Source organism: Jaculus jaculus, chromosome 2 (assembly GCF_020740685.1).
Source record: "Jaculus jaculus isolate mJacJac1 chromosome 2, mJacJac1.mat.Y.cur, whole genome shotgun sequence".
NCBI classification, from domain to species: domain Eukaryota; kingdom Metazoa; phylum Chordata; class Mammalia; order Rodentia; family Dipodidae; genus Jaculus; species Jaculus jaculus.
Window position 1 is genome coordinate 59,118,739 of NC_059103.1, and position 288,358 is coordinate 59,407,096.

General features: G+C 41.4%; 3 protein-coding genes and 2 pseudogenes across 3 annotated transcripts; 4 read left to right on the top strand and 1 right to left on the bottom strand.

Moving 5' to 3' along the window:
• Positions 1-27,620: 27,620 nt before the first annotated feature.
• On the top strand, positions 27,621-63,174 carry Allc (allantoicase). The gene is made up of 11 exons (XM_045144522.1): positions 27,621-27,710; positions 29,673-29,723; positions 34,810-34,897; positions 36,183-36,308; positions 38,232-38,311; positions 42,422-42,554; positions 51,104-51,259; positions 51,653-51,726; positions 53,911-54,019; positions 61,957-62,081; positions 62,968-63,174. Exons 1-11 carry the CDS (start codon positions 27,621-27,623, stop codon positions 63,172-63,174), a joined length of 1,239 nt encoding a protein of 412 aa, XP_045000457.1.
• A 1,200-nt stretch (positions 63,175-64,374) lies between these two features.
• Positions 64,375-187,237, top strand: Dcdc2c (doublecortin domain containing 2C). Its single transcript, XM_045143510.1, has 10 exons — positions 64,375-64,661; positions 69,519-69,570; positions 94,190-94,266; positions 126,964-127,092; positions 162,589-162,726; positions 167,127-167,169; positions 174,774-174,900; positions 176,136-176,236; positions 179,241-179,309; positions 187,157-187,237. Exons 1-10 carry the CDS (start codon positions 64,375-64,377, stop codon positions 187,235-187,237), a joined length of 1,104 nt encoding a protein of 367 aa, XP_044999445.1.
• A 77-nt stretch (positions 187,238-187,314) lies between these two features.
• LOC101605026 lies at positions 187,315-188,377 on the bottom strand (annotated as a pseudogene).
• Positions 188,121-233,710, top strand: LOC123458745 (protein TsetseEP-like). The gene is made up of 4 exons (XM_045143882.1): positions 188,121-188,285; positions 226,762-226,827; positions 229,172-229,219; positions 232,942-233,710. The coding sequence occupies exons 2-4, from the start codon at positions 226,770-226,772 to the stop codon at positions 233,517-233,519; spliced, it is 684 nt and encodes a 227-aa protein (XP_044999817.1). The 5' UTR covers positions 188,121-188,285; positions 226,762-226,769; the 3' UTR covers positions 233,520-233,710.
• On the top strand, positions 233,654-240,189 carry LOC123458661 (annotated as a pseudogene).
• Positions 240,190-288,358: the final 48,169 nt, after the last annotated feature.

The window sequence follows — 288,358 nt, forward strand, 5'->3', positions numbered from 1 at the left end:
AGTCAAATACTGGGTTCAACATTTTTTTTTTTTTTTTGAGGTAGGGTCTCACTCTAGTCCAGGCTGACCTGGAATTCATTATGTATTCTCAAGGTGGCCTCGAACTCATTGTGATCCTCCTACATCTGCTGGGATTAAAGGCATGCACCACCACACCCAACTGGATTCAGCATTCTTGAGTCAAGCCTTGGAGACCAAAAAAAGAGAAACCCAAAGGAGAGCTCAATAAATCAGATACAGACAGATAAAAATAAGTCTGCTTTCTCTACCATCATAAAATATCAAAACAACTGCTGGGCCCCTACTTACATCCAGTACCTCTGGACTCCCATGGTGGGTATTTCCTTTTCAAGGAAATGACTGGAATCAATTAAGGATTTTTCTAGACAAAAAGATAAAATGGGTAAACTGAGTCTTAAAGTACTTAATCAAATTAAAAACACCTTAAAGTACAAAAGACAGACTGGAGAGATGTCTTAGCTACTAAGGAGCTTGCCAGCAAAGTCAAAGGATCCAGGTTCAACTTTCCAGACCCATGTAAATCCAGATGCAATAAGTGGCTCATGCATCTGGAGTCCATTTGCAGCAGGGTTGGAGGCCCTGGTATGTTTTCTCTCTCTCTGCTTGAAAATAAATAAATAAAATAAAAACCTTCAAAAGACAATTACTAGATTTGCTTAGGACTTATATAAAGCTGTCTGGTTGTCATTTTCTTAGGTTGCACTTATTTTAAATAGCTTCTTGGTGATATAAGTAATGAATAATAAAAGAGAGAACTTTAAGTACTTATGCTAAGAAAGTTTGGGTAATAAATACTAATAGTCTCTCAAATGGTTCTATTAAAAGAAAGTTTTTTTAAAGAAAGCTTTTGCTGCTGGGTCTGTAAATTTATATTGAGATAGAATGGTTAAGTCTTAAATGCTTGATTAAATCAAAGAGAAGATTTTTTTCCTTATTTATTTATTTATTTATTTTTTTTTTTGAGGTAAGGTCTCACTGTAGCCAGGCTGACCTGGAATTTACTATGTAGTCTCAGACTGGCCTCAAGCTCATGGCAATCCTCCTTCCTCTGCCTGTGAGTTCGAGGCCAGTCTGAAACTACATAGTGAATTCCAGGTCAGCCTGGCTACAGTGAGACCCTACCTTGAAAAAAATCACACACAAAAAGGGCTGAAGAGATGGCGTAGTGGTTAAGGCACTTGCCTGCAAAGACAAAGGACCCAGGTTAAATTTCCTACTTTGTAACATGACTGCACACTTCTGTCTCAGCTCAGCTAATTATGATGGAGGTGATCTTGGATGAGGCTCCTGTCTTTATAGGCTTGGGTTCTGCAGAGGTGATAAACCTCTTCCCAGGGAAGCAATCAGGACACAGGGCCACATGCTAATGGCATCTCTGAGTAGCTGTCCAGGGCCTTCTGTCTCTGCTGACAGCTCCTCTCTGGACAGCAGGCTCTGACAGGGCATGGGCACTTTGAGATGGGCTGTAGAAGGCAAGATAGAACATCCACATGGATGGATGCTGTCCTCAAAGGTTCATGGGTGTCTTCACACTATGTTAACATTTTGTGTACATATATGTATATCTTTGTTTTGGGGCTGGGGATCTTTGGTCTCTATCCAATTCCTCTAAAGGCTCTGTTTTTGCTGAAAGACCAGGGGTATTGCTGACTGTGCTCATGTTTGCTGCAAAAGGCATACAAGTTAAAGGGAGGGTATAGGTTGGATGGGCCCAGGTCAGGATGGGAAGGGGATTAATTAAAGTTGGTGCAGGGCCTGAGACTGGCAGGGTTACACTTGCAGGAGGGAGCAGGCCTCTAATAGCTACCACAAGAAATATGCTTGGCATGTCCAGGTAGAAACTGCAACCCTAGCTCCATTTTCCATACCTCTTGTGACATCATACAGGCATACCATCCAGAAGATTCTCTCTCTACCTCTGGCTTCTGTAAATGCTTTCATTGCTGTTGCTGAGCACCAAGGGAACTGGCTTGTGGGGTTCCAGAAATCCAATCCTGGACACTTGGCTCTGGACTTCTGGGTGAGGTTGGACTCTGCTTATTCTGTTAAAGAAGTTGCTGTTTTTAACACTGGCATTGTCAAGGCCACAGGGTGGGAGTAGAGGTGAAGGTAAACCTCGCCAGCAGCACTGCACATGGGGTGGGGCAGACTGGGCAGGCTTCCCTGGGACCGCTCAAGGTCCAAACTGAGAAGGCCTGAGGGAGGCTTCCTGCTCTGGCTCTGGCCTGTGCTCTACTGGGGTTTTAATTCATGTAACTTTGGTCTTTAAAAAAGGAAAACCTTGATAATCTAGAGAAGTAAACCTTAATGTTGTGGCTTGAATGTAAAATCTGTCCTTACCCCCTACAGGCTTATCTAGCTAGTAGTGTGTCCTGAGAGGTGGTGGAACCTTATTGACATGAGACCTGGCTGGTGGATACAGGGTTGTAAGGTAAGGTTTGAGGGTTATATCTTGGTCCTGCTTTGGGTCTAATCTCTGCTTCCTGTCTGCTGCCAAGATGTGACTAGTTGCCACAGACTTCTGCTAACATGGACTGAGCCACTCCTGCCACCATACCTTCTCCACTACCATGGATTAAATCCCCCCAAACCGAGCCAAAAATAAGCCTTGCCTCCCTAAGTCACTTCTGTCAGGTGGAGACAATTAATGCACACTTATATTCAAAGAAGAGCCACAAATAAGTGCAGAGTTTCCCACCTTTCTGTTTCGAAACAGAGGCTATCTTTGTGGCCAGGCTGGCCTTGAACTCATGATCCTTTTGCCTCAGCTTCTTGGGTGATGGGGTTACAGGTGTGTGCTGCCATACCTGGCTAGAGAAGAAATGAAAGATGGTCCTGTGTTGTTTGTAGCCAGACACTTCACTCCTTCATTGTGGGTGCCTCTAGATTTCTGCCTTAGGTTATTTTAGTAGCTTGTACTACATTGAACAAAGTGATCTTCATTTTACATCAAAGCTCATGCTTCTGGCCAAAAGCTTTTTAGAATTTAGTCAGTGGACAAAGGCCCCCAAATTTCCTCTTTAACAGAGAAAGATTCCTGGGCTGGAACCTCATCCCTTAATCATGGGGGGAAAGTCCATTCTTCCCAGATCCTCCTGGGCATCCCTTTCCTTATTTTAAGGCAAGTCACAAAGGGCTGATACTTCACCAGAGAGGCTGCCTGATCCTCTCACTGGGCAGCTGGAGGATTCACAACACTAGATTTAGGATGGTCACTGGGCATGGGGACAGAGGCTGCCTTGTCTTTCTGGTAGCATGACACTTTTTAAATTTTATTTTAAAATTATTATGAGGGGGGGGGGAGAATTGGCACACCAGGGCCTCAGCCACTGTAATAAAACTCCAGACACTTTTGCTACCTACTGGGCATGTGTGACTTTGTGCTTGCCTCACCTTTTGTGCATCTGGCTTACATGGGATCTGGAGAGTTGAACATGGGGCCTTAGGCTTTCAGGCAAGTGTCTCAACTGCTAAGCCATCTCTCCATCCCTAGCATGGCATTTTAATAGGTGTCAGGAAGAGTCCAAGTGGGAAGAAGACTGTGGCAGTTTGAATGTAAAATGCTCTCCATAGCTTCATGTGTTTGTGATTAAGCCCCACACTCACTCTCCAGCTGGTAGAGCCTTTGGGAGGTTGATGCTTATTAGAGACAGCGTGTCACTGAGGATGCACTTTGGGGAAATATAGTCCATTTCTAAGCCCAGAACTTCTTAGAACTCCTTGCATCCAGATGATATGATAAAATGTGATGCCCTGCTATCTTACTCATGCTATTCTTTCCCTGCCATGATAAAGCTTCCCCTTAGGTTGTAGGCTGAAACAAACCCTTCCCTTTCATAAGCTGCTTCTGTCTGGGTGCTTTTGTCCCAGTAATGAGAAGGTAACAGCTATAGAAAACTGGTACCAGAAGTGGAATAATTGCTATGATAAACTCAGCTCTGTGTTTTTTGATCATTTGGAACTGATTTGTGAGATAAACATGGAAGGATTTGGGACCTTGGACTAGAGAATCCTTACAATGCTGAAAGTAGAGTTTGATGGACCCATGTGGTGAGAGTTTGAAAGTCCTAAATGCGGTGATAACTGTGGGCTTCAAAGAGCTAGTTTTGAGATTTCAGAGGGGAAAAGGACTATCAGGACTATGACAGAAGCAGTTTGTTTGTTACTCTGCCTATATTTTGTCTGTGTTTTTAGAACTTGAGCAAAGTTGAAATTAAAAGTAATGGATTGGTGTGTTTGGCAGAGGAAACATACAGAGGAAAGATACAGGTGCAGAGTGAATTGAGGATGAATTGAAAATCCCAAGTCTTGGTTAAGACTAGCTGCTTCAGCTGCAATTGTCTGAGAGTTTACCATCACTGAGGATGGGCCAGCTGTTCTGCACTGGGACAACAGAAAGAGTGCTAATGTTTTTAAAAAATATATTTAATTTATTTATGATAGGGAGAAGGGGGGCATACCAGGGTGTCTAGCCCTGCAAATGAACTCAAGATATATGCATCACCTTGTATATCTGGCTTATGTAGGTCCTGGGGAATTGAACCTGGGTCCTTTGATTTTGCAAGCAAGTGCCTTAACTGCTAAGTCATCTCTCCAGCCCAGGAGTGCTAATTCTTTTGAAAGGAGAGAACCTGAATGAAGTATGCTAAAGGAATTTTATCTTCAGAAGTTAGCTTTATCCTACCTAGATTTACAAATTTGTAGTTCCACTCGGTACTGGCTTTGGGAGTATGACAAATGTAGGCAACGGGATCATGAAACACAGGTGCAGACAGTGGGAAAGAAGGGCTGTTGTCCCTACATGGAGGCCCTGTGAGGCCATGGCATGGGGCTGTGAAGATGAATCATAGGTTGCAGCAGAAATACCAGGTCTTTGGAGATGATAGCATGGCTACCAAGGAAAGCTGCTCACTCTGGCCTGGTTGGATCTACCTGGAAAGAAAGCAGCTAAGGCTGGAAGGGTGGAGTTTGCAGCCTAAATATTGGTCATGGGTCCCAGATGCCAGACATGGGGCTGCAGGATTTGATGTTTGTCCTGCTTCTTTCCTATTTCACATTGCTCCAATCTTTTCTCATTATACCCAATTTCTCCTTTTTGAAATGAGAATGTTTACTTTGTGCTGTGTTGGAAGTATGTAATTTGTGTATTGATTTTATATTACACAATGAAGAGAATGTCTCAAATGAGACTTTGGATTTTGGACATTTTAAACAGTGTTGGGATTAATAAAGATTATGAAGACATTTAAAGTTGGACTGATTGTATTCTGCATCCTGAAATTGTTAAGAGTCTATGGAGCCCAGGGGCAGAATGTGGTAGTTAGAATGTAGTGTCCTTTATTGTTTCATGTGTTTGCAATTAAGCCTCATACTCAATACCCAGCTAGAGAGCTTTGTGAGGTGGAGCCTTGCTGGAGGAGGTATGTTTCTGGGGGTGGGCTTTGGGGTCACTCAGATGTGACAAGTTGTGATGATCTGCTCTCTTGCTCATGCCATGCTTTCCCTGCCATTATGAAGCATTCCGTTGGAATTGTAGGCTGAAATAAACCCTTTTCAGCTTAGGCTGCTTCTGGTCAGGTGTTTTGTCCCAGCAAATAAAAAGTAATTGCTCATTAGGTGTGGTGGTACATGCCTTTAGTACCAGCACTCAGGAGGCAGAGATAGGATTGCTGTGAGTTGAGAGGCCACCCTAAGACTACATAATGAATTCCAGATCAGCCTATGGTATACCAATACCCTACCTCAAAAAACTACACACACACACACACACACACACACACACACACACACATATACTGCTACACACACCCACAGCCATTTGGTTTAAAGAGGTATAGGGGAGAAAGGTGAGTATGTTTTATTTATTTATTTTTGAGGTAGAATTTCACTCTAGCTCAGGCTGACCTGGAATTCACTATGTAGTCTCAGGGTGGCCTCAAACTCATGGTGATCCTCCTACCTCTGCCTCCTGAGTGCTGGGGTTAAAGGCGTGCACCACCATGCCCAGCTAATTTTTTTTATTATTGACAATTTCCATAATTATAGGCAATAAACCATGATAATTATTCCCCCCTTACACTTTCCCTTCACAACTCCTCTCTCCATCATATCCCCTCCCCCTTCATCAGTCTTTCTTTTATTTTGATGTCAGTGTCATTTCCTCCTATTATATGGGTCTTGTGTAGGCAGTGCCAGGCACTGCAAGGTCATGGACATGCAGACCATTTTGTGTCTGGAAGAGTGCATTGTAAGGAGTCCTATACTTCCTTTGGCTGTTACATTCTTTCCACCACCTCTTCTGAAAGGTCCCTGAGCCTTAGAAGGTGTGATAGAGATGTTTCAGTGCTGAGCACTCCTCTATCACTTCTCAGCACTACAGTGCCTTTTGAGTAATCCAAGAGGTTACCACCATCTGAAAAGAGAAGCTCTGCTAACAAAAAAATGAAAGTATCATTAATATATGGATATGAACATTAAGAAAAGTGCTTATATGGCAGTTTGGTGAATGTAATATATGCATTTAGCTAGACACCAGCAGGGGTTACACCCCTAGGGTTTATGACCTCCCCTATCACGGGTTTTTCAGTATCAGGCATGTATTCCCTCCAGTGGAGTGGGTCTCCAGTCCTATTAGAGAGCAGTTGCTTTCCCCCATAACAGACATGCCACTATTGCCCCATTGGCTCATTTGTCCTGGTTGGTGAAACTTAAGGTTTACAGTATACACTGTTGTTCATCCCCACTGATGACTTCTCTCTCTTCCATGGAGCTGCCTGCAGTGTAACTTTTTCCAAGTTTTAATTTTTTTTATTATTGACAACTTCTATAATTATAGACAATAAACCATAATAATTCCCTTCCCTCCACTTTCCCCTTCACAAGTTCACTCTCCACATCATACCCCCCCCCCCCCCGATCAGTCTCTCTTTTATTTTGGTGTCATAATCTTTTCTTCCTATTATATTGGTCTTGTGTAGGCAGTGCCAGGCACTGTGAGGTCATGGATATTGAGGCCATTTATGTCTGGAAGAGTGCATTGTAAGGAGACCTATCCTTCCTTTGGCTCTTACATTCTTCCCACCACCTCTTTTGCAATGGACCCTGAGCCTTAGAAGGTATGATAGAGATGTTTCAGTGTTGATCATTCCTCTGTCACTTCTTTTCAACAATATGGTGACTTTTGAGCCAACCCAGAGGTCACCACCATCTGAAAAGAGAAGCTTCTCTAGCCAAAAGTGAGAGTAGCATTAATATATGGATATGAACATTAAGAAAAGTACTTATAGGACAGTTTGGTGAGCATAGTATACACATTTAACCAGATATCAGAAGGGGTTACACCTCTAGGGCTCATGACTTCGCCCATCATAGGTTTTCAGTATCAGGCATGTATCTCCTCTCATGGAGTGGGCCTCCAGTCCAATTAGAGAGAAGTTGGTTTCTCCCATGTCACTATTCTACCCATTGGCTCATTTAGCCTGGCTGGCCAAATTTAAGGCTTTCAGTGTCCACTGTTGAGTATCTTAACTGGTGATTTATCTCTCTCCCTTTGACCTGCATATAGTATAGCTTTTTCCAGTTTTCTGTCATCTGGTATAAATGGAGGGAGTCTTTAGCTCAGCTCCAGAAGGATTTCTCAGTGACCTTGTAGCCCCAAGTATGTGGAGTTTACAGCAATAGGGTCTTACCATCGATTCTGTCAGATGCACAGCTGGAAAAGATTTTCTCCAATTCTGTAGGTTGTCTCTTTGCTCTATTCACAGTGGCTTTGCTGTACAAAAGCTTTGTAATTTCACGAGGTCCCAGCAGTTGATTAGTGATTTTGTTTCCTAAGCAACTGGAGTTAAATTCAGAATGTCCTTGCCAATACCAATATATTGAGGCTTTCCCCTATGTTTTCCTCTAGCAGTTTCAGAGTTTTGGGCCTGATATTAAGGTTATTGATCCCTTTGGGTCTAATTCTTGTGCATGGAGAGAGATAAGGATCTATTTTCATCCTTTTATATATAGATATCCAGTTTCCCCAGCACCATTTGTTGAAGAGGCTATCTTTTCTCCAGTATTTTTGGCATTTTGGTCAAAGATCTACATGTCTGTTTTTGTGCCAGTACCATGCTGTTTTTGTTACTATGGCTCTGTAATATAGCTTAAAATTAGGTATGGTGCTACCACCAGCCTTATTTTTGTTGCTCAGTATTGTTTTAGATAATTGAGATTTTTTGTGATGCCAAATGAATTTTTGGATTGTTTTTTTCTATTTCTGTGAAGAATGCCATTGGAATTTTGATGGAGATTGTATTAAATGTATAGATTACTTTTGGTAAGATTGCCATTTTCACAATATTAATTCTTCTAATCCAAGAACAAGGGATGCATTTCCATTTCTTAGTGTCTTCTGTAATTTCTTAATCAAGGAAGTGAAAGATCTATGCAACGAAAACATAAAAACACTCAAAAAGAAATTGAGGAGGACCTTAGAAAATGGAAAGACCTCCCATGCTCCTGGATAGGCAGAATTAACATTGTGAAGATGACAATCCTACCAAAGGCAATATACAGATTTAATGAAATTCCAGTTGAAATCCCTACAGTGTTCTTCACAGAGATAGAAAAACTGATCTCCAACTTCATATGGAAAGGCAGAAGGCCTCGCACATCCAAACATATCCTCAGCAAAAGGAATACCTCTGGTGGCATCACCATACCTGATCTAAAGCTATATTACAAAGCCATAATAATAGAAACAGCATGGTACTGGCATAAAAACAGGAGTATAGACCAATGGAATAGACTTGAGGACATGGACTTTGGGTCAAGCAACTATAGCTACTTGATATTCAACAATGGCCCGAACAATATAGGCTGGAAAAAAGACAGCATCTTCAACAAATGGTGCTGGACAAACTGGATAATCATATGCAGGAAACAGAAACTTGATGCACACATTTCACCATGCACCACACTCAAATCCAAATGGACCAAAGACCTCAATATAAGACCAGAAACTCGAATACTACTGGAAGAAAATTTAGGAAGTACTTTCCATGATATAGGAATGGAAAAAGACTTCCTGAACAAAACCCCAGTAGCTCACGATCTTAAACAGTCACTCAACCAATGGGATCAGAAGAAGCTGAAGAGTTTCTTTACAGACAAGCATACAATAAGCAAAGCCAATAGATTACCCACAGAATGGGAGAAAATATTTGTGGGTTATTCAATTGATATAGGCCTAATCTCTAGAATCTACAAAGAACTCCAAAATCTAAACAGTAAGAAGTCAAACACCCCACTCACAAAATGGGGCAAAGAGCTGAACAGGCAGTTCACAGAGGAAGAAACACAAATGGCAAACACACACTTAAGAAAATGTTCATCATCCCTAATCATCAGAGAAATGCAAATTTAAACCACTATGAGATTCCACCTTACCCCAATAAGGATAGCAAACATCAAAAAATCAAATGAAAATAAATGCTGGTGAGGATGTGGAGGAGTAGGAACACTCATCCACTGTTGGTGGGAATATAGGATGTAATTTCAGCCTTGAGTGTTTTAAAGTTTTCATTGTAGAGATCCTTCACTTTCTTGGTTAGGTTTATTCCAAGGCACTTTATTTAGTTATTTATTTGATGCAATTGTGAATGGGAGTGATTCTCTGATTTCATCCTCAGCAAGTTTGTTGTTTGTACATAAGAAGGCTACTGATTTCTGTGTTTATTTTGTACCTGCTACATTGCTAAAGTGTTATCAGCTCTAACAGTTTTCTGGTAGTCTTTAGTATCCTTTATGCATTGAATCATATCACCTGAAAATAATTTGATCTCTTCCTTTCCCATTTGTATCCCTCTTAAGTGTGTCTCTTGCCTTATTGCTATAGCTAAGACTTCCAGTGCTATACTAAACTGGGGACAATGGACACCCTTGTCTTGTTCTGATTTTAGTGGAGAAGTTTCAAGTTTTTACTCATTTAGTATATGTTGGCTGTAGGTTTGTCATAAATAGCCTCTATTATGTTGAGATATGTTCCTTTTATTTCCAGTTTCTGTAGAATTTTTACTATGAAGGGATGTTGGATTTTTTCTGCATCTATTGAGATAATCATGCGATTTTTTTTCCTTCAGTCCATATATTTATGAATTCGCATATGTTGTACCAGCCCTGCATCTCTGGAATAAAGCCTACTTGCTTGGAATGACTGTCCTTTTTTTCAAAAATATTTTATTTTAATTAATTAATTAATTTGACCATATATATATATATATATATATATGGAGAGAGAGAGAGAGAGAGAGAGAGAGAGAGAGAGAGAGAGAGAGAGAGAGGATGGGGATGGGTGGGTCAGGGCCTCCAGCCAGTGCAAACAAACTCCAGACACATGCACCCCCTTGTGTACCTGGCTAACGTGGGTCCTGGGGAATTGAACCTGGGTCCTTTAGCTTAGCAGGTGAATGCTTTAACTGCTCAGCCAGCCCTCCAGCCCATGACTGTCCTTTTTGATATATTCTTGTATTCTGTTTGCCATTATTTTGTTGAGAATTTTTGCATCTATGTTCATGAGGGAGTTTGGTCTGTAATTTTCTTTTTTAAAAATATTTAATTAAATTTTTGAGAGAGAGAGAGAGAGAGAGAGAGAGAGAGAGAGAGAGCATGCCAGGGCCTCCAACCACTGCAAACAAACTCCAGATGCATGTGCCCACCTTGTGCATCTGGCTTAAGTGGGTCCTGGAGAAATTGAACTGGGATCCTTTGACTTTTCAGGGAAATGCCTTAACCACTAAGCCATTACTCCAGCCCCTTATTTTCATTTTTTTTTTCCTGTCTTTGTCTAGTTTTGGTATCAGGGTGATGGTGGCTTTGTAGAAGCAGTTTGGTAGAATTCCTTCCTTTTCTATTTTATGGAAAAGTGTGAGAAGCATTTGTGTTATTTCTTCTATGGAGGTCTGATAAAATTCACTGGTGAATCCATCTGAGTCTGGACTCTTTAGTTGGGAGATTTTTTTTTTTTATAACTACTTGGATCTCTGTGCTTGTTATTAGTTGATTTAGGCAGTAAATCTCATCTTGATTTAATTTTGTTAGGTCATATAAATCAAGGAAAACATCCATTTCTTTCAGATTTTCAAATGTATTGGAGTATATGTTCTTAAAGCATGTCCTTAGGATTTCTGAATTTCTTTGGTATCTGTTGAAATGGTACCTTATCATCCCTAATTTTATTGATTTGTGTCTCTTTTCTCTTTCATTTGGTCAGATTTGTGAAGGATTTATCAATCTTGTTTATCCTTTCAAAGAACCAACTCTTCATTTCATTGATTCTTTGCATTTTTTTTTATTTCATTAATTTCTGCCCTAATCTTTTTGTTTTTGTTTTTTCGAGTTAGGGTCTCACTTTAGCTCAGGCTGACCTGGAATTCACTATGTAGTCTCAGGGTTGGCCTCAAACTCATGGTAATCCTCCTACCTCTGCCTCCTGAGTGGTGGGATTAAAGGTGTGCACCACCACGCCTGGCTTCCTAATCTTTATTATTTCTTCTCATCTACTGATTTTTGTTTTTTAGAGGTAGGGTCTTGCTCTAGCCAAGGCTGTTCTGGATTCTGGTCTCAGGGTAGCCTTGAACTCACTGTGATCCTCCTACTTCTGCCTCCCGAGTGCTGGGATTAAAGGTGTGTGCCACCATGCTTTGTCTCATCTACTGATTTTCTGTGTTTGCCTTGTTATTTTTCAAGGCCTTAAGGTAAAGTATTAAGTTGTTTACTTGTGACCTTTCTAATTTTTTTTTATTATTTTTTTAATTTTTAAATTTTTGCTAACATTTTCCATGATTATAAAAAAAAAAATATCCCATGGTAATTCCCTCTCTCCCCCTGACACTTTCCCCTTTGAAATTCCATTCTCCATCATATTACCTACCCATCTCAATCATTGTACTTACATATATACAATATCAACCTATTAAGTACCCTCCTCCCTTCCTTTCTCTTCCCTTTATGTCTCCTTTTTAACTTACTGGCCTCTGCTACTAAGTATTTTCCTTCTCACGCAGAAGCCCAATCATCTGTAGCTAGGACTAATTTCTTAATATAGTCACTTAAACTATAAATTTCCATCTTAGGACTGCCTTCATTGTGTCCCACAGGTTTTGGTATTTTGTATTCTCATTTGATCCTATGAATATTTTGATTTCCTTCTTGATTTCTTCATTGACCCATTCATCATTTAGTAGTGTATTGTTTAGTTTCCATGATTTTGTGTAAGTGCTATAGCTTTTCTTGCTGTTGACTTGTTGTTTAATCACATTGTGATCATAGAGCATGCAAGGGATTATTTCAATTTTTCCTTCATTTGTTAAGATTTGCTCTGTGTCCTAATATATAATCTGTTTTAGAGAATGTTCCATTTGCTGCTGAAAAGAATGTACTCTGCAGCATTTGTGTGAACTATTCTGTAGATATCTGTCAGACCCATTTGTTCTACAGGCTCATTTAATCCAGATGCTTCTCTGTTTATTCGTCATAGAAAGGTGAATTTCTTAGAGGCAACAAATAGAAGGATCCTACTTTGTAACCCAATCTGCAAACCTGTGTCTTTTGGTTGAGGCATTGAGGCCATTGATATTGAGAGTTATTACTGAAAGGTGAGTATTCATTCTTGTCATTTTTCTTGTTTTGTAGTTCTTCCAGTTTTTCCTTTACTCTTTGTCAGGCATTTCATTTAAGACAGTCTCACTGGCAGTCATTGCTGGTGGATATATAATTTTTGGTGGGATTGTATTGTCTTGATTTTTTTGTGTTTCTTATCTTGTAGAGATTTTTGCATCTTGCGTTAATTTGATGTGTGGGTTTTCTAATTATCTGCAGTATTTTTAGCTGTGTAATTCTGACTTTTTATATCTTCAGGTTAGGAGTTTAAGAGGCCAGGTATAGCTGTTATGCTCCAAGAGAAACAGCAGAAGTGACCCTAGGTATTGAGTTTGCCTGGTATTCTAGTAGTCTGGGTGGATCAATTTACTGGTAAATTCTAAAGTTCAATTGAGCAATATACATATTCAATCCAAACAAGCACAGAGTATTTATGCAAGAGTGGGGCCTAAAACAAATAGATAATCTAATAAAGCCAGCGTTCCTAAGAGTGTGTGTGGACCCATACTCTTAGTACTTTCAACTTGGAGATTGAGATTTCTGGTCTGAAATGGGTTCCAGGTCAGCCTGGGACTGAGTCAGGCCCTGCCCCCAATAATGACAGAAGACAAGACAAAAGTCCTATAAATCAGGAAGCATCTATGGCAACAGTAGTCAACACCAAATTTCAGCTTATTTGAGAATGGTAAAGCCAACCAAGAATATGTAACACATAACTCACCCTGACAGGAAAGAGAGATTAGCACTTCCAGTGTAGGCCTTTGTACCTGTCTTTGTAAAAGTAAGCCTTGTTACCTTTGGGATTGCTTCTACTCTCACCAATGCTGAGTGCCCACCTGGATCCCTCTCTGTTGCACTATAGATTTGGTTTTCTGATTGGCTGTGCAGGTTTCCTGGAGTTGTACCAGAGCTTCTCAGCTCATCCTGTTTGTGTTTTCCTTCAGCAGTTCTCAGTTGGTCCCTGCTGTCTTCCCCTTCAGGTTTCTTGACTTTTCAAGGAGGCTCATGTAAGTGAAAAATCCCTCCACCTGGTTTCTGCTCTGCAGCTCTGTGCCTGCCGGCCGGCTGGGCAAGTACCTGGACTGGAACCACTGCTGCTTTGGCAGGATTCTGGCCATTTTCCTCCTTCCTAGAAGATCTGAGACCCTCCTGCTTCTATGCTGTGGTTGATAATAACTTATACACATTCACTTTTGGGTAGAAGAGTATATTTTGCTGTTTTTTTTTTTTTTTCTTTTTATTCCTCCCTAGACTGCCTTGGCATGGCTACTATGCTGCCATCTTACCTGTAAGTCAAGATTTTTTTTAGGCTTATTTATTAGTTATGTACACAGTGTGTAAACAACCATGTTGGAACCATCGCTACCCTCCTCCCTATCCTCCCCCCTTCACAGGGACTCTCCTTGTTGGGGAATGAGGGTTGTGCATTGTGGGGTTAGCCATCCGTTATGGGGAAGAGGCAATGTCTCTGTGCATAATGATCCAACGTGTGGCTCTAATGATCTTTCTATACCCTCTTCCACAAATTTCCCTGAGCCATGTGGTATATCTATACGATGGAATTCAAGGCTTCATTTTTTTTGTGGGTGTACATGTGGTGGAGGACAGAGGTCAAAGTTCGTTATCTTCCCCACTTGCTCTCTATCTTATTCTTTGAGACAGGGTCTTTCACTGATTCCAGAACTCACCAATTCTGCTAGACCAACTAGCCATTGAGTCCCAGGGACTTCCTGACATTGTCTCCCTGTGGTGAGGTCACAGTGTGCACCACCACACCTAACATTTTACATGGTGTGGTGGATTGAATTAGGTGTCCCCCATAAACTGATGTGTTCTGAATGCTAGGGTCCCAAGCTGGTGGCAGTTTGGGAATTGGAGCCTCCTGGAGGAAGTGTGTTGTTGGGGGTGGGCTTATGCATGTTATAGCCAGTTATTTTTCCCTTTGCCACTGTTTGTCTCATCCTCCTGAGGCTGTTTGCCACCTGCTGTGGTAGAGGTGATGTCCAGCCTCTGCTCATGCCATCATTTTCCCTTGCCATCATTGAGACCTTGAGTCTGTAAGCCAAAATAAACCCTTTCTTCCCACAAGCTGCTTTTGGTTGGGTGCTTTGCACCAGCAAAGAGAAGCTTACTGCAACATATGGGTACTGGCGACCCCTACTCAGGTACTCATAGCTGCATGGTAAATACTTTACTCATTGAGCCATCTCGCCAGCCCCAGTTTTGGGAGAGCTGGAGCCCTTGCCAATGCATGTCTTTCTCTCTTCTTTTTCTTTCTCTCCAGTACTTTGGCTGTCATATGAAGCGAAGTGACAGGAACACTGAGCACAGAAGTTGGGGACCCTAAAGTCATGGAGGCATTACCACTGTCCACCAGGATGCACTGGCTTCCTTAGTTAAAAGCCATTGGTTGCTCTCTGACAGTCCCTGGGGGCCTCTAGACTCCCTGTACAGTACGGATGCCCAGTGAATACTTTTAGTGTTTGTGGTTGAGGAGGAAGACCACTGGAAAGTCCCTATCCACAGCAGGTTCTGGCAGCACCGGCTCCAGAGACAGGATGCCCAGGCTGGAGTCTGTGGTAGGAGTGAGGTGACTGCCTCAGATAATAAACTGTGCCATTCCGGGAAAGTCAGAATTATTTGAATTCTTGTATGGGGAGATAGCACAGTGGATAAAGTGCTTGCTGTGCAAGTGTGAAGACCTGAGATGCGATCTCCAGTACGGATCCAAGTGGGTGTGGTGGCTGCCTGTCATCCTGGAGCTCGGGAGGTAGAAACAGAATCTCAGGGCAGGCTGGCTGGCAAGACCAGCTGAGCCAGTGAGCTTTTGGCTCAAGTGAAGAGACCCTGTCTCAGCAAATAAAGTGGAGAGTTATTGAGGATACCAATCTCTGACCTCCACTTGCATGCATGTGCACCCCCCCCCACATGTACCCACATGCATAACACACATACACACACAAAGTTATTTGCATTCCAAACTTGTCTCCTTTCCTTTTCACTAGTTTGTGCCCTTGGGTTGGTGACTCCTCTTTCTGAGCTTTTCTGTCTTGGGTGTTAAGGGCCTGCTCTCAGGCTTGCAATGAGGCAGGCATGAGAGCAGATGTGGAAATATGAAATTGGTGGTTAAAGGTGCCAACCCCCTTCCTTGTACTTCACTGTGTTTATGAAAACTGTCACAAACACCTGATGTTTAAAAGACCCAAGCCTATAGGTATAGCTCAGGGTCAGTTTGGCAGAGAAACTTTCCCCTAGGGGGTGGTTAATTTGACCTGAGCAGTAGGGGTTGCTGTGTGGGCTCCATCAGTGGTCAGCCTGGTACCATTATTAGAGAGCTTAGCACCTCAGGGTGTGCGCAGGGAATGGTGACCCCAATAAACAGAGCAGCTGTGGTTCTTTCCTTGGAGTTCAGGCACAGAAGGATTCTAGCATTCCTCAGACAGTCATAAAGAAATTGCTGGTCTTTGGGGAGGCAACAAGTTTTAGTCTCTCCCAGGGGCCTGAATTCTGCATGTCTGGAGGCCCTTTACTTAGGCAACACAACTCCTCTGGGATGAGAAATTTGGGTATGTGTCAGGTTTTTTTTTTTTTTTTTTTTTTTTTTTTTTGGTGTGGCTCTCACAAGTCCACAGTGTCATGAACAATATACATCTACAACCTCACTGCATGCTGGAAAGCTAGGCCAGTCATTTCTTTGCCCTGCATTTCATAAGGCTGAGATTAGGTACAGGCTGGCTGTATTCTTACCAGCAGTCTATGGGTGCAGGGACAGAGATCCAAGTTAAGGAGGGCCAGTCACACTGGCAGGGGCTACCCTGGTCTCCCCAGGCTCTCTCAGGCCCCTGCATGTGTGTCCAATACCATGGGCAGCTCATTCTCTCTTCTGAAGTGCGAATCAAAGAGCTTTGCTTTTCTTGGATGTCCTTTCTGATGCCTGGCGCAGCAGCTTACAAGCTGAAAATGTGATTAGATGCTGTTCCCCACCCTAATTCAGAATGACCTGCCTACCATAGGGCCTGAGTTCTTTTTTTAAAAAAATATTTTATTATTTTTATTTTTTAAGATATATATTAAACTTTATTTAATTTTTTATTAGTTATGTACTCAGTGTATACAGCAAGTTGGTACCATCATTAGCCTCCCCCTTGTCCTCCCCCCTCCCCAGAGACCCTCCTCATTGGGGAATATGGGTCGTGCATTGTGGGGTTAGTCATCACTTATGGGTACGAGGCAACGTCTCTGTGTATCATGACCCAATGTGTGGCTCTGACATCTTTTCTGCCCCCACTTCTACAAATTTCCCTGATCCATGTTGGGTTCGTTTTAAGTCTGCTTCAGTGATGAGGTATTGGGAGCTTCTGCGTCTCTGGATATCTGATTTGGTAGGAGTTGATTGTTCTCTGTGTCTATCTCCTTCATCCTTGTGCTGACACCAGGTTCACCAAGAAAGCAGCACTTTTGCTCATTTCCCCAGTTACTCTTAGTTTCAGCTGGGGCCCTTTTGAGGCATGATAGAGTGGTTCTCTTGTTAGAAACTGCATCCACCTGAAAAAGAGAAGCAACTTCTTCAATGGAGAGTGAAGTGAGTTCCAGATAAATGGGATAACTTTTCTTTTTTAGAGATAATTTAATAGATGTAGGCCCTCTTGTAGCCTGCGATTGGTGGGAGCTTGGTAATGGAGAGCAGGCTCATTTTGGATATGGTTCTGACTTGATTCCCAGCTCCAGCTTTGGGATCTGTTCCACTAAGCAGATCAGTTAGCCAAATCAAGAGCAGCTGGTTTCCCACCATGGCTTGTGCTACTATTGCACTTGTGTGAGCGTCGCATCAGGTTATTTGCTGCTGAGTAGTTTAGACCATGAGTTGCTTGGACAGATATTTGTCATTTCCCCACAGTCACTCATGTAATATCTTCTGGCACTAGATAAGCTAATTGTCTGGGGACTGACTCTCTTCCAGCTTCCAATGTCACCCCATGTTCCGTATCAATAGCATATGGTGTCTTCAGCAGTAGGGTCTTACCACTAACCTTTGGTGGGTCATCATGTAATCTGACAGAAATCTGTCTTCTTTTGGGAAACCTTGTAGGTTTCTCTGATCAACAGCTCATTGTGGATGATAGCCACTTGCTGGTACTGGGAATGACAGGTCAGCATCCAAGAAGCGAAGGAAGAAAAAGATAAGTAATATAAAAGAGATAGAGAGAAGAAAGAGAAGAGGGAGGGAGGGAAAGAGAGAGAGAGAAAGAGAGAAACAGAAACAGGAGTTTAAGGTTAGTCTTCATCATACCCTCTCCAGGGCGTTGTGATTCAGGTGTTCCCTCTAAGGGCCTGGTGAAGGTTCAACCATTTAGTCTGTCTTTTAGGAAGTAGAATTTTATGGTTCCATTGCCATTTGGGTCCAGTTTTGTGTCCCCCCACCCTCACCATTACCCTCCCCTCCCTCCCCACCCTCCGTATTGTCTGGTCCTCGAGATGCTTGTTAGGTGTGTCGGCATCTCAGGTAGATTCAGGTTAGGATCTGAAGATGAGTGAAACTATGCAGTGATTGTCTTTCTGTGACTGGGTGAGTTTACTGAGAGTGATCTGTTCCAGTTTTGACCATTTTTCTTCAAATTTCATTGTGTCATTTTTTTGCCTGCTTTGGAGAATTCTATCATGTAGATATTCCACATCTTAGTTATCCATTCATCTAATGATGGATATCTGGGTTGATTCCAGCTCTTAGCTATTATGAATTGAGCAGCTATAAACATGTAAACTTTATTTTTATTCGTGTGTGTGTGTGTGTGTGTGTGTGTGTGAGAGAGAGAGAGAGAGAGAGAGAGAGAGAGAGAGAGAGAGAGAGAGAGGGAGAATGGGTGTGCCAGGGCCTCCAGTTGCTGCAAACAAACTCCAGACCCCCTTGTTCATCTGGCTTATGTGGGTCCTGGGGGATCGAACAGAGGTCCTTTGGCTTTCAGGCAAATGCCTGAACTGCTAAGCCATCTCTCCAGCTCCTGAGTTCTTAATCACAATGCAAATTCCCTCTGCCCTGAGAGGAAGCACAGTGCAGGCAGCAGATACTGGGGAGTGGATTCCCCAGGTAGCCTCCTCTGCTCACCATGGTGTAAATGCACCATGACACCCCACTTATCAGGATGTGCCTGGATCATCTCTCCTCTAGATTAACATTCCATGAAGCTGGAAAATGTGAGTGTGGGTATAATTGGGCACAGTCCATTTGACTAGGGGAAATAAACATGAGAACAGTCAATGGACACAGGGGTGAAAAATGAAGCATCCTTCTCCTTTTTTTCCACCCTAAGAATGGGCATGCCAGGGCCTTCAGTCACTGCAACTGAACTCCAGATGTATGTGCCACCTTGTGCATTTGACTTACATGGGTACTGGGGTATCAAACCGGGGTACTTTGGCTTTGCAGGCAAGCACCTTAACCACAAAGTTATCTCTCCAGCCCTGAAGTGTCCTTCTCCTAATGTGTATCGCTGGCTCCATGTGTCTTCTCAGAAGCAATGTGTCACACTGCCTTTGTGGTTTGTTTCTGTTCCCTCTTCATTGTCCACACAGAGCCCTGAACTTTGAAGGCAAAGCACACTGGGGACTCTGGTGTGGACAGTGAGAAGGGTGTAGAAATTTATTTTTATATCTGCCTCATTGTTCAGCATGGGTTCGTGCCCACAGATGGCTGTCAGTGGACACTCCAGGTGTCAGTGACGATAAGGTTAGAGACTGGGAATGAGGCACATGAGAGGACAGCAGAGAGGGACATTTTCTGGTGGCAGAAGTATGCTGTCTGTAGTAGGAGATGGATATGACTAGGTGATATATTTTCTTTGCATTAATACATTACCTGTTATTTTATAAAAAATATTTATTTATTTATTTATTTGAGAGAGGGGGGAAGAGCATGGGTGTGTCAAGGTCTCCTGCCACTGCAAATGAACTCCAGATACATGTGCCACTTTGTGCATCTGGCTTTCCATGAGTGCTGGAGAATTGAACCTAGGCCATCAGGCTTTACAAGCAAGTTCCTTTATCAGCTGAACCATCTCTCCAGCCCCTATATTACCCTCTAAAAGGAAAGAAATGAATACATGGCCAAAATGAGGCAGCATTTTTTGGGTTCATATTTCTCAAGTTCAGGTGTTTTTGGACTTAGGCTGAACACAGTCCAAGAGGGATCAGGAACACTGTGGTGGACATCACCACCTAGTGGCCTGGCAATGAGAACAACTCCTTGGAAATACTTTTCAGGTCCCTGTCCCTCCTCAGGCCAGGGGTGTTTTGCAGTTCTTATTCTCTGGTGGGATGGAGAACATGCAATAGGCACTTCTGTAGAATGCAGAGCCAAGAAGTTACAGACTCTCAGTCACTGTCTCTGCTGACCCCCCAGTCAGCCTTTGTTGTAGATTCTGAGCATGTGCTGGGGTTCAGTACCAGAGGCTTTAAAAGCTGGAGGTGATTTAGAATGACACAAGTGGGGATCCCTGTGGCATCAACTGACATGAAGTTCACTTTATCCTGATTGCTAGTGTGGGGTGCTGAGGACAGGCAGGGTCTCCTCCAGGTTCCTCTGTGTTGTGTAAATATCAGGGTTTAGGCTATTAGTAACCTTGAATTACTATCTTAATTATTTATTAATTTAGGTGTGTGTGTGTGTGTGTGTGTGTGTGTGTGTGTGTGTGTGTGTGTACATGTGAGCCATTGCAAATAACAACTGGTTTTGCATGGTGACTGGGGAATTGCTGGGTTTGCAGCCTTTGCAAATAGGTACCTTTAATGGCAGAGCCATCTCCCCAGCCTCTAATGATTTTATTTTATAAGTAACAATCTCACCAGAGTTACTCTGTTCTGAACACAAGTGCCAAGAAAGAATGAGTCTCTCCTTTTTACACAAGGTAAACATCACCACCTTCCAGCACACCAGAGGCACAAGATGATAATCTATTTGTGCTAATAAATAATGACACCTGAAATATGTCAAATCGTATAAAAATACCAGACACATGAGCTTATCAATCAGACCAGATGCCACCTAGATGTCAATCACCTAGGACTATAAAAGGAGGGGGCAGTCACCTGGTCTCATGCAGGAAAATTGCTACAGTGAATAATTCCTTCCTCTGTCCCCTGCTCCAGCTCCAGCTTGAGCACAGTTTTTAGCCCACATCCAACTGCCACCTTACCCCAGAAGGCCTAGAAGTGCCTTTCACTGGGTAGAGTGAAGAGCTCCTTGTTTCCTCATCTGTGGAAATGATTCCTGTGGCCATGCCAGCAACTCTCTCTAGACAGGGCTTGCAGAGCCCATGAGTCAGACCATGTCTCTCTGAAACTAGGTTTCCCTTCCTCAAAGCAGGAGAGATGGCTCCTTTCCTGCTTTGAGCATCCTCAGGTGTGGCCTTATTCATCTGCCCTTCCCTCTGGAAGCACTCAGCTACCCCATGGCTTCAGCTTGCCCTCAGGGTAAGATGCCTGACTCCCAGCTCCATCCCTCGGGTCCTGCTGCTAGCCAGGCACCTCCTGTTGGACAAGTTCATCCATCTCAGCTCCCAGAGTGCCTTTCCTCCTCCCTACTGGTCCCTTACCCCAAGTCACCACCTGGAGCACAGGGCCTCCAGTGCCTGCTCTTTGCCCAGCTCCCAAGTCCCAGGACCAAGCTGCTTCTTGCCAGACTTTGCGTTTCTTGCCTGGATTCTTCCAGCAACCCCAGAATGTTCTCTTGCCTCTGACTGTTCCTAGTCCACCCTCCCCTTGGTGGCTCTGTGGACAGTAAACATCTGACAATTCTTCTGCTGCTGAAATGCATACTATGAAACATTCCTGGCTAGAAAGATGGGCAAGGCCTGATCTTCCCAGACACCATTTGTCTTCAGGGCTGTCTGTCCCACTCTGGACTGATACAGATCCCTTCCCCAGGATGGCTGACACCTCTTCAGCATTTAGAGCTCAGCCTTCTCCCATGACATTCCAGCTCTCCTGGCTGGCTCAGCGCATCTTTCCCGTGTTGGGAACAGTCTGAATCTCAGCCCTTTGCTCCTGGCACCAGATGCAGTTCTCAAGAGCAGGAAGTGGACCAGCCTTCCTTCTGTGGGAGAGGGCTCTCACATCTGGCTTTCTAAGGATGCTACAGGTGCTGGGTTGAGGTTAGACTGCAGAGGCCAGGGGTGGTGGAGGACATCAGGGATCTCAACCCACTAGGGGACGACTCTGGCTTCTCTCACCTCTCTCACCTCTCCATGTATATGTGGTATGAATTATCTGTATGACTTTTGTCCTGAAAGATTTCAAACATATATAAAAGTGTGTAAGGTTGGGTGTGTTGTATATTCCAGGCCAGCCTGGGAGAGAGTGGACCTTTTCTTGGAGAAAAATGTTAATTTAGGGCTGGAGGGATGGGTCAGTGGTTAAGGTGTTTGCTTACAAAGCCTTTTAGCCTGGGTTTGATTCCCTAGTGCCCACATACAGCCACACAAAAAGTACAAAGTAGCACATGTGTCTGGAGTTTGTTTGCAGCAGCCCTAGAGTGCCCTAGAGTGCTCATTCCTGCTCTCTTTCTCTCTCTTTCATAAATAAATAAATAAATCGGTAAACATAGAATGTAGACCTTGCACATACTCTCCACACAGCTATGATAAGGGCATCAACAATCGCCCATCAGTGACTCACCTGTGCCTTTGCCCACGTCCTTCCTTCTCAGATAGAAGACAATTCCAGATTGTCTTTAGTGGGGATTCTCTTTAAAAGCAGGCTTCACTTCTCACAGGCTGGATGTAGCATAAAGAAAGAGGAGGAGGAAGGGCTGGAGAGATGGCTTAGTGTTTAAGGTGCTTGCCTGCAAAGCCTAACAACTTGGGTTTGATTCCCTAGTACCCATGTAAAGCCAGACACACAAAGTGGTGCATGCATCTGGAGTTTGTTTGCAGTGGCTAGAGACCCTGGTACATTCATTCTCTCTGTTTCTCTCCATCTTTACCCCTCTCTCTCTGTCTCTGCTTACAAATATATAAAATATTTAGGAAAAGAAAGAGGAGGTGAATGAAGAAGTTGGAGGGTGCACATGAGCTACTGGGAGGGTGGAGTGCCACTGACCTGGGATGGGAGGTGGGAGTGGCAGCTTAGGAGGAACAGGAGCTGGAGTTCAGCTGTTTGGAATGGGCAGCCTGCTTCTTAGGGCAAATTGACATGTGTGGAGATGGCGGAGCCTGGGTGATGATAATCCATGAGCCGGGGAGGAGTCACTGGGGAGGGAGGAGGTGGTCGAGCACAGGGACACTCCTAGGTATGCGCCACTTCATACAAAGAGTGAGACAAGAGCCAGCCATGGAGGATGGTGGGAGTGGCCATCTCAGGTGGGGTGTCACCTAGCATTGTCTGGATTGGTTGTTCATGTTCCCCTCTGTTTGCAGATTCTGGGGATGCCTGCTTGTTAAGCAGTTTCTGCTTTATACTGGTCATATTTATGTATTTAAGGAGAGTTGTTTTATCCACTGTCTGCATTTCTTCATTCCTTCTTTTGTGAATAAGAATAATGTTTTTGGTATGTGTATATGTGGTGTGGGTGGTACATTCACATGCAGATGCGTCCTGTGTGACACATGTAGAGGTCAGAGGATGGCAGGTGTCCTCCTCTATCACTTTTCTACCTTATTTCATTTTTCTCCTTTTTTTTTTTTTTGTTTTTGAGGTAAGGTCTCGTTCTAGCCCAGGATGACCTGGAATTCACTCTGTAGTCTCAGGCTGGCCTTGAACTCACAGCAATCCTCTTGCCTTTGCCTCCTGATTCTGCCTTATTTCTTTGAGACAAAACCTCACTTGAAACTGGAGCTCACTATTTATGCTGGCTGACCAGTGAGCCCCAATGATCCTCCTCACCTCAGCACTGGGGTGCCCAGCTTTTTGGTATGTGTCTGTGAGAGTAGAGAGTATGCGAGGTGTGGTGTGTGATGTATTTGGTATATGTACGTGTGCATGCCTGTGTGCATGTGGAGATCAGAGAATGCTGGGTGCCCACTTCTATCACTCATCCATATATTTCCTTGAGATGAAGTCTCTCACTCAGCTTGATATACTGTTTTCAGCCAGGAATCCTGAGCAATACAATGCTCCGGCCTCTGCCTCCCATGGGACTGTGATTCATGGCAGTGTATAATTTTTATGATGTGTATAACTTATGTGTATTTTATACTTGTATAAAAAGTTATAGCTTGTATAACTTTTTACATGGGTGCTGGGGAAGTGAACTTGAGTGGTCTTGGAATCTCTTGGGTTATCATGCTTAAGAGGCAAGCACACTTACCCACTTAGCCATCTCCCCAACCCCAAGAATAATTCTTTTTTTTTAAAAATTTTTAAAATTTTTATTAGCATTTTCCATGATTATAAAAAAAATCCCATGGTAATTCCCTCCCTCCCCACCCCCCCACTTTCCCCTTTGAAATTCCATTCTCCATCATATTAAGAATAATTCTTGACAAGATTTATTTATTTATTATTTGCAAGAGGAAAGAGAGTGGGGGAAGGGAGAGCGAGAAAGATTGATATATAGATAGATAAGGTATTGGCACTCCAGGGCCTCCTGCCACTACAAATGAACTCTAGACGAATACACTGCCTTGTACATCTGGTTTTACATGGGGAACCCAGGCTGTCAGGCTTTGCACACAAGTACTTTAACAGCTGAGTCGTATCGCCAGCCCCTATGACAAGATTTTAATTGCTTTGGTTTAAATCTGCAATGCTCCCTACAAGTCCATGTTTCGAACCACTTGGGTTGAGCTGGTGGTACTCCTTTGGGGGGTTCTGGAAACTTGGGAGGTAGGACTAGCTAGAAGTGGTCATTGGGGGTGGGTCCTTGGGAGGAAGGTTACCCTCTATTTACTGTCCTAGCTCTCTGCTTCATGATCCATAATGTATAAACAGCCTGTTTCATGGCCCTGATGCCTTGTCCCGAGCTGCTCCGCCATGCCTTTCCTGCTGTGCTTTTCCCACCATGATAGATGGAAACTCTGAAACCATGAGCCAAATTCAATCCCAAACTGCTCTTGTTAGATTTTGTGTTCACAATAATTAATGCAAGAGTAACTAATGCATGAGTTTTTTTTTTTGGTTTTTCGGGGTAGGGTCTCACTCTAGCCCAGGCTGACCTGGAATTCACTATGTAGTCTCAGGGTGTCCTCAAACTCACATCAATCCTTCTACCTCTGCTTCTTGAGTGCTGGGATTAAAGGCGTGGGCCACCATGCCTGGCTGTATTAGTTTTTTCTGTGGTTTTCTCTTTTCTCCATGTAGGACAGAAAAATGAGAGGAGCAAAAAGTTGCTCATTGGCTTAGTGCCAGGGAAGTACTGGGCTACTCTGGGACCTCCTTACATTTCTATAGATATTTTCTTTCCAGGTTTTGTCTGCTGGGGTTCTAAAGGCTTCCTGTATCTACATTGGCACCTCTTTCCCAATTTGGGGGAAATTTTTTTCTATGATTTTGTTGAAGACACCTATTATGCCTTTTGAGTGAAATTCTTCTCCTACTATGCCCTGAATTCTTATATTTGATCTTTTCATAGTGTCCCGAATATCTTGAAATTCCCACTCATACTTTTCTATAAGTTTGTCTTTCTCTTTGTTGGCCTGTATTAGATCTGCCACCTGGTCTTCTAGTTTAGATATTCTGTCCTCTCCTTCATCCATTATACTGGTGAGATTTTCTACAGAGTATTTTATTTCATTAACTGTGTTCTTCATTGCTAGTAATTCTGACTGGTTTTTCTTTATTATTTCTATTTCCTTATTTATGACTTGTATTGCCTTCTTTATTTCATGAAATTGGTGTTCTGCATCTTCTTTGATTCCTTTGATTTCCTCTTTAAGTTCCTCTTTGACTCCTTTGATTTGTTCTCTGACTTCTTTGAACATATTTACAATCATTCTTTTGAAATCTTTTTCAGGCATTTCCTCTAACTCATTCTCACTGGAGGTCATTTCTGATGCACTAATATTTTTAGGTGGATTTACATCGTCTTGCTTTTTAGTGTTTCTTATGTTATAATGTATATATTTTTGCATCTTGGATTAAGTTAATGCTTGGATTTTCTAGCTATCTGGGTATTCTTAGCTGTATCAATTGATTTGATGTTATATATTTTCAGGGTAGGAGCTTAAGGTGTTAGGTGTGGCTCTTAAGACTCTGAGAGTATCTACAAAGGTGCTCCTAGGGGTTGAGTTTCCCTGCTATGGGAGTATTCAAGTAGGCTGAGTGGAATAAAACACCGGTAGATTCTAAAAGTTAACTAAATACTGTACCCATTCAGTCAAAAACAGCCCCAAGTATGTATGCCAGAGTAGTTATTATAACAACCAGATCCTCTATCAACACAGAGGTTAAGATTTCTGGTCTGTTGAGGGATCCCAGTCAGCTTGTGACCAAGTGAGACCCTTCCCTGGTGCAAACCCAGTTACCTTGGATGAGTTTGGTCTCAGTCAAGTTGCTGCCTGGGTCGTCGGGCTGCTGTTCTGATTTCTGGAGCTGGGCACTTGCTTTTCCTGCGGGGCAAACCAAGCCTGGCAACTGTGGCTCTGCAGATCAGCACCCCCACTGCTGGAACTGCTGCTGCTTCTGGGTCTGCTGTTGTTGCCGCTCCTGGGTCTGCTGCTGCTGGGGCCGCTGGTACCGGTTCCGGAGCTGCTGATGTTGCTGCCGAACTCTGCTCCTGCTTGGGTCCCGCTGTCGGCTCAAGTTGGCGTGGCTGGTCCCGGGCCGCTGCTCTGTTTGCTGGAGCTGGGCTCAGGTGGTGGGGGAGGGGAGGGAGCCGCAGCTGCTCCGGTTCTCTCGCTGCTCCACGTGTTCTTCTACCTCGCATTCTGCTCCTCCACTGCTCACTGCCGCCCTCCCTTCATGTTTCCCGAGTTGCGGAGAGCGCGGTGTGAGGGGAAGCTCCCGCACCTGGCTTTCCCTGCGGCTCGAGCCGAGTCTGGCGGCTTTCTGGTGTGCCGCCGCTGCCGCAGTTGGCGGAGCTGCCGGGGCTGCTTTTGCCGGCCTGTGCGGGCTCTGGATGCTCTGGATCTCTCCTACTTCTCTGCTGACACTTTAGTTTCCTATACACCTCACTTTTTAGTAAAAGTGTGTATTTTGCTGAGGTTTTTTGGTCTTTTTTCCCCCCAGGCTGCTTTGGCATGGTACCTATGCTGCCATCTTAACCGGAAGTCTCTATAGATATTTTCTTTTTCAACCCATTTCTATAGGTATTTTCTTTCTCCACCCAAATAAGGGGAGGCCTGTTATTTGCCCCAGTGACACCAGTGCAGGGTCCTGAGTTCGGCATGGAGACTGCATCTGCCTCCCTGTGGAGGATTCCTGCAGGAGGCCTGCCTCTCTCTCTGCCCCATGTCTAGCCAGAGCCTGCTACTTGACTGCTTCCAGGGGTGTTCGCTGAGGGTACCCAGACTATTAAAAGCAGTCACTTTACTAACTTAACCTCTCCCTTTGGGTAACTAAAATAAACCCTGGACTTTGGTGGTTTAAGATTTATATATTGAGGGGCTGGAGAGATGGCTTAGCAGTTAAGGTGCTTGCTTGCCTGCAACGTCAAAGGACCTAGGTTTGATTCTCCAGGACACATGTAAGCCAGATACACAAAGGGACACACACATCTGGAGTTCATGTGCAGTGGCTAGAGACCCTGGCATGCCCATTTTCTCTCTCTCCCTCTCCCTGCCTATTTCTCTATCTCTCTCAAATAAATAAAAAATAAAAATTAAAAAAATTGTGTATTGAGTGATGCTTTATTTTTACATACCTCAAAAGAAAGCTCTTCTGTCATTCGTTGCCTGTATGGGCTTTTGCTTCGCTGTGGCGATATATATGCAGTCCTGTCATTGGCTCTCCTTTGATGGCCTGAATGGGGCCTCAGCACTCATAGCCATCTTGCTTACTGGAGCCTGTCTTTCTTATTTCTAGGAAGCATGGCCGACATTCCAGCGGAAGGGAAACTGACTAGGTTTCTGGACTTCACCCAGCTGATCGACCTGGCCTCTGAGAATGTGGGAGGAAAGGTAAGTGCTACTGTTGGGGGAGAAGCTCATCTTTAGGAGTGCTGGTTCTGAGTAGCCAACTCATACCAAAGCAATGCACTTCCAAGGAGGTCCAGCAGTGTTTTGGTGCCTAAGAGTTGACATGAAATCCTGGCAATTCTGAGAAAGGGCAGCAGCACCTTAATTCACCTTCTTTTCTGGGGTTTCCAAGGTAGGGTCTCACTCTCGTCCAGGCTGACCTGGAATTCACTATGTCATCTCAGGGTGGCCTTGAACTCATGGTGATCCTCCTACCTCTGCCTCACTAATGCTGGGATTAAAAGCATGTGCCACCACACTTAGCTAATTTTGCTTTTGTTTTTTTTTTTTTTCTAGGTAGGGTCTCACTCTAGCTCAGGTTGACCTGGATCCACTAAGTAGTCTCAGGGTGGCTTCAAACTCATGGTGATCCTCCTACCTCTGCCTCCTGAATGCTGGGATTAAAGGCGTGCACCACCATGCCCAGGTATTTTTGCTTTTTAAAGGCATTTGTACTTGTGGAAAGTTCACTAGGCCTCTGTGTGCATTTTTACTGAATAGGCCAGTTGTCCTTGTCCTTGTGTGGTGGTGAACTCCAGGAGCAGGCCATGGCAGAGGCACTTGGAGCACAGGGAAGGGAAGCCCCAAGGCTTTCCAGCTTGCTCAGTCTCCATGGAGATGGATGTGAAGTTTAAATCAGCACCATGACCACAGCATGGACAAGGTGCTGGGTGTGCACCAGTGTGAGCTCCATCAGCCTCCGTGAACCTTCCTGAAAGACAGAAAGGCTATGAGGTGGCATAGTGGGGCTCCCCTTTGTCCCTTGGGTTCCTGTGCTAGAGCCAGAGTCTGAGGCTTTGTCCCCCAGGCTGCAGCAGCTACTTGGCTGGGGTTTGCTTGGGTAGCCCGAGAGCACGCTTTTCTCTGAAAATGTGGCCTCACTCAGAAATAGGCTGCTTTACTGGTACATTACCACAGCAGCTTTCCTGCAGCGCCACTGTGCTGGAGCTATTTGGAGTGGTGAGTGACTCAACCACAGGTATGAACAAGTGGGCTTTTTAAATGTGTGTATACATACATGTGTGTTTGTGCTCAGGTTCACATGTATGTATGTAAGTACATATGGAGGTCAGAGGACATTCTCAGCTTTTGTTCCTCAGGTCCAGTCCATTATTTATTTATTTATGAAAGAGAGAACAGGCACAGCAGGACCTCTTACACATGTATATGCCACTTTGTGCATCTGGCTTTACATGGTAATAGGAATCAAACCTTGGCTGTCAGGCTTTGCAAGCAAGTGCCTTTAACAGTTGAGCCATCTCTCCAGTCCCACCCATCTTTTTAAAATAATTAATTTTCATTAGATATGGACATACTTAGTATGTAAACAACACATGTTGGTACCATCCTTTCTGTCCTCCCTGTCTTTTTTCTGAAGAGGCCTTCGTCGTTGGAGATGTAGGTCAACCTCATGGGATTGTGGGTCATGTTATCCACCCACCTCTCTTGAGAAAGGGTCTCTCATTGACCTGGAGCTTGACAGGTAGGCTAGACTGGCCAGCGAGCTTTAGAGATCCTCCTATCTCTGCTTCCCCAACACTAGGATTACAATTGTGCACCATCACTTCTTGTTTTAACTTTTTTAAAACATCTGTGAATCAAATTCAGATCCTCATGCTTTCAAGGAAGGCACTTTACCAACTAAGCTATCTCCCAATGCTCTCTCACTTTTATTCTCTCATTGCTTTGCTTATGAAAGAACCAGGCTAAGCAAAATTTTGCTTTCCAAGTATGAGAAGTTAGTATTTTTTCACTAAGATAGTAAAAGGGATTAAAAGTAAAAGGAAGAAACATTTAAAATATATCATGGCTTAACTGCTTTTAGATGTCTCACCAGGGAATGAAATAAAATGGTTTTTAATTTATGGTAATTTCCTTTTGACTTCTTTTTTTCTCTTTGTCTAGGTTATATTTTCAACAGACGACTTTTTTGCGCCTGCAGAAAATCTCATAAAGGTATTGTAAACTAGCGTTCTGTAGCGTAAAAGGTCAGCATGGCATGTGCTCTGCAGCTACGGGAATTGAAACCTGCCATGAATCTGGGCACAAGCTTGTGCGGTGTCCCAGGAATCAGCTGTGGGAACACACGTCAGTGCCAGCTCATGTGGGAGCACATGGAGACAGACCTAGCTTGTGGAGGAAGCGGGGGGTACTGAGGTTCACAAGTATTGCCCTCATGATTAATGTGAACTCTCTATGCTGGGTTGGGAAGAAAACTTATGCATCTTAAATTTCTTTGGGAAATGTAATTACAAAAGTGTAGGTCGTCCTTAGTTAAAGGTAGATAAACAAGGGGAAGAAATAGAGCTGCATTGGAATCCTGCTTTCTTGTCACCCCCACAGGGGCATGAAGGCTCATGGGAGTGGAGAAGAAAACTTGGGTGCAGGTGTGCAATGTGTGTGATTGCAGCAGCAACCCCTCCCCCCTCCACAGAGGCAGTGACCCTCTGGCTACCTGGAGAAATTACTTGCTGTCAGAGCAGGCCTGGCTGGCCCCAGAGCACACTGATGCGTGACATATACTGTCTGTATATTAACTTACTTGTTTCTCAGGAGAAAATGAAAAGAAAATGAGGGCCAGGTATGTGAGGTTACAAGCGAGTGAATGTCAAAGTTCTTACCACTTTATTCCATGTCATCCCCCATAAATTTAAATGCATGCACCTTGACCTAGCTAGTCCACAGGTTTATGCTATTTGCACAAGCAGGCAAGCACATAGAAAAAAAAATTTATCCTGGTGTTGTCTGGAGAAAATGGACCTTAATAGAAAGCAATAGGGAACTAGATGAAGACAGCGTGGCTTTTCCATGGCTCTTCAGGCACAGAGAGGCTCCTGGAACATGAGGACCGGCACGGGGCCCACTTATGCTGTTGGAGCTTGAACGGGGTCTGGAGGGCCACATGCTACCCTGTGGAGCCCAAGAGGCAGGCTTGGTTAGGACAGCGAGAGATCCAGGCCTTGGTTCTTGTATTTTACACTTGGATGTATACATGCAGACACAAAACACACACTGACACAATCACATATATGTGTGTCTATAGTCACACTTAAAAACATAAGATGTATATTTTATATTTTTATCCTATTTTTAAGTTTAAGAGATAGTTTTGCCCAATAGCCTAGGTTGGTTTAGAACTTACTGTGTAGTTTGGGTTGGCCTCAAACTTGCACTAATCTTCCTGCCTCAACTTCCTGAGTGCTGGAATTGCAAGTGTGCACTAATGTGCTTAGCTCCTTTCCCCCCTCTTCATTGTAAAAAACAAACAAGACAATGTGACAGATTGAAAACCACTCTCTTTATACCATGGTGTACAAGCCCAGTGGCCTACACCTGTCCTTTGCATAGTGGATACGGATCTATGGAGTGGTTTTGCTCCATGTTCTGTTACAGACTACCATTGTGGAGGCTTAAACAGCAAACATGCATTTCCACAGCTTGCATGCCAGATGTCTGAGTTCATGGTGCCAGGAGAGATGTTGCCTGGTGATGGGCACATCAGACGGCTGCCTCTTACTGTATCCACACAGTGCAAAGTGGAGAGGAAGCCGGTCTTCTATAATATGCTGGCCCCATCCTATGGGTTCTGCCAGTCTGCTTACAGAGACAAATGAGCTTATAAAGAGGAAAGGATAGCTGGGTGTGGGGCTCATGCCCATGATCCCATCATAGGCCGAGGTAGGAGGGTTATGGGAGTTTGAGTTTACTGTGGGCTACATAGTGAGTTACAGTCAGCATGGGCTAGGAGTAAGTCCCTACCTCAAAAACATTAAAGAAACACACACACACACACACACACACACACACGGGGGAGGGGGATATGAAATAAATAAGTAAATAAAGAATGAGAAAGACTCATGGTTCTAGAGGTCTATAGCCATGGCTGGTTCAGCCTTTTGCAGTGGGCCTGTGTTGGCACAGCATACCATGGTGGGAGTATGTGGAGGGCAACCAAGAGACACAAGAGGAAGGGCCAGAACATCAGTATCTCCTTTACTAGCATGCCTCAGTCACCAGCAGACCTTCCCTCAGGCACCACCTCTCACAGTTTTTGCCTCTTTGGAGTGGTATGAAGCTGGGGACAAATCCATTTTTCCCAGGATGGTCTTCAGAGTCATTTAACAGCTGTCACAGGGTCCACCCTCATGACCTAGTCTCTCTCAAATCCCCACATTCTAAAACCACTACACTTGGGGGCAGGCTTCAGCATAAGAATCTGAGGGGAGCACAAATATTCAGTCTAAGGTAGAAAATTCTTCCATGCAGCTTGTACTTTAAAATAAGTATTTTCATATCTATAAGTATATGAAATATATGTGTGTACACATATATATTTTATTTGAGGAAGTTCTCACTCTAACCTAGGCTGATCTGGAATTCATTCTGTAGCTCCAGGTTGGCCCTGAACTCACAGTGACCCTCCTACCTCAGCCTCCTGAGTGTTGGGATTTAAAGGTGTTTGCTAGCATGCCTGATGTATGTATGTATGTATGTATGTATGTATGTATTTAATTTTAATTTATTTGCAATCAGAGAGAGACAGAAGAGAGACAGATAGAATGGGTGTGCTAGGGCCTCCAGCTACTGTAAATAGACCCCAGATGTATGAGCCACTTTGTGTACTTGGCCTTTATGTGGGTACTGGGGAATAGACTCTTGTCATTAGCATTTGCAGGTAAGCACCTTAACTGCATAGCCATTTCTCCAGCCTCTGGTGTGTATAGTTTTTATTAATTTATGAGAGAGAGAGAGAGAGAGAGAGAGAGAGAGGGAGAGAATGGGTGCACCAGAGCAGCTAGCCACTGCACACAAACTCCAGATGCTTGCACCACCTTGTGCATCTCGCCTCTGTGGGTACTGGGGAATCAAACCTCTGTCCTAAGGCTTTGCAAGCAAGTGCCTTAACCACTAAGCCAGTTCTCCAGCCCTACATTTTTAAGTCTCTCTCTCTCTCTCTCTCTCTCTCTCTCTCTCTCTCTCTATATATATATATATATATATATATATATATATATATATATATATATATATTCCTGACACTCTGCTACCATGTTCTTTTCACTGCTGCAAGCTCTGTCTGTGGTCCATGCATGTCATCTTACCTGCTGAGGTACACGTATGTGCATATTTAGGTGGATTATATTAAACTATGTTCCCACCCAGTAGGGCAGGTATCTGGCTGTGAGATTGCCATGGACAGCCTGGGGTTTTCTCGTTTTTTGAAGGCCCCATTTGTCATTGTTGGGAGCACACTGTTTCTCTGCAGTACTTTCTTTATCTGTCACCTGTTCAGTGACACGTTTCTTTAACTTCCTATGTACCTTCAATCTGTCTTGTCACATGACAGGAGCCAGAACACACTACTAGACACGTCCAACCTGATGTCTGAGGCTACATGTATCCTAGGATAGCCATGAATGTAGCCAACACATTTGTAGATGACAACATGATATTGTCATGTGAAAATGGCAGATACCGCTGTGCTAAGCCAACTCATTTGCCAACAAAGCTAAACTACATGCCAAAAGTTAGGGGGCCTGTGATACATGAGGGCTAAGTGGGTGATATACCCCCTTTCTTTTACCACTGGTTCAGTGCAGAACACCTCGGCACCTGATGCACTTGCAAGAGCTGAGTATGCTTTTTTGGATGTGACTTGTGAGAATTCAGTGCTGTTTGCCTGAGATGCTCGGAACCAGTGTTTCCTTTTAGATTTCTTCAAAATTTATAATCTTTACTGATCAAGCACCTCAGGACTCCAAGTTTGGCTTGGGTTTGGTGATGCACTCAACACTAAGGGATCAGGAGTTCAAGGACAGCTTCCACTACATAGTTCCAGTCCAGTCTGGGTTACATAAGACCTTTAAAATAACAAATAATAAACAAACAAAACATCTAAGAGTGTAATGAGAGTGTTCGGAGCATTTTGTATTTTTAGGTTAGGGGCGCTTAGTCTGTAATGAGAGTCAGGATGCTGCCAATTGTCATACAATGCTAGACAAGTGCTGCTTACTTGGCTTGCTTACTGGCTCAAATTCCATGCCTGCCCTTTCCTGTAACTGTCCTAGAGAAAGCAAGCCAAGTAAGCAGCACATTTCTGTGCCCATGATGGCTTTGGTTGGGGACAGAACTGTCTGACAGATGAAGCAAACAGGTATAGATGGCATGCCTTCTCCCTGAGCCCAGCCTAGGGGCTTGGGGGTCTCCACTTGCCCTTAGTTGGTAAGTGTCACAGACATAAGCTCACCTTAGGGCCTGTACAACCCTACTACTGTGTGTCCAAGGACTCTGCCCTGTTCTGTGAAGCTTTTCCTAAGCAGTTAAATAATATCTCTGCATTCACATTTGATCTAACAAGTGAAAACATTTCCATGTGGGGCCACTCATTAAATACCACACTTGTCTATCTTGACCATCCCAGGGTCATACCTATCCATGTCATTTCAATGTCACTATACTCCCCCAAGGCTGTACCTGTCATCCTTGACTTCCTTAAAGGTGAAAGAGCTTGCTCAGTAGCTCATGTGAGGAGACTATACTGGCCTGCTGTCCTGAGGAGCAGTTGCTTTTCCTTGAGTAGGTGTCAAGTACCAGCGATGTCAGGCACAAGGGTACATCGACACCCCAAGCTTCCCACCTGCTTTCCTAGTACTTGGCTGGGGAACTTGTTATGTTTCTTACATTGCTTTGTAAATCTGATTAGTCTATTTCACCTTGCTCACTGTCCCCCCAAACACAGCTGGGAGTGGTAGCATTTGTAGGGTCCATGGAATCCACATGATGTGGTCTTCCCTGTTGCCTGCTGCTGACAGTTCATTCTGTGTACTGAGGGTCACAGGCAAGGAGAGTTTCTTTCTCAGATGATACAATAATAAGGAGGCATTCCCTTGGCTGGGTGGAAGAGTAGGGTGTGAAGGTGGAGCAGATGTGCCATGAGAATCCTTTGTTTGCTTTGCTCAACCCTCTCGCGGGGATAAAACTTGATATACTGGCAGCCCAGGCTATGTGTCAGTGTAAACCATCACCATGCATATTTTCCTAGAGTGACAGCCCAAGCTTTAAGGAACATGAATACACTGAATTTGGTAAATGGATGGATGGATGGGAGACCAGAAGGAAGCGGATTCCAGGTAAGGAGATGATGATTGTTCATTCCACACTTAGGGGTCAATTTTATCATGGAGCCCTTGGAATGCTCTATAATCTCAAGGTCCACATCTGAGAAGTGGGCTCTGAGGAGTTGGCAGTGGTGGTGGCATGATTTTGCTCACTAATAAGTACCATGCACAAAAGAAGGTGGGAGAAAAATGAGGATCTCAGTGAGGGTGTGGATGAGAAAGATGTGACATGGTTTGGTAAGTGTGTTCAGTGTTGACCTTCAGCAGCTCTCCAAAGTGAGTGTTGTAGCTCTATTCAGTTGTCAGGGAAGCAGTCTCGTTAATCCAGCTCAGGCCACACAGCAAGCAAGATAATCCTGGACCTGAACCAAGATACATCCTACACCCCCTTTGATGCCACTTTAAGATGCTATTTTTATTTATTAATATTAGCCAGTTTCAAAGAAAATATGCCTTTTGAAGTTGGACAGATGTCTATAAAGGGGAGCTATTGTTTTTTTTTTTTGAGGTAGGGTCTTGCTCTAGCTCAGGCTGACCTGGAATTCACTATGTAGTCTCAGGGTGGCCTCGAACTCATGGCGATCATCCTACCTCTGCCTCCCAGATGCTGGGATTAAAGACGTGTGCCACCACATCCTGCAACATTTGAGATTTTTATGTTTCTACATCACTCATGGTGCATTGGTTTCTAATAAATAGGGACATTTTAAGGAGGGGTTATAACTGTTGGCAATAATTTTAACTTGCACAGTTACATGCTGACTTCCAGACTTTGGAGGCCTAGCAGGCATGGGCAAACACTCTGGGGGGGGGGATAGGCTGGGAGCTGCAGGGAAGTCTGAGAAATAGCGACCAGGCTTGAAGGAGAGCCAGGGAAGAAAGGCTTCATGATGATCACATGGAAGCTTTCAGAAGTGAACGTCATCCCTGGCCAAGAGCTGAAGAATTGATCCTTAGAGAGGTCCTGAAGTTTTCTATGACAGTTACAGGAAAGGGCAGGCATGGAATTTGAGCCAGACCTCTCTGAATCCAAGGCCCATGCAGTTATTGGTCTGATAAGAATTAGGTCATGATGCTGGTCTTGCGTAGCCATATTGTAAGAGATCTTATTCATGTTAGCTAGAATCTGCTTATGTGTTTCTGTGGAAGGAGATGGGACTTTAAGGGGTGTTCTTATGGTCCCCCTCATGGATCCTTATGGAGTACTCTTGTGGTTCCCCACATGAATCCTCCCAGCTCACTCTCATGGTCTCCCACACAGATCCTTATGGTGTGTTTTTGTGGTCCCGTTGCACAGGTCACGACTGGTGCATCATCCAGCTGGGGATAGAGGGCATTATCCGTGGCATCGATGTGGACATCTCTTTCTTCTCAGGAAACTATGCTCCTCGCATGTCAATTCAAGCAACAAACTTGGAGGAAAGTATGTTAGGCGCTGAGGTCCTAGGAGTGAGAATTATTGGGTAGGGGCTCCTCTGGTCCACACTGACTGTGAACTTTCTATAAGACCTGGACAGATCAGCACTGTCTGAGGCTATGATAAAGTCTTAGAACTAGAAATCCCAGGAGAGTGCCCTGAGAGTTAACTATTATTTTCATTATTTTTGGTTTTCTCAAGGTGAAGTCTCACTCTTGCTGAGGCTAACCTGGAACTCTGTATTCCCTAGCTGGCTTTGAACTCATGGAGATCTTTCTACCTTAGTGCTAGGATTAAAGGCATGTGTTACCATGCCAAGCTTATTTAAAAAAATTTTTTTTTGGTAAGATGTATATGTTTATAGGTGTGTTCATGCCATGATACATAGGTGCAGGTCGGAAGATGACAACCTATAGGTACTGGTCTGTCCCTTCCACCTGTTTTGAGACAGGTGTCATGTTTTGCCACTGGAAAGGTCAGAGTAATTTGCTCCTGAGCTTCAGGATTCTCCTAACTCCACTCCCCATTGTCATGGGTGCATTAGGATTAAAGATACATGCCTGACTTTAGAGGGGGTGTTGGGGATCTGAATTCTGTGCATGGGCTTGAAGAGCAAGTACCTTTAACTATAGAGTAATCTTCCCAGAAATCTTGTCTCCCCAAGGGTTTTCAGCTTAACAATAATCACTTGCCAAATAGAGTTATTTCTAAAGTCACCAGGCTTCCAAGAGGCACAACTTTGTGTTGCTATGTTGATGAGCTTTGGGGAAGTGTGTGGGGGTGAGTTAGGTGGATGGGTGGATTGTGCCTCAGGGGATCTGATGGGTAGAGCCAGGACAGCTACAGGTTGGTAGCTCCAGCACTTTTAGTTGTCCATGGTCTGAACAATGAAGCAGCTATGGGGTTCTCTAGAAGAGCCCCCTTTGGTATCCAGGAACACTGGACCTTGTGACTTACACAGGTACTGTAATTTAGAGACAATTATTCCTTTAACTTCATCATCTGATGTGGCCTTTGAATTACTTACTTTAGAAAGAGTCATATATGTGTATATATACTTATGTACGTTTGTAGGGTTAGTATGTCACTGAACACATTTGTACACAGAATGCTATGTGCTTAGCACATGCAGAAAATGGCTAATAACACATGAGTGGCACATGAGGAACATTACTTCAACTGTCCATGGGTGTTGCTATTTCATTTTTATCATCCTATTTTTAATTAGTTTTTAACATTTTCATAATACATTTTGATTATGTACCCCACATTACCTTTTCCTTATTCTCCCTATTGTCATTGAACTCCTTCTTCTCAACACTTACTGGTGGCTATACCATAAAAGACATTCCCCCTTCCCAGCATCATTAACTGCCATTAGCTCATCAAGAGGGGGCGTGGCCTGCCAAGCTCTGGTAGTGAGTTCATGAGGCAGTGGCCTTGTTATATCTGGGTGTTGGAGTTCCATAGCACTCCTCCCCATCCTCCAGCTCTTACATCCTTTCAGTCTCATCTTTTGAGATCTTCCAAGAGCCCTGGAGGGGGTGATGTATATGTCCCATGTAGGGCTGAGTTGCTGTTTCTGAACTGACACAGTTCCAATTCTGAGGCATCCACTGTGGGGGGCAGTGTTTCTGGAACTGACCTTGTCATGTTCCAGTTGCTGGATCCAATTTCTAAGAAGTCCAGTGCTATGGTGAAGCTGTTAAACTTGCCCTAACTTTAAATCATATGTGCTGTTTTCATCAGTAATGTGATATTGAATATACTACACTGGTTCATGAAATTAGCTGTGTATCTGTTACCTTGATCACCTGATTCTATGGTTAAGCAGTGATGTTTGGCTGTTGGGCAGATAAATACTGCCAATTCCTGAGACAGACTATCCCATTTGCTTTTCTACCCTGATCCTCATCACTCTTGCTTCAGAGAAACTTCCAGAAATCCCACAGAGAGGAGTCAGGACAGGAGCTGCAGCGACACCTGAGGAGTTTGAAGCTATTGCTGAGGTAAATCTTGGATCTGAGTGTGAGGATTGTGAGGAGACTGCTTCAGACCTGGTTATCTATTGCACACGTGTCTATGAGACACTTCACCTGAAATCTTTTTTTTAGAATTTTTTTTTTTGTGCCTTTTGAGCATGTGTTATATGTAAGTATGTGTGTAGAGGCCAGTGGAAAATGCCAGGTGTCCTCTATTTCCCTTTCCTTTATTTTCCTGAGATAGAGTCTCTCCCTGAACCTGGAACACTCCACTTTTTTTTTAAATTAGGTTGGCTGATCAGTAAGCCTCAGTGATCCTGTCTCCAACCTGGACTCAGTGCTGGGGTTATAGGTATGCACAGCCATACCTGGATTTTTACATGGATGCTGGGCACCGAAATAAGGTCCTCATACTTGTGCAGCAAACCCTCTTACCCACTGAGACACCTCCCTAACCCCTCTGTTTATATGTGTGTATATATGTGTATGGTGTGAGTACATGTGGATGCATGCTCACAGGTGTGTGGGTACATGTGTGTGCATGTGCATAATATAGAGGCCAGAAGTTGATATTGGGTGTCTTTATCACTTTCCATCTGATTTATTGCAACAGTGTCTCTCCAGAGATCACAGATTAGGCTAGTCTGTCTAGCTAGCCAGCTTGCTCCTGGAATTCTGTCTTGGTCTCCCAAGCACTGTGGTTGTAAGCTGGCTGCCACAACTGCCTGGCATTTACACGGATGTTGAAAATCCAAACTTAGGTCCTCACACTGGCATGGAAAACACTGACAGACTGAGCCCTCTTTCCAGCCTTTACACTTGGCATCCCGTGCCCCTTGTGGCTACATACAATGGCCTTGTAAATGCTTCCTTAGTGGTTCATTCGCTCCTGAATGAGAGCAGTCTGGCCAGTCATAGCCTGGCAATACCATCTGCTCAATAGCTGCTGGCTCTGCAGGCTTAGAAACAGCTGGCATTTGCCTTTCTCAGCAACATGATGGAGTAACTTTGGTGTCTGATGAACTTGATGATAAAAAAGGGCTTGTGTTTATCACATTCTTAATTCTTTTATTACAGACATACTTAGTATGGGTACATCATGTGTTGGTACCATCCTTTCCCATATCCCTGCCCCCATTCTTTTGGGGACCCTCCTCCATGGGGTTGCAGGTATTCCCCCTGGAGTTATGAGTTATGTGTTGTGGGAACAGCAGTCAGTTGTTGTGGGGAGGCAATGCCTCTGGGCATGATGGCCCAACCTGTGGCTCTTACAATCTTTCTGCCCTATCTCTGCTAAATTATCTGAGCTGTGGTGGGTGTATTTTAAGTCTATTTCAGTGATGAGCTCTTAGGAGTCTGTGGGTCTCTGTTTTGGTGGGTGTTCAGTGTCCTCAGGGTCTGTCTCCTTCACCCTGGTGCTGATTGTCAGGCTGTACTCTTGCTCATCTCCCCAATTCCTCTGTAGTTTCAGCTGTGGCTTGGCTGAAGTGCAAGGGATCTCACTTCCTTCTGAAAAAGAAAAACAAATTCTTAATGGAGAGTGAAGTCAGCACAGTTTAAGTGGGATAAACATTATTAATTTAGGGAGAACTTGATGGATGTAGTCCTCCTTTTAGCCAAAGACTAGTGGGAGCTTGACATTGGACAACACAATCTTTGTCTCCATAGAATTCTAGCCTGGTTCCTACATCCAGATATGGGTTCCTTTCCACTGAGTGGATCTCTTAGCCACTCAGAAAGCTATTGGTTATTTACCAAGGCTGTGTGCCACTATTGCAATGGTGTGTACATCTTGTCAGGGTGTTTGCTTCTGAGTAGCTTAGACCCCTGGTTGGTCAGACCATTGTTGGCCATTTTCCCCAGTTGTTCATGTAGCACTTTCCAGCACCAGACAGGCTGTCTGGTGTCTGCCTCTCTTCCTGATTCCAACCAGGTCTCTCCATGTTCTATGCTGGTAGTATATGGTGTCTTTAGCAGTAGGGTCTTACCTTTTTCCACAGGTGGATAATCAAGTACTTTGACAGAAGCCTTTCTTGTTTTGGGTACCTCATAAGTCTATCTGAGCAATAGCTCATGGTGGGTAGCAACCACTTACTGGTAGTGGAAATAACAGGCTAGAGGCAAAAAAAAAAAAAAAAAAAAAAAAAAAAAAAAAAATTTGAAGGCTAGGCTTCGTCCTACCCTCTCCAGGGCCCTTCTTTTCAGGTGCTCCCCTTGTACTCCTGTTGAAGGTTCAATCTTTTAGTCTATCTTCAAAGATAAAGGTTTCTATGGTACAGTTCATTTTGGGTTTAGTTTTGTTTTTTTCCCCCCACTTTTTTCTTCCCCTCCACCCAATTGTCTGGGCCTTGAGTTGCAACTCTAGCTGGTCCAGATTAGGAACCACAGATGAGTGTAATCATGCAGCCAATTGTTTTTTGAGATTGTGTGAGTTCACTGAGTATGATCTGCTCTAGGTCAGACCCCGACAGACACAATGGTAGGTGCCAAGAGAGGGAAGGTGCATGGTAACCAACAGATGCAGTGGCAGGAGCTGAGAGGGGGAAGGTTCACTCACTAACAGAAGCAGTGGTAGAGGGGCACTCAGGCCGACTGGGAAGGCCCCAGGGCTACTGTGGGTGCTCAGCAGAGAGCTTGGTCAGGGAGTGGCAGCTGGGGTAGGTGGCTGGGGAGACCGGAGGGTTTAGTGGTCACCTCTAGAATGTGGGGATCAGGAGAGTACCAACTGTGCCCCTCTGTTCCCACCCACGGGAGGTCTGCTAAGACCCACTCACACTGGAGCCTCACTGATCTTGCCTGATATTGCCCTGGGAGCTGAAGTGTGGTTAGGAGGACACCATCTTGACCAGAAATCTCTCACTCTCCACGTTCTTGCTTTAAGCCTGACTAGTAATTAGTCTGTGTTGTGTTACAAAGTGTTGACTGCAGTTGACAGGGAAGTGAACAGCAGCAGCAATGGTGAAACAGCCAGCTTTCTGAGAAGTGTGGGTGTAGGAAAAGTTGTTGCCAAACTCAGCCAATCGACTTCCCAGACCTCATGCACTGTCCACAGGGAGCAGCCCCGGGTTTTATCTGAGTGCTCACATCCCCACTCCACTTTTTTCTAGGAACCAAGAACAAGGCATCTGGGCTGGGCGTGGTGACACATGCCTTTAATCCCATCACTGGGGAGGCACAAGAAGGATCGCTGTGAGTTCGAGGCCACCCTGAAACTACATAGTGAATTCCAGGTCAGCCTGGGCCAGAGTGAGACCCTACCTTGAAACACACAAAACAAAACACACACACACACACACACACACACACACATACACACACACACATACACACAGGTATTTGGAGGTATCTGAACTCTTGTTCTTTATTCACAAGCCCCCACCACTATTACCTAAGTATCTTTTTTTTGTTGTTGTTTGTTTGTTTTTCAAGGTAGGGTCTCACTGTAACCCAGGCTGACCTGGAATTCACTATGGAATCTTAGGGTGGCTTCGAACTCACAGCAATCCTCCTACCTCTGCCTCCTGAGTGCTGGGATTAAAGGCGTGTGTCACCATGCCCGGCCCTAATTATCATTTTGATCAATACAGAAGGAAGAATTCTCAATAAAGTCTCTATTTTATTTATTATTAAACATGATGCTGATCATTTTTAGTGTTTTAATTGACGTATTCCATTCACCATCATTAACTTTTAAAAATGAATTTTTTTGTTTGTTTTTATGAGCAGGGGTTTCATTCTAGCCCAAGTTGACCAGGAATTCATTATGTAGACTCAGCCTGGCCTTGAACTCACAGCAATCCTAATACCTTTGCCTCCTGAATGCTGGAATTAAAGACATGTACCACCATGCCCGGCAGAAAGAAAATGAATGGGTGCACCAGGGCCTCTAGCTGTTGCAAATGAACTCCAGACTCATGGGCCACTTTTTGTGCATCTGGCTTTATGTGGTTACCGGGGAATTGAATTTGGTTTGTTAGGCTTTTTAGGCAAGTTCTGTAACCACTGAGCCATCTCTCCAGCCCCCGCATCATTAACTTTTATTCAAAGTGTCTCTATCCCTTATGGCCAGGAGCCACTGGGATAAGAGAATGTCTAGTTCTCAGGAGCTGTTGCTAACATTTCTGTATTTACTGCTAGTTGAAATCTGATGCCTGGGATTACCTGGTTCCCATGTCAGAGCTGAAGCCTGGAAACCCTCATTCCAGCCACAACTATTTTCTTGTCAATTCTCAGCAGAGATGGACTCATATAAGACTCAACATTTTCCCAGGTATGTGTGGCAGGGACCTTTTGTAGTTCTGTGGACCTCCACCCTTTGTTGTCATGTTTATGAAATACAAAGTAAACCACCCTTCCCTGGCAAGTGATCTCAGTAGCATTTATCATTGTGGTTTCTTGTGCTCCAAGAAATTCTTTCTTTGTTATTGACAACTTCCATAATTGTAAACAATATCCCATGGTAACTCCCTCCCTCCACCCACTTTCCCCTTTGAAACTTCACTCTCCATCATATCCCCTCCCCATCTCAAGCAGTTTCTCTTTTATTTTGATGTCATGATGTTTTCTTCCTATTATGATGGTCTTGTGTAGGTAGAGTCAGGCACTGTGAGGTCATGGATATGCAGGCCACTTTGTGTCTGGAGGAGCACATTGTAAGGAGTCCTACCCTTCCTTTGGCTCTTACATTCTTTCCACCACCTCTTCCGCAATGGGCCCTGAGCAGTAGAAGATATTTCAGTGCTGAGTACTCCTCTGTGTCTTCTCAGCACCGTGGTGCATTTTTTTTTTTTTTTTGAGGTAGGGTTTTGCTCTAGTCCAGGCTGACCTGGATTTCACTATGTAATCTCAGTGTGGCCTTGAACTCAAGGCAATCCTCCTACCTCTGCTTCCCAAGTGCTGGGTTAAAGGCGTGTGCCACCATGCCCAGCTGCCTTCTTTTTAAAACAAATATGTTTGTTTATTAATTTGAGAGAGAGAAATAGGCATATGGGGGGGGAGGGAGGGAGACAGGGAGAGGGAGAATATGTGTGCCAGGGCCTCCAGCCACTACAAATAAACTCCAGACACATGCTCCCCTTTGTGCATCTGGCTTATGTGGGTCCTGGGGACTTGAACCTGAGTCATTTGGCTTTGTAGGCAAGCACCTTAACCTTTAAGCCACCTCCCTGGCCCTCCAAGAAATTCTTAACCTACTTATCAGTTGGTAATGAAAATTTATCAAGTAAATTAAGGTTTGTTGGAATTGTGTTAAATTCACTATATCCTAATGTTTTGTATTTCACAAGTGCATTAACAATTGGCATGTTACACACATAAAACTCTTGACTGTTTTGTGGCAATTTTACTGTAATGTCACAGTAACAAGCATTTCACTCATTTGAAATGTACAATTGATGTACAGGCACAGATATGTGTAATACAACTCATTTTAGATTATTTTATCACAACAAAGAGAAAACATCTTGAGGCTGGGAATGTAGCTCAGCAGAATACTGCCTTCCTAGCATGTATTTCTCTGATAGCTAAGGATACTAAACACTTTTTTTTCTTGTGATTAAATTTTTTTTTTTAATTAGAGGTTATACTCACATCCCCTCTCCCCTGCCTCCATTCTACTAAGGGTCATCATCAGTGGGGTTTTTGGTACACGTTGTGGGGGACCTGAGGGCCTCTGTCAGTCTCCTTGGGGAAGGGACCATGCCTTAGGCTAACCCCACATACCCTGTGACTCTTAACAATATTTCCACCCCTTCTTCAGCAACATTCCCTGAGCCTTGTTGGGGATTCAGTGCTAAGTCTTCAGTGGCCTCTGGACTTCTGCTTTGATGAGTTTTGAGTGACCACAGTCTCCCTGGAGCTGGTTGTCAGACTAGCAGTAACAGCAATACTCCATAGCCACTTCTGCAATGTCTCATGGGTTCTCATGGATGTGGTAGAGATGACCTGTTGTGTGGTAGGTAGTCAGCTATCCATTCTTGTATTCTTGTTGTATTGATGTATCCTTAAGGCTTAAGCATAAATATTTGAGAGACATTTTTTTTTTTTTTTGAGGTAGGGTCTCACTCTAGCTCAGGCTGACCTGGAATTCACTATGTAGTCTCAGGGTAGTCTTGAACTCATGGTGATCCTCCTACCTCTGCCTCTCAAGTGCTAGGATTAAAGGTGTGTGCCATCATTCCCAGCTTTGAGAGATTTTTCTTTCTCTTCTCTTTTGTATTTTTTTTTTATTGACAGTTTTCTTCCATATAAATAATGTATTTTGGTCACAATCCCTTCATTACCTTCTTATTGCTCTCACTCCTCCCATTAAACCCCTCATTTCCAACTAGTACTTCTTCTACTTTGATGTCTTTTTCTTTCTTTTTTTTGCCATTCACCATCCATGATGGAATGCTGATGGGCCCAATATTGTACACATTTTGTGCAGGTAATGTTGGCCACTGTAAGGTCATTAATGTATTGACCACTTCAAGTCTGGATGACAACATCAAAGTACTTCTCTCCATCCTCTGGCTTGTACATTCTTTTTGTTTGTTTGTTAAGTAGAAAATTTGTATGGATACATGTGTTTGTACCATTATTTCCCTTCTCACTGCCTCCATTCTGCCTTCCTCAGTGAAATTGTTTGTATTCCCCATGGGGTCATGGGTTATGAGATGTGAACATCAGTCATTGTAATGGGGAGGACATTAATGCTTTTGGACATTCCCTTCCACTCTGTGGCTCTTACAATCTTTCTGCCCTCTCTTCTGCATTTCCCTGAGCTGTGGTGGGTATGTTTTTAAGTCTACTTTGGTGTTGTGCTCTCAGCAGCTTCTGAATTTCTGCTTTGGTGTGTTTTGAGTATCCTCTGTGCCTGTCTCCATGACCCTGATGCTGGTTGACAGGCTTGCCATTGAAACAGCACTCTTGCTCATTTTGCCAATTCCTCTGTGGTTTTACCTGGACCCTGGCTGATGTGTGAGGGGTGGCTAATCTCCTTCTAGCTGCCTTATGAAAAAGAAAAACAGATTCTCCAGTGAAGAGTGAGGTCAGCACAGGTTCAAGGGGATAAACATTGTTAAGAGAGATTTTGACAGGTATGGCCTCTCTTTTGGCTAAAGACTAGTGGGGTCTTGTTGGGGTCCACGATCATGGTCTCCATAGGATTCTGACTTGGTTTCTAGTTCCAGCTATGGGTTCCTTTCCACTGAGTGGATCTCTTAACCAATCCAAGAGTCACTGGTTACTCACTTAGGCTGGGTGCTACTATATAGATATGTCCTTCTTGTCAGGCTGGTTGCTTTTGTATAGCAGTGTGCCCTGACAGCATATAAGATTGTTGGCCATTTTCCTCCAGTAGCTCATGTAGTGCTCTCCAGAACTATATAGGCAGACCATCTGGGAACTGGCTTCCTTCCAGATTCCAGCCAGATCTTGAGAGAATTGTACTTATTATTTATTCATTTATTTTATGAGAGAGAGAGAGAGAGAGAGAGAGAGAGAGAGAGAGAGAGAAAGAGCAAGCGAGAGAGAATTGGTGTGCTAGGACCTCCAACCACGGCAGTTGACTCCAGACGCATGCAGCACCTTCTGCACATGTGTGACCTTGTGCTTGCATCACCTTGTACATCTGGCTTATGAGGGATCTGGAGAGTCAAACATGGGTCCTTAGGCTTTTTAGGCAAGCACTGTAACCACTAAGCCATCCCTCCAGCCCTTGAGAGATATTTCATTTTAAAAAAATATTTATTTAGGGCTGGAGGGATGGCTAAGTGGGTAAGGCTTTTGCCTGCAAAACCAAAGGACCGAGGTTCGATTCCCCAGGACCCACGTTAGACAGATGCACAAGGGGACGCGTGTCTCTGGAGTTTGTTTTCAGTGGCTGGAGGCCCTGGCATGCCCATTCTCTTGTTCTCTCTCTCTCCCTCTCTTTCTGTGTTAAATAAATAAATAATAAAATATTTAAAATATTTATTTATTTGAGAGAGAGAGAGAGAGAGAAAGAGAGAGAGAGAGAGGGAGGGAGGGAGAGAGAGAATAGGCACACCAGGGCCACTGCAAATGAAATTTTTAAAAATTTACTTATTTTTCAAGCAGATATAGAGAGACAGATAGAGAGAGAATGAGAATATGAATGGGTGCACCAGGGCCTTCAGCTGCTGCAAATGAATTTCAGATGCATGCATTACTCTGTGCATCTGGTTTTACATGGGCACTAAGGAATTGAATCCAGGTCCTTAGGCTTTGCAGGCAATCACCTTAACAGTTGAGCCCTAGAAAGGTCTATTTTTGATCTGCTTAAATAGCAACATCATTTATTCAACCCAGTTTGAACAGGAGCTGTGGGAAGAATCTCAGGTATTGCACAGGGAAAACCCTTACTCAGTTGGATCTGGAGAGTCTCTGAACTCTTTTGCAATTCACCTTCACCCATTGTGGCTGAAGATGAGAAGCAGGCACTGTTGTGAGCTACTTTGTCCTCCCTGTCTCTTAATGGTAACCCTATTTTGAGATGAGGTTACCTGTGATTCAACAGCAAAAGGGATAGGAAATAGTAGCTACCCAGGATGCTGTCACAGAGACATGTAAGACAGAGAGGCATGTCTGGAATTCCTCAATGTGTTTGGTTAAATGTGAGGCTAGATATCAACTCTGGGAAGACACACCTTACCTTTTAAGATATAAAATTGGCTTGACATTTGACAGATTTTTTTTGTTACATCATTAATAGCACAGTACCGGGCTGGAGAGATGGTTTAGCGGTTAAGCGCTTGCCTGTGAAGCCTAAGGACCCCGGTTCGAGGCTCGGTTCCCCAGGTCCCACGTTAGCCAGATGCACAGGGGGCGCACGCGTCTGGAGTTCATTTGCAGAGGCTGGAAGCCCTGGCGCGCCCATTCTCTCTCTCTCCCTCTATCTGTCTTTCTCTCTGTGTCTGTCACTGTCAAATGAATAAATAAATAAAAAAATAGCACAGTACCTGATATACCAGAACAATGTTTTTAACTTCCTGGTCCATCTCTTGCCAAATTACTCACATTGTGTCTTTGTAGGATTTTATGCCAACAGTACCTGGTTTTATAGATTGAGACTAGCAAGATGTCCACTGTTTTACCAGATGTATTTTAATTTTTTTTTTTTTAAGGTAGAGTCTCACTCTAGCCCAGGCTGACTTGGGATTCACTGTGTAGTTTCAGGGTGGCCTCAAACTCATGGTGATCCTCCTACCTGCCTCCCAAGTAATGGGATTAAAGGCATGTACCACCATGCCTGGCTACCAGATATATTTTCATGTTAGTTTCATCAGTTCTCTTATAAAATACATATGGTTTAGTTTTAGTAGACTACTCTGATTTTTTTTTCTTTGATTTTTCAAGGTAGGGTCTCACTATAGCCCAGGCTGACCTGGAATTCATTCTGTAGTCTGAGGGTGGCCTTGGACTCATAGCCATTCTCCTACCTCTGCCTCCCCAGTGCTGGGATTAAAGGCATGCACTACCATGCTGGGCTCCTATTAAATAATTTTGAGCTTCTATGCACAAAACCTTGGCTTTTACCTTCTAGAAAGTTCCTTTTAGACAAATGGAGAGGCTCTGTGAGAATCCAATCTAGATAGATGTGGACTTACTTTTTCAGGGATTTGGTTTTGCAAGTGTTATCTCAATTGCATTATTGAGCAATGCAGCATGAGTCTATGTGGGAGATAGGAACACACATTTTGGACACCAAATGTTTTTTTAAAAAAATATTTCATTTATTTATTTGACAGAGAAAGAGAGAGAGAGAGAGAGAGTGAGAGAATGGGCACGTCAGGGTCTCCAGTCACTGCAAATGAACTCCAGACACCTGTGCCCCCTTGTGCATCTGGCTAATCTGGGTCCTGGGGAATCCAACCTGGGTCCTTTGGCTTTGCAGGCAAATGCCTTAACTTCTAAGCCATCCCTCCAGCCCCAAAAGTTTTTTTTAACTTTACTTATTTTTATTTGAGAGAGATACAGAAATAGGCAGGTGGGAAGAGAGAGAGAGAGAGAGAAAGGGAGAGAATGTATGTGCCAGGGCCTCCAGCCACTGCAAAGGAACTCCAGATGCATGCGCCCTCTTGTGCATCTGGCTTATGTGGGTCCTGGGGAGTTGAACCTGGGTTCTTTGGCTTTGCAGACAAGTGCCTTAAACACTAAGCTATTTCTCTAGCCCTAATTTTTTTTTTTTGAGAAATTTAATACATGAACATACTGTAATTTGATCATAATATCCTCCTGTTACCTTCGTTAGTTACTTTCTCTGTCACTTCAATTCCAGTGAACCTGCTTCTCTTCTCTTGTAGCCCCATTATTATACTTTTTAGTTATTTATTTATTTTTTTTAATTAAAAATTTTATTAACATTTTCCATGATTATAAAATATATCCCATGGTAATTCCCTCCCTCCCCACCCCCACACTTTCCCATTTGAAATTCCATTCTCCATCATATTACCTCCCCGTTACAATCATTGTAATTACATATATACAATATCAACCTATTAAGTATTCTCCTCCCTTCCTTTCTTTACCCTTTATGTCTCCTTTTTACCTTACTGGCTTATGCTACTAAGTATTTTCATTCTCACGCAGAAGCCCAATCATCTGTAGCTAGGATCCACATATGAGAGAGAACATGTGGCGCTTGGCTTTCTGGGCCTGGGTTACCTCACTTAGTATAATACTTTCCAGGTCCATCCATTTTTCTGCAAATTTCATAACTTCATTTTTCTTTACCACTGAGTAGAACTCCATGGTATAAATGTGCCACATCTTCATTATCCATTCATCTGTTGAGGGATATCTAGGCTGGTTCCATTTCTCAGCTATTATAAATTGAGCAGCAATAAACATGGTTGCGCATGTATGTCTAAGGAAATGAGATGAGTCCTTTGGATATATGCCTAGGAGTGCTATAGCTGGGTCATATGGTAGATCAATCTTTAGCTGTTTTAGGAACCTCCACACTGTTTTCCACAATGGCTGGACCAGATTGCATTCCCACCAGCAGTGTAGAAGGGTTCCTTTTTTTCCACATCCCCGCCAACATTTATGATCATTTGTTTTCATGATGGTAGCCAATCTCACAGGAGTGAGATGGAATCTCAATGTAGTTTTAATCTGCATTTCCCTGATGACTAGTGACGTAGAACATTTTTTAGATGCTTATATGCCATTCGTATTTCTTCCTTTGAGAACTCTCTATTTAGCTCCATAGCCCATTTTTTGATTGGCTTGTATGCTTCCTTATTATTTAACTTTTTGAGTTCTTTGTATATCCTAGATATTAATCCTCTATCAGATATATAGCTGGCGAAGATTTTTTCCCATTCTGTGGGTTGCCTCTTTGCTTTTTTCACTGTGTCCTTTGCAGTGCAAAATCTTTGTAATTTCATGAGGTCCCAGTGATTAATCTGTGGTTTTATTGCCTGAGCAATTGGGGTTGTATTCAGAAAGTCTTTGCCAAGACCAATATGTTGAAGGGTTTCCCCTACTTTTTTCTCTAGCAGTTTCAGAGTTTCAGGTCTGATGTTAAGGTCTTTAATCCATTTGGACTTAATTCTTGTGCATGGCCTTTTTAGTTTTTTAAATTAACAATCTCAGCACATAGATAATATGTCATGATCCTAATCAACACCCACCAATCTCCCTTCCCCTCTCCAAATCTCCTCCACTGAATCCCTTCTTTCCAAGTAGCCTCTCTTCTATTTTGATGTAATCACTGCCCCCTCCCCATTATGCAAATCCTAAGTAGGCAGCATCAGCCACTGTGAGGTCATGAGTGTCATGACTACTTTGTGTTTGGAAGACAGTATTGCAAAGCACTCCTCTTCCCCATTCTTCTATTCTCATGTCTCCCTCACCTCATCTGTCATCTTTTTCGAAGTACTGTCTCACTCTAGCCCAGGCTGACTTGGAATTCACTATGTAGTCTTAGAGTGGCCTTGAACTTCATGATGATCCTCCTACTTCTGCCTCCTAAGTGCTGGGATTAAAGGCGTTGCCACCACACCTGACTTTATGTCCTCTTTTTCACAATGTTCCATGAAACTTGGGAGGGTGTGATAGAGTTAACAGTCTCTTGTTTTCAGCATCTTGATTAAGTTTTTCATACATGATGGAGGAGGGAAGAAAAAAAAAGATATCAAAATAGAATGGGGACTACATTGAAAGAGGAGTGGGTTCACTGGGATTGGGGTGGGAAGGGGACTAATGAGGTGCTAGAAGGGGATTATGATCCAATTACAGCATGTTAATGTATTAAAATTCTCAATAAAATAGAAAAAAATAAAACAAAAAGGTAGCTTTAGGGCTGTAGAGATAGCTTAGCAGTTAAGGCATTTGCCTGCAAAGCCAAAGGACCCAGGTTCAATTCCCCAGGACCCACGTAAGCCAGATTTATAAGGGGGCACATGCATCTGGAGTTCGTTTGCAGTGGCTGGAGGCCCTGGCACACCCATTCTTTGTCTTCCTCTGTAAAATAATTTAAAAAAGTTAGCTTTAGACTGTGATTACAGCTATGAAGCAAAGAAGCAGGGCTATATAAAATTGACCTTGGAGGTCAGGTGAGGAGCTCTGATGGTGAGGGAAGACCTTTCTGGAACCATGAGGTGAGAGTCAAGAATGACAATGTCTTGAAGTATAAGGCTGTGTAAGGGCAGGGGCCTGGGCAGTGGGTGTGCTGTGTTTAAGGAATACAACTTGGTAGGTGTGGGGTGCCCCGCAGCAGAGGAGATTGGATCAGGCAAGTGGACCAGGGATCATGACACCCCAGCATCCACCCTTCAAACAGTCACTAGGACTCCTTTCTTTTTACAGATGGTGGTATCGCACGCCTTAGAGTTTATGGCACTGGACAGAGGGACTGGGCTGCAATGGACTCCTCAGAGCCTGTAGATTTGGTGGCCATCGCATCTGGGGGTGTTTGTGTGGGATTTAGTAATGCACATTTTGGACACCCAAATAATATAATAGGTAAGAGGTTGTCCCAGGAGCTGGGCATCATGAAGAGGTGTGGGCACCAGCACTGAATTCTTGATATGACCAAAATAATACCAGAGGAGGGGTCTCTTTGAAGTATGGCATAAAGATGAGCTAGCTGTCCATGGGTATAATTCGATGTCTTTATGACATGGAGTAGGCTAGTACTAACTGTGGTCCTTCCTAAACTCTGGCCTGAGAAGATGCTATAAGATGAAAGTTTGCCAACTCTGTGGCTGTAAATTCTCTGAAGTATCACTTGTACTGAAAATAATTTGTGTAGTAAGGCTCATGAATATAGGTGTGAAATTTAATGACACCAGACACTCATTCCTGCACTGAAATTAAATCACAGCTGACACCATTAACCCCAATTATCTCTGGTAGGTGTTGGCAAGCCCAAGTCCATGGCAGATGGCTGGGAAACTGCAAGAAGGCTGGACAGGCCCCCAGTGTTACAAGTAAGACTAGAAACGACTGTGGTTTTACATTTTTCTACAATGTGTTTTTAAAACACTTATTTCATTTCACATCAAAGAAATTTTCACTTCATTAAGAAACCTCCTGAGCTGGGCATAGTGTTAAATGCCTATAATCCCAGCACTAGGGTGGTGGAGGTTAGAGTTCAAGGTCATCCTTAACTATTGTATTAGTCATTTTCTCATTGCTGGGACAAAGTACCCAACCAGAAGCAACTGAGGAAGGAAAGGGTTCATTCTGGCTTACAATTCAGAGGACAGATTCTATCATGATGGGAAACAGACGGCAGGAGCAAGGAAGCAGGCATCACATTATCACAACATCAGGGAGGAATTAGAGAGCAAGAGAATGGCAAGTAGGGCTGGACTATAACACTTCAAGACTTGCCCCAAGTGACTTACTTCCTGCAGAAAAACTCTGCTTCTTAAAGGTTCCATCATCTTCCAGAACAGCACCACCAGCTGGGAGTAAGTATTCAAATACATGAGGCTATGGGGCAGGGAGGAGGGCATTTATAGTCAAGCTATTACAACTACACAGTGCGTTTTGGGCCAGTCTGGGATACAGAACACCCTGTAAGTTACATGTGCTCTGGTAAGTAAATCCCCACCCATGCTCATGCAGGCAAACCTTAAGTAAACTCAATATGTTGCACAAATACACAAGAAAAAAAAATACATCAGAATAGAAGAGAGATTAGTTGGGTTGGGGTTCAGAGGAAAGGGGATGGGAAGGTCAAGAGAAGATAATGAGGAGATTATGATCAAAATATACATGTGTGTAAAAATTGTCCATAAAAACCAAAATGAAAACAATAAAAGTTTTGGAATATTTTATTTCTTTAATAAACAAAAGAATCTATGGTTTATGATTCAACTCTATGAATAATGTTGGTAGATCTGGAGAAAACAACAGTTTGGTATGCTTTAAGATGTTTCCTAGGCTGACAGATGCTGCAAGAGTCAACTCAGCTGTTCAGTTTGTCCAGTAACTAACTGGAGATAAGAAGACCAAAGCAAAACCATATTTAGCTTGCAAATTCCACTAAAAGGCAGTTGCTAGACCCACTCATAGCTTTGACCTCTTGTCACAGTCCTTCCAGGTGTAAATAGATACTCTCCTGCCTGCAAACCAAGATTGGAAGACAGGCTGTCAGAAGAGACGGTGATCAGGAAGATGCTTGCTTTGGAAGGCCAAACAAACTGATTAGAGGATCTGTGAATAAAGATCTTTTTTAATTTTTTTTTTAAATGAGAGAGGTGGGGAGGGGATGAATTGGCATGCCAGGGCCTCTAGACACGTGTACCACCTTGAGCTCATGTGTGACCTTGCATGCTTACATCACCTTGTGTGTCTGGCTTACGTGGGACAGAGAGTTGAACATGGATCCTTAGGCTTTCCCATCAAGCACCTTAACTGCTAAGCCATCTCTCCAGCCCAAGATATTTTTGTCTACATCATTCTGCATAGACTTATAATTGACAAAAGAAATTATATTAGGAATTTATAGAAATTTATCAAGTACCCAATGAAATCAGAACGCAGAACAAAGAATTAAAGGGTTAAGAGCAAAGGCACAATTTACAAACAAAAGAATCACATATTAATTAGATCATAAAAAAATATTTGAGGTAAGGCCTCAAGTAGCCCAAGCTGTCCTCAAACACACTAAATGATCTTGAACTCCTGATCCTCCTGCCTCCACCTCCCCAGTGCTGAGATTATAGCATATGCCAGCATATCGTTTTTGTAAGACATAAAAGAGCATAAAATGAAATGTCAATCTCCTTCACCTGCTGATGTTTAGGATGGCTTTCCTGAATCTGCGTTGGTGTACCTTTTATTCTTATTATTTTATAGTTTTATTTATCGAGAGAGAGAGAGAGAGAGAGAGAGAGAGAGAGAGAGAGAGAGGGAGGGAGGGAGGGAGAGGGAGAGGGAGAGGGAGAGAGGGAAAGAGGGAGAGAGAGAGAGAGAAGAAAAAAAGAAAAAGAATGGGTATGCTAGGGCCTCTTGCCACTGCAAATGAACTCCAGATGCATGTGTCACTTTGTGCATCTGGATTTATGTGGGTACTGGGATCTGGACCGTCAGGTTTTTCAAGCAAACACCTTTAACTACTGAGCCATCTCTCCTGCTTATTTATTCTTATTTTTAAATTCCAGAATGATGAGAATGGCATCCTCCAGGTCCCAGGCTGTGAGTGGGCACTGTTCCGACTGGCACATCCTGGAGTCATAACTCAAATTGAAATTGATACCAAATACTTTAAAGGTAAGTGTCAAGCCACAGGAAGAACTGTCCAGGTGGTGTGTTCACTGTACAGATAATGCGTTCTGTGGGAGCAGGGCTGGGGATCTTGTTTTTTTTTTTTTTTTTCTTTTTCTTTTTTTCCTCTCAGCAGTGTAGTTTTGAGCAGGTTACCTTAATGCTGCAGTCCAGTGCCCTGTTTATGAAGGCTAGGGTTGGAATGAGTGGCTTTGAAGGTTATCCAAGAATCCAGGTTGCTCGGAGGTTCTGCATCCAATGTGCAAAGAGCCTGTGACAAAAAGCAGGGAAGCCTCTTGTTACGGGAATAGCCTGAGCACACTAACTGGGTGGATGACTATTTCTTCTCCAGTTTACTTCCAGTAGTAAGACAAGCTGGAAAAGCAGCCCATTTATTCTTGATCTTATTTCTTAGGAAATATAACATAGTTTATTATGTTGAGTGACATTGTATAATCATTGTGGGACATAAGTATTGGACTAGATATTTTCAATTGCTTAGCTGTCTCTAATGGATGGTGGCAGTTTATATTTATTATTTTGGTAGCTTTTGTTTTGCTTGTGAGAGTGTGTTCATGTGTGTGTGTGAATGTGCACATGTGTATGTACCCATGTACTCGCCTGTGGTGGCTGGAACAGAATGTTGGGTGTCTTGCTCTGTCACTCTTCTGTCCATTCTTTTTTTTTTTAAATTAGTTATGAACATACTAAGAATGAATACACCATGTGTTGGGACCATCCTTTCCCTTGTCCCTGCCCCTATTCTGCTGGGGGCCCTCCTCAGTGGGGTTGGTTTTCCCTGTGGGTTACACATTGTGGGAGTAGCAGTCAGTTATTGGGGACAGGCAATGTCTCTGTGCAAAATATCCCAACTTGTGGCTCTAATAATATTTCCACCCCCTCTTATGCAAAATTCCCTGAGCCAAGTTGGGTGTGTTTTAAGTCTACTTTGGTGGTGGGCTTTTAGGAGCCTCTGGATCTCTGCAGACACCTGCCCATTCTTTTTTTTAAGCCTCAATCTCTTGCTGATCTCAGAGCTCATCATTATTTTCCCCATGAGTTCCTGTGATTCTTGAGTCTCTGCTCCTCATAGAATTGGGATTAAAGACACCTGTGGCCATACCTAGCTGTTTATGTTGGTCTCGGGTATCAAATCTGAGAGGCCTCTCAAGCCTCCTTAGGCTTGCACAGCAAGTGCTCTCTAAATCATGGAGCCATCTCTCTGGCCCTGGATGGCTGGTTTTCCAAATCATTAGGACTTTAGTTATTATGTTACAGCATCTTATAAAATGAAGGCCAGATTTACTTACTGTAGCTTAGTGGGTACAGATGATTTTTAAGAGACCTACTAACTTTGGCTTACTTTTGTTTTCACTTTTCTGCATGGCTTAGCTCATCTCAACATTCCTATAAAACACCAACTATGAATGTCTTTTTAAAATTATTATTTGATGTTTGTGTATGCCTGCATTTCAGTGGCATCTTTAGTTTTCTTCATGACCGGTACAAATAACCTATTTTCACCAAGGGTAGTTTAGTCAACAGCTGACAACAAGCAGTAAAATCTGCTCAGCTATCACTCCAAGCCACATTAAGGTAGGAAGATCTCTGGAACAGTATGATAGCTATCTTGGGAATGAAGGAGCATGCAGGTATCCACAATTATCAATGATGTACTAAATTAGGTTCACTCACATTGAGTATGCAGAACTTAGGAAATGCATGCATGCACACACACACAGAAATGGCAGCTCTAATGATCATTTCCTGCATCCCTGAATTCGCACACAACTCAGAGCATGTTCAGCCACTTGTGAGAAGCCACTGTCACAGAACATGAGCCACAAAGAGGGCATACTGGCAGTGATGAGCTTTTGTGACTGAGTCTTGGATTATAACTCCTCACTGGTCCTTCAGTCTTAGAATTTTCCTCACAAGACCATGGAACATGTCTGCTATAGTACTTTTACTCCCCTGTGCAGAAAGGAAAGAAACTCAGGGCTGTATTCTTTCACCAGGAGACAACTCAGAAATTCTGGGGTATGGCATGTTTGGGACTTTGCATTCATTACTGTGGCTCAGGGCTTTTGTTTTCCTTTTATTTATTTTATATATATATATGTGTGTGTGTGTGTGTGTGTGTGTGTGTGTGTGTGTGTGTGTGTGTATGTGTGTGTGTGTGTGTATAAAATTAGTTTTGTACTCAGTGAATACAGTCAAGTTGGTACCATTGTTAGCCTCTTCCCTGTACTTCCCCCTCCACCTGGCCCCTCCTTGATGGGGTATATGGGTCATGCATTGTGGGTTAGCCATCAGTTATGGGTAGGAGGAAATGTCTCTGTGTATCATGATCCAATATGTGGCTCTGACATTCTTTCTGCCCCCTCTTCTGCAAATTTCTCTGAGCCATGTTGGATTCATTTTAGGTTTGCTTCAGTGATTAGGTCTTGGGGGCTTCTGTGTCTCTGGATATCTGATGTGGTGGGAGTTGATTGTAGTCTGTGTCAATCTCCTTCACCCTTGTGCTGGTACCCAGTTCACCAATAAAACATCATACTAGCTTGTTTTGCCAATTATTCTTAGTTTCATCTGGGGCCCTTTTTGAGGTGTGATGGGGTGGTTCTCTCCTTAGGATCTGTGTCTATCTAAAAAAGAGAAGCAGATTCTTTGACAGAGAGTAAAGTTAGCCCCAGATAAATGGGGTAACCATTATTTTTTTAGAGAGAAGTTAATAGGTGTAGGCCTTCTTGTAGCCCACAATTAGTGGGAACTTGATAATGGAGAGAGGGTTCATTTTTGGATCTGATTCTGACTTGTTTCCCAGCTTCAGCTATGGGTTCTGTTCCACTGACTGGATCAGTTAGCCAAATCAAGAGCAGTTGGTTTCCCACCATGGCTGTGCACCACTACTGCATTTGTGTGAGCATCACGACAGGTTACTTGCTGTTAAGTAGGTTAGATCATGAGTTGTTTGGACAGATATTGGTCATTTTCCCCCATTTGCCCACGTAGCACCTTCTGGCACTAGACACGCTCACTATCTGGGAACTGACTCTCTTCCAGCTTCCAGCCATGTCACTCCATGTTATGTGTCAACTGCATATGATGTCTTCAGCAGTAGGGTCTTACCACTAACCTTGGGTGGGTCATCAAGTACTCTGACAAAAATCTGTCATTCTTTTAGGAAACTTTGTAGGTCTTTCTGATCAAAAGCTCATTGTGGATGATAGCCACCTGCAGTTACAGGAGTTATAGGTCAGTGCCCATGAAGAGAAGGAAGAAAAAGATAAGTAATATAAAAGTGTTAGAGAGAAGTGGGGGGGGGGGGAGAGAAGCAGTAGAAGATTAAGGTCAGTCTTCATCATACGCTCTGTAGGGTCTTGTGACTCAGGTGTTCCACCTAAGGGCCTGGTGAAGGCTCAACCATTTGGTCTGTCTTTTAGGATGTAGAATGTTATGGTACCATTGCCATTTGGGTCCAGATTTGTGTCCTCCACCCCTACCTTTCCCTCCCCTTCCTCCCCACCCACCCTGTTGTCCAGTCCTTAAGATGCTTGCTAGGTTAGTATCTCAGGTAGATTCAGGTTAGGTGCTGTAGATGAGTGAGACTATGTGGTGATTATCTTTCTGTGATTGGGTGAGTTCACTGAAAATGATCTGTTCCAGGTTTGACCATTTTTCTTCAAATTTCATTGTGTCATTTTTGCTTACTGCTTTGGAGAATTCCATCTTGTAGATATACCACATCTTAGTTATTCATTCATCTAGTGATGGACATCTAGGTTGATTCCAGCTATTTGCTATTACAAATTGAGCAGCTATAAACATGGTTTAGGAAATTTCTCTGGACTGAAGCTTGGAGGTTTTAGGGTAAATGCTAAGAGAATAACTGGGTCTGTTGGTAACTCTGTAGTCAGCTTTTTAAGGAGTCTCCATATTGCTTTCCTTATGTTGAGCCATCCCTGTGTTCCTGGGATGAATCCCACTTTATCAAGGTGGATAATGCTTTTGATATGTTGTTGGATTCACTTTGCGAGGATTTTGTTCAGGATTAAGTTCATTAGGGAAATAGGCTGGTAGTTTTCTTTTCTTGTGGCATCTCTGCCTGGTTTTGGAATTAGGGTGATACTAGCTTCATAGAAGGAGTTGGGGAGCTTTCTCCAGTTGTGTGGCACAGCTTGAGAAAGACTGGTTTCAGTTCTTCCATGAAGGTTTGGTAGAATTCAGCTGAGAAGCCATCTGGTCCTGAACTCTTCTTTTTGGGGAGGTTTTTTAAAATTACTTTTTCAATCTCCATGAGTGTGATGGGTTCATTGAGGTGATTAATCTGCTCTGAGTTTAGCTTTGATAGATGGTATGCATCCAGGAATTTATCCATCTCCTCCACATTATCCAGTTTTGTGGAGTAGAGTTTTTTTTTTTTTTTTTGAAATAAATCCTGATGATTCTCCCAATTTCATTTATGTCTGTTGTGACCTCCCCTTCTTCATTTCTAATTTTGTAAATTTGAAGCATCTCTTTTTTTGTGCTTGATCACATTGGCCAGGGGTTTGTCAATCTTGTTGATTTGGGACCTGTCTTTGTTATGAAGGCATCTAGTGCTATGAATTTTCCTGAGGACTGTCTTCATTGTGTCCCATAAGTTTTGGTACAAAGTGTTCTCATTGTCACTAATTTTCTAGAAATTTCACAAATTTCATTTTTTATTTAATCCATTTCCTATTTATTGTTTAAAAGTGTGCTTTTCAGTTTCTAGGGTTTGGTGGGTCTCTTGTTGTTAATTTTTAGCAATATAGCATTGTGATCTGATATCATGCAGGGAATTATGTTAATCTTCCTAAATATATGGAGGCAGCCTTTGTGACACAGTATAAGATCTATTTTAGAGAATGTTCCATGAGAAGAATGTGTAGTCTGTGGATCTGGGACGAAATATTCTGTAGGTGTCCATTAGGTGTAAGTGAGCTATGGTTTTGTTGAGCTCTCTTGCTTCCCTGTCAAGTTTCTGTTTGGATGATCTATTACTGATAATGGCATATTGAAGCACCCAAGTATGATGATGATGGTGGTTATTTCTGCTTCATTGTCAAGTAGGTTTTGTTTTATAAACTGTGGTGCCTCTGTGTTTGGTGCATAAAGATTTATGATTGTGATGTCCTCTTGATGGATCATTCCCTTGATAAGTAGGAAGTGGCCTTGTCTTTTTGGATTATTTTTGGTTTGAAGTGTATTTTATCCAATATTAGTTTAGATACGCCTGCTTGTTTCTTATTCCCATTTGTTTGGAATATTGTTTTCCACCCTTTTACCCTGAGGATATGTCTGTCTTTAGTGGTGAGATGGGTTTCTTGAAGCCAACAGATTGAGGGGTCTAATTTTATGATCCATCCTGTTAGCTTGTGTCTCTTGATGGGTGAATTAAGGCCATTGATATTCAGTGTAATGACTGTGAGGTTTGATTTGATCCCTGCCATATTATGTTGGTTTATGTGGTTTGGTGTTTTCATGGACTTTAAAGTTTTTTGTGCCTTTTCTGAGTTAGGTTATTGTGATCTGCTTCTTGTAGGTACATAAGGTTGATTCTTTGATTCTTCTGTGTAGAAAATTTACTGAAATACTCTGTATGTTTGGTTTTGTGTTCATATAGTTGTAAAGTTGAGTTTTGTTATGGAAGTGTTTTCTTTCACTTTTATTATGAGGGATACTTTTGCTGGATAGAGTAGTTTGGGTTGGAAGCCATAGGTTCTTAGACTTTGCAGTGTTCCATTCTAGGCCCTTCTGGCTTTTTGGGTTTCTATTGAGTAGTCTGAAGTAATTCTGATGGGGTTACCTTTAAAAGTGATATGCTGTTTTTCTCTAGCTGCTTTTAGGACTTTCTCTTTGTTGTCAATGTTTGGAGTCTTTATGATAATATGTCTTGGAGAGTTTTTCCTTTTGTCTAATCTGTTTGGAGTTCTGTTAGCTTCCTGTATCTTGATGGGCCTTTCTTTTGAGAGAGTGGGAAAGTTTTCTTTGGTTATTTCGTTAAATAAATTCTCCATGCTCTTGGTCTCAATTTCTTCCTTTTCTGGTATTCCCATGATCTGAATGTTAGGATGTTTAAGGGTATCCCATAATTCCTGCATGTTTTGTTCACAGAAAATTTTGAACTTACTGAAACTTTTGAATTCTTGAACTGTTTTTTCTGTTTAGTGTTCCAGATCTGAGCTTCTATCCTCTGCATAGCTGATTCTATTCTTGAGAGCTTCTGAAGAGTTTTGGGCTTGTTCAATTAGGTTTGCATTTTCTATTACTTTTCTATGCATAGTTTCCAACCCTCTGTCATGTTACCTTTTTACATCATTTTCTGATTTTTTTAATGCTTCTTGGAATTCATCCTTGCATTTCTTTAGGTCTTAATATAGCATCACCAACTGATTTTTTTTTTTTTTTTTTGGCCCGGCCCCACCAGCTGATTTTTGAGGTCCTCTTCTTTTTCACTCTCCTTCATATCTCTTAACTGTCTTTGAACTCCTTCCATTTTCTTATCTATTAGGTCTAGTCTAGTGATGGCAGCATCCACATGATTATCAGTCCTTTGTTGCTTTTCTGGAAGTTCTACCAGAAGCTTGGTCAGGGTTGCATTGCTTATAGCTGCAGTTTAGTGTTCTGATCCTAATGTCTCTTCTATGTTTTGATTAGATACATCCATCGTAGTACTTTGCGATCTTATTGGACTTACTTGCATTTGATTTTTCATGTTATTTCTTTTGCGCTATGGTCTGCCCATCACAGTGTAAGGGCAGGGAGAGTAGGACTGTGGTCTCAATTGGTGGGGGAAGTGATGCCTCTTCAGGAGAGTGGACCTTAGCTTGCACTCTGATAAGTGGATGGGGAGAGTGGTCCTGAGCTCATATGTGGGTGGGCAGATTGGCCTGAGCTCACTCGCACAGCGGGCAGACAGGGGATTGGCCTGAGCTGGCACAGGCGGATGGACGGAGCAGGCCCAAGCTTGCACGGGAGGTGGACAGGCAGAGCAGGCCTAATCTTGTGTAGGCAGGTGGAATGTGCCTGAGCTTGCACTTGCAGGAGATGGGCAGAGCAGGATGAGCTTGCCTGTGCATGCGTGGTGGGCAGACGGACAGATCGGGCCTGAGCTCGCATTGGCCGGTGGGCAGGGGTAGCTGGGCGATCAGTCCTGCGCAGCGTGGCAAGTGGAACTATGCTGGCCTGGGTCCCCTTTCCTGCAGTAAGTGTGGGAGTATCCTGAGGCTGGGACTATGGCTAGGGAGGGTGCTTGGCGGGATTGGGGTCTGGTGGACTACCCAAGAGTGAAGGAATCAGCTGATTCCTTCCCTCTCACTGGTGCTCTATCAGAGATTGCTCTTCCCTAAAAGACCCAGTGAACCCTTAATGCCTTGCCTTTCCTTCCTGGGGAGGTGCGGTGTGTTAGTCGGATGCCATCTTTTTTTTTTTTGAGGCAGGTCTACTCTAGCCCGGACTGATCTGGAACTCTCTAGTAGTACAGGCTAACTTGAATACATGGTAATCTTCCTACCTCATCCTTATGAGTACTGAGAGTTTTGGGAATATAGTTATGAGCCACCATGCCCAGCTAAGAGTTTTTGTTTTTATTGCCACATTACAATATGACACCCTAAAGAAAGCATTTCCCAGTTTCATCATAATTTTAGAGGTGCTACATGGTGGTATGCAAGCAGTTTGAATTGCAGCCCACAAAATTTATCAAACACCTCCAGCTTTCAAAGTTAGAATACTAGCCAAATATGTTAGCCAGCTCACTAGCACACAGCCAGCTGTTCATATTCCTCTAACAGTACACATACTTCTCCTTCCTGAGGCAGTCCAACTTCATCCCAGATGGCTTATTCTTTCTGGGTTTTGATCTCATAAGCTAAGCTGTGCTGAGGTGCTCTGTGCTCAAGTCTGTATTTGCTCAATAGGTAATTCTCCTGACAGCTGCAAAGTGGATGGGTGCATCTTGACTACTCAGGAAGAGGAAGATATGATCAAGCATAAGTGGATTCTGCCGGCCCATAAGTGGAAGCCACTGCTTCCCACTACCAAGGTTTGTGGGGTACAGAGAGAGGACAAGCCCACAGTGAGTGCTGTTTTCAAGTTTACTTTAAAAAAATATTTTATTTATTTAAAAGAGAAAGAGACAGAGAGAGGGAGAGAAGGGGCATGCCAGGGCCTCTAGCCACTGCAAACAAACTCCAGATGCATGTGCCCCTTTGTGCATCTGGTTTACGTGGGTACTATGGTGCTGAACCTGGGTTCTTGGGCTTCACATGCAAGCGACTTAACTGCCAAGCCATTTCTCCAGCCCATGAAGTTAACTTTTTAAATTTTTTTAGTTTATTTTTATGCATTTATTTGATAGCGACAGACAGATAAAGAGGCAGAGAGAGAGAGAGAATGGGCGTGCCAGGGCCTCCAGCCACTGCAAACGAACTCCAGATGCGTGCGCCCCCTTGTGCATCTGGCTAACGTGGGTCCTGGGGAATTGAGCCTTAAACTGGGGTCCTTAGGCTTCACAGGCAAGTGCTTAACCGCTAAGCCATCTCTCCAGCTTGGAGTTAACTTTTTAAATTTCAGAACTGGGGAGTGAACTCAGGGCTTCATATATGCTAGATGGTATCCTACTACTGATCTATATCCCTGGTCCTCTTTCAACTTTTTGAGAGAGTCTTGATAATTTGCCCAGGCTGGCCTTGGACTTGTGATTCTTCTTTCTCAGCCTCCTGAGCAGTTGGGATTACAGGTCTTTGCCCCAGGCCTAACTTCTCAAGTTCAGTTTTGCAGTATTGGGAAACATTTCAATCGCTGCTAAGTTTAACAGTAAAATGATTACACTTTAAAAGCCACATCTGTACACATTCACAAAAGGCAGATATACTCTATGATCCATGTTTGCATGGCTAAAAAGGACCTTACACCTACTTGTCTTCCAGCTATCTCCCAACCAAAATCATTTGTTGGACAGTCTAACCTTGGAGCTGCAAGATGTCATCACGCATGCGAGACTCACCATCATTCCTGATGGGGGTGTGAGCCGCCTCCGGCTAAAGGGCTTCCCCAGCTCCATCTGCTTGCTACGGCCCCGGGAGAAGCCCATGCTGAAGTTCTCGGTTAAGACAGGCTTCAAGACGAACCTTTAATCCCACACTTAACAACATGTCTACCTGGCAGCAATCGTGGACTCATGTCTTCAGTGTTATGAACACCTAGTGGTTCAATAAAGTCATTCCACCAACTGGTCTCTGACTCATGTTGCTACCCTAAAAACTGGCCATATCCTTGCGTGGTGGCTGGTGTCCTGAGGAATTACTTTTTTGAAAAAACATTAAGTCACTGTTATTTTACAATAGTAATTTTCTTTAGCTTATGTGTGTGGAGCCCGTGATCTTTGAGAGTTTGTTTGGGCCCGTCAAAACTTTTGGGAAAGTGGTGGCTGGAGAGATGGCTCAGTAGTTAAGGTGCTAGCCTGGTTTGATTCCCAAGTACTCATGTAAGCCAGATGCACAAGGTGGTGCATGGGTCTGGAGTTCATTTGTAGTGGCTAGAGGCCCTGGTGTGCCCATTCTCTACCTGCCTGTTTCTCAAATAAATAGGTAAATAAAATATTGCAAAAAAAAAAATCCACTGGGAAAGCATATTTGTAGAATTGTCCATCCCCTCTGACCAAGACTCTTCCCTCATCATTCTTCCACAAATGAGGACTCATTCTGAATATTATGCCTTTGGGATACCCTGCAGTAGTAGCTAGTGATCATATAGATCTCATATAGATAGCTCCAGACAAATTACTGGTTGTGATAGTGGAGGCCTGTGGCCATGTGGACCGAGCCGACAAAAGAAACAAAGTTCAGAGGCTTATGCAGTTGTCAGCACCCACCCAGCTGGAGGTCTGATGGTCCTGACCCCTAGCTTCCACAGTGGCATGGTGGGCAGTCATTTCTGCAACTTCTGTCTTCCTCCCTGAGCTCTGCCACCTCACGGATTACAGCCCTTTTTGGTCCTATTTCTCTGCCACCCTCTCCACCTGGGCCGAGGTCTCTCTGCAAGCTCTCCCTCAAAGTTCTGTCTGCCAGCCACTTGCCCGGGATACCTGCTGGCCTACTCACCTGCCCCGGGTGTTTCCGCCCTCATCTTTCTCCGTTCTAGGCGCCTCTCATCTGTCCTGGCTTCCTAGGGTCTCCTCACTCGTCCCCGGGCCCTCTCCGCCGCCCTGGTCCCGCGCCTGCCCGTCCCTCACCGTGTGCGGGTCCCCTGGTGGTCACAATCGCCCGCGGGGCGCGTCACACCCGCGCCGCCAGCCCGAGGTGACTGCCCGCGAGCCAGCCGAGCGAGCAGCGGCCATGGGTACGCGCGGGCCCTACGCGCTGGTGGACACCACGCCCGCCAAGACCATCCTGGTGTACCGCAACGGGGACCAGTTCTTCGTGGGCCGCAAGTTCGTGTTCTCGCGGCGCCGCGTGGCCAACTTCGAGGCGCTGCTGGAGCAGCTGACCGAGCAGGTGGACGTGCCCTTCGGCGTGCGGCGGCTCTACACGCCCACGCGCGGCCACCCCGTGCGCGAGCTGGACGCGCTGCACGCGGGCGGCAAGTACGTGGCGGCCGGCCGCGAGCGCTTCAAGAAGCTGGAGTAAGTGCGGCCCGCCCGGGCTTCCCCGCGTCCGCGTCCGCCTCCGCCTCCGCGTCCGGGGCGGCGGGCGCCCTCCCTGGGGTCCCAGCGGCCCGCGGAAGGCCCAGGAAGGCGTCAGGGGCCCAGGGCGGGGCTGCTTTTCCGTCGGCCGGCCTTTCCCTGGTGGTTCTTTATTTCCGTGTGACCCGCTTTCTGGTGAAGCACTCCATTTTTGTAGTTTTACGTGGGCAACTTCTTAGTGTGAGTCTCCAGAAAGGATTCATGTTTCTCCTCCTTGCAAGAACTGGGACTCTCCAAACAGCAGGATTCGCTGATTAGACCAGCAGCTGAAGAAGGTGTATCTATTTATTATCATTTTGTTTATTTGTTTTTTCTTTGTTTTGTGGTTCTGGGGATTAACCCCAGGACCTTGGGCATGCTATGCTAGTACTTTACCAGTGAGCTACCCTCCCATTCCCCCACATTTTTGTTGTTGAGAAACGTTCTCATCATGCTATGCTGTGTTTCCCAGCCTGCCCTGGATCTCAGTATGTAGAGCAGGCAGGCCTTGAACTCTCAGCAATCCTCCTGCCTCAGCATTCCTGGTGCTGGGATTAGAAGCATGTACCACCGTGCCCAGGATGATTCCAGTTCTTGACGGCGTTTGGAGACAAGCAAACTTAGCTTCCTTCTTTTGAGGAAAAGTATCCTAAGTCACACACATCCCAGTTGCTGAGAGGTCTTGGTTAACTTTTATTTGAGGCTGAAATTTATTCCTGTGCTAATCCTGTTCTGTAAGAGAGTTCGCTGACAACATATTTGTTTGCAGATATGTTATTTTGTGGTTACTTTTTTAGGGACTGATGGACGTTATGTTATAGATAGCCGTAACTTCTGTATTAGCCTATGTGAAAGGCACCTACCATGGTACCGGGCCTAAGTCTCATGACTTATTTTCCTTTGGGTGTTTCTCTCTCTCTTTTTAATGGATCTAGGCAGTTTCTAGACATCTTTTTTTTTTTTTTTTTTTTGAGGTAGGGTCTCACTCTAGCCCAGGCTGACCTGGAATTCACTATGTAGTCTCAGGGTGGCCTCGAACTCATGGCGATCCTCCTACTTCTGCCTCCCAAGTGCTGGGATTAAAGGCGTGCACCACTACGCCCGGCTTCTATACATCTTTTTATTTGTTTAATTTTGTGAAGGATTACTCATAATTTAATTTGAAAAGTTTTGGACTTTTGGCAAAAATATTGGGAAAAATGTTGAGGTGTTTTTCTTTCCTTTACAGTAGGAGTTCATTTTCTGAGGAAGGAAGGGTGATCCCTGTATAGGGCCTCCCACAGCAGATGGTGCTGGCTAATGTGCATTATTTATGCACTTTTATTGATGTGAAAATAGATGCACAATATTTGCCAGTGAAGTTCAAAGTGCCGTCACTGCTTCTTAGGTCAGTGAAGTGCGAAATCAGCTCCAGTGTTGGTGAATCAAGCTCTGGGAAACAATTTCCACTGGTGGTGTAAGGCATCTTGTGTGAGGATTTATATTCTGTAATTGTTGAGACTTTGAGCAGTTAAAACTAATATTCACCAGGGAATAAGACCTTAATTGGATTTGGAAGCAAAGCTTGATGGATGGTGCATTCATGGCCCTGGATCTTTCCTCTGGTCTCCCTTTCCACCCATGTGTAGCCTGGAACCTAGGGGTGACAAGACAAAGTGGAAGGTGGGAAGGAGGAAGGTTATGTTGGGTGAGGGGTAGAATCAAATCCTGGCATCCCTACCTAAGAAACCTCAGGGTCTTGTTTTCTCATCAGCAAAGTTGGCTGGTGAATGTCTACTGCATGGTACTGTGTGTTTAAATGGATATGTTCTGCAAAATGCTTGGTGCTGGTTGCCACAGTTGGCTTCTTTTCCTCTGGAGGTATTGAGGCAGAAGGTCCCACAGTGACCATTCTGCTTCAGATGCCATGCCCTGCCACTCCAAGAACACTTATCACAACTACTGACTTCACACACACACTTCAACTGTACTGTTCACTGGATCATTGAGGAGCTATCTGTCACTTTTTCTGCTTTGTTTATACTTTATGGGGAGGGCAATAACACATGGTACTTGGTGTTTGTGTAGAATCTTCTTAGGCTGTAATTTTCTGAATCCATTCTCACTTCTTGTGAAACGTAATGGCAATAAACTGTTCCAGCTGGAGTGTTAGTGTTCATGAGCAGTATGGAAGTTGGTAAGTTAGAACTCACTGGAAATACCTGCTTGGAAAAATATGGAGGCTGGAAGAAGGCTGAGAAGAGTTGCCATGAGGGCTGTGAGCCAGAGGTGGTAGAATAGAGATTTTTGGGCTGACCTCAGCCAGAGGTCTGTGGCCTATTAGGTTTACACAAGTTTCAAAGAGCTGAGTTGCCTGTGATGTTTTGTACTTGGGTGAATTCATGTAATAATGCAAACTTTTCTTTTTGTTTAAAAAAATACAGGGTTTGATTGTTCCAAAGGACTGCTTTAGTAGCTCCATTTCCAAGTGTGAACAATGTGTGGTGGAACAGAGAGGTTCTGTCTACTTTGGATGGGGAAGTTCCTTCTTGCTGTTCACAGACCCCAGCATTCTCTAATACTCCCCTTGGTGAAAGCCATCTTTTACTTGCTTAGTTAGTCTGCAGGGATCTGAGTTTGTGACTTATGACTCTGTTTGTAATACTTATTTCTTTTTTCCTTCTACCTACCAATTCTAAGTTAATTCTTCTCTGAATTTTGTTAAAACTGCCAGTAATTGACAATAATTAAGCAATGAGTTTAATGTTCTAATTTGAAGAAATTCTAAGCTTAACTTCAAACAAGTATTAATAATTTCAGAAACACATATGGTTCTTAGAAACAGTTGCTATCTACTTGATACCTGTCCATTCAATATTTAAAAGTAAAGGTATGGTTTGTTTTTAAGTAGTGACTATATATTTTCTCACAAGATCCTCAGCCTACAGCCTGGTTTGGATTATGGCTAGTCTGATGAATTAGATGCATTTTATTTAATTGACAAACTATTCATTTCTTCTTTTTTTTTGGTATTTGTATTGACAACTTCCATATTTACAAATAATAAACTATGATAATTCCCTCCCTTTCCCCACTTTCCCCTTCACAAATCCACTGTTCATCATATCTTCTCCCTCTTTTATTAATCTCTCTTTTATTTTGATGTTTTCATCTTTTCCTCCTATTATGAGGGTCTTGTGGAGGTAGTACTAGGCACTGTGAGGTCATGGATATCAAGGCCAGTTTCTGTCTGGACAGTTTAATTGTAAGCAGTCTTACCCTTCCTTTGGCTCTTACATTCTTTCTGCCACCTCTTCCACAGTGTACCCTGAGCCTTGGAGGGTATGAAGGAAATGTTTCTGTACCAAACACTCCTCTGACACTTCTTTACACTATGGTGCCTTTTGGGTCATCCCAGTGGTCACCACTGTCTGAAAAGAGAAGCTTCTGTAACCAAAAGTGAGGGTAGTGTTCATATACAGGTATGGACATTAAGTAAATTGCTTATGGGGCAGTTTGATGAGCATAATATATGCATTAACCAGACAAGAGCAGGCATTATTACTAATGCTCATGACCTCCACCACTACATGCTTTTGATTAGGTTTTCAGTACCACACATGTATTTTCTCCCATAGAGCGGGCCTCCAGTCCAATTAGAGAGCAGTTAGTTTCCCCCATAACAGTCATGCCACTATTGTACTCATTCAGTCTTTTGGCCTGCTTGACCAAACTTGAGGATTGCAGCGTGTACTGTCTTCACCACTGATGACTTCTGTCTCCCAGTGCAGCTTTTCCAGCTTTCTGTCAGCAATACATACTTTTTAAAAAATATATATACTTTTTTTAATGACAGGAAGAAACCTTAACACAAGGTATGAAAATTCCATTGTTTGTTATTTACAAACATATTCTTTTATTGTGTAAGAATATAAAAGGATCTTCAAAAGATCCAAGGGTATAAGTTTGTCCTGGTAAATCCAGTTCTGGCAAAATGTGACTCACCATGCAGTCCTGTGACATGGTTTGATACTCGAGGCCAGGTGGGAACATCAGTGAGCCCCAGGATCCTGGTATTTTAGGGACCTCTTAGAAAAGAACACTGGAGGGGGGAGGGAGGGTATTACCATGGGATATTGTTTACAATCAAGTTGTTAAAAAAAAATTAACCAGGCATTGTAGTACATGCCTGTAATCTCAGACCTGGAGTGGCAGAGGCAGGAAGATTCCAAGTCAGGAGCCAGTCTGGGCTATAGAGTGAGACTTTGTCTCAAAAACCAACTAGCCAAAACCCAAACAACAGCAAATCAGAGGGCCATTGAATTAGATAATTTATTTTTTTAAAAGACTTTAAAAAACATTTTTATTTATGAGAGAGAGAGAGAGGGAGGGAGGGAGGGACAATATGAATATAAATGAATATGAGGCAGTCAGAAAAGGATTGTGTATCGATGTGCCAGGGTCTCCTGCCACTGCAAATGAACTTCAGGTGCATGAGCCACCTTGTGCATCTGGTTTTACGTGGGTATGGGGAATTGAACTGGGGCCATCAGGCTTTGCAAGCAAGTTCCTTTAACCATTGAGCCGTCATTGGATCCTCAGAGCATTTATTACTAAGGCTATTTTGATAAATTAAATTATATTCAGGAGGGTTTCCACAGGGCAAGGCTAGTGGTGGAAGAGTGGCCTATGATGGTATTGCTGTTACATATTGATTAAAGTCTCCTGAATTGCTTTGGGGTTGTCAGCTTCCACTCTGAGAAGGATGAATCTCCTCAGAGACTCTACACTTCTATGTACATACTGACCTAATTATGTTTCTCTTTTCTTCTTTTGCAGTTATATTCATATAGTTCCTAGAAAGCCTACAAAGATGAGAAAGTTGAAGGAAGTAAGTGTTCACTTCTAATAAAGATGAAATAAATTAGATTGGGTAAAAATTAAATCTCAGTATTGAATAACTGAAGTTTTACAACAGTATTAAGTATGAAACCCCTATAAAATGTTGCTTTCTAAAGTTTTTTCTTTTTCTTTATTTATTCGTATGTATATATTTGTGTGCATGTGAGTGTATATGAGTGTAGGCACATATGTGTGTGTGTGTAGATCAGAGGGCAACTCTTCTGTTGGTTTTTACCTGTCTACCTCATTTGGGGCAGGGTTTCTCTGGATTCTTTTAAAAAGATTTTTAAAAATTAATTAATTTATGTGTGAGAGGGAGAAAGAGAGAGAGAAGAGAGAATACATGCATGAGAATGGGTGTGCCAGGCCCTCTAGCCACTGAAAATGAACTCCAGATACATGCACTACCATGTGCATTTGGCTTATGTGGGTTCTGGGGAATCAAACCTGGGTCATTAGGCTTCACAGGCAAGTACGTTAACCAGTAATCCATCTCTCCAGCCCTCCCTCTGGATTTTATTCTGTTTTTCTTTGTTACACTTGGCTGAGCTTCCAGGAAATTCTCTCAGTGTCTCTGCCTCCCACCTCACTGCCAACTGTTAAAAAGCCAGGAGCTATGGTAGGTTTGTGTAATCCCAGCTTTTTATGTAGGGTGTAGGGATTGAACTTGGTTACTAAGTGGTGAGCACTTCTTCTGCTGAGTCATCTTTTCACCCTAGATATGTTGCTTTTGAAGTCAGAATCCATGGTGTAAGCTGGCTAAACTTGTCAGAGCTGTCAGGCAGTCAAATGTTCGGAATTATTATAAATATCCTAAGATGACACCTAGGGAGAGAGTTATCTTTAAGGCAATTATTTCTTAAGTCTCTCATTTTTTTGTTTTGATGTATCTGGAAAGATGGTTGTTAAAAAATTATTTTAAGGGCTAGAGAGATGGCTTAGTGGTTAAGCACTTGCCTGTGAAGCCTAAGGACCCCGGTTCAAGGCTCGATTCCCCAGGACCCATGTTAGCCAGATGCAGAAGGGGGCACACACATCTGGAGTTCATTTGCAGTGGCTAGAAGCCCTGGCGCACCCATTCTCTCTCTCTCTCTCCCTATCTGCCTCTTTCTCTGTCACTCTCAAATAAATAAATAAAAATGAACAAAATTAAAAAAAAGTTATTTTAAGTTATGCAATTTTGAAGCAAATTATAAGGCTGACTTTAAAGGTTTTCCCAACTTTTGAACATTTTTATCCTCGTATTTGTGAGGTCTATAGGATGAGACATTCATTTTTCTACTCACATCACTTGGTTCTTAGAAAATATAGCTTTCTTGTTTCTTACCTTTTCTGTAAGTGAAAAAGATACCCCCCATTTTTGAACATTATGAACACTGATAGTTAGACGTTAACATGATTTTTAATTGTTTTAAGTGGACTAATCATTTTGTGGAGTGTCACCAGGTGGGGTGTTATGGGGGTGTCTGCTTTGTACCATAGTCTTGCCATCTGTCCTTGTTTGCTCCTCTGTAATGTGGAGATGGCCATATTCATCTTAGAGTTGCAGGGCTTAGATGACGAGATGTGTGGAAAAGCAGCTTCTTTGTGCCACATCTTAAAACAGCAGTCATTCTGTTCTTGGATCATCATCCAGGATCCAAAGGATACTCCAGCATTGCTCACAGACAACAGCTTGCAGGAGCACGTACCTCTTCCTAGTGTTTGCTCTTCATGACAGTGAATTAAGTCACTTTTACCACTCATCCCGTTTTTTTTTTTTTTTTTTTTTTTTAATTTTCGGTACCAGGGATAAAACCCAGGGTATTGCACATGCTAGTCAAGCTCAGTACTACTGAGCAACATACTAAGTTCTTTTTCTTACTTTTTATTTTGAGACAGACTCTCACTAAGTTACGCAGGCAGGCCTTCAAGTTGTGATCCTCTTGTCTTAGTCTCTCAAGTAGCTGGGTTATAGGCCTGTACCATCAGGCCTGGCTTACTTACCTGGCTTAAATGGCAACTTTCAGGGCAGAAGAGCTGGTTTCCACTGAGAAAGCAATTTTGGAATTTCAGGGCTGTTTCAATAAGGATGAGGAAGTCTAAAACTACTGCCGACATCTTGGTCCTGCTTACTGTGTGTGGGGCTGGAAGTGGGGTCAGCACCACTTCTGAAGACTGTCTCTGAAGACACATGTTGGAGATCGAGCCAATGGTTATTCCTTGCATTTTTCAGTGACTTAAATAACAAATGATGCATTTGGGGATCAGGAAAACTTCCAGATTGTCTTGTTATAGACGGCTCCATGTTGTTAGAATGAACATCCAGACCACATACAGTTTATATAGGAGGAAAGTTTCATTTCCACTCATAGATCCAGTGGGAAGTTCTACCAGTGGTGGAAGGAACTGGCTCCCTTTCACAGATCCAAGCAGTGACACCACCCAGCAGCCAACAAGCACACCCAGAAAGCAAACAGCAGGGACCCAGGCAGAGCTCAGACCTCTCTGCATATTTTTGGGGTGGACCCCAGGACCTGGCCACAGTGACACCTCTTCCATCCAGATGGCTGGAAATACGAGTTACAAGCCTTAATAAAACACCTGAGTCTATTGGGGGACGTACATTTAAATTACCATACTTGTCAATCCTCATTATTTTATTTTCACTTAGATAACAGAGTTTTAGGTGTTATTCATTCTAGCATTTCCAGATACATTCTCTTTTTCTTTTTTGCTTTTTTGAGGTAGAGTCTCACTCTAGCCCAGACTGACCTGGAATTCACTATGGAGTCTCAGGGTGGCCTTGAACTTATGGCAATCCTCCTACCTCTGCCTCCCGAGTTCTAGGATTAAAGGTGTGCACCACCACACCTGACACAAATACATTCTTTAAATTGATTATCTTCCCTCTTCTCTCCCCATTCCCCACCTCTCTCTATAACCTTTCCACTTCTGCTTTCTCATGTGCCCTTATTTTTTCTAGTTAATTCAGAGAGCTTAGGTGGTATGTGTAGCATTGCCTGAGTGCTTGCACATTCACAGCATGTGAGCACCGCCTCTCTGCACTCTAGATTGCCGTCACTTATGCTGCTCAGAAGAGTTGTGTTAGTTTTATTTTGAAATCTCCATTTTGTTTTTAAAAAGATCTAATTGGAAAAGTAGTTCTTACAGATAAGAGTTCAGAGGAATTCAGTCATGAAAATAAAAAGCCACTATAAACCTTTTTTCTCCAGACCTGACTTGTCAAATCTATTCCAGTTCTGGAATTTATCATCAAATGTTGGATTACTTGTATGTATATAATAAGATATCTTGGGGATAACACTCAAGTCTAAACATGAAATTCACTTATCTTTCATATATCCTTGCTCTAATAGTCTAATGATGATTTAAAACAGTGGTAGTTTTTTTGAGGTAGGGTCCCACTTTAGCCCAGGCTGACCTGGAATTCACTATGTAGTCTCAGGTTGGCCTTGAATTCAGAGCAGTCCTCCTACCTCTGCTTCCTGAGTGCTGGGATTAAAGGTGTGCATCACTGTACCTATCTACAGTGATGTATTTTTTAAGACTTTATTTCTATTTATTTATTTATTAGAGATACAGAGAGGGAGGGAGAGAGAGGGAGAGGGAAAGAGAATGGGCATGTAGGACCTCTAGCCACTGCAAACAAATTCCAGACACACGCACCACCATGTGAATCTGGCCTATGTAGGACCTGGAGAATTGAACCTGGATCCTTAGGCTTTGCAGGCATGTGCTAACTGCTAATCCATCTCTCCGGCCCTACAGTGATATTTTTAAAAAATATTTTTTATTTATTTTCAAGGAGACAGAGAGAAAGAGAGAGAATGAGAGAGAGGGAGGAGAAGAGGAGGAAGTGGAGGAAGGGAAGTGGGCACTCCAGGGCCTCTTGCCACTGCAAATGAACTCCAGATGTGTGCACCACTTTGTGCATCTGGCTTTATGTAGGCACTGGGGAATTGAACCCAGGTCATCAGGCTTTGCAAGCAAGTACCTTTAACTACTGAGGCATCTCTCCAGCCCTTATACAGTTTTTTTTTTTAGTGTGAATATGTGTGTATGTATGCATATGTGTGTGTGTGGGGGTTGCATGTGGTGTGTGTGTGTGTGTGTGTGCATGCACACATGTGAAGGCCAGGGATCAACTTCCTGTGTCTTCCTTGATCACTTTTCACTTTTGTGGCAGGTCTCTCAATTGAACCCAGAGTTTACCAATTCAGATAGTCTAGCTAGACAGCTTGCCCCATTCTCTCTTTCCACCTCCCAAGTGCTGAGTGCTGAGATTATAGGCACATATGTCACAATGTCAGATGTCACAACTGACATTTTCATGGGATCTAGGGAGATCTGAAGTCCAGTCCTCATGCTTGGGTAACAAGCTCTTTATTGACAGAGCCATCTCCTGAGCCTTACAGCATTTTTAATATTCTGTACATACAGCAATGTTTTTGTGTGCTGGGGGGCTGGGACATGGATACTTAGTGAAGTATTTTGTGTGCACCTGTGTTTTGACAGTGACCATCACATGAGGTCAGCTGTGGTATTTTCCACTGGTGGTGGTGTGTTGGTGCTCAACATGATTGATTTTGGAGCATTTTGAACTTTAGGATTTTGGGTTAGGATGCTGTGGTGGCTTTGAATGCAAGTGTCCCCATAGCCTCAGATGTTTGTGATTAAGCGTCCTACTTAGTCCTCAGCTGGTGGAGCTTTCAGCTGCTAGAAGAGGTATGTTAAGGAGGGAAGATCCTGAGTCCAGCCTTAAGGTATGTTCTGAGCCAGCTTGAGCTCTGGCTATTTGTTCTTTTATTTTTTATTCTGGTTTATTTATTTATTTACTTGGGAAAGAGAGAGAGGGAGGAAAGCAGGCATATAGACAAAGAGAATGGGTGCACCAAGGCCACTGCAAGCAAACTCCAGACACATGAGCCACACTGTTTATCTGGCATAAGTGGGTCCTGGTGAATTTAATCTGCATTCTTAGGCTTTGCAGACAAGTACCTTAATGCTAAGCCATTTCTCCAGCTCTACTTGTTCTTTTTAAAATTAGTTATGTACACAGTGTGTATATAGCCATGTTGGTACCATCATTAGCATTTTCTCTGTCTTCCTCTCTCCAAAGAGACCCTCCTCATTGGGGAATGTGGGTTGTGCATTGTGGGGTTAGCCATCAGTTATGAGGAAGAGGTAATGTCTCTGTGTATAATGTCCCAACTTGTGGCTCTAACAATCTTTCCACCCCCTCTTCTGCAAATTTCCCTGAGACATGTTGGGTTTGTGTTAGGTATACTTCAGTGATGAGGTCTTGGGAGCCTCTGTGTCTCTGGATATCTGGTTTTGTAGGAGCTGAGAATTCTTTGTGTCTATCTTCTTCACCCTTGTACTGGTACCAGGTTCACTAATAAAGGAGCACTTTTGCTCATTTCCCCAATTACTCTATGGTTTCAGCTGGGGCCCTGGTGAGGAGTGATGGGCTGATTCTGTCCTCAAGTTTTGCATCCATCTGAAAAAGAGAAGCAAATTTTCCAATGGAGAGTGAAGTCAGCACCAGATAAATGGAATAACCATTATTATTTTAGAGAGAATTTAATAGGTGTATGCCCTTGTAGCCCACGATTAGTGGGAGCTTAATATTATAGAGCAGTCTCATTTTTTGGATGTGGTTCTGACTTGTTTCCCAGTTCCAGCTATAGGTTCCATTCTACTAAGTGGATCCATTAGCCAAATCATTTGGTTACACAGCATGGCTATGTGCCACTATTGCACTTGTGTGAGCATCACTTCAGGTTGTTTGCTGTTAAGTAGCTTATACCACAAGTTTCTTAGACAGATGTTGGTCACTTTCCCCCAGTCGCTCATATAGCACCTTCTGCCACTAGACAAGCTAACTGGGGACTCTCTCAGATTTCAGCCAGGTCACTCCATGTTCCATATATACCAATGTTTTGGGAGTATCAGGGACCTCCCTGGGCGACAACTCAAAGGGAAGGTTTCCCATTCCTGGCACTGAAAATTTTCTAGTAACAATCTGTGGCTCCTGTGTGTTCACTGTCCAAAAGAGTAGTTTTCCATATGACTTCCATTTATATCCTCTTAGATTTTGATTAGCCCTCCCTCCACCTTTCCTTACTCAGTCTCTTCTCCTGACCTCAATTAGGTCCTTTCACCCCCATTAATCTGTTCTTCTACTTACATATATGCAATACCATCCTATTAGGTCCCCCCTCACTGCCTTTATATCCCCTTTATATATCCTTTCTAGCTTACTGGCCTATGCTACTGAGTTTTCTTCTTACTCATATAGAAGTCCAGTCATTTGTAGCTAGGATTCACATATGAGAGAGAACATGCGATGTTTGGTTTTCTCACTTAGTATAATCCTTTCCATATCCATTCATTTTCCTGCAAATTTCATAACTTCCTTTTCTTTACTACTGAGTAGAACTCCATCGTATAAATGTGCCACTCATTATCCATCTTCATTATCCACTCATCAGTTGAGGGACATCTAGGCTGGTTCCATTTCCTAGCTATTGTGAATAGAGCAGCAATAAACATGGTTGTGCAGTATCTCTAAGGTAGTGATAAGATTCATTAGGATATATGCCTAGGAGTGCTAGAGCTGGGTCATATGGGAAATCTATTTTAGATGTCTCAAGAACCTCCACACTGATTTCCGCAATGGCTGGATCAGACTTCATTCCCACCAACAGTGTAGAAGGGTTCCTCTTTTTCTGCATCCTCACCAACATTTGTGTTCATTTATTTTCATCATGGTAGTCAATCTGACAGGAGTGAGATGGAATCTCAATGTAGTTTTAATCTACATTTCCCTGATGACTAGGGATATAGAACTTTTTTTTTTTTAGATGTTTATGTGCCATCTGTGTTTCTTCTTTTGAGAACTCTCTGCTTCCATAGCCCATTTTTAATTGGGTTATTTGATTTCTTATTATTTACTTTTTTGAGTTCTTTGTATATCCTAGATGGTAATCCTCTATCAGATGTATAGCTGGAAAGATTTTCTCCCATTCTGTAGGCTTTCCTCTTGGCTCTATTCACAGTGTCTTTTGCCATATAAAAGGTCTGTAATTTGGGCTGGAGAGATGGCTTAGCGGTTAAGCGCTTGCCTGTGAAGCCTAAGGACCCCGGTTCGAGGCTCGGTTCCCCAGGTCCCACGTTAGCCAGATGCACAAGGGGGCGCACGCGTCTGGAGTTTGTTTGCAGAGGCTGGAAGCCCTGGCGCGCCCATTCTCTCTCTCTCTCTCTCTCTCCCTCCCTCTATCTGTCTTTCTCTCTGTGTCTGTCGCTCTCAAATAAATAAATAAAAAATAAAATAAAAAAAAAGGTCTGTAATTTTATTAGGTTCCAGTGGTTAATCTGTGGTTTTATTGCCTGAGCGATTCAGGTTATATTCAGAAAGTCCTTCCCAAGACCAACATGTTGCAGGGTTTCCCCTGCTTTTTCCTTTAGCAGTTTCAGAGTTTCAGGTCTGATATTGAGGTCTTTAATCCTTTTGGACTTAATTCTTGTGCATGGAGAGAGATAAAGAACTATTTTCATCCTTCTACAGACACCCAGTTTTTCCAGCACCATTTGCTGAAGAGGCCGTCTTTTCTCCAATTAGTATTTTTTAGCATTTTTATAAAAAATCAGATGTTTTTCCAGCACCATTTGCTGAAGAGGCTGTCTTTTCTCCAATGAGTATTTTTTAGCATTTTTATAAAAAATCAGATGGCTGTAGCTTTCCGGACTTACATCTGGGTCCTCTGTTCCACTGATCTACATGTCTGTTTTTGTGCCAGTGCCATGTTGTTTTTGTTACTATTGCTCTGTAGTATAGGTTAAAATCAGGTATGGTGATACCACCAGCCTTATTTTTGTTGCTTAAAATTGTTTTAGTGTTCAAGGATTTTTGTGTTTCCAAATGAATTTTTGGATTTTTTTTTTCTGTTTATGTGAAGAATGCCATTGGAATTTTGGTGGGAATTGCATTAGATGTGTAGATTGTTTTTGGTAAGCTTTACATTTTCACAATATTGATTCTTCCAATCCAAGAACATGGAATGTCTTTCCATTTCCTTGTGTCTTTTGTAATATCTTGCTTGAGTGTTTTAAAGTTCTCATTGTAGAAATCCTTCACTTCCTTGGTTAGGTTTATTCCAAGATACTTTATTATTTATTTATTTTTAAAAATTTTTTGTTAGCATTTTCCATGATTTTAAATATCCCATGGTAATTCCCTTCCTCCCCCCCCACTTTCCCCTTTGAAATTCCATTCTCCATCATATTACCTCCCCATCACAATCATTGTACTTACATATATACAATATCAACCTATTAAGTACCCTCCTCCCCTCCTTTCTCTTACTTTATTATTTTTTTTTGAGGCAATTATGAATGGAGAGATTTTGTGATCTCAACCTCTGCATGTTTATTGTCAGTATATAGGAAAGCTACTGATTTCTGTGTATTTATTTCGTATCCTGCTATGTTGTTAAAAGTGTTGATCAGCTTGAACAGTTTGCTGGTAGAAATTTTAGGTTTTTTTAAAAAAAATTAAAATTATTTTTATTTATTTATTTGACAGATAAAGAGGGAGGGAGGAAGGGAGAGAGAGAGAGAGAGAGAGAGAATGGGCATGCCAGGGCCTCCAGCCACTGGAAACTAACTTCAGATGTGTGTGCCCCCTTGTGTATCTAGCTAATGTGGGTCCTGGGAAATCAAACTTGAGTCCTTTGGCTTTGCAGGCAAACACCTTAATCCCTAAGCCATACCTCCAGCCCATAGGGTTTTTTTATGTATAGAATCATATCATCTGAAAATAAGTGATAATTTGATATCTTCCTGTACAATTTGTATCACTTTTATGAGTGTCTCTTGCCTTATTGCTATAGCTATGACTTCCAGTGCTATATTAAATAAAAGTGGGGACAGTGAAACTCTCGTTTTGTTCCTGAGTTTAGTGGAAAAGCTTCAGGTTTTTCTCAATTTAGTATTATGTTGGCTGTAGGTTTGTCATAAATAGCTTTTATTATGTTGAGATATGTTCCTTCTATTCCAAGTTTCTGTAATACTTTTACCATGAAAGGATGTTAGATTTTGTTGAATGCCCTTTCTGCATCTATTGAGATGATTGTGTAATTTTGGCCTCCAGACCATTTATATAATATATTACATTTATCAATTTGTATATGTTGAACCATCCCTGCATCCCTGGGGTAAAGCCAACTTGGTTGGGGTGAATAATACTTTTGACATATTCTTGTATTATGTTTGCCAATATTTTGTTCAGAGTTTTTGCATCTATGTTCATGAGGGAAATTGGTCTCTAATTTTCTTTTTTTTGTTATGTTTTTGTCTGGTTTTGGTATGAGGGTGATGCTGGTTTCATAGAACGAGTTTGGTTGAAATCCTTCCTTTCCTATTTTGCAGAAAACTTTGAGAAGCAGCGGTGTTAGTTCTTCCATGAAGGTCTGGTCAGGTTCACCAGTGAATCCATCTGGGTCTGGACTTTTCTTAGTTGGGAGACTTTTTATAACTGCTTGGATCTCTGTACTTGTTATAGGTCTATTGAAATGGTTTATCTCATCTTGATTTAATTTTGGTAGGTCATATCATCCAAGGAAATCATCCATTTCTTTCATATTTTCAAACTTAGAGGCATATATATTCTTAAAGTATGTCCTTGTAATTTTCTGAATTTCTTTGGTATCTGTTGTAATGATGACTTTTTCATCTCTAATCCTATTCATTTTTGTCACTTCTCTCTTTCTTCTGGTCAGATTTGTTAAGGGTTTATCAATCTTGTTTATCCTTTCAAACAACCAACTCTTCATTTCATTGATTCTTTGGATTATTTTTTGGTTTATATTTTATTAGTTTCTACCCTAATCTTTATTATTTCTTCTTGTCTATTGAATTTTGGTTTTCCTTGTTCTTCTTTTTCCAAGGCATTAAGATAAAGCATTAAATTGTTTATTTGTGAACTCTCTAATTTCTTTTTTTTTTTTTTAAATTTTTGTTTGTTTATTTGAGAGCAACAGAGAGAGAAAGGGAGAGAGGGAAAGAATGGACACACCAGGGCCTCCAGCCCCTGCAAACGAACTCCAGACGCATGTGCCCCCTTGTGCATCTGGCTAACGTGGGTCCTGGGGAACCGAGCCTCGAACCGGGGTCCTTAGGCTTCACAGGCAAGCGCTTAACCGCTAAGCCATCTCTCCAGCCCTCTAATTTCTTAATGTAGGCACTTAAAGCTATAAATTTCCCTGTTAGGACTGCCTTCATTTTGTCCCAAAAGTTTTGGTATGTTGTATTATCATCATAATTTGAGTCTATGAATTTATTGATTTCCTTTTTGATTTCTTCAATGACCCATTGATCATTCAATACTGTACTGTTTAGTTTCCATAAGTTTCTGTATGCTCTGTAACTTTTCTTGTTGCTGATTTATAGTTTAATCCCAGTGTTGTCAGATAGGGTACAAGGTATTATTTCAATTTTCCTGTATTTGTTGAGATTTGCTTTGTGTCCTAATATATGCTCTATTTTAGAGAATGTTCTATGTCCTGCTGATAAAAATGTATATTCTGTTGCATTTGGATGGAATGTTCTGTAGATGTCTGTTAGGTCCATTTGTTTCATTACAGCATTCAATGCAGATGTCTCTCATTATTTTTTGCTAGGATGACTTGTCAATTGATGAGAGTGGGGTATTGAAGTCTCCCACTACAATTGTTTTTGATGTTATCTGTGACCTTAAGTCTAATAGTGTTTTTTTGATGAAACTGAGAACCCCATGTTAGGTGCATATAGTTTTAGGACTGTAATGTCCTCCTGTTGGAGTGTGCCTTTAATCAATATAAAATGACCTTTTTTATCTTTCTTCACTAATGTTGGTTTGAAGTCTATCCTGTTAGATATTAAGGTAGTAACCCTTGCTTGTTTGCTAGGCCCATTTGCTTGAAATACTGTTTTCTATCCTTTCACCCTAAGACAGTGTCTTTTATTGAGGAATGACTTTCCTGGGGCAACAAATGGCAGGATCCCGACTTTTAATCCAGTCTGCAAGCTTGTGTATTTTGGTTGGTACATTGAGGCCATTGATATTAAGAGTTATTATTGAAAGGTAAGCATTTATTCTTACCATTCTTCTTATTTTGTAGAGTTCCCTATTTTCCCTGTACTCATTTGTGTTAACTGTTATTTGAGAGTGGTTTATTTTTTTCCTGTTTCCTCCTGTGTGTGTTTTGCTTTCTCTTCAGCATTAAGAGTTCCTTCAAGTATTATCTGTAGAGCTGGTTTAGTTGTCATAAGTTCTTTTAGCCTGTTTTTGTTGTGGAATGTCCTTATTTCTCTATCAATTTGGATAGATAGCTTTGCAGTATAAAGTAATCTTGGTTGACAGTTGTTATTTTTCAGAACTTGGAATACATCATTCCAAGCCCTTCAGGCTTTTAATGTTTGTATTGCTTAATCTTCAGTTATTTTGATGGGCTTGCCTTTGTAGGTGACTGGCTTCTTCTCTTCAACTGCTTTCAATATATTTTCTTTGGTTTATGTGTTTAGTAGTTTAATTATAATATGGCTAGGAGAGGTTCTTACCAGGTTTTATCTGCTTGGTGTTCTAAAAGCTTCTTGTATCTGCATTGGAATTTGTCTCTCAATTTGGGGAAATTTTTCTTCTATTATTTTGTTGAAAATCCCTACTAAGCCTCTGGATTGATATACTTTCCCTTCTATTATGCCCTGAATTCTTTTTTTTTTTTTTTTTTTAAGGTTCTCTCCATGGCTTGTTCTATTTCCTTTTTTTTTCCTTTTCAAAATTTTTATTAACATTTTTCATGATTATAAAAAATATCCCATGGTGATGCCCTCCCTCCCCCCCCGCACTTTTCCCTTTGAAACTCCATTTTCCATCATATTACCTCCTCATCTCAATCATTGTAGTTACATATATACAATACCAACCTATTCAGTACCCTCCTCCCTTCCTTTCTCTTCCCTTTATATCTCCTTTTTAACTTACTGGCCTCTGCTAGTAAGTATTTTCCTTCTCATGCAGAAGCCCAATCATCTGTAGCTAGGATCCACATATGAGGGAGAACATATAGCGCTTGGCTTTCTGGGCCTGGGTTACCTCACTTAGTATAATCCTTTCCAGATCCATCCATTTTTCTGCAAATTTCATAACTTCATTTTTCTTTACCGCTGAGTAGAACTCCATTGTATAAATGTGCCACATCTTCATTATCCACTCATTAGTTGAGGGACATCTAGGCTGGTTCCATTTCTCAGCTATTATAAATTGAGCAGCAATAGACATGGTTGAGCATGTACTTCTAAGGAAATGAGATGAGTCCTTAGGATATATGTCTAGGAGTGCTATAGCTGGGTCATATGGTAGATCAATCTTTAGCTGTTTTAGGAACCTCCACACTGATTTCCACAATTATGCCCTGAATTCTTATGTTTGATCTTTTCATAGTGTCCCAGATATCTTGAAATTCCCATTCATACCTTGCTATTAGCTTGTCTTTCTCTTTGTTGGACTGTAGTAGGTCTGCCACCTGGTCTTCTAGTTTAGATAGTCTGTTCTCTCCTTCATCCATTCTACTGGTCAGACTTTCCACAGTGTATTTCATTTCACTGGCTATATTATTCAGAGGTAGGATTTCAGCCTGGTTTTTCTTCAGTATTTCTATTTCCTTACTCATGTCTAGTCATGACCTTCTTATTTTATTAAACCGGTTTCCTGTGTTCCCTTTGAGAAGTTTGTTTTCTTCTTTTATTCCTTTGTTTTCTTCTTTGATTCCTCTCATTCTCTGATTTCTTTGAGTATAGATACTGTCATTTTATTGAAATGTTTGTCAGGCATTTAATCTAAAACAATGTCAATGGTAATCATTTCTGATGGCTTTATATATATATATTTTTTTTTTTTGAGGTAGGGTCTTACTCTAGCCCAGGCTGACCTGGAATTTCAGGGTTGCCTCCAACCGATTGCCATTCTCCTACCTGTGCCTCTGAGTGCTGGGATTAAAGACATGTGCCACCACACTCAGCTTGGATACCATCATTTTCTTGAAATCTTTGTTAGGCATTTCATCTAAAACAGTCTCATTGGTGATCATTTATGATGGATTTATAGTTTTTGGTTGGACTGTATTGTCTTAATTCTTTGAGTGTCTTGTATTATAATGTAGTGACTTTTGCATCCTGAATTGATTTAATGCAGGACCTGCTATCCCTACTGTTCCACCGTATTCTAGGGCAAGCCGAGAACAGCTTTCTAGGAACAGAGGAAGTATGTACCTTGTCCCTCAAAGCTCCTGGAAATCTTGTGGGGTTGAAGCTACACTCAGTTCTTTCTGTACCTGACACAGCAAAATAGTCCATGGTCTTTTCACATGCTTTGGCCGAGAGGGGTATGTAGAAATAATCCTTGGTCTTTTCTTGTACCAGGACAAAAGGGTATATGTAGAAATAGTCTGTGGTCTATTTATATAACTGGGTACAGAATTGTGCATAGAAGTCCATGATCTGTTCACATAACCAGGCAAATGGGTTTGGGTGGAAGTAGCCCATGTCTGTCTGTTCCTGTACCAGAGCAGAGGATTCAGTAGAAATAGTTATGGTCTGCTCATGTAACATGGAAGAAGGATGTGGGTAGAAATAGTCCATAAGTCTGTTCACATACGGGGGCAGAGGAGTGTATATAGAAACTCTTTTGCTTTTGTAATTATAAATACCAAAACAACAGGAATGACCATTATCATGGGGATGACTGAATGCCATATTGTGTATACTCAGGAATCAATCTGAAACAGTGTCTCAGGATGTTGTCATGATTGGGGCTGTGGAGATGGCTCATCAGATAAAGGCACTTGCTTGAAAAACCTGCTGGCCGGGGTTTGATTACCTAGTAATCATGTAAAGCTAGATGCACAAAGTGGTGCATGTGACGGAAGTTGGTCTGTAGCAGCTAGAGGCCCTGGTGTGTCCTGTTTCTTTCTCACACATACATGCATACACAAATAAAAGCTATTTGAAAAAAGAATGTTGACAGGATTAAATAAATTATCTATATAAGGTGTTTAGTATGTTGTCTGGCACATGGCAAGAATTCAATAAATAGGGGATTTAGTATTCAAGGAGAACTTGAATACTAATGCAATCTGCTTTAAACTAAATATAGTAAAGATCTTGATAAAGCCAAAAGCCCAATGTTTAAATGCTTTACTGAGTTACTCTAATTTTGTGATATGGTAATAACAAGCAAAATATATGGATTCTGTAGATTATTCTCTCACAGAATCCCTGTTTTGGTAAAATATATTAATGGAAAAGTTGAAGAAGCTACTCAGGGTCTTGGCTGAGTATAGAAATTGACTTAATTAGAACATCATTATACCTTTAATATGGCCATAGATATTTCTGATGAGTTTTACATCACAGTCTGTTAAATGGAAGGACAGGACAATTGGCTTTGAAGTCGATGCTTGGGATGTTAGCTCTTGAGGACAGTGATGTGTTGGCACGCATGAATCCAGTGTTCTTGGTCTCACTACCATCGTCTCCTGCAGCACTCTGCTCTTTGGATCTGTAGCCGAGATTCACAGCAGGCATACTGTAGAGGAGCTTGCCAGATAATTTTAGGCTTCCAGGAGCTGCTGAGTTCCAGTTTGGTGTTCCTCCCTGTGAATGCAGTGTTCTAATTCTGCCTTTCCAGCAGGCACATCCAGACTGAAAACAGCCCACTATAAATCAAGACTGTTTTTAGCTGTCAGGAAAGAGAAGGACATAATTTGACAAAATGAGCCTTCTAGGAAACAGCAGCTACTAATGAATTTAACAAAGAATGTTTTAAAATTAACCCCTTCTTTTTGTTTTTTGAGGTAGTGTCTTGCTCTAGCCCAGGCTGACTTGGAATTCACTGTATAGTTTCAGGTTGGCCTTGAACTCATGGCAATCCTCCTACCTCTGCCATCTGAATGCTGGGATTAAAGGTGTGTGCCACCATGCCTGGCTAAAATTATCCTTTGCTATATAGATTTCTATAAGGTATTTCAGCTGAAGATGGAGCTCAGTGGTAGAGTAATTTACCTAGCATGAGCAAGATCAGTTCAGTATCCAGTATTGTCAAAAACAAATCTGGCAAAAAAAAAAAAAAAAAAAAAAAAAAAAAGACAGTACTAGACAGCACATGCTCATTGGAGAAAAATACATACAATTCAGAAGAAAACATACTCCTAATCCTATCATCCAGAGATTAACAGCCATGCTTTTCTGTATGATATATATATACACACACAAGGTTGCACATGTGCACAAAGGGGCACTTGCGTCTGGAGTTTAATTGCAGTGGCTGGAGGCCCTGCTGTACATATATAGGTCTGGTACCCAATTCACAGGGAATTTTGTTTCCCAAAGACCTGTATTCAGTCCCACCCTCCCCTAGCCCGAGTTTGCATGTATTGTTCCTCTTGCCTTGTTAACTTAGCTGACTGAGACCTTGTTATTAATCTCATCCTGGTGCCCTTCCCCCAGAAGCCCCTTCTCCCTATGAGGCTCATGTTCCTTCCCTGGGTAACTTCAGTGTCCATGCTGCCTCACAGGGTCCTTGGCATAGGCTGGGCCATGGTTTGTGTTAGTCACTTCTCCTTGCTGGACAAACACCTGACCAGAAGCAGTTTATGGGAGGAGAGGGTTTACACATTCCAAGGGAAGCTCCATCATGGTGGAAGAAGTGGCTCACTTCCATGGATTCATAGTAGAGACAGAGACACCACCAACAACCAGCAAACACAAACAGCCAGAGCTCAAGCTGTGAGTTTAAGGCTGGAAAGATCTTCCCCCAGTGATACCTACTCCAGCAGGCTGCTCAATCTTTAATCAAAAATCCCCAAGGTGGGCTGGAGAGATGCTGTGGTGGTTTGAGTCCAGTGTCCCCCATAAACGTAGGTATTCTGAATGCTTGTCTCCCCAGCTGATAGCAGTTGGAAATGAAAGCCTCCAGGAGGCAGTGTATTGTTGGGGCCAGGCTTATGGGTGTTATAGCCATTTTCCCCATGCCAGTGTTTGGCACAGACTCCTGTTGTTATTGCCCATCAGATGTTGGCCAGGGGGTGATGTCCACCCTCTGCTCTTGCCATCGTTTTCCCTGCCATTATGGAACTTCCCCCTTGAGCCTGTAAGCCATAATAAACCTCTTTTTTTTTTCCTCACAAGCTGCTCTTGGTTGGGTGACTTCTACCAGCAATGTGAACCTGACTGCAACAGATGGCTTAGCAGTTAAGCACTTACCTGTGAAGCTAAGGACTCGTGTTTGACTCTCCAGGTCCTACATAAGCCAGATTCATACTGACACAAACATGCAAGGTTGCACTTGCACACAAAGGGGCACTCGCGTCTGGAGTTTGATTGCAGTGGCTGGAGGCCATGATGTACCGATTATCTCTCTCGCTCTTGTGTGTGGATGTACACTCTCTCATTCTCTTGCTTAAAAAAAGACCAGTCTGCTAGGCTTGCTTCAAAAAATAAATTCCTCAAGGTTATGGGGCGATACACTCACATTCAAACCACCACAGCTTGCTTGCTTTTCTGTGTCCCACACCTCCAGCTCCCCAAGGCCAGGTGTGGTCGTACTGATCTTTCCACCACTGCTGAGTTCCTACCCACTGTAGGTCCAATATAGATTTTGAATAAATGAAAGAAGCAATGACTGTGCCCTTACACGAAGGCTGGTGCCTTGACTAACTTTGGGGACAGATCTTTTCTTTGCCTTGTCACTTTTGTGAGGCTTGGTTAAGCTGAGGCCTTGCTTCTGGGTGGAACTTCCCTAGTCAGCCATCAGGCCCCATGTCTGTGTCTCTGGTAGGGTCTCTCTGGCTTGTAGTCAGTGATTTATGAGGCATTCATATGTGATTTTTTTGCATTGTGGTCTTCCCATCACTGTGTGGGAGCAGAGGAATAGACTGTGGTTGCCATGGGTTGGGGAGGTGGTGCAGCTTCATAGGAGGGGAGAAAGGCATGGGGGCCAGAGTGCAGTGTGGGGGCGGGTAGTGCAGGGTCTGCACAGAGTGGAGGGTCAAGACTCACTTGGGGCTGGGCAGGATGGAGCAGAGGAGGTTTGAATTTGCAAGGGACTGGGTGGAGGGCCAAGCAGAGTGAGGCAGAGCTGGTCTGAAGTCCAGCAGGTCCCAGGTGGAGCAGAGCAGGGGGGGTCCGAATTTGTGTGTGGGCGGAGCCTACTGGATGGGATCTGAGGTCATCAGAGGGGATTGGATTGAAAAAAGACATGGGGTGGTTGGGCCTCCAGGGGCTGGGCTTTTCCCAAGTGAGGACAGAGCCAAGTGGAGTGGGTCAGGGAAGTCGCAGGGGTGGGGCGGGGCGGGGTAGGGTGGGCAGGTGGAGGGGTGGAAGCCGAGGGGGGCGGCTCAGGGCAGATTGGAGCGGGAGATTCCAAAGTCGTGGCAGGCTGGGGTGGAGCCTTGGGGGCGTGTCCTGTGGGGGGACAGAGTGGGGAGGGTCAAGACTCACCTGGGGGTGGGGTGGAGCAGAGCAGGTCTGAGTTCCCAGGGGGCAGGGCGGCTGAGCAGAGTGGGGCACAGCAGGTCTGAAGGTGCTGGGGTTAGGGCAGGCAGAGCGGAGGGGGTCAGAATTTGCGTGTGGGTGGGGCTGGAAGGGTCAATCTGAAGTCCCTAGTGTGGCTGCTGGGGCCAAGTGGAGCTGGTCAAAGGAAGGTGTGGGGCGGGGGTGCAGGCCGCTGGCTGCCTGGAAGTCAAGGGGGTGGGGCAGAGTGGAACGGGGCGAAGTTGCGTTGGGTGCGGGGGTGGAGAGGGATCGGAGTTGGGGGGGTGAGGGTGGTCTGAAGGCATGTGGGGTGCTTGGGGTGTGTGTATGGGAAATCTGTGACCGCGCGCGCGCGCGCGCGTGCGTGCGTGCGTGCGTGCGTGTGTGTGTGTGTGTGTGTGTGTGTGTGTGTGTGTGTATCCAGGCAATTGCCTGTGCCTGGGGGCGCAGGTGGGACTACTGGCCTGGGTCTCCTTGCCTGCAGTTACTGCAAGAGTAGCCTGAGGCTGGGACTCTGGTTGGGACTGCCTTGGGCTGATTGGGGGACTGGTGGGTTACCATGAGCTGGGAATCACTAGATTCCCTTTTTGCCCCTCCACGCCCTCCCACTGGTGATGTATTAGAGATTGCTCTCCCCTAAAAGTCCCAGTGACCCCTTGATTCCTTGCCTCTCCTTCCCAGGAGTTGCAGCGCACTGCTTCTAAGTTTTATTCTCTTCTGTTGTGTAAGGATGTGTCTCTTTTGGTAACCTTCTGTAGCCCCTCTTCCCTTTCTCTTTTAGGACATTTTGTTCCTTTCTGTTCACTTCCCTTGCCAGTGACCTCTGAAGCTAGGCTGGTGAAGGATGAGTTCCATGTCTGTTTTTGTTAGAGCTGTTTTGGGGACTATCTTGGCCCAAAGTGTGATCAGTGAGGGTTCCAGGTGTGGTGTCGGGCTGATGGAGAGATGCCCTCTGCGCTTTCAGCCTGGCTAGCTGGTTTGCTCCCTACTCTAGTCTCCTTATCCTGGAAGACTGGCCTCGAAGCGGCTGTCAGCAGTGTCATGACTCTGTTATGTGATTTGACCACATGGAGGGAAAGCGTTAGCTTACCTTGGCAACCTGTTCACTGATTTGAACTTAAACTGAATCTTTTCAACCTCTCCTAGTCATTAGAGCCTGATAGGGTGGTGATTATCACTGAATCAGGAGTGGCTGGTCTCATTTACAATCATTTTCTTTTTACAAAGGGCATGATTAAAGAGGTTCTTGAGGTTGAGCTCCCCCCAAGAAGATTGCTGGTTAGTCTTTCAGTGTGTGTTTCCCACTGTTTGAGAAAGAGGCTTCAGGTTGCTAAGTGATGAGGAGAGCAAGACCGAGAAACTTGGGGACTAGGCGGCACTGGTGTTCACAATACTTTGGAAGAGAGAAAGCATTTTCCCAGGACCAACTGCACCACAGAGCAGGTAGGTGGCCCTGAGAAGGGTGCTGAGGCACAGCAGGTGGCCAGTGTCAGGGGAGGGGCTCACGGCTTCAGCTGTAGTAGAACAACCATGTGGTTTTGTAGGTCCCCCTGTTTCCTCATCAGAAATGTGACTCTGTCTCATGCTCTGATAGTTTCCTTCTAAGTCCTACCACATGGTTAAGTTCAGGTACTGTCTGTGGGGACATGAAGGGTGACTATGACAGGCACCTTCCCGGGTGGGAGGCTCAAGTGGGCTGAGCAGTGACCCCTGCATCCTTCTCAGCCTTTGAGAATCATGATGGGATTTTATAGCTTAATCATTAACTTATTTTTAAATTAAAATAATTGCAGCATTTCCCAAAAGATGGAAGCCATAGGCTGGGAAGATGGCTCAGCAGTTAGAGGTGCTTGCTTGCAAATCTTGCCATCTGGATCCAGTTCCCCAACACCCACATAAAGGCAGACACAAAAAGTGATACAAGCATCTGCCAGTCTCCCCCTCAGGAGCCCAGGAAGCCATATGAACAGGCTGCAGAGGGTAGCCGCTTCCCACAGCAGCCTCTTCTTCAGCAGATAGCACAAGACTTCTGGCTGAGCTCTGCTTCACCTCACTCTCCTTAGCAGTTGACCTGGTGAGACTCTCCCACAATTTGGGGAGTGTGGTGGTTTGATACAGCTGTTCCCCATAAACTTAGGTGTTCTGAATGTTAGGTCCCCAGCTGATTGCAATTTGGGTATTAAAGCCTTCTTGAGGCAGTGTATTGTTGGGGGCAGGCTTATAGATGTTATAGCCAGCTTCCTTTTGCTGCTGTTTGGCACACTGTCTTGTTGCTGTTGTCCATCTGATGTTGCCTAGGAGGTGATGTCCACTGTTGGCTCATGCCATCATTTTCCCCTGCCATCATGGAGCTTACTCTCAAGTCTGTAAGCCAAAATAAACCGTTTTCTTTTCCCCCACAAGCTGTTCTTAGTTGGGTGCTTTCTGCCAGCAATGGGAACCTGACTGCAACAGGGAGAAAGAGAAGCAGATTGCCTGTCACAGTATTGTAGATGAAGTATCTGAATTGACCTTACAATACCTTAGCGTGACCTTTCTTCTTCATGAATAAAACCGGGAATGTAAAGACCACAATGGCATGTGTCACAAGGGCCTCATGCTTTGTGGCATCTATGTCTCCAGGTTTGATCTGTTCAGATGTGCAGGCAAGGTGCCTCTGCTGAGTGGTTCTGCCAAGCATTTCACAGGCTCAGCTCCCCCAGAACCTACACACAGCACAGAAGGTCTGTGGCCCACCATTTGTTCCTTTCCTGCGTGTGTTATGTGAGGAGGTTTGCTCTTACTACCAGATTCTCTTGGGTCTTTTTGCTTGAGCTCTGGCATGGCCAGGGCTGTAGGGAATGTTCCCTGAGGGTTGATGTAACAGCATAAGAAGGACTTAGTAGCTTAACCATCACAAAATGACCATGGCTACTACCTGGTCTAGGCATTTGCCAAGCCCCTGGCAAGACTGCTCTGCTTCTGTATTGTTCATATTAAAGGCAGTGGTCTTATAAGGGATGTACCCCTGTTAGGTTAATACATACTTGAAGAACAGGCAACAGCTGGGTCCAAGGTGATACAGGTGGCAAGTGCCAGAGCCAGCATGGGGTCCCTGTGCACTATGCTACATGGCAGCTGTGGTATACTGAGAATGAATCTGTGTGTTCCAGACTGTTCAGAATCCATTGTACTACAAATGACAAGGACATATTTTTGGATGGCTTATTGTGGCAAAGTCTTGCTACTGTGCATTCTTGGGAAGGTGACAGAAGCTGGTCCTTTGTTACTTGGATGTTTGGCCTGGCTGTTGTTGAAGTCAGTTGTGAGCTCTTACAGAAACCACCACAGACCTTGAGACCAGTCTGTGTTCAGCAAACCATCATTGTGCTGGGTAGGAAACACACTTGTAGTCATCTTCATGTCTCCATTGTTGATCTAGGCTTGGTTTCATTATGATGGTCCGCCAGGTTTGTAGGCTGTTGGATCCTTCAGCCTCAGCCTGAGTGACATGTAAGTCATTGGCTCTGACAAGTGTGAATGAGGCTGTTTTTGCCACCTGACAGTAACAGCCTCATTTGTTAGACACCTCTTAGGACATGATTATGTAGAGTATAGGGAATAAGAAACCCAGAACCATGTACTAAATAGCTGTAGTTGTTTAATTAGGCAGACGATACCAGGATTAACAAGTCATTAGCACATCAAAAGCGTAATTAGTTCATTGTTTCCGTAATTTTATGCAACCAAGCAGAAAGCTGTTCTTGGGAGACTGTACTGTAATAGACTATCAGGTAATAATTTCTGTTGTTTAGTTTTCAAACTAGGTCTTTAAACTCAGGCCAGTTGCTGATACTTACAGTGTTGGTTCTCCCCACTATTAGCATGTAGATATGTGTCATTTTTCATGTATTACACATTAGAATACCAACAGATATGTGCATACATTCTGTACTCTTCAATGATTGCCCCCACTTAAAAAATCATAATTCCCCAGTATCAGAGCTGCTTTGTGCTTGTCATCCACTTTCTCTCATCCTTTATTTATTCCTTCATGTTGTATGAATGGTATGGAAGCCCATGGACTGCTCACGATTCAGTACTGAGGACACTGTGTTGAAGTGACTTCTTGCCTCACGAGGCTATGCTCTAAAAGACAGTGCAAGCAATGATAACAGGGAAACTTTGGGAAATATGGAGTTCCACGACAAAATGGGCCTAAAAGCATGGCTGGTGGCAGAAGGCCTCTGAGGAGCTGACAGCTGAGTGGTGACTTGATGTGGGAGGGAGCTCTCGGTGCAGGGATCTGTCAGGGCAACCCCGGTGCTCATCCTGTAGCTTGTGCAGAGATAGCAGATCTGGAAGGATGCAGATGGGGCAGGGGCAGGGTGCGGCCAGAGGTGGAGACAGACCACAGAGGCTCTAAGTGCCAGCTGGCATGGGCATGTGAGGAGGGGCAGTGACAGAGAGTAGTCTGTTCTGTTGATGTCTTCAAGTGCTGCTCTGCATATTGTGAAGAAGGGATTGGACGGCAAGAGATGAGTTGGGAAGAGGTGGGAGCAGCCGAAGCAGCTAGGAGCAGTAGGGAAGCAAGAAGTGAAGGGACCCTGTTGTGGTCCTGAGGAAGGACTGACAGTTTCACTGGGGAGTGCTAGATGTGGGCCGATGCCAAACATCTTGATGATTTTGTCACAGCACAAATGATTTTGGTGGTGTCATCTTCTGAGATGATGAGGTTTGGGGTAGCTCTGTAAGTGAGGTCAGCAAAAAATGATCAAGATGCTTAAATAGCCTCTCTCTCTCCTCTCATATTATCTGAATTGAATACTTACTACAATATGATAGGCAGTATATATTTTATAAAATAGTCTGCCATTTAACTGTCATACAAATTTTTAAAAAAATGTCATACTGTTTTAAGAATTAATAAGCTACTATTAAGATGTATGGTAGTTCTCCCATAATCACAGAGCTTGTGGTACCTAGAGGTTGTCCAGCTCCTACCTGTTAGGTTGTACCAAACCTCACCCTGATTTTTGCCTCCTGGTTATACATGTCTCTTCTGGCCACTATTTTCCCAGAATTGCAGCAGATGCTAAATCTGACATATCTTAGGAGCTCTATGTTTCTCAGTTCCTGGTTTCCCTTCTCCTTCCCCCAGACCCAGCACACCACTCTCCTTCCCTCTCCTCTGTGAACCATGGCTGTTGTGGTAAGGGCTCAGTGCATTCTTGCCTGTGTGTCTGGTGTGCAGCTAGCCCTCATCTCTAACTGAGAACCCAAGGTCCCAGACTGGCTTCTACTTTCCACAAAGACATTTTTTCAGTGACTTTTGGCTCAACGTGTGTTCATACGAGTCTCTTGCACCTATCCTCCTACATCAGCAGGCTATGTGTCATGTCATACTAAGCTGGGGAGAAGCTGGGAGGGGAGAGCCTGAGAAGCATTCAGGCAGGGCAGATAGGCCAGGGACACAGAAGTACCTCTGAAACTTTCTAACTTGGGGAGCTGAACTTCACAGGTTGGCTGGGTCTGAACTTGGGGTGGGCTTGGGTCCATCAGAAGTAAGGCGTCAGTCAGATCTCAAGGTTGACACAAGAAGCATCAGAGAGAAATGTTTGCCAGATCAGGGAGTCTCATTTCTACCTCTACGTGGATCTTGGCTGGGAAGAGAGTGGGTAGCAGCCTGAGAAGGCATGGTTCTTAGTAGTGTGAGGTGTGGCAGAAGCCCACTTGGCATGACCATGATGTGAGATGTGAAGAGAGGGTGGTGTGCAGAGCATCCATGTGGAGACAGCCTTGTACGATGCAGTATGCAATGGGAAGGAAACCTTCTCCTCTGAGTATCACAAGGGTGGTCCTTCCTGTGTGGCTCTAGAGATAGCCCTTGGGCCTGGAAAGGCAGAGAGCATGGGGAGAAGGGAGGCTGGAATAGTTTGAGCCAAGGTCTTCTGTATAATATGGTGGCAGGAGGTCTATGTATGGACTGGCTAAGGACTCTAGGGTTAGGGATACTGAAATAGAGGGTGTGAAGAGAGCATGTGCATGGGGCTGGAAGGCACAATACACACTACAAACTTTCCCCTTCAGGCTGGATCTGCACTTTGCTCTGTGGATGAGGGTGAAGGGAGGAATTGTCCAATATGTTGCATTCTGGCTGGTATCTGTGGGAGGTGATGGAAGAGAGACCCCAGTAGGATGTCTCAGTCACCACATGAAGGAGGAGAGAATTTTCACCAGGCCTCAGGATGGGTGAGGGATGTGAGCAGAGACAAATGCTGGGCCAGAGTGGGCAGATGAAAGAGTATGAGGTGACAGAGGGACAGAGACCAATGGTCAGGGAAGGCTTTCAGAGTACCCCATAATGGGAACAGTGGAGAGGCCCACTTGAAAGACTCTGGTCTTGGGTGCTGGGCGAGTCTATTGCCCAGCACAGTGAAGTGATCTCTGCTTCATCAATTGCAATGCTGTGTACCTTGGGCCAGGGGGTGGGAGATGAGATATTTTGCTCTCTTGGGACCATGATTCAGAAATTCCTTACTGCTTGAATATTCTGACCCCATGGACTGAACTGAAGTCACAAGGAACATTTGCCTCAGTCTGTCAGACTCAGGAAGGAGCTGAGGAGGGTTTGAGAGAGTAGGGTAATGCCCACTTGCTGGCCAGGATCCTCTAGTCATGTGATCTGAAGGTGTGTATCACCCTGCCACCTCTCATCACTGTATAATTTGCCCAGCAGAGCAGGGGTCATCATAATCACTGATGTACACCTTCTAGGTATATCCTCAGTGTGAGACATACAGCCCACCTAACCTTTGTCATCCTTTCCTGGGCACTGCGCAATCCCACCCCAGCTTTCCCACCGCTCAGAGTGCATTACCTTTAGTTGTTGCCCCACTGAAAGGCCTCCAACACACCTGCTCCGCCTCTGAGTCTCCCAGGTTCTATCCTGGTGGTCTCTAACAAGCACCCCTTTTATGTGTGCTTTGGGGTTGCTGTATGCCTGATGTTTGCTCATCTGATGTGAACTCTGAGACTTATGTTTTCTTTTGCAGATCAAGCCAGTGGTACATTGTGACATCAACGTGCCTTCCAGGTGGCAAACATATCAGCGGGCAACAAGACATATAAAGTGAGTTTAGTTCTTTGTGAACAAACCAATCTTGCCATAGCTCCTTAGAGACAGAATGCTTGATTTAGCCTGACCAGCTGTCCTCAGCCTTTCCCTGTTCCTTCTCCTCTTCCTGCTCCCTCTCCCTTTCTCTTCTCTCTTTCCTCAGGACAGCCAGTTTTCCTGTTCATTGCCTTCTCTGTGCTCAGACCTTCAAATGCTTCATGTTTTTTCTTCTCTTAAACCTTTGTTCTGAAGAAGCAATCCAGCCTCTGCACTGTTGTCCATAGAATGTCTGGTGGTTTGAATGTATGCTACCTGCAGACCCAGATGTTTTATTAAAGTTTGTAACTTGGGTCTCTAGCCCTCTGGCTGGAGGAGGGGTCACTATGGATGGATCCTGGGGTCCAGCCCAAAGGTATATTTGAAGGTGGATCAGAATTTCAGCCCAAAGGTGTGGAGAGAAGTCTAAGCTCTGGTGGGGTTCCTGCTACTTGTTGACCATTTGTGCTTGTTGTTTTGTTGTTTACTGACTAGTGATAGTTTCTCTCTCTGCTTGGATTTATGAATGAGAGCCAGCTTATTTTGCCATAGATGGAACTCCTCTGGATCTGTAAGTTTGAAATAAATCCCTCCTACAAACTGTATCTGGTTTGGATGTTCAGTCTAACAACATGAAATTATCTATAGCAGAAACTTGGTACCAGCAGAGTAGGGTATTGCTGAGATGAATCTGACCTTGTAGATTTTAGTCTTTTGGCACTTGGGTGCTGGAGGATATGTATGGACTTGGAAATTATGACTGAAGAAGTCTCACAGCATGGTAAGCCAAATTATATGGGGTATTTGGGTGAGCATTTGAAAATACTAAATGAAGAGAGAATTTTACTTGGAGGCTTTGCTTATTAACTTTCAAAGGGGAAGAAAAGACCACCGAGAACTTTATTGGAACTGGGCAACTGGCCTAAAGGCTGGCTGAATTCTTCTGCTCATCCTTAGAGTTTGATCAAGGTTGAATTTTAAACTAATGGACTGATGTGTTTGTCAGAAGATATAGAACTAAAAGATATAAGATTTAAGTTTGAAAAATTAAGCAATTTTAAAGTTACAGGTACAGAGATAAGTTTTAGGTTATCGAAGCTGCTATTGTCAAGCAGATTCCTACCCTTGAGGGTCAGTTAACTGCCTTACATTAAAACACTGGAAAGGTGCCTGAGATGATTCCACCCAGGAAAGACTGAATAGTAGAAATACAAACTCTTTTAAAAGGCAGTAACCTGCTCTTCAAAGTCATGGTTTATTTCCTCCTTGGATTACCAATATTGCTGTATGGCTGCACACCTGGTACTGGTTTTGGAAGCATGAAAACTGTGTGGAAGTGGATCATGAAGTGCACATGGTTCCAGGAGCCACTGCTGAGATGCAGCAAGCAGAGCAGGGTGATGTCCCTGGTGGAGAACCAGTGAGGCCATTGTAAAATAGATCATGGTTTGCAGTGGAGACACAAACATGTTTTGGATATAGCAGGACTGTGCAGAGGCTACTGTGGAGCACTGTTGGCTCAGCATAGAAGCTTTCCCCAGCTACTTAGCCCAGCTGAAGGGGCAGCATTGGAAATCCCGAGCCTTTCATTACTGATTATGGATGTTGGACATGAACTACAGATGTTTTATGATGTTTATCTGAATGGTTATTGATTTTATATTGGTCCAGTATCTCCTTGTTATCCCTTTTTTCAATGAAACTGTTTACTCTGTACAATTATGTGTTGGAAGTATGTAACTTGTTTTGATTTTACAGGACTTACAACTAAAAGACAGTCTTGAATCTCAGATGAGACTTGGAACTTTGGAACAATATTAAAGTTGGTAAAGACTATGGGGACTTTTAAAGTTGGACTGAGTACAGTCTGCATAGTGAGATGGTCATGAGTCTGTTGAGGGTCAGGGGTGGAATGTGGTAGTTTGAATGTATGTCTCCCATAGACTCAGTTGATTTTATTATAGCTTGTAACTTGGGGCTCTAGTCATATGGCTGAAGGAGGTGTCACTGGAGGTGGATCCTGGTATCCAGCCCAAAGGTGTGTTTGGGTGGATCTGAATTCCAGCCCAAAGGTGTGGAGAGCAGTCTGACCTCTGATGGGGTCCCTGCTGCTTGTTGTCCATTTGTGTTTGCTGCTTTTGGTGTTTGCTTGCTGGTAATGGTTTTTCTCTCTCTGCTTTGATTTGTTAATGGGAACCAGCCTTTTATCTGCCATAGATGGAACTTCCTTTGAATCCATAAGTTTGAAATAAACTCTTGTCTCCTATAAATCGTGTCTGGTTTAGATGTTCATCCTAGCAACATGAAGTCACTACAGCAGCATGTTTCCCCCAGGGCTAGAAAAACAAGGGCATCAGGTATACAACTTAGTTTATGTTAAGTGGTTATTGTTAAATGCAGAGTTTTCAGTGTTGGATATTGATAGTAAATTATAGTTTTGTTTTCCCAAATACAACTCTCACTCCCAAAGTCCTGGGTTGATTCCAGTTCTTAGCTATTATGAATTGAGCAGCTACAAATGTGGCTGAGCAAATCTCTCTGAACTGAGGTTCACAGTTTTAGGGTAAATGTCCAGCAAGGGAATAACAGGGTCTGTTGGTAACTCTATAGCCAACTTTTTTAGGAGTCTCCATATTGCTTTCCTAGTGGTTGTACCAGCTTACATTCCCACCTACAGTTAATGAGGGTTCCTTTTTCTTCATATCCTCACCAATATTTGTTTTCATTTGATTTCTTAATGTTTGTTTTCCTTAGTGGCATAAGGTAGAATCTCATAGTTGTTTTAATTTGCATTTCCCTGATGATTAGGGATGATGAGCATTTTCTTATGTGTGTGTTTTCCATTTGTATTTTATTTTTTTCATCATTTCTAAATATTCAGAAATCTCAAAGAGAAAAGTTCTCACTTGTCTGCATTTCTGTTACTTTTTTCAAAAAATATTTATTTATTCATTTGACAGAGAAAGAGGGAGAGAGAAAGACGGGGGGGGGGAGGGAGAAAGTGGGGAGGGGCACACCAGGGCCTCCAGCCATTGCAAACGAACTCCAGATGCATGTGCCACCTTGTGCATCTGGCGAATGTGGGTCCTGGGGAATTGAACCTGGGCCCTTTGGCTTTGCAGGCAAATGCCTTAACTGCTAAGCCATCTGTGGTGGTTTGAATAGATGGCCCCAAATATATTCAGTTTTTTATTTGTTTGTAGGTTGCATCTGCAGCCACCTGGCTGGAGGCAGTGTCACTGGGTGGATTTTAAGGTGTGGTGGTGAGTTTCAGATTTCAATCTAAAGATAGGCAAAGTGTGCCTAGCTGGAGCTTCTAAAGTGTGCTGTGTGGCTTTTGGCTTTTGGCTTGTGCTTCTGTCTTTATCTCTGCCTGGTCCTGTGAAGGCAGGCCAGTTTCTTCTGCCATTATGGAACTTCACCTGGATCTGTAAGCTTCAATAAATATCCATTCCTCCATAACTGTGCTTGGTCTAGAAGTTCATCTCAGTGAACCTGAAGCTGTCTGCTACACCATCCCTCCAGCCCTCTGTATTTATTTGCAATGATAAAATTCCCTCTACTAAATAAAGCTTCAAACAGAATCTGAGATGGTTCTGGTCTAGGACAATAAAGCAGTTTAATGGGATGGAAGGCAAAACTTTCTTGGTAATTTGAAACCTAGAATGTCTCTTTTGTGGTTGTTATTCCTCGCCTCTCTTTTTTTTTGAGCTAGGGTCTTGCTGTAGATCAGGCTGACTTGGAATTCACTTGGTAGTCTCAGGGTGGCCTTGAATTCACTGGCTATCCTCTTACCTCTGCCTCCCAAGTGCTGGGATTAAAGGTATGTGCTACCATTCCCAACTTTTTAGCTTTTTCTTTTTAGTGAAAATTCATGAGCTAGTCTGGCTTAACCAACAGTAACACCTAAATTTTGTGCTATTTGTTTACTTCTGAGCCAGGAGAATTAGAGGAAGAGGAAAGTAGAAAAAGGATGGTACCTCCCTGGTCTGGCTAGAGGGCCTCCTTAGATAATCCTCTGAAGAAATCAGTCTGTCTTGACTCCTCACTTTTTTTTTTGCTCATGCCTAGGACTGCTTGCTCCACATGCTCCTTCCCTTCCCTTACCTCCCCAATGTTTGCTCTTAGCACTTGATTACAATGCTGGAGTGGAGAGTGTCTCCTAAATTACCTTGTTCATCCTGTGGTGCTTTACTTTTCAGATCTTCTAAAAACTTGGACAACGACATACACTTTTTTGTTGTTGTTGTTGTTTTGAGGTAGAGTTTCACTCTAGCCAAGGCTGACCTGAGTTATGTAGTCTCAGGGTGGCATCGAACTCACAGCAATCCTCCTACCTCTGCTTTCTGATTGATAGGATTAAAGGCATGTGCCACACATTTTAAAAACTGTTGTAATACAGTTCTCATGTTGATGGCCAAATATATACTATATTCTTCTGACTGAACAAAGTGGCCAGTGACAAGTAGTCCTTCATCTTAGGCTGCAGTGCTTTAGTTTTTATGACTGCTTCCCAGAGAACTGCAGATTTGAACTGTCCTTCACTCTGGTAACAGGTAGTGCAGATTGCAGTAGCGGTGATAGTAGCTTTTACAAACCTTGTTGAGGTTTCCTGACTACACTGCTGCCTTCTCTCTGAGCAGGGAGGTTACACCAGGAGTAGAGCTTCTCAGATATGTCAGAAGCATGAACAAATCAGCCCCAAGAATGTGAGCCCTAGCAGTACGTTTCTCTGCAGCCCCAGTCATGGTGCTGGAACTAGCCAGCCTCACTCTGGGGACGCTGTCATCTCTCAGGCTGGAACCCTGGCCTTAGTAGTGCCAGCAGCTGGACAGCCTGTCACTGACCTTCTGTAAGCATGTTCTTTCCTTCCAAGGTCAGCATGTGGATTTGGTTTCTGTTATTGTAGAATTCTGAAAAAGAGGAAAAATAGAAATCTTTTGGTCTTACTATTTCTGCATTTAGTTTTGATACTGGGTTGTGTAAAGGTTCAAGGGAATATTGCATGTTACAGCAGTAACTTTATTGAAACAACTGTATTGAAATTTATATTTGGGTTTTTTCATTCTATTTCAAACAAGTATTCTGTAAATCCAGATGGATTACCTAAATGTGTGCTACATAGTGATTGTAGAACAAATCCTATGTTTGGTCTACATCAGATATAGTTTGCATAGGTTACCATTGAAAATATTTTTAAATGTTCCTCACATAAAAGTTTATGTTGTGTTTTTAAACCTTTAGGGTTTTACCTGCTTTTCTAAGACAGTTAACTGTGCTTTTTTTAAAAAAAGTATTTTGTATCTACTTTTGTAACTTCATCAGAATAAAATATATTGAGTGCAAAACATAGTTTGTGTTGAGTAATCTCTTGTTATTCTGATATATATAGGTGACTGCTTTCAATATAATTTCTTTGGTTTAGTAGTTTAATAATAATATGTTGAAGAGAGGTTCTTTTGTGGCCTTGTCTTTTCAGTGTTCTAAATGCCTCCTGTATCTGTATCCTTCCCTGAGTTTTTTTTTTTTTTTTTTGTTGCTTTTAGCAACCTGCCCTTAGGGAAGGTGCAATTAGCACTTCCATTGCAAGCCTAAATAATGGCATTGGGGTATATATTTCCCCATTGTTAAATAGCCTAGTTACCTTTTGGGGTGACTTTCCTTTTTTCTTTTTCTTTTTCTTTGTTTATGAGAGAGAAAGAGAATATGAGCACACCAGGACCTCTAGCCACTGCAAACAAACTCCAAATGCATGTGCCATCATGTGCATCTGGTTAACAAGGTTTCTGGAGAATCAGACCTGGGTGCTTCAACTTTGCAGGCAAGTGCCTTAACTGCTAAGTCATCTTTCCAACCTGGGGCGACTTTCTGAAGCTGGTGCATTATAGGCTTTGCCCAGCTGGTTAGGTCAGTCTGCTCCTCAGATCAGCTGTGCTGGATGCTGTGTGGGAAGGCTGGTTTGGATTCCTTGATGTCCTGAGATCTCTAGGGGTGCTCTTAGTGCTGTGTATGGGGAGGAGAGGGTACATTAAGCTGGCTGAAGTTGTTCCAGAGCTTATCAGCTGGACTTTATAGTCTTCTTTAGGTTTATTGATTTTTCAAGGGATTGTTTTGGAATGGGAGAATCCCTTTCCAGTAGTTCTGTTCTTCATGGCTCAGGCTGGACCTAGTGAATAAAAGTCCTTCCTAGTGGCCACTGGCTAGAACCCAATTTTTACTGCCTGTTTGATTGCTGGAAGCTCCTAGCTCCCTTTTGCTTCTCTGCAGGGGTCTCCCTGGGTTAATAATTTCTTACTTTAACTTTTTGGAAGAAGAGTGTATTGTGTGTTATCTTGCCCTTTTCCCCCAGGGTTTCTTTTGTGATACTTCTATTCTTCCATATTAACTGGAAGTCCTATAATTTTACTAAAATATTTTTTATATCATTGGTTTGAAGTTCTTGTAGTCCCATAATTTGGAATTCGATGTTCTCAAAGTGTCATATGTTTCTCTCATGCTCTATTATTTTTAAAAACTTTTTTATTGATAACTTCCATAATTATAGATAATAATCCATGATAATCCCACCCCCTTTCCCTCTTTCCCCTTCACAAATCCACTCTCTATCATATCTCCTCCCCCCTCAATTACTCTCTCTTTTATTTTGATGTCATCTTTTTCTCCTATTCTGATGGTCTTGTGTAGGTAGTACTTGACATTGCAAGGCCATGTATATTAAGGCCAATTTGTGTCTGGAAGATTGTATTGTAAGGAGTCCTACCTTTCCTGTGGCTCTTACATTCTTTCTGGCATCTCTTTCACAACAGAACCTGAGCCTTGGAGGGTGTGATAGAGATGTTTCAGTGCTGAGCACTCCTCTGGCACTTGTTCTCAGCGCTTTAGGTGCTTTATATATAGCCTTTATTGTGTTGAGATAGAAGCCCTCCATACCTGTTCTCCCTAGTGTTTTGATCATGACATGATGTTGTATTTTGTCAAAGGCCTTCTCTGCATGTATTGAAATGATCATGTGGTTCTTGTAATTAAGTTTATTATGTGGTGTATTATGTTGACCAATTTCCATATGTTGACCCATCTTGATCAAGGTGGACAATGCTTTTGATATGTTGTTGAATTTGGTTTGCAAGGATTTGTTCAGTGTCCTTTGCTGTAAAAAAGATTTTTAATTTCATGAGGTGCCAGTCATTGATTTGTGGTTTTATTTCCTGAGCAACTGGAGTTATATTCAGGAAGTTGTTGCCTATGCCAATATGTTTGTTTTTCCACTACTTTTTCCTTTAGCAGTTTCAGTTTCAGGTCTGATAATAAGTCTTTGATCCAACTGGACTTGATCATTATGTATGGAACTAGATAAGGATCTGTTTTCATCCTTTTACATAGATATCCAGTTTTCCCAGAACCATCTGTTAAAGAGGCTGTCTTTTGGGCTGGAGAGATGGCTTAGTGGTTAAGGTGTTTGCCTGTGAAGACAAGGGACCCAGGTTCAATTCCTCAGAGATCCACATAAGCTAGATGCACAAGGGGCACATATGTCTGGAGTTTGTTTGCAGTGGTTGGAGGCCCTGGCATGCCCATGCTCTGTTTCTCTTCTGTCTTTCTCTCTGCTTGCAAATAAATAAATAAATAAGATAAAGAGGCTGTCTTTTCCCTAGTGAATGTTTTTGACATTTTTATAAAAAATCAGATTGTTATAGCTGCCCGGATTTACATCTGGATCTTCTATTCTTTTCCATTGATTTACATGTCTGTTTTTGTGCCAGTACCATGCTGGTTTTGTTACTGTGGCTCTGTAATAAAGCTTAAAATCAGGTACGGTGCTACTGCCAGCCTTATTTTTGTTGTGCAAACTTGTTTTGGCTATTTGAGATTTTTTGTTTACAAATGAATTTTAGGACTGTTTTTGCTATTTCCATGAAGAATGACATTGGGATTTTGATGGGGATTGCATTAAATGTATAGATTGCTTTTGGTAAGATTAACATCTTCACAATATTGATTCTTCCAATCCAAGAACATTGGATGTCTTTCCATTTCTTAATATCTTGTGCAATTATTTTTTGTTTATGTTTTTTGAGGTAGGGTCTTACTCTGGCTCAGGCTGACCTGGAATTCACTATCTAGTCTCAGGGTGGCCTTGAACTCATGGCGATCCTCCTACCTCTGCCTCCCAGGTGCTGAGATTAAAGGCATACACCACCACACCCAGCTTCTTGTGCAACTTTTCTCTTAAGTATTTTAAAGTTTTCATTGTAGAGATCTTTTACTTCCTTGGTAAAGCTTATTCTGAGGTACATTATTATCATTATTATTATCATTATCATCATCATTATTATTTGAGGCAATTCTGAATGGGAGTGCTTCCCTGTTTTCATCCTCAGCATGTTTGTTATCATTGTATAGGAAGGATGCTGATTTATATGTGTTTATTTTGTATTCTGCTATGTTGCTAAAAGTGTTTGTCAGCTCTTACAGTTTGCTGGCAGAATCTGTAGGATCCTTTATCTATAAAATCATATCATCTACAGATAATGATACTTTGATCTCTTCCTTTCAAATTGGACCCCTTTTATGTGTATCTCATGTCTTATTGCTATAGCCAAGACTTATAGTATTATAATAAATAAAATCCAGGTGAGTGGACACCCCTTATCTTGTTCCTAATTTTTAGTGGAAGAGCTTCAAGTTTTCCCCCATTTAGTATTATGTTGCTATAGGTTTGTCATAAATAGCCTTTATTATGTTGAGGTATGTTCTTTCTAGTTCCAGTTTATGTAGGACTTTTATCATGAAGAGATGTTAGATTTTGTCAAATGCCTTTTCTACATCTATTGAGATGCTCATGTGACTTTTGTCTTCCAGTCCATTTATATGGTATGTTATATTTATCAGTTTGCATATGTTAAGCCATACCTGAATCTCTGGTATAAAGCCTACCTGGCCAGGATGTTTGATATATTCTTGTGTTTTGTTTCCCAGTATTTTGCTGAGATATGTTTGTGAGGGAGATTGGTGTATCATTTATTTTTTGTTCTATATTTTTGTGGTTTGGGTATCAGGGTGATTGATGTTGGCTTCATAGAAGGAGTTTGGTAGTCTTCTTTCCTTTTCTATTTTATGGAGAAGTTTGAGAAGCACTGGTTTTAGTTTTTCTGTGAAGGTCCGATAAAACTCACAAGAGTGGATCTATCTGTGCTTGGATGTTTTTTAGTTGGAAGATTTTTTTTTTTTTTAATAGCTGCTTTGAGCTTTGTGCTTGTTATAGGTTTGTTTAAATGGTTTATATCATCTTGATTTAATTTTGGTACATCAACCATTTCTTTCAGATTTTCAAACTTAATTGGAACACATGTTCTTAAAGTATGTACTTATGATTTTCTGAATTTCATTGGTGTGTGTTGCAATGGTGCTTTTTAATCTCTATTTTTATTTTATTAACTTGTGTCTCTTCTCTCTTTTAATCATATTTGCTAAGAGTTCATCAATCTTGTTTATCCTTTTAAAGAACCAACTCTTCATTTCATTGATTCTTTGTATTGTATTTTTGGTTTCTATTTCATTAATTTCTACCCTAATCTTCATCATTTCTTCCCATCTACTGATTTTTGGTTGGCCTTGTTCTTCTTTTTCCAAGGCTTTAAGGTGAAGCATTAAGTTGTTGACTTGCAACCTTTATAATTTCTTTTTTTTTTTTTTGAGGTAGGGTCTCACTCCAGCTCAGGCTGACATGGAATTCAGTATTTAGTCTCAGGGTGGCCTTAAATTCTTGGTGATCCTCCTACCTCAGCCTCCGAAGTGCTGGGATTAAAGGAGTGCGCTACCTCTAATTTCTTAAAATAGGCACTTAAAGCTATAAATTTCCCTCTTAGGTCTGTCTTCATTGTGTCCCAAAGGTTTTGGTGTGTTGTATTATCATTATCATTTGATTCTATGAATTTTTATTTCCTTTTTTTAAATTTTGGTTTTCGAGGTAGGGTCTCACTTTAGCTCACGTTGACCTGGAATTCACTATGTAGTCTCAGGGTGGCCTTGAACTCATGGTGATCCTCCTACTTCTGCCTCCCAAGTGCTGAGATTAAAGGTGTGTGCCACCACACCTACCTTATTCCCTTTTTTATTTCTTCACTGACCCCTTCATCATTCAATAGTTTACTGTTTAGTTTTCATGAGTTTGTGTGTGCTTTATAGTTTTCCTTGTTGTTGATTTGTAGTTTAATCCCATTGTGATCAGGTAGAGTACAAAGAAATATTTTAATTTTCTTGTATTTTTATGATTTTTCTTTGTGTCCTAATATATGATCTGATTTAGAGGATGTTATATGTGATGCTGAAAAGAATATATATTCTGTAGCATTTGGAGTATTCTGTAAATATCTGTTAGGTCCATTTCTTTTATGACTTCATTTAATCCAGATGCTTCCCTGCTTATTTTTTTGCTAGGATTACCTGTCAGTTGGAAGTCACCCAGTACAGTATAATTGTACGTGGTGTTATCTGTGGCCTTAAGTCTAATAGTTTGTGTTTTTTTTTTTAAATTTTTTTGTTCTAGGTCTCACTGTAGCCCAGGCTGACCTGGAATTTACGATGTAGTCTCAGGGTGGCTTTTGACTCACAGTGATCCTTTTATATCTGCCTCCTGGGTGGTGGGATTAAAGGCATGTACATTTAATTCAATCTGTAAACCCATGTCTTTTAGATGGGCATTAAGACCATTGATAGTGAGTTATTAATGAAAGGTGTGAACTTATTCTTGCCATTCTTTATGCTTTTAAGTGCTCCGTGTTTTTTCCTTTACCTTTTCATTAACTATTATTTTAGTATTTTTTTTTCCTGTTTCCTCATGTGTGTTCTTTCCTTTCTCTTTGCCATGAAGAATCCCTTCAAGTATTTTCTGTAGAGCTGACTTACTGGCCATATATTCCTTTAGCTTGCTTTTGTTGTAGAATGTCTTTATTTATCCAGCAGTTTGGATGGACAGCTTTGATAGATAAAGTAGTCTTGGTTGAAAGTTATTATATTTCAAAACCATCATGCCAAGCCCTGTGGCTTTTAACATTTGTGATGAGTAATCTGCTGTTATCCTGGTATTGTATTTATATGTGACTGGATATTTCTAACTGCTTTCAATATATTTTCTTTGGTTTGTGTGCTTAGTAGTTTGATTATAATATAATGAGGAAAGTTTCTTTCCCAGTTTTGTCTGTTTGATGCTCTAAAAACTTCCTGTATCTATATTGGCATCTAGAGGGGGAAATTTTTTTCTATAATTTTTTGAAAACACCTACTATGTCTTTGGATTTAAATTCTTCTCCTTCTACTATATTCCAAATTCTTATGTTTGAGCTTTCCATAGTGTCTTCAAATTCCCATTCATACCTTCCTGTTAGTTTGTCTTTGTCAGACTTTACTAGATCTGCCACCATGTCTTCTAGTTTAGATATTCTGTCCTCCCTTGATCCATTCTACTGGTGAGACTTTCTACAAAGTTTTTTTATATGACTCTGATTTGCATTTCTACTATTTTTGATTGGTATTTCTTCATTATTTCTATTTCCTTCCTCATTTCTTGTATTGGTCTCCTTCTTTCTTTTCTTTTTTTTTGGGGGGGGGTTTGAGGTAGGGTCTCACTCTGGTCCAGGCTGGCCTGGAATTAACTCTGTCATCTCAGGGTGGCCTTGAACTCATGGCAATGCTCTTACCTCTGCCTCCCGAGTGCTGGGATTAAAGGCGTGTGCCACCACACCTGGCTGGTCTCCTTATTTCATTAAGTTGGTTTCCTGTGTTTTCTTGGGCTTCCTTCATGTGTTTGTCTTCTTCTTTATTTCCTTTGATTTCTTTGAACATAGATATAATCATTTTTGCAAAATCATTGTCAGGTATTTCCTCTAAATCATTGTCACTGGAGGTCATTTCTGATGGATTTATAATTTTGGTAGAATTGTATTGTCTTGCTTTTTATGTTTCTTATAATATAGATATTTTTGCATCTTGAGTTAATTTGATACTTAGGGTTTTTTTTAAAAATTTTTTTGGCTTATTTTTATTTATTTATTTGAGAGCGACAGACAGAGAAAGAGGCAGAGAGAGAGAGAGAGAGAGAGAGAGAGAGAGAGAGAGAGAGAGAGAGAGAGAATGGGCACACCAGGGCTTCCAGCCACTGCAGACGAATTCCAGATGCATGTGCCCCTTGTGCATCTGGCTAACGTGGGTCCTGGGGAATCAAGCCTCGAACTGGGGTCCTTAGGCTTCACAGGCAAACTCTTAACCGCTAAGCCATCTCTCCAGCCCAATGCTTAGGTTTTCTAATTATCTGTACTATTCTTAGATATGTAAATCTTCAGGATAAAATATTCAGGATAAAATGTTAAGGTGCCAGGTGTGGTTCTTATGTTACTCCCATAGTAACAATAGAAGTGACCATAGATTGAGTTTGCCTGTTGTGAAAGTATTCTTTTTTTTGTTAGTTATGTATATAGTGTGTATACAGTCATGATGGTTCCATCATTAGTCTTCTACCTGTCATCCCCCCTGCTGTGGATTGTGGGTGTTGCATTGTGAGGGTGGCCTTCAGTTATGGGGGAGAAGCAATGTCTCTGTACATAATGACCCAGCTTATGGGTCTAACAATCTTTCCACCTCCTCTTCTGTGAATTTTCCTGAGCCATGTTGGGTTAATTTTAGGTCTATTTCAGTGACAGGAGGTCTTGGGAGCCTCCATGTCTCTGGATATCTGATTTGGTAGGAGTTGAGTGTTCTCTATATCTGTGTATGTGCTGATACCAGGTTTACTGAGAAAGCATGTCTTCTTGCTCATTACCCCACTAATGCAGGTTCTGCATCCATCTGAAAAATAGAAGTAAATTCTTCAACAGAGAGTGAGGTCAGTACAAGATATATGGATACCCATTATTATATTAGAGAGAATTTAATAGGTGTAGGTCCTCTTGTAGCCCACTGTTGGTGGGAGCTTGATATTGGAGAGCGGTCTCGTTTTTGGATATGGTTCTGACTTGTTTCCCTGTTCCAGGTATGTGTTCCATTCCACTGAGTGGATGTGTTAGCCAAATCAAGAGCAGTTGGTAACCTACCATGGCTGTGTGCCATTATTGCACTTGTGTGAGCATCACATCAGGTTGATTGCTATTGAGTAGCTTAGACCACAAGTTGCTTAGACAGATGTTGGTCATTTTCCCCCAGTCGCTCATGTAACACCTTCTGGCACCAGACAAACTGTCTGTGGATTGACTCTTCCAGTTTTCAGCCAGGTTCCATTCCAACAGCATATAGTATCTTCAGTTTGGAGGTTTGGAGGTTTTAGGTTAAATGACCAGTAAGGGAATAACTCTGTCTATTAGTACCTCTGTAGTCTTCCTTGTTAGGACTCTCAATATTTCTTTTCATAGTGGTTGTACCAGCTTGAATTCCCACTAACAGTGAATAAGGGTTCCTATTTCTCCACAACCTGGCCAGCATTTGTTGTTATTAGATTTCTTAATGTTTGATATCCTTACTGGGTTAAGTTGGAATCTCATAGTTGTTTTAATTTGCATTTCCTTGATTAGGGATGTTCCTAAGTGTGTGTTTGCCAATTGTATTTCCTCCTCTGAGAGCTGCCTGTCCAGTTATTTGCCCCATTTTGTGAGTGGGTTGTTTGACGTTTTATTGTTTAGGTTTTTGAGTTCTTTGTAGATTCTAGAAAGTGGGCCTCTGTCTTATGTGTATCTGGCAAAGATTTTCTCCCATTCTGTGAGAAATATATTGACTCTGCTTATTGTTTGTTTGTCTGTGAAAAAGCTTTTCAGCTTCCTGAGCTCCCAATGGTTGAGTAATTATCTAATTTCCTGAGCTACTTGGGTTTTGTTCAGGAAGCCTTTTCACATTCCTGTATTATGGAAAGTTCCTCCTATTTTTTCGTCCAGGAGTAGCAGTTTTTGGTCTTATATTGAGGTCTTTGATCCATTTGGACTTGACTTCTGTGCATGGTGAAATATGTGGATTGAATTTCATTTTATCCATATGGTTATTGTGGTGGTTTGATTCAGGTGTCCCCCTAAACTTAGGTGTTGTGAATGCTAGCTCCCCAGCTGATGGAGATTTGGGAATTAATGCCTCCTAGAGGGAGTGTATTGTTGGGGGTGGGCTTATGGGTATTAAAGCCAGTTTTCCCTTGCCAGTGTTTGGCACACCCTCTTGTTGCTGTAGTCCACCTTATGTTGGCCAGGGGGTGATGTCCACCCTTTGCTCATGCTATCATTTTCCCCTGCCATCGTGGAGCTTCCCCTCGAGCCTGTAAGCCAAAATAAACCAATTTTTTTCCCAGAAGCTGCTCTTGGTTGGGTGATTTCTAACAGCAATGTGAACCGGACTGCAACAGTTATCCAGTTTGTCCAGCACCATTTGTTGAACATGTCTTTTTTCAGTGTACATTTTTAGGGCTTTTGTCAAATATAAAGTAGCTGTATTTACTTAACCCAAAGTCTGGGTCTTCAATTCTGTTACATTGGTCTATGTTTCTGTTTTTATGCCAGTACCATGTTGTTTTTATTTCTATGGCTTTATAGTATAGGTTTAGATCAGGTATGGTAATGCCTCCAGAGTTGTTTCTTTTGCTGAGGATATGCTTGGATATCCAAGGCCTTCTGCGATTCCATATGAACTTTGAGATCATTTTTTTCTATCTCTGTGAAGAAAGATGTTGGGATTTTTATTGGTATTGCATTAAATCTATATATTGCTTTAGGTAAGATTGCCATTTTCACAATGTTAATTCTGCCTATCCAGGAGCGTGGGAGGTCTTTCCATTTTCTCAAGTCCTCCTCAATTTCTTTCTTTTTTTAAAAAAAATTTTATTAGCATTTTCCATGATTATAAAAAAATATCCCATGGTAATTCCCTCCCTCCTCAATTTCTTTCTTGAGTGTTTTTAGTTTTTTATTTTAAAGGTCTTTCACCTCCTTGGTTAATGTTATTCCAAGGGTTTTTTTTTTTTTTTTATGCTGTTGAAAATGGGACAATGTCACTTATTTCTTTCTCTGTATCTTTGTCTTTTACATATGGAAAGGCTACTGATTTTGTATCGTTCTACTTTACTGAAGGAGTTAATGACTTTTTAGAGTTTTGAGATGGTGGTTTTCAGGTCACTTATGTATAAAATCATGCTGTCTGCAAATAGGGCTAACTTAACTTCTCCCTTTCCAATTTGTATCCCTTTTATTTCTTTCTCCTGCCTTACTGCTTGAGCTAGTCCTTCCAGTACTATGTTGAAGAGCAGAGGTGAGAGTGGACACCCCTGTCTTGTTCCTGATCTCAATGGGACTTTCTTCAGCCTCTCCCAATTAGGTATTATTTGGGCTTTAGGATCTTTATTTTTATTTATTTACTTATTTGGTTTTTTGAGGTAGGGTCTCACTGTGGCTCAGGCTGACCTAGAATTAGTGATGTAGTCTCAGGGTGGCCTTGAACTCACAGGGATCCTCCTACCTCTGCCTTCTAAGTACTGGGATTAAAGGAATGAGCCATTATGCCCAGTTTAGGCTATTTATACATAGCCTTTATTATGTTGAGATATGTACCAACTATGCCAATTCTCTCCAGTGTTTTGATCATGAAGTGATGTTGTATTTTGTCAAAGGCCTTTTCTGTATCTATTGAGATGATCATGTGGTTTTTGTGTTTAGGCTTACTTATGTAGTGTATTACATTGACAGATTTCCATATGTTGAACCATCCCTGTGTTCCTGGGGTCAAGCCTACTTGATCCTGGTGGATAATGCTTTTGATGTGCTATTGAATTTGGTTTATGAGGATTTTGTTCAGGATCTTTGCATCTAAGTTCATCAGGGAAATAGGGCAGTAGTTTTCTTTTCTTGTGGCATCTCTGCCTGGTTTTGGCATTAGGGTGATGCTAGCTTTATAGAAAGAGTTGGGGAGCTTTTCCTGTTCCCCAGTTGTGTCACACAGCTTGAGAAAAATTGGTTTCAGTTCTTCTATAAAGGTTTGATAGAATTCAGCTGAGAAGCCATCTGGTCCTGGACTCTTCTTTTTAGGGAGGTAATGGATTACCCTTTAAATCTCGATGTTTGTGATAGGTTTGTTTAGATTTATCTGCCGTGAGTTTAGTTTTGGTAGTTGGTATGTGTCCAGGAATTCATCCATTTCATCCATATTATTCAATTTTGTGGAGTAGAGATTTTTGAAGTAAGTCCTGATGATTCTCCAATTTTACTTATGTTTGTTGTGATCTCTCCTTTTTCATTTCTAATTTTGTTACTTTGAAACATTTCTTTTTTTCACTTGATCAAACTGGCCAGGGGTTTATCAATCTTGTTTATTTTTTCAAAAATCCAGCTCTTTCCTTCATCAATTTTCTTTTTTTTTTCCACAATTTTTATTAACATTTTCCATGATTATAAAAAATATACCATGGTAATCCCCCCCCCCCGCACTTTCCCCTTTGAAATTCCATTCTCCATCATATTACCTCCCCATCTCAATCATTGTACTTACATATATACAATATCAACCTATTAAGTAACCTCCTCCCTTTCTTCCCCTTCCCTTTATATCTCCTTTTTAACTTACTGGCCTCTGCTACTAAGTATTTTCCTTCTCATGCAGAAGCCCAATCATCTGTAGCTAGGATCCACATATGATGGAGAACATGTGGTGCTTGGCTTTCTGGGCCTGGATTACCTCATTTAGTATAATCCTTTCCAGATTCATCCATTTTTCTGCAAATTTCATAACTTCATTTTTCTTTACTGCTGAGTAGAACTCCATTGTATAAATGTGCCACATCTTCATTATCCACTCATCAGTTGAGGGACATCTAGGCTGGTACCATTTCCCAGCTATTATAAATTGAGCAGCAATAAACATGGTTGAGCATGTATGTCTAAGGAAATGAGATGAGTCGTTAGGATATATGCCTAGGAATGCTATAGCTGGGTCATATGGTAGATCAGTCTTTAGCTGTTTTAGGAATCTCCACACTGATTTCCACAATGGCTGGACCAGATTGCATTCCCACCAGCAGTGTAGAAGGGTTCCTCTTTTTCCACATCCCCACCAACATTTATGATCATTTGTTTTCATGATGGTGGCCAATCTGACGGGAGTGAGATGAAATCTCAATGTAGTTTTAATCTGCATTTCCCTGATGACTAGTGATGTAGAACATGTTTTTAGATGCTTATATGTCATTTGTATTTCTTCCTTTTTTTTTTTTTTTTTTTTTTTTGTTTTTTTGAGGTAGGGTCTCACTGTAGCCCAGACTGACCTGGAATTAACACTGTCATCTCATGGTGGCCTTGAACTTACAGCGATCCTTCTACCTCTGCCTCCCGAGTGCTGGGATTAAAGGCATGCGCCACCATGCCCGGCTTTATTTTTTCCTTTGAGAACTCTCTATTTAGCTCCATAGCCCATTTTTTGATTGGCTTGTTTGATTCCTTATTATTTAACTTTTGAGTTCTTTGTATATCCTAGATATTAATCATCTATCAGATATATAGCTGGCAAAGAATTTTTCCCATTCTGTAGGTTGCCTCTTTGCTTTTTTCACTGTGTCCTTTGCAGTGCAAAATCTTTGTAATTTCATGAGGGCCTAGTGATTAATCTGTGGTTTTATTGCCTGAGCAATTGGGGTTGTATTCAGAAAGTCTTTGCAAAGACCAATATGATGAAGGGTTTCCCATAATTTTTCCTCTAGCAGTTTCAGAGTTTCAGGTCTGATGTTAAGGTCTTTAATCCATTTGGACTTAATTATTTTTTTTTCAAATATTTTTATTTTTTTTTATTTTATTTGAGAAAGAGACAGATAGAGAATGGGCACGCAGGGCCTCCAGCCACTGCAAACAAACTCCAGATATATGTGCCCCCTTGTGCATCTGGCTTACGTGGGTCCTGGGGCATCGAACCTAGGTCCTTTGGCTTTGCAGGCAAGTGCCTTAACCACTATGCCATCTCTCCAGCCCTGGACTTAATTCTTGTGCATGGTGAGAGAGAATAATCTATTTTCATCTTTCTATAGATATATATCCAGTTTTCCCTACACCATTTGCTGAAGAGGCTGTCTTTTCTCCAATGAGAATTTTTTGGCATTTTTATCGAATATCAGGTGGCTATAGCTACCTGGACTTACATCTGGGTCCTCTATTCTGTTCCACTGATCTACATGTCTGTTTTTGTGCCAGTACCACGCTGTTTTTGTTACTATGGCTCTGTAGTATAGGTTAAAATGAGGTATGGTGATACCATAAGCCTTATTTTTGTTGCTCAGTATTATTTTAGGTATTTGAGGTTTTTTTTGTGATTCCAAATGAATTTTTGGATTGTTTTTTCTATTTCCATGAAGAATGCCTTTGGAATTTTGATAGGGATTGCATTAAATATGTAGAATGCTTTTGGTAAGATTGCCATTTTCACCATATTGATTCTTCCAATCCAGGAACAAGGGATGTTTCTCCACTTTCTAGTGTCTTCTGCAATTTCTCGCTTGAGTGTTTTAAAGTTCTCATTGTAGAGATTCTTTACTTCCTTTGTTAGGTTTATTCCAAGGTACTTTATTTTATTTTATTTTTTTGATGCAATTGTGAATGGGAGTGATTCTCTGATTTCATCCTCTGTGTGTTTATTGTTAGCATATATGAAGGCTACTGATTTCTGTGTATTTATTTTGTATCCTGCTACATGGCTGTATGTTTTGATCAGCTCTAACAGTTTGCTAGTAGAGTCTTTAGGGCCCTTTATGTATAGAATCATGTCATCTGCAAATAATGATAACTTGATCTCTTCCTTTCCAATTTGTATCCATTTTATGCATGTCTTTTGCCTTATTGCTATGGCTAAGACTTCCAGTACTATATTAAATAAAGGTGGGGATAGTGGACATCCTTGTCTTGTTCCTGCTTTTAGTGGAAAAGTTTCCAGTTTTTCCCCATTTAGTAATACTTTGGCTGTAGGCTTGTCATAAATAGCTTTTATTATATTGAGATATGTTCCTTCTATTCCCAGTCTCTATAGGACTTTTATCATGAAGGGATGTTGGATTTTGTCAAATACTTTCTCTGCATCTAATGAGATGATCATGTGATTATTGTCCTTCAACCCATTTATATAATGTATTACATTTATAGATTTGTATATATTAAACCATCCCTACATCTCTGGGATAAAGCCTACTTGGTCAGGGTGAATGAACTTTCTGATATATTCTTGTATTCTGTTTGCCAATATTTTGTTGAGAATTTTTACATCTATGTTCATGAGGGAGATTGGTCTGTAATTTTCTTTTTTTGTTCTATCTTTGCCTGGTTTTGGTATCAGGATGATGCTGGCTTCATAGAAGGAGTTTGGTAGAATTTTTTTTCTATTTCTTGGAAAAGCTTAAGAAGCAGTGGTGTTAGCTCTTCCTTAAAGGTCTGGTAAAATTAAGCAGTGAATCCATCTGGTCCTGGGCTTTTTTTAGTTGGGAGGTTATTGATAACTGTTCGGCTCTCCATGCTTTTTATAGGTCTGTTTAAGTGATTAATCTCATCTTGATTTAATTTATGTAGGTCATATAAATCAAGGAAATCATCCATTTCTTTCAGATTTTTATACTTTGTGGAGTATCTGCTTTTATAGTATTTCCCTATGATCTTTTGAATTTCTCTGGAATCTGTTGTGATGTTACCTTTTTCATCTCTGATTTTATTAATTTGTGTCTCTTCTCTCTTCCTTTTGGTCAGATTTGCTAAGGGTTTATCAATCTTGTTTATCCTTTCAAAGAACCAACTCTATGTTTCATTAATTCTTTGGATTGTTTTTTTTTTGTTTTTATTTCATTTTTTTTCTGCCCTAATCTTTATTATTTCTTCCTGTCTACTAATTTTGGTCTGCCTTGTTCTTCTTTTTCCAAGGCTATAAGATGAAGCATTAGGTCGTTTACTTACAACCTTTCTAATTTCTTAATATAGGCACTTAAATGTATAAATTTACTTCTTAGGACTGCCTTCATTGTGTCCCAGAGATTTTGATAAGTTGTATTCTCATTATCATTTGACTCTATAAATTTTTTGATTTCCTTCTTGATTTCTTCATTGATCCATTCATCATTTAGTAGTGTATTGTTTAGTTTCCATGATTTTTTGTATGCTTTAAAGCCTTTCTTGTTACTGATTTGTAGTTTAATTCCATTGTGGTCAGATAGAATGCAAGGAATTATTTCAATTTTCCTGAATTTTTTAGGACTTGCTTTGTGTCCTAATATAGGTCTATTGTAGAGAATGTTCCATGTGCTGCTGAAAAGAATGTATATTCTGTAGCATTTGGATAAAATGTCCTGTATATATCTGTTAGGTCCATTCCTTCTATGACCTCATTTAGTCCAGATGCGTCTCTGTTTATTTTTTCCTGGGATTACCTGTCAATTGATGAGAGTGGGGTGTTAAAGTCACCCACCACCCCTGTGTTTGGTATTATCTGTGACCTTAGTTCTAATAGTATTTGTTTGGTGAATTTGGGAGCCCCCATGTTAGGTGCATATATGTTTGGGATTGTAATGTCCTCCTGTTTGAGTGTGCCCTTAATCAATATAAAGTGACCTTCCTTATCTTTCTTGACTAACGTTGGACTGATGTCTACCTTGTCAGATATTAGGATAGCAACCCCTGCTTGTTTTCTAGGCCCATTTGCTTGAAACACCTTTTTCCAACCTTTCACCCTAAGATAGTGTCTATCCTTTGTAGAAAGGTGAGTTTCCTGTAGACAACAAATTGTAGGATCCTGCTTTTTAACCCAGTCTGAAAACCTAGGTCTTTTGGTTGGAGCATGGAGGCAGTTGATGTTAAGAGATATTATTGAAAGGTGTGTATTTATGTTTGCCATTTTTTTTCTTGTGGTTCCGGTTCTACCTTTGCTATCTTGTGTTAACTAGTATTTGAGTATTGCTTTTTTTTTTTTCCAGGTTCCTTATATGTGTGCTTTTCCTTTTCTTCAGCGTGGAGGATTTTATCAAGTATTTTCTGTAGAGATGGTTTTGTCTTCAAATACTCCTTTAACCTGCTTTTGTCATGGGATGTCCTTATTTCTCCATCTATTTGAATGGATAGCTTTGCAGGTAAAGTAACCTTGGTTGACAGTTGTTGTTTTTCAGAACTTGGAATATATCACTCCAAGCCCTTCTGGCTTTTAAAATTTGTGTTGAATAATATGCTGTAATCCTGATGGGCTTGCCTTTGTAGGTAACTTGATTTTTCTCTCTAACTGCTTTCAATATTTTTTCTTTGGTTTGTGTGTTTGGTAGTTTGATTATAATATGGTGAGGAGAGGTTCTTTCCAGGTTTTGTCTGGCTTGGGTTCTAAAGGCTTCCTGTATCTGTATTGGCACCTCTTTCCCAATTTGGGGGATGTTTTCTTCTATGATTTTGTTGAGGATGCCTACTATGCCTTTGGAGTGGAATTCTTCTCCTTCTACTGTGCCCCGATTTCTTATAATTGATCTTTTCGTAGTGTCCCGAATATCTTGAAATTCCCACTCATACTTTTCTATAAGTTTGTCTTTCTCTTTGTTGGACTGTATTAGATCTTCCACCTGGTCTTCTAGCTTAGATATTCTGTCCTCTCCCTCATCCTTTCTACTGGAGAGATTTTCTATAGAGTTTTTTTATTTCATTAACTGTGTTCTTCATTGCTATTAATTCTGACTGGTTTTTCTTTATTATTTCTATTTCCTTATTTATGTCTTGTGTTGCCTTATTTATTTCATTAAATTGGTGTCTTGTGTCTTCTTTGATTTCCTGTTTGATTCCTTTGATTTCCTCTTTGATTTCTTCTTTGATTCCTTTGATTTGTTCTTTGACTTCTTTGAACATATTTATAATCATTCTTTTGAAATTTTTCTCAGGTATTTCCTCTAACTTGTTCTCACTGGAAGTCATTTCTGATGCATTAATACGTTTAGGTGGATTTATATTGTCTTACTTTTTAGTGTTTCTTGTGTTATAATGTATATTTTTTTCATCTTGGATTAAGTTAATACTTGGATTTTCTAGCTAGTTGGATATTCTTTGCTGTATCAATTGATTTGATGTTATAAATTTTCATGGTAGGAGCTTAAGTTGTTAGGTGTGGCTCTTAAGACTCTCAGAGTATCTGCAAAGGTATTCCTAGGGGTTGAGTTTCCCTGCTATGGGAGTATTCAAGTAGGCTGAGTGGCATAAAATATAGGTAGATTCTAAAATTTAACTAAACACTGTACACATTCAATCAAAAACAGCACTGAGTATTTGCAAGAGTAGTTATAACAACCAGATCCTCTATTAACAAAGGGGTTAAGATTTCTGATCTGTTTAGGGATCCAAGTCAGCTTGTGACCAAGTGAGACCCTTCCCTGGTGCAATCAATCCCAGTTTTCTTTTTGGATTATTTTGGTCTCAGTCAAGTTGCTTGCTGGGTCATTGGGCTGCTGTTCTGATTTCTGGAGCTGGGCACTGGCTTTTCCTGTGGGGCAAACCGAGCCTGGCAACTGTGGCCCTGCAGATTGTCACCCCCGCTGCTGGATCTTTTGCCGCTGCTGGGTCTGTTGCTGCTGCTGCTAAAACTACTGCTGCTGGGTCTGTTGGCACTGCTGCTGCTGGATCTGTCACTACTGCTACCGATGCTGCCACTACTGGATCTGCCACTGCTGGGGCCGCTGTTGCTGGTACCGGAGCCGCTGATGTTGCTGTGGGACTCTGCTCCTGGTTGGGTCCTGCTGTTGTGGCCGCATCCCAGGACCCTTGCTCTGTTTGCTGGAGTTTGGCTCAGGTGGTGGGGGAGGGGAGGGAGCCGCAGCTGCTCTGGTTCTCTTGCTGTTCCTTGTGTTCTTCTACCTCGTGGTCTGCTCCTCTGTTGCTCACTGCCGCTCTCCCTTCACATTTCTTGGGTTGCGGAGAGCAGCGTTGTGAGTGGAAGCTCCTCTCACCTGGCTTTTCCCGTGGCTGGAGCGGAACCTGGAGGCTTTCTAGTGCACCGCTGCCTTGGTCCGCGGACCTGCTGGGGCACTTTTGCTGGCCTGTGTGGGCTCTGGATGCTCTGGATCTCTCCTACTTCTCTGCTGCCATTTCAATTTCCTATACACCTCACTTTTTTGTAAAAGTGTGTATTTTGCTGAGTTTTTTTGGTCTTTTTCCTCCCTAGGCTGCTTTGGCGTGGTACTTACGCTGCCATCTTAACCAGAATTCCCATCAATTTTCTTAATTGTTTTCTTAGTTTCCAATTTCTTAATTTATGCTCTGATCTTAATGATTTCTTTCCATCTGGAGCTTTTTGGGTTGGATACTTGTTGCTTTTTCAGTGCCTAATGTCTGTGGATGGTTAGGTTATTGATTCGGGATCTCTGTCTTTGTTATGAAGGCATTTAGAACAATGAATTTTCCCCTGAGGACTGCCTTCATTGTGTCCTATAAGATTTGGTACATTGTGTTCTCATTGTCATTCATTTGTATAAATTTTGCAATTTCATTTTTTTTATGTAGTCTACTACCCACTTATAGTTTAAGAGTGTGTTGTTCAGTTTCCAGGAGTTGGTTGTGTTCCTGGTGCATCTTTTGTTGTTGATTTCTATCAATACAGCATTGTGATCTGATTTCAAGCCAGAAATTATGTTGATCCTCTTAAATATATGGAGACAGGCTTTATGACCCATGTATGATCTATTTTACAGAAGCTTCCATGGCCTGCTGAGAAAAATGTGTAATCTTTGGATTTTGGGTAGAATGTTCTATAGATGTTTGTTAGGTCTAATTGATCTATGGTGTTGTTGTGCTCTCTTACTTTCCTTTTAATTTTCTGTTTGGTTGATCTATCTATTGCTGATAGTGGAGTATTGAAGTCACCAACTATGATGGTGTTGGTGGTTATTTATGTTTTGTTGTCAAGTAGGTTTTGTTTTATGAATTGTGGTACACCTGTATTTGGTGCATAAAGATTGATGATTGTGATATCCTCTTGTTGGATCATTCCCTTGATAAGTAAGAAGTGGACTTCTTTGTCTTTTTTGATTAGTTTTGCTTTGAAGTCTATTTTATCTGATATAAGTATAGCTACATTTGTGTGCTTCTTATTGCCATTTGCTTGGAATATCATTTTCCACCCTTTCACCCTGAGGAGGTGTCTGTCTTTAGCAGTGAGGTAGGTTTCTTGAAGACAGCAGATTGAGGGGTCTGATTTTCTGATCCACCCTGTTAGCTTATGTCTCTTGATGGCTACATGAAGGCCATTAATATGTAGGGTAATAGCTGTGAGGTTTGATTTAATACCTGCCATATTGTGTTGGTTTATGTGGTTTGGTGGTTTCCTGGTCTTTGTCGTTTTTGTGCCTCCTTGAAGTTAGATTATTGAGATCTGCTTCGTTTAGGGACTTGAGCTTGGTTATTTGATTCTTCCATGTGGAGTATTCCCTAAAGTACTCTCTGTAGGTTTGGCCTTGTGTTCGTATAGTTGTATAAATGAATTTTATCATGGAAAGTTTTTCTTTCACCGTCTATTATGAGGGATACTTTTGCTGGGTAGATTAGTTTGGGTTGGAAGCCATAAATTCTTAGAGTTTGCAGTGTTCCATTCTAGGCCATTCTGGCTTTCAGTGTTTCCATTGAGAAGTCTGAAGTAATTCTGATGCAGTTTCCTTTATATGTAACATGTTGTCTCTCCCTAGCTGCCTTTTGGACTTTCTCTTTGTGATTGATGTTTAGAGTCTTAATGATAATATGTCTTGGAGAATTTCTGCTTTGGTCCAGTCTGTTTGGAGTTTGCCAACTTCTTGTAACTTGACGGGACTTTCTTTTGAGAGAGTGGGAAAGTTTTCTGTAACAATTTTGTTGGGTAAGTTCTCCATGCCTTTGGTCTGTATTTCTTCCCCTTCTGATATTCCCATGATCTGAATGTTGGGATGCTTAAGGGTTTTCCTCAGTTCCCCCTATGTTCTGCTCACAGAAATTTTTGAGCTTGTTGATACTTTTGGACTCATGAACCCTTTCTTCTATTTTGTTTTACAGTTCTGAGTTTCTATCCTCTGCATGGCTGACTCTGTTGCTGAGAGCTTGTGTAGTTTTGGGCTTGTTCAATTTGGTTCATATTTTCTACTGCTTTTTTATGTATAGTTTCCAACCCTCTGTTCCATGTCATTTTCTGCTTTTCTTAATGCTTCTTGGAGTTCGTATTTTTTTTTTTAAATGTCTTCATTGTCCTTAGCCAGCTTGTTATCGAGGTCCTCTTTTCTTCCCTCTCATTCAGATCATTAACTGTCTTAGGAACCCTTCCTGGTTCTTTTCTAATCAGTCTAATCTAGTGAGCAAACCATTCATACAATTATTATTGGCCATTGTTGAGTTTCTTCAAGTTGTGCTATTTGCTTGGCCAGGATTGCATAATTTGTTTCTTCATTTTGGGATTCTGATCCTATTGTCTCTTCTGTGTTTTGATTAGAGACATCTGTGGGATTGGGCAATGTAGCTGGATTTACTTGCATCTGATTTTTTTTTTTTTTGTGCTATTCCTTTTTTGCTGTGGTCTGCTCATCACAATGTTTCAGAAATCCTAGGGTATGGAACACTAACCGGCTGGCCAGGGGTTGTGGGGGTGGCAGTGAGTGGTACAACATTACCCATGGAGTTCAGAAAGGCTAGGGTAGAGACATGAGCCTGGGTCCCTTTTCCTAGTTGGGAGGGGGCAGCAGCAGAGACTGGGATGGCGATTGCGTGCTGGGCTCAGATGTACTGGGCTGCAACTGCGACTGGGCAGGTGATCGCCTAAGGTGGTCAGCAAGGCTGGGCAGGAATGGCGGCTGGGCGGGCTGATGGCGCGCAGGGGACAGCAAGCCTGGGAAGGATCAGCGATAGCACTGGCCGACGGGACAGCAAGGCTGGGTGGGAATGACAATTGCGTGCACACTCAGGTGTCCACAAGGCTGGGCAGGAATGGCGTGTGGGTGTGTGTGGGTCAGCAAGGCTGGTCGGAACAGCGATCGTGCAGCCTGCGGGGGTCCACAAGGCTGGGCTGGAATGGCGATCGTGTGCCCCCACGGGAGTCTGCAAGGCTGGATGGGAATGGTGATCGCATGCCTCCTGGGGTCCACAAGGCTGGGCAGGACCGCGATTGCTGCTGGTTTCCGTAAGGCTGGGTTGGAATGGCCATGCGAGGGGTGGGGGTTAAGCAGGGCTGGGTGGAAATGGCCGTCGCATGGGTCGGCGGGTATCAGCAAGACAGCAAGGCAGGGCGGAATGGTGACTGGGACTCCAGGTTGTGTCCATGGAGCTCTGCCTGGTGGTGGGAACACCTAGTGCAGAGGACCTAGCTTGCTAGCTTGGAGGGCTGCTTGATGGGATTGGGGGACTGGTGGGCTCCCCAAGAGTGTGGGAATTAGTGGATTCCCTTTTTAGCTCATATACACCCTCCCACTGGAAGCCTACTAGTCAGCAAATCCCTAACAAAAAATATTCCCCCCCAACCTTAAGGGTCTTGCCTTTTCTTCCCCTTGAGTTGAGATGAGGTTAGGCGGACACCATCTTGACCAGAACTCCTGTTGTGAAAGTATTCTATTAGGCTGGTCGGAGCAAAATACTGTCAAATTCTAACATTTAACTGAGAAATATACACATTCAATTAAAACTGCAAGACAGTATCTATGCAACAGTGGGGTTTTAATTTATTTATTATTTTTTTAGAGAGCGAGAGAGACAGAGAGAGAGAGAGATGGAGGGAGGGGGGGAGAGAGAGAGAGAGAGAAAGAGAGAGAGAGAGAGAGAGAGAGAGATAATTGGTGGGAAGCTCCAGAAGCTTGCTCCACTTAGTGGGCATGTAAGACCTTGCGTTTGCCTCACCTTTTGTGCATCTGGGTTATGTGGGATCTTAAGAGTGATTGATCCTGGGTCCTTAAGCTTTGCAGGCAAGTGCTGTAGCCACTAAGCCACATCTGCAGCCCACAAGTTGTGTTTAAAACAAACAGATAATCTAACAAAGTTACAGTCCCTATGGGTGTATGTTTATCCACACCTTTAATTCTGTCAACTGGGGTGTTGAAATTTCTGTTCTATAATGGGTTCTATGTCAGCCTGGAACTGCCTGAGACCCTGCCCCCAAGAAAGACAGAGGAAGCAGGCAGTAGAATAAATCAGGAAATATCCAAAGCAATGCAAGTCAAACCCAAAACACAGCTTATTTTTATTGTTGTTGTTGTTTATTTTTATTTATTTTAGAGCGACACAGAAAGAGGTAGAGAGAGAGAGAGAGAGAGAGAGAGAGAGAGAGAGAGAGAGAGAGGGAGGGAGGGAGGGAGGGAGAAAGGATGCGCCAGGGCTTCCAGCCACTGCAAACGAACTCCAGATGCATGTGCCCCCTTGTGCATCTGGATAACGTGGGTCCTGGGGAATCAAGCCTCAAAGTGGGGTCCTTAGGTTTCACAGGCAAGCGCTTATTTTATAATGGTAGAGTCAACCATTAGCACATCAATCTCATCTAACACATGACCTGCCCTGACATGAACGGTGTGATTACCACTTCTCTTGCTTTCACCTCTCCTTGTTATAGGTGGGCTAGTGTTATAAATCCAGCTTTGCATGGGTCCTATGGATCTAAACTCAGGTACAATTGCTTCCATAGCAAGCACTTTATCCTCAGAGCCATCTCAGCATTTCCTCCACTTTTAATGATACTAATTTGTTGAGGTAATAGCAGTGCTTCTGGAAGTTTTTCCACGTGGAGCCCATTTTTGACTGGGATATTAACTTTTGTCCTGAGTATTCCATAGCACACCAGGTTTCCAGATTTTAGAAGTAGGGAAGTTAAGACCCAGAGTCGAAGTTGGATGTCCATTTGTTTAAAGAACACTGCCACCCTGCAGCATATATTAAGTATATTTTAAGTATGCCCTCAGGGGTATTTCCCAGTGAGGAAATGAGTGATTCAGACTATCCTAGAATAATTTCTAGAGACCATGGCCTCTGTCCTCAGTATGGAGATCTTTCCAGTTCAACTCAACTTGTACTTTGAATAGATTTCCATGGACAAGTGTTAGTGGTGCTTTGCCCCAGTGTGAGAGAACAGGCATCTAGCCCAAAATATGACAATATACTCATGGCTCATCTATTATCCAACCACAATAGACTGTGATTACCTGAGCATAGTGGTGGCAATAGGGATAAAAGCAAGCCTGGATTTCTTCCAGTCCAGTGTCATTGACATCTCTCTGAGAAAAACTGCTTGCTTCTGATACTTCCTGCCTGGATTTTAACAGACAACAGGGAAGTATAGGAGAAAGGATACCATAGCAGGGAGAGAAACACAGACTTTGGAGTCAGGTGGACTTGGCTCTCCACTGAGCTTCTCTGTGACCTGTGGAAGCCACTTACCCTCTGTGAGCCTCTTCATCTAGATTAAAGGATAGCAATATACCTGGGAAGTATGGAGTAAACAACAGCTGCCATCATCAGCCACTGGCTGAAATTCATTCCTAGAGCCATATGCTGTTTTCAACTTCAAAGATTTAAACTCTTTCCCATTTAAAAATATTTTTTTCCTGTCAAACATTAGGTGTGCATTGATAATTTGTGCCTCCCATTTCTTACCTACTTGTAAATTATTTTTTTCATGTAGACAAACTTATACCTATGGTAAATGTACAGTTGTGAAGGTAGCAACAAGGAAAATATTCTTTCCACTTGACACCCCCAGTTCTCTAGCAGTTTCCTGGAGGCAAATTATGCTGTCTGTCTAAGCAGGCCAAGTGGACATGTTACTATCCCTTTACTGTTTTTCTCTGGATAACTTACCTTGGTGATTTTTTTAAAATCAGCACGTACTGATATAATGTACCTTGTGTCCTAAAGTTGAAGTTGATAAACACGAGCATTTGTTTCACAGTGATGGGTTTGATGTGTGCCCTTCTGTCACCTCTCCATTGAGGACTTCTGGGGAGACAGGGGTAGTTTAGATGAGGCTTCTCGAAGCACTGAGATTGACAGTTCGACCCTTAGACACACTTTGGAATTGCAAGGGCATCTGGATTCTACCAGTGAACTTTGGAAACATATTAGGCCTATCTCTCCTCTGAACTTGAGGTCCCTAATTTAAAAATTGGAGGTTATATGCATCACTTTTCTTTTACCTTAAATTTCTGAAGAATTGGTGCAGGAATGGCTTAGCAGTTAAGATGTTTGCCTGCAAAGCCAAAGGACCCTGGTTCTATTCCCCAGGACCCATGTTAGCCAGATGTACAAAGGGGCACACGCATCTGGAGTTCATTTGCAGTAGCTGGAGGCCCTGGTGTACCCATTCTCTCTTTCTCTCTCTCTACCTCTTTCTCTGTCAAATAAATACATAAATAGAAATAAAATATTAAAAAATGTAAGATTCTAAAAATGAATGAAGAATAAAATTCCAAAAAACCTCCCCAGGTATGTTGCTCCTCAGAAACAACCACTGATAAAACAAAGACAATGCTGACTTTATGTTTATTGGGCGGGAAGGACTTGACCAAACACAATGAATATTGATACCATTTCTACCAAGTTCTCTTTCTTTTTTTTTAAAAAAATATGTTAATGGTTGGGCGTGGTGGCACATGCCTTTAATCCCAGCATTTGGGAGGCTGAGGTAGGAGGATCACTGTGAGTTTGAGGCCAGCCTGAGATTACATAGTGAATTCCAGGTCAGCCTGGGCTAGAGTGAGACCATACTTTGAAAAATCAAAAAAATATTTTATTTATATATGAGAGAGAGAGAGAGAGAAGAAGGAGGAGGAGGAGGAGGAGGAGGAGGAGTAGGAGGTGGTGGTGGTAGAGGAGGGGAGGGGAGGGGAGGGGAGGGGAGGAAGTAAGTTCCAGGGCCTTTAGCCACTACAAATGAATTCCATATGCATACACCATCTTGTGCATGGGTACTGGAGCATCAAGCATGGGATCTTAGGCATCACCGGCAAGTGCTTTAACCACTAAGCAATCTTTCCAGCTCCCAATAATTCCCTTTCTTTAGCTTGCTGACCTTTTCTTAAATCTTTTTAAAATTTATTTTTTATTTTTAGTGTATTTTTTTAAAATTTTCTTTTTCTTATAAAATATGTTTTAAATTATTTATTTATTTATTTGAGAGCGACAGACACGGAGAGAAAGACAGATAGAGGGAGAGAGAGAGAATGGGCGTGTCAGGGCTTCCAGCCTCTGCAAACGAACTCCAGACGCGTGCGCCCCCTTGTGCATCTGGCTAACGTGGGACCTGGGGAACCGAGCCTCGAACCGGGGTCCTTAGGCTTCACAGGCAAGCGCTTAACCACTAAGCCATCTCTCCAGCCCAAGTGTATTTTTATTACATAGGGACATACTTAGTATGTAAACAACACATGTTGGCACCATCCTTTCCCTCATCCCTGCCCCTTTTCTGAAGAGGTGCTCCTTGTTGCAGGGAATTTTGCAGAAGAGAGGGCGGAATGATTGTTAGAGCTTGCTGACATTTTTGCAAAAAACATTCATTGTGTTTGACCATGGACCTCCTGCCCCATAAACATAAATCCAACATGGTCTTTGTTTTTATAAACAACTGTAGAATAAGTAATATCTTCACATCAAATCTGTGTCCATGTTCTGTGGGGTGGTTTTGTGGAGGAGAAGGATTGAATGTGGCTGTTGCATTTTCCTATCTTGTTGCAGTTTCCTCAGGAAGACCCTGCTAATGTTCATGATATCAGCAGTGTATGGGTGTACCTATTTCTCAACACTCACTATTAGGGACATACAAGGATATAATAAAAATTTAAGCAAAGTACAGTATGATAGTATTAAAATACTTTTATTATAAGAAATCTCTATTATTTAGAAAGACTTGGCATAAGCCATCTAGGAAAAACAATTACTGGAAAAAATCATGGCCATTCTTTAATGTGATAGAAATGGTATAGTGAGGAACTAGGCAGATCATTTCTTCCTATGGGTGACTTGGAGCATTGTTTTTGTTTTTTTTTTTTTGTTTTTTTTTTTTTGAGGTAGGGTTTTACTCTAGGTCAGGCTGACCTGGAATTTACTCTGTAGTCTCATGGTGGCCTTGAACTCATGGCAATTTTCCTACCTCTGCCTCCCAAGTGCTGGGATTAGAGGCATGTGCCACCATGCCTGGCATCAATTTCTTAAATACGGTAGAGGCTACACTCTGTGTTGATTACAAATCTCTTTTGCCACAGAGTTTGGCAGAGAAAATGGGTTCTGTCTGTTGGGACAAATATATTAAATACACTGAGAAAAAGATATATATTTATCAAATTCTAAGTTATATGCATTTAAGGAAATAAAAACACCCATAGCAACAGTAATAATAATATAACTAAATTAAAAGCTAGAACTTTGCTGAGATTATGCACTGTTAGGATAGACTAAGACCAATAAGCCTTATGTTTTATAGCTCTGTTTTTGAGTCAGAGTATGTTATGTTGTCCAGGCTGGCCTGAATCATAGACACTTTTCACCTCAGCTTCATCAGTGATGGGATTAAAAGTATGCAGTACTGCACTGTCTTATTTTGCCTTATCTAATGTTAGAATTTATTTATTTAATGTTAAAACATTTAATTTTACCTTATTTAATAGTTAACAAAAGTTGGAAACTATTTCTACATGATGGTGATTTGTGTTGTACAGCACCCATGAACACAGGAGAACTAGTAAGCTTGACTGGGTTTTGAATCTCTGCTAAGTATTTGTTCCCCTCCCTCACAACAATAATCCATTCAACCCATTTAGGTTAAACAATATCACCTTAGCACGTTGGGAATGAAACCAGGTGTTTCTGTCACCTGTGCAGAGGCTTACACATCATTTTGAATGGGATTCTGTCTCAGCTCTGGGGTAGAGAACTAAATGACAGTTGCATTTCTCAAGACAATTTCTCCTTTAGTTTTCCAAATGGACACAATATTCTTTCATTTTTACCAATCATAGATGATGAAATATATCTTAAATTTTTTATTTATCAATTAAAAATTTATTTATGACTTCCATGGTTATAGACAATAAACCAAGATAATTCCCTGTCCTCCCTCACTTTCCCCTTCACACATACACTCTCCATCCTATCCCCTACCTCTCTCAATTAGTATTTCTTTTATTTTTATGACTTCATCTTTTCCTCCTATTAAGAAGGTCTTGTGAAGGTAGTTCTAGGTACTGCAAGGTCATGGATTTAAAGTCCAATTTTTGCATTGTAAGCAGTCCTGTTTTTCCTTTGGCTGGAAGTATATCTTTCAAGAAGTAAAATTTTGTCCAATTCATTTGGTCAACCTGTGCTTATATAAAAAGGTACTTTCTGGGCTGGAGATGTGGCTCAGTTGGTAAGGTGCATTCCTAGCATGCATGAAACCCTGGGTTCAATTCCTAGAATTGTAGAAGCTGGGTGTGGTGGCTCACACCTGTAACCCCAGCACTTGGAAATTGTGGGCAGGAGAATCAGAAGTTAAAAAGAAACCTTGTCTCAAAAAAGTGCTTTCCTTCATCACTATTATATCTCCAGGCTTGAAGGTGCTTTGTACCACTATTGTAATCCTCTGTAAATTTTGGAGTATGTTAAGAAACTGATAAGTGAATCAAGTTATTTTTGCATTTCTGTAATCATGTGAGTTTTTTTTGTGTTTTCCCCTTAAATTTAAGGCAATAACAAACGTTTTTTCTTCTTATTCTTACAGTGTTTTCACAAATGGAAGATTATTTATCCCACCTATAAAAATTATTATACCCAAATTCAGCCTGTCAGATTGGGATTGTGTGCTGGCCATGATTGGAGAAAAAGTCTTTCCTCTAGGAGGTGTTCGAAAGTAAGGAGGTCTTAAGTAAGGGTTAGGATTGGAGGGGAGAACTGGGATGAGCATTTTCTGCCTGGACTAGGAAGGTCTAAAATGCCTCACCGTCAACCCTAATCTTAAATATTCAAAGATGATATTTTCTCAATTTTTGTAGCATCTTTATTTCAAACCAGTTTTATGAATTTATTCAATAAACCAATGAGCACTGACTATGAGCTCCAGCATTACAAAAAGACCTTGCTGGCCTGGAGGCTCTACTTTGGTGGGAGGTGAGCAGTTAGTTACAGCTGCAGGGAGGGTGCCTGAAGTTTGGGGGTCCACATGGGAAACTGGTCTTTAAAAATTTTTACTTTATTTATTAGAGACATACACACAAAGAAAGACAGGGAGAGAATGAATATGGATGTGTTAGGCCTCTAGCCACTGCAAAAGAACTCCAGATACATGTGGTACCATATGCATCTTACATGGGTACTGGGGAATTGAACCTGGGTCCTTAGGCTTTGCAGGCAAGTGCTAAGCCACCTCTCCAGCCAGGAAACTGGTATTTGAAACAAGATTTGGCAGATGAGTGCAGAAATTGACTCCATGGGGCAAATGAGCTTTAAGGAGTCAGCACAACGTAGCAGCTTTAGCCATGGCTCTTGGTTCAGGTCTGCTTTCTATAGTTTCTGTCTTCATGATCTAACTTACCCTTTTAACTTCTTAATGCATTTTTCTCATATAGAAAATTGAAAGTAGCAATAGTACCTATTTCCAAGAGTCATAATGTATTCAGTGCTTGATATAAAGCATGGTGTACTGTAACTGATAATGGCAAGTGGCTGTGATAATGAGAGTTGGTGAGCTTGGATAAGTATGATGTATGGGAGACATGTCAGTGTGTACAACTCAGCACTGTGGTAACAGGATTTCCAAAGTTGGAGCATTGTTCCAAGAAGATCTATAGCTAGACAAAGCACTTGTTGCCTTATGGCCGCTAAGTCCCATTTTTGTGTGGAAAAAGGTTCTATGTGGAGGGTATTATGTAAGATTGTAGGATGAGGCAAGAGATGGAAGCCAGGTCATGTACTGTGGCAGTAATGTGGCATGGCTTTTAGTTTTAATGGCACAAATAGTGAGAAGATGTGGCAAGATATTTCTGTAAAATAAATCCAAGAGAGCCAGATGTGGTCATGCATACCTGTGATCAATCTCAGCACCTAGGAGGCAGAAGCAGGAGGATCAGAGGTTAAAGACTAGTTTGTATATATAAGATCTTGCCTCAAAAAACTGAAAAAAATAAAAGATGCCCAAAGAGATCAGGAACAACTATAGTTATATTAGGTCAGATAGGCCTTAAGTAAAAAGCTGTAAGAGACAAAGAATATCATGCAATGAGAAAGGGTTCAATTTATCAGGGATAAATAATAATTATAATTAGTGAACATAATAGTAGAGCATGAACATGGAGAAAGCAAATGGTAACTTAAGTTAAAGGAGAAATAAACAGCAACACATACGTTGCAGTCAGCTCCTCATTGCTGGGACAGACACCCAACCTGAAGCAGCTTATTTCAGGCTTACAAATTCAAGGGTAACACCATCAATGGCAGAAGAAGCTGGCTCACTTGCATAGATCAAAGCAGAGAGACATCACCAAATAGCAAGCAAGCACCAACAAACATGAACAGCCAGAGCTCCAAAGTTCTCCCCATACATCTAGGGCTGGGCTCAAGATTTGCTGCAAGCATACCTTCGGGCTGGACTCCAAGATCACCCCAGTGACATGCCCCTTGTATTATGGATCTGTCTGCTAGGAGTTCCTGTTATAAGCTCAATTAAAAAAAATACCTGAGTCTATGGAGCCAGTTATTCCATTTATTACAACATAATAGTAGGCAACTTTAGCATATCGCTTTCTAAGAAACATTGGAACTAAACTATGGGTTAGCTCAGATATCCTAGAAGCTGAATATAGACTTTTGTGTAAGAGCATCAGAGTATACATTCTTTAATAGGACACAGGGAACATTGTCCTGAATAGGCAGCAAGGCCATGAAGCAAATTTAAGGATTCAAACTCCTATAAGGTATCTTTTCTGATTGTAATATATGAAACTAGAATTCAATTACAGGAAATAATTGGAAAATTAAAAATAAGCTTGGGCTGGAGAGATGGCTTAGCTGTAAAGGCGTTTGCCCACAAAGCTAAAGGACACAGGTTCAACTCCCCAGGACCCATGCAAGCCAGATGCACAAGGTGGTGCATGTTTCTGGAGGTCGTTTGCAGTGGCAGGAGGCTCTGAGTGCCCATTCTCTATCTGCCTCCTTCTCTTTCTCTCTCAATAAATAAATAAAAATATTTTAAAAACAAACTCCAGATGCATGCACCAGAGCCTCCAGCTACTGCAAATGCACTCCAGTTGCATCCACTAGCTTGTGCATCTGGCTTATGTGGGTACTGGAAAATCGAGCCTGGGTTGTTAGGCTTTGCAGGCAAGCATCTTAACTGCTGAGCCATCTCTTCAGCCCTCATTTGATATTTTGATGGTTGCTGGTCTGACTGCAGTGAGATGGAATCTCATAGTCATTTTAACTTGTATTCCTCTGATGAGTAGAGATGTTGAACATCTCTTTAGATGTTTAATGGCCACTTGCATTTCTTCCTTTGACACCTTTGTTCAATTCCATGCCTCTTTTTTTTTTTTTTGAGTGGGTGCTTGTTTTTTTATTGTTGAAATTTTAAATTTATTTGTAGATTCTAAATGTGAAACCTTTGTCAGAGGTATAACTGATGAAATTTTCTCCAAGTCAGTAGGTTGTCTGTTGACTGTGTTGATGGTTTGCTTATCCATGCAATAGATTTTTAATGTAGTGAGGGCCCAGTTGTTGAGTCTTTATCTGATTCCCTGGGCTAGTGGAGTCTTCTTCAGAAAGTCATTCCCTAAAGCTATCTCTTGGAGTGTTCTCCCTACTTTTTCTTCTACTTGTTTTAGAGTTTCAGGTCTTATATTGAGGTCTTTAATTCATTTGGAGTTGAATTTTTGTGCACGGTGAGAGGAGGGGGTCCAATTTCTATTTTCTACATGGGGCTACCAGTTTCTCCAGCACCATTTGCCGAAGATGCTGGTTTTGCTCCAGTGAGCATTTTTAGCTCCATTTTCAAAGATCATGTAGCTGCAGTTACTCAAAGTCTTACCTGGATTTTCAATTCTATTCCAGTTATATATGGGCCTGGTTTTATGCCAGTATCATGCTGTTTTATTAGTATGGCCTTATAGTATAACTTGAAATCTGGTACTATGTAGAAAAGCAGTGGTGAGAGTGGTCAGGACCAACGGATCCTGAGCCTTGGAGGGTGTGATAGAGATGTCTCAGTGCTGAACACTCCACTGTCACTTCTCAGCACTATGGTGAATTTTGACTCATCCCTGTGGTTACCATCATCTTCAGAGAGAAGCTTCTATAGCCAAAAGTGAGAGTAGCGTTGGCACATCAGTATAAATATAAGAGAATGTTTAGAGGGAAGTTTGGTGTGTATAATATATGCATTTAGCCAGACAGTACCAGGTGTTGCTCCCTTATAGCTCATGACCTCCTGAGCCATAGGGTTTTGACTAGGATTTCACTACCAGGCATGTATTTTCTTCCATGGAGTGGGCATCCAGTCCAATTAGAAAACATTCTTTTCCCCCTGTAACAGACATGCCACTACTGCACCAGTTGGCATAGCTGGCCTGGTTGGCCAATCTCAAGACTACAGGGTCCACTGCTGTTTAACCCCATTGATATCTTCTCTCCCCCAATAGGCTGCATACTACATAACTCTTTCTAGCATTCTGATAGATACTCAACAGGGAGGTGGTTTCTAGCTCAGCTTCAGCTTGATTTCTCAGTGACCTGTAGCCCAAGCATGTGCAGTTTTCAGCACTATGGTCTTACCATACAGTTCTGGTGGGCAATTAAGATCCTTGGCAATATGCTAATGTTTGGGGGGCACCAGGGACCTCCCTGGCTAATAACTCACTGGATGGTGTCCCATGGCCAATAACTCATTAGAAGGTATTCCACCTCAGCACTGAAAGTTTTTCTAATAACAACCTATGGCTTCTGGGTATACCATTATCCCTGGCCAGAGGATACTTATGCCCATACTTTTTCTCTTAAAAACACACATATATATTTGGCTAACAAAGAAGTAGGTATCCATATGGCTTATTCATAACATCTTAAATTTTGATTAACTCCTCCCACTCATTCCTTTACTCTGTCCATTCCCTGGATCCCACTTAGACTATTACACCCTCAATAATCTGCCTTTCTACTTACATATCTACCATACCCTTCCATATCCTTCTACTCTTGTAGCCCCTTTCTAGATTTCTGGCCTCTAATACTGACTTTGACTCCAACTCACATAAAAATCTAACCATTTGTAGTTAGAATCCACATATGAAAAATAACATGCAGTGTTTGACTTTCTGGGCCTGGGTTGGGTTACCTCACTTAGTATAATTCTTTCCAGATCCATTCATTCCTCAGCAAATTTAATAAGCTTATTTTTCTTTACCACTGAGTAGAACTCCTTTGTATACATTTATCACATCTTCATTAGCCATTCACCAGTTGAAGGGCATCTAGGCTGGTTACATTTCTAATCTATTGGGAATAGAGCAACAGTAAACATAGATGAGCAAGTATCTCTAAGGTAGTGAGTGGAGTCTTCAGGGTGTATGCCAAAGAGAGGTATAGGTGGGTTCTATAGAAAATCTATTTTAGCTATCTCAGGAACCTCTACACCAATTTCCACAATGATTATACCAGTTTAGATTACCATCATCAATGCAGAAGGGTTTCTCCTTTGCACACCCCCAGCAGCATTTATTGTCATTTGTTTTCTCGATGATAGTAAAACCACTTCTTTTTTTAAAAAAATTATTTATTTATTTATTTGAGAGCGACAGAGACAGAGAGAAAGACAGATAGAGGGAGAGAGAGAGAGAGAGAATGGGCGCACCAGGGCTTCCAGCCTCTGCAAACGAACTCCAGACGCGTGCGCCCCCTTGTGCATCTGGCTAACGTGGGACCTGGGGAACCGAGCCTCAAACCGGGGTCCTTAGGCTTCACAGGCAAGCGCTGAACCGCTAAGCCATCTCTCCAGCCCAAAACCACTTCTTCTTAAGTAATTTCACAAAACTGAAAAGGAAGGACTGCTCCCTGACTCCTATGGAGTCAGCATTACACTAAATCCAAAACAAGACAGACACACAAGATGAAAATTACAGACCAATATTCCATAGTAAACTTAGATCCAAAATTTATCAATAAAATCTTTGCAAATAAATCCAAGAACACATCAAAAGTCTCACTTGCCTCAGTCCATACAAATAGACTTAAGAATAGAAATCACACAATCATCTCAATATATGCAGAAAATGCCTGTGATAGTGTACAACATCTCTTCTTTAAAAACATTTTTTTTTTTTTAACGGGTTCATCCTTCTCTCAGAGATCTTTTTTTTTTTTTAATTTTTATTTATTTATTTGAGAGCGACAGACACAGAGAGAAAGACAGATAGAGGGAGAGAGAGAGAATGGGCGCACCAGGGCTTCCAGCCTCTGCAAACGAACTCCAGACGCGTGCGCCCCCTTGTGCATCTGGCTAACGTGGGACCTGGGGAACCGAGCCTCGAACCGGGGTCCTTAGGCTTCACAGGCAAGCGCTTAACCGCTAAGCCATCTCTCCAGCCCTAAAAACATTTTTTATTGAAAACTTCCATAATTATAGACAATAACCCATGGTAATTCCCTCCCTCTCCCACTTTCCCCTTTGAAACTCCACTTACCATCATATCCCTTGCCCCTTTAAATCAGTCTCTTATATTTTGATGTCACCTTTTCCTGCTATTATGATGGTTTTGTGTAGGTAGTGTCAGACACTGTGAGGTCATGCATATCCAAGCCATGTTGTGTTTGGAGGAACATGTTGTAAGGAGTCCTACCCTTCTTTTGGCTCTTCCATTCTTTCTACCACCTCTTCTGCATTGGACCCTTAGCCTTGGAAGGTGTGATAGAGATATTTCAGTGCTGAACACTCCTCTATCAGTTCTTCTCAGCACCATGGTGCCTTCTGAGTCATTGAAAGGTCATCACCATCTGAAAAGAGAAGCTTCTCTAACCAAAAGTGAGAGTAGCATTAATATATGGGTGTGAACATCAAGAGAAGTGCTTACTGGGCATTTTGGTAAAAATAGTACATGATGTCCACAATGGCTGGACCAGACTGCATTCCTATCAACAGTGTAGAAGGGTTCCTCTTTTTCCACATCCTCACCAACATTTATTATCATTTGTTTTCATGTTGGTAGCTATTCTGACAGGAGAAGGATGGAATCTCAAAGTAGTTTCAATTTGCATTTCCCTGATGACTAGGGATGTAGAACATCTTTTTAGATGTTTATATGCCATCTGTACTTCTTCTTTTGAGAACTCTCTATTTAGTGCCAAAACCCATTTTTAATTGGTTGTTTGATTACTTATTATTTAGTTTTGAGTTCTTTGTATATCCTGGATATTAGTCCTCTGTCAGATGTATAGATGGCAAAGATTTTCTCCCATTCTGTAAGTTGCCTCTTTGTCTGTTCAGAGTCCTTTGCTGTACAAAAGCTTTGTAATTTCATGAGGTCCCAGCAGTTGATCAGTGGTTTTATTTCCTGAGCAATTGGGGTTGTATTCAGAAAGTCTTTGCCAATACCAATATGTTGAAGTGTTTCCTCTCCTTTTTCCTCTAGCAGTTTCAGAATTTTGTGTCTGATATTAAGGTCTTTGATCCATTCAGATTTAATTCTTGTACATGGAGATAGATAAGGACTGATTTTCATCCTTGTACACATAGATAACATGTTTTCCCAGCACTATTTGCTAAAGAGGCTGTCTTTTCTTCAATAGTATTTTTGAATTTTTGTTGAAGATCAGATGGCTGTAGCTACCTGGACTCACATCTGGATCCCCTGTTTTGTTCTGTTGATCTACATGTCTGTTTTTGTGCCAGTACCATGCTGTTATTTTTAATTTTTTTAAAAAAATTTGTATTCAGTGAATACAATCAAGTTGTTGCCATTGTTAGCCTGCTCCCTGTCCTACCCCCTCCATAGGGACCCTCCTTGTTGGGGTATAGGGGTTGTGCATTATGGGGTTAGCCTTTAGTTTTGGGTAGGAGGAGATGTCTCTGTGTGTAGCTCTGACATTCTTTCTGGGCCCTCTTCCACAAATTTCCCTGAGACATTTTGGGTTCATATTAGATCTGCTTCCTTGTTGAGAACTTGGGTGCCTCTGTGTCTCTGGATGTCATTTGGTAGGGGTTGATTGTTCTCTGTGTCTATCTCCTTCACCGTTGTGCTGGTTCCAGGTTCACCAAGAAAACAGCGTTCTGGCATGTTTGCCCAATTATTCTTAGTTTCACCTGGGGCCCTTTTGAGGTATGATAGGGTGGTTCTGTCCTTAGGATCTGCATCTATCTGAAAATGACAAGCAGATTCTCCAAAGGAGAGTAAAGTTAGCACCAAGTAAATGTGTTTTTTAGAGAGAGTTTGGAGTAGAGTGGGTTCATTTTTGGAAATGGTTATGACTTATTTCCCAGTTCCAGCTATGGGTTATGTTCCACTGAGCAGATCAGTTAGCCAAATCCAGAGCAGCTGGTTTCCCACTATGGCTATGCACCACTATTGCACTTATATGAGCACCATGTCAGGTTGTTTGATGCTAAGTAGGTTAGACAATGCTGTGCTTGAACAAATATTGGTCTTTATCCCCCAGTCGCTCATGTAGCACCTTCAGGCCCTAGATGTGCTAACTGTCTGGGGACTGACTCTCTTTGAGCTTCCAGCCATGTCACTCCATGATACATACCAACAATGTATGGTGTCTTCTGCAGTAGGGTCTTACCACTAACCTATGGTGGGTCCTCAAGCACTCTCTCATAAATCTGTTCTTTTGGGAAACCTTGTAGGTCTCTGTGATCAAAAGCTAATTGTGGATGATATCTACCTGCTGGCACTGAGAATTACAGGTCAGTGCTCAAAAAGAGAAGGAAGAGCCAGATAAGTGATATAAAAGAGATAGAGAGATGAGAGAGAAGAGAGAGGAGGGAGGGAGAGGGAGAGGGAAAGGGAGAGAGAAAGGGAGAGAGATGCAGAAATAGGAGGCAATAATGAACAATTTTCATCATACCCTCTCCAGGGTCTTGTGAATCCAGTGTTCCCTCTAAGGGCCTGGTGGAGGGCCAACTATTTGGTTTGTCTTTTAGGATGTAGAGTTTTATGGTACCATTGCCTCTTGGGTCCTGTTTTGTGGACTCCTCCCTTCTTTACTGTCCCCTCTCTCCCTACCCTCCCTATTGGCTGGACCTCAAGATGCTGGGTAGATATGTTGGCAACTTGAGTAGATTGAGGTTAGGAGCTGTAGATGAGTGAGACTGTGTGGGTATTATATTTCTGTGATTGGGTGAGTTCACTGAGAATAAGCTGTTCCAGGTTTGAACAGTTTTCTTCAAATTTCATTGTGTCATTTTTCCTTACTGCGGTGTAGAATTCCATCATGTAGATATACCACTTCTTACTTATCTATTCCTGTAATGATGGACATCTGGGTTGATTCCAGATCTTGGCTATTATGAATTGAGTAGCTACAAACATGGTTGAGCAAATCTCTCTGAGCTGAGGTGCCAGGGTCCAGCCATGGCTTGAAGGAGGGTCCCTGAAGAGAGGTGTGAAAGGGAGCGGCACAATAATGACTCGAAGTCAAGTTCTGGTGCAAGCTGATAGGCTAATGCTGACAGCAGCTGAGTTTTTCCATCTCTCTCTCTCTGCTTTTCTGTTTCTGTTTTTTTTTTCTTTTTCTCTTTTATTTGTCTATTTCTTTGTTCTCTGTTTTTCCCTGCTTCTATACTTCTATGCTTCTATGCTGCCAGAGCTCTTAGCCTCAGTCTTTTATTTTCTGATCACGTTATACAAGAACAAACTTCAAGAAAGGTACAGTTTCACAGAATTCATACAAACATTTTTTAATTCCTTTTCATCAAACAATCCCATAATTATTCACATCAAGTAAAGTCATTAGGCCCCTATAATGATTAACTGTTTTCATATTTTCCCCATGTATGTGCGGTTAAGCACTTGTGATTTCCTGAACTTGTACTTTCAGTTATTATATTAAAGGTGAGAGACAAAACAACCACAAATGGGGGTTCCCATCATTAATCATTGATCCAATAGATCCATTTATCCCTCAATCATTTATTTCGAGTTTTCCTTTTCATGTCTCTCCAATACTTAGACTTTTGTCCCCCCAATTGAACTCTTTCTGTCTTTGGTTGTTTTTCTGTAAGTATTCTTGGCAAAGAGTCATAGTTTGCTGCAATTGCCAACATTTAGAAAAATTAGTCATAGAACAATTTTTACATTGTTCCAGGAGGTTCATTGTTTCCTCCTAAGTGTACTGTACTCCATGCCTGACTTTAATTAAGGCCTTTAAGGAAAACAATTATCTGTGACCCATTTTGTTGTTTTCCAATTCTATGCCAGAGCCTCTTTCAGATACATTGACCAACACTTCACTAGCACCTGTTTTTACTGGAAAAGTAAACTTAGAGATTGGGATACCAAGTGAAAGACAGAGAAAGACAAACATTATACAGAAAACCACAGATATCTGTAGCATAGAGAGCCAAAGATTTTTCTATTGAGGGGCCACATTGGACTTGAAGGAAGAGACAGCTGGGCTGGAACTCTCATGCAGTTCTTCAGCGCTTGATTCCTCATGATCCTGAAATGGCATGCTTGCCGTCTCTGGCACTGAGGCATGGAGCTTTTAGGGCACATGCCCAGTAAGGGAATAACTGGGTCTGTTGGTAATGCTATAGTCAGTTTTTTAGGAGTCTCCATATTGTTTTCCAAGTGGTTGTACCATCTTATATTCCCACCAACAGTGGGTGAAGGTTCCTATTTCTCCACATCCTCACCAGCATTTGTTTGGATTTGATTTTTGATGTTTGCTATCTTTACTGGGGTAAGGTGGAATCTCATAGTTGTTTTAATTTTCATTTCCCTGATGATTAGGGATGATGAACATTTCCTTAGGTGTGTGTTTGCCCTTTGTATTTCTTCCCATGTGAATTGCCTGTCCAGTTCTTTGCCCCATTCTGTGAGTGGGTTATTTTATTGTTTAGGTCTTTGAATTCTTTGTAGATTCTAGGAATTAGGCTTCTGTCAGTTGGATATTCAACAAATATTTTCTCCCATTCTGTAGGAAATCTATTGGTTCTGCTTATTGTATGTTTGTCTGTGAAGACTTTTCAGCTTCATAAAATCCCACTGGTTGACTGATTGTTTAAGATATTGTGCTGCTGTTTTTCCCCCCCTCAGGAAGTCTTTTCTCATTCCTAAATCATGGAATGTTCCTCCTAACTTTTCTTCTAGTAGTAGTCAAGTTTCTGGTGTTATATTGAGGTCTTTGATCCATTTGGACTTGATTGTTGTACATGGCAAGATGTATGGATCAAGTTTCAATTTCTTGTATATGGTTATTCAGTTTGTCCAGCACCATTTGTTGAAGATGCTATCTTTTTTCCAGCCTATATTGTTAGGGCCTTTGTCGAATACCAAGTAGCTATAGCTACTTGACCCAAAGTCTGGGTCCTCAATTCTATTCCAGTGATCTATACTCCTGTTTATATGCCAGTACCATGCTATTTTTGTTTTATTTTATTTTTTATAATTTATGTTTTTTTTGTTAATTACTTCTGTACTCAGTGAATGCAGTCAAGTTGGTACCATTGTTAGGCTCGTCCATGTCCTACCCCCTCCCCCTGGCCCCGCTTGTTGAGGTTTATAGGTCATGCATTGTGGAGTTAGCCCACAGTTATGGGTAGGAGAAATGTCTCTGCAAATCATGACCCAATGTGTGGCTCTGACATTCTTTCTGCTCCATCTTCCACAAAATTTCCCTGAGCCATGTTGGGTTCATTTTTGGTCTGCTTCAGTGATGAGGTGTTGGGAGCCTCTGTGTCTCTGGATATCTGATTTGGTAGAAGTTGATCTCTGTGTTGATCTTCTTCACCCTTGTGCTGGTATCCAGTTCACAAAGAAAACAGCATGCTCCCTTGCTTGTTTCCCCAGTTGTTCTTAGTTTCAGCTGGGGCCCTTTTGAGGTATGATGGGGTGATTCTTTCCTTAGGATATGCTTCTATCTGAAAAAGAGAAGCAGATTTTCCAACAGAGAGTAAAGTTAGCACCAGACAAATAGGATAATCCTTATTTTTTTTTTTTATAGAGAATTTAATAGGTGTAGACCCTCTTGAGCCCCAGATTGGGGTAGCTTGATATTGGAGATTGGGCTCATGTTTGGATATGGTTCTGACTTGTTTCCCAGCTCCAGCTATGGGTCATGTTCCACTGAATGGATCACTTAGCCAAGTCAAGTTGGTTTCCTACCATGGCTGTGCACCACTATTTCACTTGTGTGAGCATCATGACAGGTTATTTGCTGCTAAGTAGGTTACACCATGAGTTGTTTGGACAGATATTGGTCATTTTCCCCAGTTGTCCAGGTAGCACCTCTGACACTAGACACACTAAGTGTCTGGGGACTGACTGTCTTCCAGCTTCCAGCCATGTCATTCCATTTTACATGTCAACCACATATGGTATCTTCAGCAGTAGGGTCTTACCACTAACCTTTGGTGGGTCATCAAGGTCTCTGACAGAAATCTGTTTTTATTTTAGGAAACATTTTAGGTCTCTCATGATAGACACATGCTTGTATGGGAATTACAAGTCAGTGCCCACTAAGAGAAGGAAGAAAAAGATAACTAATATAAAAGAGTTAGAGAGAAGAGAGAGAGAGAGAGAGAAAGAGACAGAGAGAGAGTGAGAAAAAGAGAGAAAGAGAGCAGTAGAAGATTAAGGTCAGTCTTCACCATACCCTCCCAGTGCCTTGTGGCTCAGGTGTTCCCTCTAAGGGCCTGGTGAAGATTCAACCATTTGGTCTGCCTTTAAGGATGTAGAATTTTATGGTACTATTGCTGTTTGGGTCTACATTTGTGTCCCTCACCACTCTCTTGTACTCCCTTCCCTCCCCACCCACCCTATTGTCTAGTCCTCGAGGTGCTTCCTGGGTATGTTGGCATTTTGGGTAGATTCAGGTTAGGTGCTGTAGATGAGTGAGACTATGTGGCAATTATCTTTCTGTGATTGGGCAATTTCACTGAGAATGATCTGTTCCAGGTCCAACCATTTTACTTCAAATTTCATTGTGTCATTTTTTCTTACTGCTGTGTAGCATTCCATTGTGTAGATATACCACATCTTAGTTGTCCATTCTTCTAGTGGTGGACATCTGGGTCGATTTCAGCTTTTAGCTATTATGAATTGAACCACTACAAATATGGTTGAGAAAAATCTCTCTGGGTTGAGGTTTAAAGGTTTTAGGGTACATGCCCAGTAAGGGAATAACTGGGTCTCTTGGTAACTCTATAGTCAGCTTTTTTAGGAGTCTCCATATTGCTTTCCAAAGTGGTTATACCATCTTACATTCCCATCTACAGTGGATGAGTGTTCCTAATCCTCCACATCCTCACCAGCATTTATTTTCATTTGATTTTTTGATGTTTGCTATCCTTACTGTGGTAAGGTGGAATCTCATAGTTGTTTTAATTTGCATTTCCCTGATGATTAGGGATGATGAACATTTTCTTAAGTGTGTGTCTGCCATTTGTATTTCTTTGTCTCTGAACTGCCTGTACAGCTCTTTGCCTCATTTTTGAGTAGGTTGTTTGACTTTTTTTTTTTTTAACTCTTTTAAAAAAATTTTTATTTATTTATTTTCTTTTTTTTAAATTTTTATTAACATTTTTCATGATTATAAAATATATCCCATGGTAATTCCCTCCCTCCCCACCCCCACACTTTCCCGTTTGAAATTCCATTCTCCATCATATTACCTCCCCATTACAATCATTGTAATTACATATATACAATATCAACCTATTAAGTATCCTCCTCCCTTCCTTTCTCCACCCTTTATGTCTCCTTTTCAACTTACTGGCCTCTGCTACTAAGTATTTTCATTCTCACTCAGAAGCCCAGTCATCTGTAGCTAGGATCCACATATGAGAGAGAACATGTGGCGCTTGGCTTTCTGGGCCTGGGTTACCTGACTTAGTATAATACTTTCCAGGTCCATCCATTTTTCTGCAAATTTCATAACTTCATTTTTCTTTACCGCTGAGTAGAACTCCATTGTATAAATGTACCACATCTTCATTATCCACTCATCTGTTGAGGGACATCTAGGCTGGTTCCATTTCCCAGCTGTTATAAATTGAGCAGCAATAAACATGGTTGAGCATGTACTTCTAAGGAAATGAGATGAGTCCTTTGGATATATGTCTAGGAGCGCTATAGCTGGGTCATATGGTAAATCAATCTCTAGCTGTTTTAGGAACCTCCACACTGTTTTCAACAATGGCTGGACCAGATTGCATTCCCACCAGCAGTGTAGAAGGGTTCCTTTTTTTCCACATCCCCGCCAACATTTATGATCATTTGTTTTCATGATGGTGGCCAATCTGACAGGAGTGAGATGGAATCTCAATGTAGTTTTAATCTGCATTTCCCTGATGACTAGTGACGTAGAACATTTTTTAGATGCTTATATGCCATTCGTATTTCTTCCTTTGAGAACTCTCTATTTAGCTCCATAGCCCATTTTTTGATTGGCTTGTTTGATTCCTTATTATTTAACTTTTTGAGTTCTTTGTATATCCTAGATATTAATCCTCTATCAGATATATAGCTGGCGAAGATTTTTTCCCATTCTGTAGGTTGCCTCTTTGCTTTTTTCACTGTGTCCTTTGCGGTGCAAAATCTTTGTAATTTCATTAGGTCCCAGTGGTTAATCTGTGGTTTTATTGCCTGAGCAATTGGGGTTGTATTCAGAAAGTCTTTGCCAAGGCCAATATGTTGAAGGGTTTCCCCTACATTTTCTCTAGCAGTTTCATAGTTTCAGGTCTGATGTTAAGGTCTTTAATCCATTTGGACTTAATTCTTGTGCATGGCGAGAGAGAAGAATTTATTTTCATCCTTCTGCAGATATTTATCCAGTTTTCAAAACACCATTTGCTGAAGAGGCTGTCTCTTCTCCAATGAGTATTTTTGGCATTTTTATCGAATATCAGGTGGCTATAGCTACTTGGGCTTACATCTGGGTCCTCTATTCTGTTCCACTGATCTACATGTCTGTTTTTGTGCCAGTACCATGCTGTTTTTGTTACTATGGCTCTGTAGTATAGGTTAAAATCAGGTATGGTGATACCACCAGCCTCTTTTTTGTTGCTCAGTATTATTTTAGATATTCGAGGTTTTTTGTGATTCCAAATGAATTTTTGGATTGTTTTTCTATTTCTATGAAGAAAGCCTTTGGAATTTTGATAGGGATTGCATTAAATGTGTAGATTGCTTTAGGTAAGATTGCCATTTTCACAATATTGATTCTTCCAATCCAGGAACAAGGGATGTTTCTCCACTTTCTAGTGTCTTCTGCAATTTCTCGCTTGAGTGTTTTAAAGTTCTCATTGTATAGATTCTTTACTTCCTTGGTTAGGTTTATTCCAAGGTATTTTATTTTTTTTGATGCAATTTTGAATGGGAGTGATTCTCTGATTTCATCCTCTGTGTGTTTGTTGTTAGCATATATGAAGGCTACTGATTTCTGTGTATTTATTTTGTATCCTGCTACATTGCTGTAGGTTTTGATCAGCTCTAACAGCTTGCTAGTAGAGTCTCTAGGGTCCTTTATGTATAGTATCGTGTCATCTGCAAATAATGATAACTTGATTTCTTCCTTTCCAATTTGTATCCCTTTTATGTGTGTCTCTTGCCTTATTGCTATGGCTAAGACTTCCAAAACTATATTAAATAAAAGTGGAGACAGTGGACACCCTTGTCTTGTTCCTGATTTTAGTGGAAAAGCTTCCAGTTTTTCCCCATTTAGTAATATGTTGGCTGTAGGCTTGTCATAAATAGCCTTTATTATATTGAGATATGTTCCTTCTATTCCCAGTCTCTAGGACTTTTATCATGAAGGGATGTTGGATTTTGTCAAATGCTTTCTCTGCATCTAATGAGATGATCATGTGATTTTTGTCCTTCAACCCGTTTATGTAATGTATTACATTTATAGATTTGCGTATGTTGAACCATCCCTGCATCTCTGGGATAAAGCCTACTTGGTCAGGGTGAATGATCTTTTTGATATACTCTTGTATTCTGTTTGCCAATATTTTGTTGAGAATTTTTGCATCTATGTTCATGAGGGAGATTGGACTGTAATTTTCTTTTCTTGTTCTATCTTTGCCTGGTTTTGGTATCAGGGTGATGCTGGCCTCATAGAAGGAGTTTGGTAGAATTCCTTCTTTTTCTATTTCCTGGAAAAGCTTAAGAAGCAATGGTGTTAGCTCTTCCTTAAAAGTCTGGTAAAATTCAGCAGTGAATCCATCCGGGCCTGGGCTTTTTTTAGTTGGGAGATTATTGATAACTGCTCGGATCTCCATGTTTGTTATAGGTCTATTTAAGTTATTAATCTCATTTTGATTTAATTTAGGTAGGTCATATAGATCAAGGAAATCATCCATTTCTTTCAGATTTTCATACTTTGTGGAGTATATGTTTTTATAGTATGTCCCTATGATTTTTTGAATTTCTCTGGAATCTGTTGTGATGTTACCTTGTTCATCTCTGATTTTATTAATTTGTGTCTCTTCTCTCTTTCTTTTGGTCAGATTTGCTAAGGGTTTATCAATCTTGTTTATCCTTTCAAAGAACCAACTCTTTGTTTCATTAATTCTTTGGATTGTTCTTTTTGTTTCTATCTCATTAATTTCTGCCCTAATCTTTATTATTTCTTCCTGTCTACTAATTTTTGGTTTGCCTTGTTCTTCTTTTTCCAAGGCTTTAAGGCGAAGCATTAGGTCGTTTACTTGCGACCTTTCTAATTTCTTAATATAGGCACTTAAGGCTATAAATTTACCTCTTAGAACTGCCTTCATTGTGTCCCAGAGATTTTGGTATGTTGTATTCTCATTATCATTTGACTCTATAAATTTTTTGATTTCCTTTTTGATTTCTTCATTGACCCACTCATCATTTAGTAGTGTATTGTTTAGTTTCCATGATTTTGTGTATGCTCTATAGCCTTTCTTGCTACTGATTTGTAGTTTAATTCCATTGTGGTCAGATAGAATGCAAGGAATTATTTCAATTTTCCTGAATTTGTTAAGATTTGCTTTGTGACCTAATATATGGTCTATTTTAGAGAATGTTCCATGTGCTGCTGAAAAGAATGTATATTCTGCAGCCTTTGGATGAAATGTCCTGTATATATCTGTTAGGTCCATTCCTTCTATGACCTCATTTAGTCCAGATGCCTCTCTGTTTATTCTTTCCCTGGATGACTTGTCAATTGATGAGAGTGGGGTGTTAAAGTCACCCACCACCACTGTGTTTGGTGTTATCTGTGACCTTAGTTCTAATAGTGTTTGTTTGACGAATTTGGGAGCCCCCATGTTAGGTGCATATATGTTTAGGATTGTAATGTCCTCCTGTTGGAGTGTGCCCTTAATCAATATAAAGTGACCTTCCTTATCTTTCTTGACTAACGTCGGACTAAAGTCTACCCTGTCTGATATTAGGATAGCAACCCCTGCTTGTTTTCTAGGCCCATTTGCTTGAAACACCGTCTTCCAACCTTTCACCCTAAGATAGTGTCTATCCTTTGTAGAAAGGTGAGTTTCTTGGAGACAACAAATTGTAGGATCCTGCTTTTTAACCCAGTCTGCAAATCTATGTCTTTTCGTTGGGGCTTTGAGACCGTTGATATTAAGAGAGATTATTGAAAGGTGTGTATTTATGTTTGCCATTTTTGTGTGTGTGTGTGTTACTGGTTCTACCTGTGCTCTCTTCTGTTAACTGGTATTTGAGTATAGCTTGTTTTTTCTAGGTTCCTTATATGTGTGCTTTTCCTTTTGTTCAGCATGGAGGATTCTATCAAGTATTTTCTGTAGAGCTGGTTTTGTCTTCAAATACTCCTTTAACCTGCTTTTGTCATGGAATGTCTTTTTTTCTCCATCTATTTGAATGGATAACTTTGCAGGATAAAGTAACCTTGGTTGACAGTTGTTATCTTTCAGAACTTGGAATATATCACTCCAAGCCCTTCTGGCTTTAAAAGTTTGTGTTGAATAATCTGCTGTAATCCTGATGGGCTTGCTTTTGTAGGTAACTTGATTTTTCTCTCTAACTGCTTTCAATAATTTTTCTTTGGTTTGTGTGTTTGGAAGTTTGATTATAATATGGCGAGGGGAGGTTCTTTCTGGGTTTTGTCTGGCTGGGGTTCTAAAGGCTTCCTGTATCTGTATTGGCACCTCTTTCCCAATTTGGGGGAAATTTTCCTCTATGATTTTGTTGAAGATGCCTACTATGCCTCTGGAGTGGAGTTCTTCTCCTTCTACTATGCCCTGAATTCTTATATTGGATCTTTTCATAGTGTCCCGAATATCTTGAAATTCCCACTCATACTTTTCTATAAGTTTGTCTTTCTCTTTGTTGGACTGCATTAGGTCTGCCACTTGATCTTCTAGCTTAGATATTCTGTCCTCTCCCTCATCCATCCTACTGGTGAGATTTTCTACAGAGTTTTTTATTTCATTAACTGTGTTCTTCATTGCTAGTAATTCTGACTGGTTTTTCTTTATTATTTCTATTTCCCTATTTATGTCTTGTATTGCCTTCTTTATTTCATTAAATTGGTGTCCTGCCTCTTCTTTGATTCCTTTGATTTCCTCTTTTATTTCCTCTTTGAGTTCTTCCTTGATTGTTTTCATGTGTTCTTTGACCTCTTGGAACATATTTATAATTATTCTTTTGAACTCTTTCTCAGGCATTTCCTCTAACTCTTTCTCTCTGGAGGACATTTCTGATGCATTAATACTTTTAGGTGGATTTATATCATCTTGCTTTTTAGTGTTTCTTGTGTTATAATGTATATATTTTTGCATCTTGGATTAAGTTTATGCTTGGATTTTCTAGCTAGCTGTGTATTATTAGCTGTATCAATTGATTTGATGTAATATATTTTCAGGGTAGGACCTTAAGGTATTAGGTGTGGCTCTTAAGACTCTCAGAGTATCTACAAAGATTTCTTAGGGGTTGAGATTCCCTGCTATAGGAGTATTCAAGCAGGCTGAGTGGAATAAAATACAGGTAGATTCTAAAATTTAACTAAACTCTGTACACATTCAATCAAAAACAGCCCCGAGTATGTATGCAAGAGTAGTTATTATAATGACCAGATCTTCTATCAACAAAGAGGTTTAGATTTCTGGTCTGTTGAGGGATCCAAGTCAGCTTGTGACCAAGTGAGACCCTTCCCTGGTGCAATCCCAGTTACCTTGGGTGATTTTGGTCTCAGTCAAGTTGCTGCCTGGGTCGTCGGGCTGCTGTTCTGATTTCTGGAGCTGGGCACTTGCTTTTCCTACGGGGCAAACTGAGCCGCTGCTGCTGCCTCTGCTGCTGCCGTAGCTGCCACCACCGGAGCCACCACCGCTGCTGAAGCTGCCGCTGCCGTGTCCACTGCTGCTGCTCTCCCCGAAGCCGCTGCTGCGGGATCTGCCGCCGCCTCCGCTCCTGGGTCCGCTGCTGCTGGGGCCGCTGGTACCGGTGCTGGAGCCGCTGAAGTTGCTGCCGAACTCTGCTCCTGCTTGGGTCCCACTGTCAGCCCAAGTTGGCGTGGCCGGGTCCCGGGCCGCTGCTGTGTTCGCTGGAGCTGGGCTCAGGCGGTGGGGGAGGGGAGGGAGCCGCGGCTGCTCTGGTTGTCTCGCTGCTCCACGTGTTCTAACTCGCGGTCTTCTCCTCCCCTGCTCGCTTCCGCTCTCCCCTCACGTTTCCCGAGTTGCGGAGAGCGCGGTGTGAGGGAAAAATCCCGCACCTGGCTTTTCCTGCGGCTCGAGCTGGTCTGGTGGTTTTCTGCTGCGCCGCAGCTGCGGCGTTTGGCCGAGCTGCCTGAGCCGCTGGAGCCGCTTTTCCCGCCTGTGCGGGCTCTGGATGCTCTATAACTCTTCTACTTCTCCGCTGCCGCCTCAATTTCCTATACACCTCACTTTTTAGTAAAAACGTGTATTTTGCTGAGTTTTTTTTGGTCTTTTTCCCCCCTAGGCTGCTTTGGCGTGGTACCTACACCGCCATCTTAACCGGAAGTCCCTCTTGTTTGACTTTTTATTGTTTAGGTTTTTGAGTTCTTTGTAGATTCTAGAGGTTAGGCCTCTGTCAGTTGGATAATCAGCAAATATTTTCTTTCAATCTGTGGGTAATCTATTGGCTTTCTTATTGTATGCTTGTCTGTAAATTTCCTCCTATATTTTCTTCCAGTAGTAGCTGAGTGTCTGGTCTTATATTGAGGTCTTTGATCCATGTGGACTTGAGTGTAGTGCATGGCAAGATGTGTGGATCAAGTTTCAATTTCCTGCATATTGTTATCCAGTTTGTCCAGCACCATTTGTTGAAGATGCTGTCTTTTTTGCAGCCTATATTGTTAGGGCCTTTGTCAAATATCAAGTAGCTATAGTTGCTTGACGCTAAGTCCAGGTCCTCAATTCTATTCCATTGGTCTATACTCCTGGTTTTATGCCAGTACTATGCTGTTTTTATTACTATTACTTTGTAATATAGCTTTAAATCAGGTATGGTGATGCCTCCAGAGATATTTCTTTCGCTGAGGATATGGTTGGGTATGCAAGACCTTCTTCCTTTCCATATGAAATTTGAGATCATTTTTTCTATCTGTGAAGAACAATGTTGGGATTTTAATTAGAATTGTATTAAATCTGTATATTGCCTTAGGTAGGATTGCCGTCTTCATAATGTTAATTCTGCCTATCCAGAAGCATTGGAGGTCTTTCCATTTTCTGAAGTCCTCCTCAATTTCTTTTTTGAGTGTTTTTATGTTTTCACTGTATAGACCTTTCACTTCCTTGGTTAACATTATTTCAAGGTATTTTATTTTTTTGTTGCTATTGAAAATGGGACCATGTTCTTTCTTTATTTCCCTGTATCTTTGTCATTCGCATATAGAAAGGCAACTGAGTTTTGTGCACTGATGTTGTATCTTGCTACTTTGTTATAGGAGTTAATAACCTTCAAGAGTTTTGGGATGGAGTCTCTCAGGTCTCTTATGTATACAATCATTTCATCAGCAAATAGAGCTAACTTAACTTCTTCCTTTCCAAATTGTATTCCTTTTATTTCTTTCTCCTGTCTTATTGCTTGAGCTAGGCCTTCCAGTACTATATTGAAGAGCAGAGGCGAAAGTGGACGACCCTGTCTTGTTCCTGATCTCAATGGGAATTCCTCCAGTCTTTCTCCATTAAGTATTATTTAGGCCTTAGGAGCTTTATATATAGCCTTTATTACGTTAAGATATGAACCAAACATGCCAGTTCTTTCCAATGTTTTGATCATGCAGTGATGTTGTATTTTGTGAAAGGCCTCTTCTGCATCTATTGAAAAGATCATGTGGTTTTTGTGTTTAACCCTGTTTATGTGGCATATTACATTGATGGATTTCTGTATATTTAACCACCTCTGCTTTCTTGGGATGAATCCCACTTGGTCAAGGTGGATAATGATTTTGATGTGTTGCTGGATTTGGTTTGCAAGGATTTTGTTCAGGATTTTTGCATGTAAGCTCATCAGGGTAATAGGCTAGTACTTTTCTTTTCCTGTGGCTTCTCTGCCTGGATTTGGAATTAGGGTGATACTAGCTTCATAGAGGGAGTTGGGGAGCTTTCCCTGTTCTCTAATTGTGTGGCACAGTTTGAAAAAGATTGTTTTGAGTTTTCCCATGAAGGTATGATAGAATTCAGCTGAGAAGCCATCTTGTCCTGGACTCTTTTTTGGGGGGAGGTTTTTATTACTTTTTCAATATTAATGAGTGTGATAGATTTGTTTAGGAGATTAATCTGCTCTGAGTTTAGCTTTGATAGATGGTAGGTGTCCAGGAATTTATCCATCTCCACCTCATTATCCACTTTTGTGGAGTAGAGGTTTTTCAAATAAGGCCTGATGATTATTCCAATTTCACTTATGTCCGTTGTGATCTCTCCTTTTTCATTTTGAATTTTGTTAATTTGAAGTCTCTCTCTCTCTCTCTCTCTCTCTCTCTCTCTTTTTTTTTTTTTCTTGATCAAATTGGCCAGGGGTTTGTCAATATTGTTTATTTTTTTCAAAGAACCAGCTCTTTGTTTTGTCAATTTTCTTAATTGTTTTCTTAGTATCCAATTGATTAATTTCTGCTCTCATCTTAATTATTTCTTTCTTTCTGGAGCTTTTTGGGTTGGAGTTTTCTTGCTTTTCCAGTGTCTTTTGATGGATGGTTAGGTTGTTGATTTAGGATCTCTCTGTCTTTTTTTGAAGGCATTTAGTGCTATGAATTTCCCCTCAGGACTGCCTTCATTGTGTCCCATAAGTTGTGGTACAATGTGTTCTCATTGTCATTCACTTCTAGAAATTTCACAGTTTCATTTTTTATTTTCTCCACTATCCATTTATTATTTAAAGTGTGCTGTTCAGTTTCCAGGTGCCAATAGGATTCTTAGTGGATCTCTTGTTGTTAATTTCTAGCAGTATAGCATTGTGATCTGATATCATGCAGGGAATTATGTCAATCTTCCTAAATATAAGGAGGCAGGCTTTGTGACCTAATACATGATCTATTTTAGAGAATGTTCCATGGGCTGCTGAGAAGAATGTGTAGTCTGTGGATTTGGGATGGAATGTTCTGTAGATGTCCATTAGGTCTAAGTGATCTGTGGTTTTGTTGAGCTCCCTTACTTCCCTGTTGAGTTTCTGTTTGGATGATCTATCTATTACTGATACTGGCTTATTGAATTCCCCATCTATGATGGTGTTGGTGGTTATTTCTGCTTTATTGTTAAGTAGGTTTTGCTTTATGAACTGTGGTGCCTCTTTGGTTGGTATATATAGATTTATGATTGTAATATACTCTTGATGGATCTTTCCCTTGATAAGTAGGATGTGGCCTTCTTTGTCTTTTTTGATTATTTTTGGTTTGAAGTCTGTTTTATCTGATATTAATATAGCTATGCCTGCTTGTTTCTTATTCCCGTTTGCTTGAAATATTGTTTTCCACACTTTCACCCTGAGGAGGTGTCTGTCTTTAGTGTTGAGATGGGTTTCTTGAAGGCAACAGATTGAGGGGTTTAATTTTCTGATCCATCCTGTTAGCTTGTGTCTCTTAATGGGTGAATTAAGGCCATTAATATTTAGGGTAATGACTGTGAGGTTTGATGTGATCCCTGCCATCTTGTGTTGGTATATGTGGTTTGGTATTTTCATGGACTTTGAAGTTTTTTGTGCCTTCTCTGAGTTTGGTTATAGTGATATGTTTCTTGTAGGCATTTGAGATTAATTATTTGATTCTTCTGTGTGGAGAATTTTTTGAAATACTTTCTGTAGGTTTTGTTTTGTGTTCATATAGTTGTAAAGCTGAGTTCTGTTATGGAAAGTTTTTCTTTCATCATCTATTATGAGGGATAATTTTGTTGGGTAAAGTAGTTTGGCTTGGAAGCCATAGGATCTTAGACTTTGCAGTGTTTCATTCCATGCCCTTCTGGCTTTCAGTGTTTCAACTGAGAAGTCTGAAGTAATTCTGATGGGGTTACCTTTAAAAGTGATGTGCTGTTTATCCCTAGTTGCTTTTAGGATTTTCTCTTTGGTGTCAATGTTTAGAGTCTTAATGACAATATGTCTTGGAGAGTTTCTCCTTTGGTCCAATCTGTTTGGAATTATGTTAGCTTATTGTATCTTGATGAGCCTTTCTTTTGAAACTGTGAGAAAGTTTTCTTCAATTATTTGTTTAAATAAGTTCTCTATGCCTTTGGTCTGAATACCCTTCTGGTATTTCCATGATATGGATATTAGGACATTTAAGGGTATCCCACAATTCCCTCATGTTCTGTTCACAGAAAATTTTGAACTTATTGAAGCTTTTGAACTCTTGAACTGTTTCTTTCATCTTGTTTTCCAGATCGGAGTTTCTATCCTCCACATGGCTGACTGTATTCTTGAGAGCTTGTAAAGTGTTTTGGACTTGTTCAGTTAGGTTTGCATTTTCTCCTACTTTTCTATGTATAGTTTCCATACCTTTGTCAATCTCCCTTTTCACATCATTTTTTATTTTCTTGATGGTTGTTAGAATTCATCCTTGCATTTCTTTATGTCTTCAATTTTTTGAGGTCCTACTTCTTTTCACTCTCCTTCATATCTCTTAACTGTCTTTGATCTCATTCCATTTCCTTATCTATTAGGTCTAGTCTAGTGACAGCAGTGTCCACATGATTATCGGTCCTTTGTTGCTTTTCTGCAAGTTCTACCAGTAGCTTGGTCAGGGTTGCATTGCTCATAGCTTCATTTTGGTGTTCTGGTCCTAATGTCTCTTCTATGTTTTGATTAGAGATGTGCAATGTAGGACTGGGTGCTCTAACTGGATTACTTACATTTGATTCTTCATGTTATTTCTTTTGTACTGTGGTCTGGCCATCACAGTGTATGGGCAGGGAGAGTAGGACTGTGTTCTTGATGGGAAGGGGAAGTGGTGTCTCTTGGTGGAGCTGGCTTGAGGTAGCTGGCAGGCAGGCAGATGGGTGGATCAGCCTGAGCTCAAGTACAGTGGGAAGCTAAAGCAGCCTGAGGCTGGATGCCAAGAAGTCTGAGCTCTTTCTTGTCAGAATGCCAAAGCAGCCTGAGCTCCTGCGTGGCAGGTGTGACAGGTGCCTGAGCTCTCACGTGGTGGTGTGCCAAAGCTGACTGCACTTGTGCTCGGAGGGACGCTGAAGCACCAAGCACCAAAATAGCCTAAATTCGCATGTGGTGGAACATTGGGACAGAGAAGCAGTCTGAGTTCACCTGCAACAGGACACTGGTGGGTGGCCAGCATGGCAGACAGACAGGAGCTGGCACAGGCAGACATGCAGAGTGAGCCTGAGCTCACATGGACAGGTGGAATGGGCCTGAGCTTGCATGTGGACAGGCAGCAGCCGGAGCAGTAAGTGGGCAACTGGGTAGAGCAGGCTAAGCTTCCACAAGTGGGGATCAGTGGTGCATGTGTGGTGGACCAATGGACCGATGGAGCCTGAGTTACAGTAGGCCAGTGGGCGGAGCCTGCCCAAGGTCATGTGTGGGCGGGGCTAGCAGGGCGATTGCCTCTGTGCAGTGAGGCAAGTGGAACTATGTTGATCTTGGTCCCCTTTCCTACAGTAAGTGCAGGGGTATCCTGAAGCTGGGAATGTGGGTTCAGTGGCTGCTTGGGGGGCTCTTGGGGGACTGGTAGGCTACCCATGAGTGAGGGAATCAGTGATTCCTTTTTTCCCTCTCCCACTGGCAATCTATTAGAGATTGCTGTCCCCTAAAAGACCCAGAGAACCCTTAATGCCTTGCCTTTCTTTCTTGAGGAGAGGCGCAGTTAGGTGGTCGTCATCTTGGCCGGAAGTCCCCCGTGTTGTTTTTATTACTATGGCTTTATAGTATAGCTTTAGATCAGGTATAGTGATGCCTCCAGAGGTGTTTCTTTTGCTGCAGATATGCTTGGATATCCGAGGCCTTCTGTCTTTCCATATGAATTTTGAGATCATTTCTATCTCTGTGATTAACAATGTTGGAGTTGTATTAAATATGTATGTTGACTTTGGTAGGATTGCCATTTTTTTCTTTCAAACTTTTTTATTATTTTTATTTATTTATTTGAGAGTGACAGAGAGAGAAAGAGGGAGAGAGGGAGAGGGTGTGTGTGTGTGTGTGTGAGAGAGAGAGAGAGAGAGAGAGAGAGAGAGAGAGGGAGGGAGAGAATGGGCGTGTCAGGGCCTCCAGCCACTGCAAACAAACTCCAGATGCATGTGCCCCCTTGTGCATCTGGCTAACGTGGGTCCTGGGGAATGGAGCCTTGAACCAGGGTCTTTAGACTTCACAGGCAAGCATTTAACCGCTAAGCCATCTCTCCAGCCCAGGATTGCCATTTTCACAATGTTAAATCTCTCTATCCAGGAGCATGGGATGTATTTCCATTTCTCAAGTCCTCCTGAATTTCATTCTTGAGTGTTTTTATGATTTTCATAGATTTTATAGAACTTTCACTTCTTTGGTTAATATTATTCCATTGTGTTTTATTTTATTTTTTTGTTGCTATTGAAAATGGGAGACTGTCCCTTATTTTTCTCTCTGTATCTTTGTCAGTCACATATAGAAATGCTACTGATTTTTGTGCATTGATTTTTTTTATCCTGCTACTTTGCTGAAGGAGTTAGTCACCTTTAAGAGTTTTGGGATGGAGTTTCTTGGGTCTTTTACATATGGAATCATGTCATTTGCGAATGGAGCTAACTTAGCTTCTTCCTTTCCAAATTGTATCCCTTTTATTTCTTTTTCCTGTCTTATTGCTTGAGCTAGGACTTCCAGTACTATATTGAAAAGCAGAGGTGAGAGAGGACACCCTTGTTTTGTTCCTGATCTCAATGGGAATTTTTCCATTCTCTCTCCATTAAGTATTATTTGGGCTTTAGGAGCTTTATACATAGCCTTTATTATGTTAAGATATGAACCAAGCTGGGCGTGGTGGCGCACGCCTTTAATCCCAGCACTCGGGAGGCAGAGGTAGGAGGATTGCCGTGAGTTCGAGGCCACCCTGAAACTACATAGTGAATTCCAGGTCAGCCTGAGCTAGAGTGAGACCCTACCTCAAAAACACATACAAAAAAAAAAAAAAAAAAAAGATATGAACCAACCATGCCAATTCTCTCCAATCATGAAGTGATGTTGTATTTTGTCAAAGGCCTTTTCTGCGTCCATTGAAATGATCATGTGCTTTTTGTGTTTAGCTGTGTTTATGCACTGTAATACATTGAACCTGGGGAGTGGCTGGGGAGTGGTCTAAGGTCACACAGACAGGCAGACTGAGCTGGTCTGAGGTTTTGTGGGGAGTTGGGTAGTGGGTCTGAAGTCACCCCAGTTGGTGGAGCTGGTCTGAGGTTGTGTATGGTTGGCGTGTGGGTGGACAGGGACTGAGGTCATGTGGAGGATGGGGAGAGGGACTGAGGTTGCACACCAGTGGGCTGAGCTGGTATAAATTCATGCAGGTGCTGGGGATCGGGTCTGTGGTCATGAGGAGCTGGGGAGTGGGTCTGAGGTCGCACGCTTGTGGGTAATCAGTGGAACGGCTCTGTGGTCTCAGGGGTGGGTGGGCGGAGTGGGTCTGAGGTTGCGCAGGGCCTGGGGAGCAGGTCTGTGGTCATGCAGGGACTGGGGAGTGGGTCAGAGGTCACAAGGGGCCTGGGGAGCAAGTCTGAGGTGGCATGGGTAGGCACTGGGTAGCCAGGCAATTGCCCACACAGAGTGGTGCAGGTGGAACTGTCATGGTCTATGTCCCCTTGCCTGCAGTTAGTGCAGGAGTAACCTGAGGCTGGGTCTGTGGCTAGCACGCCTGCTTGGGGGAAGTTGTGGCTACCCGAGAGTGTGGGAATCAGCTGAGTTCTTTTTTCCCCTCCGTGCCCTGACATTGGTGGCCTACTAGTGACTGCTGTCCCCTAAATGATCCAGTGAACCCTTAATGTCTTGCCTTTTCTTCCCCTGGAGGTGTGGTGTGGTTAGGTGGACACCATCTTGACTGGAATTTTCAAAGTACTTTTAATTTTCATTTCCCTGATGGCTAATGATATAGAACACTTTTTTAGGTGTTTATATGCAATATGTATTTCTTCCTATAAGGACTCTATTTAGTTCAATCAGCCCATTTTTTTTTTTTTTGGTTTTTCTTTTTTCTTTTTTTTTTAATTTTTATTAACATTTTCCATGATTATAAAATATATCCCATGGTAATTCAGCCCATTTTTAAAATGAGTTGTTTGATTTCTTATTGTTCTGTTTGTTGAGTTCTTTGTATATTCTGGATATTAATCCTCTGTCAGGTGTATAGCTGGCAAAGATTTTCTCCCATTCTGTAGGTTGTCTTTTTGCTCTATTCACAGTGTCCTTTACTGTACAAAAGCTTTTTAATTTCATGAGATCACAGTGGTTGATTAGTGGTTTTATTTCCTGAACAATTGGGGTTATATTCAGAAAGTCATTGCCTATGCCAATATATTGAAGGATTCCCCCTAACTTTTCCTCTAGTATTTTCAGAGTTTCAGGTCTGATATTACAGTCCCTAATCCACATTGACTTGATTCTTGTACATGGAGAAAGGCAAGGATCTATTTTCATTCTTCTACATATAGATATCCAGTTTTCCCAGCACCACTTGTTGAAGAGGCTATCTTTTCTCCAATGAATATTTTTGGCAGCTTTGTCAAAAATCAGATGGCTGTAGCTGCCTGGCTTAACATCTAGGTTCTCTATTCTGTACGATTGATCTATGTGTCTGTCTTTTGGCCAGTACCATGCTGTTTTTGTTACCATGGCTTTGTAATATAGCTTAAAATTGGGTATGGTGATGCCACCAGCCTTATTTTTGTTGCTCAAAATTGTTTTGGCTATTTAAAGTGTTTTGTGCTTCTAAATGAATTTTAGTATTGTTTTCTCTATTTCTGTGAAGAATTCCATTGGAATTTTAATGGGATTTTCATTAAATTTGTAGATTGCTTTTTATAAGAATGACGTTTTCACAATATTGATACTTCCAAATCAAGAACATGGGATATCTTTCCATTTCCTTGTATCTTCTGCAAAATTTTCCTTGAGTGTTTTAAGGTTCTCATTATAGAGATTCTTTACTTCCTTGGTTAAGTTTATTCCAATGTTATTTATTTATATATTTTTTGAGGCAATTTTGAATGGGAGAGATTCCCTGACTTCATCCTCTGCATGTTTGTTGTTAGTATATAGGAAAGCTACTGATTTCTGTGTGTGTTTATTTTTTATCCTGCTACATTCCTAAAAGTGTTTATCAGCACCAATAATTTGCTGGTAGACTCTTTTGGGTCCTTTATCTATGGAGTCATATCTGCAAATAATGATAATTTGATTTTCTCCTTTCCAAATTGTATCCTATTTACGAGTGTGTCTTGCCTTATTGCTATTGCTATTTCTTCCAGTACTACATTAAATAAAAGTGGGGATAGTGTCTTGCTCTTGTTCTTGAATTTAGTGAAAAAGCTTCGAGGTTTTTCCCTTTTAGTATTAGGTGGGATATAGGTTTGTCATAAATAGCTTTTATTATGTTGAGATATGTTCCTTCTGTTCCCAGGTGCTATAATACTTTTATCATGAAGGGAGGTTAGATTTTGTCAAATGCCTTTTCTGCATCTATTGAAATGATCACGTGATTTTGGTACTTTGGAACATTTATATGTTGTATTACATTTATCGATTTGTGTATGTTGAACCATCCCTGCAACCCTTGCATAAAGCCAATTTGGTTGGGGTGAATAATCTTTCTGATATATTCTTGTATTTTGTTTGCTGATATTTTCTTCAGAATTTTTGCATCTATGTTCATGAGGGATATTGGTCTGTAATTTTCTTTTTATGTTCTGTCTTTGTCTGGTTTTGGTATCAGGGTGAAGTTGGTTTCATAGAAGGAGTTCTGTAGAATTCATTCTTTGATACAGTGGTATTAGTTCTTCCATTAAGGTCTGGTAAAATTCACCAGTGAATCAATCTGGGCCTGGGCCTTTTTTAGTTGGGAGACTTTTTATAACTGCTTGGATCTCCATATTTTTTATAGGTCTATTTAAATGGTTTATCTCTTCTTGATTTAATATTGGTAGGTCATATAAATCAAGGAAATCATCCATTTCTTTCAGATTCTTAAACTTAGAGATGTATTTCTTCTTTTTCTTCTTCTTCTTTTTTTTTTTTTTTTTTTTGAGGTAGGGTCTCACTCTAGTTCAGACTGACCTGGAATTCACTATGTAGTCTCAGGGTGGCCTTGAATTCATGGCAATCTTCCTACCTCTGCCTCCTGAGTTCTGGGATTACAGGTGTGCACCACTGTGCCCCACTTGTATATATTCTTAATGTACATCCTTATGATTTTCTGAATTTCTTCGGTATCTGTTGTTATAATGCCTTTTCATCTCTAATTTTATTAAGTTTTGTCTCATTGATTCTTTGGTTTTTTTTTGTTTCTGTTTCATTAATTTCTGCCCTAATCTTTATTATTTCTTCACATCTACTGATTTTTGTTTTGCCTTGTTCTTCTTTTTCCAAGACCTTAAGGTGAAGCATTAAATTGTTTACTTGTGAACTCTCTAATTTCTTAATATAGGCATTTAGAGATATAAATTTCCCTCTTATGACTGCCTTAATTGTGTCCCAAAGATTTTCATATGTTGCATGCTCATCATCATTTGATTTCATGAATTTATTGATTTCCTTTTTGAGTTCTTCAATGACACATTCATCATTCAATAGTGTACTGTTTAGTCTCCATGAATTTCTGTACACTCTGTACTTTTATTGTTACTGATTTGTAGTTTAATCCCATTGTGGCCAGATAAAGTACAAGGGGTTATTTTAGTTTTCCTGTATTTGTTGAGATTTGCTTTGTGTCCTAATATATGGTCTGTTTTAAAGAATGCTACATGTGCTGCTGATAAAAATGTATATTCTGCATCATTTGGATAGAATGTTCTGTAGATATCTGTTAGGTCCATTTGTTCCATCACATCATTTAACCCAGATGTCTCTCTGTTTATTTTTTGCCAGGATAACCTGTAAGTTGATGAGAGTGGGGTATTGAACACTATAATTGTGTTTGGTATTATCTGTGATCTTAATCTAATGGTATTTGTTTGATAAAATTGGGAGCCCCCATGTTAGGTGCATATATGTTTAGGATCGTAATGTCCTCCTGTTGGAGTGTGCTTTTAAGCAATATAAAATGACCTTCTTTATCTCTCCTCACTAATGTTGATTTGAAGTCTATCCTGTCATACATTAGGATAGCAATCCTTGCTTGTTTCCTAGGCCCATTTGCTTCAAATACCATTTTCCATCCTTTCACCCTAAGATAGTGCCTATCTTTTTGAGAGAGAAGTTTCCTAGAGGCAGCAAGTGGCAGGATCCTGTCTTTTAATTCAGTCTGCAAGCCTGTGTCTTTTGGTTGGGGCATTGAGGCCATAGGTATTAAGAGTTATTATTGAAAGGTATGCATTTATTCTCGCCATTTTTCTTATTTTGTAGTGCTTCCTCTTTTCTCTTTACTCTCTTATTTTAGCTGTTATTTGAGTATGGTTTATTTTTTCCTGTATCCTCCTGTTTTGTTTTCTCTTCAGTGTGAAGGCTTCCTACAAGTATTTTCTGTAGAGCTTATTTAGTTGTCATAAATTCCTTTAGCCTGTTTTTGTTGTGGAATGTCCTTGTTTTTCCATCAATTTGGATAGTTAACTTTGAATGATAAAGTAATCTTGGTTGACAGTTGTTATCTTTCAGAATGTGGAATGCATCATTCCAAGCCCTTCTGGTTTTTAAAGCTTGCCTTTGTAGGTAATTTGCTTTTTCTCTCTAATTGCTTTAAATATATTTTCTTTTGATTGTATGTTTAGTTTAATTATAACATGGTGAGGAGATGTTCTTTCCAGGTTTTGTGTGTTTGGTGTTCTAAATGCTTCTTGTATCTGCATTGGCATTTCATTTCCAATTTGGGGAAAATTTTTCTTCTATGTTGTTGTTGAAAACAACTACTAAGCCTCTGGATTGAATTTCTTCTCTTTCTACGATACCCTGAATTCTTATGTTTCATCTTTTCATAGTGTCCTGCATATATTGGAATTCCCATTCATACCTTCCTATTAGCTTGTTTTTGTCTTTGTTGGACAGTATTAGGTGTACCACCTGGTCTTCTAGTTTAGGTATTATGTTCTCTTGTTCATCCATTCTACTGGTGACACTTGCCAGTTGTTTTTTTTTTTTTTTTTTTTTTTTTAATTTCATTGACTATGTTCTTCAAAGCTATAATTTCAACCTGGTTTTTCCTCAGTATTTCTCTTTCCTTATTCATGTCTTGTAATGACCTCCTTATTTCACTAAGCTGAGTTCCTGTGTTTTCTCTCAGGAGTTTGCATTCTTCTTTAATTTCTTTGTTTTCTTCTTTGATTCCTTTCATTTCTTCTGTGAGTATAGATACAATCCTTTTTTTTTTTTTTTTGAAATCTTCATCAGGATTTCATCTAAAACAGTGTCATTATTGATCATCATTGTTGATCATTTCTGATGGATTTATAATTTTTGGTGGGTTTGTATTGTTTTGATTCTTTGTGTTTCTTATATTATAATGTAGCAACTTTTCCATCATGAATTGATTCGATGCTTGGGTTTTATATTTATCTTCAGTGTTCTTAGATATTGTGATCCACATTTATATAATTTCAAGATATGAGTTTAAGGTGCCAAGTGTATCTCTTGTATCCTAATCCCACTGCAGAAGTAATCCTATGTGTTGAGTTTGCTTGTTAAGCAAATATTCAAGTGGACTGGGTGGAAAAATTTACTGGCAAATTCTAAACTTCAACTGAGCAATATATGCATTCAATAAAAACCAGCACAGAGTATGACATTGTAGGATTTAAAACAAACAGTCTTATAAAGCCTAACTTCCTAAATGTGTGTGCTGATTTATACCATTAATCCTGTCATCTGGGAGGTAGAGAATTCTGTTCTGAATTGTGTTCCAGGTCAGCCTGGATCTGAATCAGACCCTGCCCCCAATAATAACAGAAGCAAAGGACAAAGGCCCTATAAATCTAAAAGCATCAAAGGCAACAACATTCAATCCCCAAATACAGCTTCTTTGAGAAAGGTAAAGCCAACCAAGAATATGTAACCCCTAACTTGCCTTGATATGGAAAGAGAGATTAGCATTTTCAAAGCAGGCCTATGTATCTGTTTTTTTTTTTTTTTTTCCTTTTTAGTCAGTCAGCCTCGTTGCCTTTTGTGATGCTTCCAATCTCACCATTGCTGAGTGCCAACCTCGATTCCTCTATGTTGTGCTGTGACTCTGGAGTTTTGATCAGCTGTGCTGGATGTGCTGTCGATGGGGGCTGAATGCCAGTGTTTCACAATTTTTATGGTTGGGGATTGGAGAGTGGAGACTCCTGGAGTTACTCATGCAGTTTCGCCTGTCTCCTTTTCAGTAGCTCCTTAGGTGATCTCAGTTGTCTTTCCTTCAGATTTCTTGACATTGCAAGGAGGTTTATGAGGATGGAAAATCCCCTTGTTCGGTCTCTGCTGCTGCTGCCACTTGGTGTACTTGGTGTGTGGTGCAAGGCAGGTACTTGTTTCGAGCAGATTGTCGGGCTGTAAGTGCTTCAATGGGATTCTTGTTGTTTTCCTCCTTTCTGGCTGATCTTGGTCTCTCCTGTTTCTCCACTGTGTCTAAGAATAACCCATGCTCCTTCACTTTTCAGAAGAAGAGTATTTTGCTATGGTTTTGCTTAAATCCCTCCATAGGCTTGTTCGGCATGGCTCCTATGTTACCATCTTACCTGGAAGTCTGCACCACATCTTTTTATTGATTCATCAGTTGACGGTCATGTAGGCTGGTTCCATTTTGTAGCTGTTGTGAATAGAGTAGCAATAAACAGGAACAAGTAAATATCTCTATAGTAAAGTGTGGAATCCCTATGATATATGCTCAAGTGTGGTATAGCTTGTTCACATGCTCGATCAATTTTTAGCTTTTCTATTCTTTTTTTTTTTTTTTTTTTGGTTTTTCGAGGTAGGGTCTCACTCTGGCTCAGGCTGACCTGGAATTCACTGTGTAGTCTCAGGGTGGCCTCGAACTCTCGGCGATCCTCCTACCTCTGCCTCCCAAGTGCTGGGATTAAAGGCGTGCGCCACCACACCCGGCTTAGCTTTTCTATTCTTTATTAAAAATCCTTTTATTTATTTATTTGCAAGCAGAGAGAGACAGAGAAAAGGGCACTCTATGGCCTCCAGATACTTTAAATGAACTACACATGCATATGCCACATTGTGCATTTGGCTTTATGTGGATACTGGGGAATTGAGCCCAGGTCATTAGACTTTTCAGGCAAGTGCCTTAACTTCTTTGCTATTGCTTTAGCCCCTAATTTTTGCTTTTTGAGAAACCTTTAAACTGATTTTTATATGTTTCTTAGTGCCATCAACAGTGGACGAGTGTCTGTCCCTCTATCCTCACACCCTTGCCAGAATTTGTTTTCTTGATGATTGCCACTCTGTTTAGAATGAATTAGAATCCCAAAGTAGCTTTAATTTGCATTTTGTGATGGATAAAGATGTCAAACACTTTTAAAAATACTTATCAATCAGCTTGGCATGGTGGCGCATGCCTTTAATCCCAGCACTCGGGAGGGAGAGGTAGGAGGATCACCGTGAGTTCAAGGCCACCCTGAGACTATATAGTGAATTCCAGGTCAGCCTGAACTAGAGTGAGAGTCTACTTCAAAAAATCAAATAAAAACTTATTAATCATTTATATTTCTTGTTTTATAGAACCCTTTGCTTGGTTCCATAGCACAGTTTTGGGTTGGTTTATTTGCTTCTTTCTATTTAGTTTTTGAGTTCTTTGTATATTCTAGATATTAATTCTCTATCAGATTAGTATAGTGTAGCTGGAAAAAACTTTCTTCCATTCTGTAGGTTTCCTCTTCACCTAGTTAACTGTTTCACAGGATCATCTCGGCAGATATAGAAAAGGCCTTTGACCAAGTCCAGCATTTCTTCATGATAAAATCACTGGAAAGAATAGAAATAGAGGGATTTCAACATATCAAGACTGTTTAAGGAAATTTATAGGAAACACCATGCTAAGTGAAGGAAATCTTGAAGCATTTATACTAAGATTTGGAGCAAGACAGGATATACACTTTCTCAACTTACTATTTCATATAATGCTTGAAGTCTCAGTGTTGAAGTTACCTTCTTGTTGTTTGCCAAAAACACCTGAACAAAAGCAGATGATGGGAGGAAAGGGTTTATTTTGGGTTACAGACTTGAGAGAAAACTCCATGATGGCAAGGGAAAATGTGGCATGAGGAGAGAATGGACAGTACCTCCTGGACGACATCAGGTAGACAACAGCAACAGTAGAGTGTGCTAAACACTGGCAAGGGGAAGCTAGCTATAAAATCCATAAGCTCACTCCCAACACCTGTGTTAACAGTTTTCATTACTGTATCAAAATATTCATCTTAATATGGAGAAAGGTTTGTTTTGGTACAATCTCAGGGTTTCATTCCATTGTTGATAGATGAGGCAACATATTATGGTTGAAGTACATGGCAGAGGAAACTGCTTGCCTCCTCATGGCCAAAAAGTGAAGGAAAGGAAGAGTAGGGGTTGGGGTTTTGATACCCACTTTACGTGCAGGACTCAGTGATCTAACTTCTTTGCAGTAGTCTTCACCTTCTAGAGGTTCCACCACCTCCAAGTAGTGCAACCAAGCCTTCAATGCATAGGCCTTTGGGGACATCCAACATGCAAACTACAGTAGAACCTGAGCATTTTGCCCCCATTTTGTATTTTAAGGGTTTTTGCACACCTTGCCTTTGGAGAGCAGTGACTTTCTTATTTATATTTTTATGCAGTGCAATACATCTTCAATGTCTTGTGTATGACAGACTCAAACCCGCCCTAAGTAAGTGAATTAGACAGTGAACACTCACAAAGAGTAGTGATTCAAGTTTTTGTTTATGGTAACACATCGCACTATTTACTAATAGATGCTGGTTCATTTCAAAAGTATTGTTATAACAATATAAGCTGTTGCAATCAGGTTTGTATTGCTGGCAGAAATCACCTGAGCAAGAGCAGTTTTTGGGAAAAAAGGGTTTTTTATTTTGGCTTACAGACTCAAGGGGAAGAAGCTCCATGATGGCAGGGAAAATGATGGCTTTGTCAGAGGGTGGACATCACCCTCTGGCCAGCATAAGGTGGACAATAGCAATAAGAGAGTGTGCCAAACACTGGCAAGAGATCACTGGCTATAATACCTATAAGCCCACCCCCAACAATACACTGCCTCCTAGAGGCATTAATTCCTAAATCTATATCAGCTGGGAACCTAGCATGCAGAACACATAAGTTTATAGGGGACACCTGAGTCAAGCTACCACATAGGCCAATTTGAATTAATTTAAGATGCTACTAGTTAAAATTAATTGAATACCAAACTAGCCCTTACTATGTTCTCCAGAGCCTCTGAACATTTGTATATAATGAAGTATTGAAGTATATACTTTAATAAGATCTAACAGTGGGAAACACATACCTTCTGGAAGAGCAGCTGCCACAAGGCTGACTTCCCAGTGTGGGACAAACTTGCTGGTGGGTCTGTGACACATTGTGATAATAGCTACATCATAGAAAGTATCCCAGGCCCATTTGCCTCAGCTCTCAATTTCCTATTCATTTCTTCTCTATATATGCAGATTGTTCACTATGGATGGGCATCTTTTGGACAACTCAAAGGATTTGCAAGACAATTATTTTTACGTTGCCGCAGGACTGGAGACCTTCAAATATTTTCCTTATTGGAGGTCCCCTCGTGTCCCCAGTGAGATCCAGCAGTGAGTAAACTTGTGCTTCCTGAATACTGCTAACATTTTATGCTTTATGTCCAGTTTAGCTGCTGGCTACTTTTCTGTAGCAAAACTTGATGCTTGTACTATATCTACATATGCATAATTTGAATTTTGCATTTCTAAGATCAGGCATCTTTTATGCATTCAGCAGGAGAGTTAGACTCTGCTAAGCCCATCCCCTTTTCCTAGGTGTTTGAGAGTTTTACAGGTCAGTAGCTGAAGTGAATGATGTCACTACAGCTCACAGCATAACTCTGTATTCTTTGGATTTTACTTGCTTTTCCTATCTGAAGTACAGAATTTGTTCAGGCCTTCAACCCCCTGTGTAAAAAAGCCATGATTTGGCTGGAGAGATGGCTTAGCTTTTAAGGCACTTGCCTGCAAAGTCTAAAGACCCAGGTTCAATTCCCCAGAACCCACATGAGCCAGATGCACATGGGGACACATGCATCTGGAGTTTGCAGTAGATAAAAGCCCTAGCATGCCTATTCTCTCTCTCTCTCCTTCTCTCTGCCTAATAACTAAAAATTAAAAAACATTAAAACCCATGAATTTCATAGCAGACTGCAGACACATTCAGGAGAGTACAGGGAGTGTACTTGTGGATGTCAGAGATAAATAGAAAGAAGATGAAAGTATTAGTGGAGAAACTGCTAGTCTCCCTCTAGAGATCAAGAAATTTCCCTTCTTTGGATTGTGCGCTTGCCTCCAATTTTGACCTCCAGAACATGCCATGTGAGCACCTTTACTTAATCTTGAGTGGGGTTTAGAGCTATCTTAGAGTCATGCCATGATGATATGGGAATTTTGGGGTGTCTTTGAGAGTGTCAGAGTCTTTCTCAGCTCTTGGGTGGGTAATCACTTAGAAGCTAGGGTATTGGACACTCATGGTCACACAGCTTACACTGAATTAGTGACCTCTGGATTCTTGTCTTAGGAATTTTGACAAATGAAACCCAGCAGACCCGAGGATAAAATTTAGAAAGATTTTATTTTAGAATTTATAGAGTTTATAGAGCTTAAAGAGAAGGAAAGAATACAGACTCTAGAGAAAGCAAGATGTGGTTCCCAGAAAATGGGAAAGCCCACCTAGAGAACCAGATTGGCATCTTTTAAGTGAGTCTGCTGGATGGGGTCAATGACATTCCTCGCTTCTACTTTCAGGGGTCCTTCTATCCTTTACCTGTTACACAGGCTTTACCCCAAGGCAGGCAGGTTTTGCATTTGGCCCTGAACTTCTTCCCTACTGCCCACTGAGGCTTGCATGGACTGTGAAGTGGCATACAGAGTCTTCCCTGTTAACTTTCCTTGGAAAGTCCAGAGGTTGAAGGGAGGTCATATGGCTTATATTCCTGGAAGGAACCACCTTAGCTACTTTCTTCAAGAAATCTCACAGTGCCTCCTTCCTTTTAAGGATGTATCTGCATATGAAGCCACACTGTTTCCATCTCCAGATGTTGGTGGGATTGGATATAACACTAAATTTCTGATAACTTCTGTTATTTTCAATGCAAACAATGTCATAGTGGGTGACCCCCAGCAGCTATAGCTTCTGACCTGACTGAGCTCCTGTGCTAGAAATACTGAGGGTCAGGCTATACCAGGCTCAACTGCCTTAGCAAGGAGGTAATGGGAAGAACAGATAGTTTTGGAAGGGTCTCACTGATTCCTGCCACAACATATGACCTGGGCAGTCAGGACCCATTCTCTATCTTCTTTGGGATAAAGAAGTCAATATGGTGTATAAAGAGTAATAAACAGATCATTAATTAAATGAGGTAATGGATATAAAAGTATGTTTAAAATACAAAATTGTATAAATTAATATCATTAAAATACATAAACTAGAATAGTGAATAATAATCAGTGAGAATTTATGCTAAATAACCCAAAATAATGAGTTTATGGTTCTTGTGCTTTGCAGAACCTTCAGTTACTTTTTTTTGGCCTCTTTAAGGCAAAACACAATGATGGAACAGGTTGTCACAAAACCTTCAAGAAAATAGTTGTCAAGTCACAGAGTGAATCATAAAATAGTATCATTTTAGTAGTAGATGAGCACATCTATTGTGTGTGGTGGTTTTATTCAGGTGTCCCCCATAAACTTTGGTGTTCTGGATGCTACATTCCCCAGCTGAAGGCAATTGGAAATTAAAGCCTCCTGGAGGCGGTGTATTGTTGGGAGCGGGCTTATGGGTGTTATAGCCAGTTTCCCCTTGCCAGTGTATGGCACACTTTCCTGTTGCTATTGTCCACTTTATGTTGGCCAGGGGGTGATTTTCACCCTCTGCTCATGCCATCGTTTTCCCCTGCCATCGTGGAGCTTCCCCTGGAGCCTGTAAGTCAAAATAAACCTTTTTTTTTCTCCAAAAGTTGTTGTTGGTCAGGTGATTTCTACAAGCAATGCGAACCTGACTGCAACAGTGTGTGTCAATGTAAATAACTAGAACATGGCATCATAAGTGTACTTTTCAGTACATGAGTAAACTTGTGAAATGACTAGAGTAAGTAGGTGATAAACACATGAAAATGAGATAAAATGAGTATATAGTTTTGAAAAAAGAGAAAAAAAATCAAGAGTGCTTATGAATAACCCGAGGTAATATGTAAGAAAGCACTTGATATAAATTTAGAGCATGCCTTCTGAAATGTGTGTTGTTGTAATGCTCTTCTTCATACAGAGTTCAAAATATACTGATTTAAATCTTCAGATTTTTTCTGTCCTAGATGAAGCCCTGGCATTAAATGGAGGCCGAGTCAGTTAAAGTGGTGGCAGGGCTCTGATCATAGGCCTGTGCCCCGTAGAGGTGTCTCTAGAGCCCTTGGGAGTGGGTCAGGCCTTTGGGGCAGGTCCCTACACTCTGAGCCATTGTCCAGATCACCTGTGCTGAATGTCTGGCTCTTTCTCTTCTGCAGATGTGGCAGCACTTGGGCATGTGGCTGTCAGTGTTTCCTGTTGGTTCTGCTGCCTTTGCTGTGTGGACATGGTCTGACAGGCCCTTTCCTCAGATGGTTGGGTGCAGTTTTTAAGTGGACACAGAGCCCTTTACCATGCTGATGGTGTTCCTGGTTTGTGGGTCTCCCTGAGGTGAGCAGCTCGGGGGCACAGCACCTGTGGGATATGTCATCCTTCTCATGTGGTCCTGATTGGTGCCTAGAACACATTTACTTCAGATGGGGCTATGAGCACTCAATAGATCCTTCCTTAGATTTCCCTCTGTCAGTTCTTTCTGTGTTCATTGCTGGAAACAAGGAGCAAAAAGTGCCATTTCATATTTCCCTGTAGGACACAACAGGTGGTGCAAACAGCATGGTTTACTTTCAGAGGACATATGCAGAGGTCTGCATTCCCTTTCTTCTCACCTTTAGTAGCTCACACACCTTCTTTCCTCAGCAAGCTTGGACCTCACCATAGCCAGGACCAATGGCTCTCTCCTCCACTCGTGCTCCTTAGCCACTGGTGAAGGTACAGAAGGTTGACAGCCAGGCTTTCAGGTCAGTGCCTGGCAAGAGTGGTATATGTTTCTCATTTTTACGAACTGAATTCATTTCTGGTGACACTAATGGCAAGGCTTCCCTGTGAGTTCAGTCAGAAGCTTCTGCTCCCCACACATGTCTGCCCACTGTGTTTTATCATGTCTTTCATCCATTCATCATTGTGCTCTGGATGGAGCTCAGTAGCAGCTTAAATATCTTTCTCTCTTGTCAAAGACATTGAGGTTTATCAGTGATGTGCAGATTCTGAGAGCCAATGTCTACTCTGTGGGTACAGTCAAGCTAGAGTGGTGGTGCTGGGTGAGTAGTATGCCCAGTGAGAATGGCGGTTGCTGGAGGATGTTCCAGTGCCCAGGAGCTAGGAATAGGCATGAAAGTGTGCAGAGGGGCCAGTCTAACCAGATGGTGTTTGGCAGGAGGGGAACAGCCAGGTTTGGATGGGGTGTGAATTTTAGTTCGGTCAGTGGTCATCTCTGGAACATGGAGTAAAACCCAAATGTCTTAGGCTTTGGTTCCTTGTGAGGCAGTGAGCAGGGTGCTTTCTTTACTTGGTTATGGTGAAAAGAAATACCATATGGTGAAGAAAACATACTTGAGAAAGTTTTGATATGTTAACAGTATTAGGCTACTTCCAATATCATACAGAAACCACAGGGCAAAATTGTCTGTAATAATGCTATTCTTGGGGCAAATGGCACCCTAATAAATGGGAACCCATCTGCCTTTCAAATATCCCTGGGTCCTTTCCATTACTGAGCCAGGAAATGAGCTATGAACCCTGGTCTTCTTTGGCTCTACTCTAGGTCAAGGATACTCTCTACAGTTTATAAAGTCAAAAGTGGTCTGGGTTGAGCTTAAATGTTACCATTTGACTGTCTTCTGTCTTTTAGGAGGTACGCAGACATTGAAAAATTCTCACAAAAGAAGAAAAAAGTAAGTTAAAAAGAGAGTGATCTATTACTCATTCTGTTATCTCCTACCTTGACAAGGATGTGTCCAGTGATGAGGGTCCTGAGTGACAAGCAGCTTCTTGGGCTCTGTGTCAGAGCCTGGCTCCACGAGGGAGGGAGGAGGAGGTTAGAGTTCTTTTAGGAGTTAGAAGAGGCACAAGAAAGCATCTGGAATACAGCATAGCAGGCAGTGTGAAGATGAAAATAGAAAGGAGGTTTTATGTGACAGGTAAGAAACAGCCACATTTGGCAATGGTGGGCGTGGCCTCTGGTGGGGACTGTGAGGGCACCATTCTGGGTAGGTGTGGTGACTGAGCAAGGCTCTGCTTGTGTTTGTGTGTTTATCTGCACGGAATTTTATATAAGCCATTAAGCATGAGCATGGATGACAAGGAAGTGTCAAGGAGATGGGGTTGGAGAGGAAGACAGAAGCCAGATTCCAGAGATTTACCAGTTCATACATTGTGTATCAGTTCTTTTCTTGTAGCTGGGATCAAATACCCAATCAGAAGCAACTTAAGGAAGGAAAGTTTTTTTTTTTTTTTTTCCGTTTGTTTGTTTTTGTTTTTGGCTTACAATTTTGAGGGAGGGCATACATTATTGTGAGAAACGCTGGCATTAGCAGGAAGCTTGCCAGTATCACATTGACACGTCTATCCCTCTTTAAGATACAAAGGGACATCTGATATATTTTGTGGGACCTAAGAAAAGGTGGTAAGCATATATAGTTGAAGCCATCAATTTCAGTAGTATATGCTATCTATTATATGTAATGATACATAGTGTATGCTCTGTAAGCCGTCCTTATGCCTAAAGACTTAAAACAAGAAATTTGCTTCATTTCTTTAAATTTTGGATAAGGCCTGTCTTACTGTCTCCAGAGCGCATTTGTATCTTCCCTAGGTCAGGGAGGGGTACTTCATTTCACCTCATTGCAGTGCTCAGGGTTAAAGGGGCACAGGCAGTTGACCGTAGCAGATCTTGCTTGGTTTGTGCTTCTTGCTCTGTGTGAGCACATCCCTTGTAACCTAATTTCAAGACTGAGTCATATATTTCTATTATTTATTTATTATCTTTTTTTTTGGTGGTAGGAAGCTTTTTATTTATTTAATTTAATTTTTATTAACATTTTCCATGATTATAAAATAAATCCCATGGTAATACCCTCCCTCCCCCCACACTTTCCCCTTTGACATTCCACTTTTTTTTTTATAGGTAATGATAATTTTTTTCCCAACAGGAAAAATATATTACTTTTAATGATAATTGATAGAATAATAACAAGAATAAATTAAAATATAGAAATTATTATGTCTGACTGAAATCCTACCATGATTCTGTCAGAGGTAGTTCCTTTTATTTATTTATTTTTTTTTTATTAGTTTTTTATTCTGCAAGGACAGGCAGTTTGGTACCATTATTAGGCTCATCCATGACCTATTCCCTCCCCATTGGCCCCTCCTTGTTGAGGTATATGGGTCATGCATTGTGGGGTTAGCCCCCAGTTATTGGTATGATAAATGTCTCTGTATATCATGACCCAACATGTAGCTCTGACATTCTTTCCGCCCCCTCTTCCGCAAAATTTCCCTGAGCCATGTTGGGTTCATTTTTGGTCTGCTTCAGTGATGAGGTGCTGGGGGCCTCTGGGACTCTGGGTCTCTAATTTGGTAGGCATTGAGTTTTCTCTGTGTTGGTCTCCTTCCCCCTTGTGCTGGTATCCGGTTCATCAGGAAAACAGCACCCTTGCTTGTTTCGCCAATTTTCTTAGTTTCAGTCAGAGCCCTTTTGAGGTATGATGGGGTGGCTCTCTCCTTAGGATCTGCATCTATCTGAAAAAGAGAAGCAGATTCTCCAATGGAGAGTAAGTTAGTACCAGGTCAAATGAGATAACCCTTACTTTTTTTTATAGAGAGTTTAATAGGTGTAGGCCCTTTTGTACCCCATGATTGATGGTAACTTGATATTGGAGAGTGGTCTTATGTTTGGATATGGTTCTGACTTGTTTCCCAGTTCCGGCTATGGGTCTCGTACCACTGAGGGGATCAGTTAGCCAAATCAAGAGCAGTTGGTTCCCCACTATGGCTGTGTGCCACTATTGTACTTGTGTGGGCATCACAACAGGTTATTTGCTGCTACATAGGTTGGACCATGAGTTGCTTGGACATATATTGGTCATTTCCCCCAGTCACCCAATGTAGCACCTTCTGGCACTAGACACACTGACTGTCTGGGGACTGACTCTCTCCTGGCTTCCAGCCATGCCATTCCATTTTACGTGTCAGATGCGTATGGAGTCTTCAGCAATAGGGTCTTACCACTGACCATTGGTGGGTCATCAAGTACTCTGACAGAAATCTGTCATTCTTTTAGGAAACCTTGTAGGTTTCTCTGATCAAAAGCTCATTTTGGGTGATAGCCCCATGCTGGTACTAGGAGTTACAGGTCAGTGCCCCCTAGGAAATGAGGGAAAAAGGTAACTTATATATAGGAGTTAGAGAGGCGAGAGAGAGAGGGAGAGGGAGAGGGAGGGAGGGAAGATGTAGAAGATTTAGGTTGGACTTGATCCTATACTCTCCAGTGTCTTGTGGTTCAGGTGTTTCCTGTATGGGCCTGGTGAAGGTTCAGCCATTTGGTCTACCTTTTAGGAAGTAGAATTTTATGTACCATTGTCGTTTTGGTCTAGATTAGTGTTTCCCATCCCTTTGATGCCCTCCGCTCCCTCCCCATCCCTCATAGTATTTAGTCCATGAAATGCTTGCTGGGTATGTAAGGTATCTTGGGTAGATTCAGGTTAGGTGCTGTAGATGAGTGAGACTATGTGTCGATTTTTTTTCTGTGATTGGGTAAGTTCACTGAGAATGATCTGTTCCAGATTCAACCATTTTTCCTCAAATTTCTTGGTGTCATTTTTTTCTTACTGGTGTATAGAATTCCATTGTGTAGATATACCACATCTTAGTTATCCATTCTTCTAGTGATGGACATCTGGGTTGATTTCAGCTCTTAGCTATTACGAATTGAGCCGCTACAAACATGGTTGAGCAAATCTCACTGGCCTGTGGTTTGGAGGTTTTAGGGTAAATGCCCAGTAAGGGAATAACTGGGTCTGTTGGTATGTCTATAATCATCTTTTTCAGGAGTCTTTATATTGCTTTCCAAAGTGGTTGTACCATCCTACATTCCCACCAACAGTGGATGAGTGTTCCTGCTTCTCCACATCCTTGCCAGCATTTATTTTCATTTGATTTTTTGGTGTTTGCTATTCCTATTGGGGTAAGGTGGAATCTCATAGTTCTTTTAATTTGCATTTCTCTGTTGATTAGGGATGATGAACATTTTCTTAAGTGTGTGTTTGCCATTTGTGTTTCTTCCTCTGTGAACTGCCTGTTCATCTCTTTGCCCCATTTTGTGAGTGGGGTATTTGACTTCTTACTGTTTAGATTTTTGAGTTCTTTGTAGATTCTAGAGATTAGGCCTCTATCAGTTGGACAACCTGCAAATATTTTCTCCCATTCTGTGGGTAATCTATTGGCTTTGCTTATTGTATGCTTGTCTGTAGAGAAACTCTTCAGTTTCATATGATACCATTGGTTGAGTGACTGTTTAAGATCATGAGCTATGGGGTTTTGTTAAGGAAGTCTTTTTCCATTTCTATATCATGGAAAGTACTTCCTAAATTTTCTTCCAGTAGTATTTGAGTTTCTGGTCTTATATTGAGGTCTTTGATCCATTTGGATTTGAGTGCAGTTCATGGTGAAATGTGTGCATCAAGTTTGTGTTTCCTGCATGTGGTTATCTAGTTTGTCCAGCACCATTTGTTGAAGATGCTGTCTTTTTTCCAGCCTATATTGTTCGGGACTTTGTCGAGTATCAAGTAGCTATAATTGCTTGACCCAAAGTCCGGTTCCTCAAGTCTATTCCATTCGTCTATACTCCTGTTTTTATGTGAGTACCATGCTGTTTTTATTACTATAGCTTTGTAATATAGCTTTAGACAGGTATGGTGATTCCACCAGAGGTATTTCTTTTGCTGAGGATATGTTTTGATATGCAAGGCCTTCTGGCTTTTCATATGAAATTTGAGATCATTTTTTCTATCTCTGTGAAGAACACTGTAGGGATTTTAATTGGAATTGCATTAAATCTATATATTGCCTTTGGTAGGATTGTCATCTTCACAATGTTAATTCTGCCTATCCAGGAGCATTGGAGGTCTTTCCATCTTCTCAAGTCCTCCTCAATTTCTTTTTTGAGTGTTTTTATGTTTTCTTTGCATAGATCTCTCACTTCCTTGGTTAACGTTATTCCAAGGAATTTTATTTATTTTTTTTGTTGCTATTGAAAATGGGACTATGTCCCTTATTTCTTTCTCTGTATCTTTGTCATTTGCATATAAAATGGTACTGATTTTTGTGCATTGATTTTGTATCCTGCTACTTTGCTATAGGAGTTAATCAGCTTCAGGAATTTGGGGATGGAGTCTCGGGTCTCTTACATATACAATCATGTCATCAGCAAATAGAGCTAACTTAACTTCTTCCTTTCCAAATGGTATCCCTTTTATTTCCTTCTCCTGTCTTATTGCTTGAGCTAGGACTTCCAGTACTATATTGAAAAGCAGAGGTGAGAGAGGACAACCCTGTCTTTTTCCTGATTTTAATGGGAATTCCTCCAGTCTCTCTCCATTAAGTATTATTTGGGCCTTTGGAGGTTTGTATATTGCCTTTATTATGTTAAGATATGTACCAACTATGCCAATTCTCTCCAATGTTTTGATCAAGAAGTGATGTTGTATCTTGTCAAAGGCCTTTTCTGCATCTATTGAAATGATCATGTGTTTTTATGTTTAACCTTGTTTATGTGGTGTATTACATTGACAGATTTCCATATGTTGAACCACCCTTGTGTTCCTGGAATGAATCCCACTTGGTCCAGGTGGATAAGGATTTTGATGTGTTGGATTCATTTTGTGAGGATTTTTTTCAGGATCTTTGCATCTAAGTTCATTAGGGAAATAGGCCGGTAGTTTTCTTTTCTTGTGGCATCTCTGCCTGGTTTTGGAATTAAGGTGATACTAGCTTCACAAAAGGAGTTGTGTAGCTTTTCTTGCTCTTTAATTGTGTGGCACAGTTTATGGAAGATTGGTTTGAGGTCTTCCATGAAGGTTTGATAGAATTCAGCTGAGAAACCATCTGGACCTGGACTCTTCTTTTTGGGGAGGCTTTTTTTTTTTTATTACTTTTTTGATCTCCATGAGTGTGATGGGTTCATTGATGTGATTAAACTGCTCTGAGTTTAGCTTTGATAGATGGTATGCGTCCAGGAATTTATCCATATCCTCTACATTATCCAGTTTTGTGGAGTAGAGGTTTTTGAAATAAGTCCTGATGATTCTCCCAATTTCACTTATGTCTGTTGTGATCTCTCCTTTTTCATTTTGAATTTTGTTAATTTGGAGTCTCTCCTTTTTTTGCTTGATGAAATTGGCCAGGGGTTTGTCAATCTTGTTTATTTTTTTCAAAGAACCAGCTCTTTGTTTTGTCAATTGCCTTAATTATTTCCTTGGTTTCCAATTCATTAATTTCTGCTGTGATTTTAATTATTTCTTTCCTTCTGGAGCTCTTTGGGTTGGATTTTTCTTGTTTTTTTTTTTTTCCAGTGCCTTTTGGTGGATGGTTAGGTTATTCATTTGGGATATTTCTGTCTTTTTTATGAAGGCATTGAGTGCTATGAATTTTCCCCTGAGGACTGCCTTCATTGTGTCCCATAAGTTTTGGTATGATGTGTTCTCATTGTCATTCCCTTCCAGGATTTTTGCAATTTCCTTTTTTATTTCATCCACTATCCATTTATTGCTTAAGAGTGTGCTGTTCATTTTCCAGTTGCCATTGGGATTTTTGGTGGGTCTTTTGTTGTTGATTTCTAGCTATATAGCATTGTGATCTGATATCATGTAAGGAATTATGTCAATTTTCCTAAATATGTGGAGGCAGTCTTTGTGACCCAGTATATGGTCACAAAGTATATGGACGGGGCGCAGGACTATGCACGGACAGCAGCGGGGCATCGGATGGGGCGAGGGACAGCGGTGGGATGCAGGACTGGGTGCAGGACCGTGTGCGGGATGGCAGCGGGGATGGCAGCGGGGCACCGTGGGACGGTGCGCGGGATAGGGCGCAGGATGGCGGGAGGGCTCAACAGCTATTTGGTGAAATGGGTGGTCTATCTGCCTGCGAGGGGATCCATGATTCCCTGATTTCTCCCCTTTTGAGCCCCCCACTGAGAAGAAGACCCAGAAAACCCTTAATTTCTTGCCTTTTCTTCCCTGGGATTTTCAGGGCAGGTGGGCAGTCGCCATCTTGGCCAAAAGTCTATCTTTTGGTGTTTTGAGGCAGGGTCTCACTGTAGCCTAGGCTGGCCTGGAATTCACTGTGTAGTCTCAGGTGGACTTGAACTCCTCTTACCTTTGCCTCCCAAGGGCTGGGTTTAAAATAATGTGCCACCACACCCAGTTGAGTCATACATTTTTGTCACTGTTTTGTAAATATTATTTTAGAGATAATAGGGTATATTTCCTGTCTTCATCTTAGAGGTAAAATATATGAGGAATTTATTTCAAAGCTACTGTTCAGAGATGCTAAGAAGGAATGTGGTTTTTATAATCCTAGCTCCCTCAGATTGTATAAGCACCACGTGCTGGCTTATGTTTCTGCTAAGACCTTGAGTTCCATACTCATGAATATGACCTCAGCTTATAGGAAATCTTAGCACAGACTTGGTTGCTTGTGGGATGAACAAGGGCCTATTTTCAAACTTTAATTTCCACAATGAAGGATAAAACATGGCAGTGTGATTGAATATGATATATCAATGGCAAAAGGCAAATGATTTTAACTTTGACATTTCTTAAGTGACATGGAAAGTTTAAGAGAAATATGTATTTATACATTTGTCTGATTCACTTCCAAATATGTGAATTATGTTCAAAAAAAGAGAAACTGAAAAGAGACCATTTGCAGTATGAAGATGACAGAACAGGGCTGGGAGGGGACTAAGAATCATCTTGGCTTTCCTCTGTGACTGTGCTGTTTTATTTTTAAAATTTATTTGTAAGGGGGGGGGGGAGGGAGGGAGGACACCGGGGCCTCCAGCTTTTGCAAATTCACTCTAGATGCAAACCTGCATGAAAGCTGCCACATACTGACTCTTATGAGAATCCCACCTTGTGTGCAGAGCATCCAGCAGGAACAGATCTAGTGGTTCCTGAGCAGCAGTTCTTCTTAGGCATTCAACTGTGTCCCCAAGGGAGCTAGGGAGTCCCATTGACTCACTCATCCCTAGGGAGCCCCTAATCTCACAAGTGGCAGCCAGGCCACCAGCAGCTAGAAAGCCAGCTGACCTCTTCCAATGGGGAACACTGGGAGGGAGGAGGAAAATAAGGGGGACTGGAGGAAGGCAGTCAGGGAGACTGAGTGAGGCTTCTCAGAGTGGTGTCCTGCCTTTGCCCACTTGAAGAATCAAGGACCCTGTGATTCACCCCTCAGCTGCTCTTAAGACACCTTTCTTTTGAATTTTGCATATTAGGTGGATTCCAAAGGAAAAGAACATCGTAAAAGTGCTATTGTGCTACCTAAGCCCCAAGATTCTGTTTACTATGCCAAGGAGAGAAAGAAGCAAATATTGGTGGAACCATTGCTGGAAACTGGTGCAGGTGATGTGATGCTTCATTTAGCTGTAGTGAATGTAAATGGCACCAGATTAAGTGTATGAGTGTGTGCTGTAAGTGTCCCTGTATCAGATGTGAGTGTGTGTATGGTGTGTGGGTTTTAGACAAAGGTCATGCAGCAAAATCTCCTTGTAACTATTCCATTTATTCATGAGATGCTCAGCTGTGGGGCAGTGGTAGATATAGAGGAGCAACAAAATTTCAAAGCTGAAGGAGATGGGATCCTCTAAGTAGGAAGCCTCCAAAATACAGCATTAAAAAAAAAAAAAACAAAAAACAGTTCGCTATTTATGTGTACACAAGGGCTCTAGATAGTCTTGTGGTAAGGATCAATATCAAACAAGTGCATCTATCAAGGAGACCTTAAACATGGAATCCGTCTACATTATTCATGTGTATCTTTTTTTAATATTTTTATTTATTTTTATTTATTTATTTGAGAGCGACAGACACAGAGAGAAAGACAGATAGAGGGAGAGAGAGAGAATGGGCGCACCAGGGCTTCCAGCCTTTGCAAATGAACTCCAGACGCGTGCGCCCCTTGTGCATCTGGCTAATGTGGGACCTGGGGAACTGAGCCTTGAACCGGGGTCCTTAGGCTTCACAGGCGAGTGCTTAACCGCTAAGCCATCTCTCCAGCCCTCATGTGTATCTTTTGAGATAGAGAGATGTTTAGAAGATATGTCTTCAGACTTGACTTTAAAATGAAATAATTTAGGATATTCCCTTACCATGGCTGCTACTATCCTCACTATTTACACCATTAGCATTACTTCAGTCTTGCTTGGTGCCCAGGACATGTGAAACCATTGTTGTGGTACATGCATCTCTTCCCCATGGTGGGTAGGGGCCTTCAAATTCCTATAGCAGCTACCTGTAGAGAAGGCATGAAGGTGATGGGAAAGGCCCTTTATTTTTTGCAACATCTTGACACTGTTGGAAGCCCTTGGGCACAGAGATGCTTGGAGCTTCCAGGGTTCAGGATCTTCCTGGAGGTAGACACTAGAATGATGCTACAGAAATTGAGACTCATTGAGCTGAAACTTCTACAAAAGCAAAAGCAAAGGGTGAGAAGGAGATAGAGTTGGAGGTGGAAGGGTATGGGTACCTAGATGCCTGGCTGGGCTTGATGACACAGGAGGTTCAGGGGCTACAGAGGTTTGGAATTTTGGTTTGGTTCACTTTCTTAGTTTGAAGAACCCACCTGTTTCTTTCCTCAGAAGGTGACGTGTATAAAGCACGGATTCGCAATAAGGATGAGCAAGAGGTGCTGGATGTCAGGGATGACCCAGAGGTGAAGGTGGAGGTACCAGTGGACCAGGTGGGTATCAGGGGCTGGAATCTCCTTGACTGGCATTTTGGAGTCAAGTGGGTGCTTCAGTTATACATGTTATGGCGAGGCACCAGGTTGCTGCTAAGAGGAACAGAAGTTGTTCCTGAGCCTTGATCATTTTAGTGGTGACAAGTCTTTTGAGGCACCATGAGGAAACCTTCTGCACATCTGTATCCAGCCCTCCTCACAGCCAGGGAGAAGCCCCTGAGGCCTAGTGGCCTCATCAGTTATCTTTTCTGGTGTCTAGAGTGAGGTCTAGCTTCCCTGAATAGCATGACTGTTCCTTGAAAAGTAGTTGAGTTTTACGTTTTAAGCAAGGAGCAAGCTAAGGAATGGCTCTAAAATAGGCAGTAGTCATGTCTTCTCATGAGTGTTTATCTATCCACATGAGCCTTTCTCCATGACAGGAACACTGTCTTGTCTTTGTGCTCATGGCTTCTCCTCTGAGCTTTGGACCAGGGGCTTCTGACTCCTAGAGTATCTTGAAAACCTTGGGTCCCTTCCCACTTCTCCCACCCTCACTTCCTGTGACCTTACTCCTAAAGAAGCATATGTACGGAGTGGCCTTTCTACAGCTTCTCCCTTTCTTGTTTCATCTGGCTTTGGGCCATGATGGCAGCAGACATTCATGAACTCCCTGACAGCTACACCTTGCATGCTCCCCAGTTTTTTAAATTTATTTTTTTATCAACAACTTCAATAATTATAGAAAATAAACCATGGTAATTCCCTCCCCCCACTTTCCCCTTCACAACTCCACTCCCCATCATATCCCTTCCCCCTCTTAGTCTCTTTTATTTTGATGTAATCATCTTTTCCTCCTACTATGATGGTCTTGTATAGGTATGGCTAGGTACTGTGAGGTCATGGATATTCAAACCATTTTGTGTTTGGAAAAGAGTACATTGTAAGCAGTCCTACCCTTCCTTTGGCTTTTACATTCTTTCTGTCATCTTTTCCTCAATGGACCCTGAGCCTTGGAAGGTGTAATAGAGGTGTTTCAGTACTGAGCACTCCTCTGTCACTTCTCAGGTGCCTTTTGAGTCATCCTAGGGTTACTGCCATCTGAAAAGAGAAGCTTCTCTAAGTAAAAGTGAGAGTAGCATTAATAGCTCCCCAGTGGTTTTTTTTTTTTTTTTTCGAGGTAGGGTTTCACTCCAGCTCAGGCTGGCCTGGAATTCACTATGTAGTCTCAGGGTGGCCTCGAACTCATGGTGATCCTCCTACCTCTGCCTCCTGAGAGCTGGGATTAAAGGCGTGCTTCACCATGCGCGGCACTCCTCAGTTTTTTACACACTGACTTCACCTCCAGCAGACAGCATCAGCCTCTCTTGTCAAAATGCTCTCTTCTTCCTGCCAGAGTGTTTTTGACTTTCCATCTGTTTCTAGCCACTCCTCCTTCCTCTTTCTAGGCCTCTGCTCTTCTACCTACCAGCAAATGTTGGGGTTCAGTGAAAAAAACTGGACTGGGGCATCTTTTTGTCTCATTCAAAGTCTACCTTTCTCTTTCATGGTATAAAATTCTGTATCCCAATAGCTTTTGTTATCTTTGTAGACCTCTCCCACCTAGACATCTACTGGGCTTATGTCAGATACCTCGGCAGGATGATAATGTGAGCAAGGTTTCCTTTTCCACCTCCCCAGACTTTTATCCCTACTTGTCTCTGAGGGTTTGTGTGATGCCTCCATCTAGCCAGGCAAACAGAAGAAAAGGTAAAAGGTGTTTCTGAGTCTCATCTTTCAATTCTTCCATATCCAGATCATCCCAAGCACTGTCAGTGTTTCCTACCCCATGCCTCTGGCTGCACCAATTACTCCATTCACCTGGCAGCCTCTCTCAGACTGTTCTCTACATTCCACTTGCTCCCTGTGCTCTATCTCCATAGCCCATGAGGGCTGTGCTTCCTCCTTCAGCAGGCTTCACACATGCTGTACGATGCACTGGCATGCATTAACAGTCCCTCCCATTTTAAAGTAGTAGTCACTCAACAAAGGAAGTCTTTCATCAGGTTTTCATAAATAATGTTCCTCCTTTGCCTCATGTACCCTCATTATCACAATTGTAGATTTACATTTAACTGGTAGAAACTTCATGTTTGTTTCCTCACAAGACTGTGAGCTTCTTGAAGACCATGTTTGTTTGTACTCAGTAATGCTGTGTCTCAAGCATTGTGGGGCTCAATGTGGCAGGGTTTCTATATTTGTTGACCAATGAATAAAATAATGGTTGGTATCACATCAATTATTCTCTGAAATGTTTTGAAAAGCTGATTTTTATGTTGTTTGAACAGCCCCCAGAGAGCATATATAAAAACTATAGGACTGTAACATACATGTTATGGTGGTCTGACTTTTTAGAAAGCTTGAGTAACTGAGGCCCAGACTGGTAGGATATGAACACACATCTACACGTCTGCACAGCCACATGGCTTCTCTCTTGTGAATTCTAGGCCAGCTGGCAATAGCTGCTGAGTCCTTGGGGCTTTTCATCATTTTAGCTCAGGTGTAGCAATGTGACCTTCCTTTTTCTGTCAGTGGGGTGGTTCCAGGCAGATGCTTGAGTCAGTGTGTGATTTTCCAGACTGTCCTGCTCTGGGTGATGCTGATAAATGAGCAGGGCTCCTGGCCAGCCCTCTATGGACATGTGGTGGATGCATGTGGTTTACTGCAGCTCCATCTGCCTGTCTCTGCTAACACAGATGTTCAAACAAACATGCAGTTCTCCCCAACAGTGGGGAGAGATTCTGAGACCCTGATTTAGATGGCTCTTGGTGGCATAGTAGAATAATTTCTTTAAGCAGGTTGTTATTTCTTTAATGAACCTAAAAATATAAAGCAGACAATCCTGTATTGGAAAAATTACAGTGATTTCTCCATCTCTTTCTATAGAACTGGCCTGGAAACTGCACCGTTTCTCTTGCTTTTTGGATTTTCAGAGTGGCTTGGCACAAATTGACAGTGTCTAAGCCTGTAATGTGTGCTTTCTCCCTAGATGCCAGCAGAAATAGTTAAAGAAGATGAGACGGAAAATGAAAGCATCCCTGATACTGGAGGAAACATGGTGAGCTAGTTTTGTTTTCATTTTATGGTGGGGTCTAAGCAACCTCCTGATCATTCTGATACTGTGAGCAGAGCTCATGTTTCATGGTAAAGGATTCACAGTCACAGGTTAGTTCCAGAGCACAAATAGGCACCAGAGTGAAAGCACAGTGTGTTTCCTGGGAAGACCGTATCTCGGATTGGGTCCCTTGCATGCAAGGAGTTGGGGGATGAGAGTCAACCTATGATTTCTCTACTTGTTCTAATTACCCTTTGCTGCACGTCCTGTCACAGTCCTATAAACTTGTCCCCAACAAGTTTCAGGGTGCATGTCTAGCAGGCAGTTTGGGAGGTTAAGGACGGCAGTCACTGAGTGGGTGGCCCCCTGTGACAACTGCTGATGTCCCATTCCCACCCATGGTGCTGTGCTATGGCCTCTTGTTGGGGACATTGGATTGTATGTGAGTGTCTGCAGATGGCAGCATGGGCTCACACAGCACACAGGGTGCTGTGCTCTGCCCCTCTTCTTACACATCACTGCAGAGGGCAGAATTTTCCTGTGATCCTATGAAGGGGGTAGTGACTAATTTCCATAAAATATGCACATTGGTAAGATAAAATTCATTTAAACATACCTTTCCATCCTATAGCTAAGAAATGGATTTTTGGGGTTGTTTTCAACATTCTGTCTCTAGATGTTTTTCAAGGTAGTTTCTTGTTTCAGCTGTTTAGCCAGGCACAGGGTATGGAAAATCTAAGGCCCAGTCTGCTTGTTCCTGACGTGGTACCTTACCTTCCAGAACTGCAAATGAATGTGGGCTCCAGGACTGATGAGAGGGTGCTGGAGTTCCCCCATGGTCTCTGGTAATTCATGCATCTTGGCACTGAAGTCGGGGAGTTTGTGGGAAGGCAATTTGTCCTCTGGTACCATGTAGTTTTTTTTTTTTTTTTTTTAAGCACTTCAAAAGGAGTTAGGGCATCTAAAAGAGTCAGAAGCCAGCAGCCTCAGAATCTGTCCTTCCTTCCTCATATTATTTCATAGTTGGATTTGAGGGCAGTTTTTTAAAACTTAATTTATTGACAATTTTCACACATCTACATAATGTATTTTGATCATAATCTTCTTCCATTACATTCTCCTTTCTCTCATAACCTGTCCAGTGAACCCTTTCTTTTAAACTAGTCCTCCTAGATTGATGCAATTTTTTTGCCCTCCTCCAACATCTATGATAAGATGTCCAGTTGGACAAAGGTCCAATATTATACAGGTCTTGTATAGGTAATGATAGCTACTCTGAGGTCATGAATGCAAGCACCATTTTGTGTCTGGAAGACAACATTCCAAAGAACATTCCCTTCCTTAGGCTCTTACATTCTTTCTGCCACCTTGGAGGCAGTTTTTATTGAGAGGTGTTGCTGCTTATATCCAGTTGAGTAAGGAGCACTTTCCAACAAATAGCAAAGGTTACATTTAATTTCTTGGGGAACACAGACTAAGGCCATTGCACCAGCATATCAGGTAGTTTAAGGACAAAAGGACCACTGGTTCCCACTGGGATGATACTGGAAAGGGCATGGTTGGTTTTGGGGTGAGTGTGGATGTGTATCTGAATCTGCTCTGCAAAAGCTTTCTGAGTATCCTGTGTTCCTATTGTCACCCATGTGCCTGTGCCTGGTACTGGCTAGAGTCCTGTCTCTCTCACTTGTTGAGAAAATCTTCCAGGTTGCTGGAAGCAGTCATGTGTTAGTAAAGCAATATAAGCCTATGACAGCTGTTTGTAGAGTGCATCACTTGTCTTTTTTACTGAAAACAATAGTGCTGGAATAGTAGCAGACTGATACCCAGTCTATAGTCAGCTCAGATAGTAAGTTATGTTTAAAAGGCCTTTATGGATTTGCTTTGAGTTATCATTGACTGAGTTGTTTCAGCATATACAATCCAGGAGAAGATGCTAGTTACCTTGTATGGCCGTGAGTGAATATGTTATTATGAACAATATCTTAAAATGCATTTCTGATATTTGATCACAGAACTTCTTTTGTTATTTTTTGGATGCTTTATAGAAAAATACATAATATAAACACTTATTTTTACCATTTTGAATATTTAGTTTGTGGATTAATTATATACACAGTATTGAAAAATCATCACGGTGTCTGTTAAAGGACTTCATTCTACCAAGTGTCTGTCCTAAGTATACTCAGTGGTATTTTTGAGATATTCCCAGCCTGGAGGAACTATCCAGATGCAGGTGTTCGGAGGACATCTCCTTAGGCCCCTGCTCAGGAGTTGTAGACAAGGGCATTCATTTTGTTACGGTTTGTGTTAAATCAAAACAAAACATAGAGATACCCTTCTGGGTAACAGTTTCTGATCTCCAAAATGTTAATTGTCTAGTCATGGCAACTCAGACAGTATTTGACACACTAATAATATTTTTCCCATCAAAATGAAGTGCTATTAACATGAATTAATTAACTTGAAAAGCTCTTCTGTGAAATAATAAAACTGAAATGTTTATTCTTTTCTCCATCCCAAATTGTATTCATTGAGCATGTTTTATTTACTCTGGGTGAATACTGTTTGACTCAAAGTAGATTAGAATATTTTCCCATTCTTATTGTGTGATTTGTGTAGGCCTACCGATTGTAAAATGGCACAATGTGTAAGGAACATTTTTAAAAATCTTTGCTACTTTCTAGGTTTATAAAATAATGTGTAAAGATTTTGAAAACATTTAGTTCTTTTCCAAAGGAATATGGGCATTACCAGTAGCATGCTGAAAGCAAACCCACCCACCACTGTCAGGGCTCTTCCAAAATACCTGCATTGCTCACTCCTGGAGACTGCTACAGGCACTCCAGCAGGGTCCTCAGTAGCTGAAGCCTCGTAGATAGGAATGTCAGGTCTTATGTAACTCTCAGTTTCCTGACTTTGAATTGTTAATCTTTTAATAGGTTTTTGGTATTTTTCTACCTTGGAAAAAATTATATAAAAATTTCATGATCATTTTCCTGTATTCACTAAAGAGATGGGTGAAGTGTTTTCTCTCCTTGAGAGCAGACTTCTACTTTCCTGCTCCATTTGTGCTATGCAAACTGCTTGCCTGTCCTCTCTGTGTCCAGCTGTCACCTCTCCACAGCTCCCTGGTGATGCCACCATCCTCTTGGGAGGCTGTGTGTCTTCCTGCATGGGGCTGTAGCAGTGTTTTCTTTGTGCTTTTAGCACCACTCAGTTTCTCTGGGCCCTTTAAAGTCTTTGTGCACCTGAGCCATGGTCTCTGGTTGATTCATGGCTTTTGAAGGAGAAGTGTATGATCAGTTAATGTCATTGTCACCTTTCACATTACCTGGCACACAGGAGTAACTCTTCTTGAATCTGATGGGGAACCTGGAGCTATCAGCTCTTGTGCAGCTATGGGGGCAGCATGGGTCCAGTTAAAGGCCTTTGTATCAGGAAGCTTGGATCTGTCAGAGCCTTGCTGAGAGTGACAGGATTAAAAGCAAAGATGGACATTCTCAAAACTCTACATTATGTGTAAGAAGCCATCATCCTTAAATCATATTTTTCTAGATGAAAATCAAACTTACTGTCTTTGGAAAAATTTTAATAAAGTCAAAAGTTAGCCAAAGTAAGGAAGAAAATATCTGCAGAACTGTTGCAGCTACCTTTTCATTGCTGGGACAAATACCTGACAGAACCAGCTTATGGGAGGAAAGGGTTTACTTCAGGTTTACAAGTTCTAGGAGAAGCCCCATCATAGTGGAAGAACTTGACTCACTTTGGCATCCATCCACAGTAGAGAGACAGAACCAGCACCAGCAAGCACAAGCTGACTCAGGAAACACCTAGTACGGCTGGACTCAAGATCCTGTGCCCAATGACACCACTTGCTCCAGCAGGTCTCCACTTGCTAAACATTTAAGTAGGAAGCTTAATCAAAAATGTTTAAGGATATGGGTGATATACATCTACATTTAAGCTACCAGAGCACAAATAAAAATTTTCCTAATTTACATAGAGCTCATAAATCATTAATACAAAGATATCGCAATAAAAGACAAATGATACAAATATAAAATTCATTGAGTACACAAATTTTAAATTCAAACAAACCCATATCAGTGCTAATTAAAAAAATGCAAATAGTAAACAATGTGTTTGCCCCTTTTAACTAAGATAAATAATGCCTAGCACTTAATACATTTAGATTAAGGATTTATTTTACAATATTTATTTATTTATTTGAGAGAGAGAGTGAGAATAGGCACACCAGGGCCTCTCACCACTGTAAACAAACTTCAGATGCCTGCACCACCTAGTGCATCTGGCTTTACATGGGTCCTGAGGAATCAAACCTGGGTCCTTTGGCTTTGCTGGCAAGTGCCTTAACAGCTAAGCCATTTCTCCAGCCCCTATTTTATAATATTGATATGTAAATATTGATACAGGAAAGCAGTGGTGCTTCTTGTGGTGACATATCAGTGCATTTTAGAAAGGGACTTCTGCTTTCTATGAAATTGTTTTAGTAGCTAGGGCTAGCCCCAAAAGAATTAATTAAAAACAAGAGATATAAACAAACAGCATTCAGTCAATGGGGTTGGCTCATTAATTTGTGCTTCCCCATAGCATGGAAGACAAGAAAACCTTGAAAACAGTAAGGCAGACTGAAACATATTGAAGGGTTCCATATATTAATTAAGCAAAAACAAATCAGTGTGCAACAGAGATGATAAATAGGCTGTATTTTGAGTACAAACATTACATAAGTTACTTTTGTAACCAAAATACAAGATAGAAACAACTTAAGGGGTAAGAGGTTTATTTTGGATCATGATTTTATTATTTATTTATTTATTTATTTGAGAGCGACAGACACAGAGAGAAAGACAGAGGAAGAGGGAGAGAATGGACGCGCCAGGGCTTCCAGCCCCTGCAAATGAACTCCAGACACGTGTGCCCCCTTGTGCATCTGGCTAACGTGGGAACTGGGAAAGCGAGCCTCGAACCGGGGTCCTTAGGCTTCACAGGCAAGCGCTTAACCGCTAAGCCATCTCTCCAGCCCTTGGATCATGATTTTAAAGGGTCTCCATCCATCATGGCAGGAAAGGAAGGCATTGCAGAGTTCATGGTGGACACATCTCATGTCACAGTGGACCAGGAAGCAAAGAGAGGGCTGTAACCAGGGATGTGTATAATCTTCAAAGATCCCCTAGTGATCTGCTTTAGGGAGGCTCTACTTACTTAAGGCTCCACAACCCCACCCCCCCAAAACAGTGTCACCAACTAGGGACCAAAACGCATGAGCCTGTAGGGGAATCTTTGAACATTCAGATCCAAACTATAATAAACATTTAATCTGCTGTACATAGAAACAAAGCATTTATCTTAAGAAAGGTGTAGTGTTCAGTGAAATGGGAGGAATTGGGAGGAATGTGGTTGGTGGTAGGATTAGCAGTCAGAACGGGTTCTGGAGCTGGTGATATTTTTGACAAGAAAGAATTTAACTTGACAGAAGAGGTGAGGGGAATGCAGGGGAGATTAAGAAATTATTTTTAGTAACCTTCTTGCAGATGTTTGATTACTGAATTTTTTTAATATTAGGAAAAAGAAGAGGAGAGGCTTTATGATGAAGATGGTGGAAGAAAGGTTTGTATCAACAACCCGTAGTTTTATGTGTCCCTTTCAGAAGACAGGATACGGCTGGACCCTTACATCCTGTCAGGTGCTCTTTAGGAATGCAAGTTCTGTTAAATATTAGTCTTGCCTCCAGGGTTAGAAGATAAACTCAGAGGGAAAAGAAATACATGACAGCATTTCAGTCAGGAGGGTAGAAGCTGCTGCGGCATTACTTCAGGTTTCCTGAGCAATCATAACAGCTGTACTTCATCTGGGACAATACACCAAGACATGATCGATCACCTGCCTGGGTATGGGTAGGTAGCCAGGCAGTATTTCCACCTATCAGCTCAGCCATACTCTGTCTGAAAAAGGAACAAGGTTTCATGGTTATTAACTTAACGACCAAGTGCTGGTAGTGATTTTTGTCTGAGTATGTAACATTTAACTTGCTTACTTCCTTTACTTCAAGAACATGGAACACACATGGAAATATATGGGAAGGTTACCTAACTGAAACTAACCCAGGAAGGCCACTGGGGCCTGACATCCCTTGACCTAGAGCCAAATGTGGGGTCTATCATTTACCGGTTATGTGGCTTTGGGAACATACCATAAAATCTCACAGGCTCTGTTGAAAGTTTGATTGCTCATTCATAACAAAACCCAAGTCCAGGACTTGAGAGAATAAGAATAAGCCTGCTCAGAGCTGCAGCTTTTCTGCTTATTGATCGACTCTAGAAGAATCCCTACAGAGTCCTGAAGTGGGTACTGCATGCAGGATTATAATGTGCAGACAGCTGTGCAGTAGTGTCAGCCCTGCCATTGATTTGCTAGGAGTCTTTGGGAAGTAATTCAACCTCTCCACACTTTATTACTTCAATCACCAACTAATTTACATGTTTGCAGGCTTATTCAACTCTTAAGAATAAGTGAGACAATGGATTTGAACATTCCTAGAAAGTATGATGTACTTATGTTTAAAACAGTGTTTGTTGTTTGTACTCGTGCTTGGTAATTGAGCATTTGTGTTCCTCCATTTGAAATTAGGCTCTTGGACCTTAACTCCCTGCTAAAATCAGGTCAAACTCTGTTATCTACCATCCTGCTTGCAGGAATTCTGATACTGACTTCCAGTACCTTGGCTGGAAAGACCTGTGTTCACAAATGCCCTAGTCAGTGAAAATAATGACTGGTTTTAATGTCAAACAATTCCTTGAAAAATTTCTTGCTTTTTTGGTATATGTGCTATTTGCTTTCTTAATCAGAAATTTTTGCCATATATGATGTAATGAAAATTTGGATTTGCAGCCAGACCAACTGTTTGAAATAGTTTAACCTCTTTGAGGGAGCCTGTTTCCTTACCTGTGAAACTGGCATAATTTACAAGTTGTGAAGCTGGGTCATGCTTAGAATTACTCATACAGGGCCTTTCTTGGCAGGCAAGGGGTAAATTATAATGATTGCTGGTGTGGCTGCCCTCTGGTTCAGTCCCACACCACAAAGGGCTCAAATCTGAGGAAAACAGTATTAACTTTTATTAATATTTGCATTTTTTCACAGTGTCAGGAACATACAAGGCTTTATATGCAGTGAGCCTTATTATGTTTTTAAACTGAATTTTCTCCTATATCTTATTTTGGTTTTAAAGTAGTATTAAGTCATACACACCATATTAGGATTATTAATAGGAACAGGCAAGCCAATATACCACAGACCATGCCAGAGGCCAGATTCCTCTGTCCAGAGCCTGCTTTTATAGATTCCCTTTGTTATCATTCTTTTTAATGTGATGTACTAAAAGGGTGCTAAAAATCTCTTTAAACAAATGATGGCTGGGCTTGGTGGTGCATTTCTATAAATCTTAGCATGTGGGAGGCTGAGACAGGAGGATTACCAGATCTTTGTTGGTATGGGCTGCATAGTAAGATAATATCTCAAAAGGAAAAAGCAAAAGACACAATGAAGTAGATTAAAATTCCTCCACTGTGAGAGTCAGTGTACTTTGGAATGTTTTTTTTTTTTTTTTTTCTTTCTTCAAGGTAGGGTTTTGATCTAGTCCAGGCTGACGTGGAATTAATTCACTATGTAGTCTCAGGCTGGCCTTGAACTCCAGTGACCCTCCTACCTTGGCCTCCTGAGTGCTGGGACTAAACGTGTGCGCCAAAACACCTAGTTGGAATGTTTTTATATTGACTTGACATGGACTTAAACATTGCTATCAGATTTGCCATTCTTATTAAATGCAGCAGCAGCAGCAGCGACCACTGACAGATATGTGTGCCTGTGTGGAGTTCTCCCAGCACACATCAAAGTATTTCCTCTTCTGACGTAAAAAAATGTTCAAACATGGATTTAAACAGGGTAATTTTACTTTTTTTTTTTTTTGAAACACAATGCTTTTATTGATCTCTTACAAATGTTGCTAGCTAGCGTTACTCTCACTCACGCATCATTTAAAATACAGGTCACTTCTGTAGTTTCAAATGATGTGTCATATAACACACAGAGTTAGAACTAATATGCACCCTGATTAATTATGTAAACTGGCCGTGAGCACTGCCGGGATGACCCTCTGGCTTTCCCTCTCCTCTTTCCTGGATTAACTGTTACTCTCTCTCCAACGGCCTCCCATTAATTGATTATGAATCCTTTCAGCATATCCTCCGAGAGCTCCATGAGTGGCAGTTCTGGAGATGGGAAGTCCAGTGGGGGCGGATCGGGGATTGGAATGCCCTTGGCCTTCCCGGTGTTTGTGGCGAGCTTCTGCCACGAGGAAGAGGCTGCGGATGGCTCTGAGTGGGGTGGGGTGGGGTGGGGGGCTCCACAACTCCGACTTCTCTACCAAGTCGGCGTCCACGTCCAGCTCCTTCTGCACAGCGCCTCTCACCAGTGTGGCCTGGAGCTGTTGTTCTCCCTCAACCTTTCACTCTCGGCCCCAGGAGCTGCAATCTTGGTGGCCTGCTCCTCCGTGATGGTTTTCTCCTCCTTGGGGCTGTGCTGCCGGTACGCGGCGCTGCTGGCTCCCTCTCGCTGAAGTGAAAACAGCAGTGTGTCGGATCCCCGTGGAAGGCCCTGGGCTTCAGGGGGGTGTTTCTCTGTGGAAGCGCTGTGCTTCTGGGCCAGATGGAGGGCCTGGCCCCCGCCGCCCCGCAGAGGGCCCTCGTCTCGCCCGAGCTCCGCTGCGGCCCTCGCACCTCTCCGGGAGGAGCAGCGGCCGTTTCCCGCGGCTCCCCTCCGCAGAGCAGGGACGAGAGCCTGCTCAGACTGGGTCAGCCTCATGGCTTCCGCGGGGGACGCCGGAGCCTTTCAGTGACAGGACAGTGCCTCTCCGTACTTCCCTGCAGCTAACAACCGGTCGGCTGGCCTGCCCTGCTGGTGAGCCAGCGCGGCCTCCTCGGCTGTTGTTCGGTTTCTCAGCCTTCTCCTCTTCCCCTGGCCAAGGCGCACACCCTAGCGCTCGGGGACGAAGCCCGGGCGGCAGCGGCGGCGGCGGCGGGCCGGACCGGGGCCGCTCACCAGGTCGGGCGGCGCGGCCACCACGTCCAGAGGCGCGGCGGCGGGCCGAGGAAGCGCGGCGGGCGGCGACCCGCACAAGCACGCGGCGCTCCTCGGCGAGCCCGGCCCCAGGCCCGCGCGCAGCGCGCCCTTCCTCCGACGCAGCCACGCACGGCCAATTTTACTTCTTGTGTTAGGGAATACTCAGTTTGATTCCTCATGGGGTATATTTTTGTGGTTATAGCAAAAATTGAGACTTAGGAAGAGAAAGAAATAGATGGAATAATTTACCCAATAGAAGATTTGAAAATATGAGGATTTTATATTTTGAATCTAGATGTTGAATTATTCTACTTACATCCTGATTTTGGCTGATGATAACTCTTTAGAACATAACACTAATAAAAGAGCATATCCTGGGTGCCTCTGGGTGTTTGGTATACCATACAATAAGAATGCAGAGAATAGAAGAAGATGGAAAAATAATTGTACAGGTTTTTATAAGTGCTTCAAGATCAAGTATAGAATTTTTATTAAGAATAAGTTTGCTACTAGTTATAAAAAAAGTACCTAATTTAAGATTCTTAGCATTTGCATATATCCTCCAATGACATGGTCTTCTACCTTTGGAGGCACATTGTGTACGTTTATGACAATGCTACATATAATTAATTATATCAAGGCAAATTCTCATCAAATGGAGGAGGTAATATTGAAACCTGTCAAAAATATCACTCGTCAAATGTTTTCAACAATGGAAAAATAACAGTTTTATCTGCCCTTAAAACACTTATATTTCAGTTTATCAGGAGAAGCAAGAGTAAAAAAAATTACCTAGTACTACACAAATAGAACTAATGTTAGCTATTAAATAGATTCCTTGGGATACTTACATGGAAACTTAAAAATATGTATATTATTGTCACTTGTATTTGAAATTTTGATGTCTAAAATTGAAATATTTGGAGTATAATACAGTTATAGAATATCTCTAATCTGATTTGGCAATGAAGATTGTTTCCTTTTTGCACTTTTTTATAGACAAATTTCATAAATGTACATAGTGTATTTTGATCATTATCTCATTACATTACTTTTTCTTTTTTGGCATTTTTAAAGAATTGACAACTTCCATAAGTACAGACAACCATAATAATCCCACCCCCTCCCACATGTTCCCCTTCACAAATCCATTCTCCATCATATCCCCTCCCTTGCTCTGTTAGTCTCTCTTTTATTTTGATATCATCATCTTTTCCTGCTGTTATAAAGGTCTTGTGAAGTTAGTACTAGGCACTGCGAGGCTGTGGATATTGAGGCCTATTTATGTCTGGACAATTGTATTGTAAGCAGTGTTACTCTTCCTTTGGCTCTTACATTTTTTTCTGCCACCTCTACTGCAATGTACCCTGAGCCTTGGAGGGTGTGATAGAGATGTTTCAGGGCTGAACACTCCTCTGTCGTTTCTTCTCAGCACTATAGTGCCTTCTGGGTGTCTCAGTGGTCACCACCATCTGAAAAGAGAAGCTTCTCTAACCAAAAGTGAGGGTAGCTTAATATGTGGATATGAACACTAGGTAAAGTGATTACAGGGAAGTTTGGTGAACATAATGTATGCGTTTAGTCAGACAAGAGCAGGTCTTACACTCCTAATGCTAATGTCCCCCCCCCCTCCCGCCATAGGCTTTTGATTAGGTTATCAGTACCAGGCATGTATTCCCTCCCATAGAGCGGGCCTCCAGTCCAATTTGAGAGCAGTTAGTTTCATTGATTCTTTGTATATTTTTTGGTTTCTATTCCATTAATTTCTGCTCTAATTTTTATTATTTCTTGCCATCTACTGATTTTTGCTTTGCTTTGTTCTTTTTTTCCCCAAGGCCTTAAAGTGAAGCATTAAGTTGTTTACTTGCAACCTTTCTAATTTCTTAATATAGGCGCTTAAAACTATAAAATTTCCTCTTCAGATTGCCTTCATTGTGTCCAAAAGCTTTTGTTATGTTGTGTTCCATTATCATTTTATTTTATGAATTTTTTTGATTTCTTCAGTGACCCATTCATCATTCAGTAGTGTACTGCTTAGTCGCCAGTCTGTAGTTTTTCTTATTGTTGATATGTAATTTAATCCCACTGTGATCAGAGAGAGTACAAGGAATTATTTCAGTTTCCCTGTATTTGTTAAGATTTGCTTTGTGTCCTAAAATATGGTCTATTTTAGAGACTTTTCCATGTGCTGCTGAGAAAAATGTGTATTATGCAGCATTTGGATGAAATGTTCTATAGATGTCTGTTAGGTCCATTTGTTCTATGGCATCATTAATCCAGATGTCTCTCTGTTTATTTTTTGCTGGGCTGATCTGTCAATTGATGAGAGTAGGGTGTTGAAGTCACCCAGTACAATTGTGCTTGTGTTATCTGTGATCTTGAGTCTAATAGTGTTGGTTTGATAAATTTGGGAGCCCCCATGCTAGGTACATATATGTTTAGAATTGTAATGTCTTCCTGTTGAATTTTTCCTTTAATCAGGATAAAGTGACCTTCTTTATTTTTCCTCACTAATGTTGGTTTGAAGTCTATCCTGTCAGATACCAGGATAGCAACTCCTGCTTGTTTCTGAGGCCCATTGGCTTGAAATACTGTTTTTCATCCTTTCACCCTAAGATAGTGTCTCTCTTTTATGGAGAGGTGAGGTTTTTGGAGGCAACAACAAATATCTTGCCTTCTAACCCATTCTAAAAGCCTGTGTTTTTGGTTGGGAGATTGACACCATTGATATTAAGAGTTATTATCAAAATGTATGTATTTATTATTGCCATTCTTCTTATTTTGTAGTGCTTCCAAATTTCCCTTTATTCTCGTTTTAACTGTTATTTGAGTATGTATTATTTTATCCCGTTTCCTCATGTGTGTGCTTTCCTTTTTGCTTTAGTGTGAAGGATCCCTTCAAGCATTTTCTGTAGAGCTGGCTTAGTAGTCATATATTCCTTTAGCCTGTTTTTATTGTGGAATATCCTTATTTCTCCATCAATGTAGATGGATAGCTTTGCTGGATAAAGTAATCTTTGTTGACATTTGTCATCTTTCAAAACTTGGAATCCAATATTCCAAGCCTTTCTTGCTTTTAAAGTTTGTGTTGAGTAATCTGCTGTTATCATGATGGGCTTGCCTTTATAAGTGGCTTTCTGTTCCTCTTTTACTGCTTTCAATAAATTTTCTTTGGTTTTTGTGTTAAAATAGTTTAATCGGTCTTGTCTGTTTGGCATTCTAAAGGCTTCCTGTACCTCTTTTGGAATTGCTTTCCCCCAAATGGGGGAAATTTTCTTCTATGATTTTGTTGAAAACACCTATTATGCCTTTAGATTGAAATTCTTCTCCTTCTACTATACCCTGAATTCTTATATTTGATCTTTTCATAGTATCCCCAGATATCTTGAAATTTCCACTCATACCTTTCTATTAGCTTGTCTTTCTCTTTGTTGGACTGCATTAGATCTGCCACCTGCTCTTCTAGTTTAGACATTCCATTCTTTCTTTCATCCATTCTATTGGTGGGACTTTATGCAGAATTTTTTTGACTTACTGTGTTTTACATTTCTAGTGTTTCTGATTGGTTTTTCTTCAGTATTTCTATTTCCTTACTCATCTTGTATTGACCTCCTTGTTTCATTAAATTGGTTTCCTGTGTTTTCCTTCAGGAGTTTGTTTTATTCTCTGATTCCTTTGAATGTAGCTATAATCATTCTTTTGGAATCTTTGTCAGGCATTTCATCTAAGGCAGTCTCACTGGAGGTCATTTTTGGTGGATTTATAGTTTTTGGTGGAATTATATTGTCTTGATTTTTTGTATTTCTTGTATTGTAGAGATTTTTTCATCTTGAGTTAATTTGATGCTTGGATTTTCTAATTATCTGCAATATTCTTAGACATGTAAGTCTGATGTTATGTATCTTCAGGGTAGGAGCTTAAGGTGCAGGTGTGGCTCTTATATGACTTACAGAGTAACATCAGAAGTGACCCTACATGTTGGGTTTTCCTGCTTTGGAAGTATTCCAGTAGGCTGGGTAGAGTAAGATACAGGCAAATTCTTGCATTCAACTGAGGAATATACACATTGAGTTAAAACCAGCACAAAGTGTGTATATATATATATATATATATATATATATATATATATATATATATATATAAAAGCAAGAGTGAACATTAAAACAAATCAGTAATCTTGCAAATTCTAAATCCCTAAGAGTGTGTGTTGCTCCATACTCTTAATCCTGTAAACTGGGAGGCTGAGATCTCTTTTCTTTAAAGGAATCCAGGTCAGCCTGCTCCCTGTGAGACCTTGTCTCCAAAAATGATAGAAGAAGAAGACAAAGGTACTATAAATCAGGAAGCAACAAAGGATGAGCTAAACATACAGCTTAGTCAAGAAAGCCAAAGCTGATCGATCACCTATCAAATATAGCCCATTACCTGCCTTGGCCTGGAAGGTGAGATTAGCACTTACAATGCAGGCCTATATACCAGTCTTTGAGACAAGTACCAATCCAGTTTAAGTAGGCCATGTTACTTTTTCACATGGCTTTGGTCTCATCTATGCTGTGTGCCCACTTGTGTACCTACCTCTTTACTGCATTAGGCTCGCTGAGTTGGTGGGTCAGCTGCTCTGATCACCTGTGCTGGGTACTGTGTAGCTGAGTTCCTTTCCCCAGGTCTCCAGTGGTTGCCTGCCTTGGTGGTTGGGGGAGGGAGGTTGTGGAGGATGCCTGAAGTTGTACTGGAGCTGCATAGCTGGTCCCTGCTTTCTTATCCTTCAGGTTTCTTGAGTTTGTGAGAAGGCTGGTGTTAATCAGTTTTGTGCTCAGCAAATACAGTCAATTTGGTACCATTGTTAGAGTCATCCATGTCCTACCCCTTCCCTCTGGCCCCTCCCTATTGAGGTATATGGGTCATGCATTCTGGAGTTAGCCCATAGTTATGAGTAGGATAAATGTCTCTGCATACATGACCCAACATGTGGCTCTGCCATTCTTTCTACCCCCTCTTCTACAAAATTTTCCTGAGCCATGTTGGGTTCATTTTTGGTTTGCTTCAGTGATGAGATGTTGTGATCCTCTGAGTCTCTGGAAATCTGATTTGGTAGTATTTATTTATTTGAGAGAGAGAGAGAGAGTGAGAGCAAGAGAGAGGGAGAGGGAGAGAGAGAGGGGGAGAGAGAGAGAATATATATACTCAGTCCTCCTACCACTGCAAACAACATCAAGATGCATGTGCTACCTAGTGCATCTGACTTTATGTGGGTAGTGGGGAATTGAACCTAGGCTGTCAGGCATTGCAAGCAAGTTCCTTTAACCACTGAGCCATCTCTCTAGCCCAACATTGTTATTTTATTTAAAAAATCATGTTTTCTTTTGACTGTTAATTTTTTTATTATGACCCCACCTGAAACCATATTGTGCTTGGGGATGATTCACTGGGAACTCAGACATCACCAGACTGTGGAGGGCATTGATGGAGGCAGGAACTGCACAATACTGTGTCTCTTGCCAGAGGCTCTCAGGGTCTGAGGAGCAATGTGCTTCATGCCAGAGTCTATCCATGCCTAAGCTAGCATTAGGTAAAGAAAGTGAGTGTTGCATGTACTCCCAGCTACAAAAGTGTGATAAAGCAGTGAGAACTTTTTATGGTAGATAATCAGAGTAGTGATTTATATCTATTAACATAAGTAATATTGAAATGTTTTAATGTATTTAGTGGTAAGCTCAGAACATTAGACAGTTTCCTTCCCTATCAGCTTCTGTTGCAAACACCATGTAAGCATCTTACTGAAATAAAATACATGTGTGAATCTGTTAACAGTTTTCTCCCTTGTATGCCTTATCAGTCATTCAGGAGAGAGTTTTCATTTAATTAATATTGCCATAAATGCCAATAAAACCAGGCATTTTCGTTTTGATTTGGCATTGTCTCTGACTCAGAATTTTTGTGACAAAATGAAAATGGCATTGATTTTTTAATTGATTTTTTTTAAATCTATTGCCTGTCCACAATCCTTACTGATTTTTTTCTTTATTATCCTGATGCCACTCTGTCACCACAACTAAGTATTTTAATGCTTTCCTAAGAGACAGGGTCAATATTGATTGATACTGGAGTCTTGAAAGCTAAGTGTAAGTGATCGGTAATGCTAAGTGGGATCCTGGGGAATTAAATATTAAGTGATGAAACTTTCAGAGAATTTCATGATTATAGAAAAATAAAACCTAAATTCCCCTCTATATAAAAGATCTGATGGTATTCAAGTAAAAAGAGAAAGATTTCCACATTTATCCAGAGAGGCTACCTCACCTTTAACTTGGTTGCAGTTGCACATTTGTGAGCATCTATCAATAGCACAGGTCATATTGTGGGCTCTGTGGAGACTGTCATTTATGCATTGAGGTTTTAGAAATCAGCAAACTGCAGCTGGAGATGTAATGCCTCTAGATGGACATAGAGGTGTATTGGGTAGAAAGATCCCTGCTTGCAGACCAGTTCTCCCCACCATTCCTGGCATCTTGAAGCTCTGTACTTTATGTTTGGTGTCTAGCTGAAGGCTCAAATTCTCATGAGCTCTTCTATTCCTCAGAACACCCCAACTCCCTTGTCAGTTATCAGTGGGGCTCAGTGATCTTGGTGCATCCCCTAGCTGTATGTCTTTGCTTTCTAAGGCCAAACAATGACTCCATTCCTAGTTTCTACCTTAGGCTCCCCTACATCTTTCTTCCCTAAGCCATTGTCTTTGTGCTGGTGGAGATAGCACTCCATGGCAGTGGTGCCCTGAACTCTCTATGACTCTTAAATGTGTTCCTTTTGTGGTTGTTGACCCTGATACTGGGAAAGGTAAGAGTGATCCAGAAGCTCGGGTAAGTGTCTGTGTGTCATCTACCTTTACTTAGCAATGTATTTTCTCATTTACCAGTTGTCCGAGTATTATGTTAAAGAAAATTGACTTTAAGATCATGAACAAGAATTTGTGTGTGTGTGTGTGTGTGTGTGTGTACAAATGCATCCCATGAGTGTGTGAATGTGTGTGTGTAGATGTGTGTGTGTAGAGGCTGGAGAAGAATGTAGGTGTCATTCTGTTATCATTCACCCACATGTTTCCTTGTGATAAGTGTCTCCTTCAACCTAGAGCTGCTGTCAGAGAGCCCCAGAGATTCTTTAGTCTCCACCCCCACATTCTGTGGTTGCAGATGTGTATGCCCATGCCCAGCTTATTATTTGGATTCTGGGAAGTTGAACTTGGTGGTCTCTGGCCCAGGAGACCTGATGCTTGAGCAACAAGTTCTCTTGATTGATGAACCATTTCCTCAGCCCATGAACAAAATTCCTACTTCAGGCCCTCTGCTGGGACATAGGACACAGGGATCTTGTGTGAGCAAACTTAATTAAATACACTAGTGTGGTGCTTTCATGGGGTAGGAGCAGACTGAAGTACATTGTGGAACTTTATACCTAGCAGGAGGCCAGGAAGCAGATGTGATCCTCTTCATCCTCCTTGGCATGGCTTGCTGGTCCTCTCAGAAGTCTGTATGTCCCTCTACCTAGCATGTGGACTGTCATATCTGTTTTTGTTCTGGATGGATGGTCATTCTATCATATTTCTGCTGGCCCCAGAATGACAGGTTTTTACAAAAATGTGGCTATTCAAAGCGTAAACCATTGCTCACAGCAGAAAAACAATTGTTTGTACTTACTTGGTTTTTTTGTACATGGTATGTAGAGATGCTATCTACAACTAAAGTGTCTAAATTAGTTTAAGGAACAAACTTGGTATATTTACAATATTTCCATAAGGCACCAAACAAGCTGGAGTATAGGTTTGTATAATGTAGACATAGCCATGAATCCAATTTTTGGATGCAAAAGGTGATATTTCCTACTTTGATTTACAAGAAGACTTCTGAGAAGTCTTGATTGGCTATCTATTCCACACTGTATGGAAGTACTGCTAGGGAAATTTATTATTTAGTCACTCTAAATTGACAGCCATATTTTTGAGTGAAAAATATCTTTTCCCATGATAGTTTAGAGGAAAGAAAATCACAAATGTGAAAAGGAAAGTTTCTTAGGGGACCAGGGTGCTTTGATGTTGTTTGGGGGTGTTTTTTAAAAATGTGAACTTAAGGTTTTATTATTTCCTGTCATTCTGTGTATACCATTAATTTCTGATCCATATTAATTTAAAAACCTTTGCCACTTAAGACAATTTTCCTGAAATTCATAGGGTAATATTTCTTAAAATTCATCTGTACAGCAATTACTTTAGAACTCCAATGATTAAAGTCAAAGAATTTAAAAGGAATAAAGTTTCCAAGTGATTTTTTTAATGATGTAAAATAAAACAACAGGTAAAATATTTACCTTTGTTTCCATTCCATATATCTTTCATGGACCAGGAAGAGTTTCCCAGGAATAGGAAGAGATGAGAGTAAATAGGGGCCCCACACTGCTAAGCTTGTTGTTCTGATTGCCAAGGGGAGCTGGAGGCTTTTGTGCAGTGGTTGTGGGACCTACTCAGGCAGGGCATTTATGTCTTGTTCGTTCATTTGCAAGGTTGTGTGTATGATATTTGAAATACAGACATCCAGGACAATGCAAAAATTAGAGTTATATGCAAAGCTTGTATTTTCTTCTTTTAAATAGAAGAGGTAAGAAAAGATAGGATTTTAAAAGAAGTTGTGATATATCAAGATACATTATTTATACCTTGGCTAATATTCAGTCATGCATTTTATCAGTTAATACTGTAGGCACAAAAAGCATATAAGCTTTGTTAACCACAGGTGTACTTTGGGTTAAGTGAAAATGCTTCACCTGCTCAAGACACTGCGGCTGATAACTGAGGTGGTGATAGATAGGGCTCAGAGTCTCAGGGTCCCTGAGATTAAGACCTCCCAAGCCACATGTGCCCTGGGAAAGATTCTGCTATAGTCCTCTCACATGACTGTAGACAAAGTGGAAACATCTTAAATTTCAACACTGTAATTTAAAAATTCTTAGTAATTTTCTTGTCTAAATGAAAACATGACAATTTCAGATGCTCAGTGTATATGTCGTCTCAGTTCAGTGTCCACACAGGAGTACCTGCCTGGCAAATTCTCATGTGGTGAGATGTGGACCTGGTATCACCAGGCTTCTAGGAATCAAAGGCTGGGCCACAGGCAGCAGTGTACTGAAGGGAGGCCAGCTTACATGAAGGGACTTACAGCATGTTTCAAATGCAAAGATTCCCCTATTGAGTGATGTTAACATTTTTCTTTTTAGAAGGCAGGGTGTCATTGTAGCTCAGGATGACCTGGAACTCACTCTGTAACCCTAAGATAGCCTTGAACTCATGGGGATCTTCTTGTTAACCTCCTGAGTGCTCGCATCAAAGGTGTATGCTGACATACCTGGCTCATCTTTTTATTTTTTCAAACTTTTATTAACAATTTTATAAATGTATATAATGTATTTTGATCATATGCTTCTCTCATTACCCTCTTTTGCCCTCCTCCCCTACTCCCTTGCCATTGACTCCCGCCTTTTCAGCTAGTACATTGTCGTTTTTGATATCTTTTTTCTCTCCTCCATCACGCATGACAGAACGTGGATGAGCTCAACAGTGTACAGGTCTGGTACAGGTAATGACGGCTGCTGTGAGGTCATGAAGCAGTGGACAGTTCAAGTCCAGAAGATAGCATTTTGAAGCACCCTTCCCCTCCTCTTACTCTTAATTCTTTTCTCTTTCCTTTTCTGCACTGTTCCCTGAGTATTGCATGGTGACTATAGATGGACTTTTGGCGGGGGGTTGGGGGGGGAGTGACACAGATGCCTTATTTAGCACTGATCACTCAATAGTCTACTTATTTTTAGCATTTTGATGAGTTTTGTGTCACCCAGTGGTCACTGCCATCTGCAAAAAATAGTTTTTCTGACAAAAGTTGAGAAGCAGCACTAAACTATGGATAAATATAGAGAGGACAGTCATGTTAAATTCAAATTAAAATCAGATTTAAACATAAAATTAAAAGCCAGGCATGGTGGCACACGCCTTTAATCCCAGCACTCGGGAGGCAGAAATAGGAGGATTGCCATGAGTTCGAGGCCACCCTGAGACTCCATAGTGAATTTCAGGTCAGCCTGGGCTAGAGTGAGACCCTATCTCGAAAACAAAACAAAAATAAAATTAAAAGCTGCCTAAGCAGGTAAAAGAAACAGTAAAATCACATTGTAGAGATTATTTCTGCAAAATGGTGAGTGTGGGAGTGTTAATTGCATTAATTTAGGCCTTGGAGGTTTGAGGTTGTCATGAAATAAGGTGACAGGCTTCTATGGTACCACTGGAACTGAAACATAGGCATTGTCTGCATTATCTGATCTGCATTATCTGGTGTTCAGGGTGGATTCCATGGCACTCTGTGTCAGATTTTTGATAAATGCATTAGAGTAATGATCCTCAAACATTATTCTCAGGAACCCTTTAATCCTTGTAAATATTATTGAAGACCCCAAGAGCTTTTGTTTGTGTGGTTATGTCTGTCAATATTTACTGCATTAAGAGAAAGTGAACTGGTTGAAAGGCTGAGCTAGGAGGATTCAAGTTCAGGACTAGCCTGAACTACAGGATGAATTCAAGGCCAATGTGGGCAACTTAGACCCTGTTTCAAAATAAAAATTTTAAAGATCTGACTGTGTAGAACAGTGGCAGAACATTTGTCTAGAATGAGTGAGGCACTAGATCCAATCCCCAGTAGCACAAACAAAACAAAACAAAACAAAACAAAACAAAACAAAACAAAACAAAACAAAACAAAACGAAAGAACCTGACAAATTTAACAAGATATACCTACTGATGTATTTAAAAACAGCTATAGCCACATTTCCTATCAGTAACAGGTTTTATGAAAAACAATTCCATTTTTCAAAACAAAATCAGTAAGAACAGAGGTATTGTTTTATATTTTGGCAAGGCTCTTTGGCTCACACAAAAGCAGCTATTTCTCATGTCTCCTGCCTCCATCTTTCTGTGTGCTACTTTGGTTGAAGTAGCTGGATAAGTCCCAGCCTCATACATATATGTCCTTGGAAGAGAGAGGAATCTTGTAAGGAGCCTTTCAGATGCCTGCATCTTCTTTGGTGCCACACTCTAACTTGACAAGTAACAGTTAATGTAGCTTAGGATAGCCTCAAACTCAATACATAGCTGAGGATAACCTTGAACGTCCTGTCTTATCCTTCTGAGTGCTAGGATTGCAGGCATGTGCCACACACCAGTGCTGGGGATGGAACACAGACCTCTGTTCATGGTAGAAAGGCACTCTACCATTGAATCATCTCCCCTGCCCGGCAAGTGACCGTTTCTTAGAGGTTAGGTGCAGAGTGAGTAGAAAACCATACTCGTAAGCATTGTTCTCTGTGTCATTATTGACATCCAGTGTTCAATCTTGTGTTTTTACTTCTGCGTTATTTTGTATCTTGGTGCATTAGTCATTTGGAAAGTACTGGCTCAGTGAGCCATGACAGTAAAAACACATCAATTGTAAAAGCACACAAATTAGTATTTACTTCAATAATCTTTTAATTTTGAGAAGCCAACATGAATAGTTTGGAAATTTTGATTTGTTTTGAATGTTCAAACTTTATTATTGGGTTTAAACACTGTCGGTTTTCATTGATGTTTTAGCCTCATTTTGTTCAACAAAAATGTCCAGGAATGGATGAAGGTAGATAAGAACAGAAGAGTGGTTTGTCATTCATGCCTTCAGCTAGGACATATCCCATAAGCCAACTGGCTAGCTTGGCTTGCAACTCACTCATGTGGCTTTTCTTGAGATGATAGAGTGTTTGGCTGTGTGGCAGAGACTATGTGAACCTTGTACTTACTTCCACAGTGTTGTAGTCAGCTCCACGCTGCCAGGATGAACTTCTGAACCAGACAGTTTATGGGAGGAAGGGATTTATTTGAAGCTGACAGACCTAGGGGAAGTTCCATAATAGAGAAAGAATCTGCCCCCCTTTCACAGATCCAAAAGAGTTAACAGAACAAAACACCCAGCACCACCAGCACCAGGAGGACCCCCAGAGCTCACTCTGCATACTTTAGGCTGGAATTCAGGTTCACCCTCAGTGGCATGCTCACCCCCTATAGTAGGAGTCTGGCTGCAGACAGTAACAGCTAAGTCTGGGTGGGGCGGGCATACATTTAAATTACCATATTCCACTCCTGGCTCCCAATAGACCTCATATTATAAATTGCTTTCAGTCCAACTTTAAAGGTACCCATAATCTTTACCAACTTTAAGAGTCTTTCAAAATGCCAAGTCTTATCTGAGATTTAAGATTGTTTAACTGTGAGTCCTATAAAATCAAACAAGTTACATACTTTCAACATATAATGACACAAAACATTTACATTTCTATAAGGCATAACAAGGAAAGGCTTGACCAATGCAAAGTCAACAACCATTAGGCAAACATCAAGCACTTGTAATTCACGGCCAACATCTGGCAGTCTCTGGATTTTTCAGTTCTGCCCCTCCATCTGGGCTGAGCAGCCCAGGAAAACTTCACCCTGAGCCAGTAGTGCTCCACTGGTAGCCCTTGCATATTCCTGGTGTATCCAAAATATCTTTGGGTCTCCACTGCAAAACACAGTCTATCCTCCCACAGCTTCCCTGGCCTATCAGGGTCATCGTGCACTACCTCATATACCATGTCTTTGTGGTGGCTCTTGGAACCTTGTGGACTTCATGACCCACTGCATGCATTTTCCATTCTTCTAAAATCAATACAAGATATGAAGGACACAGGCAATGTTGTTAATCCAGGGTCAAAGTAAATTGTGACCTTGAAGAGATTTCTTCTTTTATAGAAGAGTTTGCATTTTTACCATTCCTGGGTGGAATCACCTCAGGCATCCTTCCATTGTTTCAACTTAAGGCAGTTGGGACATCCTTAATCATGGTAATATCTCTAACAATTGCAGCTTTAATATTTAGTCTCAGTGCCAGTAACCTTAAATTGTATGAATTTTTCCAACTTTATATGTTGAATTTCTCAGTTCTTTATCTTGTGCAAAGCATATCATTACTTTCAAATTCTGCCTTGATCAAACTCTCTGGGCATGGGCAGCAGAATGAAGCCAGCCTTTATGCCAGTAGCCCAGTTCTAACAAAGTTCTCAGTATTCCTTCCCCTCTGAAATTTCATAAGGAAAGCCTGCAAATACATTTCTCTCTTCACTTATTGTTTTCAAACTCTCACCAGAGTAGCCCATAAAACTTGGCTAACTGCTCTGGAAGGTGTCTTCAGTTGTAAGTTACCAAGTTCTGTCCTATTCCTCAAGCACAAAAGTTACAAAAGATTAAAAGCTACAAGATGAGATTCATCACACAGCAACCATCCACTCTCTGTTACTAATTTCTGTTGCAGTTAGCTCCATGCTGCCGGGACTTCCAAACCAGACACAGCTTATTGGGGGAAAGGATTTATTTGAAGCTGATAGATCCAGGGAAAGTTCCATAGTGCAAAAGAATCTGCCTGCCTTTCACATATCCAAACAGAGAGACACAGGTAAACAGCCAGCACCATAAGCAAGAGCACAAACTTGCAGCAGCATGACCCCCAGAGCTCACTGTGCATACCCAGTGACCAGAGCAGCCAGATTCTACCTGCTAGGGGACTGAAGTTTCAAACTTAGTAATACCTAAGTCTATGGGTTATACATTTAAATTACTATACACAGAATACTAAAAGGCCCCATGGAAAGTTTTTCTTTTTTTTGAGGTTGGGTTTCACTCTACCCCAGGCTAACCTTGGAAGTCACTGTAGTTCCAAGGTGGTCTTGAACTCACAGTAACCCTCCTACCACCTCTGCCTTCTGAGTACTGGGGTTAAAGGTGTGTGCCACCAGGTCTTGCAAGGACCTGAATTTGAATTCCTAGCACCCAGGTAAAATGCGATGCATGATGGCACATACCTTTATAATAATAATGCTTGGGAGGAGGAGAAAACAGGAAGATCCTTGGGACTTACTGACTGGCTAATTCTGCCAAATTCTTGATTTCTGGGTTCAATGATAGATGAGACCCTGTCTCATAAATATAAAGTGGAGAGCACAGACATACAACAATGACCTCTGGCACACATATACATGCACTAGCACAATGTGCATCCACATGCATACATGTGTGTGCAACACACACAAAATTAAGAAAGACATCTCTAAAAGTATGATAAGACTCTGACAGTAAGTTCAGTTTCAGTTGTGGGACCTCCCATTGTCCCATTCTCTTTTGGAAGGCCATTCCTAAATGAAGCCTCTAACAACATGATTCTGGCAGACCTTCATTAGCTAGTAGTGCTTCCACTTTGGTTTGTGGGAGCCCTGTACTTCCTCTTTGTTGTGCCACAAAACCATCCTAAACACCTCTGACACCTGTGGTCGTCTCTTTCCATGGGGGTACCGTTCAGACACATCCCAAGGGGTGCATGTTGTCTCTCCACTTTGCTGCATCCCATTTGCAGCTATCACAAGCACTTGATACACAGTTTCAGCATGGCTGCTCCAGGTACCTGTTCACTGCCATGACTCTGATCACACACTTCTGACTCACCGTGGCAGTGATGCCTTCTGTTTTGTGCCATTAATTGTATCACTGCCCTGTTTAGATCCTCTATTGTCCCTGCCCACTCTGGCCTTTTCTGTGACACCACACTGGCCCCTTCAGTTTTCAGTAGTTTCCAAAGTCCTGCAAAACAGTCCGTGTTTACACACTTAATACCAGTTTTGTACCATATCATGTGACAGGCAGTGTTATGAAAGTCCCTTTATGTGATTGTACACTTCTGTAGGTCCAAAGCCACACCAGTATTTCCCTAGTTACCCTTAATATTGACTACCTTGCCTGGCAGACCCTTGGGAGGATGGGAGGTGCTCAGCAGACAGTTGGTGATTGTTGATACTTGACACTTCCAGGAGACATTTAAACAAGGACCAAATGCTCCTTATCTTATGGTCATTGGCTCTGAATTTTTTTCTCTTTTAATAAAGAGCTCTGGGGCTGGTTAGAAGCAATTGCTTGCAAAGCTTGCTGGCTCAGGCTCAGTCCCCCAGTATCTGTTGGACATAGGTAGTACCCACTTAAAGCCAGATACACAAAGTGATGCATGTAGTAGAGTTTGCTCACATTGGCAAGAAGCCCTGGAACTCTTCGTTTTTTTCCCTCTTTCTCAAATAAATAAAAATATTTAAAAAGGATCTCTGTGTTCCTGCCACCTTCCTTTGTGACTAATATGTTGAAAAACTGTTCCTTATTTTGTTTCATGCCTTGATCTTTATTTTACTTTTGGCTTTTCCTTCTTATTCTTTTAAATTCTCTTATCTTTAAAGTTTTTTCAAAATTTAATTAATTTGAGAGAGACAGAGACAGGGAGAGAGAGAATGGGCATGCCAGGGCCTCTAGTCACTGCAAATAAACTAGATGCATGTGCCACGTTGTGCATGTAGATTTATGTCAGTCCTGGGGAATTGAATGCAGATCCTTAGGCTTTACAGGCAAGAGCCTTAACCACTAAGCCATCTCTCCAGCCCCTTTTTAAATTTTTTAAAATTTAATTTATTTAAAAAAAATCAAGTTCGGGCTGGAGAGATGGCTTAGCAGTTAAGCACTTGCCTGTGACGCCTAAGGACCCTGGTTCGAGGCTCCATTCCCCAGAACCCACGTTAGCCAGATGCACAAGGGGGGGCACGTGTGTCTGGAGTTTGTTTGCAGTGGCTGGAAGCCCTGGCGTGCCCATTCTCTATTTGCCTCTTTCTTCCTCTGTCACTTTCAAATAAATAAATAAAAATAAACCAAAAAAATTTAAAAAATCAAGTTCTTTTCTAATTTAATGTTTTGATGTGTATGTATGTGTGAGTGTGTGCGTGCGTGCACCATAGCATATACATATGTGTAGAGGTCCAAGGTGTTGTTTGCCACTGTGAATGTCAGACAAACTGGTCTGTGATCTTTTGTATTCTCCTGACTTGGCATCCCTCCTAATTCTGTATGTATGCTAGGATTACAGATATATAAATAACTTGTGTGTCTGGCTTTATAAAGATTCTAGGAATCTAGTCTGTCAGGCTTGCATAGCAAGTGATTTTAACAACTGAGCAATTTTCCTAGCCCCAAGCTTCTAATTTTCACAAACACTACTTTAAGGATGAAGGTAGGACTGTGCAGTCAGAGAAGGCATAATTTTAAGGAACATTTGTGTGTTTTCATGCTTTTACTGTATTTTTAAAGAGGTCATGATTACTACATCATCATTAATCCTTACTGGACTCTTATGACTTGCATAGTAAATAATCTTGGTAACAAAGGTAAGAATTTTTGTTTCCTTCATCATACAAAAGACAATCCTCTTTTTATTTTTATTTTTTGGTTTTTTGAGGTAGGGTTTCACTGTAGTCCAGGCTGACCTGGAATTCACTCTGTAGTCTCAGGATGGCCTTGAACTCACAGCAATCCTCCTACCCCTGCCTCCCCAGTGCTGAGATTAAAGGTATGCACCACCGTGCCTGTCTCCTCTTTTTAATTTTCTTAAACAATTAATTTTTATTGTTGTGAACTTTATAGTGTGAACATATTGGTTGTTAGTCATATTCCCTTCAGGTTATATTAATACCCCCTTTCTCCCTTCTCCATTCCACTAAGGACTCTCCTTAGTGGGGTTGTTTGTGTTCATGTGGGGTCATGAATGTACATGTTAGTTTCAGTGGGAGGGACAGTGTTTCTACCTGTGGCTCTTAAAATATTTCTAACTCCTCTTTCTTTCTTTTTTTTTTTTTAAATTTTTATTTATTTATTTATTTGAGAGTGACAGACACAGAGAGAAGGACAGATAGAGGGAGAGAGAGAGAATGGGCGCGCCAGGGCTTCCAGCCTCTGCAAACGAACTCCAGACGCGTGCGCCCCCTTGTGCATCTGGCTAACGTGGGACCTGGGGAACTGAGCCTCGAACCGGGGTCCTTAGGCTCCACAAGCAAGCGTTTAACCGCTAAGCCATCTCTCCAGCCCCTAACTCCTCTTTCTTAATGTTCCCTGAGCCTTGACAGGTGTGTCATAAATGTTCCCTAGTATTGAGCTCTCTGCGTCCTCTGAGTTTATGCTTTGATGAGTTTGAATCCTCTCAGTGTCTACTACCATCTCCTTGGAGAAGGTTGTGAAGACAGCAGTGAGAGCAGCACTCAAGTTTAAATCAACACATCCTCTGTAGTGTTTCCTGGGCCCTCGTAGATGTGATAGAGATGACTTGTCTTGTGCTAGACAGTTGTCTGTCTTTTTTGTCATATTGGTAGATCTTGGTTCTCTCTGGTAGTCACTGCCATCTGTGTAAAAAAGCAGATTCTCACACCAAGAGTGAGAGTATGTGAAGCAAAGGGGATAAACATAGTGCTTTCAGACTTTTTGATGGATATACCCTCTCTTCTAAGCCAAAGAGCAGTGTGATCTTCTTTCTAGAGTCTATGACCTTCCTATCCATAGGATTCTGACTTGGTTCTCACTGCCAGGTATGAATTCCATCCCACTGAGCAGGCCTCATATCTAACTGGAGATCAGTTGATTACCCTCATAGCCCATATGCCACTATTGCACATCTTTGCTTACCCATATAGCTTACGTGTCACTATTACACCAGTGTGATTAGCCCACAGTTTGTGCACCACTATTGCACAGTTGTGTACATTTAGCTCAAGTGGTTGATTTTGTAGCTTCTAGGATCCCTTGCTTGTTCATGCTGTTGGTGACTATTATCCCCCAGCAGCTCACATAACACTTCTAGCATTACAAGGGCTAACCAGCAGTGTGGTCTCTCATCCTGTGCTTGTAGCCTGCTCTGTCTTCAGAAATAGGGTCTTAACATTTAGCTTTGGTTGGTTTTGGTGGGTAACCAAGTTCTTTTTGCATTGTTTTGAGGACTTCATGGGACTCTCTAACCAACAGCTCTCTGTTGAGGGTAATCCAATTTTGGCACTGGAATTTACCATCCAAAGCCTATGGTTTTATGCAAAACTATAGAGGGGACAGAAAAGAAAGTACAAAGAACTCCTGCCATGTGGAGGGCAGGAGTGGATAAAGAGTCCAAGTGGGAAATAGGGGCTATGGGGTTCTCCCAGCTGAGCCAAGGGGAAACTTGCCAGGCACTGGAGGTTCCCTGGTGGTCAGGCAGTTCAGAGCTTCCCACTCTTATTAAGAAATATCTTTTAATTAGCTAACAAGGAGGGAGGTTTTTATGGTACTGATTTATGCTGTTAATAGTTTTATATAATTTCCCCCTATCTTATCCCATTCCTCCTATATCATTTCCAGCCACTATGTTTTGTCCCTCCACTTGCCTGTCAAGCCTCTCCTCTCATTTCTCTCCATTTCCACTCTTCTATCCCAATTCTAGTTTCTTGCCAATATTACTGATGCTTACTACATACACCTTTCACACAAATCAAGCTGGTTCATGTTAGGAACATATGAGAGAGAACATGCAGAGTATGTTTTCATGAGCCTGTGTGACCTTGATTAGTATGATTTTTCAAGTTCATTCATTTTTTCTGCAAATTTCATAATTTCATTTTTCCTTATCTCTGAGTAGAGTTCCATTGTATATATGTACCATATTTTAATTATCCATTCATCAGTTGATGGGCATCTGACCTATTTCCCATTCCCAGATGTTGTGAGTAAAGCAGCAACAAACACAGCTGAGCAAGTGTCTCTATAGTTAAGAGTAGAGTCTGTAAGGTATATGGCCAGGAGGGTATAGCTGGGTCAGATGGTAGGTCTACTTTCAGAAGTTTGAGGAGCCTCCAGACTGATTTCCTTAGTGGCTGAATAGGGCAGCAACAAGCTTGGGTGGAGTCGAAGAGTAGCCTCCTGATGAGAATATAGTACATGAGAGGAGAATCCATCATAATAGACTCTTAACAATCTTAACACCATTTTCACCTGCTGGACTGTGCTTGCAGCTGAAGAAAGTGTTTACAGTGAGAATTCTGTACCTCCCTTTTCATATCCTGTTCTGGCCTCTTAGAACACTGTAATGTAGATGGAGGGAAAATCATTTCTTTCCTTGTCTATTTTGGAGAGATGAGAGTATGATTTTTAGCTTAGGATGTGCATGAAAGTAGTGAACACTGGCAGAGTGGTAATGATTGTATCATGTGCTTGCATTTCTGCCCAGTGACCCTGTGGAACCTTTCTTTTAGTGTTTCCTGACATTTTAAAGGGGTGACTAGGTTCTTGTTAATAAGCTTCTACTATTTAATTTTGGAGGAGGGGAGTTGGACCTACAAGACACCCAGCACATGTGCCCTGTGATGCTGCTTGTCAGACTGAGTGGTATTAGTGAGAGTTCATTAATAAGACACAAACACTGTGATAGCTTCATTGTGTCTCACTTTACGTGCTAGGGTTTGGTAAATAGTGAATAGTTTAGATATCTGGCATGTTTGTGGGTAAGCCACAGTTTCTTCATTCTTTTATTTTTTTTATTTTTATTGATTTCAGAGAGAGAGAGAGAGAGAGAGAGAGAGAGAGAGAGAGAGAGAGAGAGAGAGGGAGAGGAGATAATAGGCATGTCAGGGCCTCTAGCCACTGCAGACAAATTCCAGATGCTTGTACTGCCTTGTAAATCTGGCGGCATGGGTCCTGGAGAATTGAACCTGGGTCCTTTGGCTTTGCAGACAAGTGCCTTAGCCACTAAGGCATCTCTCCAGCCTCCAGTTTCTTCATTTTTTTATAGTCTGTCTCCTGGTGGTCCAGTCACTATTGTATACCCAGTGAATATTTTTTTTTCTTATTTTTTTTGTTTATTTTTATTTATTTATTTAGTTGAGAGAAACAGACACAGAGAGAAAGGGCGAGGGGGGAGGGAGAGAGAGAGAGAGAATGGGCACACCAGGGCCTCCAGCCACTGCAAATGAACTCCAGACACGTGCGCCCCCTTGTGCATCTGGCTAACATGGGTCCTGGGGAATTGAGCCTTGAACTGGGGTCCTTAGGCTTCACAGGCAAGCGCCTAACCACTAAGCCATCTCTCCAGCCCTATACCCAGTGTATCTTGATGTCCTTTTATGCTGTTGGAAATTTCAGAGGATGGGGTCCGTGGGCTTTGGCCCCTTTGCCGGGTGACTCTAGTCTGCTGTGTAGTTCCTATTACCTGAGACCATTCTTAGGTTCCTCCTCCCCTTGTGCTTCACTCTTGCATAGGCTTCCAGAATGCACCCTCATGCTTTCCCAAGACACAGTTTCTGGTGTGAAGCAGGAAGGAATGAAGATCTAATTATTTCTATATCTGGCAGGCTCCAAAATGAATTAGGAATTCTACACATTTGTGTGAGTGGGCTCAGAGCCTTTCTATTGACAAAGAACAGTCATTTCTGCATGTGGGTTTATGACCATTTTTGTTTTAATACTGCTTCTTGCTATTTTCTGGGTAATCTGTGTTCCAGATATCCTGGTTTCTAGATGAATGACAGTGTTGGAGAGGTCCTGTGCTCCATTGTACTTTGGTCTCCTAAGTATGACTGTGAATAAGCAGTCTCATGGAAGCTCAGTTTGCTAAACCCCAAATGGACCATAGTTCAGCCCCGTACCTGTTACTGTGGAAGTTTTTCTTCATAAAGCAGGTTTTACCAATGTTCCTGAGGTACTACTTGTGTATTTTATAGAGAGGAGTTTTGGAAGTGTGCATACATGCTTAGGGGGATGGGTTGTTCAGGTCCTCGAATCAGGCTGTTGGTTTCAGTTTTTAGGCAGCTTTCTGACTTCCAAAATGTCCCTCTGACATTACTAGAACAAGGGCTTTCTGAGGTCATTTGCAACCTTGATCACAGTCTGTGACTCTACAGTGAAACCTGAGGGGGGTGAGGAACACCTTCATCTGTTCACAGTCGACAATTCTCACACCATCCCCGGCATTTGGGAGTTGTCAAGGCCTTCTCAGAGGTTTTAAGAAAGGAGATCACTGTGTTCAGCTGTAATTATGACACAATCAGACCTGTCCCTTGACCATATCATGGTATTGTTGTCTTCCCAGGCCCTTTATCTCCTTTTAAAAATGGAGCAGCATTTATGGACAATGATACTCACTCAATTTAGTGTACAGATCTAGTTCTGGGAACACATAGCTATGTAACTGTCAGTATAGTTGACGTATGTAACACCCATTGGACCCCAAATTCACTCATGGCCCAAGGGGTCACTCCCCTTTCCTCACCCACCAACATGACTTTCAGCTGTTGATATGCTTTCTATCCCATGGTTTATTCATTTCCAGAAGGTCCTATAACTGGAGTTAGGAAGGTTGTGCACTTGTGATCTGCCCTTTCTCTGCCATCCTGCTGGGTGCCCCCTGCTCATCATTTTTCACTGTGAGTGAGCAGTGTCCCATTCTGTGAATATGTGTATGATAGCTTGTTTACTCATTCACTGGCTGAAAGGTATTTGTGTTGAGATTTTGACAGTTTTGGAAAGAGCGTCTAAGAACGTTCATTATAGATTGAGTACACACAGGGAGGGCAGAAGTGTCACTTGTGTGTACATTTCCCTTGCCAAGAAACTTTAGACTCCTCCTCAGTGGCTGTACCTTCTAGAGTCTCACCAGCAGTAAGGGAAGGTTTCCATTGATCTGCTATCTTTGTCAGCACTTTGCAATGCTAACTAAAATACTTCGTAAGTTGTTTTGAATCTATACCTTACTTGTGATTTTATTTTGGATTTTCATAAAGAGAATGGTGTGCTCATCTTTACATGGGCTGATTTTCAATCCATATGTACTCTCTGGGGGCCTGTCTGCCAGACCTTTTAACTCTATTTTTAATTTAAAAAAAAATGGATTTTTAGGGCTGGAGAAATCACTTAATGGTTAAGGTACTTGTTGGCAAAGCTGAAGGACCCAGGTTTGATTCTCTAGTACCCCATGTAAAGCCAGATGCACAAGGTGGTGCATGTGTCAGGAGTTCATTTTTGGTAGCTAGGAGGCCCTGGCATGCTCATTCTCTCTATCTACCTCTGCTTTTCTCTCTCAATCTCTTGCGTTATCTCAAATAAATAAATAAATAAAATATTTTTATTTTATTTTTTTGTAAATTTTTATTTATTTGAGAGTGACAGAACGAGAGAGAGAGAGAGAGAGAGAGAGAGAGAGAGAGAAAGAGAAACAGATAGAGAGCAAGAGAGAATGGGTGTGCCAGGGCTTCCAGCCACTGCAAACGAACTCCAGACATGTGTGCCCCCTAGTGTATCTGGCTAACATGGGTCCTGGGGAATTGAGCCTGGAACTGGGTTCCTTAGGCTTCACAGGCAAGCGCTTAACCGCTAAGCCATCTCTCCAGCCTTTTTTTAAAAAATATTTTTTGTTCATTTTTACTTATTTATTTGAGAGAGAGAGAGGCAGATAGAATGAATCAATAAAATATTTTTAAGAATAAAAAAGAAAGGATTTTTAGTGGGTGTTTTCCTGTGTTTTTCCTAAGGTTTGAGTTCTGTGTAAATTCTGTATACAAATTCTTAATCAGATACACACATAAAACATTTTACAATTTTTTTTTTTGCCTGTGTGACACTTGTCTTTTCACTCTCTCAACCTCGTATTATAAAGAGTGTAAGTGTTAAATTTGGAAGTTAATTCATTGATATTTCATTCTTATAGTTCATTCTCATAATTCATCCCTACTTTATATTATTGTTGACAGTGGGATATGGAAGCATCCAGCTGCCATTTTTTTAAAATGCTTTTAAAGCCAGGCATGGTGGTGCACATCTTTAAAAAAAAATTTTTTTTATTTAGTTATTTGAGAGTGACAGAGAGAGAAGAGGGGGGAGGCAGAGAGGGACAGAGAGAGAGAAAGAGAACGGGCACGCCAGGGCCTCCAGCCAATGCAAACGAACTCCAGATGCATGGGCCCCCTTGTGCATCTGGCTTACATGGGTCCTGGGGAATCAAGCCTTGAACACTGGGGTCCTTAGGCTTCACAGGCAAGCATTTAACCGCTAAGCCATCTCTCGGGCCCCTTCCAGCTGCCATTATGTACCATCTAATTCTGTTTATTCTTCCAGTTCTCTGTTCATAGACTGCTGTTTGTGAAGATTCTTAATTTATGAAAACATTCTCACATGATCTATAATTCCTTGTTAATAGGATTTTTCTTATATATTTCTTAAAATATCCCATTAACTTATGATTTGCCTTGTTTCAAGTCAGAACCCTGCTGCAACTCCTGGTTTTTCTGTATATGTGTGGCTTCCTTTAATAGTTTTTTTTTTTTTTTTTTTTTTTTCCAGTTCAGACACTAAGTGGCTAGGTGTTTAACATGCCCCTTTTTCTTCAGCCTCATCCGTTTAATCTTCTGTTTTTCTGTTTTTCTTAGAGCTTCTTTCTCTATGGATGAATGTATTCATCATTTCTCAAACAGCCTCAGCCATAGGGCTGGGGATAGCTCAGTGGTTAAAGGGACTTATTTGTGAGGTCTGACGGCTTGGGTCCAAGTCTCCAGTCATTTTGGCTCCATTAAAAGCCAAATATGGGGCTGGAGAGATGGCTTAGCGGTTAAGTGCTTGCCTGTGAAGCCTAAGGACCCCGGTTCAAGGCTCGGTTCCCCAGGTCCCACGTTAGCCAGATGCACAAGGGGGTGCATGCGTCTGGAGTTCGTTTGCAGAGGCTGGAAGCCCTGGCGCGCCCATTCTCTCTCCTTCCCTCTATCTGTCTTTCTCTCTGTGTCTGTCGCTCTCAAATAAATAAATAAATAAATAAATAAATAAATAAATAAATAAATAAATAAATAAATAAAAAAGCCAAATATGCACAAAATGGTGCATGCATGTGGATTTTGTTTGCAGTGGCAAAAGGCTCTGGCACTCCCATGACCCCTCTCTTTCTCTGTCTCTCTTGTAACTAAATAAACAAATAAGAAATATTTTAAAAACTCTTAGCTATAATTTCTTCAAATGCTTCTGGTTGCTAGTTAGCTCTACTTTCCATTTGGAATTTTAATGCCACACATTTAAGACTTTTCCACAGCTCTCAGTTGCTCTGCCCCTCTTTCCTCTTTGCCTTCCTAGTTATCTTTCCAGGAATGATTACTTTTTCCTTGGCTTTACTTTTACTAAGCCTGTCTAATCATATGTTGCCATTTAACAATATTCTGGAATTTCCATTTGAATTTTCTTTATAGTATATTTTTTTTCTGCCAAAATTTCTCATTCATTAATGTGTGACGCTTACCTCTGTGAAAATAGAAATTGGCAAAGTTTACATTATGGAATGGATAGTGACAATTTTAGTCTGAGCGTTGTGGGTCTCTGTTTAAACTCTTCAGCTCGTTGTTGTAGTAAGAAGGTGGCCACAGAGTGAAGTGATGGGGCTGCATGTTCCAAGGAAACACACCCGAAGCCAGGCAGAAGCCAGACTGGCCGGCGGACCTTTGTCTCCTGGCTCTTTCCTAGTGACCTATGCTGCTGTTAGAATTGTCTCCAGTTCCCTGTTGCATGGCTCCAGTATGTAGTGCAAAGCTGTACATCATTTTACAGATGTCGTTATGACTTCATGGTGGGTAGTGTTTCTTGCTTTTTCATGTTTTTGAGAGATTTTGCTTAAAACCTTTCACTATAATATACTACACTTTGGCAATTTTTTTTTTCTGTAAAGTTCCAGCAAGTAAATATTTTAGACATTGTGGGCCATACTAGTGGTCTTGCCATTCCTCAACTCTGTTGTATGGCAAAAACTGAAGTAGACAGTATAGGAGTTGAAAGGTTCTTATGTCCCAAGAATCTTTTATGTACAAAAGCAGATGGTGTGATGAATTGACACACCAGGTGTAGAGACTGAAGCTGATAGCACACAGATGAACCATGGGTACCTCTTCTTCCACTGAGCCTTTCAAGGGGGATTGAATCAGTCTAGACAGAAGTTTAGTTCCCTGGGGCTGTTGCTATGGTTACCCTCCATGTGTCTCTAGCTGAGAGGCTATTACCTTGTGCTAAGTGGGTGATGTTTTCTGGGAGAAATAATGTTATAGGTGTTTTGGTTTTACCTTCAGCTCTGGCCTCTGCCCTGCCCTTGCTATTAGGGATGCTTAATTGCCTGCTGTTTGTGGATGGCTGATGGAATCTCTTTTGTGTCAGCCCGATGTACAGACAAGCTATACCCCTGCTTCTTGAGATGGGATTTCTACCTTTTCCCTAGCAGTAGGGGCCTGCCATGGTTTGGAACCAGAGCTGTTCCTTGGCCCTGTCACAGAAGGGAAAGTTTTATTCTGCTCCCTTTTCTACCTCCAGTGGGATGTCATATGTTGCCCTGAGAGTGACAGATTTTGTTGTCCTGCTCTTAGTGTGGAGGGTTCCTGCTATAGCAGTTGCTTCCTCCTCTGCCTTTCGCTGACCTACTGCCCTATGGGAGCACCCAGTGAGGTATGTGGGAGAGTTAGAAGAGAGGGTACCATCTCTTCTTGCTCTCTCACTCACTCTGGCTCCTGCAAGCTACAGGAGCTCCTGCATTTGTATGAGGACATTCTTGGCAGAGAACTTTATAAGCCTCTTTTGGGTACTGCCTTCCTCCTGGGTTGGCCCTGGGAAAATAGACCCTAGTCCTGCATCTCTTGGGTGGGGTCTGTCTTCAGGCTACCTGACTGTTCTGTAACCTCAGCTGTCTGATGGACTCAGTTTTCTGGCTGCTTTTATTATTATGCTAGGAATTATTCTTTTGTTAGTTTTGTACCTTCCAAGTTGAAGCAGATTGAGTTTGATGTAGAACATGTATGTGAGGACAGTTTAGTCGTGGTGGAAAACATGGGCTGACCCACAGGACTTGTGTGCATTGATGGTTCCCAGCTGAGTTTTTGAGTCATTGTAACCCCAAGTCAAGAGCTGTGCCCCATGGCCATCTTCCTGGAGCTTGCCTAGACAGCACTGATCTTGCAGCTGTGGATTTCTAGGCCCACACAGAATTCTGCTGACCTTGGCTAGCCAGGAGAGCAGTGACCTACCAGCACTGGCTCCTGGGTTTTGGCAGGACAGCGGGCTGACCCTCGTGTACCATGTCTCAGGGCCCTGCTGTAGTCAGGTCCTGAAGACTCTTGTTTATGGTTCAGAGGAAAAGGAATCAGCTGCTAATATTACTGGTTTCTGTTTCAGGGAGACAATTCACGAGTGTCTTTTAAGAAAAGGTTTCTCTTAAGACAGAACATAAAGAAAAAAGGTATGTTATGTAGATGTTGAAGAAATAGAAATGTATATATTTGGTAATAATATAGCCTTGGATGAGAATACTTGTAAAAATCCGGCAACAAGCAGCTAATATATAGCAGGTTCAGTTTGCCTCATGAAAAACTAGTTATAAAATATGCAGAGAACATTTGGTAGGGAAAAAAAATCTAACTTCTTGCCCATCCTGTCCTTCCATAAACAGCCATAATTGTATTACCAAATTATAAAGTTCTTTCCAATTTTTCATGTTTATTATCATGATTGTTATTATTATTATTATTTTTGTTTGAAACAGGCTCTTATGTAGTCCAGGCTGATCTTGAATTCCTGATCCTCCTACCTCTACCTCCAAAGTGCTGGCATTATAGGCATGCTACAAACTCACTATGTTTTGGTTTGTTTTTATTGTTTAAAACAAGTTTGCAAGAAACCTTCATGTCCATGACCCCGTGGTGTAACACTTTAGCTACTAAGAGTAGGAATATGACAATTGTGGTCTAAATGACATGCTTAGGAAAGTCCTTGCACATTGGTAAGTGGACCTTAGGTGTGGGAACTTGTTCTTGCCCTTGCCGGAAAGGCCATGGGGGACCATGAGCCATACTCCCTGGGCCTGTGGGTGGCATTTGTACATTATATCATAATGCTTGATTTCCCTTAGGACTCAATGTGACCAGAATTAGATTGAGTAGACACTGAGGGGCACCTTGAAGGGAAAGGGGTGATGATGAGCAGCTGGAAGGTCATCATGGAAGCGGGAAGCTGGGGACATAGCTCAGTGGTATGGCACTTGTCTAGCATGTGCAAGGTCCTGAGTTCAATCTCCAGTACCACAAGGCAAAAAGTTAAAGGACCTCTATGGAATTGAGGAGCCCATTCTTGTGGGTGCCAGGGGCAGGGTTGCTAGGAGTGAGAGGTCAGAGGTATGAGGCACTGATTATGTCAGAGGTTCAAAGTGGCAGTGAGAGATCTCAATATGTGTGCATGGAAGGGAAAGGAGGAGCTGCTTTTCAGTCCTCTGTAGCTTGGGAGAAAAAGAAAAGTTAATGGACATTGGCTTACTGGGGACATTACACTTTTAGCACGTGTTTTAACAGCAAGATTTCATTGTAATGGCTGATAATCCATCAAGTACTCTTTCACTAACATTTCTTGTTGATGCTGGGGAAATGTACTTTGCACTGAATACTGGGAAATGTTTATCTTTGGTTTTCTAGTCTTCGTGGTAACATAAGAAAAAAAAAATCTCCATTCAGTGTGACAAGTGTCAACAGGATTGTCAGAGAAGCTTTTTCTGTTTTTAAGAAAAGAGGCTTATAAACTGGATCCCCCAGATATTAAAATACGAAGGTGGTGTTGGCACCCAGTTGGAGGAGAAGTACATTTGGGCCCCAGACCGCCACTTAGTGACCAGAAAAGAGCACATTTGGCATCACAAGTAAGTCTGATGGAGACATCTATTCAATTTAGTACTGGGTCTAACCTGTTGACATTCTTTTTATTCCCCCATTATTTATTTTTAATTGAAGAGTACTCTTCAAGCAATACTCTATCTTAGAAAGAAATCTGCAAGAGCAAAACCTAACCACTTTCTGCCTGGGACCTTCCCTGTGCTCTTAAGTTAAGGAAATACCCGTGAAATCCCATACACATTTATTGAAACTTAAGTTTATAAAAGAAATATTGAACCATCTGTGATAGTAATAATTACAAATATGTGTACGTAGGGCTGGTGAGATAGCACAGGTGGTAAAGTGCTTGTATTGTAAGCAAGAGGACTTGAGTTCAATTCCCAGAACCCACAAAAAAATGCCAGGTGTCATGCCACACATTTATAATCCCCAGTTCTGGGAGGACAGAGATAGGAGGATCCCTGGGGCTCACTGGTCAGCCAGTCTTGCCTGATTGGTGATCTCTAGGTTAATGAATGATCCTGTTTCCAAAAGAGGTGGATGGCATATCTGAGGACTGACAAGCATGTACATACGCACACACATCCATATACATATATAAAAGCATACAGATAAGATGCCTGGTTTTTATTTTCATGACAACTACCTTGCCATGACTGTTCTCATTTTGCTTAGGAGTGTTTGCTTGTCTTGTCCTTCTCAGACTCCACCAACAGTATAGCCTTGGGCCAGGTATCTGCAGGGCTCCCTCAGCCACTGGCTGCCTCTTCAGGTATGCACTTGTGTGGGGTTGCTCTTTCCAGCCAACACAGCAGGCTGCTGGCAGGTGTCCTGAGCTGTGTTGTGAGCCCCCTGCTGAGTGACCAACTCCCTTTGGGCTTCACCAAATAGCCCCGCAGTTCTATGACAGGCCTCTGAGCACTTTTTCACTTTAACATACATAGTACACAGGGCTGCTGAAGTTAAGCAGCCAATCTGAGGCTGTCAGAAATTTTGCCCAGAACTGAGATTTATTTGGAAGTAGGGAATGAGCCTATTTTACATCTCACTTAAGAATTGTTTCCCTTCTTTCTGAATGCTATGGCTGTTAGTGGCCATCCATCCATCAAAATCCTACAGTTCTGGGATTCTTCCAGTTCTAACACTTGTATCCCAAACATTGTGGTGCTTTTTTATATGTTGTAAGAGTTTGCCAGTTCCATTTTTTTTCCTTAGGAGAATGAGGCAATTTTAAGACCCTGAAGTTTAATTCAAGGCAGTAATAATTTTTCCTTAGCTCACTGTGAACAATTTTGGGCTGTGTTTCATTGTAGTTATTTTTGTTTGTTTTGGGAATTTTAAAATAGATGGATATTGAAAGAGCAGAGATAAAAGAAACAGGAATATACCCATTTTTTTTCTGCTGTGATTTTTAACTGGTTTGTCTTTTTTATCTTGTATTCAGCTTCAGTGGCCAGACCACGGAACATGGTAGAACACTGCATAGGATAGTATAGTGATGCTGGCTAGACAAAGCCTTTTCCTTTTCCAGGGTAGATGCAAACACCTCTTTTTACATTCTGGGTCCTTTGTGCACTTGAAAGTATAGTGTGTGAGATACAGCTGGCTAGATCTTAACTCTGCTGGGCTTCCTCAGACATGTCTTCCCCAATTTTTCTTTGCTATGGTTTATTCATTCTGGCAACTAAGGTGCTGTTACAAAATTCATTAATTTTTTTTTTTTGGTTTATTTTTATTTACTTATTTGAGAGCGACAGACACAGAGAGAAAGAGGCAGAGATAGAGAGAGAGAATGGGCATGCCAGGGCTTCCAGCCACTGCAAATGAACTCCAGACGTGTGCGCCCCCTTGTGCATCTGGCTAACGTGGGTCCTGGGGAATCGAGCCTCAAACCGGGGTCCTTAGACTTCATAGGCAAGTGCTTAACCACTAAGCCATCTCTCCAGCCCACAAAATTCATTTTAACATACTTAATATTTTTATTTATTTGCAAGTAGAGAGAGAAGAGAGACAGAGAGAATGGCGCCAGCTGCTGTAAATGGACTCCAGATGCATGTGTTACTTTGTGCATTTGGCTTTATGTGGGTGCTGTGGAATCAGACTTGGGTTGTTAGGCTCTGCAGACAAATGCCTTAACTGCTGAGCAGTCTCTCCATCCCATAATTAACATTTTAAAATATTTTTATTTATTTGAGATAGAGATAGAAAGAGGCAAACACAGAAAAATACAGGCATGTGGGTATGACAGGGCCTCCTGCCACTGCAAAAGAACTTCAGATGAATGTGCTACCTTGTGCATTTGGCTTTATGTGGGTATTGGGGAATTGAAGTGAGGCAATCAGGCTTTGGTAGCAGAAGCCTTTCACCACTGAGCCATCTCTTCGGCATAACATTTTTATTATTGTAAATTAGCTTGATTTTAGATGATTTGTTATGAATGTCCTCTAAAGAGTACAAAAAGTTGGTGACAGCTTTGGGGTCCAGTAGGCAAGACAGGCCTTGTGAAGTGGGGCAGGCCACACACCATGACTGATTTCTCTCTAAGACTGATCTTGTGATTGTTTCCTCTGAGTTGTCTATTTTCAATATTTTATTCATTTATTTTTTATTCATTTGAGAGAGAGAGTGAGAGGGAAAGAGAAGATGGGCACAACAAAGCCTATAGCCACTGCAAATGAATTCCAGATGATTGCGCCACCTTGTGAATCTGGCATTTACATGGGTACTAGGGAATCAAACCTGGTTCCTTTGGCTTTGCAGGCAAGTGTCTTAACTGCTCAGCCATCTCTCCAGCCCCTATTGAGTTGTTTGTTTTTACAGCCTCCTTTGACTTTAGTGACAGCCTCCTGTGAGTAAAAAAACAAACAAACAAAAAAAACCAAAAACTAATGGCTTGACTTTTTGCTTTTGTGTGTCTTTGGGTGAAGCTACAAAGATCCACTTTCCCAAGCCATCTCTGACTTGTGAGGCCCTTCTGGTCTCTAGGAAGGATGTTAGCCTTACAGATGTGATTTCACTGAACACACACCTCACTGTGCTCATGGTCAGGAAACAAAGAGAGGACCACATAGTTCCTGTTTGTGGGGTGCTTTGGGCCTGGCCTCTGCTGAGGTGCCCCAATGTCTAGCAGCAGGTCTAAATGCTATGTTTGTTTTTTTTTAATGCTATGTAGTTTTACAGGTATGTGGTGGGTGATAATTTATCCAAATGATCTTTCTTTAGATTCTGTCAATTATGAGTGCTTTTATTGGAGGGGTTCATTTTATTAGTTTTAGAAAATCCATCAATGATGTCCTGTAATCTTTTGCTTAGGTATAAAACGATGCTTAGGACTGCAACATGGTGCAAAGGAGAGCCAGCACTGAGCCTGAATCCCAAAGACCTGCTAGTAGCCCTGGACCTGCTGTCGAGGGGCTGTATCAACGCAGGCTGGTCGCAGGGGCCCCATGTCCTTGTTGGTAAGGAGGCCTGGGAATTAGAAGTTCCCTTTTGGTTCCAGCTCTCTCCCCACCTTTGTGAAACCCATGCAGTCAGCTCTTGAGGCTGTCTTCTCTGTCTTGCCCTGGATGTTGCAGCTGTGTAGAGGCTTGCTGAATGAAGCAATGCTGGGTACTACAGCCATGGCCAAGAACTTGAAGGCCACTCTTTAAAAAAAAAATTATTTATTTGAGAGGAAGAGGAAGATGAAAGAGAGAAAATGGGCACTCTAGGGCCTCTAGCTGCTGCAAATGAACTCCAGATGCATGTGCCACCTTGTACATCTGGCTTTATTGGAGGACTAGGGAATTGAGCTCTGGTCCTTAGGCTTTGTAGGTAGTGCTTTAACTGCTGAGCCATCTCTCCAGCCCTTGATGGCCACTCTTGACAGTATGGCTGGTGTCCACTCTGGACAGTAGAGATAATTTTGACTCACTGGGGGTTTTTGAGCTTTGAGTCTAGAGTCTTTGCCTTTAGAAAGACAAGATTCCAGAGAAAAGGATTCCTTACACTTATTTTTGTCCTCTTAAGATACTTTTCTCATAGCTGACTGTTCTTTCTTGAGACTATCAACTCTTTGGGAGCAGAACTAATTTCTTCCTGTTTGGGATTTGAGGTATAGGCAGCTGGGGTAATCCTGAATACCCTGGGTTTGAAAATTGTTTCGTGGTTATCATATCACAGGCTGACTTATATCGTATTTTCCTTGGTCACTAAAACCCTATGCTTTGTGCCCATGGGCTCAGGGAGATTCCTTCTTTGCCTTCCTGGTAGCCATGAACACAGGCTGCAGGCTTCCTCTGCTTTGTAGATACATTCCTAGGTGGCTATTTTAAAATTGGTAGGAGGATTATATAATACATTTTCCAATTCTTGAGGATTCTTTTTTTTTTTTTTTGTGAGGCAGGGTCTCATTCTAGCCCAGTACGACCTGGAACTCACCGTGTACCTCAACACTGGCCTTGAAGTCACAGAGCAATCCTCCTACCTCAGTCTCCTGAGTGTGGGATTAAAGATGTGTTGTGCCGTGTACAGCTAAATTCTTGAGGACTTGAATAAAAACGGGATGTTAATCTGAGCAACCCAAACCTCAAATACACTTAATTTTTAAGTAAGTGAATGCAGTTAGAAGTGTGGTGGACAGTTCTGTCCAGGGCCAACTTTGTGTCTAAAGCAAGTCATTCCTCTCTCTGGGTGTTGTTTCCTGGAGCAAAGCAACCTGCAGGGGCACCAGCCCCCAAAGCCACTTTCAGCTGTGAGGCTCATCCCCATTTTTGACTTTTTCTTCAGGATCACTCTGTAGTGATCCCACACCTGCTCTTCTATGTGGTGTAGCAGCCTGTGAGCATCTGTTGCCTCAGGTGAGGCCCTTTGTGCTTGTGCTTCACCTTTATCCATACCTCATTAATTTCCAGCACACCTACCTTTAACTGGTTCTCTTTGGGGACATTTGATGGTTAATGTTCATCAGATATCAAAGCTGAAATACTTGCCCAGTGAATGAACAGTCCAGGAGTGCATTCTTAGCTGCTTGTATGGTATACTTGTGACCCATATGCCCCAACGAGGAGGGTCCCTGCAGAGGGGGGAGGTCAGGGAGGAGGCTAACCATGATACCAACATGACTGTATACACTGTACATAACATAAGATAAAATTAAAAATACATTGTATTATTGGATGAAAGGATAAAAATAAAAATCAATAAAATTTAACATTAACAATTTTAAACAAAGAAATACTGCTTATAGCGCAATAAGTAGTCATTCCTTTACTTTTTATTTTTTGTGTGCATGTTTGTTGATGTGTGTGTGCATGTACATGTGTGTGCATGTGGGGTGAGAGGTCAATGTGAGATGTCTTCCTCAGAGGCTTCCACCTTATGTTTTGAACCAGGGTCTCTCTTGAAATCTGGATCTCATGGATTGGGCTAGCATAGTTATCCATCAAGCCTCACAGATTTTCCTGTCTCTGTCTACCCAGTGCTGGGGTTACTTGCATTGGCTGCTGTACCCAGCTTTTACATGGGTATTAGGGATCCAAACAGTCCTCATGCTTGCATAGCAGGCACTTTACAGGACTGAGCCATCTCCTAAGCCCCTTTTATTCCTTTCAAATGCAGATGCTGATATATTTTTTATCATTTGAATGAAAGAAGGATCAGTAGCCTATAACAGAGTGGAATTGAGATTAGGAAAAAACTTAAAGATCACAGAGCCAGCCTCCCCATCTCCTATGCAATTTCTGTCCTGATGGGAGGTCCAGCTGCTCCTTAAGCCCTCCCCAAGGCAGACTTTTCTGCTGGCAGAGAGCTTTGCATGCTCTGAGGTTCTCATAACATCAAACTAAAGCTCCTCAAGGCTGTGTACCATGAAGCTAATCCCTCGTCCACACTCCGCATTTCAAATGCTTCATTGCCATTCAGCACACATTTATCTTGCATTTGAAGTGAGCTTTTATGTCTTGACTATGTCTTCTCTTCTCTAAATCAAATCAAACCAAACCCTCAGTGCTCCAAGCAGTAGTTACATGACTTGATTTGTGGTAGCTGTGCTAAAATTAATTTGCATGCATCTTGATCTGTGACCCTGGCCCTGAATGCATGGTTCAGGATGGAGGGGACCAAGGCCATCCCTCTCCCACAGTGGGCACATTCTGTCAAGGTGCTTTTCAGAGGAAGGCAAATACAGCAGTGGTGCTTTATTAATGTCCTGTGGCTTTTGTAACAAATGGCTGCAAACTTAATAGCCATCTTATAGTTCTGTAGGCCAGAAGTCTGACATGATATGTCATATGGGCTAAAATCCATATTTGCAGGGCTGTGCTCCTGTCTGGAGGAATCGGTTTCCTTGACTCTTCTGTACACAGAAGTGCCTGCATTTCTTGGCTAGCAGCTCCTTCTTCCTCCACCAGGTCATGGTGTAGCATCTCTCTGGTTGTGCTTCTGTGTTCACACTGCCCTCTAATTGTCCTCTTCTGCCTTTTGCCTCCTCTTGTAAGGATCCTCATAGTTATGTTAAACCCATCTGGATAGTCTGGAATACTTTCCCTGCTGGTTTTCATCTCAACTCCCCGCCACAGCTCTAATCCACCTTTACTGTGCAACCTAACATCTCCATAAGGTTTGATGTTAGGGTGTGGACAACTTCAGGGGTGCCATGATCCTGAGCATTATCAAGTCTTATATGTGCTGAGCATAGCTTCCTTATCCTGTAGCCATAGAACTTGGTATGTTGGGCTCAGGGGGAGGTCTTCTGTTTATTTCTGATACAGTTTGATGCATGGGTTTTGTGTTGGCTGTGCATTTAGTGGTGGGTATTATGCCAGTGGCATGCCCACTGCCATGTGTCAGCCACAGCAGGGAGCCTGTCTTTCAATGTACTATCTCAGGGCCTGAGATTCCTATGGAGGTCTACTCCAGCTGCCACACACACATACATACCATTATTAGTTCATCTTGACTTGTACTACAGCTAGTAATAGGGTTCTTTTTAAAACTCCTTATTCTGGCAAATGCAAATGGAGGAATTACTCCAGCCCTCTTTTTCTCACCCAGCATCAGTGCCTGTCTGTTCAGCCTCTGCATCTGGGAACAAAGAGGTCACTTCCAGCCTATGGTCTTCACAGTCTCATTGTGTATGAAAATTAGTGGAACTTACTCCATCTCTGAACATGTAGTTTAGCCTTCTTGTACTGCATATAGGCTAGCATAATTATGGATTTTCCTCATTAATCTTAGTAACTAAAGCTAAGCCTTTCAGATTCCCCTTGTAGGCTCTGTTATTCATCTGGAGGCTATTAAACAAATTTGTAGCTGGCTGAGACAGAGGCCAGTAGAGACCCACAAAGTGGTGAGTAGCTTGCGCACAGTCAGGAGTCTGGCCTGGTAGGCCACAAATAAACATAATATGGAAGTGGCCAGAGAAGGCACTGATGTTGGTTGTGTAAGTGGTGAGGAGTGGGTACAATGCCAAGAGTTGTATTTGTGTTATAGGGGTTACAGCTGTGTGGGCAGGTATTGGTACTATAAGTTGGAGTTTTGGGGTGGGGGTGGGGCCACAGAGAAGTAAGTTACCTTCCCACAGCCACATAACCTTAAACAATGTGTTCCCATGAGTCCATGATCTTCCATCTCAAGGCAGAGGAAGTACCTCTGCCATATGCTATTAATAAACTTGTGAGGCCAGTCATACTATGTGTTGAAGCATCGCTTGAGCATATGTGTGATGTCAGTCACTGTATGTGTGGACGTCATCAAGGGTGGTTCACAGTCACTGTCTGTGTGGGTGTCGTTTGGGTGGTTCACAGTCGCTGTCTGTGTGGGTGTCGTTTGGGTGGTTCACAGTCACTGTCTGTGTGGAGTGTCATTTGGGTGGGTCACAGTCACTGTCTGTGTGGGTGTCGTTTGGGTGGTTCACAGTCGCTGTCTGTGTGGGTGTTGTTTGGGTGGTTCACAGTCACTGTCTGTGTGGGTGTTGTTTGGGTGGTTCACAGTCACTGTCTGTGTGGGTGTTGTTTGGGTGGTTCATAGTCATTGTGTGGGTGTCATTTGGGTGGGTCATAGTCACTGTCTGTGTGGGTGTCATTTGGGTGGTTCATAGTTACTTTGTGGGTGTCATTTGTGTGGGTCACAGTCACTGTCTGTGTGGGTGTCATTTGGGTGGTTCATAGTTACTTTGTGGGTGTCATTTGTGTGGGTCACAGTTGCTGTCTGTGTGGGTGTTGTTTGGGTGGTTCATAGTCATTGTCTGTGTAAGTGTCATTTGGGTGGGTCACAGTCACTGTCTGTGTGGGTGTTGTTTGGGTGGTTCACAGTCACTGCCTGTGTGGGTGTCGTTTGTTGGTTTGCAGTCACTGTTTGGGCGTTGTTTGGGTGGGTCACAGTCACTGTCTGTGTGGGTGTCGTTTGGGTGGTTTGAAGTCACTGTCTGTGTAAGTGTCATTTGGGTGGGTCACAGTCACTGTGTGGGTGTCATTTGGGTGGTTCACGGTCACTGTCTGTGTGAGTGTCGTTTGTTTGTTTGCAGTCACTGTTTGGGCATTGTTTGGGTGGTTCTCAGTCACTGTCTGTGTGGGTGTCATTTGGGTGATTCACAGTCACTATGTGGGTGTTGTTTTGGTGGTTCATAGTCATTATCTGTGTAAGTGTTGTTTGGATGGTTCACAGTCACTGTGTGGGTGTCGTTTGGGTTGTTCACAGTTGTTCCAAGAAATTCATGGCTATTACTTTGAACCATCTGCCAATGAGAAAATCAGACCACCTTATGGGCTATTCCTTGGTCTCTCTCTTTTAAGTAGTTCTAAAGATTGCTGTCTATTGCCAAAAGGATTTGAGGGGATTCACAATAAAAACAGAGGTGAAAGAAATTTGGAACCTTTAAAAGAAGAATTAAAATAGCAATTATGGTCATACTTAAGAAATGAGGAAAGAAGTTGTACTGACAGCAGTGCCTAAGGCTCAAGGCCAGAGGAGGCCTTGAAGAGCTGGGCCTTCAGTGCTCTAGCCTTGCCTTTCCTTCTCTCTTGTCTTTTCTGAATACAAGTTGAGCATCCAAAATTGCCAAATCCTAAAATGCTCCAAAGTATGTAAGATTTTGGCTGTATGTGAGGACACTTTTTACCTCCAGTAGTGACAGTCAAAACATATGTTCAAACATATGTTTTATTGTACAAACTGACAAAGGCTATGTGTGTAAAGGTACATAAGAAACATATGTATATTGTATTTAGATTTGGATTTCATCCTTAGGTATCTCATACATATATGCAAAAATATAAAAGAAATGTAGTCTTTAGTCTTTTATTTAGTCCAAAGCATTTTTGATTAATATTTCTTTTGTGAGTTTCTAGTTGCTGAATTATGAACTACAGGGCTGGAGATAAAGGTTCTAGTCCTATTAACTTTTAATCATATTGACTGTACAGACCATAGACTCAAAGCCCTATCTGGATTACACTGCTTTTGTATTAGGAGGTATGGACAAGATCACTGGTTTTTAATCTTTGAAAGGAAACATCATAAAACTGTGTACTGGATAAATCTGACAAGTATCATTATGGATTAAGAGAGGTGATGAGAAATGTCATACTCTGGCACTTTGTCTCTGTAATGTAACACACCTACGGGCATTCTTTCTCTTAGTGTTGTGACCCAATATTCAGAGTTTTAGTCTATTTCCAAAGAAATATCAGCTAGACCAAGTTTGAAGGAAATTGTAAAAAATGCCAAGCCTGTATTCTGTGACTATGTGAATGAAGGTCACGAGAAACAAGGAAAGACTAAGACATAGTCACATTTTAAAAGTTTAGGATTCATGATGTCCACATACCTGATGTTCTGGATTGAGTCCTGCACAAAAAGTGATATTGGTGAGAGTACTGATGAAGAACATATGCAGTCTGGAGAAGCATGGTGTGAATACTGTTTTTACATATGACTGTGATGCCAGGGTCAGGGAAGACTGGGTCAACAGTGTACCAGAGCTCTCTATTTTACCTTGCCAACTTTTCTATAAATCTGTACTTATTTTGAAATAAAGAGCTAGGAGAAGCACCGGGATATAAGGTGAAATGTTATGAGGAATCTCAGTCTTTAGAGCACAGGGACATAGAGACCTATGAATTCAGCCTTCCTTTGTCTCTCATTGCTGCCTCTCCATCCTCAGACATACCTCTGAGGAACATTTGGGGAATGGAATAAAGAGGAATCCCAGGTAGAGGTGGGCAGTGAGGGCTGGGAAATTTGCAGAGCACTGTTGAAAGGAAGCAATGGGTAAGAGTACAGGATGGTGGGAACTTCAAAGAAGCTGAAGGGATTGGGAGGGAGGGAAGAGACAAAACCTGAAAGATGGCCATGAGGAATCCTTCTTGCTCCCATGCTTAGGGTGTGAACACAAGCCAGATAAACTAAGCTACCCTCAGAAGGGCCTATGGAGAAGCTGAGTTCTTAGAAAGAAGGACTTAGAGAATCTTTCTTGAAAGATACTTTGAAATATATTTGAGAAATGTGTTTGCCTTTTAACCAGCAATCTGCATTGAGTTTATCCCAATGCCATAAAATCACAGATAAATTTTTATTTCTCATTGTTGGATTTAATTTAGGTTGAAAGTGGTGGGTTTATGATTCATCGTTATTTCCATTGTTTTTGGTTTTACTTTGTTTCTAGTTTTTCTATGATAAGCATTTGTTGTTTTGAAACAGGATCAAATATGATGACCTCAAACTTGCCATCCTTCTGCCTCATCCTCCCGAGTACAGGAATGACAGGTGTGCATCACTATGTCCCATTTATATAAGCAATATTTTAAATGTCTACTTATGTGTATGTGGCATACATGTCTGTGTATGAATATTTATATGTATATGGGCACATGGGTGTGGGTGTGTGTGAACCTGCATGTGGACACCAGAGCTTTATGCTGGATGTTCTGCTAAGTCTCTTTCCACCTTATTTTTGAGATAGGTCCTGTCACTGAGCCTAGTGCTCATTGATAGGGCTAGACTAGCTAGTCAATAAGCTGTAGGAATTCTGTCTCTGACTCCCTAACACCAGGATTATAGGTGTTTGCCACCATACCTGGCATTTTATGTGGGTGACAGGGATATGAACTCATGTCCTCATGCTTGTGTGGCGAGCACTTTACCAACTGAACCATCTTTTAAAATAACATTTTAAATATTTTATTTAATTATTTTATTATTTATTTGAGAGAGAAAGAGAGGAGAGAAAGAGGTTGAGAGACAGAGAGACAGAGAGAGAGAGAGAGAGAGAGAGAGAGAGAGAGAGAGAGAGGGAGAGAGAAAGAGAGGGGGGAAAGAGAGAGAAAGGGAGGGAGAGAGGGAGGGAGAAAGAGAAAGAGAGAGAAGGAGAGAAGGGGAGAGAATGGGTATTCCAGGGCCTCCAGCCACTGCCAACAAACTCCAGATACATGTGCCACCTGTGCATCCAGTTTTATATAGGTACTAGGGAGTCAAACCTGGGGCCTTACACTTCATAGGCAAGTGACTTAATTGCTAAGTCATCTCTCAAGCCCTTGATAAGCATTTTTGAATGCAAAAAATAAAAAAAAAACATTTAAAATATAAGCAATCTATAGTGGTTGCAAGAGACCCACAAGATGAGCCTATTACTGAGACGTCCTAGCCTACTGCTTTCCCCCCAGCCCCAGAGATTTGGTGAGTTCAAAGTACTTCCTGATTTAACTGTGATTCCCTTAGGACTCAGTAAATGTCTTTGCTGAAATATTTAAGGATGTTCTAACCTACAGAGAATTGGTTACCTAGGTAACAGCTGCCACAGACAAAAATTAAATGCTGTCTAACTTTGGGCTTCCAACTTTTCACACATGAATTATACTTTAAACTAAAATGTTGGATTTATTTTCACCAATCTAAGCCTGACTTTTTAATTCCTCACTTATAGCAGCATAATATCAGTGCAGATAAGAATGAGGTTCTGTACCTCAAATGTGCAGTGATCTGATTACATTCTTTCTAGGGTCTAGAGGGTGGATGAAGGCTGTGCTATCCTGACAGTCAGCTGTGGGATAATTCTGGTTTATGGTGGCCTCTGATCTCACATGATTGTAAGAAAAACTAGCCCTCTCTTGAAACTCTTAGTTCTCCCTTTCTTCCCCCTTTGCTTCAATTTTCAGATTTCCCCAGTGGCAGCTTTTGACAGTTTAATCTGTATAATCAGTTCTCTTCAAGCTTCTCAAATTCCTTTCTCTGTAGTCGTCACTTCCCAAGCTGCTCAGGCCCATCTTTTTCATCCTGTGTGCCACATGTCAGGTCTTCAGAACAGCTTTGGTCAACTTACATGGCTGCTGGTTGCAACTGAGCTGAAGTGCTTATCTGTAAAAATATTTCTGTGTTAATTGTGCCAATGGCAGCATTGGCACCCAGGTATGCTTGTATAGAGCAGATGTGTTTAGCTGGCTGATGACAGGACAAAGACTCTCATAAACTTTTTGCAATATTTGAAATCAAAGCAGACTCACTGGATGAGATTTTAGCTGGCACAAATCTTCACAAAAGCTGCATTGCCTCTATTTATGTCATACCTGTATGCAGGAGTATTTTGTCTCACAAGAGGGCTGTACGTTGTACATAACCCGTGGTGGTTTAGAGTGAATATTCTTTTGTTGTTATTTCTATGAAAATTTCCAAAAGTAGCAGCTGCTGAGTAAGCTGAGCATGTCTACGTATTCGGCTGTTCAGAGTCCAGCTAGCAGTGCAGCTGGAGAAGATTGGTCACATTGCAACACCTAGTGTGGCAGAAGAAACACCTCACCTGTCACTTGCTATGAAGCTAGAGATGGATGGAGCTAAAGCACAAAATAACCCAAATAAACATGCTTTTCTTTTTGGGGAAGAAAGCAGGAAGATGAACATTGAACCTGTTGTCCTGTAATCTCAGAAAGTACAACAATGTTGGCATCAATTTCTGCATAATAAAAGCATAAATGTATTTTTAACAGGGCTAAATTCTACCTTAACCCATCAGAATGATTATGATTCAGCAATTCTTTTAGTGTAGATATCACATCAAAAGCTTGCAAGTTCTTTGATCAGGTTACTAATGTCTGGATTTTTTTTTTTTTAATTTTAGCATCTCTCAAGAACATCAGCAAGGATAAAAAAGTGGTTCCAACTTCTGGTAAGATAATACATTGTGTTTGATTATTTGTGGGGCTCTTGGACATGACACAGGGTGTGGCACCGATGACAGTTTGAATACCACTCTTTCCATGTAGTGTTGCCCCAGTAAGAATGGGTACACTGGGGCCACTTTATTCTTTATGCCACCTGTGCATTCACTAGCCTCTTGTGGCCACCTCCCTCTCCAGCATCCCGCAGCTCTGCCTTCATCCTTCCAAGCTGTTCTCTATAGCATATGGGTCATGCAACAAGTGAATATTTTAACTTAGCCTAGGGTGGGTGGGTGCTATCTGTCAGTTGTAGTTCATGTTAGGCTTTTCATGGTTCAGTTATGCATTTATTTTGATATTTTACTGCATTTCTCTTACTGATGTGAGAAAGAATGAGAGACAAAATTCTTGAGACTTGTGATAAGTTTGGGTTTCACACATTTAAAGGCCAATTAGGTTGTGGTTTGAGTTCTGAACGAAAGTTATAGAGAATACATGGGCAATGCCAGGAATATGTTGTTGATGGCTGCATTTACAAGGCAATATGAACTCAGGAATTTATGAAAATGCATTTTAATATATGTTTATATATCATAAATATGCTAAGCTACAATGTTGCACACATTTGTGTCACATATCATATTAATATGTTATTAATATAAGCACATGTTAATATCTTAATTTTATTCTTCTCTTGTGCATCCTAATTTTATATATCTTTAGGAAGTCTATGTGTGTGGGTTCAGGGAAGTGCTGGTTCAGTCATGATTTATTCCTTTATTCTTTCATTTATCAACTCTTCTGTGTTTCTTCATGTGCTCATTGTACTTGAGAAATAAAGATGAGTAAGACACAAGTCCTGCCTCAGCTACTCACAGCCTATGAGAGAGCCTGATTTTCAGCAGAGCCACACCTGTACTCACCAGGCATGGCTCAGAGTGGCAGGGCATGCTTCAAGGAAGGTAGGATTTGCAGAGTACTATTAGCACTTGGACCACAGCCCTCTTGACTTCTGCCTGACATGTAATCCTAGATGACATGTGTCAGTCCTTATTTCTTCTTTTGACTCACTTATTTTTTGCTATGTAAGATTTTATGTGACACTGGATATCATGTCACATAGGCATTGATTTTCCTACTCAAAATGTGATTTTAGATAGCACCATAATTCTATAGTTCTCAAAGCCCCACATTTTTATCTCTATTTCCTTTCATCGAATTCCTGGAAGGGGGGGCAGGATCTCACTTTAGCCCAGGATGACCTGGAACTTTATAGCTCAGGCTGGCCTTGAACTCAACTGAGTTCCTTCTATCTCAACCTCTTGTGTGCTGGGATTATAAACATGAGCCACTATGCCTGGCTTCTCCTTAGTTTTCAAGAGACAATTCTCTGAAACATAAAAGGAAGGGGACTGTGTCTAAAGTTAATCTGAAAGCAGGACTCCAATGTCATTAATTGTTCTTAAACTGTAAAACCAAGTATGGGGCTGGAGAGATCACTTAGTGGTTAAGGTGCTTGCCTGCAAAATCTAAGAACTCATGTTTAATCTCCAGGTCCCAAGTTGCCAGATGCAGTGATGTAAGCACACAGTATTATACATGTGCTCAAGGGGGGCACATGCATCTGGGGTTCATATGCATTGGCAGAAGGCCCTGGTGCACCCATTCTCTCTTTCTCTTTCTCACTCCCCCCCCCCCAAAAAAAGAATACAAAACAAAAACAAGTATGGGGCTACTCATCCTGGACTAGATGTTGTACTGATGGTGGAGGAAATGCCTGTGTGGGGGGCTCACTCTGCTGTTGTCTGAAAGCTTGTTTATGCTGGGCAGAGCACAGGTGTACAGCTAGAGGGTCTCCTACACTGACTGGTAAAGTGGAAGAGAGCATCAGACACATGGGAACAGAGTGCCCTGAGAACAATGGCCAGGATGGTGAAGCTCATTATAAAGAAGACCTGTGAAGGATCTGCAGGGATTTACCAGGCAGATAGCATAGAGAAAGGGGCTGTGGGCAGAAGGGTCAGTGTTCAGCTGCATGGAAGAGTCACTGAGACTCTTGAGAGGCATGGCTGATCTGGTGCAGAACCAAAAGCAAGTGTTTGGGACAGGACCAGCCTGTGGGAAGAAGGTAAATCAGACACGGTGCATCTGTCATGTCAGTGAGTTGGGTGAGGCTGAGTTGTACTAAGGAACATCAACCACATCTTAGTGGCTGTCGTAGCAGGTTTCTTTCATGATTACAGAAAGCCCATTGTGAGTTTGCAGCTTTAGTGCTCAGCTGTCCTTTGGGTGACCCAGGAACGCTTGGTGCTGTGATGCTACCATGTTCAGCCTCTGGCCTCTGAATCTGATGCAGGAGAGGAAAGGAGATGGAAGGTAGTCACATTAGACACTCAATCCTATCCAACCGAAGGGATAAATTGTGGCTCACATCCCTTTGGACAGAATCACTTATTTAGTCCAGGTGGCTGGGAACACAAAGTGAGTGGCCAGCTGGTCATTGCTGGAAGGCTTTCATTTGCCATCCTAAGAATTTGGGTCTTTACCCTATGAGTAATGTTAAAGCAGATGGTTGACCAAATTTATATCTTTAAAAGATGGCCTGCTAGTAAGGGAAGATGTAAATAACTATTAGATGGACCCCACAGTATTCTGTCACACAAAGGGCCCTGCGCCCAGGCAGTAGGGTAGACAGGGGCTAATAGGCTGCTGGGAGTAGACCAAATGGTTCAGAGATGGACATAGTGGACATGAGGGCAAAGGATATGCTAGAATTGAATTTTTGATTTGAGGTCTAGGCATTGCTTCTAAAGACAGGAAGAACATGTCTTGGAGTAAAGGTTATATATAAACATGCATCTGGCATGGTGGCACATGCCTTTAATCCCAGCACTCGGGAGGCAGAGGTAGGTGGTTTACCATGAGTTCAAGGCCACCCTGAGACTACATAGTAAATTCCAGGTCAGCCTGGGCTAGAGTGAGACCCTACCTTGAAAAACCAAAAAAATAAAAATAAAAATAAAAAAAACAAAAAACTATAAACATGCTAAGTCTTACACGTGTCCATTGGGTTACCTCCCTGAGATTCTATGAGGCATCTTTTTTGTGTTATTTCAAAGCAGGGGAGAGTTTGCTTTCACATACATGCTCTGATTTCCTCAGTGGAATGGCACTTATCTCTGTAGGAGTCCCTGTGGCCTGGTACCTGAGGCTTTCTGGGAGAGTTCATGTGCCCAGGCATTCTTACTGAGTTCTGAAGGCTGTTTCCCATGTGTTGGTATCTATTGTGGAGGACATAGGTTCTGATTGTCTTATGCTCCCATTTCTTTACTAAAAAGTTAGTAAGAGTACCTTTCTTATCTCAGTGACTCATATACAAAGCAAGTCTTTCCTGTGACTTTTGAATGTTTCAGTGATTAATAGATTATATCTATTCAGTTAATACCTGGTGGTGTACTTTTCATTCTTCCCAGGCTTCTTGATTCTGTCTCATCTTACCTAGTTTATGCTTATTTGAGATCATGTTTCTACATGACAATAAAAGTAATCATACATCCTAAAGAACATTTTGAATGTAATACCCTGTATGAAAATTATTTCATTGCCACTATCACTACTGAATCCCTGATATGGTAGAATCATTTGTCTTTATATATGATTTATTTCAGTGGGTTTAGATGGATACTATGTTTATTGGTGATTTTGTTTTATTTTGTTTGCTGAAAACAAGAAAAAGAACAGCAAGACATTCTAAAGAAAAAAACTATACCTGTGCTGCTAGAAACTTCAGTAGAAACAGAAGTCCAAAGAGAACCACCAGTGGCACAAGAGTCACAAGAAGAATTATCACCAAGACCAGAAAACCAAATGCTAGAACAAGAATCTCCTGAACAGTCATCCTTGGGACAAACTCTTCAAGAAGAGATAACTGAGCAACAAGAATTCAGTAGAGAGTCATCCTTGGGACCACCATCCCCAGAACAAAGACTTGAGCAACAAGAATCCCCTGAGCAGTCATCCTTGGGACCACCATCCCCAGAACAAAGTCCTGAGCAACAAAAGTCCTCTGAGCAGTCATCCTTGGGACCACCATCCCCAGAACAAAGACCTGAGCAACAAGAATCCCCTGAGCAGTCATCCTTGGGGCCACCATCCCCAGAACAAAGACCTGAGCAACACGAATCCCCTGAGCAGTCATCCTTGGGGCTACCATCCCCAGAACAAAGACCTGAGCAACAAGAATCTCCTGAGCAGTCATCCTTGGGGCTACCATCCCCAGAACAAAGACTCGAGGGTTCTGAGCAATGACAATCCCCTTTATGATCTTCCTTGTGACTGCCATCTCAAGAACATTTACCCAAGCAACGAGAATCCCCTGAACTGGTATCCTTGAGACAACAATCTCAAAAACAGATAACTCAGGGACAAAATGTCAGACAACCATGCAAGCAAAATATCAGCCAGTAGAGAGGAGCAACAGTTAGAAACTAGAAAGCACCACAGGCAAATGAAAATAAAATTAGACATTTTTATCACAATATGCTGAGGCATGACAGTAGAGTATTAAAATTGTGGATGTCATGTTTTGATGACCAGACTTAAAGTTTAAAAAATACATAAGATTTAATTCATCTGGAATACCTTCCCTGCTGCTTAATTGTACAGCTAGAAGGGGTGGCTGTGTCCCTGCTGGCTGGCATGGGCCTTCCCTTCTTGGCATGTCAGTCCGTACCTCATATCCAACTGGGACTGGACCACAGTCCAGTTTTCAAATGGTCCACATCACACACAGTTATGAACTGAGGTTCATTTCCCCCATTAGGTAGTTAAAGCATTTTATAATACTTATATTTATAAGCAAAAACACATACATTACAACATACATCGTATGTATGCATATGTGTACACACATACTATTTTTTTTTTGTTTGCCTGAGGCAGAGTCTCACCGTAGCCCAGAATGACTTGTAATCTAGGCTACTCTCAAATTCACAGTGCTCCTCCTACCTCAGCCCCCTGCATGCCAGGATTATGATGTGAGCCACCATACCCATTATATACGTCTGGAATAGACAGTGGAACATGGTGGTTAGAGGAATGAAATCTCAAGTTTGACTATACTGTTTGGCTTCTTCATTCATTAAGTATGGAAACTAGGCTGTGCCTTATTAATTCATCTATAAATTGAGCTAATGATATCCTTGACTCATAAGTTCTTGGGCAATTACTAATCATAAAATACGTAGTACTGGACACACAGAAGATGCTAAGAAATTGAGCTTTACTGTTACTTCATCTTCTTACTGGAAGAGATTATATTATTCTCCCTAGATGCAAATATGATTATTACATTTGACTCTTTTTGGCAAACTAGGCTTCTTGACTGTAGAACAAATATGGAAACCTAGCTTTGGGACTGTTAATGTCTACTTAAAGATCTAGTCAGTTCTTCATGTGCGAGTTAGTTACATTACTCTCCTGGGAGAAGAAAGCAAGCTGTTGCTCACCATATTCAATTTCTGGGCTCAGCGATTGCATTCATTATACTTTACAGAACAAATTTGTAATCAGAAACCAGCTCCATTTCATGGTTGGCTGGTTTTGGCTAATAAGCTTCTGGTTGAAAGCCCATCTTCTCTGAATTAGCTCTGTTGTAGTCACCTACTTTGGTGACCTGTCCTGTTGTCCAAGGCCTATGGTAGAGACTAGCATGAGGCTGTGGAAGGAGAAAGCATCAGGGCAAGGCACTGGGCATGAGTGTGCAGTCCACTCTTAGCCAACCTCATGGACCAGAGCCCTTCTCTTTCTTCTACATGTTAACTGTCTGCTGTAAAGTGGCATCATAGGCTTCTAGACAAAGTAAGCTTTCACAAGGCTCACAGTAGACATTGTTCCTTGGGTCACAGGTCAGGGCAGGAAACACGCTTAAAGTCCCCATGGGTCTTGTAGGTAGTAGACATGGAACTTTGGCTCTTGGTTTTCATTTTAATTAAAAAAAAGTCTATTTGTGAGGAGAGAGAGAGATAGGATATGAATGAGTGTACCAGGGCCTCTTACCATTGTAAACAGACTTCAGATGCATGTGCTTCTTAGTACATTGGGCTTTACATGGATACTGGGGAATTGAACCCAGGCTGGGAATGCTTTGTAAGCAAATGCCTTTAACCACTAAGTCGTCTCCCCAGCTCAATTTTTTCTTAAATTTATTTTTTTAAACTTTTTATTGATAACTTCTATAATGTAGACAATGTACCAGTATCATAATCACCTCTCAACACTCCCTTTTCCCCCTTCCTAACACCCCTTCACTGAATCCCTTCTTCTTTCCAACAAGCTTCTCTTCTCTTTGATGTCATCATTTCCCCCTCCTATTATGCAAGTTTTTGTAGGTAACATCAGCCACTGTGTGGTCATGAATATCAAGGCCACTTTGTGTCTGCATGACAGCATTGTAAGCAGTCTTCCCTTGCTTTGGCTCTCACATTCTCTCTGCCACCTCTTCTGCAATGGTCCTTGAGCCTTATTTCTCATTTAGTACTGAACAAACACTGTACTGTCACTTCTTCTCAGTACTTTGGCTATTTTTGAGTCACCCTAGTAGTCACCGCCATCTGAAGAGAAACTTCTGTAAGCAAAAGTGAGAGTAGCATTAGTATATAGGCCTAAACATAAGTTTTTAGGGGGCAGTTTGGTGGTCATAATAAGTCCATTTAGTCAGAAAACAGTAGCAATTACCCCCTAGGATTTAAGAACAACTCATCCATAGGCTTTTGACTAGGTTTTTAGTACCAGGCATGAATTTCTACCCACAGAGTGGGCCTTAAATCCAACCAGAGAATAGTTAGTTTTCCCCCCAAAAGACATGCCACCCATTGCATCAATTGGTACATTCCACCTGGCTGGCCAACTGCAAAGCTTGTGGGACCCATTGTTGGTTAAGACTTTAGATGATTTTTCTTCTCCCAAAGACTGCATGAAATTTAATTTTAGGCCTATAATAATACCCAACCTGTTTGTAAGTCAAATCAAAGTGTTTTACTGGATCCAGGTGTGGTGGTGCACACCTTTAATCCCAGCACTCGGGAGGCAGAATTCGAGGCCACCCTGAGACTGCTCAGTTAATTCCAGGTCAGCCTGGGCCAGAGTGAGACCCCATCTCAAAAAAAAAAAAAAAAAAAATGGCATTCAAACAAGAATTCTTGATGATCAAATTTTCTAAATATTCCAACTTAACTTTTTAAAAATATTATTTGAATTTCTACTCTATAAATTAATTCTGGGGTGCTTCCTTTTGCCAACTCTTTAAAAAGTGTTTATTCCCAAAGAAAATAGTTTTCCTGTTGCTCAAGCATTTGTAGTTGCCAGGAAACATCAGGAAATAGGCGCATAGATGGTCAGGAAAGTGGAAAGTGTTAAATTATCAGGTGGACACATTTTACATAAACTGCTGTAAATTAAGGTAAATCTCACATGTACTGTGTTGAGTAGAATTGTCTTTTTTTTTTTTTTTAATAATCATGTGCCTGCATGGTCACTAGAGGCACAGTGGCATCTTAGCCAAATCAGCACATCTAGCGAAAGTAAACCAGGCATGGGTTTTTGAGGATTACATTGACAACGGTATTCTGTCTGAGATACAGCCATGTAGATTGGTATATGCTTGTCCCTCAAAATGGGTTTTGAAATTATTTTTGGTACAGCCTGAGAATCTTATCACATCAAAACTGTCTGCAAAGGAAAAGTGGAGCCTTACTGCTAGCTCCTCTCCAGTTTTCGCTATGCTTCATACTGTTTGTGGTTTCCTTTCCTAGGCTGTATTAGAGGTGTGGATTTTCATGCATGCATGGGAAACCCATTTTTCCTGCTTCAACAAGATTTTCAGTGATTCTTTCTCAGGTACTTATGAGTATCCTCTTAACCTAATGAGAGAGATGATCTTCATGAGCTCAGAACTAAAATTCTCCTGAGTTATGAAGATTCTATATCCTATGTAAATTGCCTAAGTAGAGATTTTTAGGGAGAAGTTAATGATCATTGTTAGTTTTTGTTTTTAAATTTTAAGTCTTACCCTTGCCCTTGGTCTGGCATAAATGATGGGACTTTGGTAAGGGAGGAAGTAAGTTAGAGGTAGCTCACAAGAACCTGTTCTCTCTAGATAGTGTATTTTACACAGTATTCAAACATGTTATTATTTCTGACCATTCTAGAATATAATTACTCGTGTGTGGTTCTAACATCAACTTTTGACATCGGGAACTAGGGCTATCGGTGTCTGGTGGCTCTCTCAGCTGTCAGACGCTCAGGGACCTGTGCTCTGAGTACTCCACAAGGCTGTGACAGGTCACACTGTGTAGCACAACCCTTGGGGTAGCATGAGGTCCCTCTGGGGCTCCAGGCTAATGCAACTGTGTGGTATGTGGACTTGACTTTGTCAAGAAGCTCTCTGTGCACCTTGCTTTGCTATTTCAAATGTAAATCAGATAATAAACAAGTAGCTTCTTACATTGAAAAACAAAAGAGTTTTCCTGGGGTAGAATAGAGTCATATTAATTTAATGGACTTTTTTCTTTAAATTAGGAAATACTGTAGTAGATGCTCTCCACTCTGGGGCTTATTTTTGGAGTGGCCTAAATGTCAGGGGCACAGCTTGAATAACTCAATAGTTACTCAGCATTGTAATTGAGCAAAAAGTACAAACACAAAAGGCCATGTATGGTGTCTTAGCATAGTTAAAGTCTAGGAGCCAAGGGTTGGAAAGAGATAAAGGTAGAAGACACACACACAGGGGCACAGTGTAGGGTATGCTTTTTTTTTTTTTTTTTTTTTTAGCAACTGAAGTGGGCAGTCAGTAACACTAAGCAAAAGAACTAATTAAAAATTATTATTATATTAATTTTGCTTTTTCCTAGGTAGGGTCTCACTCTGGCCCAGGCTGACCTAAAATTCGCTCTGTAGTTTGAGGATGGCCTGGAACTCACAGTGTTCCTCTTACCTCTGTCTCCTGAGTGTTGGGTGTGCCAGCACACTTGGCTTCAAAAGCTAATTTTTTAAATTACTTATTTACTTATTTGTTTATTTAAGAGCAACAGACAGAGAGAGAAAAAGGCAGATATATAGAGAGAATGGGCATGCCAGGGCCTGCAGCTACTGCAAAGCCCCTTGTGCGTCTGGCTTACATGGGTCCTGGGGAATCGAGCCTCGAACTGGGGTCCTTAGGCTTCAGAGGCAAGTGCTTAACTGGTAATCCATCTCTCCATCCTGAAAAGCTAATTGTAAATTAAGTTGTCAAGGTTGGTTTTTGTGTGGCCCATTTTTCTGTTTGCTACTCTGCAGATACTGGGTTCTGTCTTGCTTCCCAACAGAATCTAGGCTGTATCAGAAGTCCTAGCTCCTACTATACCTGGAAGTAGACTGTGGACAAATCACAGCCTGGAGAAGTTTTCTGTTAATCTACTTTCCTGTGTCTTTCAGATTACCTGGGAGTGGAAACCAATAAATTAACTCAGTCCCTTCATATCGACTTGAAGTCAGTTTTTCTACAGTCCTGGGGTTTCTATCTCCTATGTGGACATTTAACACCGAGAAAATCACATCTGGGATGAGGTGAAAGCCCCACAGCCCACAGTGGCATCTTCTTGAAAGCTAGAGACAAGGGTTCTGGTTGAGTCCATTATTCTTCTTTTTAGCAAACATGTAAAAGAAGTGAATGCTGTTTTTTCAAGCCTCACTATAATCATTCAGAAAACTAGAATTTGAAATCACTAGGGTTTATTTCCCAGTCATTGATTATTTACTTGGAATATATATGGGGAGATATGTTTAGTTTTCATGCAACATGAAGTTTTCACAAAAAGAGGCTATGTGAAGTTAAGGGTATGAATATGTTTTGCCTTCTACATGGTAAAGGGAAAAATATAGAGGGTTAGCTGTGACAAGGGTTTTTATTAATTATTTACTTACTTTTATGAAGGTCAAAATAATGCTCATGTGGCCTTATTAGACTTTATACACAACATATGCAAAATAATCAATCAATAATCATCTTCTATTTAGCAAGGTTTTTAATCTCATCAAGTTATGTGGGCCTCCAAATCAGTCTGTTCATCTATAGGCATTTGAAGTTTATTATACCAAGATGTGTGTGGCATTTGTCTCTATTTTGTTGAATTCTTGTCACATCTAAGAAATCTGAAGGCTGAAAACCTTTATATTTTGGTGAAAATGCCAATAACAAGGTTAAATTTTCACAACTGAATTGTAAATATCTTTATTTCATTCTAAGTGCCTACTGCCAACATTGTTCTGAAGTTCATATTGCCTTTTGAAAATAACTAGGTTTGGCCTGGAGAGATGGCTTAGTGGTTAAGGCACTTGCCTGCAAAGCTAAAGGATCCAGGTTTGATTCCTCAGGACCCATGTAAAGCCAGATGCACAAGGTAACACATGTATCTGGAGTTCATTTGTAGTGGCTAGAGGCCCTGGCATGCCCATTCTCTCTTTCTGTCTATCTGCCTCTTTCTCAAATAAATAAAAATAAGACAATTTTTTTAAAAAGTGGCCTTCCTCTTTTCTGCCATTTTGGGTCCCATGGAGGCCTGCTAGGAATAGGACTTCTAAAAGGCAAATATATCTGGAAGGCTCTGGTGCAAGGCCATTTTTTTTTTTTTTTTTTTTGGCTATAAGTGGGGTCTCTGGAACCAAAGGGAGCACCCAGCTCTTCTTATAATTGAAGATGTTTATGCCCGAGATGAAACTGAATTCTACTTGGGCAAGAGATGTACTTTGTATACAAAACCAAAAACGCAATACTCTTGTTGGCAAATGTAATAAAACAAGAGTAATCTGGGAAAAGATAACTTGGACCCACGGAAACAGTGGCATGGTTCGAGCCAAATCCCAAAGCAACCTTCCAGTGGAGGCCACTGGACACCAGATCCATGTGATGCTGTACCCTTCAAGGATTTAAGAAAAGTAAATAGAGGTGTATTTGTGCTCTAGTATTTCTAAGTGCCTTAAAAAACTTTCTGTCCTTGAGCTGAAGAGATGGCACAGTGGTTAAAGACACTTACCTGCAAAGCCTGAAGGCCTGGGTTCGATTTCCCAATGCCCAAGGAAAGCCAGAAGCACAAAGTGAAAAAAAAAAAAATCCAAAAAACAAAAAGAAAGCAACTAGGTTTTATGCGTCGTAGGATCCACTTTTTTTGTGTATACTGGGGATTGAACCTAGGGTCTGTGCAAGTTAGAAAAGTGATTTACCACTGACCTATATCTCCAGCCTCCCTTTGAAAGTTTGAGGTAGGGTCTTAGTAATTTTCCCATGGTGGTCTTCAACTTGCAATATGCCTTGTTTCAATCTCTGGAGTAACTGGGATTGCAAGTGTTACTATGGAACCAGGGTTCTTAGTCTCGCTAATAAAAGAATTTATTAGCAGACTGAAAGTAAACTTGAGGACAGTTTTATTAAAGTTTGAGAGAAAAACTATAGGGCAGGCAAGCTGTAAATCTCGTATCTCAGCAGCTGCCTTGAGAAAGAGGGAAGGCTAATAGAGAAAGTTATTCTTTCTGAGTTAGGGTCCAGAAAGCAGGCAGGTTCAGCAATGGAGAGCAAGCAAGAAGTCTTCAGAGAAAAGGTGAGAAAACAAACTCATGGAGTCTGGGCAAGCATACTTAGGATCCAAAGAAGAGATAGAAAGGGAGCAAAGGAAAAGTCTTGCTTTTCGAATGAGAATTCAGAGAATGCGGTGGCTTAGTAGTGCAGATCTACAAGCTGTTACTGAGGGAGAGGCTCAAATTCGTTATCTCTTTAAGTTCCTACTACTGTCCTTAGCATGTCTTTCGGTGAGGGGTGGTCTCTTGGCCAGATTACCAAGAGTCTCAGTTGAATTAACTCATAATGGAGAGGATCATAATCTTATGATTTGAATCATGACTCTACCCAGGTCTAGAAACTCAAATTCCACTTATCTATTCTTTTGACTGGGGGGTAATAGTTTTTCCTCAACAAATCTGTGATGTTTCTACCCCCCTACCCGTACCAGGAAAAGGAGAGGTATGGCCCAAAGCTAATCATGCAGGATGGCTCCATCCTCAGTGGCCTCTAAGCCCGATGATGCCCATCCAGCTACCTGACACAGGTGTGCATCTCCATGGCTGGCAAAATCCAAACCTCATTAATTAATTAATTTCTAGGAGAAGATATTTCTTTGGCTATACATTTTAATGTTAGAGGGAAGCTTAAGGAGATTTCAAAGGGATGCTAGGTAGTTAGAATGGAATAGGCTTGAAGGTCATTGCAGATAGACCCCTTCCTCATAATCAGCTTTGGACTCCACCTCTTGTTTCCATGCTGACACATGAATTTTATGAAAGGTGAAAGTATTACAACTGCCCCTCCTAAGGCAAGTAGTGGGACCATAAAGGCTGTAGAGGTGAAGGGCAGGATAGGATCTGGATGGAGAAAACTGGCAAGCAGCAGCATGTCCAGATGGACAAACAGGTGAATTTATGGGTGTTACTTCACATAGACCATGTCAGCAATAAAGATAGAGCTAAGCTGAAACCTCTGGGACAGTCAGACATCCTTGCCTATTGGTGTCCTGTTGGTCAGATGACGGGTGAGTGGGGGGTTGGGGTTGTTGCCAGCGCCCTCTTCTTTATGAGGCCCAGGTGAGAAGATTATACCATTTCCTTAGGCTGGTGTGCCTGATAAGTTTTCAGACCTGGTTTTCCTAATAAGATTTTAATATCCCTATGTGCTCATATGGTTTCAATTTGATAAATTTATATGGTTGTTGTAGTTACCTTGTCATTGTTAGGACAAAAAGAATAACCAAAAGCAACTGATTCAAGGATAGTTTCTTTTGGCATTAGAGTTGTGAGGGGAAATGTCATGATGGCAGAGAAAAATGGTAGAATGGAGGTTGGTCATCACTCCTTGCCAAAGCAGGTGGAAGAAAGCATCAAGAGGTGAGCAAGCTGGGGTTAATAAATCTCAAGGTCCACCCCAAGCAACACACCTCCTCCAGCAAGGCTCAACCTCCCAAACTGCCACCAGCTGAGAACCAAGCATTCAAAATACATAAGTTTATGAGAGGCATCTGATTCAAACCACCACAAGGGTGTTACACTTTTCTTACTTTTAGGAATAAGTTATATATCAGTGTGTGCCTTGTGAATGGTGCTGGACAGATGTTGGTATGGTGGTGTTTATGTGCCATGAAGGTGCAGAGTCATTCTGCCTTTGTGTTTTCACTTAGAATGAAATCAAATGCTGCTTATAAAATGGAGTCTGTCTGGGACAGTTGTAACCTGAAAATCCAGTTTTATACAAGATGGAGTAACTTAGGGCACAGAACAGCCTGATCTCAGCAGATCCTTTTATGGCGGCTGGTAGAGCTTTGGTAATAAGTACCATTCAACAACCATTTCTAAAGATGTGGGATCACATAACTTTGGGCTTGGAAAGTCTGAAAAGGTAAGATTAGAGCTCCCCAAGCACTGTCGATAATTTATGCATCTTTATAAGATCTAGAAACCACAAATGTGAGAAAACATACAATTTTTTTGAGACTGACTTAATTTATAATATGAATATGTAAAATTATATCCATTTTTCTTGCAGTTGGCCTAACTTTGTTCTTTATGGATGAAAAACTGTATACACACACACACACACACACACACATATATGTATGTATCCATTCTTCTATTGAGGGACCTCAGGGAGCTTTCATACTTAGCTGTTGTGAATAGTGCTGCCATAAGTATTGATGCGAAAGTGACTCTGTACTAGGTTGATATATAAATTTGGTGTCCTGGGTCAATACCTGAAAGTAGTATACCTAGGTCATACAGTAGACTTAAGTGCAGATTTATTTCAGTTCTTTGTACGTGGAATTTGTTAAGCTTGATGTTAAGATAACAATTGCACAGGGATTTCCTTAAATGTCTTCATGTCATGCCTTTAGCCTTTTCTGAGGGTTCAGTGTTTGAGTGCTCAAGTTCCTCTTCAATATTCAACGGGGATTAGAACTTTATGTTAGCACTTCCTGCTTTGATAGAGTTTTAAGTTTAGCCAGATGTGAAAGTTTAATGCTTTCTCAGGTCTCTCCTATACATTCACATAGTTCCATGTATGTGCATGGCTAGCTAGGTTCTCAAGATTTGTCAGAATTTTTCAAGGTTTCCTATAAGCATCTCATTCCCTAGTTGAATCTAAAACTTAAAAATATTTCTGGCTTGTTTCTTGTTAGCTCCAACTCATATTATAATATCAGATATTTGTCTTATAAAACAATTGCCAATATAATTTACAAATGCCTCAAGGTAGGGCTATTAATGCAGAGTGAAATTTGAGTTGGCTTATATAGGACACAACCAGAGCATGAGACTTTCTGCCATGCGGCCATACAGACTGAGAACAACAGTGTTCTGTCCATGAGCTTTACACTTTCTGTTGGGGTGCTAAGTTGCAGTTTCCAGAGCTACTGTTTGTCATGTTTAGTAGTTTAAATTCATGTCCCTAGCATATTCAGATGTTTTAGGAAAGCTGTAACTTGTATTTCCAGCCACCTGGTTGGAAGAGGTTCACTGTTGGTGGATCCTGGGGTCCAGCCCTAAGGTGTTACTGGGGGCAGATCTGAAATCTACTCTCAGGTATGCAGAGTGCTTGAGTTCTGCCCAGGGTTTGGAGAGTGTGCTTGCTTTTGGGTGGTGGCTGCTTTTTCTCTCTGTGTAGACCTGTGTAAAGGGGGACAGCTTTTTCTGTCATTATGAACCTTCCTGTGGATCTGTATATCTCAAATAAATCCCTTTCCCTCCATAAGCTGTGTCTGATTTGGAGGTTCATCCCAGAAACATGAAACTGACTATGGAAAAAATTGGTATGAGAGAGTGGAGTTTGGCTGCATGATAAATCTGATCATGTGGATTTTGATCTTTTGAAACTTGTGTTTTGGAGGAATATGTATGGACTGGGTACTTATAACTAAAGATGCCTTCCAGAGTGATAAACTAAGTTTTATGGACTCTTCTGGTGAAAATTTAAAAAAGCTAAATATGGAGATTGTGTTGACTTTTGAACTTTCTAAAGGGAAGAAAAGACTAAAGAGAACATTGTTGGAACTGGGCTACTGCGGACTACATCCTGCTATCCATGCTCAGAGAGTTTGATCAAGGTTAAATTTGCAATATACTGATGTGCTTGGATAAAGATATGGACTGAGAGATACAAGAGTTAAAACTGGAAAAATTCAAGCAAGTTTAAAATTTACAGGTACAAAGATTGGCTTTTCAATTACTGAGGCTGCTATTGTCAAAAACATTAGCATTTGATTGTTTTTTTTTTTTTGGTTTTTCAAGGTAAGGCTTTGCTTTAGCCCAGGCTGACCTAGAATTCACTATATAGTCTCAGGATGGCCTTGAACTCACAGTGATCTTCCTACCTCTCCTTCCCAAATTCTGAGATTAAATGTATGTACCACCACACCCAGCTACATTATCATTTGAAAGGAAGATGGCCCAACTACTTTACACTGAAACAATGAAAAAGATGCTTGAGGAAAGACTAAATGGTAGGAATGCAAACTCTGTAGAAGAAAAAAAAAAACAAAAAACCCACAGGGTGTGGTGGCATATACCTTTAATCTCAGCACTCAAGAGGCAGAGGTAGAAGGATCACTGGGAGTTCTAGCACAGCCTGAGACTACATTATGAATTCCAGGTCAGCCTAAGCTAGAGTGAGACCCTACCTCAACAAACAAAACAAAACAAAACAAGAAAGAAAGGAAAAAGACCCCTGCCCTTCAAGGTCACAATTTATATGGCTGTGTCCTGCACTCCTATATCGGTATCAGAAACATGAAAAAATGTGTGGACTGGGTCATGAAGTGTCCAAGTTCCACTGCTGAGATGCAGCATGAAGCAGTGCATTGTGACCCTGATAAAGCAGCTGTCAAAGCCATTAAGATGGACCATAGTTTACATGGAGACCCAAAGATATTTTTGGATATACCAAGACTGTACAAGGATATGCCAGGTCTTTACTGAAGGACTCAGGAACCAGTGGAATGCCATGACAGGCTTCAGAGTCACCAGTAGGCTTAAGTTTCTGTTTCCCATAAAGGTTTAAATAAAAATTTAACAGTTACTGAAACAAGATCACAAATTGCTTATGCCATACATTTCTATAGTCATAAGACAAGTTGCTTAAGTTCCTCAAACACACATAGCCAATCACAATAAAGGTTACCTAATCTGCTTGAACTTCCCCTAGCCCCCCTGCCTACCAGCTCTGGCCCCCAGCATCCTAAGCCTATCAGAAAAATACAAGTGCAGTTACTACTTAAATCTACCAATCATGTAACCATTCCCCTACTTCTTTGTTCAAATCCCTACAAAAAAACCTGCACCCTTGCTGTTCAGGGCTCTTGTATGGATCCACTGCATTGGTGAAGTCAAGAGTCTGAGCTTAAGCCCCAAATAAAGCTCCTTGCCTTTGCATACATGTTTGGTTCTCCTTGGTGGTCACTGGGGGTGCCAAGAACTGGGCAGAACATTTACAAGGCCTACCATGTAGTGCTGTTAGCTACTCAGCCCAGGTGGAGGGGCAGGATTGAAAAATCCAGAGACTTGACATTGGTCACTGCTTATACATGTTGGATTTGAACATGAACTTGATGCTTGCCAATGATTGTTGAGTTTGCACTGGTTTAGTCTTTCCTTGTTAAGCCTTATAACAATAAAAATGTTTACTTGTGCCATTATATGTTAAAAATATATAACTTGTTCTATTTGACAGGATTAACAGGTACGAGACATAAATGTCAGATGACACTTGGGACTTTGGGAATACCTTAATTTAGTAAAAACTATGGGACCTTTAAAATTGGACTGAATACAATTTTCAAGGTGAGATGGTCATGAGTTTATTAGGGGCCAGGGCAGAATATAGGGGTTTAAATTTATGTCCTCTAATAGACTTTTTTTATGAAAGCTGTATCTTGGATTTCTAGCTATCTGTCTGGAAGAGGTGTCACTGTGGGTGTATCCTGGGGTGTAGCCTTAAGGTGGTACGGGGGCTTACCTGAATCCCAGCCTAAAGTTAGCGGAGTACTTGATCTCTTCCTGGGGTTCTTGGAGTGTGCTTGATTTTGGGTGGTAGTTGGTTTTCTACCTGCATGCATTTTTGTAATGGGGACCAGCTTCTTCCACCATTATGGAACTTTTCCTGGAACTGTAATCTTCAAATAAATCCCTCCTATAAACTGTGTCTGGTTTAGAGGTTCATCCCAGCAACATGAAGCTGACTATGACATCAGGGTATGAGTTTGTAAGGCCAATGTTGGTTGGGGGAAAGGAGCATAAATCAGGGTAAGTTGGAATGTCACAGTTATGTTATTTTCACTAAAATTCAGTTATTTTTCTTGAATAAAATGCTTTTTGGAAAGCCTTAATCCTTTAATTTCTAGGACACTTAAAAGGGTTTTTCTGACCCTTTTCCCCCCTTTTGATAGCATTCTCTTTACTTTTAGGGAAGAGTGAGCAGTATAAAATATAAACTACATAAACCAGGCATGGAGATGCATGCTATAAACTCAGTAGTTGTAAGGTAGAGTCAGGATGCTAAGTTCAAGGTCATCTTAAATTACATAGTTCAAGGCCATTCTATAATACATAAGACCCTGCCTCAAATATATATGAGTTTTGGGCAGGAGATGCTGAAAGGCCCAAGAAGCCAGGAGCCTAGAAATACTATCATGCTAGAGCTTTAACGGGGCCCTGCATACTTCAAATTCCAGGCCCTACTCTCTGCTAGAAAGTAAGTAAAAAGTCACTCTTCTTATTGTGTTAGAGCCTGCCCTCGATCTAAAACTAGGTAAAAGGGCGTAAGACAGGCCCTTGAGGATGGGAAGTGAGTAACTGATTAAACCGCTATTTGGCTTCTGTAAACTGCTCGCACCATAAGCCCTAATAGCCTGTCTTAACCACACTTTGTCACCCCCACTGAAGAGCCCGCGCAAATGCTGACCTCCGAGGTTATAGGAAACTGATTGGTCCACGGAGTGTGGGCTTGAGTAATTTAAAATGATTGGCTTAGAAACTATAGAGTGGCATAAACTGACTGGCCCGCACTGTGCGGGCTCCTGATGCTAAGAAATGATTAGTTTTAATGCAAAGGCTTTGTTAGAAATCATATAAAAGTTGTTCCATTCCTGCATTCGGGGCTCTGCAGTCCTCTACCCCTGTGTGGTGTACAACTGTGGGCCCCAGCATGCTTGGAATAAAAATCCTCTTGCTGTTTGCATCAAGACCATTTCTCGTGAGTGATTTGGGGTGTTGCCATTTCCGGGCAGAGCGTGGGGTCCTCGTTCTGGGGGTCTTACAATGCATCCCATTTCAGCTGCAGTTGTTTGAGAGATGAGCACCTTTGAGATTGGGCCAGATGTTCTACATGATGACAGTAGAAGGAATCATGACTTTATTATTATTTTTCATTATTTTTTTTTGTTTTGATTTTTGAGGTAGGGTCTCACTCTAGCTCGGGATGACCTGGAATTCACTATGTATTCTCAGGGTGTCCTCAAACTCACAGCGATCCTCCTACGTCTGCCTCCAAAGGGCTGGGATTAAAGGCGTGCACCACCATGCCCAGCTTCATTATTCTCTTTTATGAGAGAAATAGAGAATGAGAATTGGTACACCAGGGTCTCCAGCCAGTGCAGTTTAACTCCTGACAAGTGCAGCACCTTGTGCACATGTGTTACGTTTTACTCTTGCATCACATTGTGCATCTGGCTTATGTGGGACCTGGAGAGTTGAACATGGATCCTCAGGCTTCACAGGCAAGTGCCTTACCCACTAAGCCATCTAGTCTGTTTGCCGACTCTTTTGAATGGTGGTGGCTTGAAGAAATAATGCTAAAGGAGTTTGCATGTTCTTCAAGGTCAGCTTTATCCCCTCTCCCTGGACTAACAAACTTGGTAGCCTACCTGGAACTTTGGTAATAGAAGTGAAGGAAAGAAAGGGTCATTAGATTTAGTTATTTGGAGATGATCCCTAGGTGATATGGAACAGGGATATAGTCACTGAATAGAGACCATGGTGGGGGGGGGATGACATGGAACAATGGGTTGTAGTGAAGACCCCAGAAATTTGGAGATGCCAGGACTATAAAATTATCACCAAAGAGACATTCTGGCTTGGGACAGAGTTTTTCTCAAGCTGTGAGCAACACAGTTGGTAGGGATTTGGAATCTCAGAGAATTTGTCACTGGTTACATTATGTCAGAATTGTAGCTACAGGATATTTGTCCTGTTTTAGTTCTTGGATTGGTTTGATTCTTTCTTTCTTTCTTTCTTTCTTTCTTTCTTTCTTTCTTTCTTTCTTTCTTTCTTTTTTTTTTCTTTTTGAGGTACAGACTTGCTATAGTCCAGGCTGACCAGAAATTCACTGGGTACTCTCAAGGTGGCCTCAAACTTATGGCAGTCCTCCTATCTCTGTCTCCCAAGTGCTGGGATTAAAGGTGTGTACCACCATGCCCAGCTTGGTTCAATATTTTCTTTCTCTCCATCATTTGCATTGTGAATGCTTACTCTGTGGCATTATGTGAATTTAACTTGTGTTTTAATCTTACAGGTTTATAGTTAAGGCTTATAGTTATCTTGATTCTCAGAAAGACTTTGGACATTGAAGTTTTGAACACTGCTGGGATTGGTAAAAATTAGGGGAACTTTAAAAGTTGGACTGACTACATTTTTACATTATGAAATGATCATGAGTTTATAGGGACAGGGGAAGAATGTGGTGGTTTAAATCAGATGTCCCTCATAAACTTATGTGTTTTGACTGCTTGGTCCCTACATGGTGAAAACTTGGAAGACAGAGCCTTGCTGAAGGAAGTGTGTTTCTTGAGGAGAGATTTAGGGGGGTATAGCCCGGTTCCCCTTTTCCAGAGCTTATCTCACTCTCGTGCTATTTTCCCTCTGCTGTGGTGGAGGGTGATGTCTAACCTCTGATCATGCCATGCTTTCCCCTACAATTATGAAGCTTTCCCTCGATACTGTAAGGGAAAATAAAACCTTTCCATTGTCAACTGATTTTGGTGTTTTGTCAGTAAAGAGAAGGTAATTATAACAGTTTGCAATATTTCTCTCTCTCACCTTCAAATCTGGTATGCATTTTACATTTGTAGCAGTGTGTGTGTGTGTGTGTGTGTGTGTGTGTGTGTGTGTGATATAAGGTGTAAAATTTATATGCAGATGCATATGTTCCATGTGCATGTGTGCAAAGGCCAGAGGAAAACATTGGCTTTCTTCCACTATTGCTCATCTAAGTGTTTCTTTTCTTTTTGTTTAGTTTTAAAAATATATTATTCATTTGAGAGAGAGGGAGAATGGGCACACCAGGGCCTCTAGATGCATGTGCCACCTTGTGCATTTCGATTTATGTGAGTACCAGGGAATCCAACGTGAGTCCTTTGGCTTTGCCTGCTAGTGCCTTAACTGCTAAGCTATCTCTTCAGCCTCCAGATGTTTCCTGAGACACAGTCTCTTCTTTAACTAGGTGCTTCCACTTTCATTCAACAAACCCCTGAAATTCCTGGTCTCTGCCACCCTGCAGAAAGGTTATAGATGTGTGGCCACACCCAGTGTTCTTTTTTTTTTTTTAGTGTGGGTTATGGCCAGTGAGGCCCTCGTGCTTAAGAAGCAAGTACTCTTAACCTCTGAGCCATCTCCCCACTTCCATATTTCAGTTTGAGTAGCTGCATGTGTAATGCTCAGAAGCTGTGGGGGTCAGCACTATGTTAGATCAACCCTTTTGAGATGAGTAGGTTGTGCTACCTTTAGGCATCCACCTCACAATCCTCAGTGAGGTGGAGCTGAGCCTATCTCTTTGGGATGATGTACAATTTTCAGGAGTCTTATACATTGTCTCCCTCCTCACAATGCACTTATCAGAGAAGGGCCTTGTAATAATGATGGGTAAGAGGGTAATGTAAGGATGTCTATTTTGTAGATAAGAAAACAGACCTGAAATATTTGTATCACTAGTCCAAAGTCATGAATTGATGACATGGTGACGACAAGGTAGCCTCATTGCAAAGTGGGTCCCATGATCTTGCATTGTGCTGCCCTTTTGCTGTTTGGAAGATGAGAGGTATGAGCAAATGACCTACAACATCCCCTCCAGTGTTAACATTGTACAGTATTGTACATTGTACAGTATTGGGTGTTCACACCATACTTGGCCCTGTGTTGCACATGGAAATGTGATCTGGCAGGAAGTCTTTGCTCTCTGCAGCATTTCCACAGCTTCAGTGTTTGGCTGCAGGAATGATTAATGATAAAAGCAGAAAACAAATGGTCTGCCATCCAGATACGTCAGCCAAGTCTCATATGGCTAAGTCCCAGCAGTTATAAATAATAAAATAATGACATCACTCTCTTCTGTGATTCAATATGGTACAAGAGGAAAACAAATTGCATATCTTTCATGAGTTCTAGTTATGTTTTATATTGTTTATTTCTCTTCTATGTGTTTTTCTCAGTTGCTTCAACATGATGAGCTGCATTCCTGTCAGTTTCATCCCAGCATGATTAGTTACAGGGACAGATATGTGTCCTTTTCTCTTCCAGTTGCTACAAAAACTCATAGCAGAGTTGATGGAAGCTTAATTATTCTGATCCTCAAACTCTGGAGCCACATGAGTTGTGGATGCCTTTGAAAACCTAGGTGCTGGGCCTCCTGAGCCCTAAAAATAGCAATCTTGGAAAGCATGTTACCAGAGCACAATTAGATGAAATTTCTTTCACCATTGATTTTAGTCTGATTTAATAATTTGTCAAACACATGTGATACTTATTTTACAGTACACTAATTCCCTGTGAATGCTAAGTTTACACCTGCTTATTCAGAACATTTGTACAACTACTGCCATTAAATGCCTGCTAAGAGCCAAGATTGATGCTGGGGAGTCAGAGACCCAGGGCAGCCTAAGTCCTAGGGGCCAGACATGAGCTTGAAGTTGAAGTGTTAGACCTAGGTTAGCTTGACTCTGGTTTTTCTGACTTCAAATCTTGAATGGCATCAGTAGGTCCTCTTATTATTTGAGAGTGTTTGTGTGGAGTTGATGACACATCAATCTAGAGGTTGAGACTCTGAAGGCTACATATGCTCAGAGCAGAGTCATAGCCACTAATGACTGTGCCAGCTGGAGGAGAGCTCAACTTACCCAGGTGGCTCTACTGTTTTCTTAAGATGAGATGAGAGGAGGGAAGCTAGACACAGAGCCTCTCCCATTAGTGCAATAAAGACAGCTACACAGGCTCCTTCTGGGTGCAAGACCTCACTATCCGACTCACTTCTCAGAGGCCTGGATAACTGACTTCTCATTGTTTCTGGATGCCTTTGATCCACTGTTCTATTAGGAACTTAAAGTGATCAAGACTTATACACCTCCCAAGGCTGGCTCAGACCACATTCTTTATTCCCTATACCCTTCTGTTTTTCTGTCTCCTCCTGCTAATCCACTACCTTTTCTCAGATATTCCCAATTTTATTTTTATGACATACATAGGAAATGATTTTATGTGCATACACATAGTCTAGGATTTATATATGAGAGAAAGCATGCAATATTTGTCTTTTCTAGCATGGGCATATATATGTGTTTCCAAAAAATAGACATATGTATTTGGAGAAAGGGTCTCATATAGCCCAGGTCTGCCTTGAATTTGCTATATAGCTGAGGATGACCTTAGACTTCAGATCTTCCTGACTGTTGGGATCATAGATGTGCACTTCCATGCCTAGTTTATATGGTCCCAGGGATTGAAGACAGGGCTTTTTATGCTAGGCAAGCACTCTACCAACTGATGTACATTTCTAGCCCAGGGGCTTCTTTGTTATCTTTTCTTTACCTTCCCTCATGAAAGATTGCATACTGAGCTGCAGAGAGGCTGCTAACTTTCTGTAGGTGGAGTGTTCCCTCTTCTTTGCAGACTCATCTCAGGATCTGGTTCAAAGGACATGCTTGTTGGTGTGTTGACTTGTACACACTCAAATCCTTTCATGATTTTCGTATTTGGGGACAGGGGAGATGGATCAGTGGATAAAGCACTTACTATACAAATGTGAGGATTTAGGTTATAATCCTTTGAACCCACATAATGGGCATGGTGGCACATGCCTATAATCCCTGAGCACTGGAAGCAGAGACCAGAATATTCATGGGACAAGATTCTAGCTAGGCAAGCTGAATCAATGAGTTTGGGTTTGAGAGAACCTGCCTCAGTAAACAAATTGGGGAGAGATTGAGGAAGACACTCAATACCAACCTCTGACCTCCATATATATGCACATAATACATGTGTCCATATGCTAACATACATAAAACCATTCTCTCTCTCTTCTCTCTCTCTCTCTTACACACACACACACACCAAAAACAAATAATAATAATGGCATGTTCTAGCAAAAGGGTTAAGTATGAGGGTCATTCATCTACCTAGGACCCCATGAGTACAAAATGGCAGCAGACTATTTTTGGAAGCCCTTTGTATATCTTTTGTTTCTAAACTAAATGAGGAATGAATGTATCTTAGGTAAAGAAATGGCCAAAAAATGAAGGGAAATTTCTTCTGTTATAGTCAAGCCAATTACAGTCATAGAGTAAGTGCTGCCTTTGGCACAATGCAGACTCCATGGCACTGTACAAACCCACTTGGGTAGTAGTGATACTCCCTGGCTGGGCTTTATGTTTACACATAGATGCCTGCTTCTCCTGTTTGCTTTAGTGAAGGATGCAGTCATATGCACCTCACAGCAGAGCTTCACCCAGAGCATTTTGTTAATCTTGAAGCATGTTTAGTGCTTTGTAAACCCAATTATACATAATATCCAAGAAGGAAAGAGTATCCCCTTATGAAATAGTACTGAGTGAGGATCACATAGAGGGAAGTCTTTTTCCTTAAAAGGGACTAAGCCTATTTTAGTTAGTTTGGAAAAAATAAGAAAGTTAAAGATATGGAAACATGATTAGATTAATTCAAATACAAGCATGTTGCATTTTATCTTGTGTTTAAGCCGCCTCGACTTTTCCCTCTGATATGTGAATCACACACTAGTAATTTATTTATTTTTATTTTTAAAATATTTTTTAAATTTTTACTTATTTATTTTGAGAGAGAGAGAGAGGAAGAGTTGGAGACAGGATGAGGTAGGGAGAGAGAGAGAGAGAATGGGCACGCCAGGGCCTCCTGACACTGCAAATGAACTCCAGACACATGCAACCCCTTGTGCATCTGGCTTACGTGGGTCCTGGGGAATTGAACCAAGGTCCTTTGGCTTTGCAGCCAAATGACTTAACTGCTAAGCCATCCTTCCATCCACACTAGTAATTTAAAGCTATTTTTTGTGCATGTGCATACGCATGTAGTGTGTGTGTGTGTGTGTGGTGTATACACTTGCAAGTGCAGATGCACGTGCCTACTGAGGGCAGAGGAGTATGTTGTATGTTCTTCCTCTACTATATTGTCTTGAGATAGAGCTTTTATCTCCATGCAGAGCTGTGGGTTTCCTCAAACCCCAGCAATTCTCCAGTCTCTGCTCTCTGCAGGACTGGAGTAAAGACATGTGTTGGCCATGCCTATGTGTGTCCATGGGATTTAAACTTGGATGCTCTAAGACTCTCTCAAGCCTTCAAATTTGTGCAATAAGTATTCTTAACTGCAAAGCCATCTTACCAGCTTCCGTAATTTTTTTATAGAGTACAAATACATGTTTCAGATTAGGAAAGACAAAGATGATGATCATTGATTTCCTAATAATTTCCCATGGATTTGTGCAATTGAATAACTCACAGTAAACATTTCTCCCTTTCTTGGCTGAACTTTGCATAAAGGATAATAGGAGATTTGAATCTGCATTTGAGCCCAGGAAAAATTTGACATGTCCAAATACACAAAATACTCCATCTCTGTACCTCATGGGATGCAGACTGTCATATAAACTCACAAAGCAACTGATAGGAACTGGGGATGGAATCATAGGAAATGGCAAGGTTTTGTACCAAGTGGTAAATATCTGCTAGTAGTTGGAGCAGTAAGGCTGAAACCTGGGTGAGAAAACATGCTAATCATGCTATTGGAAGCTGGATATAGTGCAGATGTTCTATATATTGCTCTGCACGATAGATAGGGTGTTAAACTTCCATTGAAGTCAGGTCTCCATCATGTGCAATGAGATTAGGCTGTGTACACTGATTTTTGCAACTCTTAGCAAAGTGCCTAGTATACATCAAGTTAGATGGAGTAGTAGCTAAAATCTGAGTACCCCATCACAGTAAAAATACATATACACATGCATCTCTCTTGGTTTACATTTTCAGACAAAAATTATCATGTGGATATTGGATGCATAGCCACACAAAGTGGAAACCAGAAGTTTTTGCCATGGCACGTATGGTAATGGCTTCATTAACTTTTCTTGCTTGTCTTGTCTAAATATGATGCCTCCAGCAGAGGGACACTTGCCTCATCACATCTCTAACCACAACCATGAAATTCCAAATAGACACTCATGAGTGACAGATGAGGGAAAGAAACTGTAAAATATCAAAGTGGGAAGCAAACCTGCTCTACCAGAGGCATGCTCCAATGCAGAACCTAAAACCTTTGCTCCTGTCAGCTGCTTTTGGTGAGGTGCTTTGTCCTAGCAATGCAAAGGTAACTAGGACACAAAATTGGTATTAGATGTGGGGGTCAGTATTGCTACAAAACTGAGTGTGTGGCTTTAGGTCTTTTGGAACTAATTTTCAGGAGGAATATGGAAGGATTTGAATCCTTGGACTGAGAGACACCTTTCAGGGCTTGATGGACCATTGTGAGAGCTATAAAAACTAAATGCAAGCCAGGTGTGGTGGTGCACGCCTTTAATCCCAGCACTTGGGAGGCATAAGTAGGAGGCTCACCGTGAGTTTGAGGCCACCCTGAGACTAAATAGTGAATTCTAGGTCAGCCTGGACTAGATGAGACCCTACGTTGAAAACCAAAAAATTGTACAGACTGGGCTAGAGGTGGCTTGTTTGTGTGAGTGGTTGGTTCTGCACTTCCCATATCCTGATAACTTAAGCAAAGCTAAATATAAAAATAATGGTAGAACATAGAACAGAATGATACTGTACAGAAAGAAATAAAAACTTTTTGGCTGGAAACTGTACCCTGCTTCAACGGCAATTGTTTGCAAGGTTACCACCATTGATATTGACCCACTGTTCTACATTAGAACAGTAGGAAGACTGATTAAGTAGTTTTCTTACTCTATAAAAATTGGATTTATTTCCCATTGGATTTACAAATTTGTTAGCTCACTTGGTACTATGGAAGTATAACAAATGCAAGAATGAGAAAATCATTGGAATTGCAGCATGCTATTTTGGAGATGGTCACTGGGAAACGTGGAGTAGTCATAATGTCTGAATAGAGACCATGAAAGGCTGTAGAATAGAACTGTGGTTTGTAATAGAAACTTGGGATTTTGGAGATACCAGGGTTTTGTGACAGCTGCCAAGGAGAGATGCTGACTCCAGATAGAGTTTTCCCTGGGTTGTGGGCATCCCGGCTGGAGGGGTAGAATTGGAACCCCACAGACTGTTATGGGTCCTATATGCCACATATGTAACTACAGGATTTGATGTTTTCCCTGTTTGTTTTAGATCTTGCATTGGTTTAATCTTTCCTTGATATGCCCCATACCATCTTTTGTAGTGTAAATGTTTATTCTGTGTCACTATGTGTATTTAGATTGCATTTTAACTTTACAGAATTACAGTGAAGAAACTGTCTTGAGTTTAAGTTGAGACCTTGGACTTTGGACAGTATTGGGATTGATAAAATCTTTGGAGCAGCCAGGTGTGATGGTACATGCATTTACTCCCAGCACTAGGGGGCAGAGGTAGGAGGATTGCCATGAGTTCAAGGTTAGCCGGAGACTACACAGTGAATTCCATGTCACTTGTGCGAGAGTGAGACCCTACCTTGAAACAAAAGAAAATAAAACAAAACAAAAAACAAAAAACAAAACAAAACAAAAAAACGGCTTGGGAGGGAAAGGCTTGCTCAAAGCGGCTAGGAACAGTCCTGAGCTACACACCATTATGAGCATTGTGAGACAGGGCTGAGCTTGAGGTGCTCTCAAGGTCTTAGTCAGAATTGCCCAGAGGAGACACACTCAAGTTAGACCCTGTTCAGGCTCAAGTGCCCCCATCCCAATCCAGTGGACAGTCTTCAGTCCCACACCAACCTGGAACAATTTAGAGCAGGCTGACCAAAACAAAGCTATACAAGTGCTTCTATTGCTGCATCCTCAGTGAGACTACTGAATTCAAGATGGGCAGACCCCAATACAAAGTAAACAACGAACAACACTTAGCAAAGGGATCCTCACCAAGATGACCTACTCCTACAATGGAAGCCTCCAATGTAAGCTTAGAGGACACCCAATAAATAAAAGCTCAGAATGACATCTCAACAAATGTTTTAAACAAACTTATGACACCATGGACAAACAGTTTATTGAATGGGAAGAAACAGAACAAAGAGTAATCAAGCAGGAACTCCAAGAATGGCTGAAGGAAGCAGAAGAAAATCAGCAAAAGGAATTTAAAATACATATGAAAAGTTGGTTCAATAAATCAGAAGAAAGACAACAAGAAGAACTCAAAGGATAGATGAAAAAAATGGAAGATCCTCAACAAGAATATCTCAATAAGTGGCTGAAGGAAACCAAAGAAAATTAGGCTTAATGAAATAGAAGACAATTAAAAAAAAAAAAAAAAAGAACGGAAAGCTAAAGAGCTAGAATTTGAGGAGAACTAACAAGTAAATGAGCTCATGACCCAATGGAACAAGCTCAACAAGGACATACTGAAATGCAGGAATAAATTACAAGATACAATAAAAAGGTCAAATCAAGAAATGAAAATGGATGCTGGGTGTGGTGGTGCACACCTTTAATCCCAGCACTTGGGAGGCAGAGGTAGGGGTATTGCTGAAAGTTCGAGGCTACCCTGAGAATACATAGTGAGTTCCAGGTCAACCTGGGCTAGAGTGAAACCCTACTAAAAAGAAAAAAGAAAGAAATGAAAACAGAATTCACACAATAGATGAATGTGCTAAAGAAAAACACAACAAAAAATAGAAATGTGGGCTGGAGAGATGGCTTAGTGGTTAAGCGCTTGCCTGTGAAGCCTAAGGACCCCGGTTCGAGGCTCGGTTCCCCAGGTCCCACGTTAGCCAGATGCACAAGGGGGTGCACGCGTCTGGAGTTCGTTTGCAGAGGCTGGAAGCCCTGGCGCGCCCATTCTCTCTCTCTCCCTCTATCTGTCTTTCTCTCTGTGTCTGTCGCTCTCAAATAAATAAATAATAATAATAAAAAAATAGAAATGCAATGTTGCAGTCAGGTTTGCATTGCTGGCAGAAAAACTCGATCAAGAGTAGCTTGTGGGAGAAAAAGGGATTGTTGTGGTCTATAGGCTTGAGGGGAAGCTCCATGATGGCAGGGGAAAAAGATGGCATGAGCAGAGGGTGGACATCATCTCCTGACCAACATCAGGTGGACAACAGCAACAGGAGACTATGCCAAACACTGGCAACAGGAAGCTGGCTATAAAAACCACAAGCCTGAGCACTTAGACCTAACAGACATCTACAGAACTTTCCACCCCAAATCCACAGACTACACATTCTTCTCAGTGGCCCATGGAACATTCTCTAAAATAGGCCACATACTGGGTCACAAAGACTGCCTCCTCATATTTAGGAAAATCAACATCATTCCCTGAATGATATCAGATCATAATGCTATATTCCTAGAAATCAACAACAAAAAAACCCACAAGAACCCCAGGGGCAACTGGAAACTGAATAGCACACACTTAAACAATAAATGGATAGTGGATGAAATAATAAATGAAATTGCAAAATTCCTGGAAGGGAATGACAATGAGAACACATCATACCAAAACTTATGGGACACAATGAAGGCAGTCCTCAGGGGAAAATTCATAGCACTCAATGCCTTCATAAAAAAGACAGAAAGATCCCCAAATCAATAGCCTAACCATCCACCCAAAGGCACTGGAAAAACAAGAAAAATCCAATCCAAGGGGCTCCAGAAGGAAAGAAATAATTAAAATCAGAGCAGAAATTAATGAATTGGAAACCAAGGAAACAAGGCAATTGACAAAACAAAGAGCTGGTTCTTTGAAAAAATAAACAAGATTGACAAACCTCTGGCCAATTTGATCAAGCAAAAAAAGGAGAGACTCCAATTAACAAAATTCAGAATGAAAAAGGAGAGATCACAACAGACATGAGTGAAATCGGCAGAATCATCAGGACTTATTTCAAAAACCTCTACTCCACAAAACTGGAAAATGTGGAGGAGATGGATAAATTCCCGGATGCATATCATCTACCAAAGCTAAACTCAGAGCATATTAATCACCTCAATGAACCCATCACAGTCACGGAGATTGAAAAAGTAATAAAAAAAACTCCCAAAAAAGAAGAGTCCAGGACCAGATGGATTCCCAGCCGAATTTTATCAAACCTTCATGGAAGAACTCAAACCAATCTTTCTAAAACTGTGCCACACCATTGAAGAACAGGGAAAGCTACCCAACTCCTTCTATGAAACTAGTATCACCCTAATCCCAAAAACAGGCAGAGATGCCACAAGAAAAGAAAACTACTGGCATATTTCCCTAATGAACATAGATGCAAAGATCGTCAACAAAATACTCGCAAACCGAATCCAACAACACATCAAAAGCATTATCCACCTTGACCAAGTGGGATTTTATCCCAGGAACACAAGGGTGGTTCAACATACGAAAATCTGTCAATGTAATTCACCACATAAACAAGCTTAAACATAAAAACCACATGACCATTTCTATAGATGCAGAAAAGGCCTTTGACAAGATACAACATCACTTCATGATCAAAACATTGGAGAGAATCGGCATGGCCGGTCCACATCTTAACATAATAAAGGCAATATACAAAGCTCCAAAGGCCCAAATAATACTTAATGGAGAGAGATTGGAGGAATTCCCATTGAGATCAGGAACAAGACATGGATGTCCTCTCTCACCTCTGCTTTTCAATATAGTTCTGGAAGTCCTAGCTCAAGCAATAAGACAGGAGAAGGAAATAAAAGGGATACCATTTGGAAAGGAAGAAGTTAAGTTAGCGCTATTCGCTGATGACATGATTGTATGTGTAAGAGACCCGAGGCACTCCATCCCAAAACTCCTGAAGGTGATTAACTCCTATAGCAAAGTAGCAGGATACAAAATCAATGCACAAAAATCGGTAGCATTTCTGTATGCAAATGACAAAGACACAGAAAAAAAAATAAAGGACATAGTCCCATTTTCAATAGCAACAACAAAATAAAATACCTTGGAATAACATTAACAAGGAAGTAAGAGATCTATACAATGAAAATATAAAAACTCTCAAAAAAGAAATTGAGGAGGACTTGAGAAGATGGAAAGACCTCCCATGCTTCTGGATAGGCAGAATTAACATTGTGAAGATGGCAATCATACCAAAGGCAATATATATATTTAATGCAATTACAATTAAAATCCCTACAGTGTTCTTCACAGAGATAGAAAAAATGATCTCAAATTTCATATGGAAAGGCAGAAGGCCTCGCATATCCAAACATATCCTCAGCAAAAGAAATACCTCTGGTGGCATCACCATACCTAATGTAAAGCTATACTACAAAGCCATAGTAATAAAAACAGCATGGTATTGGCATCAAAACAGGAGTATAGACCAATGGAATAGACTTGAGGACCTGGATTTTGGGTCCAGCAACTATAGCTACTTGATATTCGACAAAGGTCCAAACAATATAGGCTGGAAAAAAGATAGCATCTTCAACAAATGGTGCTGGACAAACTGGATAACCACATGCAGGAAACCAAAACTTGATCCACACATTTCACCATGCACTACACTCAAATCCAAATGGATCAAAGACCTCAACATAAGACCAGAAACTTGAATACTACTGGAAGAAAATTTAGGAAGTACTTTCCATGATATAGGAATGGAAAAAGACTTCCTGAACAAAACACCATTGGTTTAAGTTCTTAAACAGTCACTCAACCAATGGGATCATCTGAAACTGAAGAGTTTCTTTATAGACAAGCCTATAATAAGCAAAGCCAATAGAATACCCACAGAGTGGGAGAAAATATTTGCAGGTTATCCAACTGATAGAGGCCTTATTTCTAGAATTTACAAAGAACTCAAAAGTCTAAACAATAAGAAGACAAATACCCCACTCACAAAATGGGGTGCAGAGTTGAACAGGCAATTTTCAGAGGAAGAAATACAAATGGCAAACACACACTTAAGAAAATGTTCATCATCCCTAATCATCAGAGAAATGCTAATAAACAACTATGAGATTCCACCTTACCCCAATAAGGACAGCCAACATCAAAAAGTCAAATGAAAATCAATGCTGGTGAGGATGTGGAGAAGCAGGGACACTCATTCACTGTTGGTGGGAATGCAGGATGGTACAACCACTCTGGAAAGCATTATAGAGACTCCTAAAAAAGCTGACTTTAGAAATACCAAGAGACCCAGTAATACCCTTACTGGACATCTACCCTAAAACCTTCAAACGAAAGGCCAGAGAGATTTGCTCAACCATGTTTGTAGCGGCTCAATTCGTAATAGCTAAAAGCTGGAATCAACCCAGATGTCCATCATTAGAAGAATGGATAACAAAGATGTGGTATATCTACACAATGGAATTCTATACAGCAGTAAGAAAAAATGACACAAAGAAATTTGAGGAAAAATGGTTGAACCTGGAACAGATCATTCTCAGTGAACTTACCCAATCATAGAAAAAAAATCGACACATAGTCTCACTCATCTACAACACCTAACCTGAATCTACCCAAGATACCTTACATACTCAGCAAGCACCTCATGGACTAGACAATAGGAAGGGAGGGCAGGGATGGCATCAAAGGGTGGAAAACTGTAATCTGGACCCAAACGGCATTGGTACCATAAAATTATACTTCCTAAAAGTCAGACCAAATAGCTGAACCTTTACTAGACCTTTACAGGAAACACCAGAACCACAAGACACTGGAGAGGGTAGGATCAAAACTAACCTAAATCTTCCACATCTTCCCTCCCTCCCTCTCCCCTCTATCTCTCTCCTCTCTAACTCTTGTATATTAGTTATGTTATTCCTCAATTTATTAGTGGGCACTGGCCTGTAACCCCCACTTCCAGCTTGGAGCTACCATCCACAATGAGCTTTTGATCAGAGAAACCTACAAGGTTTCCCAAAACAATGACAGACTTCTGTCAGAGTACTTGATGACCCACCAAAGGCCAGTGGTAAGACCCTATTGCTGAAGACTCCACATGCAACTGATACGCAAAATCGAATGGCATGGCTGGAAGCCAGGAGAGAGTCAGTCCCCAGACATTCAGTGTGTCTAGTGCCAGAAGGCACTACATGGGCGACTGGGAGAAATGACCAATATCTGTCCAAGCAACTCATTGTCTAATCTAATTAGCAACAAATAACCTGATGTGATGCCCACACAAGTGCAATAGTGGCACACAGCCATGGTGAGGAACCAACTACTCTTGATTTGCCTAACTGATCCACTCAGTGGTACTAGACCCATAGCTGGAACTGGGAAACAAGTCAGAACCATACCCAAACAGAAGCCCACTCTACAATATCAAGCTATCATCAATCAAGACATACAAGAGGGCCTACACCTATCAATCTGTCTACCAAAAAAGTAAGTGTTATTTCAATTTTCTGGGTGCTAACTTACTCTCCGTTGGAGAATCTGCTTCTCTTTTTCAGATAGATGCAGATCCTATGGAGAGAGCTGCCCCAACATACCTCAAAAGGGGCTCAACTGAAACTAAGGACAATTGGTGAAACAAGCAAGGGTGATATTTTCCTGTGAACCAGATACCAGCACAAAGGGGAAGGAGACCAACGCAGAGAAAAATCAACTCCTACCAAATCAGAGAGCCAGAGCCTCAGAGGCCCCCAACACCTCAGCACTGAAGCAGACCAAAAATGAACCCAACATGGCTCAGGGAAATTTTGTGGAAGAGGGGGTGGAAAGAATGTCAGAGTCACATGTTGGGTCATGATATGCAGAGACATTTAGCATACCAATAACTGGGGACTAACTCCACAATGCATGACCCATTTACATCAACAAGGAGGGTCTAATGGGAGGGGATAGATCATAGATGAGCCTAAACAAACTGCCTGTATTTGATGAAAAAAAAAACTAATAAATTAAAAAAAAAACCACAAGCCTGCCCCCCAAAATACACTCCTTCCAGGAGGCTTTAATTCCTAAATTGCCATCATCTGGCAAACTAGCATTCAGGACACCTAAATTTATGGGGGAACACCAGCATCAATCCACCACATTCAAGAAACGTCATAAAAGGTCCCCAAGAAAGCCTCACCAAATTCAAGAATGCTTCAAAAGCATCACTCACCTCATGATCAAGTAGTTTTCATCTCAGGGATTCAGGGATGTTTCAACATACGAATATCAGTTAATGTAATTCACCACATAAATTAACTTAAACACAAGAATCACGTGATTACTTCAATAGATACAGAAAGGGCCTTTGAAAAAATACAATACCCCTTCATGATCAAAACACTGGAGAGACAGTGTGGAGGGACCATATATTAACATAATGAAGGCTACTTAAAAAGTATATAAGTCCCAGATCACACTGTATGGGAAGAACATGAAGTGTTCCCATTAAGGTCTAGAACAAGACAGGGATGCCCATGCTCACCATTGCTTTTCAACATAGTACGTGAAGTTTTAGCTCAAGAAATAAGACAAATAAATAAAAGGTATACAAAATGGTAAGGAAGAACTCAAACTAGCCCTATTTGCAGATTATATGATTTTATATATAAAGATTCCACCAAAAAATTAAAAGTGATAAATTCTTTTAGTAAAGTGGTAGGATCCAAAATCAACACACAAAACCCAATAGCCTTCCTATACACTAAAGATCAACATATGGAGAAAGAAATAAGTGATGCTAACTTACTTTCAATAGCCACAAAAATTAAATACCTTGGGATATCATTAACCAGAGAATAAAGACTTGTATAGTGAAAACCTGTACAATGAAACACTGAGGAAAAAATCTGGGGGGGGGGGGGAGTACAAGAAAATGAAAAGATCTCCCATACTTATGGATTGGAGGAATTAATATTGTGAAAATTTTCCATCATACCAGGACTATTATAGATCCAATGCAATCCCAATAAAAAAAATCCCAGCAACATTCTTCACAGAGATAGAAAAATAGTCTCAAAATTCATATGAAAGAACAGAAGGCCTTGGATAGCCAAAAGTATCCTCAACCAAAGCAATACATCTGGAGGTATCACCATACCTGATTTCAAGATATATCTTTTTTAACATTTTCCTTTATTAGTTATGTACATACTCAGTGTGTAAACAGCACATGTTGGTACCATCCTTACCCTCATCCCTGTACTCTCCCCTGAGAAGGGACCCTCCTTGTTGGGGATGCCAGTTATCTCCAGGGGGATTGTGGGTTGTGCATTATGGTTGTCTTTCTGTGATTGGGTGAATTCACTGAGAATGATCAGTTCCAAGTTTGACTATTTTTCTTCAAATTTCATTTTGTCATTTTTTCTTACTGCTGTGCAGAATTCCATTATGTAGATATAACACATCTTGGTTATCTATTCATTTAATGATGGACATATGGGTTGATTCCAGTTCTTAGCTATTATGAATTGAGCAGATATTGTCATGTATGAACAAATCTCTCTGAACTGAGGCATGGAGCTTTTAGAGTAAATGCACAGTAAGGCAATAACTGGGTCTGTTTTTAATTCTATATTCATCCTTTACAGGAGTCTCATATATTGTGGAAATTTCCTCTGTTTTTTTCTTTCAGTAGTAGCAGAGTTTCTGGTCTTATATTGAGGTCTTTGATCCATTTGAACTTGATTTTTGTGTGTGGCGAGATGTGTGGATCTAGTTTCATTTTCCTGCATATGGTTATCCAGTTTTTCCAGCACCATTTGTTGAAGATGCTCTTTTTTCCAGTCTACATTGTTAGGGACTGTCAAATACCAAGTAGCTATAGTTTTGATCCAAAGTCTGGATTCTCTATTCCATTCCATTGGTCTATAATTCTGTTTTTATGCCAGTACCATGTTGTTTTTGTTACTATGGCTTTGTAATATAGGTTTATATCAGGTATAGTGATGCCTCCAGAGGTGTTTCTTGTGCTGAGGATGTGCTTGGATATCCAAGGTCTTCTTCTATTCCATATGAATTTTTATTTACTTTTTTCTATGATATAGACATAGGAAAGATTTCCTAGATAAGACCATAGTAGTGCAGAAAATTAGATCAACACTTGACTACTGGGACTTATTGAAACTTAAAAACTACTGTACAGAAACACAAGCTATCAACAGAGTCAATAAATTGCAATAAGAGAAAATATTCATCAGTTATACCTCTGACAAAGGTCTAATATCAAAAGTTTACAAAGAACTCAAAAAACTAAGCAGTAGAAACAAAACAAAACAAAACCAACCTATTCAAAAATGAGGTAGAGCTCTGAATAGAGAATTCACAAAGGAAGAAGTACAAATGACCATTACAGATTTAAGAAGATGTTCAACGTCTTTACTTATGAGAGAATTGCAAACTAAAACAACTCTGAGAATCTTTCTCATTCCAATCAGGATGGCATCCATCAAAAAGCTGAATGACAGGCTGGAGAGATGGCTTAGCGGTTAAGCGCTTGCCTGTGAAGCCTAAGGACCCCGGTTCAAGGCTTGATTCCCCAGGTCCCACGTTAGCCAGATGCACAAGGGGGCGCACATGTCTGGAGTTCGTTTGCAGAGGCTGGAAGCCCTGGCACGCCCATGCTCTCTCTCTCCCTCTATCTGTCTTTCTCTCTGTGTCTGTCGCTCTCAAATAAATTAATTAATTAATTAAAAAAAATTAAAAAAAAAAAGCTGAATGACAATTAATGTTGGTGAGGCTGTGGGGAAAGAGTAACCCTTACCCACTGCTGGTAGAAGTACAAACTTGCACACCCACTATGGAAATAAATATTGAGACTCCTGAAAAAGTTGGAAATAGATTTATTATGATTCCAGAAATACCACTTCTGGGCATGTACCCTAAAGACTCCTCTCTTTAATACAGAGACACTTGCTTAGCCATGTTTGTGAATGCTCAATTTGCCATAGTTGGGAACTGGAATCAGCCCATATGCCCATCAACTGATGAATTGATAATGAAGAAGGAAGGAAAAATGAAACAATAAAAATTACCAGTAATTGGAGGGAATTGGGAAAAAATAATTCTAAGCAAGGTCACACAGGCACAAAAAGACAAACACCACCTGTATTCTCTCATTTGCAGTTCCTAACTGGGATAAATTAGGGATAAGTCCAAATGGGAGTAAGCATCAGAAATATGGGCATAAAGGCCAGACCCCTCTTTCTGGGCCCATCCTACCTCCCAGTCTGAGTTCCCTGCACTCGAGGCACAGCAGTCTGGAATGAGTAGGTAAGACCCCATTTTCCAGGCTTCTACCACTTCCCCAGTCTTAATTCCCTGCTAAGACACTGTGCAGGGTGAGTGCAGTGGTCTGGAGTGAGTAGGCCAGGCACATGTTTCCTGGCTCCTCCCAGTTCCCTGGTCCAAGTTCCCTAATCCAGTCTGTGTGCTGGAAGGCACAACATGGAGTAAGTATGTCAGATCTCTATTTCCTTGCTCCTCCAAGTCCCCTGGTCCTGGTAAATCCCTTTGTGCCTTACTTGGAGAGGTCTGGTCCCTGTGTGAGCTGTGGAATCAGGCCTTTTGCTCTGGTATCCGGACTGGTCAGTGGGTACTAACATCCCTGTTCACCTGAGTCAGAGGGTGCCCAGGCCAAAGAATATAAATTTGCTTATTCCTTAATAAAATAGTCTTCCTAAAATGGGTGGACAACAATGCAAAAAAAGAAAAAACAACAACAACAACAAAAAACATTGAAAGTGGGAAAACTGAGAGATCTTCATTAAGGATGCCTAGTCTCACAATGGAAGCTTCCAATGAAATTATACCAAAATCATGGAAACTCATTCCCAAAAGGAAAACACAACAACCAATGAGACCCTGATCAAAAAAAACCAAACCAAAACAAAACAAAAACACCAAAACAAAAATCACTGAACTGAAAGCAAACCATCAAAGAACCAACAATTGTGTCAATGAAATTGAACAGAATTGCATCCTAGAGCATTCAGCTTTTGACAGTAGGATTACATTCTAGAGTATTCAGCTTTTGACAGTAGGCTTAACTTGATTGAAGAAAATGTTAGAACCCTTCAAAGAAATATGAAGGTAAGTCAAGAAATGGAAGATCTCAACAACCAGTTGATTAAGCTTAATGAAGACTTGATCAAATGCCAGAATGAACTGCAGGAAGCATCAAGAAAATCAGAACCCAAATTGAAATTGTACTCCATAGATGAGATGGATACAATGAAAAATAACACAACAGAAAACAAAAATCAAATGGAAATTATAAAAACCTCTCTAGAACCTGTCACTAACAGAGTTACTTGTATGGAAGACAGAACCTCTGACCTGGAAAACAAGACATAAGAAATTGACCAGGAGGCCAAAAATTTTGCTTTGTTCAAAAATCAAGTGGGCTAGGCCTGGTGGCACACACCTTTAATACCAGCACTTGGGAGGCAGAGGTAGGAAGATTGCTGTGAGTTTGAGGCTGCCCTGAGACATAGTGAATTCTAGGTCAGCCTGAGCTAAAGTGAGACCCTACCTTGAAAAATAAAACAAAACAAAAACAAACAAATCAAGTGAACAGAATATGAAGGAACTGTGGGACACCCTAAAATGACCAATCATCTAGATCATGGGTATACCAAAAGGAGAGGAAACCCAGGCCAGAGGAATAGAGACCATATTCAACAAAATTATTAAAGAAAAATTTCTGAATCTCTCAAAAGAGAGGCCTATCCATATACAAGAAGCCCACAGAACACCAAACAGACAGGATCAAAGAAGAAACTCCCCAAGACACATCATAGTTAAAACTCTTAACAATGAAAACAGAGAGAGAGTGTTAAAAATCAGCAAGAGAGAAACAATTCACAACATTCAGTCATTCGCATCAGAATTACATCTGATTTCTTAATGGAAACCCTGAAAGCCAGAAGGGCCTGGAATGGAACACTTCAAAGTCTGAAAAATTAGTGCTACCAACCCAAGCTACTCTATTGAACAAAAGTATTCCTTATAATAGATGGTGAAAGAAAAACTTAACATGAAAAAAAAAATTCAACTCTATGATTATATGAACACAAAGCAAAACCTACAGAGAATACTTGAGGGAATACTCCACACAACAGTCTAACAACCAATCTCAGGAGCCAACAAGAGGATCACATTAACCAAAATAGACCTTGCTCAAAACAGTGCAAAACACAAGAAAGCACCCAACCCCATAAAGCACCTCATCATGGTAGGGATTAATTCAAACTTCACAGTAATAACCTTAAATATTAATGGTCTTAACCATCAAAAGACACAGGTTATCAGGATGGATCAAAAACTGGACCATGCCAGGCGTGGTGGTGCACGCCTTTAATCCCAGCACTTGGGAGGCAGAGATAGGAGGATCACTGTGAGTTCAAGGCCAGCCTGAGACTACAGAGTGAATTCTAGGTCAGCCTGAGCTAGAGTGGGACCCTACCTTGAAAACAAACAAACAAACAAACAAACAAACAAACAAACAAACAAAAAACCCTGGACCCTTCTATCTGTTGTCTTCAAGAATCCCACCTCACCACTAAAGATAGACACCTCCTCAGGGTGAAAGGTAGGAAAATGATATTCTAAGCAAATTAAAATTTTAACAAAGTGGGTATTGCTATATTAATATCTGAAAAAAATAGAATTTACACCAAAAGTAATCAAAAAGGACAAAGAAGGCCACTTCCTACCTATCTAAGGAATGATCCAATATGAGCACATCACAATCATAAATATATATATATGCACCAAACACAGGTGCACCACAGTTTATCAAACAAAATTTACTCAACAGTATAACAGAAATAAACACCAACACCATCATAGTTGGAGACTTCAATGTTCCACTGTCATTAATAGACAGATCATCCAAGCAGAAAATCAACAGGGAAATAACAGAGCTCAAAAACATCATAGATCAATTATCCCTAACAGATATCTACAGAACTTTCCACCCAATCTCAACCGAATATACATTCTCCTCAGCAGCCCACAGAACCTTCTCCAAAATTGACCATATACTAGGCCATAAAGCATGCCTTCATCAAATCAGGAAAATTGAAGTAACTTCCTGCATCATGTCAGATAACAATGTTTAAAGCTGTAATTTAAAAAAAGATACATCAAGAACTCCACCAGCTCCTGGAGACTAAACAACACACTTTTAAACAATGAAATTGTCATGGGAAAAATAAAAAAAGAGATTGTAAAATTCCTATAATCAAATGACAATGAAAACACAACCTAATAAAAGTTATGGGACATAGGAATACAGTCATAAGGGTAAATTCATAGTCCTAAATGCCTTCATTACAAAGACAGGGAGATCCCAAATTAATAACATGACTGTCCACCTAAAGGCACTGGAAAAGAAAAGAATTCAACCCAAAGAGCTCTAGATAGAAAGAAGTAATCAAGTTCAGAGCAGAAATTAGTGAACTGGAAACTAATAAACAGTTAAAAAATCAGTAAAATGAAGAGCTGGTTCTTCAAAAAAAAAAAAAATAAGATTGACAAACCTCTAGCCAAATTGATCAAGCAAAAATCAAAAATAGAAAAAGTCTCAAATTAAGAAAATTAGAAAAGAAAAAGGAGAGATCACAACAGACATCAATAAAAGTGGAAGAATCATCAGAGCATACTCCAAAACCTCTACTCCACAAAATTAAATAATCTGGAAGAAATGGATTAATTCCTAGACACCATACCACTTACCAAAATAAATTCAGAGCAGATGAATCTGTTGTACAATCATATCACATCCATGGATATTGAAAAGTTAATAAAAAAAACTTCCCTGTAAAGAAAAGTCCAGGACAGAATGGTTTCTCAGCTGACTGAACACTATCAAACCTTCACTGAAGAACTAAAACCAATTTTTTTCTCAAGCTGTTCCACATAATCAGAGTTTGGGGAATCCTCCACAACTCTTTTTATGAAGCTAGCATCACCCTAATACCAAAACCAGACAGAGATGTAACAAGGAAAGAAAACTATAGGCCAATATCTCTAATGAATTTAGTTGCAAAAATCCTGAGCAAAATCCTTGCAAACCAAATTCAACAACAAATCAAAAGCATTATCCACCTTGATCAAGTAGGCTTCATCTCAGGGATGGTTTAACATACAGAAATCAGTCAAATTAATACACCACATAAATAAACTGAATCATAATCATCTCAATTGATGCAGAGAATGCCTTTGACAAAATACAACACCACTTCATGATCAAAACACTGGAAAGAATAGGCATGGAGGGTTTATATCTCCATACAATAAAGGCTATATATAAAGCTCCAAAAACCCAAATAATACTTAATGGGGAAAAACTCAAGGAGTTCTCACTGTGATCAGGAATAAGACAGGGGTGCCCACTCTCACCACTGCTCTTTAACATAGTACTATAAATAATAGCCCAAGCAATAAGACAGGAGAAATAAATAAAAGGGATTAAAATTGGAAAGGAAGAAGTCAAGTTAGCTGTATGCAGATAATATGACCCTATCTATAAGTGTCCTGAAAGTCTCCATTTCAAAACTTATAAAGGTGATGAATTCCTTCAGCTAAGTGGCAGGATCCAAAATCAGTGGACAAATATCTGTAGTTTTTCTTTTTACATGCAATAGGCAAATACAAAGAGAAAGAAATCAGTGAGGCCATCCCATTTTCAATAGCAATAAAAAATTAAATACCTTGGAATAATACTCACCAAGGATGTGAAAGACCTATATAATGAAAACATAAAAACACTCAATAAAGAAATAGAGGAGGACTTGAGAAGATGGAAAATCTTTCCATGCTCTTGGATAGGTAGAATTAATATTATGAAAATGGTAATTCTACCAAAAGCAATATACAGATTTAATGCAATGCCAATGACATCACCAGCATCATTCTTCACAGAGATTAAAAAACGGATCTCAAAAATGACATGGAATGGCAGAAGATATCAGATATCCAAACATATCCTCAGCAAAAAACCCTCACCTTTGGTGGTTTTATCCAATCTAAAGCTGTATTATAAATCCATAGTGACAAAAACAGCATCGTACTGGAATAAAAACAGAAACATAGACCAATGGAACAGTATTGAAGACCCAGACCTTATGTGAAGTAACTATAGCTATTTGATCTTTGACAAAGGTGCCAATAATGTAGAGTGGAGAAAACACAGCATCTTCAACAAATGGTGTTGGACAAATTGGATGATCATATATAGAAAAATGAAATTAGACCCACTCATTTCTCCATACACAAAAATCAAGTCCAAATGGATTAAAGACCTTAATCTAAGTCCTGAAACTTTTCAACTACTAGAAGAAAAAATAGGAGGCACTCTTTACAATATAGGACTTGGAAAAGACTTCCTGAAGAAAACCCCAGTAGCTCAGGAAATTAAATAAGCACTGAACCAATGGGACCTCATTAATCTCAAAAGCTTTTCCATGGACAAAGATACCATAAGTAGAGCCAATAGATTACTCACTGAATGGGGGAAAATCTTTGCCAGCTATACCACTTATATAAAGAAGCCTAATATCTAGAATCTACAAGGAACTCAAAACACTAAACAATAAAAAATCAAAAACCCACTCCAAAAGTGGGGCAGGGAACTAAATAGGGAGTTCTCAGAGGAAGAATTACAAATGAATGATACACATTTAAGAAAATACTCAGCATTCCTAACCATTAGGGAAGTGCAAATTAAAATAACTATGAGATTCCACCTTACCCAAGTTAGGATAGCAAACATTAAAAAATCAAATGAAAAAAATTGTTGGCGAGGATGTGGAGAAATAGGAACCCTCATTCACTGTTGGTGGGAATGTAAGGTGGTACAATCACTGTGGAGACTCCTGAAAAGGATGAATATAGAGTTGCCAACAGAACCTGTTATTCCCTTACTGGAAATTTACCCTAAAAGCTTCACATCTCAGTTCAGAGATATTTCCTCAACCATGTTTATAGATGCTCAATTTATAATAGCTAAAACCTGAAATCAACCCAGGTACCCATCATTGGATGGATGGATAAACAATATGTGGTATATCTATATGAAGGAATGCTACTCCATAGTAAGAAAAAAAAAAAAAAAGACACACTGAAATTTGTAGAAAAATGGTCGAGCTTGGAACAGAACATTCTAAATAAACTCACACAATCACAGAAAGACAACTGTTGCATGATCTTACTCATCTGCAGTTCCTAACCTACATCAGCCTGGTTTGCTGATGTACCTGAATAGCATCTTGAGACCTGGGCAATAGGGAGGGTAGGGCTTGGGAGAAGGGGAAGGGTTGTGGGGGGGGCACAAAATTGAACACAAATTGAACTGGTATGATATGATCCTATATTCTGGAAGTCAGACTAAAAAGTGGAACCCTCGAGAGGGTCTTAGGGGGAATGCCTAAATCAAAGGGCCCTGGAGAGATGATGGCCTATGATTTCCTGTACCAGGATATGGTTTACTTCCAGAATGAGCTGTTGATCAGAGAGACCTACTAGATCTCCCAAAACAAACATGCCAGACTTCTGTCAGAGCACTTGATAACCCACCAAAGGTTAATGATAAGACCCTACTGCTGAAGGTACCATATATTGTCAGCATGAACCATGGAGATACCTGGTTGGAATCTGGAGGAGAGCCAGTCCACAGACAGCCCATCTAGTACTGAAATGTGCTACATGAGCTACCAGGGGAAAGTGGCCAACATCTGTCCAAACAACTCAAAGTCTAAGTGACTCAAAAGCAAACAACCTGATGTGATGCTCACATAAGTACAGTAGTGGCATATATCCATGTGCTCTTGGATTGGATTGGATCTGCTCAGTGGAAAGGAAACCATATCTGGAACTGGGAAACAAGTCTGAATCATATCCAGATAATGATTCTGCTTTCCATTGTCAAGCTCCATTAACCTTGGGCTGTAAGTGATTCTACAACCTTTAAATTCCCTCTAAATTAATAATTGTTATTCCCATTTATCTGGTGGTAACTTCATTCTCCCTTGGAGAATCTGCTTCTCTTTTTCAGGTGGGAGCTGGACCTTAGGAGATAAATGACCCAGTGCACTCCACCCTGGCCCCAGCAGAAATCACAGAGGAATTGGGGAAATGAACAAGAGTGCTGCTTTTTTAGTGAATCTGATATCAGCACAAAGGTAATGGAGATAGACACTGAGGACACTCAATGCCTACCAAACCAGAGATACAGAGGCTTCTAAGTGACCATTACTTGAGTAGACTTAAAATGCTTCTGGCATGGTTCAGGGAATTTTGAGGAAGAGGGGCTGGAAAGATTGTTAGAGTCACAAGTTTGGACATTTTGCACAAAGACATTGCTTCTCCTTCCATAATACATGACCCACCATCCCTATGGGGTTCACCTGCATAATGAATGAGGAAGGCCTCTTCAGAAAAGAGGTAGGGAAGAGGGAAAGGATGATACCAATATGTGTTGTTTATATCAAATATGTTCATATCTAATTAAAAAAAGAAATATGTGCATAAAACTAAAATGAGATCAGTACTGAGAAGACATGGGGAGAGAGGAGAGGAGAAATACCTGACAAGTTAGGGGAGAACAGAATATTGAGGGTGGAGGAGATCTTGAAGGGAAAGGGTGTAGGGTGACTGGAGAGGAAATTATACAAAAGTTAAGGCAACATGAATCATTCCCATTGAAATCCTAAATTCTGACTAGCATTTTACAAGATACAGCCACCAGAAAAAGGGAGGTGGAAAGAGCTTAACCTTCTTAAAACCATAGACTCTGGCTAGCAATATCAGGCCCAGTGTTGGTGGTGCCGCCCCCCTCCCCCCACACGGTGAGTTGTTGGCCAGGGAGTTCCATGAGGTCCCCAAAACAGTGTTGGCCATTTCCAAAACACTTGAGTATCTGTGAAAGCTAAAAGGCAAGACCATATTGTGGAAGGCACCACAGGCTGTAGTCATAGGACATTGGATTACCATGCTGGTAACAAAAGGGAAATTATTTCCCTTCTGGCTATCCCCAGTAGTGTTAGAAAGCATTATGGGTGCTGCTGGAAGAAAATGGTAATGAATAGCATGAATAAGCATGGGAATCTGCATACTATGAAATCAACCAGCCAAATAAGAAGTACACACTTGTGCAATAGTGATACAGTCTCTGTAGATAACCAACTGTTCTCTGACTGGATATAAGGCCTACTTAGTAAGAAGAACTTGCACCTGGTACTGGAAACCAAATCAGATTCTCATAGTCAAGAAACTCATACGTCAGCGAGAAGCCCTCTGAAGAAGAGTGGGCTTGCACACACAGAAAAATAATCTCTCAAATAACTTTGCATATCCCCTCTAACCCAAGCTGCTCTCACTGTTGATATTTTATAGATGGCAGAGAAAATGGAAGAGAGTTGAGATCAATTGGTAAGACAGGAAGATAACCAACTGCCACCATTAGAATTTCCACCTCTTCCACATCTGTCAGGGCTCAGGAGACCTTGCAGAGGAAGCAGTGCCATGAACACTGCTCTTACTACTAACCTGACAACCAGCTCCAAGGTAATGGTGATCAACTGTAATGTATCAAAGCAGAAATCCAGAGGCTACAAAGAACTCAACTCCAAATCATCCAGCCAACTGGCCTTCCATGGCTCAGAGGACATTGTGGAAGAGTAGAGCAGAAAGATTACAAGAGCTACAGAGTGGGTGGGAATACCCCAAGGCACTGTCCCCTCACCTATCCCACTTGGACTGCCTGAGGCCTTTATGATCCCACAACCCCACAGTGGAGGCTCCCCAGGGAAGTGGGAACAGGGCAGAGGGAATAAAAGAGCATAATCTGTTAATAAATAAAGAAATAAATAAAACTACGGGAACTTTTTTTTTTTTTTTCCTGGTAAGGTCTTGCTCAAGTCCAGGCTGGTATGGAATTCACTATGTAGCCTCAGAGCAGCTTAGAACTCACTGTGGTCCTCCTACCTCTGCCTCCTGAATTCTAGGGTTAAAGGTGTGCTCTACCATGCCTCATGGGCCAGAGGTGGAATGTGGTGGTTTAATTCATGTGTCCCCCATACACTTATATATTCTGAATGGCAGATCTCCAGCTGGTGATAATTTGGAAACTGGAGCCTCCTGGGAGAGATGAGTTGTTGGGGTGGGCTAATGGGTGTTGTAGCCAGCTTCCCCTTGCCAGTGTTTGGCACATTCTCCTGCGGCTGTTCACTTGATGTTAGCTAGGAGATGATGTTAATGTCATGTTTTCCCCTGCCATTCTAAGGCATCTCCTTGAGTCTGTAAGCCAAAATCAACCCTTTCCTCTCATAAGTTGGTCTTGGTCAGATGCTGTGTGCTAGCAACTTGAAATTAACTAGAACACCCATAGACTCATGTAATTTGAATGTTTGGTCCTCAGCTGGTGGCAATTGGTGAGGCAGAAGCTTGCTGAAGGAGGTGTGTTGTTGGGGGTGGACCTTGAAGTATTATAGCCAAAGCTCAGTTTACTCTCTTGCTGCTGTTTTCTGTGTGCTGCGGCAAGGAGGCAATGTCAAGCTTCTGTTAATGCCATACTGTACCTTGCATTATGAAGGCTCACTGTGGGACTATAAGCTAAAATAAATCCTTTCTTCTGGTCCTTGCTTTTGATTGGGTGCTTTATCTCAGCAACACCAAGGGAACTGCCACATCATGTCATAGATAGCAAAAGAAGGGGTGGATGGAGGCAATGACAAGAGAAGAGATGAGAATGCCACCCTGAACTTGGTGCTCTTTGTGGCCACTGGAGTGAGTGCAGGTAAGGAAATTGTGACCATGGACTCAAAGGAGAGTAGGCAGGAGACAGTTACTGTAGAAGCATGATCTAATGACCTAGGGACAGTTTTTTCTTTCTGATGGTGAGAGATGTATGGGTTTGAATCTAGTGGAGAGAAGCCACAGGAAAGCACACAGTTGAGTTTAAGGGAGGGTGAGGAGATAATTGTAGTGTGAAGAAGTATCTTTCTTTATAATTCCAGAAGGATTAAATAAATTTATTGGCAGTTTTTATACATGTAGGTAGTGTATTTTGATCACAATATCATTCCATTACTTTCTTTCTCTCTTTGTCCCTGATCCTTTCCACTGAATTCCTTCCTATTTTTGACTAGTCTCCATTAACTTTTTGGCCATCTTCCACCACCCATGATAGAATGTTGATGGGCCCGATTTTGTGTAAGTCTTGTGATAATAGTCACTGTGAGGCAATGAATGCAGCAGCTACTTCATGTCTAAAGACAGCATTCCATAGCACTCCCCCTCAAGGAGGATTTTTGAGCATTGCTCCTAGGCAGTATTAGGCCAGTGATTAAAGGACAGTGTTCATATGTGAATCTTGCTAGCATAATGCCTGATATGATTATTAACATGCATATTTGTGTCATGCTTGTCCACATTGCTGCCTGTGTGCTAGACCTTTTGCAGGGCTTAAGGAATACCCAAGGAAAACAGCGGCACAGCTGCAGCTTTCAAAATGTGTTGTTACCATGCCACTGTTTGTAACAAAATGCTGTTAGGCATCAGTATCTGTTGCTGAGTGACTAATACTGCAAAGCATGTTTCACACTATGGAATCTTGCTGAGTTTGTTTTCAGTAAAAACAAGAGAAAGTAAACAAACAAAATTCCCCCTAATACAACAAAGTCCTTGTTGCAGTCAGGTTCCCATTGCTGGTAGAAATCACCCAACCAAGAGCAGTTTGTGGGGAAAAATGAGGTTTATTTTGACTTATGGCTCGAGGGGAAGCTCCATGATGGCTGGGGGAAATGCTGGCATGAGCAGAGGGTGGACGTTACCTCCTGGCCAACATCAGATAGACAACAGGAACAGGAGGGTGTACCAAACACTGGCATGGGGAAACTGCCTATAACACCCATAAGCCCGCCCCCAACAATATACTGCCTCCAGGAGGCTTTAATTTCCAATTTCTATAAACTGGGGAACCCAGCATTTGGAACACCTAAGTTTATGGGGGGCACCTGAATCAAACCACCACAGTCCTTCTCTGTCTGAGTGGGCCTTCTCTGTGAGTTGCAAAATGTTTGCAATAGAATTCAAATGCATGCTAAGAAAATTATAATTGATTTTGATCACAACCAAGTTGATTTCTTCTCACAGAAAAAAGGTTGGTGCAAGTTCACAAACATAATTCACCATAAAAATAAACTTAGGGCTTTAAAATAAGCTTAATCATATGATTATCTCAATAGATAAATAAAAGCTCCTTGACAAAGCTTAGCATATCCTTATGATGAAAATTCTGTAGAAATTAGGAGCCAATGGAACATATCTCAAAATAATAAAGGCTATAAATAACAAACCTATAGCCAACATTATATTGAATGGGGAAAAACTGAAAATATTTCCTCAAAAATCTAGAATGAGACAGGTGTGCCCACTGTCTTCACTCTTATTCAACATTATTCTCAAAGTTTTACCAAGAGCAATAAGATAGTGGTAGAACATTGCAAGTATGAAAATAGGAAAAGAAGACATGAAACTATATTTGCACATAATGTGATTCTATAAACTTTACTGGAAAATTCTTAGATTTAGTAAACATTTCAGCAAAGTTATGAGATATGAAGTCAACACAAAAATTGGTAGCTTTCATATATTTCAATATTAAACTTGCTGAGAAAGAAATTAGGGAAAGTACCCTACTTATAGTGGGTAAGAATAAAGAGTACCTAAGCATAAACCTTACCAATGATAAGAATGACTTCTATAAAGAAAAGTTCATGAGGCTGGGAAAATGGCTCTGGTTGAAGGCATCAGTGAATTGCAAAGCCTGCTGGCCTGAGGTTCAGTTTCCAAGCCACCCATTCAAGCCAGATGCAAAATATAGTGCAAACATCCAACATTCATTCAGTGGCAAGAGGCCCTGGAAAACACACACACACACACACACTGAAAAAAGAAAATTTGGGCTGGGAAGTTGGCTCAGGGTTTAAAAATGCTTACTTGTGAAGGTTGTCTACATGTCTACATGGGTTTGATTCTTAAGTACCCACATAAAGCTAAATTCACAAGGTGGTGCATATGTCTGGAGTTCATTTGTAGCAACAAGAAGTTCTGACATGCTCTTTCTGCTCACAAATAATTACAAATATTGTACACACACTCAGTCTCTCTGGGTGAGACAACCTGAGTCCAAAAAGTAATCCAATCTTGGTCCCTCCTGGGTCAGCTTCTTGAGTCTGAAAAGAAATCAGGTCTTTACTTGATCTGTATAAAGGAGGTTAACCATATGGGCCCACCCTTTCTTCCTGTGATCTTGCCTGAACATGCACTTAGGTCTGTCTCTCCCCTTCCCAGCCTAGTGGGGAAGAACACTTCTCTGGCCTGGATATTTCCTGCTTCCTTCTATATGTGTCATGCTTTGGGGTAATTTCTCCTTTGATTATATGTGTGACTTTTCTTTGATCTCTGAGACCTTTACTACTTTCTGGTCTTTTATGTGAAGGTAATCTTTTGGTTCTTATGCTTTGCCTTCCATGTGTGGGTATATTTATCTGCTGCAGAGCCCTTTTACCACTGGAGATTTCTCCACAATGGAATTCTCCTCTGACTTGAGTCTCATAGCTTGCCTCCTTCCTGAATCTTAATTCTCTTAATAATAAACCTCATATTTTGTGAATGCTCCATAAATAAACTTAATACTTCATAATTTATCTTTCTGAGTCCATTTTATCATTATTTGCTAAATAAGATAAGAACCCAAAAGTTGGGGTTGTCAGCCTGACCTCCAAAATTCTACATCATTGAACTGTCTTCCTCAAGGACAGCTTCTGTTTTTTTTTTTTTTTTTTTTTTTTGTCTCTGGTGTCCTGAGCCCTTCTTTGAGACCTTGACCTGCCCTCTTGGACTATGTGCAATGTCCAGTAGGCAGGAAATCCTGGGCATCCTGGGGACAGAGAGCCTAAGACATCCCAGTGCTGAGTGGCCTGGTCATTTCCAGTGTTGCAGCTCTGAGGAACCCTGACACCTGGGCCTATAGCTGGCATTGCATAGAGTAGAATCTCCTGGGGCCAGCATGGACTGAGTAGCACTGTCAGATAAGGTGGGAATCATGTGAGGCTTTGGGTTTGAAGGTGTTTTTATATAGCACCAATCCATGTTTTTATGTTTTCATTGTATAGATCTTTCACTTCCTTGGTTAATGTTATTCCAAGGTATTTTATTTTATTTTGTTGCTATTGAAAATAGGACTATGCCCCTTATTTCTTTCTCTGTATCTTTGTCATTTACATATAAAAATGCTACTGATTTTTGAGCATTGATTTTGTATCCTGCTTCTTTTCTGTAGGAGTTAATCAGCTTCAGGAGTTTTGGGATGGAGTCTCTTGGGTCTCTTACATATACAATCATGTCATCAGCGAATAGAACTAATTTAACTTCTTCCTTTCCAAATTGTATCCCTTTTATTTCCTTCTCCTGTCTTATTGCTTGAGCTAGGACTTCCAGTACTATATTGAAAAGCAGAGGAGAGAGAGGACAACCCTGTCTTGTCCCTGATCTTAATGGGAATTCCTCCAGTCTCTCTCCATTAAGTATTATTTGGGCCTTTGGAGCTTTGTATATTGCCTTTATTATGTTAAGATATGTACCAACTATGCCAATTCTCTCCAGTGTTTTTTTTTTTTCATGGTGCCAAAAGGTATATGCAAATGTATTTTATGCTTTGCATAGCTAACAGAACTGAGGGTGTCCCTCTACACAGAGCTAGGAGCTAAAACACAAAATTGAATTGATTACTTGTCCTGCTGTCCCTTCCAAAACTCATTTGCAAATAAAGGCATAAACTCATAACTCTCAAGTTAATTCCACAAACACTGGAATGGCCCAGTCTTTTAAGCTGTATATATACATCTGCATCAGCTCTACCCAGTGATATACACATGATTTAAACCATGAGGTATTTTGTGGTCAGGCGATCTGAGAGGGGCTTTTCTTTTTTAATTTAATTTATTAGTTTTATTTTCAACATATACAGGCAGTTTGGTACCATTGTTTAGGCTCATCCATGATCTAACCCCTCCCATTGGACCCTCCTTGTTGATGTAAATGGGTCGTGCATTGTGGAGTTAGCCCCCAGTTATTGGTACGATAAATGTCTCTGCAAATCATGACCCAACATGTGACTCTGACATTCTTTCTGCCCCCTCTTCCGCAAAATTTCCCTGAGCCATGTTGGATTCATTTTTGGTCTGCTTCAGTGCTGAGGTGTTGGGGGCCTCTAAGGCTCTGGCTCTCTGATTTGGTAGGAGTTGATTTTTCTCTGTGTTGGTCTCCTTCCCCTTTGTGCTGGTATCTGGTTCATCGGGAAAACATCACCCTTGCTTGTTTCGCCAATTGTCCTTAGTTTCAGTAGGGTCCCTTTTGAGGTATTTGGGGCAGCTCTTTCCTCAGGATCTGCATCTATCAGAAGAAGAGAAGCAGATTCTCCAACGGAGAGTAAGTTAGCACCCGGAAAATTGAGATAACAATTACTTTTTTGATAGAGAGTTTGATAGGTGTAGGCCCTTTTGTTCCCCATGATTGATGGTAGCTTGATATTGGAGAGTGGTCTTATGTTTGGGTATATTTCTGACTTGTTTCCCAGTTCCAGCTATGGGTTTTGTAACACTGAGGGGATCAGTTAGCATAATCAAGAGCATGGCACCATGGCTGTGTGCCACTATTGCACTTGTGTGGGCATCACATCAGGTTATTTGTTGCTAATTAGACAATGAGTTGCTTGGACAGATATTGGTCATTTCCCCCAGTTGCTCATGTAGCACCTTCTGTCACTAGACACGCTGACTGTCTGGGGACTGACTCTCTCCTGGCTTCCAGCCATGCCATTCCATTTTACGTGTCAGCTGCGTATGGAGTCTTCAGCAATAGGGTCTTACCACTGGCCTTTGGTGGGTCATCAAGTACTCTGACAGAAGTCTGTCATTGTTTTGGGAAACCTTGTAGGTTTCTCTGATCAAAAGCTCATTGTGGATGGTAGCCCCAAGCTGCTAGTGGGCATTACAGGTCAGTGCCCAAGATTTAGAGAGGAGAGAGAGAGAGGGGAGAGGGGGAGAGGGAGGGAGGGAAGATGTAGAAGATTTAGGTTACTCTTGATCCTACCCTCTCCAATGTCTTGTGGTTCAGGTGTTTCCTGTAAGGGTCTAGTGAAGGTTCAACCATTTGGTTTATCTTTTAGGAAGTAGAATTTTATGGTTCCATTGCCGTTTGGGTCCAGATTACTGTTTTCCACCCATCGATGCCATCCCCATCCATCCTATTGTCTAGTCCATGAGGTGCTTGCTGGGTGTGTAAGGAATCTTAGGTAGATTCAGGTTAGGTGTTGTAGATGAGTGAGACTATGTGTTGATTTTTTTTTCTGTGATTGGGTAAGTTCACTGAGAATGATCTGTTCCAGGTTCAACCATTTTCCCTCTAATTTCTTTGTGTCGTTTTCTCTTGCTGCTGTATAGAATTCCATTGTGTAGATATACCACATCTTTGTTATCTATTCTTCTAATGATGGACATCTGGGTTGATTCCAGCTTTTAGCTATTACGAATTGAGCCTCTACAAACATGGTTGAGCAAATCTATCTGGCCTTTGGTTTGAAGGTTTTAGGGTAGATGCCCATAAGGGTACAACTGGGTCTGTTGGCATTTATATAGTCAGCTTTTTCAGGAGTCTCCATATTACTTTCCAAAGTGGTTGTACCATCCTACATTCCCACCTACAGTGAATGAGTGTTCCTCTTTCTCCACATCCTCGCCAGCATTTATTTTCATTTGATTTTTTTGATGTTGGCTATCCTTAATGGGGTAAGGTGGAATCTCATAGTTGTTTTAATTTTCATTTCTCTGTTGATTAGGGATGATGAACATTTTCTTAAGTGTGTGTTTGCTATTTGTATATCCTCCTCTGTGAATTGCCTGTTCAACTCTGTGCCCCATTTAGTTTGTGGGGTATTTGTCTTCTTATTGTTTAGACTTTTGAGTTCTTTGTAGATTCTAGAGATTAGGCCTCTATCAGTTGGATAACCTGCAAATATTTTCTCTCATTTTGTGGGTATTCTATTGGCTTTGCTCATTATATTCTTGTCTGTAAAGAAATTCTTCAGCTTCATATGATCCCATTGGTTGAGTGACTGTTTAAGAACTTGAACCAATGGGGTTTTGTTCAGGAAGTCTTTTTCCATTCCTATATCATGGAAATTACTTCCTAAATTTTCTTCCAGTAGTATTCGAGTTTCTGGTCTTATGTTGAGGTCTTTGAGCCATTTGGATTTGAGTGTAGTCCATGGTAAAATGTGTGCATCAAGTTTTAGTTTCCTGCATGTGGTTATCTAGTTTGTCCAGCACCATTTGTTGAAGATGCCATCTTTTCTCCACCCTATATTGTTTGGGCCTTTGTTGAATATCAACTAGCTTTAGTTGCTTGACCACAAATCCGGGTCCTCAAGTCTATACCATTGGTCTATACTCCTGTTTTGATGCCAGTACCATGCTGTTTTTATTACTATGGCTTTGTAGTATAGCTTTAGATCAGGTATGGTGATGCCACCAGAGGTATTTCTTTTGCTGAGGATATGTTTGGATATGCGGGGCCTTCTGTTTTTCCATATGAAATTTGAGATCATTTTTTCTATCTCTGTGAAGAACACTATAGGGATTTTAATTGGAATTGTGTTAAATCTACATATTGCCTTTGGTAGGATTGTCATCTTCACAATGTTAATTCTGTCTATCCAGGAGCATGGAGGTCTTCCCATCTTCTCAAGTCCTCCTCAATTTCTTTTTTGAGAGTTTTTATATTTTCGTTTTATAGATCTTTTACTTCCTTGGTTAACGTTATTCCAAGGTATTTTATTTTATTTTTTTTGTTGCTATTGAAAATGGGACTATGTCCTTTATTTCTTTCTCTGTATCTTTCTCATTTGCATACAGAAATGCTACTAATTTTTGTGCATTGATTTTGTATCCTGCTACTTTGCTATAGGAGTTAATCACCTTCAGGAGTTTTGGGATGGAGTCTCTCAGTCTCTTACATATGCAATCATGTCATCAGTGAATAGAGCTAACTTAACTTCTTCCTTTCCAAATTGTATCCCTTTTATTTCCTTCTCATGTCTTGTTGCTTGAGCTAGGACTTCCAGAACTATATTGAAAAGCAGATGTGAGAGAGGACAGCCTTGTCTTATTCCTGATCTTAATGGGAATTCCTCCAGTCTCTCTCCATTAAGTATTATTTGGGCCTTTGGAGCTTTGTATATTGCCTTTATTATGTTAAGATATGTACCAACTATGCCAATTCTTTCCAATGTTTTGATCAAGAAGTGATGTTGTGTCTTGTCAAAGGCCTTTTCTGCATCTATCAAAATGATCATGTGATTTTTATGTCTAAGCTTGTTTATGTGGTGTATTACATCGACAGATTTTCATATGTTGAACCACCCTTGTGTTCCTGGGATAAATCCCACTTGGTCAAGGTGGATAATGGTTTTGATGTGTTGTTGGATTTGGTTTGTGAGCATTTTGTTCAGGATCTTTGCATCTATGTTCATTAGGGAAATATGCCAGTAGTTTTCTTTTCTTGTGGCATCTCTGCCTGGTTTTGGGATTAGCGTGATACTAGTTTCATAGAAGGAGTTGGGTAGCTTTCCCTGTTCTTCAATTGTGTGGTACAGTTTTAGAAAGATTGGTTTGAGTTCTTCCATGAAGGTTTGATAAAATTCGGCTGAGAATCCATCTGGTCCTCTACTCTTCTTTTTTGGGAGTTTTTTTTTTTTTAATTACTTTTTCAATCTCCATGAATGTGATGGGTTCATTGAGGTGATTAATCTGCTCTGAGTTTAGCTTTGGTAGATGATATGTGTCCAGGAATTTATCCATCTCCTCCACATTTTCCAGTTTTGTGGAGTAGAGGTTTTTGAAATAAGTCCTGATGATTCTCCCAATTTCACTTATGTCTGTTGTGGTCTCTCCTTTTTCATTTTGAATTTTGTTAATTTGGAGTCTCTCTATTTTTTGCTTGATCAAATTGGCCAGAGGTTTGTCAATCTTGTTTATTTTTTCAAAGAACCAGCTCTTTGTTTTGTCAATTGCCTTAATTGTTTCCTTGGTTTCCAATTCATTAATTTCTGCTCTGATTTTAATTATTTCTTTCCTTCTGGAGCCCCTTGGATTGGATTTTTCTTGTTTTTCCAGTGCCTTTGAGTGGATGGTTAGGCTATTGATTTGGGGATCTTTCTGTCTTTTTTATGAAGGCATTGAGTGCTATGAATTTTCCCCTGAGGACTGCCTTCATTGTGTCCCATAAGTTTTGGTATGATGTGTTCTCATTGTCATTCCCTTCCAGGAATTTTGCAATTTCATACACTATCCATTTATTGTTTAAGAGTGTGCTATTCAGTTTCCAGTTGCCCGTTGGGATTCTTGTGGGTTTTTTTGTTGTTTATATCTAGGAATATACCATTATGATATGATATCATTCAGGGAATTATGTCGATTTTCCTAAATATGTGGAGGCAGTTTTTGTGACACAGTATATGGTCTGTTTTATAGAATGTTCCATGGGCTGCTGAGAAGAATGTGTAGTCTGTGGATTTATGATGGAAAGTTCTGTTGATGTCCATTAGGTCTAAGTGTTCTATGGTTTTGTTGAGCTCTCTTAGTTCCCTGTTGAGTTTCTGTTTGGATGATCTGTCTATTACTGATAATGGTGTGTTGAAGTCCCCAGCTATGATGGTGTTGGTGGTTATTTCTGTTCTATTGTCAAGTAGGTTTTGTTTTATGAACTTTGGTGCCCCTATGTTTGGTGCATACAGATTTATGATTGTAATGTCCTCTTGATGGATTCTTCCTTTTATAAATAGGAAGTAGCCTTCTTTGTCTTTTTTGATTGTTTTTGGTTTGAAGTCAATTTTATCCGACATTAATATAGCTACACCTGCTTGTTTCTTATTCCCATTTGCTTGGAATATTGTTTTCCACCCTTTCACCCTGAGGAGGTTTCTGTCTTTAGTGGTAAGGTGGGTTTCTTGAAGGCAGCAGATTGAGGGGTCTAATTTTTTTTCCACCCTGTTAGCTTGTGTCTCTTGATGGGTGAATTAAGGCCATTTTATTTAGGGTAATGACTGTGAGATTTGATTTGATCCCTGCCATGTTGTGGTTGTAGAGGTGTGTTTATATTTTCATGGAATTTGAAATTTTTGTGTCTACTCTGGGTTTGGTTGTTGTGATTTGCTTCTTGTAGGCATTTGTGTTTGGTTATTTGTTTCTTCTCTGTGGAGAATTTCCTAGAATACTTTCTGTAGTTTTGGTTTTGTGTTCATATAATTGTAAAGCTGAGTTTTATCATGAAAAGTTTTCCTTTCACCATCTATTATAAGGGAGACTTTTGCCAGGTAGAGTAGTTTGGGTTGGAAGCCATTGTTTCTTAGAGTTTGGAGAGTTTCATTCCAGGCCCTTCTAGCTTTCAGGGTTTCCATTGTGAACTCTGAAGTAATTCTGATTGGGTTTCCTTTGAAAGTGGTGCACAGTTTTTTCCTAGCTGCTATTAGGATTTTCTCTTTGGTGGCAATGTTTAGAGTTTTAATGATAATATGTCTTGGGGAGTTTCTTCCTTGGTCCTATCTGTTTGGAGTTCTGTTCGCTTCTTGTATCTTGATGGGCCTTTCTTTTTTAAGAGACTGGGGAAGTTTTCTTCAATTATTTTGTGAAGTAAGTTCTCCATGCCTTTGGTCTGAAATTCTTCTCCTTCTGGTATTCCAATGATTCTGATATTAGGATGTTTAAGTGTATCCCACAATTCCCTCATGTTCTGTTCACAGGAACTTTTGAACTTACTGAAATTTTTGAACTCTTGAACTGTTTCTTCCATCCTGTCTTCCAGATCAGAGTTTCTATCCTCCACTTCGCTGACTCTATTCTTGAGAGCCTCTAGCGATTTTTGGACTTGTTCAATTAAGTTTGTATTTTCTACTACTTTCCTATGTATCCCTCCCATCACTCTGTCCAGCTCCCTTTTCACCTCATTTTCTGATTTTCTTGATGATTCTTGGAATTCATCCTTGTATTTCTTTATGTTTTCATTTAGTGTGGCCAGCTGATTTTTAAGGTCCTCTTTTGTTTTTCACTCTCCCTCAACTCTCTTAGCTCTCTTTGAATTCCTTCCAATGTCTTATCATATTGCTCTAGCTTAGTGATGGTAGCATCCATACAATTATCAGTCCTTTGTTGCTTTCCTGCAAGTTCTAGTAGTAGGTTGGTCAGGGTTGCATTCCTCATAGCTTCCACTTGATGTTCTGATCCTAAAAACTCTTCTATGTTTTGGTTAGATGTAATCCTTGTTGGACTGGGTGATCTATCTGGATTTTCTTACATCTTATTTTTCATGTTATTTCTTTTGCGCTGTGGTCTACCCATGGAAATGTATGGGCAGGTAGGTGGGTGGAACAGCCTGTGCTCTAGCTCAATGGCAATCCAAGGCAGCCTGGGGAAGTTTCAAGCAGCATGGGTTTTTGATGTCTCTTGCCAAAGCTGTCTATCTACTGCCTGATAAGGGCACCAAAGTTGCCTTAATTCTCACCCAGTAATGCACCAAAGCTGCCTGCCTTCGAGCTTGAAAGGGGATTGAGGTAGCAACCCCTGAAGCTGCCCAAACTCTGGCTGGGAACACTGGGACCTGCAAACAGTGTGTGCTCCCCTACCACAGGGGAGTGGGGAATGGGCGGCGATCAACAGGTAGGGGATGGCACCTGAGCTGCTGCTAGTGACTCAGTCTGGGCTTGTGTGACGATCCCCGTGGGTGTGCAAATGGAGCACAGCAGTGGAGGTTCCCATGGATGTGCAATCGGAGCACAGTGCAGCGGGCTGGTGGGCAGATCACAGCATAGCTGCTTGGGGTGCGGAGTGCGGCGGCTGGTTGGGGGGGTAGACTACTCACCCGAGAGGGGATCCATGATTCCCTGTTTTTCCCCACTCTGTGTCTTCCCACTGGCAAGAAGACCCTGATAACCCTTAATTTCTTGCCCTTCTTTCCCCGGTATTTGCAGTGCAGCTAGGAGGTCACCATCTTGGCCAGAAGTCTTGCTCCTTTCCCTTCACAGCCATGCTCCACTATGATTGGCTTCCACCTGGGCTCTAGTTGCAGGGCCTAAAGCAGATTATCCCCAATCACTTACACTTCAGTGTTGGCAAGTACACACTTGTCTTTCATGGAGAGCAGGGTTATGACCATGAAAGGGAGGGGTAGAGGTTGACTTGTGAAGGAGAAGTGACCCTTATTTCAGTCTCCTATGGCTGTCATCCCTGGCGGGCACTCAGTGGGCATGCTCACATGGTATGGAAACAGTCCTGAATGTATCAGACTCCCTGAATCTCATTTGTAACATTGAACCACAGAAATTAGAGCTGGGGCTCAGGCTACCTGGTAGGATGTCACACATCTCTATGTTGAAAATCAAGGGGAGAAGCCTTTGGCACCATATGGCACTGTAGACTTGAGTGGGTTCCTGGATTCTCAGGGCTATAGTTCCTGAAGGCATTCAGGCACCATGAGCACGAAGGGATGTACACACAGGAGATGACCTCAGAGAGTAGTTCTCTTTATTCAATAGGGAAATGGGTTTTTAAGCAGTTGAGAGTGGGAAGAGGATACTAAGGAGATTGGTGGGTTCAAAGGTTGCTAGATGATGCCTAGGGATGTTCATTACAGCACTTAGGGAGAGAGTCAGGTGATATACATAGTGGCAGGAAGAGGGTCACAGGGGGATGGACTGTGTGAAGGCTGCTGGCTGATGAGGAGTTTCCTAGGCAACTGGCCAACAGTCATGGGGCTATGGCCAAAGCCTAAGTTCAAGTGTGCCAGGCTTGGAGAGGGAGTGGCCTCCTGTAGCCTGGGGGTCCTTAGTCATGCCTAGCAGCTCAGGCCCATCTCTTGAAGGCTCCAACCTGTGTCTGGGAGTGCCTGACAGACTTGTACTTGTGGACTTTGCATGGCATGAGTCTATGGGGCATGCATCCAATGATAACAGGTTACATGTCAGGTAACTGTATCTGGTGAGGCAGAAGTGGGTATTAGTATTGAGGTGATTTCATAGTATTGATAGTGGTGCTTTCATCTCAACCAAGAGTTATTAGAGTAGGAAGAGTTCAGTCTTGCCACATAGTTGCCATGTGATCCCAAGCCATCTCACACCCCTAACCTGGGTGTTTATTTCCTTGTCTTCCCCTAAGAAAAGTTCATGAAAGATCAGCACTGAATAAACTGTGTTGAGAAGGTAAACTCTAGCCCACCATCTTAATATACACAAAATATCTTTATTGTTTGGGTTCCAGCACAACTGTAAATACTGGGAGGATATGGCTGACTCTTGTAGTCCCAGAAATTGGGAGGTGGAGACAGGGGATCCCTAGGGCAAGCTGCCTAGCTAGACTAGATCCACTGAGAGTTCCTTCCTTAGTATATAAGGTAAGAGTGATTGAAGATGTTCCCTGACATAAACTTCTCAAAATACACATGTATACATACTCATGAACATCCAAACACATACCACACACATATACCTTCACATGAAAATTAAAAATGAAGAAATTAATAAAGAAAATCTACTCCAATGAATAAATCAAAATACCTGAAGTAGGCTTCTAACTTTTGTATGTGAAGCAATTCTCCCTCATGTTTACCAGA

Bases quoted from the DNA above. Each gene is read 5' to 3' on its own strand.
- Dcdc2c (XM_045143510.1), top strand. From the start codon at position 64,375: ATGGGTACGCGCGGGCCCTACGCGCTGGTGGACACCACGCCCGCCAAG. The intron at 176,237-179,240 runs GTGGGTATCAGG...CTTTCTCCCTAG, and splicing joins TGGAGGTACCAGTGGACCAG to ATGCCAGCAGAAATAGTTAA. The intron at 179,310-187,156 runs GTGAGCTAGTTT...TATTAAATGCAG, and splicing joins CTGATACTGGAGGAAACATG to CAGCAGCAGCAGCGACCACT.
- LOC123458745 (XM_045143882.1), top strand. From the start codon at position 226,770: ATGATGACCTCAAACTTGCCATCCTTCTGCCTCATCCTCCCGAGTACA. The intron at 226,828-229,171 runs GTGTGCATCACT...TTTTAATTTTAG, and splicing joins CCCGAGTACAGGAATGACAG to CATCTCTCAAGAACATCAGC. The intron at 229,220-232,941 runs GTAAGATAATAC...GCTGAAAACAAG, and splicing joins AAAAGTGGTTCCAACTTCTG to AAAAAGAACAGCAAGACATT.
- Allc (XM_045144522.1), top strand. From the start codon at position 27,621: ATGGCCGACATTCCAGCGGAAGGGAAACTGACTAGGTTTCTGGACTTC. The intron at 27,711-29,672 runs GTAAGTGCTACT...CTCTTTGTCTAG, and splicing joins CTGAGAATGTGGGAGGAAAG to GTTATATTTTCAACAGACGA. The intron at 54,020-61,956 runs GTAAGTGTCAAG...TTTGCTCAATAG, and splicing joins TGATACCAAATACTTTAAAG to GTAATTCTCCTGACAGCTGC.